The sequence below is a fragment of the Hyperolius riggenbachi genome, chromosome 5 (assembly GCF_040937935.1).
Source record: "Hyperolius riggenbachi isolate aHypRig1 chromosome 5, aHypRig1.pri, whole genome shotgun sequence".
Lineage (NCBI taxonomy): Eukaryota > Metazoa > Chordata > Amphibia > Anura > Hyperoliidae > Hyperolius > Hyperolius riggenbachi.
The window spans coordinates 379,900,525-380,188,882 of record NC_090650.1 but is presented as its reverse complement, the minus strand read 5'-3'; the positions used below and the strand labels follow the sequence as shown (position 1 = coordinate 380,188,882).

At 43.8% G+C, this 288,358-nt stretch overlaps 1 long non-coding RNA gene across 3 annotated transcripts; it reads left to right on the top strand.

Moving 5' to 3' along the window:
• The first annotated feature begins 79,235 nt into the window (after positions 1 to 79,235).
• LOC137517826 (uncharacterized) lies at positions 79,236 to 218,172 on the top strand. 3 transcript variants are annotated; one of them, XR_011020681.1, is made up of 7 exons: positions 79,236 to 79,360; positions 84,103 to 84,159; positions 136,980 to 137,118; positions 138,176 to 138,286; positions 144,130 to 144,268; positions 154,353 to 154,473; positions 218,106 to 218,172. It is a non-coding gene; the product is annotated as an uncharacterized lncRNA (long non-coding RNA). The 3 variants fall into 3 exon arrangements; XR_011020680.1 differs by lacking the exon at positions 136,980 to 137,118 and adding an exon at positions 107,990 to 108,518; XR_011020682.1 differs by lacking the exon at positions 136,980 to 137,118.
• Positions 218,173 to 288,358: the final 70,186 nt, after the last annotated feature.

Below are 288,358 nucleotides of genomic sequence, written 5' to 3'. Positions count from 1 at the left end.
TGCATAAGCTGAAAAACATTCTTGACTGCAATAAACTCCCACGAGAATATCACTCACCAGTGGTGTACTGCAAAGAACCATTTATGCTTTCAGAGATTAAGTACCCTCCCGCTGTCTCCAGTTACCACGATAGCCATCCACTAACAGCCCTTCCACCAGGAGCCCGATAGATACCTTTTCCCATCTGCTATCAACTACCTTATTACGGGAGCACAGAAGACTCTCACACAACCCTTATTACAGGGGCTGCACATATTGGTACATGCAAATCAAGTATTGCCCGGAAACAGCACCCAGATACAGAATCTTGGGGATATGCCGGTAGCAAGCTTCGACAGGATTGCTCTAACAGTCCAGGTACAACCAATATGAAGAAAGAGGAGGCACACCACTACATGTTACAGACTCACAGGTCCTTCATCAGGTTCTGCACCTGATGAAGGACCTGTGGGTCCGTAACATGTAGTGTCTGTTCTGCAATACAAGCAACTTTTTGCAGCCACATTGGCTGCACGTATTGCCGGTAGCCTGCCAGCGATTCCAATTCACGCCCCCCTCATTCAAAAAACATAATACCTCACATAGGGGTTGATTCATTGAGCTTAATGACAGCAGCGAGTGGTAATAATTCGCAGTGCGTGCTATGCAGTCAAAGTGTGCGCTGCTAAATTACGCTCAGCTCAGATAGTTTAAAGTGAACCTCCAGACTGAAAATCGACTCAGCAGCACTGAAAAGGCCTGGTGTTTCTTTAACAGTTTCACAGCAGCAGAACTTTGTTTCTCTTACACAAGCCTCATTTTTAGCTGCACAGAAGAAAACTGCCAGGGCAGTTTTCCCCTTATGCTGTGCAAAGCATGATGGGATTTCTGATGTTGTTGTTCTCGTTCTGCTGTTTTGGTGCAATTTTTTTTTCTTACATTGTAAATTTGACATTTGAAGCCTAGTGTGTGCAGCTGGGAGGGGTGATCAGGACACAGGACAGTTGGAACTGTGTCTCATGCTCCCTGTCACCTCCTTTCAACCAAAAAGATGGCTGCCCCCATGACAAAGATGGCAGCCCCCATGAATCACAAACATTTGCTTGTTCTTTTAAAACAGGGTGGGTAAAAGATTATATTACCTATCTATTCTAATTAACATAACTAATGTAACTTAATAACAGTATGTTTGTTTAGGCTGAAGTTCCCCTTTAACGAGCGATTCATTAAACTTAACAAGCCCTCCACTGAACCCGCCCGGAGCCCGGCTGGTTCAGTACCTTCAAAGAGTAGTATTCCTGCACTCTGATTGGCCGAGTAGGCTGCCTGTCACTTGAAATGACTGTTTATTGAATTAATTCAAAACTGTTTAAAACATGTAACTGTTAACAGCGCTCAAAGCTTAGCCTCCCCTGTTCGCTGCTTCGGATCGATGCTCTGGTGTCCGCCTCTGCTAGGTTTCTCCTGGCTCCTTATTCCACACTGCTGCCACTTAGCCCCACCTACTTCTGTACGAAGCCCCACCCTACGTGCTTCTTATTTCAGTACTTGTTCAAATTTTACCTCTTTAGAAAATATGATGACAGAACAAATGTCATACTTAGTGTTCTACTCCTGTCTTCGACTGTGCACATGGTCTCTTGCATGCTGCTGTCCATGGTCTTACATCCATTGTTGTGCCTTTTTTTATTTACACATGTACGGTAGCTGGTGTATGCTTATGCCCATGCACAGCATGGGAAATTGCTTCCGAAGACAGGCACATCCTTATTGCATCTATAAGTGAGTATCTAACTTTTCTAGAGTGGCATTTCTATTGCTTGAACTATTTTTGTTTTTATTGGTCACATCCTAGTTTACTTGTTCTGTGTACAGCAATAGAAAAACTGAGATCAGACTTACCTTGAAGCTGCCTCAGTACCTGGAAACTGCTCATCCAGAGTGTGATTTGGTTTAGCATGTTTTCTGTTTGCTGAGAGGTATTTTTAGGCATTGTAGCCCTTGCTGGGAATTCCTGAGAATTCTGTTTGCTTGTTAAAAATAGGGAATTATGTGGACATGATTGGATGTTTGACATGAACAGTTTCATTTCATCTCTTTTCACTGCACATCTAAATGCACTATACCACTGACTTACAGTGCTAGATATATTTTGTGCTTGAAATTCATTCAGTAGACTCGCTCATTATTATTCATATTTATTTATTTGTTGCATTTATAAAGCGCCAACATATCACGTAGCGCTGGATATTAGTTTAGGTTACAGACAATATTTAGGCGTGACATACAGCAATAGGACAATACAGGAATACATGCACATCAGATCACGCAGCACAGTATGAGTACAGGAAATGCTTAGTCAGTCACTGGATGGGAGCAGGGAGATTAGGCAAGTTGCGTTCACTCAAGAGTTCACTCAGATTGATAGGATGGGTGTACAGTAATGGAGGTGTATGACCAGGTAGAAGACATAAGGAGGAGACCCTGCCTGAATACTTACAATCTAGAGGGAGAGGTAGGAACACAAAAGGTAGGTGACCAGAGTTTAGCTGCAGGATTAGAGCACCAGTGAGGGGGAGTAGGCCAGAGTGAAAATGTGAGTTTTGAGGGCCTTCCTGAAGCTGTTGAAAGAGGGGGAAACCCTAATGGGGGGGTAGAGTGTTTAATAGTGTTGCAGCAGCTCTTGAGAAGTCCTGGAGGTGTGCATGGGATTGGATGATTCGGGGGGCAGTCAGGGAAAGTTCGTTGGAGGAGTGGGGTGAGCGGCTAGGTGTGTACTTCCGAGTAAGACCGGTGATGTAGGTTGGGCAGAGAGATTTGTAGGCCAGATACAGTATCTTGAATGATTCTGGACTGGATAGGAAGCCAGTGGAGGGATTCACAGTGGGGAGCCACCATGGTGGAGTGACAGGAGGAGTGGATAATTCTGGCTGCCACATTCATGACTGGAGAGGGGCAATTCGGGTCATAGGTAGACCAGATAGAAGGGCGTTGCAGTAGTCAAGGCGAGAAATTATGAGGGCATGGATAAGGAGTTTGGTGGTGACAGAGGTCAGGAAAGGGAAGATCTTGCAGATGTTACGGAGCTTGAAGTTGCAGGTCTTTGTGAGGTTTTGGATGTGGGGCATGAAGGAGAGTGCGGAGTCCAGGGTGACACCCAGACAGCGGACTTGAGAGGAAGAGCGAATGGCAGCGTGGTTAACAGTGACATTCACATCTCATTAATGAATTCATGAGTCCTCACAGTTTGAGATCTATAAAATGTGAATGTGGAAGTACTTGTACATAGAAAAAAAGTGCAATACTATGTCTTATCAGATGGTGAGTCCTTGAATAGAGATGGCCCGAATGGCTCGCCGGAGAACTTGTTTGCGCAAACTTAGCTGGTTTGAGTTCGCGGTGGACCGCGAACACTCAGGGAGTTCGACCTGCCCTCTATACTACATAATTGAGCTAAATTTTGACACATGGCAGCCAATCCGGCTGCACTCCCTCCTGGAGCCCCCCCCCCTCCCCACTTATAAAACGCAGCAGCATCGGCCATGTTCTCACTCTGTGTGCTGCTGTATTAGTGAGAAAAGGGAGAGACATTGGAGAGATAGGGAAAGCGATAGTTAGGAGGTCTGTTAGCTTGCTCTTAGATGATATTTGATGATGAAAAGCACCCCAAAACAGCTCTTTTGAGAGCTAATGTATTTCTGATGTCTTTTTTTTGTGTGACTGACACTGCATATACAGCCCTATCTGTTGCAGTTGGCCCTTGCTAATCGCTGTACTGTTCCAGGCCCAACACATTCAGTGCATACCTTTCACTGCCTCTATGTGACTGCACTTTGTATTATACAATACCACCACCAGTCAGTTTATACCTTTTCCCTGCACCTGTGTGACTACACAATTGTATTATAGCAGCAGTCAATGCATACCTTTTTCCTGCACCTGTGTAACTCAGTAACTGCACATTGTATTATACCACCAGCAGTAAGGTCAAAAAAGTGTTCAGTACCTCACCTTTATCAAAATGAATGAGGCATGGATTCTGGAGGGCTACTGCCCGCCCGAAGACTAAGTCAGTCCCCACACACGGCATCTCCGCCTGCACGCCAATTAACTGCCTGCCCCAAGACTAAGTCAGTCCTCACACAGCATCTCTGCCTGCAGGCTGCTTGACTGCCTTCTCCGCCATCGCAAACAGGGTCCTGAATTTTTATGGCCGCTACCAAACTTAATAATAATTTTTCTGGTGCATGTACATGCCTAATTTTTCTGGCTGCACTGCGGCTGCAACAACAAAACAAATGGCATGTACATTTGTCAATTCCCCTTTCTGATTGTTACCTTGCCGCGGTGAAGGGGTTTGCGTATCACAATGAAGCAATGACCTATATGAGTGTGCTGGGGGGGGGGGCACACCCAAGATAATAAGGTCGTTGCTTCATTGTGGACAGACCAAATTCGATCAGGTGGACAGTCACTGTTGTTCTGTCAGTGAGCTACCTCAGCCCGACGACCATATGGGCTTGAAAACTGCCATCGCCTGCACTCTCGCCATGGTGCGCACCAGTCCAGGACGGCCATCACTACACAAACAGCTGTTTGTGGTGCATTACACAGTGAGTTTGATCTGTCAGTGTGAAGCAGTACACTACTTACACTAACTGCTGATCCATGTATACACATGCACGGGGCTTGATTCACAAAAGAGTGCTAACTGTTAGCACGGCCGTTTTCGCACGAATTTTCGCATTGCGCGCAATCGCGAATTTTCGCGTGAAACGATAATGTTTTCGCGTGCAAACGCGAATTTTCCCGCAAAATCGATATCGTTTTCGCACAAAAATGTACAATCGCGCACACTGCGAAAATTCGCGCGAAAACGGCCGTGCTAACAGTTAGCACTCTTTTAAAGTGTCATATCTTTAGTGTTGTCCCATCAAAAAATATAACAAAATATTTTTAAAAAATGTGAGAGGTGTGCTCACTATTATGAGATACTGTATGTGGACAAGAAAAAGTAGGGAAACATGTTATGACAATGTTTAGCTCATCATGAATCACTAATACAGACCACCGTACGCTATTGAAACAAATATGCACTATTTACTATTGAAAGCTTATGTGGCCTGGGGGTAGATAAGAAAATAAGTAACATACATGCTAGAAAGTCCAAGCATTACGAGAGTCTATAATCCAATAAAGTACATATTTAACATAAGGTCAAAAGCCAGGGCAAGCAATTATAGCTGACACAATGTAGATACTCTGAACAGTGCTGCTGGTGGCACCTTTGCTGGTACTTGCTGCCAACACAAAAGTATTTATTTACGTATAGAGAATGACTTCAATGCAGTGTAAGTACACAAGGTCAAAGCCAAGTGGAAAGCATTGTCGCCGAGACAAATTGCTGCAAGACCGTAGTAGAAGAAAGGTCAGTTTAAAAGAAAAAAAAAAACACTTTTGTTAAAGAAAAAAATCAATAAAACACATAGCATTGATACAAAAGCCTTTTTTTTAAAACCACTTTTAATTATAACGTTAATAATAATCTGTTACCGTTAGGTACAGATGTACAACACCAGCTAACAGGTAATATAACCCAGTCAAACAGGAGGTGACTGAAAAATACCTTCTAGATTCCATTGACATCCGAGGTGAAATATTAAATCTAGTTTTACTTACCTGGGAGACAGAGGCGAGTTCCATCCTGAAACTGCTTAATCTCTCAGCGGTTTTTGATACAGTTCATCATGAGATCTTGCTTAACAGGCTGCAAGAGTACTGTGGCATTGATGGTTTAGTCCTCCAATGGTTCTTTTCCTTGCTGGCCGGCAGAACAAAAAGGGTAGTCTTGGGGCCGTTCTAGTTCAACCCACCCTGTACCACTAAAATATGGTGTGCCCCTGGGCTCAATACTACCCCATTTGTTGATTACCATATACATGCTGCCACTTTGGAAAATCATCCAAAAACACGGTCTGACATACTACTGCTACACCCAGCTATGTATGACATTCAAACCCGACATGACAGACCCCATTCCAAAAATTAACACATGCTTAGTTAAGCTTCAGAGGTGCCAAGCTCCGTTTGGACCCCGTGCTGTTGTTTGCTCCGGTTATTTATTGCCTGATGAAACGCGTTGCAACCTGTACTAGGAGTATGTGATTAAATTATTTTTGACCATAATTGACAGCACCATTGTCTGTTGTGTTGGGATGTACTGGTCCACCACCGCTTCCCGAAATTTTTAAACATTTTAGTGTATTTTATCCTACTGGCGCCTCTGTACCATTCTACTCTTAGTTAAGCTTCAGGAGTGGATGAATGAAAACTGTCTTAAAGTAAATGCTGACAAAACTTAGAGTTCTTGTCATCAGAGGCCAGTGCCTAACAGCAAAACAGCTCCTGACACAGTTAACACCACTGAGGGTAGGGAACTCAGACCTTACTAAGGCCAACACTGTGCGCAGCTTGAGTTTACTGATTGATGGGGAATTAAACTTCAGGAATCAAATCTCAGCTGTGGTGAAACATTCCTTCTTTCATCTAAGGAATATTGCAAGGATTAAACACCTCATTCCTTCAGAGGATCTTCCAGTTCCAACCCTAGTTTACCACATCACGGCTGGACTATTGCAATGCCCTCTATGCAGGCCTTTCAACTAAAGACCCACACCGCCTGCAGCTAGTACAGAATACTGTTGCAAAACTGTTAATAAGCCAACCCCGCCATTGCCACGTAACACCAAACCTTTGCTCACTACACTGGCTACCCATAAAATGGAGAATCCTTTTCAAAATTGCAATGCTAGCATTCAAATCCCTACACGACCCTGGCCCTGGATACTGAAGGATTTGCTACAGCTGCGTCACACCTCACTCACCCTCAGTGGAAAAAGGATCCAATAACTTTACCACCCCCAGAGTTCAACTAAAAACCTTTGGAGCCAGAGCTTTCTGTCATGCTGCCCCCACCCTGTGGAATGCCTTGCCAAACTTAAGATAGCTCCAACCCCGTACACATTTAAATCAACTGAAAAGCCACCTGTTTAGTCTGGCAGTTATGATCCCATAACTTTTCCCCCTGTACACATCACTATGCACTGATCTGAGACAAGCTTATGCGCTTTGGGTCCTACAGGAGAAAAGCACTTTACAAATGTTTTATTGTTGTTGTATGTACAAGAACCTGCAGCACACCGTAGGTAGATAAAATCCAGATTACTTTACTGGCACATCCAAAAAGATGGATACAGCAGCTGCCGTGTGTCAGACACGTGGGCCCATATGCAATTAACTTTTTCTCCTGAGTTTTCTGCTAAGAGATAATTTTGAATCTCCTATTTGGAATAACTTTTTAGTACTCTGCAATTAAAAAAGTACCAAAACTATGTGAAAACGTACTATCAAAACAATTTTAAGTATTTACTTGCTTGCTGGTGATCTAAAAGGCATTTTATAAATGAGTTAGAAAATATCACCTAGGAGAAAACTCAGGAGAAAAAGTGAATTGCATATGGGCCGTGGTCTTTAGTCATAGCCCATATGATTAAAGACCACGGCCCAAATGCAATTCATTTTTTCACCTGAGTTATCTCCTAAGAGATAATTTTCATCTTCTCTGTAAACTAAATTTTCAGCATTTTATATTGAAAAAGTACCCAAAAGTTGGTGAAAAAGTACTATCAAATTTATTTTGAGTATTTTCTAGCTTGCTGGTGACTTAGAAGGCATTTTATGGCAAGTTGTAAAAATATCACCAAGGAGAAAAAGTGAATTGCATAAGGCCCCAAGTGTCTGAAACGCATCAGCTGCTGTGTCTGTATCCCCGATATTACTGTAAAAGCCATCACAATGCCCACATATATCCACCTCCACAGTGGAAGGGACTTGGACTTCCCAGTTGCCAGGGATTATTGTTGATTTCTCCATTCCTCTGTACACCACTGCAGCACATTAGGAATTATTTATAAACTGAGTATCTAATTGTAAAAAGAGGAGAAAATCTGTTACCCTCTTAATATATCTTGTAGCATGATTTGTTTTTGATTCATGATGACTTGAGTGAGTTCAGCTTTAAGGAACAACTTTGCAATAAACAAGAAAAACAGAGGAGCAAAACTACAGTCAGTAAGTTCTGAGCTGAATGCCAGACTTGCTGTTCTAATTAGCCCTCATTACTACATGTTCTTCCCTCCGCAGGCGTACTTGTGCAGCACGTTGTGTAAGGCCTCGATATCACCTCTTGCAGCACATTTGGTGCCTCTAAAAGAGTGACTTAATTACAGTTCCTGGCACACAGACAGGTGTTTACCAGGTGTTTGTGTGCCTGAGCTGTTTTCCTTGACTTCTGGGTTATCGTTTTATACAGAACTCTGTTATTATATTATTCCCGATCATTCAAGCACTGAGCACCTGGAACACCTGAGATGTCAACTTACAGCTTATGGAAAATTATCCCTTTGAAGGTGGCCAAGCTGCGAACAATATGGCTAAATATAGTTCATTCTAATTTTATACTGACCAGCATTTTTGACTCTATGTGGAGCTGATACTTTCTACTAAGTTCAGGAATTTGCTCTTTGGCATGTACAAACTCCAACAACTTGCTGTATCAAATCAAATCAAATCTAGCTTTATTTGCATGACCAAAATTCATACAGGCATTGCCAAAGCTGGGGAGAATAGGGGACATAGAACAGGGTGGGGTAGGGGTACCGTGGGTTAGCAGCTCATGGACATTTTTAGGTTTATAGTTTATAGTGTATCTATAATTATAATTTATAAGCCGTCCACTGTATACCTGTGTGTCCTTCCACCGTGCACACACCCGCAGCTGCCTCACCCGGCTCTGATTGCCTGCAATGCTGTGTGCACACGCCCCCTGTTGCCCCGGCTCTGATTGGCTGCAGTGCTGTGTCATCTGTGCGCACACGCCCCCTGCTGCCCCACCAGGCTCTGATTGGCTTCAGTGTTGTGTTCATCTACCTGTACATACCCTCCTATCCCACCCATCCTAGGGACTAAACGTTAATCTGCCAAGCTTTTGTATTGCCCTCTGATGTATTTATACATATTAATAAGGTCACCTCTCGGTCGCCTTTTTTCCAAGCTAAATAAGCCCAGTTTGTCCAACATTTCTTGGTATGTAAGATCTTCCATCCCTCTGATTAATTTAGTTGCCCGTCTTTGTACCCATTCTAGAAGGTCAATGTCCTTTCTATAGTGTGGTGCCCAAAACTGTGTTGCATACTCCAGGTGTGACCTCTCAAGTGTTTGCCTTATTAGGCAACACCCGGCTCTGATTGGCTGCTGGGCATCACAAGTAGCTTGTGATGCTTATTACGCAGCATCCCCCCTCCAAGTAGTGAATGATTGACCCTCCCATTCTCCCTCCCCTTCCCACAAATAGTCCCACCTCCTTCCTTAGGCAGCAATCTGCAATACTCGTTCAAAATAGTCATTGACTCCACATCAGGCAGCACCCCCTCCAAATAAAGAGTCATTCTTGTAGAGCACATAGAAATTTCCCCACATGGGGACTGCAGTTAGTAACACCCCCTTTAATTATGCAGCATCACCTCAGCACCCCCTCCAGATTGTAAGTGACCCCCATTAGCTGGACAAACATTTCCTTACCTGTCCAGGCCAAGGTGGACTGATCCATCGCTCCACTGCAATTTCTCTGATGCCGAGCTTCAACCACGGCTGCCAGGGCTGAAGATTAACTGGCGGTTTATGCAGCCGCATTGTATATCAATGTGCGGTTGCATTACGTGATGGCAAAGCACAAAGGATAGGGATGGAGGCTGAGGCACCCCTGAGAGGCGCTAGAGACGCATCAGGGCGCCACGGCACCCAGTTTGAGAACACCTGTCCTAGAAGATAATTTTTCAGCTTTAATTTAAATTAACTTTTCAGCACTTTGCAAGGGAAAAAGTACCAAAAAGTCGGTGAAAAGGCACTGTAAAGAATATTTTGAGTATTTTTTTGCTTGCTTGTGGTGTAAACGTATTTTATTTACAGGTTGTAATCATATCACCTAGGAGGAAACGCAGGAGAAAAAGTTAATTGTATATGGCAAATGAGAAAATACTCAAAATATTTTTTATAGTATTTTTTTCGCCTACTTTTTGGTATTTTTTCGTTTACAGTGTTGAAAAATTATTTTAAACAGAAGTTGAAAAATTATCTCTTAAGAAGAAATTCAGGGAAAAAAATGATTTGCATATGGGCCATAGTGATTTATATTATATGCTTTTCTACACGAATGGGGCATTCCGTTTCTCTCGTTGCTATGCTGTTTGCTATGAGACTACAAGTCAGTATTCCTGATACTTTTTACACCTATCACAGCTTACGTTTAACTAATCGCATACCCATATCATGTTCTTGTCACTACTTTTCATGTTTCTGTAGATGCTGAGCCCTGTATGTGCCAAACCCAATTCCAAGCATGATACTGTCATTCTTGGCAAAATAAATGATTCTGATTCTGATAAGGCTGCTTTTCTAAGCACCCTCCATACAATACGATGGCATCGAGTATGGGGATGGTGGGTGGTCCAAGATAAGCATGTAAATCACTTAATAACGGTTTGAGATCAATTAACTCAATTCTTTCAGTATGCAAAATAGTCTTTTAATTATTACAGAGAACAAATTTAGCAGAAGTAATCATACATAATTTCTGAAACACACCCTGGCAAGGCTTCAAACAATATATTACTGCCAAATTGTATTTCTAATGACTAGATTGAACCTAAATAGAATATTTTATTGTGCCAATAATGTATTCACTAATTCAGTTTTTATTTCCCATCTAAGAAACAATTAGCTATTTACAGTTTTCTGTAACAATATAATAAGACAACAGCCAAACATAGCAGTGTCATCACACCATTTGTCCCTGAGCTCTGTCACATGAATATGCTTGCCAATAATAACATCTGGATTCATTTATTTTCAGTGTGGGAGTATTATAGCACTCCTATTAGGACATACCATGGAAGGTGTTCTGTACCAGCTTCCCAGTCAGCAATGTGTGCCTGTGATGGGGTGCAATTGACTGCCTTGTAGTCTGATGCACATGGTAATTGTAGGTTTATCTGAGGTACTGTAGCATATGACAAGTTTGCTAGTTCTTTTTATATACTTCTTCCCCTGCATAAGGTCAATAAAGCATTCTTGAGTGAACAGAAAAACATTTTTGTTGCTTTAAACCAATTTGGTTTGATGTCTGTAAAATTCAGCTAAACCGGGTCTGATTCAAACTGGGAGTGTTTTGAGCACTCTCCTAACTTGAAGTGTCACACAAGGCAAGGTGGAACTAGGAGGATCTAAATCAGCACTTCCATCAAGTGTTGTCCAAAAGTCTTCATCAAGAACCTCTTCACCATAATCACACTTAAATGATCTATATCTTGTTTTTTTTTCCACAAAGTAGGCTTTTTGGGGGGTGATATTTGTTTAAGTAATTCCTTTATTTAATATGCATTTTAAAGGAAAAAATAATATGCAAGGGGGGAAAATACACCATTTCTCCAATTCCATCCCCTATAGTTTTAAAATAAACAACTATTTACTGTAGCTAAAACCCACACATTTTATCTGCCTATTTGTACTGGCTATCACAACATTTACATTATATCCCTAGTACAATGTATGATGACAATATTTTATTTGTAAATAAAGGTGTATTTTATTATGTTGTGTTTTTGGTTTTCTCATTGTACTCTATCAATGATTACAAGCCTTTATTGCAAATACTGTAACTGTAGAATAACCTCATGGCATACGTATTTAAAAAGTTGAGTCCCTAAGGTAACAATTTATGTATTCTAATTTCAGTTCTGTCACTTTTGATGGTTTTTTTTTTTTGATACAGAGTATAGGAAAATAATTGTATTGCTTTTGATCCAGTTTGTCACTACACATTATTAACATGACATAGAACTCAGCACTAAAACACCCCAAATTCTTTTCTCTCACTTGTCACAATTAAAATGATACACCGTATACATAATCAGATAGCTTCTTGGGCAGCAGACTGTTAACTGTGAGTAGCATCGATGGGTTTCTTAACTACTCTACGACCGCTCCACGCCGATGGGTATGGCCGCGGTGGCAGCCCCAGGACCGCCTAACGCCAATTGGCATCAGGTCCTGGAGCCGGCTACTGAAGGAGATCGCACGCAGGTTCAGTTGAGGTGCTAAATCCGTTGCTGCTGAAATTCTGTTGTCCCCATTTTTTGCCTGATGAAGCGGGCTTGACCTGCGAAACCCATTGCACTCTTGGGGTACCATATAATAAATGTGCTTGTTGATTATGAGACAGTATTTCATGTCTGCTTTGTGGAAGTAAGCCCACCACTTACTCCAAGCAATTTTTAAACCTTTTATCCAATTTTATCCTGCTGGAGCCTCTGCTTCTACATAATTGTTGAATCCACTTCTGGTGGAGGGGAGTGTTACCCCCTATTTTTCCTATCTACAGAGAGCGACTTCTTAACTCTGAGTGAGGACAGGTCTAATCTCCTCACCTGCCTACACAGTGGTTGCCTGATTGGTAACCCATGTTTGTGAGTATAATTTATCTCACCTATCACTTTCCATTCATTTTCAACATACTCCACCATATTGGGCTCTCGGTTTTCCCTATTTCAGGTTTGCGGCTTGAGCCATTAACAGTGCAAGAATGTCAGTAATTTTAATATTCACCTTAAAAATCAACAGGTGAATTTTGATTGGCTGTTGTAGGCTCCACCCATTTTCCTTATTAATCCCTTTCACCCAGTAATAAACTATGCAAAGTTTGAGAACCAAGGCTGTCATTAACAGTGAAGAAGTGCTGCAGTTTACATTTTCCCAGTGAAATGTGTATTTGACTCCATCCACTTTTTGTAACCTGACACACAGTCACTCAATGACCAAGTTTGTGAGCTTTTGGGTTCCTAGCATCAAAATTGTATGAATATAAGCAGTTTATCCAGCAAGAAAACTGATTGGCTGTTTGTGGCTCCACCTCCTTTACTGAGTTTGAACCCCAGTCACATAATGACCGGCTGTAGAAAGTTTGAGGCCTCTGCCATTAACAGTGTAAGAATGGCAGCAATGGAAATATTCCCCTTGAAAATCAATAGGTGAATTTTGATTGACTGTTGTAGGCTTCACCCACTTTCCGGAATATTAATCCCAGTCATCCAGTAATCAACTGTGTCAAGTTTGAGAACCCTGCCAATAGCAGAATGGCTGAAATCAATCTATCAAATCTGATCGGCTGTTTGTGGCTCCACCCCCTTTAATGAATTTGGACCCCAGTCACCCAATGACTGACTGTATCAGGTTTGAGGCCTCTGCCATTAAGAGTGTAAGAATGGTAGCAATTTTAATATTCACCTTGAAAATCAATAGGTGAATTTTAATTGGCTTTTTAGGCTCCATCCACTTTTCTGAATATGAATCCCAGTACCCAGTAACCAACTGTGCAAAGTTTGAGAACCCTGCCATTAACAGTGAAGAAGGGCTTCAGTTTACATTTTCCCAGTGAAATTTCTATTTGACTCCACCCACTTTTTGTAACCTTGACACACAGTCAATCAATGACCAAGTTCATGAGCTTTCGGGTTCCTGGCATCAAAATTGTGTGAATGGAAGCAGTTTATCCAGCAAAGAAATCTGATTAGCTGTTTGTGGCTCCACCCTCTTTAGTAAATTTGGACCCCAGTCACCCAGTGACTAACTGTACCAGGTTTGAGGCATCTGCTATTAACAGTGTAAGAATGGCAGCAATTTAAATATTCCCCTTGAAAATCAACAGGTGAATTTTGATTGGCTATTGTGGGCTCCTACCATTTTCCTCATTATTTATCCCAGTCACCCAGTGACCAACTATGCAACGTTTGAGAACCCTGTCAATAACATAAATGTTGAAATCAATCTAACAAATCTAATTGGCTGTTTGTGGTTCCACCCCCTTTATTGAATTTGGACCCCAGTCACCCAATGAATGACTGTATCAGGTTTGAAGCCTTTGCCATTAACAGTGTAAGAATGGTAGTAATGTAAATATTCCCCTTGACAATCAATAGGTGAATTTTGATTAGCTGTTGTAGGCTCCACCCACATTTCTGAATATTAATACCAGTCACCCAGTGGCCAACTGTGTCAAGTTTGGGAACTCTGCCATTAACAGTGTAAGAATGGTTGAAGTTTATATTTTCCCATGTGAAAAATGTGGTTGTTGACACCGCCCACTTTTTCTAGCCTTGACATACAGTCACTCAATTACCAAGTTTATGAGCTTTGGGGTCCTTGGTATCAATAATTTGTATATTCCCATTTAAATTAAATAACTCTGATTGGCTGTTTGTGGCTCTGCCCCTTTCTTAAAATAAACCACAGTCACCCAGTGACCAAATGTACCAGGCTTGAGGCTTGTGTCATTAACAGTGCAAGAATGGCAGCAATTTTAATATTACCCTTGAAAATCAACAGGTGAATTTTGATTGTCTTTTTTAGGCTCCACCAACTTTTCTGAATATTAATCAGGGCTGTGGAGTCGGTACAAAAATCCTCCAATTCCGACTCCTCAGTTTACCACCGACTCCAACTCCGACTCCGGGTAAACAAAATGGCTCCGACTCCTACTCCCCGACTCTGACTCCTTAGTCTAATACTTACCAGGGCTTTGGATTTTGTACACATATCATCCGACTCCCGACTCCGACTCCTCAGTTTATGAAATCACTGACTCCAACTCCGGGTACCCAAAATTGCTCAGACTCCGACTCCGATTCCACAGCCCTGATATTAATCCCAGTCATCCAATGACCAACTGTGCAAAGTTTGAGAACCCTGCCATTAACAGTGTAAGAATGGCTACAGTTTATATTTTATGCACCGCCCATTTTCCTGGATTTGTAACCTCGATCACCAAATGACCAACTGTGCCAAGTGTGGGGAATCTGGCTTGATTACTGTGAGAACGGCAGCCTTTTCCATTTTTTCCATTGACTTAAATGGGTGAAATCTGATTTGCTGTTTGTAGCTCTGCCCAGGTAAGCAGGGGGGATGCGAGACCCCCAGAACATATCATCCCAGGTAGTAAGGGATCTGTATACCAAGTTTTGTTCAAAACGGTCAAGGCCTTTTTGAGTGATCGCGGCACATACACACATACACATATACATACATACACGCATACATCCGATTTTATATATATATAGATGAGTCCAAGCTTGAAAACATACCAAAATGTATTCTCACATTTGTCCCGGTTAAAACGATAAAACAATGCCAAATGGCTAATTTGAATATAAAACTTCTCTTAACAGTGATGACAAATACATTAAAACTTACCATTCGTGGTCTAGCAGGAAGTGAGGGGTCAGAAGCCAAGGCAAATCCAATGGTCTGAAGATGGGAGAAGGTCTGCAGAGTAATGACTAAGCATGTGGCTAACGCTCTCGTATTACAGCAGGGTCTCAAGTTACATTTTTAAGCTTGTATGTGTTCTTGGGATTCCAAGCATCCAGTTTCCTCCAACACCCCAAAAACATAGTGGTAGGCCCAATGTGAGGGACAGTAAGTGACATGAATATATAGGAAAGAGAAAAAAGCCAGTAAAATATGCCCAGGTTATGAAAACAACAACAAAAAATGAAGTCTAATAATTGGTAAGAGAATGATGTGTCAAAGCACTTGCTAATGCACAGTGCTGGCTTTGAGGTGCATTTTGGGCAAAACTACCTTGAGTTCCTCCTCCTCTTGTGTTTGGCACACACTGTGCATTTTCTCTGGGGTTTTAGTTTTACATTATTTGGGGGATTATGGCAGAAAAATTACCGTACATTCTTTCAGTTCTATCATATTTTACAAATGAATTGGATCTATTTGTTGTTCAGTTAGGGCAGAGTTAAAAATGAGGCACTTGAGGACTTCCTCCTGGAACTTCAAGAAGGTGTTCCATTGGCCTGCTTTTTGTAGATAACAAATGCGTTATGCACTGCCTTTTGGAACATGTAGAATGCTACCTTTTTATACCAGGCCCTCTGCTTTCTCTTCAGCAAATAAGGAGCCAGCATTTCATCTGCTAAGTCAACTGCTTCCATCTCCTTGTTGTAGTCCACTATTGCCTCTGGCTTTACAGTCTGCTCCCATCTTGACGTGACAGTAACTGTGGCCTTGGTGTAGATTGATGTCAAGATTATGACCTCCCTCTTGTCCAGGTATTTGAGTGCAAGGAGCTCGTCACATCAAAGGCTGTATGATTCTTCTATTCTACTTTTTATTCACACCTGTTGTGGGAGGCCTACACGGTTTGCCCTCACCATCCCACAAGCGCCAGTCTGGGCTGAGTGCAGGAGTTTAATTAAAGGTACGCTGGTGTAATAATTGTATATGTACAGGTGGTAGCCTTGGTGGTGTAGTAGGTTTATGAACTCCACAACTATTTTCCCACTGGTGCTAATGCATTGTGGACACCCAGCTCGCTGTAATACATTGTATTTGCCTTGGTAGATTCCTAAGGTACAAAATTATCTCCTAGTAGAGAACTAAGGAGAAAAAGTTAATTGGATCGGGCACAGTATGTCCACAGATAAGTATGTAATTTCTCTGGCTGGCTGTTGACCTCCACCATTTGTATAGTGTCATCTATTGTCTTGTCATCAGTCTGCACTGATATTGACCATCAACTATGGTTCCATCCTTCTCACCTCTGGTCATTTACTCGAGCCCACCTAACATTGCATCTTCATATCAGCTGTGCATAGCTTCATCAGTCATATATCAGCAATCCACAGCAGCCTGAGCATACATGAAAAAAAGGCGCCTGGAAAAAAGGGAACGGTTTTCCGCTAGTAGAATCTCGCAAAAATTAGCACTATTCTACAGGCCCATACACACGTCGGATTTTTGCGAACGATGGGTCGTTTGAACGTCCCGTCGTTCAGTCGTCCGCACGCCAAATCGGGCGTGTGTACAGACTGTCGATCGGGTGATAAGACTGGTCTTGGGCGGATCGCTCAAAACCAGTCTTATTACCTGAACGACAGTCTGTACACACGCCCGATTTGGCGTGCGGACGACTGAACGACGGGACGTTCAAACGACCCATCGTTCGCAAAAATCCGACGTGTGTATGGGCCTTACTACTGAATTTCCATAGTAGAATATCTGTAATATTTAACAGTATTTCACTATGGCTAAACCTAACCCTACTCTCACACAGAACACTCCCTCTACTGATGCCTAACCCTAAGACCCTCTGCTGGTGGTGCCTAACCCTAAGACCCCCGTGGTGGTGCCTGACCCTAAGTGCCTAACCCTTAAACCCCCTAGTGGTGCCTAACCCTAAGACCCCCCCCCCCACCAGTAGTGCTCTAGCCTAAGTTCCCTCTGGTGGTGCCTAACCCTTAAATCCCCTAGTGGTGCCTAACCCTAAGACCACCCCCTGGTAGTGCCTGAGCCTACTTCCCCAGCACCTAACCCTAAATCCCCCTCCTTAAGCTAATCTCCCCCCATTACACAAAGGTCACTCCATGCCTGCTATGCAATGTCACAATGTAGTTATCTGCAAGCCATTTTTTTTTTCTGCAAGCCTGTCCGCAAAAAATGGCCCCTCTTGCTGCTATTCGGGTACCTCCGGGCCTCCAAATTTACCTTCACAGCTGCATATCATGGCTTTGCAGAAGCCGCAATTTGCTGAAAAAAATGTAAAATTGGGCGCCCGCTGCAATGCACCCAAACTTCCTTCTTATGCTGCTAAATGTGGCTTTTATCATAGGCGCCTGCGGAGGCACCATTTTTCTCCGTAAGTGCTCCTGCGCCCTTTTTTCCTACTTTGGCTGCCTGAACACCATCAGATTCTTCCAGAATTGTTCCTGTTTTTATTGATAAATACAAAAATGAAAACAAAAAATACAAAATATATATACATTTACATTTTGAAGGTTTGGTTGCAATTATTTGTATTACCTATATGTTAAAACATCACAATGAGTAGGTGATATCTATCAGGATGGTGATTTCTGAGTGGTTCAGTAAAATAAGTGAATTTATGATCTTTGTGTTTGTCTCTTGTTCATTATCATAGTGCATATCATTCCAGATTACAGCCTGGTCTTACTATGCCAGTGTATTTCACAGCACAGGGCAGCTGCAGACTCTACGCAGATATTTTATTGTGTGTACAAGAGCTTCATTTTAATGAGGAATTTTAGAACCTGAATATAATTATTCAGCTTATGGTCTTCTTCTTCTTTATGGTTATAGAACACACTGTTGTGTAAATACAATCTTTTGTTCTGCGGTCTGGGGATGTATTAGCATATTTTTGCTTTCTGTCCATCTTTCCTGTGAGCTATGCATATGCCAGTTATTAAGTTGATTGAACAAACTACCATTTCTCCTTTTTGTCTGATATGGGAGTTGCATGACACAGGGGGATTCTTCTGGTGGATAATTTCCTTATGTTAGCTGCACCTTGTGGGATTTAGGACCTTTGGACTAGTGAGTAACCTAAGGTAACTTCACGCTTCAATTGTTTGTTCTTCTAGGTATGTGTCCCATTGTGGCTCATTGTCTGTGCTCATTGTCAGTGTAGAATGCATAATTGTCTACCTTTAGCACAGGGTGTCAAACTCAAATACAAAGTGGGCTGAAATTCAATACTGGGACCAAGTTGCATGCCAAGCTCAATGTCTAGTGGCCACATCCCTCCCATATAAAGTTCCCTGGTGTATAATGGCTCCCCATCCCTCCTCTGTACAGTTTCCTGGTGTCTAGTGGCTCTTCTCCCTCCTTATACAGTTCCCTGGTGTCTAATGCCTTCTCCCTCCTCTATACAGTTCTCTGGTTTCTAGTGGCCCTCTCTTCCTCTCCTATACAGTCCCCTGGTAATTAGTGATCCTCTCCCTCCCTTATACAGTCCCCTGGTGTCTGGTGACCCCCTTCCTCCCCTGTACAGTACCCTGGTGTCTAGTGACCCCCCCCCCCCCCCCATCCCTTCTTCATACAGTTCCCTGGTATTTAGTAGTCCTCTCCTTCCCTTATACAGTTTTCTGGTGTCTGGTGGCCCACTTCCTCCCCTGTACTCTTCCCAGGTGTCTTATACACCACCACCAATATAGCTTCCCTTGTGGTCTAGAGTTGGCCAAACATAATGCAAAAAGAGGAAACCAGTTGGGGGCCAAATTTGATGGCTCTGAGGGACAGTTTTGGCTTGTGGGCCAGAGTTTGACATGTATGCATAAACATATGGATCCCAAAATGCAACTGACCTTGATGTTGGCTCTGGGGATTCCACTAACATTTATGGTTATTGATATGTGGAGAAAGCATCTATTTATTGGAGATGTTGGATGTTTCCACTTTGTTTCAAGCTAGGGCATCTTTCAGTTTTGCTGTGCCTTATTATTATTATTATCACCATCCTACACCCCTGCTTGTTATTGATCACAGTTGTTGATCACAATATGACAAGCTTTAGTTAATCAGTTAAAAAAGAGGACAATTTAATACTGCTGCAAGTGGCTTCTTCAGTTCAAGTGCTGTGGGGCCCCTTATTTTTCTCCTAGGAGATAGTTTTTCATCTAGTCTTTAAAATAACTTTTCAGCACCTTGCAATTAAAAAAAGTTCCAAATCTGGAAAAAGAGTCTGCTTGGTATTGGTCTCTCATGCCTAGCTAAAATGGCAACCTCCTTAATACAGGGTGGAGGTTGGTGTAACCCGTATGGTCTGTTCCCTTCCTCTGGTGGTTCTACGGCCAATTATTGATTTTGGGGCAGGCTCCTGGCCAAGCTCGAGTTCTCCCTCTATCTTCTATTTCTATTTTTCCTTTCTCTTCTCTTTCCTTCGATTACTTGCACTGCCTTGTAGTGTAAGGTTACAGTTTTAGTTACCGGTATATTAAGAAGGTTGATAGTGTTAAAATGAACAATTATCCTGTAATGATCTGCTCAGCTGTCTGCACAGACAGACAGCTGTTTGACCATTCCTTAAGTCTGAGGGCTGCAGGTCTCTGGAAAAGAGACCTGTGTTTGCTTTGCAAGTTTCAGACCTGCTCTGCTGCTGAGGAATTTGCATACATTTCTTATGCAAATTGCCTAGCTGCCTCCTTTGAAGGCTGGCAGTATAAATACCATGTTCTCCCAGAATCCTTTGCTGGTCATCCTTCATGGTTTGTTACTGATAAATTCTCCTAGTGTATCAGCCCTGTTTGTTTGTTAAAGTTTTGTTTGTTAAAGTTTATCTGTTTCGCCTGTGTTGTCTCTGCTGCGATTGTCCTGTCACCAGCGGCAGTCGACAGGAAATCGTTTTGTCTGTCTGGGAGTGTAGGCCAGAGCTGCGGTTGCTACTGGCTGCTCCATCTGTCTGGATTGCATTAGCCCTAATGGTAGTGGCAGTGCTTCCTTCTGTGTCTCGATTGCCTTGTCGCCAGCGGCGGTCGACAGGGAATAGTTCTGTCTGTCTGGTCAGTGTAGGCCAGAGCTGCGGTTGCTACTGGCTGCTCCATCTGTCTGGATCACACTTGCCCTAGTGGTAGTGGCAGTGCCTCCTTCTGTATCTCAGCCTTTGGGGTGTTAACCAGAGCAGCGGTTGCTACTTGTAGCCCCTTCTGTTTATCTGTCTGGATCGCACTTGCCCTAGTGGTAGTGGAAGTGCCTCCTTCTGTATCTCTGCCTTAGGGGTGCTAGCCAGAGCAGCGGTTGCTACTGGCAGCCCCACCTGTCTGTCTGTCTTGTCTGATACGAACGCTTGCTGTAGGCTCGGTGAGGTAACCGTTTAGCAAGCGTTCGCGTTCTCTATTCCGTGTTTGTCTGTCATTGGTTAGTTAGGGTGGCACGCTTATCACTGGGCGCCTAACGCGCGGTGATTGTGCAGAAACGTGTTTGCTGTTGCAAAAGAGTGCTGTGTTCGCGTTTAGTTAGCGTTTGTTATTTTCTTTATTTGTTCTGATTCTTGTTTGCTGTGCCTTTGCTACTCTCGTGCTCTGTCCTTCTCAGTCTGGTGTCTGTTGGCAATCGCCATTCTTGAGATTGCATTCGCGCTTTCTTTCCGTTGATGTGTGTTCACCGTTGCTGGGGGGCGACTAGATTGGTGAATACACATTCTGTCTGTCCCTGTGCTATTTCTCTTTGAGGGCTGTTCAGCCCTGCTTGATCCTGCTTGTACAATTCCCATCTGGCATCTGTGGCAGTGCAGAGGCAGGGCTCGTCTGCACTCCACAGCTCCATCTGCCGGTGGGAATTGCCCTCTACTGGTGCATTGCACCCAAGCTGGGTTCTATCTAATTATACGCTTGTGGAGGATTTCCACTGTGTCAGCGCGCATCTTGTGCGCTGACCATGGAAATAGAAACCCGCAATCGTTACATCTCCCCTGATTTTGGTTCTGTGGCACCCACTTCCTACTGTTTTATTAACTGCATGCCCTGATGTATGATGCCAATCAGGCTCAGGGCGTTATTCGTGTTGTTTGGCTTTTCTCCTGGGAATAGGTCCAATGAGTTGAGCATGTCAACCTATACTGGGATGCAATGAAGTCTTAAGTGGCTGGATCAGTCCTCCCTTTTGGTGAACGGGATATCCTTCTAAGAATTGTATTATTTTTTTGGTCTACTAGTTCCCTGATGTGGGCCGCAGTGGTTCGCGGCTCAGATCAGAACTTGCTCAGGCCCACTGACTATATTGCCACTGTCTCTCGCAGATATGTACTGTTTTCCTGTATATCTGTAAATGTCATTTCTTCTTTGTTGTAAATCTCTTTTGAACAATAAAAGAATCTTTATTAAAAAAAAAAAAAGAAAAAGTTTAAAAAAGTAGATGAAAAGGGACAATCAAAATTATTTTGAGGGTTTTCATGCTTGCTGTTGGTTTAAAGGGCATTTTATTGATACGTTTGAAAATACCACTTAGGAGAAAACTCAGGACAAAAAGTAAATTGCACATGGGCTGTGAAGTGGAGGTTCCTAGGAACTTTTATGTACACATAATCCTTTACTTCTGCCAAAGTGGCTTATTTGTACATATAAACATCTGGACATCTTTTCCTCACTTTACTGGAACTCAAGGAAATGCTTGTAAAAGCGATAAAATATCACATCCTCCTGGAGACATGAGGGTGCCCAGTTAAGAATTAACCTGATGTGATAATTAACCTCCTGGGCGATAATCCCGAGCTGAGCTCGGGGTATATCGCGCAGGAGGATTTCTCAGGCCGATTTGCATAATTTTTTTTTGTTACACACAGCTAGCACTTTGCTGGCTGCGTGTAACTTCCGATCGACGCCGCTCGCCGCCGATCCGCCGCTCGCCGCGCAGCCCCCCCGGACCCCCTGCGCAGCCTGGCCAATCAGTGCCAGGCAGCGCTGAGGGGTGGATCAGGACTCCCTCTGACGTCACGACGTCCATGACGTCGGTGACGTCATCCTGCTCCGTCGCCATGGCGACCGGGGAAGCCCAGCAGGAAATCCCGTTCTGAACGGGATTTCCTGCTTACTCTGATTGCCGAAGGCGATCGGAGTGGGTAGGGGGATGCCGCTGTGCAGCGGCTATCATGTAGCGAGCCCAGGGCTCGCTACATGATTTAAAAAAATAAAAAAATTTAAAAAAAGTGCTGCGCCCCCTCCTGGGCGATGTAATTGTATCGCCCAGAGGGTTAATGGAAGAAATAAAAAAAATGCATCTAAAGACAAAAGTCTAAATTGGACTTTCCTGGAATTCTATATACTTATTTTGGTTTTAGAAATTAGAAATTTAGGTTTGAAGTTTTGACTGTCCCAGTTATGCGTCAGCAGTTCTTTTCGGTGTGTATTTATCTCCCATTCAAATATTGACCTATTGAGCCTTTTAACCTTTTATCTGTTCTATGCATTCAGGAATTGTATGACCTCTAATTAGTAAACCCACAAATCCCAATACAAATTTGGGTTCATGAACCTATTTGCCCTGCAGAACTGCCATCTCTGGTACTGTATACATGCATGTCTATCTCATCATGTTACATGTCACCTCAAGTTCACTTGCCAACCCATATAGTGTGCGATATGCAAGAACATAGACTGCACTGTGGCGTCCTCACTATTGTGCTGCGCGGCAGAGTGTTTCAATAACGCACTTCTGCATGCAAATTTGGCAAAGCAGTGCTGACCAATTCACCGCAGTGAATGGGATCAGCAGCACAATGGACAGCAATGCAGATGGTGTGCGATGCCTTCCGAATGCATGGCCATCTGCATTTTATAATGTGATCGAGCCTTAGGTGGAAAGGAAAATAAACCTTACATATTTCAAACTAAATGATTTATACTTACATGAGGCTTCCTCCAGACCCCTGTAGTCTGTGGGCTCCCTTAGTGTCCGCCCAGGCCTATCCATTCTCTTGCTGTCAGCCCCAGTAGTAACTGACTACTGCTCTTTGGTGGCACTCCCGTAGTGCGCTTGCGCAGTTAGTTAAGGCTTGTAACTGCGCAGGTGCAGAAAGCTCCTGGCCACGGGAGCGGGACCAAAGAGGAGTGTGGACAGGGCCGCGCATGTGCACTAGTTCCCAACTGGCTCAGTCAGGGACTTTACCAGGGCTTACTGCGGCGGAACGGATGGGACTGGGTGGGACCGGACAACCACAAGAGAGCTCACAGACTGAAGGGGGCTGGAGGAAGCCTCAGGTGAGTATAAGTCATTTTGTTTGATTTATCTCAGGTTAAGAAAAAACTGTAGTAGTAATATGATTTATTGCACCCAGCCTCCTACAAAAAATAAGATGGGGGACTTAGAGTTCCTCTTAGAGAATCAAGATTAAAGTGGACCTGGACTCTTGCACAGGACAGAAGGAAAACGTAGAGAAATACACCCTGTATGTATTTAGAAAGTTTAGCCTGTCTAATTTTCTCTTATTTGTGTCTAATCACAAGTTGTAATTTGATCCTCTCCTGTGTTACATGACTGCCATGGCAGATAAGCAGATAGTCCCATTTGAAAGTGCAGGCTGTAACCAATATGTCTGTGTCCATGAATCAGGAACTAGAAACTGTGCAGATTTATTTTAGGATTTGTTAATCTGTTAAAGGGGCACTATGGCGAAAAATTGCAAAATGTAAATTATGTGCAAACATATACAAATAAGAAGTACATTTTTTCCCAGAGTAAAATGAGCCATAAATTACTTTTCTCCTATGTTGCTGTCACTTACAGTAGGTAGTAGAAACCTGACAGAAGTGACAGGTTTTGGACAAGTCCATCTCTTCATAGGGGATTCTCAGCACTGCCTTTATTCTTTATAAAGACATTCCCTAAAAAGGATTTAAACAATGATGCTGGCCAGCTTCCCTGCTCGCTACACAGTTTTTTGGCAGTTGGACAGAGCAACTGCTTTTCACTAAGTGCTTTTGAAAATAAATAAATCCCTGAGAATCCCCTATGAAGAGGTGCACTAGTCCAAAACCTGTCTCTTCTTTCAGATTTCTACTACCTAATGTAAGTGATGGCAACATAGGAGAAAAGTAATTTATGGCTCATTTTACTCTAGAAAAAAGCTTACTTCTTATTTGTCTATGTTTGCACATATTTTAAATTTTACAATTTTTCGCCATGGTGCCCCTTTAATAATGTCTGAATAGATTCCCTTTGCAATAGTCTGCATTGTGGGTGCTGGAAGTGGGCCTTGTATGGCGGTAATTCTACTCTTGTCTAGCATGAGAGCTTCTTGTATTTCTCTTCTTAAAGTGACAGAAATTTCCTCTTTTCCTGGGTTGTAATAAGCCAGCACACAGCTGATAACATGCTCTTACCAGATGTGAAATTACACTTGACTTTTCCCATGGCACGTGTGTGAATGAGTCTTCATAAAATGTGCTTGCAGAAAAACAAACTTTTGCTCTCAGGATTCTCTAAAGCTGCATCTCAATGATGCATAATAAAGCAGCGCTGACAAGGTGCGCGTCACGAAAAAAATATGCTGGTTTTCAATTTTATTTTCTTAAATACTGGTATGTTTACAGATTGACCAGTTCCTGTTTTACATAAATTCTATATATATATGCTTTGATGGGGGGAGGGGGTAAAAGGTGCCCAGAGGTGTATATTACTAAGTTAAAAACAACTACAAAAAAAATATAAAATAATACACAATTCCTACACGATAAGAAAAAAAGAGAGGCGTCTTACCTCAATAATGACAATTTCATATAACAATAAAATTTATTAAGCACTAGTAACGCATTTCGTAGGTCTGAGCCCACTTCTTCAGATCAAATGTAGTGCCACAGTGATCTATTCAACTAAGCAATGAGTGCCTCGGTGAATGTTTTTTGGTCTTTCAGGGTTTTGCCACATCTAGTTCCATTGTTGCCCCCTTTGCAGTCTACCCTTGTGAGTATTTTCTTCTTTCCCTACATGTTACTTATGTCTGGTGCCGTATTGCGCTGTTTGGGCCCCCCTTGTCTCTGTGCTTTCTTTTCAATGTGTCAAGTCACCCACTCTTTATTCCTTTGACAAACGCCAGTTTCTGGGCTTTAATGCTCATCTTTTGGCTTTACAGTATATATGTATAGTGTATCACCCACACTGTACAACAACAGACAACACTTTTCTCCCCATAGGACTCAAAGCGCATAAGCATGGTTCAGACCAGTTATTGTTTGAATGGTAAATTGTGGTACAGAGGAAAGATTATACAAGTCTGCAAATGGCAGGCTAAACACGTGGTTTTTCAGTCTGGATTTGAATAGCCCAGGGATGGAGCTGTCTTTACTGGGCGTGGTAGAGAGTTCAATGTAGGGGCAGCGTGAGAGAAAGCTCTGGCTCCAAAGATTTTTTGGAAGTGGCCAAGTTTATAAATCCTGCTCATCTAAGGGTGTGGATGTGGTGCAGTTTCAACAGGTTCTTCATGTATCCAGGAGGACCCACATTGTGTAGGGATTTGAATATCAACAGCACAATCTTGAAGAGTATTCTCCATTTTACAGGTAGCCAGCATAGTAAATGAAGGATTGGTGTAACTTGACAGTGGCAAGGTTGGTTTGTTAGCAATCGGTCAGCAGCATTTTGTACTAATTGCAGGTAGTGCATGTCCTTGTTTGGAAGGCCTGTATAGAGAGCATTGCAGTAGACAGTACAGTCATGATGTGATGAAGGCGTCAACTAGGGTTGGAAGATCCTTTGGGGGAATGTTTAATTTTTGCAATGTTCCTCAGATAAAAGTAGGAATATTTGACAGTTAAAATTTGGTTTCTGAAGTTCAATTCCCCCAACGATAAGCACACCAAGGCTGCGCACAAGGTCAGATGTTTTTTTTGTCTGAATTCCCTATGCTCATTGGTGTTGATTTAGAGTAGAGCTGTTTTGATGCCACACTCTGGCCTTGGACAACAAGGACCTCCATTTTGTCAGCCTTCAATTTCTACAAATTGTCATTGATCAAATCCTGTAGCTCAGCTAAGCAAGAATTTATTTTTGAAGTAGGGTCTGTTCCACCAGGTTTGAAGACAAAGTATAGCTCAGTGTCTTCAGCATAGCAGTGGTACATTAGGCCATGTTGTTGGATAATTGTACAGAGTGGTAACATGTAGATTGCAGATAGCAGCAGAAATAAGATCTGTGTGATATCTGAATAAACATTTTCATTTACGTAAAGCATAGATGCAGTTTTGGCTTGTGCAGTGATGTCATACATCAGCCGCACGATCTGCTATCTCTGGACTTGCTAACAACAACTACAGATGGGAGCTGGGACCAATCCATCCTGACTGGTCCAAGACACTTGCTAGTGCATCAGAGACTTTCCACAGCCAAGCCACCGGCCTGTGCAGGTTGTGGCTAGAGTGGCTCCTGGAAGCATCTACATTAGTGGAGGATTGGCACATTGAGAGAAAGCAATCGAGGCCAGGCTTGCTCATCACAAGCTAATCACGAGTGACCGCGGTGGTTACTCGTGATTCAAATGAGTTGTAATTGGTGCAGGTGTGCCGCTGGATGCGGCGGGGTTAATTACCCAGAATGCCACCGTCCGCCATGCGTTTCAACAAGCTTGCAAGCATCCTACTGGTGATGTTGCAAGCCTCGCTATGGCGCACTTCCTCCTTCAAGCCGGAAGAAGGACGTGCGCCATAGCGAGGCTTGCAACGCGACAAATAGGACGCTTGCAAGCTTGTTGAAACGCAGGGCGGACGGCGGCATTATGGGTAATTAACCCCGCCGCATCCAGCGGCACACCTGCACCAATTACAGCTCATTTGAATCACGAGTAACTTGTGATGAGCAAGCCTGATCCAGGCTCCCGTGCATACACCCTGTGAATACACCTGACCATCACAGGGCTCATTCGACTCTACTTTGTCAACAAGCCCTGCCTAAGTACAACACTTGAATTGAAATTAGATTTATATAGCGCCAACATATTACGCAGCGCTGTTCAATACATAGGATTACAGACAATGATAACAGGGGTGACAATACAGGTAATAGGCAATAGATACAACAATACAGGTAATAAGCAATAAGATACACAACACAGGTAGTTATACAATGCCAGATCAAACTGGAGTGATAGTGCTGCTAATAATACGACTCAGGGGCGTAACAATAAACCCTGCAAGGGATGCAGCTACCGGGGGGCCCAGAAGCCACAAGGGGGCCCCATCCTGAGACAACTTAAGGGCATGGAGAGAAAAAGCTTCTTCTATTCTCTGCACAATTGTTCTAATGACTGCATCTGCTCAGCCATTGATAACAAATCAGACAGTCCTATTCAGTGCGCCCAGCCCCCAACCTCTCTACTCCTCCCCAAGTGCTGTGTACTGTAGTGATGCTGAAGAAGTCTGCAGCACCAGTTCTGCTCCATCAGAGATGGACAGAGTGAGTGTAATAAACTGCGGCTGGAAAATCATAGTCTGTCTGTTTTCTGTATGCGTTTTCTGCACAAAATGTGGGCTAAGGGGCCCCATCAAAAGTTTTGCAGGGGGGCCCGGTGATTGCTAGTTACGCCACTGATACGACTTCACATATTCTGGGTCGGGTGTACAATCAAGTATGATACACAAGGGGAGAGGGCCCTACTAAAGGCTTACAATATAGCCGATTGTGCATATATAGGGCTTGATTCACAAAGCGGTGCAAAGTGTTTGCACGCCTGTGAAAAGCCCTTTATCACGCCTAAACTTAGTTTAGGCGTGATAAGAAGAAACTCGCGCGATCTCCCGCGCGCAAAGTTTTGCGCGCGTAGCGCACCGCGCTGCGCGCGCAGTGTACCGTGCTTCGCGTGCAGCGTCCATTGAGCCCTATGGGACTTTGCGCGCGCAGCGCGGTGCGCTACGCGCGCAAAACTTTGCGCGCAGGAGCTTCGCGCGAAGAGCAGCACAAATCGGTGATAACTCAGCTTTGCACGGCTTATCACTAGTGTTGGGCGAACAGTGTTCGCCACTGTTCGGGTTCTGCAGAACATCACCCTGTTCGGGTGATGTTCGGGTTCGGCCGAACACCTGCTGGTGTTCGGCCAAACTGTTCGGCCATATGGCCGAACTAAGAGCGCATGGCCGAACGTTACCCAAACGTTCGGCTAGCGCTGTGATTGGCCGAACGGGTCACGTGTAGTGTTGGGCGAACATCTAGATGTTCGGGTTCGGGCCGAACATGGCCGAACTCCGAACATAATGGAAGTCAATGGGGACCCGAACTTTCGTGCTTTGTAAAGCCTCCTTACATGCTACATACCCCAAATTTACAGGGTATGTGCACCTTGGGAGTGGGTACAAGAGGAAAAAAAATTTAGCAAAAAGAGCTTATAGTTTTTGAGAAAATCGATTTTAAAGTTTCAAAGGGAAAACTGTCTTTTAAATGCGGGAAATGTCTGTTTTCTTTGCACAGGTAACATGCTTTTTGTCGGCATGCAGTCATAAATGTAATACATATAAGAGGTTCCAGGAAAAGGGACCGGTAACGCTAACCCAGCAGCAGCACACGTGATGGAACAAGAGGAGGGTGGCGCAGGAGGAGAAGGCCACGCTTTGAGACACAACAACCCAGGCCTTGCATGAGGACAAGAAGCGTGCGGATAGCAATTTGCATTTTGTCGCCATGCAGTCATAAATGTAATACAGATGAGAGGTTCAATAAACAGGGACCGGAAACGCTAACCCATCACAGATGTTCATTGTTCATGTTACTTGGTTGGGGTCCGGGAGTGTTGCGTAGTCGTTTCCAATCCAGGATTGATTCATTTTAATTTGAGTCAGACGGTCTGCATTTTCTGTGGAGAGGCGGATACGCCGCCGATCTGTGACGATGCCTCCGGCAGCACTGAAACAGCGTTCCGACATAACGCTGGCTGCCGGGCAAGCCAGCACCTCTATTGCGTACATTGCCAGTTTGTGCCAGGTGTCTAGCTTCGATACCCAATAGTTGAAGGGTGCAGATGGATTGTTCAACACAGCTACGCCATCTGACATGTAGTCCTTGACCATCTTCTCCAGGCGATCGGTGTTGGAGGTGGATCTGCACGCTTGCTGTTCTGTGTGCTGCTGCATGGGTGTCAGAAAATTTTCCCACTCCAAGGACACTGCCGATACCATTCCCTTTTGGGCACTAGGCTGCGGCTTGTGTTGTTTGCTGCCCTCCTGGTCGTCCTGGGTTTTCGGAAGTCAGTCTGTCGGCGTACAACTGGCTAGAGGAGGGGGAGGATGTCAATCTCCTCTCTAAAGTCTCCACAAGGGCCTGCTGGAATTCTTCCATTTTGACCTGTCTGGCTCTTTCTTCAAGCAGTTTTGGAACATTGTGTTTGTACCGTGGATCCAGAAGGGTATAAACCCAGTAATTGGTGTTGTCCAGAATGCGCACAATGCGTGGGTCGCGTTCAATGCAGTCCTAGGCCGAAGAGGTCATAGCCTAGGGTCACAAAACCTGTTTATTGGGCAATTTCAATGGTGGCGAGTCTGACGTACATAAATCGCAGCAATGGCTGTTAGCAACGTCTGAATCTCACGAAATGTCTCATGCAGGTAGAAGACATATTGTTAGACTTGGGCTCCAAAGATGGGTTCCCTACATCTCTGCAAACCAGAGTTACAGGGCTCCAAATTTGGTAAAATCCCCTATAGGCTTTCATTGGGCCTCCTATTTACAGTTCCAAAATCTCACATCTTTTTAAAGGGCAATTACTCAGCAGTGGCAAATTTTCTAGCATTGTAGGGACCCTTAGGGGGAACATGACTGGTGAGTTTCGGGCCCCTAGGCCGAAGAGGTCATAGCCTAGGGTTACAAAAACCTGTTTATTGGGGCTATTTCAATGGTAGTGATGGTGACGTACATAAATCGCAGCAATGGCCGTTAGCAAAGTCTGAATCTCACGAAATGTCTCATGCAGGTAGAAGACATATTGTTAGACTTGGATTCCAAAGATGGGGTCCCTACATCTCTGCAAACCAGAGTTACAGGGGTCCAAAATTGGTAAAATCCCCCATAGGATTTTATTGGCTCCCTATTTCACTTTCCAAAATCTCACATCTTTTCAAAGGGCAATGGCTCAGCAGTACCAAATTTTCTAGCATTGTAGGGACCCTTAGGGGGAACATGACTGGTGAGTTTCGGGCCCCTAGGCCGAAGAGGTCATAGCCTAGGGTCACAAAAACCTGTTTATTGGGGCTATTTCAATGGTAGTGATGGTGACGTACATAAATCGCAGCAATGGCCGTTAGCAAAGTCTGAATCTCACGAAATGTCTCATGCAGGTAGAAGACATATTGTTAGACTTGGATTCCAAACATGGGGTCCCTACATCTCTGCAAACCAGAGTTACAGGGGTCCAAATTTGGTAAAATCCCCCATAGGATTTCATTGGCTCCCTATTTCATTTTCCAAAATCTCACATCTTTTCAAAGGGCAATGGCTCAGCAGTACCAAATTTTCTAGCATTGTAGGGACCCTTAGGGGGAACATGACTGGTGAGTTTCGGGCCCCTAGGCCGAAGAGGTCATAGCCTAGGGTCACAAAAACCTGTTTATTGGGGCTATTTCAATGGTAGTGATGGTGACGTACATAAATCGCAGCAATGGCCGTTAGCAAAGTCTGAATCTCACGAAATGTCTCATGCAGGTAGAAGACATATTGTTAGACTTGGATTCCAAAGATGGGGTCCCTACATCTCTGCAAACCAGAGTTACAGGGGTCCAAAATTGGTAAAATCCCCCATAGGATTTCATTGCCTCCCTATTTCACTTTCCAAAATCTCACATCTTTTCAAAGGGCAATGGCTCAGCAGTACCAAATTTTCTAGCATTGTAGGGACCCTTAGGGGGAACATGACTGGTGAGTTTCGGGCCCCTAGGCCGAAGAGGTCATAGCCTAGGGTCACAAAAACCTGTTTATTTGGGCTATTTCAATGGTAGTGATGGTGGCGTACATAAATCTCAGCCATGGCCGTTAGCAACGTCTGAATCTCACGAAATGTCTCATGCAGGTAGAAGACATATTGTTAGACTTAGATTCCAAAGATGGGGTCCCTACATCTCTGCAAACCAGAGTTACAGGGGTCCAAAATTGGTAAAATCCCCCATAGGCTTTCATTGGGCCTCCTATTTACCGTTCCAAAATCTCACACCATTTCAAAGGGCAATGGCTCAGCAGTGGCAAAACTCACCAGTCATGTTGCCCCTAAGGGTCCCTACAATGCTAGAAAATTTGGTACTGCTGAGCCATTGCCCTTTGAAAAGATGTGAGATTTTGGAAAGTGAAATAGGGAGCCAATGAAATCCTATGGGGGATTTTACCAATTTTGGACCCCTGTAACTCTGGTTTGCAGAGATGTAGGGACCCCATCTTTGGAATCCAAGTCTAACAATATGTCTTCTACCTGCATGAGACATTTCGTGAGATTCAGACTTTGCTAACGGCCATTGCTGCGATTTATGTACGTCACCATCACTACCATTGAAATAGCCCCAATAAACAGGTTTTTGTGACCCTAGGCTATGACCTCTTCGGCCTAGGGGCCCGAAACTCACCAGTCATGTTCCCCCTAAGGGTCCCTACAATGCTAGAAAATTTGGTACTGCTGAGCCATTGCCCTTTGAAAAGATGTGAGATTTTGGAAAGTGAAATAGGGAGCCAATGAAATCCTATGGGGGATTTTACCAATTTTGGACCCCTGTAACTCTGGTTTGCAGAGATGTAGGGACCCCATCTTTGGAATCCAAGTCTAACAATATGTCTTCTACCTGCATGAGACATTTCGTGAGATTCAGACTTTGCTAACGGCCATTGCTGCGATTTATGTACGTCACCATCACTACCATTGAAATAGCCCCAATAAACAGGTTTTTGTGACCCTGGGCTATGACCTCTTCGGCCTAGGGGCCCGAAACTCACCAGTCATGTTCCCCCTAAGGGTCCCTACAATGCTAGAAAATTTGGTACTGCTGAGCCATTGCCCTTTGAAAAGATGTGAGATTTTGGAAAGTGAAATAGGGAGCCAATGAAATCCTATGGGGGATTTTACCAATTTTGGACCCCTGTAACTCTGGTTTGCAGAGATGTAGGGACCCCATCTTTGGAATCCAAGTCTAACAATATGTCTTCTACCTGCATGAGACATTTCGTGAGATTCAGACTTTGCTAACGGCCATTGCTGCGATTTATGTACGTCACCATCACTACCATTGAAATAGCCCCAATAAACAGGTTTTTGTGACCCTAGGCTATGACCTCTTCGGCCTAGGGGCCCGAAACTCACCAGTCATGTTCCCCCTAAGGGTCCCTACAATGCTAGAAAATTTGGTACTGCTGAGCCATTGCCCTTTGAAAAGATGTGAGATTTTGGAAAGTGAAATAGGGAGCCAATGAAATCCTATGGGGGATTTTACCAAATTTGGACCCCTGTAACTCTGGTTTGCAGAGATGTAGGGACCCCATCTTTGGAATCCAAGTCTAACAATATGTCTTCTACCTGCATGAGACATTTCGTGAGATTCAGACTTTGCTAACGGCCATTGCTGCGATTTATGTACGTCACCATCACTACCATTGAAATAGCCCCAATAAACAGGTTTTTGTGACCCTAGGCTATGACCTCTTCGGCCTAGGGGCCCGAAACTCACCAGTCATGTTCCCCCTAAGGGTCCCTACAATGCTAGAAAATTTGGTACTGCTGAGCCATTGCCCTTTGAAAAGATGTGAGATTTTGGAAAGTGAAATAGGGAGCCAATGAAATCCTATGGGGGATTTTACCAATTTTGGACCCCTGTAACTCTGGTTTGCAGAGATGTAGGGACCCCATCTTTGGAATCCAAGTCTAACAATATGTCTTCTACCTGCATGAGACATTTCGTGAGATTCAGACTTTGCTAACGGCCATTGCTGCGATTTATGTACGTCAGACTCTCCACCATTGAAATTGCCCAATAAACAGGTTTTGTGACCCTAGGCTATGACCTCTTCGGCCTAGGACTGCATTGAACGCGACCCACGCATTGTGCGCATTCTGGACAACACCAATTACTGGGTTTATACCCTTCTGGATCCACGGTACAAACACAATGTTCCAAAACTGCTTGAAGAAAGAGCCAGACAGGTCAAAATGGAAGAATACCAGCAGGCCCTTGTGGAGACTTTAGAGAGGAGATTGACATCCTCCCCCTCCTCTAGCCAGTTGTACGCCGACAGACTGACTTCCGCAAACCCAGGACGACCAGGAGGGCAGCAAACAACACAAGCCGCAGCTAGTGCCCAAAAGGGAATGGTATCGGCAGTGTCCTTGGAGTGGGAAAATTTTCTGACACCCATGCAGCAGCACACAGAACAGCAAGCGTGCAGATCCACCTCCAACACCGATCGCCTGGAGAAGATGGTCAAGGACTACATGTCAGATGGCGTAGCTGTGTTGAACAATCCATCTGCACCCTTCAACTATTGGGTATCGAAGCTAGACACCTGGCACAAACTGGCAATGTACGCAATAGAGGTGCTGGCTTGCCCGGCAGCCAGCGTTATGTCGGAACGCTGTTTCAGTGCTGCCGGAGGCATCGTCACAGATCGGCGGCGTATCCGCCTCTCCACAGAAAATGCAGACCGTCTGACTCAAATTAAAATGAATCAATCCTGGATTGGAAACGACTACGCAACACTCCCGGACCCCAACCAAGTAACATGAACAATGAACATCTGTGATGGGTTAGCGTTTCCGGTCCCTGTTTATTGAACCTCTCATCTGTATTACATTTATGACTGCATGGCGACAAAATGCAAATTGCTATCCGCACGCTTCTTGTCCTCATGCAAGGCCTGGGTTGTTGTGTCTCAAAGCGTGGCCTTCTCCTCCTGCGCCATCCTCCTCTTGTTCCATCACGTGTGCTGCTGCTGGGTTAGCGTTACCGGTCCCTTTTCCTGGAACCTCTTATATGTATTACATTTATGACTGCATGCCGACAAAAAGCATGTTACCTGTGCAAAGAAAACAGACATTTCCCGCATTTAAAAGACAGTTTTCCCTTTGAAACTTTAAAATCGATTTTCTCAAAAACTATAAGCTCTTTTTGCTAAATTTTTTTTTCCTCTTGTACCCACTCCCAAGGTGCACATACCCTGTAAATTTGGGGTATGTAGCATGTAAGGAGGCTTTACAAAGCACAAAAGTTCGGGTCCCCATTGACTTCCATTATGTTCGGAGTTCGGGTCGAACACCCGAACATCGCGGCCATGTTCGGCCTGTTCGGCCCGAACCCGAACATCTAGATGTTCGCCCAACACTACTTATCACGCCTAAAGTCTTTTAGACGTGATAACTGAGTTATCACCGCTTTGTGAATCAGGGCCCTTGTGCATATTCATGTGAAACTAATATGTCAAACTAAGTGGTGATATTACATACCCTGCATAGAGGTTGTGAGGACAATGTGGCTAATCTGTGTGGACTTTGTGTTCATCCACTGGTTACATTCTCCCGACTACAGATTATTATTATTGTTGAAGCATTAAGTGTATTACGTTAAAGCGATTGCATTCTACAGTGCTGGAACCATCATAAGGATGCTTTGATAATCATTATACTGTGAAAATGGATCTAAGAAGAACATTGATTTTAATGACTGCTATTTTTTTTATTTGGAACAAAAGACATTTCAATAGTATATTGATGCTTCCACCAATTCTCCTCACCCAAAAAGTTGCAACTTAAGTTGAACCCCCTGCAATGGGGGCTTGATCGGATGTGTGTATGTGTACTAACATTGTGTCATCGATTTAAACTTATTAAAGTGAATTCATGTTTTATGAATGTTTTATCTAGTGCTGTGGAATAAGTTTTTGAGATTTTCTAAAATCAGTTAGGGGTTATTTGTTCATTCTTCTGGCAGCTGCAACACACCCTCTTGGCGCAGTCTGTGGATACAATTAATTGTAAGTCTCTAAATAGTCCAGAGGCTTTATATTCCATCCAGGTGCCCACTACTGCTGTGCAGGATCCAGTACAACACATCCAACAAGAGCTTGTCAGATATTTTCACATGACTGTGCTCTCCTCCATGTACAAGTGAGGCCGTACTGCCCATGTGTGAATTCCTTAGTCTTATTTTGTTAAAATTCCGCATTTAAAGTTTTGAGTGCCTTAACCACTTGAAGACTGCAGTGCTAAACCCCCCTAAAGACCAGGCCATTTTTTACAATTCAGACCACTGCAGTTATAACTGTTTATTGCTCGGTTATACAACTTACCACCCAAACAAATTTTACCTCCTTTTCTTGTCACTAATACAGCTTTCTGTTGGTGCTATTTAATTACTGCTGCGATTTGTACTTTTTATTATATTCATCAAAAAAGACATGAATTTTGTCAAAAAAATGATTTTTTTTAACTTTCTGTGCTGACATTTTTCAAATAAAGTAAAATTTCTGTATACATGCAGCGCGAAAAATGTGGACAAACATGTTTTTGATTAAAAAAAACCCATTCAGCCTATATTGATTGGTTTGGGTAAAAGTTATAGCATTTACAAACTATGGTGCAAAAAGTGAATTTTCCCATTTTCCAGCATCTCTGATTTTTCTGACCACCTGTCATGTTTCATGAGGGGCTAGAATTCCAGGATAGTATAAATACCCCCCAAATGACCCCATTTTGGAAAGAAGACATCCCAAAGTATTCACTGAGAGGCATGGTGAGTTCATAGAAGATTTTATTTTTTGTCACAAGTTAGCGGAAAATGACACTTTGTGACAAAAAAAATAATAATAAAAAGTTTCCATTTCTGCTAACTTGTGACAAAAAAAATGAAATCTGCCACAGACTCACCATGCCCCTCTCTGAATACTTTGGGATGTCTACTTTCCAAAATGGGGTCATTTGTGGGGTGTGTTTACTGTCCTGGCATTTTGGGGGTGCTAAATTGTAAGCACCCCTGTAAAGCCTAAAGGTGCTCATAGGACTTTGGGCCCCTTAGCGCACCTAGGCTGCAAAAAAGTGTCACACATGTGGTATCGCCGTACTCAGGAGAAATAGTATAATGTGTTTTGGGGTGTATTTTTACACATACCCATGCTGGGTGGGAGAAATATCTCTGTAAATGAGATTTTTTAGATTTTTTTTACACACAACTGTCCATTTACAAAGATATTTCTCCCACCCAGCATAGGTATGTGTAAAAATACACCCCAAAACACATTGTACTACTTCTCCCGAGTACAGCGATACCACATGTGTGGCACTTTTTTGCACCCTAACTGCGCTAAGGGGCCCAAAGTCCAATGAGTACCTTTAGGATTTCACAGGTCATTTTGAGGCATTTGGTTTCAAGACTACTCCTCACGGTTTAGGACCCCTAAAATGCCAGGGCAGTATAGGAACACCACAAATGACCCCATTATAGAAAGAAGACACCCCAAGGTATTCCGTTAGGAGTATGGTGAGTTCATAGAAGATTTTACTTTTTGTCACAAGTTAGCGGAAAATGACACTTTGTGAAAAAAACATTAAAAATCAATTCCCGCTAACTTGTGACAAAAAAAATAAAAGCTTCTATGAACTCACCATACTCCTAACGGAATACCTTGGGGTGTCTTCTTTCTACAATGGGGTCATTTGTGGTGTTCCTATACTGCCCTGGCATTTTAGGCGCCCTAAACCGTGAGGAGTAGTCTTGAAACCAAATGTCTCAAAATGACCTGTGAAATCCTAAAGGTACTCATTGGACTTTGGGCCCCTTAGCGCAGTTAGGGTGCAAAAAAGTGCCACACATGTGGTATCGCTGTACTCGGGAGAAGTAGTATAATGTGTTTTGGGGTGTATTTTTACACATACCTATGCTGGGTGGGAGAAATATCTCTGTAAATGACAATATTTTGATTTTTTTTACACACAATTGTCCATTTACAGAGATATTTCTCCCACCCAGCATGGGTATATGTAAAAATACACCGCAAAACACATTATACTACTTCTCCTGAGTATGGCGATACCACATGTGTGGCACTTTTTTGCACCCTAACTGCGCTAAGGGGCCCAAAGTCCAATGAGTACCTTTATGATTTCACAGGTCATTTTGAGAAATCTCGTTTCATGACTACTCCTCACGGTTTAGGGCCCCTAAAATGCCAGGACAGTATAGGAATCCCACAAATGACCACATTTTAGAAAGAAGACACCCCAAGGTATTCAGTTAGGAGTATGGTGAGTTCATAGAAGATTTTATTTTTTGTTACTAGTTAGAGGAAAATGACACTTTGTGAAAAAAAAACAATAAAAATCAATTTCCGCTAACTTGTGACAAAAAAATAAAATCTTCTATGAACTCACCATACTCCTAACTGAATACCTTGGGGTGTCTTCTGCCTAAAATGGGGTAATTTGTGGGGTTCCTATACTGTCCTGACATTTTAGGGGCCCTAAACCGTGAGGAGTAGTCTTGAAACCAAATTTCTCAAAATGACCTGTGAAATCCTAAAGGTACTCATTGGACTTTGGGCCCCTTAGCGCAGTTAGGGTGCAAAAAAGTGCCACACATGTGGTATCCCCATACTCAGGAGAAGTAGTATAATGTGTTTTGCGGTGTATTTTTACACATACCCATGCTGGGTGGGAGAAATATCTCTGTAAATAGACAATTGTGTGTAAAAAAATTGAAAAAGTTGTCATTTACAGAGATATTTCTCCCACCCAGCATGGGTATGTGTGAAAAGACACCCCAAAACACATTATACTACTTCTCCTGAGTACGGGGATACCACATGTGTGACACCTTCTTGCAGCCTAGCTGTGCAAAGGGGCCCACAGACTAATGATCCCATTTTGGAAAGAAGACACCCCAAGGTATTCCATGAGGGGTATGATGAGTTCATAGAATATTTTATTTTTTGACACAAGTTAGTGGAAATGGATTTTTTCGGTTTTTTTCTCACAAAGTGTCATTTTCCACTAACTTGTGACAAAAAATAAAATCTTCTATGAACTCACCATACCCCTCATGGAATAACTTGGGGTGTCTTCTTTCCAAAATGGGGTCACTTGTGGGGTTCCTATACTGCCTTGGCATTTTAGGGGCCCTAAATTGTGAGGAGTAGTCTGGAAACCAAATAATTAAAATTGACTTGTGAAATTCTAAAGGTACTCATTGGACTTTGGGCCCCTTTGCACAGCTAGGCTGCAAAAAAGTGTCACACGTGTGGTATCGCTGTACTCAGGAATAATAGTATAATGTGTTTTGGGGTGTATTTCACACATAACCAATCCTGTGTGTGAGAAATATCTCTGTAAATGACAATTTTTTCCATTTTTTTACACTAAATTGTCATTTACAGAGATATTTCTCCCACCCAGCATGGGTATGTGTGGAAAGACACCCCAAAACACATTATACTACTACTCATGAGAATGGCAATACCACATATGTGACACTTTTTTGCAGGCTAGCTGCGCAAACTTGCCCAAAGTCCAATGAGCACCTTTAGGCTTTACAAGGGTGCTTACAATTTAGGCCCCCACCAAACAATTCCAGGACAGTAAAACACCCCAGAAATGACCCCATTTTGGAAAGAAGAGACCCCAAGGTATTCCACGAGGGGCATACTGAGTTCATATAAAATTTTATTTTTTGTCATAAGTTAGCGGAAAATGACACTTTGAGGGAAAAAAAATAAAAAAATCCATTTCTGCTAACTTATGACAAAAAATAAAATCTTCTATGAACTCACCATGCCCCTCAGCGAATACCTTGGGGTGTCTTCTTTCTAAAATGGGGTCACTTGTGGGGGTCTGTCCTGGCATTTTAGCGTCTCCACAATCATTACATGTATGGCCAGTATTAGGAGTTTCTGCTATACTCCTTATATTGGGCATACGGGTGATGCACTTTTTTCTCCATAAAAGGAAAAATGAACGGCAAAGATTCTAACATTCGCATTGGATGAAAAAATATCTGCCGAAATATGTGAAAAAAGAGGGGGGCATGGCGTTTGCCAGGACATAGGAGCACCGCCCACAAAATTTTCCAAACCCACTTTCATCCTATGCCCTGGCAAACCAGATTAATCCATTCACATCGATCGATGTGGATAAAAAAACCTTTGCCAGTTTTGATACAAAGTGCTTGCCAAAGCATAGGAGCTCCAACACCACCCCTCAGCTCATATGCCTTGACAAACGTATCTTACTGCGGAGGAGAAATCTCGTCCTGCAGCGCTGCATGCACCGACTTGTGTGTAATCTGACAGACGTGCAATGCTTCTGTCAGGATGCACCATCAGTGCTGCAGCTGGTTGGTCGATCAGTCGTTCGCTCGGTCCACCTGGAAGGGTAAAGGATGGAAAAAGAGAGAGAAAAAAACATACAAAAAAAAACCAAGCAAGCAGCAATGCAAGAAATTCATTAACATTAACATTCGTAAACTTTATTAAACCTTTTTAACCAAACAATAACATTTGGAACTTTTGCTTACCTGTTTTTTTTGTTTGTTTGTTTTTAACTTACCTTCCGAGGACAAACTTCTCCTTCCCCATGGGACAGTGTGCAAAGCGCAAATCGCACAGAGATGTAGCGAAGTACACTATGCACTTTGTCCCAAGTGAAAGGAGAGGTTTCTGGCAGCCCTGTGTATTTGGGTCTCTCAAAAGCAGATGTCTGGTTTCACACACAGGAGTCGCCCAGTAGCGTAGGTATGCACTAGCTTTAAGTCAACCACTTCCGGCGTAAGGGGGGACCGCAAAGTGGGACTTTCGCTAGGCAATATGCTGCAACCATCACTCCAATGTATTTCGGTCTCTCAAAAGCAGATGTCTGGTTTCACACACAGGAGCCGCGCAGTAGCGTAGGTATGCACTAGCTTTAAGTCAACCACTTAGTAAGGGGGGACCGCAAAGTGGGACTTTCGCTAGGCAATATGCTGCAACACATCGCTCCAGTGTGAAAGAGCCTTGAGAGACTACTACTGTGTCTCACGTTCCCTACTCCAATAGCGAATGTGTTCGTGGAACTTTTCAAAACACTCCCCTATGCATAGGGCAGGCTGGTCAGGACAGTAGGGACAATAAAAAGTGGTGTCACGCCTCATTCCATCCCTCTTACAGACACGACAATGTTTTCTTGGGGTGCGTTGACCTGGGGTACTCGGAAAGACATAAGCATAGTGTCTTTCATGTAGCCAGCTAACTACATCAGGGGGATTGGCCAAGGCCCCTCCTGGATACAGGAGTTCCGAAATGATCTCTTCCTGAAATTTAAGGAAGGATCCTGTTCTCCCAGCCTTACTGTAGAGAACAAAGCTGTTGTACATTGCCAATTGAATCAAGTAAATAGCCACTTTCTTATACCAGCGGCTGGTCCTTCGGGAAACTAAATAGGGAGCCAACATCTGGTCATTGAAGTCCACCCCTCCCATGTTTAAATTATAGTCGTGGACGGCAAGGGGTTTCTCAACAACCTCAGTTGCTCACTGAATTTGGACTGTCGTGTCTCCGTGAATGGTCGACAGAAGGTAAACGTCCCTCTTGTCCTTCCATTTCACTGCAAGAAGGTCGTCATTACACAAGGCAGCCCTCTCCCCCCGTGCAAGTCGGGTAGCAGTGAGATATTGGGGGAAGCCCCGGCGACTAGGCCGCACGGTGCCACAGCAAGGAATTCCGAGTATCTTCAAATGCTGATAGAGGGCCACACTTGTGTAGTAGTTGTCCACATAGAGATGGTACCCCTTGTGGAATAAGGGTGACACCAAGTCCCACAAAATCTTGCCACTGCACCCCAGGTAGTCAGGGCATCCGACCGGCTCCAATTTTGTGTCTTTGCCCTCATAGACCCTAAAGCAATATGTATAGCCTGTGGCCCTTTCACAGAGCTTATACAGCTTGACCCCATACCGGGCGCGCTTGGTTGGGATGTACTGCTTAATGCCAAGGCGCCCGGTAAAATGTACGAGGGACTCGTCTATACAGATGTTCTGTTCAGGGGTGTAAGCATCTGCAAATTTGGATGACAGGTGGTCTATGAGGGGCCGAAATTTGTGGAGCCGGCCATAGTCAGCGTGGCCTCTTTCATGACAGGTTGTATCATCATTAAAGTGCAGGAAGCGCAGGATGTCCTCAAAACATGACCTGGACATGGCAGCAGAGTACATGGGCATGTGATGTATTGGGTGCGTAGACCAATAGGACCGCAATACATTTTTTTTAGTTAGACCCATGTTAAGGAGAAGGCCCAAAAAGATTTTAAATTCGAAAACTGTGACCTGTTTCCACCGAAAAGGCTGGGCATGGGAGCTGTTCGGAATGGGGGTGATAAATTGTGTGGCCTTACGGTTGGTCTCTGCCACGACTAAGTCGTAGAGATCCTCGGTGAAGATCAGATGAAAAGCGTCTAGGGCCGATCCTAGATGATCTGTCTCCACCTGGACTCCAGACTGGGCGGTGAAAGGGGGCACTACGGGTGCGGCGGAATTAGGGAACTTCCAATGAGGGTTTGCCAGCACCTCTGGGAGCCTAGGGGTACTACGGGCCCGTGTTTCTGGTGGCTGCGACTGGGGTCTTACTGCACGTACCACCGAACCAGTTTCAACTGCCATGCTGGTGCTCGCCACTTCACCAGGGTCTACGGCAGTACTGGTTTCAAGTCCAGGATGTGCTGCGCTGTTGGTGCATGCCTCACCATCAAAATCTGGATCAGCGCTAGCACCACTCTGCTGGCCTTGAGGTTGATCCTGCGCAACCTGTGGTCCACTGACATGGGGTCGGGAACGCCTGGCGCTAGCAGGGACCACAACCTCGTCATCAGAACTATCGGTCAGAGAGTCACTGTCCTCTACAGGTTCATATTCTGAGCCGGATTCATCGGATGAGAAGTCCCAATCACTCTCACCCGACTCGGCCATAATACTGTAGGCCTCTTGCAGGGAATACATCTTTTTTGCCATTTTGGGCTGCAAAATTTAGGGGGTATTCCTCTGAGACCACCCAGGAAAAAATGCACCTGTCTAGCAAATGGGAGTATTTGTTAAGTAAAGAGCTGCGATCGCTCAGTTTTGATTTAAAAAAAAAATCAAAACTGATCTTTATAGCGTAGCAGCTATTGTGTTTTTTTGCAGTGATCAGAAAACAAAAATTTCTTTCACTTGGTGGGGAGGGCTGAACGCAAGTGCGGCAGAACGATCAGGCCTGATCGGGCAAACACTGCGTTTTTAGTGGAGCCTACTCTAAGGTGACCCTAACGTACTTATATAGATCTGACTGTGATCAGTACTGATCACTTACAGATACTATATAGTACCAATGCAGATTAGCGACAGTGATGACGCTAATCAGCGACTTATAGTGATTGCGGTGTAGTGGGCTGGGCGCTAACTACCTAACAAAAGGGGCCTAGCTAACTCACTGGCCAAAAAAACAGTGCACAGGCAATAGATGTCACTCAGACCTCGATCAGAGCTGTGACAGGCGACCAGATATCAATCACAGTGCCGCTGTCAGATTCCAACAAATGTAAACAGCAATTGGAATCACAGGGAAATCACAGATGATCAAAAACCAATCACTAATCAATCAATCAGATGTCAAAAATCAGTACACAGACAATAGATGTCACTCAGATCTCACTCAGACCTCGATCAGAGCTGTGACAGGCGACCAGATATCAATCACAGTGCCACTGTCAGATGCCAACCAATGTAAACGGCAATTGAAATCTCAGGCAATCAGATGATCAAATACCAATCACTAATCAATCAATCAATCGTCAAAAATCAGTGCACAGACAATAGATGTCACTCAGACCTCGATCAGAGCTGTGACAGGCGACCAGATATCAATCACAGCGCCGCTGTCAGATGCCAACCAATGTAAACAACAATTGAAATCTCAGGCAATCACAGATGATCAAATACCAATCACTAATCAATCAATCAATCAGATGTCAAAAATCAGTGCACAGACAATAGATCTCACTCAGACCTCGATCAGAGCCGTGACAGGCGACCAGATATCAATCACAGTGCCGCTGTCAGATGCCAACCAATGTATACAGCAATTGAAAACACAGGGCAATCACAGATGATCAATAATCACAACGCAATCAATCAATCAATCAGAAGTCAAAAAACTGTGCACAGGCAATGATGTCACTCACATGCCACTCACATGTCACACAGACCTCGATCAGAGCTGTGACAGGCGACCAGATGACACTCAGACCTCAGTCAGACGCCTTGGCAGGGCCAGTGAGGGGGGTAGTGGGGGTGATCAGCGGCGATCGGGTGGGGGATCGAGCGGGGAAACGTGTGTGGCTTACTGAGCAGGGCTGCCGTCCTCTCTCCTGGTGGTCCGGGCGCGCTGTGACCAGGAGAGGAGGATGCAGCCAGTATAATACACGTTGTTTACATAACAACGTGTATTATACACTTGGGATAGGCCTATTTGAAAGATCGCAGCCCGCCGGCGCTGCTAATTGGCCGGCGGGCTGATGACACAGGGGGGCCGCAAGTCATGCCGGGCGATGTGCGCGCGCATGCGCGCGCGATCGCCCGCATTTCTGTTTGACAGGACCTTCCGCCAATCGGCGTTAGGCGGTCCTGGGGCTGCCGCCGCGCCCACGCCTGCTCGCGTGACGCGGGCGGCAGCTGGTTAAGTAGTAATGTTTATTCAGCTATATCACTCTTGATAGAACTTGTTATTGGTTTCCTGCATACGCAAGTGGTTTTCTCAGTCACACAGGAGCTTTTTGACCTCTAATTATTTATCAGTAGGAGTTACGCTGTTTCAACTGCAGTCCAAAGAAATTGTCATTTGGAGCACTTCATTTACACTGAGAATTGAAAAAAAAGCAACACAGATTAGTTCTATGTAGGAATAATATTATAAATATATATTTATCTAATCATATAACAGGTCACTTTAAGTGCCTTTTAAGCAAAGCTATTTGTACTTTTTTTCATTGTATTGCTGTGTGCTCCTTGTTTGAGGGTATTGGTTTTTTACCAGGTACATCTGCATTCATGGTTATGGCAAGCAAGGAATTTATGCATTTTATGCATAAAATCAAATGTCTGAATAATTGTTATCCGATTCTGTACAAGATTATCGCCAGCCTCATGCTACAAATGTGATCTACAGAAAAGTTCCCCTGACATGAGTCATGGCTAGACATAGGAATCATCACACATACGTTGTACATTGGACTTGAATAAACCTCTAGTGTTTAAACAAGTGTGAGTTATGCGTTTTATGCTTTAATGGTCTTTTTAAGTTGAAATGAATAAAATTGTTAACATTTTTAACAAGAGTCTGAAACATCAGTTCATGTAAAATAATTTCAAATATCTTGATTCTTTGATAAACACAGGTGCCCCTTTAGAAATGCTTACGTTTTAAATTGTTGATTACAGTTATTTTGGATTTACTTTATGTCTGACACGGCAAGGGAAGACAGAATTGAGTCAGGTCAGGTCTCCTGGGGACATACTGGTTCTGGGTCAGCAATTCTGAAAATATTTTGGGAAATTTGTAATGACTCAAGTGCCATTTTTTTAAAAATGCAGTAGAAATGGCAGCCTCCATACTCACGCTATTACAGGTTTCCTATAAAAACAGAGAGTACCCACATAACTCAGTTTGCAAAGCATGGTCAAGTTTTAAATAAGAAAACTCAATACACATTCATGTGGATCTTGAGTTCTCCTTATTTTATATACATTGAAGGTTTTTTTTTTTTTTTTTTTTTTTAAAGGTAATCTGAAATCCTAGTTTAGATGGACGTTAATCAAGTGCTTAAACAGTCCCAAAAAGGTCAATTTTTGAATCCCCATTAATGGCAAAGGACCAATACACAAAAGACGCTTTAGGTCCAACTAATTGCAGTGTGTTCTGTGTAGGTAGTAGGTTATTTTCCGCTCGGAGCCTCCATCCACAGATAGTGCTGGAACCGGGCTGCTCAGGTCCAAACGGCAAGAAGTGGCAGTGTAGTCTGCATGTTGTCAAGTGGATGTAAAAATGCTTTATTCAATCAGGCATAAAACAGGCATGAGTCCAACACCAACATGCTGACACGTTTCGGACGTTTGTCATCCTTAATCATAGCATGTGATTAAGGATGACAAACGTCCGAAACATGTCAGTATGTTGGTCGTGTTCTGTCTAGGGAACATTTCCATCAAAAATAAACGTTTACAGTGGTGTAACTATAAATCAGGGGCCCCCAAGCAAAACTTTGATGGGGCCTCCCAATGTTTACACCCTTACCCTTTCCAGCCCAATGCTGTAAGGGTCATAAAAGACGTGTAGACATCATAACTGTCACATCCATAAAAGGTGTAGCCACAAAAAAAACACCTGATCTGAAGGATGGACCCCTTTATTGAAGTAGTTGTTGGGGCCACCTTACAGCTCTGGGTCCCACAGGGGCTTCTCTCCTGTAGTTATGCCCCTGATTTTAGAAATGTTCTCCACTTGAGGACCCTGGGCTTAAACCCCCCTAAAGACCAGGCAATTTTTTTACAAAATGGGCCACTGCAGCTTTAAGGCCTTGCTGTAGGCCGTACAACTTAGCACACAAGTGATCCCCCCCCCCCCCCCCCCACACCTTCCTTTTCTCCCCACCAGCCGAGCTCTCTGTTGGTGGGCTCTGATCGCTTCCCCAATGTTTATTTTTTTATACAAATATTTATTTATTTTTTAATAAATTTCCCTGTTTTTTTAATTATCGTTTTATTCCCGCTCCCTCCCTGTCCCCGCCAGCCAATCAGCGTGATCGTCTGTCATAGGCTTCAGCCTATGACAGCCAATCATTCTCATGTCTCCCAGGGGAACAGCCGTGCCACACGGCAGTCCCCAGTACAGCGCTGCCATAGATCGCAGCGCTTTATGGCTATAAAAGACGGCGGTTTCGCCCTCTAACAGTCTCCTAGTGGCGTTCACCGCTGGGTGGCTGATGGCAGAGCGGAGCTTCGTCATTCTTGTGGAGATGCGCGTGCATTGGCGCGCACAATCTCCTTCAAATCCCCGCCCCAGGACTTGACGCCAGTTGGCGTTAGGTGGTCCTGGGGCTGCAGCCTTGATCACGCCCATTGGCGTTAGGCGGTCTTTAGGTAGTAAACTGTAAAAAGTATGAAACTGCAGCCAGTTGCGCACAGATGCATGTATCAGCGTATCAGTATCCAGTTATCTACAATAGGCTTTAAAAATGCATTGATCAATGCTCACAAACACAGCACAGGTTTTTTTTCAAGTGCGTTTTAAACGTTTGCTGTTATATGTGTATGTTGTATATATATATATATATATATATATATATATATAAATATATATATATATATATATATATAAACAACAATACCATTTAATATTTAAATATCATAACATAACATAATATGTACAAGCTATATTCCTATAGTATTGTATAGGTAGCATTGTACAGTACAGTCCTATAGTACAATGTAGTACATTAATACAGCATAATATAATAGGACCCATAAGCCCTGCCAATCATTTTCCCATTCTACCTTTGCCCCCTTTTATGTCTTACAAGTTGGAACTAGATGATGCTTATCAATATCAGATTATGTAAAATCTATTCATAGCCATGGTAATGAATAGAGCGCTATACAGCAGCGCTGACTTACTGCAAGCCGAGGTTCAGGCTTGTCTGCCAGTAATGGATTTTAAATAACAAAGAAGCGAGCCTTGCTGTTGCTACACCTAAGCGTGCAGATGTTTCCAGAACATATATTTCATGTTTTTCTAACGCAGCAGAGGAGGAGAAGGTTATTTGCATTTCTAGTCTACAGCCTTTAACTGAAATGACATATGTGCAATACTTCAGCAGGCAGATGTCAAGACTAAATTATAGCCCAGGATTGCTATCAATTGAGAGCTCTGAAATATCTGTCGTAACTGTTCACCCTGCAATACGCAGACAAGGAGATGTTTTAAATAAAAACATATTGCCAGAGCGCTTCGCGGTTAACTCTTGCGGGGATGCTAGATGAGGAATGAGTAAGCAATAATGTGTAAAAATTATTTATCTGTATGTGAGATAAAGGGAGGGGGATGGTGGGATTTTTTTTCATTCTGTCTTGCCATTGTTTTTTATCCTCCCCCCCCCCCCCACCACCACAGATGGAATTAATGAATGCTAATAAAGTTATACAATCCATTGGAGATGTTTTTGATGTAAATGAAGGGATTGTGCTGTCTGTGATGTGGGCTATGTTATTACAAGGAAGACACCGAACCGGAAAAATATCATGGAGGGGTTTATTATTTTCACAGCAGATAATAGGAAATATAGGACAATATGTGTATAACGAGAGACAGAAAAAGACAAAGACTAGCTAGATAGATAAATAGATAGATAGATAGATAGATAGATAAAGATACATAGATAGACAGATAGATTTTAGATTGTAATCATTACAGAGGCTACATTCTCTCCGTTACTGAGAAAGAGAGAGCGAGATAGGTAGATTGATAGATCGATCGATAGATAGATAAATAGATAGATAGTAGCTAGAGATAAATAAATACGGTAGATAGGTAGATAGTAGCTAGATATAGATAGTTAGATAGATAGATAGATAGATAGATAGATAGTAGCTAGGCTCGAGATAGATAGATAGATAGAGAGAGAGAGATAGATAGATAGATAGATAGATAGATAGATAGATAGATAGATAGTAGCTAGGCTAGAGATAGATAGATAGATAGATAGAGAAATAAATAGAGAAATAGATAGATAGTAGCTACAGAGTGAGTGAGATGGATGGTTGGATGGATGTATAGATAGATAGATAGATTGATAGATAGATATAGCACAAGGGATACATAGATAGACAGATAGATTTTAGATTGTAATCATTACAGAGGCCACATTCCCTCCATTACTGAGAGAGAGAGAGGATAGACAGATAGACAAATAGATAGATAGATAGATAGATAGATAGATAGATAGATAGATAGATGGATGGATCAGAGTCTCGGTTATCCGGCACCGACCGGGATCGGCTGGTGCTGGATAAGTGTGCTGTCTGGTTGCCTGAGACTCAATGTTAAATAAAGGTCTAGCTAATAGAGTACTATTCACCACTCTATATACATACCATGAAATCTGTATTAAATGTTAAAGTACGTACTTTAAAGTATATTAACTTTAGGGAAGCCATGGAACCCGCGTACGTTAAAAAGGGGCGCTGGGAAAAAAGGGCGCGGGGTTTTAAACGATAAGCATGGATAACGTTTAAAAATGTATTGTACTGTATTTCGTTTAAAATTAATGTTTTATAAAGTTATAAATCATTAAATAATGTGCATTAAATCGGCAATTGTAAAAACGTTAATCTTTCGTTTAAATAGTGAAACGTATAATAACGTTTAAAAATTTTTTACTAAGTAACCCTCCCTGTACCTACCCCTAACCCCTAGACCCCCCTGTTGATGCCTAAACCTAAGACCCCCCCTGTTGGTGCCTAAGTAACCCTCCCTGTACCTACCCCTAACCCCTAGACCCCCCTGTTGGTGCCTAAACCTAAGACCCCCCTGTTGGTGCCTAAACCTAAGACCCCCTGTTGGTGCCTAAACCTAAGACCCCCTGTTGGTGCCTAAACCTAAGACCCCCCTGTTGGTGCCTAAACCTAAGACCCCCTGTTGGTGCCTAAACCTAAGACCCCCCTGGTGGTGCCTAAACCTAAGACCCCCCTGTTGGTGCCTAAACCTAAGACCCCCCTGTTGGTGCCTAAACCTAAGACCCCCCTGTGATAAGCATTAATAACGTTTGAAAAACATATTGTGCAATTTTTTCGTTTAAAAATAATGTAAAAAAAAAAAAATTGTACTGTTTTTCGTTTAAAAATAATGTTTGAAAAAAATATTGTACTGTTTTTCGTTTAAAAATAATATTAAAAAATGTATAAATCATTAAATAATGTGTAATCATGAGAAGCAGTAATAAAATATTAAGTCTCCGGGCGCCGCTTTTAAAACGTTATTTTTCTCCGGCGCCCTTTTTTCCTATCGGGCGCCCATTAAACGATATTTATTATGGGAGTAAATGGCGGCGCCCGATTTGTCCACTAGCCTCCTGCGCCCTTTTTTACTGTTTCCATGGAACCCTGTCTTTAAGCACAGCAGAGCCCAGAAACAGCCTAGAAGTTGGCCTCCACCACTGTGAGTACACAGGGAGGAGGAAGTATTGGAGTCACGTGAAGTTCAAAGTGACATCTAGGGCAGTGAACTCCCCCTAACCCTGTCCACTTGTTCAGTGCTGAACTGCGGCGGTCAGGAGTATTTGGGTGTTCAAGTTCACCATACCAAATTCAACATCAACATTAGTATATGAACTCCCAAAAAATGTCCTTTTATATATACAATTTCACTATATGCTAGCTAGTTGCAGAAATAGTGTTACATAAATAACACGAGAAAAAAATAAATTGCCTGCACATTGTTAGATTCTGCTCTCCCTATCTGTGATCAAACTAAAGGTGGCCACGCATAGTACAATTTTTTCTTTTTCTTTTCAATTAAAGAGTTGCAATTAATTTTAGTATTTGATTGTAACATTTGAAAAATCTGACAATTTAATTTTCCCCAATTATGAAAAAAAACTATTTTAAAAAAAATTGCTTGGGTCTGTAAATGAAGAAACTGACAATGGCCTCAATTCACTAAGATCATGCTGGAGATAATAAGGCAAGAGAAAACTTACCTCCACACAGTAAGAGAGTTATTGTCACGGACGATTGCGGGGACGCAGGCGCGTCCTGGAATCGCCCGTGAAGAAAAGAACGATCGCACTCGATTCCTGCGTCGATTGCGCTTCAAATCGGTACAATCTGGATTTATTGTGTAGGAGGTCTGCAGTCCTTTTCTTAGCAAAGAGAGCACCATTCCAAATGCTGGTTGGCCCTTTTGATATGCTAATGAGCCTGGGCCCAGAGAGTCCCTGGCTTCAAGCTGTGCTGATGGCCCATCCATCAGGTATAAGGTGACAAGCAGCTGGCAGGAAGACTGGCCCTGTGACTGCTGATCAAGCCAGAGGTGTAAACTCAGTTGTCTAAGCAGATTTCACATTCAGATGTTAATTGAAGGAGCCAACAGGGCCTTTCATAGCCAAGAAGCAGACACAGCTGGACTCCAGTCAGGCTGACTCCGGCCTTAGCAGGAAGAAATGAATGTACAATATAATCTTTTGCCCATTTACAGAATACAATAAATAGGGTGGTTATGAGAGCGGTATCATTGGATCCGTAGGGTCATGCTGGATCTCTTGATACCAGTCGAGAGGGGCCCGGGGCCCCTACCACCCAGGTATGAATCTACTCAGGACCCTGATCTGATGCACTAGCCATGTCAGGTATCATATTAATCTGTATTTTCCTCCAAGTATGAAGCTGTTACCCCCCTAAATGTAACGTGTATGGTTCAGGAGTTACAGCAATTCATAAGTTTAGCTCTAAAATCTCTCAGAGGGAATGAACTGTCATTTGCTGGTAGCTCAGAGGGGGCTGGCATTGCCACACCCCCAAACCAGCTTCATCAAAAGCACAGAGCCAGCAGGCGGGCTGTGTCCTCCACACTGAACCATCTTGCACTCATCAGATGCCAGCTTGAGGATATGCTGGTATCCACCTGGTCTGAACTCTGGACTTTGAAACCAAGGACTTTATGATTCTTCCCACAATAAGGACATCTTTCCAGGAACTAAGTAATTTTCTCCCTTCTTTTATTTTTCATACTGGCTATTACTGTTTTCATAATTGTTGATTTTCATAATTGTCTGTATATATTAATTATTTATATTGCGTGAATAAACGACTTTCTCCAAGTCATTCACTTTCCGCTACCCTGCTTATCAGCACACACAGAAATGATCCCGGGTCTCTGAAGATACGCTACTGTTTGTTTGTTGTTGGCTAGACAGAATATCGTGTGTTTAACCGTTTTATTCGCAGGATTAGTCAGTCAGTTAGTGGGCCCCACGGTCCCATAGTAACCGCGGTGGTGGCAGTTTACTCTGAACCAGTAGGTGACGTTGTAATCACCCGTGTCTCACAGGCTCCCTTCTGAGTTGTCTGCGGCTAATTCTTAACGGTTCCTGCGCATTGACTGCGACCAGAGTTCGCACGATCTGTGCGCTGGCACCGTTTAGAAGGCTAAGTGCGGTCAGCCACTGAGGGCTCCTGTGACAGTGTTAGGCAGCGGTTGGGACCTGTGTTGTGCTGAAAGTATCTGCGATAGCGCTAGCGCTATCGAGAAACGAACTAATTCGTTGGTGTAGCTGGAAGGCAATATATTTTTTATATATACAGAGAGACTGTGTAGCCAGTACCCCTTCCCCAAAGTTTTATTTTATTTGGCATGGAAATGTCCGGGAACTACCAGAACATGTGCCTAGCAGACCTGGAAAATCTTTGCGAAGAGAGGGGCATTGGCATCCTCCGCAAGACAAAACGGGACCTGATAGCCGACTTGTCCAGATGGGATACCCAGCAACTGCGGGAGCCAGGAGTGTCCGCTGAAGTGGATACCAGCCCATCTGACAATCGAGGGGAACCAGAGACTGAGACTCCTGACCGTACAGAGGTTGTGCATCCTGAGGGCCCTGCATCAACAGTTACGCCGGAGAATGTCAGTGTGGACCCCAATCCCAGAGTTTCTGACAGTACTCGCCCGGAACTGGCCAGTACTGGACTGTCCATGGGTGCTGACCCGGTAATGCAGCAGGCATTACAAAAGCTGATGGAGACTGACCTGGACAAGTACCTGCAGTACATGGCGGAGCAAAAGCGAGAGGCACGAGAGGAGCGGGAGCGCCAATCTGCAGAACGCAAAGCTGCTGCTGCTGCTGCTGAACGCCACGCCGAGAGGGATGCCGCTGAGCGAGAACGGGAGCGCCAACGACAGCATGAGCTAAACATGGCAAAAGTGCAACAGGCCAGCCGGAGTTCACCGCCCAGCCTCCCTGCTGAAGGAGCTGCAGCACCCGTAAGTGCAAAATTTAAATTTGCTAATATTGAAAAAGACACTGACATTGACTTGTTTTTGCGGTCTTTTGAGAAAGCATGCCGTCAGTATCGTCTGTCCCAAGACCAGTGGGCCAGACATCTGACACCGTTGCTGCGCTACAAAGCGCTTGATGCCTTCGCAGAATTGCCTGCGGAGAAGGATAATGATTATGATGCTATAAAAGACGCTATCATTACTAAGTACCAGCTGACGCCAGAAGCCTATCGCAAAAAGTTCAGGGCCTGGCAGAAAAAGTCTTCTGATTCGTACCGAGATGTGGTCAGCAGCTTGCTCACCACACTCCGCCAGTGGACACTAGGTCTCACCAAAGGGTCTTATGGCGTCCTGGAGGACTTGATAGTCCTCGAACAATTTCTGAACATTTGCCCTGCTGATGTACGACAGTTTGTGTTAGAACGCAGGCCGGCTTCAGCCACTGTCGCTGCAGACCTTGCTGAGACTTTTGCAACTACCCGGGTGGCTGATACCCGCAGAACTGTCCCATCCAGCTGGAGAGGAGGTCAGCCCCATACCTCGGCAGACCCTCCTGCCCCTGTGAGCCGTCCGCCACAGAGGCCACCCAGCGCAGCTGCTGCACCCAGGCCTGCAGCGCCTGGAGAGGTCACCTGTCACTACTGCCGCCAGCCCGGACACATGAAATTCGACTGTCCGGAGCGGAGACAGACACCACCAGCACCTGGATCATCTGCATCACCTGCACCTCACCCACAGCAGAGGCAACCCGCCAGCGAACCACAGCCTGGATCATCAGATTTTGTCCTGTTTGCACGCGGACAGGAAATCCGCGACCGAACCGACCAGCAGCAACTTGTTAGAGTGAACGGCAAAGTTGTCACCGGATTTCGAGACACCGGAGCTGACATCACGTTAGTTCACTCACATCTTGTGCCAAAGGAGAGCATCAGCTCCAGCCGATCCCTTGCCCTTACTGGAGTAGAGGGCACCCTTTTCCACATAGCCCACGCAAGAGTGAAGCTGGATTGGGGAGTGGGAGGGGTCCAAGAAAGGGTTGTTGGGGTTATGAAGGATCTCCCAGTCCCTGTGTTGCTAGGGACTGATTTGGGCAAGCTTGTGTCCTACTATGAACCTGCCACGACCGCCTTGTCGCTCACGGAAGGAGACGGACTCTCCACCCACCACCAGGTACTTTATACACTTGGGGGAGCACCAGGGGGAGGTGGGTTGAATGTGCCCAGTTCAAGGGTACCAGGTTCAATAGTGCCTGCTTCAAAGGCACCTGAGTTTGAGGTACAGACTGTCTGTTGTGATGATGCTGTAACTGTACCTGAGTCTCCTGTACAACCTGTCTGTAATGAAAAAATGTCTATACCTGTCAATGTCATTACTGCATGCAATGATGATCTGAGTAATGTCCGTCTGTGCCATTCTGACAGTGTACCTGTGCTAGCAATACCGCGCAGCTGCACTGCTCAGAACCCGAGCTCAGAACAGGTGGAGGGGGTTCCGGCCTCCTCCCCCTCCTCTGACCGCAGGGATGAGACCTTTCAGCCGCTGGCCTCGTGTGACATGAGCCAGTTGGCTGAAACTGACAGCGCCGTATTCTCAGCCGCACTACAAAGTGACCCAAGCCTGGAGGTGCTCAGGCAGCAAGCCGCTGAGCCCCTCGCAGACGGGGCCGCTTTCAAGGTGTACTGGGAAGGTGGGAGACTGTACAGTGAGTCTGTACAGCCCCCTACAGGTAGATCCCACGGGAATACCAAGTGGCTTGTGGTCCCGAGTGCGTTCAGGGGACATGTGCTGAAATCCGCACATGGTAATCCTCTGACAGGGCACTCAGGGGTCCGCAAGACACTCGCCGGTATTCGGAACCAGTTTTATTGGCCCCGGATGAACAGGGATGTAGCAAACTACTGCAGGGCATGTGCCGTCTGTCAGGAGCTGGGCAGGTCCAGGGATTCCCGCGGGGTTCCCTTAGGTCCACAGCCACTCAGCAGGGGAACCCTGCGTGGGCTGGCTGTTGACCTAACCAACCCACTGCCCGTTGTCCGCAGTCCCGGCAGACACCACGTCCGACTGCAGTGGCGCAAACGCCCTGTCCAGAACGGTCCATGTTGGGTCAACCCTGAGGGTAGCAGACCGCGACCGGTCCAGGGGAACCGAGCCACAGGCTCCAATAGGTTTTCCCGCCGTACCGGCAACTCGAGGCCCGTCAGCCAGGTTAGCGGCGCCGCCACACATCTTGCGGATGAGTGGCTAAGCCACGGACAAGGGGGGGGGCTGTCACGGACGATTGCGGGGACGCAGGCGCGTCCTGGAATCGCCCGTGAAGAAAAGAACGATCGCACTCGATTCCTGCGTCGATTGCGCTTCAAATCGGTACAATCTGGATTTATTGTGTAGGAGGTCTGCAGTCCTTTTCTTAGCAAAGAGAGCACCATTCCAAATGCTGGTTGGCCCTTTTGATATGCTAATGAGCCTGGGCCCAGAGAGTCCCTGGCTTCAAGCTGTGCTGATGGCCCATCCATCAGGTATAAGGTGACAAGCAGCTGGCAGGAAGACTGGCCCTGTGACTGCTGATCAAGCCAGAGGTGTAAACTCAGTTGTCTAAGCAGATTTCACATTCAGATGTTAATTGAAGGAGCCAACAGGGCCTTTCATAGCCAAGAAGCAGACACAGCTGGACTCCAGTCAGGCTGACTCCGGCCTTAGCAGGAAGAAATGAATGTACAATATAATCTTTTGCCCATTTACAGAATACAATAAATAGGGTGGTTATGAGAGCGGTATCATTGGATCCGTAGGGTCATGCTGGATCTCTTGATACCAGTCGAGAGGGGCCCGGGGCCCCTACCACCCAGGTATGAATCTACTCAGGACCCTGATCTGATGCACTAGCCATGTCAGGTATCATATTAATCTGTATTTTCCTCCAAGTATGAAGCTGTTACCCCCCTAAATGTAACGTGTATGGTTCAGGAGTTACAGCAATTCATAAGTTTAGCTCTAAAATCTCTCAGAGGGAATGAACTGTCATTTGCTGGTAGCTCAGAGGGGGCTGGCATTGCCACACCCCCAAACCAGCTTCATCAAAAGCACAGAGCCAGCAGGCGGGCTGTGTCCTCCACACTGAACCATCTTGCACTCATCAGATGCCAGCTTGAGGATATGCTGGTATCCACCTGGTCTGAACTCTGGACTTTGAAACCAAGGACTTTATGATTCTTCCCACAATAAGGACATCTTTCCAGGAACTAAGTAATTTTCTCCCTTCTTTTATTTTTCATACTGGCTATTACTGTTTTCATAATTGTTGATTTTCATAATTGTCTGTATATATTAATTATTTATATTGCGTGAATAAACGACTTTCTCCAAGTCATTCACTTTCCGCTACCCTGCTTATCAGCACACACAGAAATGATCCCGGGTCTCTGAAGATACGCTACTGTTTGTTTGTTGTTGGCTAGACAGAATATCGTGTGTTTAACCGTTTTATTCGCAGGATTAGTCAGTCAGTTAGTGGGCCCCACGGTCCCATAGTAACCGCGGTGGTGGCAGTTTACTCTGAACCAGTAGGTGACGTTGTAATCACCCGTGTCTCACAGGCTCCCTTCTGAGTTGTCTGCGGCTAATTCTTAACGGTTCCTGCGCATTGACTGCGACCAGAGTTCGCACGATCTGTGCGCTGGCACCGTTTAGAAGGCTAAGTGCGGTCAGCCACTGAGGGCTCCTGTGACAGTTATCTTATCTCTTCATTCCTTATATTACCTCCTCTGTAGTTAATTTACCTCCTCTGTAGTTAATTTACCTCCTCTGTAGTCATTTTCACACGCAGTTAATAAACAGCCTGTCTTTAACTGTGGAGTTATTTTAAGGATTGAAGAGTTAACTTAAAGACAGAAGAGTTAACTTTAGGTTTCCCTGAGGTAAAATGTTTCCTGAATACAACATGCCTCATCACCATGGTGACCACTCTAGAAACGTTATTAAAGGCAGGAGATAAGCTTAGTGAATTGAGGCTAATATATCCTACACCATTAAGTTTTCATAAAAAAAATTGAAAAATCAGTCCGTCACAATTGACCAACATCAATAAAAATAGGAAATTTGGTCAGATTTCTAACTCAATTTAAAAAAATTCATTGGTCTGTACAACTAATCGATTCCATTGAATTGGGTGCAATGCATTGTACCCTTATTGGTCCTCAGTGCATCCACCGTTGTGCCTTCTGCTGTGCCTGTAAATACAGAGAGTGCATTTCCCTTACAGGAAATTACATCCACCTACTATAATGACAGTTTCAAGTGCCCCTCTATGTCACCATTTACAGTACCTGACAAAATTGAGTACACATGTTACATTTTTTGTAAATATTTCATTAAATCTTTTCATGGTACAACACTGAGGATATGACACTTTGATGCAATGTACGGTAGTCACTAGTCAGACAATTTTGTCATTCTTCTCTTAGGGGTGTGGTCATTTTTTTGCCAGTGCTTTTAGACTTTAAAGAGGATCTGTCAGCCATACTATCTCAAAAAAAAAAACAACAACAACACATATATGAGTAGATAAATACTTGCTCTACTTACATAACATATGTATTGCACTGTCCACAGTTTTGATTTTAGTGATTTTTTTTCTACAGTAAAAAAAGAGAAAATCCTTCTTAGCATTTCCCATTTTAAGTGTGACTATTTTGAAGCCAATTCTGATGCCATTTCCTCCCATAGTTTGCTCTGATTTGCCTGCCTTCACTATAGAAAGTGCATTGTCTCAGCATAAGAAATATGGGCTACTCAGAGAGGAACAGAGATGTGGGAGGGGAATCAGGAGGGAAAGAGGCTTCAGCCAATCAGGCTGCATTAGTTAAGTCTGCCAAAGTGTACCAAATTTTGTGTGTACCAAATAAGAGTCAGGTAAACTGGGGAATGATCATTTGTCAACAAGAAAAGTAATAGTGATTTTAACTTTTGGATTGCCTGGTTAGCATCCTTATTACTTGTTTACCAGGTAAAAATAAAGAATATATTTTTTATTTTATGCCCCACAGTTACACTTTAATGGCTGTGTGTTGAGTTATGTTGATGGCACACCACATTTGCACTGTTATACAAGCTGTACACTGCCTACTTTACATTGTATCAAAGTGTCATATGTTCAACGTTGTCCTGTGAAAAGATATAGTAAAATATTTATAAACATGTGAGAGGTGTACTCACTGTAGTGAGATACTGCATATACAGGTATCTAAACAGAATATATTTATATTTAACACTGAGTTTAGTCTCATATTAATTACCTCGTGATATCAGCTTTACATAGTCATATTCCATTGAGTATAGCATTTTGGACAATTTTATAAACAGAATAATGTGTAACCACTGCATGTTAGAAGTGTGTGTCAATGTTTTAACAAAATTGCTTGTTTACGTTTACTTATTTATTATGTTTATGCTGTGCTTTCTGTATAGAAATATGCAGTAGAAGTCCTTGACTTCTTATTTCATTGAGATGCTAGTGGTCATTTTCATGTAAAATAGTTTCCACTGAAGTCTTTGTAGAATTGCAAATTAGTATTATAATTATTATTTTTATAATTATTATTTTAAAATTATGATTATTATGATTGATTTATATAGTGCTATCATTTTCAGTGGCACGGACTGATTAGAATACTTGACCAGTTGTTACTGCTCTCCATTGCTAAATACCTGACTTTACATGTTAATGCTGCAGCTCCCTCTTCTGGCCAAATGATGAGCTGCTTCTCTTTTGCAGATTCCCAGAAAGCTTGGTGTCCAAAACACGCCCACCCCCTCTTTAACCAACTCCTGAGTTGTCCCTAATGGAACAAGGATTCCACTAATGGCAACTCAGACACATCCCCTGCTGCATCCTGATTGGGGAGGTTGGCGAGCACTAGTGATGAGACAAAACATTGCATTTGCATAATTTTGCATTGTAATTTGCAAATACAACATAAAATCGCAAATCGTAATATTTGGAAAATTTGTAATTAACCACTTGACCACTAAAGATTGTTTTCCTCTTATGGACCCAAACAATTTTTAACACTTCAGTGCTCCTCACATTAATTCGCCAATAACATTATCACTACTTATCACACCTAAATTATCTACATCTTGTTTTTTTGCTACTAATTAGGCTTTTTGGGGGTGATATTTTTTTTTTTAAATAAGTATTGTATTTTCTATGTATTTTAAATGAAACAAAAAAGGGAAAAATACATTATTTCTCCATTTCCATCCACTATAGTTTCAAACAGTGCTACTGTAGATAAAACCCACACATTTTATTTGCCATTTGTCCTGGTTATCACCAGGTGGAGAAGCCCAAAAATTAATATCTCTCAGAGTATACATTAAAAATCCATAAAGACATGAGGTATCTTACCTCTCCAGATGAACCATTCCATAAAAACAAGGGTATAGATCAGGTAAAGTTTTATTCAAGCAAAATCAAAACACAATTGAAATTGTGTTTCATCTTCATCAAACAGGCTGCTATTGTTCTCAGACAGTGACCATCCCTACTTCTACTATCAACAATTACAAGCCCTTATTTGCAAATATAACAGTAATACACCCTCATGGCATACATATGTAAAAAGCCCTAGTCCCTAAGGTAACAATGTATGTAGTCTCTTTTAAATGCATCACTTCGGCCTCTTGCGACACAGGGCTTCAAAGTAGACATGAGCTAAAGGTGGGTACACACCCTAGATGCTCATTCTATGACTTCTCAGCTGATAACAGAGTTTGTACCTATGTCCCAGGACCTTGTGCAGCAATCTAGCATCGTGAAATGTTATCAGTGAATGAGCAACAAATGAGCTCACTGTGTTTACTAGCTATGACCCTGCCTAGGAGAACTCACTGAAAAGCATGTGATCAGTTTAATCAGCTGCTTTGCTCTTCATGGTCATGCGTTAAACCAGGAAGTCATCACAGCAAATCAAAACCTTATAAATCTCAGCTGATCAAACAAATCACATGCTTCTCCGTGAGTTCTCCTAGGCAGGTCCATCCCTTGTGTTTACCCTTACCCTGCTAGCCAGAAGCTGCTTGTTTGTGTACTCCCCTTTCCTAGGATGACCCAATTCCAAGCTGCGTACATTTTGCAGTAAATTTGCATGTAAGGCAGTATAATTAGCATATTATTGACCATCCCTGTTAGCTGCCATGTTGCCATGTTTATCTTTCTGATCTTATTGCTTCAGCACTGGCTCGGATGTATTTGCAGCAAGTCTACCATCAGTGAAGTCATTGAGGGATCAGAACGTGTGGGAGCCTTGGGTTTGTACACACAGAATACGTTTGCATACATTTCTGAAAATGCATGCTTTTTAACTTAGGGTGCATTCACACTAGGGGCTTGATTCACAAAGTGGTGCTAACTGATAGCACGCATGTGAAAAGCCCCTCTTCACGCTTAAACTGAGTTTAGGCATGTAAAAATGAAACGTGTTGTCTAACGTGCATGAATAACATATCTTTTCCATTACTTATAGTTTGTTCTTCTGGGAAGGTAAGAGGCTCCACTTCTCATCTACATACAGTAACAACCATTAGTCACATATAATTCAGGGTGTCTTCACCAGTGTTTAGTATAGTCCTTACCCTAAGGGGTCCTAGTAACGAAGACCTTGGTATCCTTATCCAGGAGAGCAACCGACCAGCATCTGCACTAACAGACCTGGAACACTGAGCGTGGATTGTTATTTTCCTGCAGGCTCTGACGGTGGTTGCAAGTTATTGTAACCCCCCTTGGGGAGTATGTTACTTACAAACGTGATCTTATTTAGTTCCCTTTGTCTAACAATACTGCCCCATTGGGCTCCTGGTCTTTCTCATCCCAAAGAAACTTGGAAGTTACGGGTACCCATCAAGGATCAACATTTCTCCACTATTTTTAAATCAGTTGCGATGTGCCACGTGGGCATTGCTAATAGATTCAGTGTTGAGAACAATTGTTACCATTCCCACATTGCTGTTATGTGCATTGCATCTCTTTAAACACACTGCTGCATGCATTTTTTTTTGGAAACGTATGCATTTCAACTGTAATAACTGTGTGACCCTGCAACAAGGTATTGCAAATACACAAAAACCGCTTAGAACAAAATGTAAAAAAATCACATGAATTTTCTAACATATTTTTGTGTACAAACCCTTAGGCCTGGGACCCACTGCAAACCGCTATTGCAATCATTAGCAATTTGTGGCAGCGGTTTTCAAGCAATTCTAAGAGCGATTTCCCTGCTTCTATACAATACATTCGAATGGAAACACTCCCAAAATGCTGCATGTCCTGCTATTGCGATTTGCCTAATCGCAATCGCTCTAGTGGAATCTATCCCATCCATTTACATTAGCAGAGCATTTAGGGAAATGATTAAAGGAGATCACTAAACGCTAAAAATTTTGGATTTAGTTCAAGGTAATCTCCCCTTTGCGTTTTGACTCCAGACAATAAAAACTGTATTTGGTGTACACCATCAGTCTTTTATAAGTCAGCCTTAAGCCATTTAGACTTGTGTACCGTTTACAAGAAATTACCATAAAGAGAAAGAGCGTATACACAACATCAAAGCTCGAAGCCGCTCTCACACTCCATCGTTCCAGCCAATTTGAAATTTAGGCTTCACCCAGATTATCCGGCACTAGAGGTTTACTAAACTGTGAAATTTTAATCTGCCGCTGCAGCCATCTCAGTATTTTACCCCAGGAAAGGTCAGGCAAAAAAATGTTCATAGCAAAGCAGTGCTTTAAATAATGTATTCCCTTTAAAATGTTTCTGCCTTCTTTGCAGCTGCTAACCCATAATGCTTTCATTAAATATCACATCTGTGCTGAATTAAAACAGGAGTCTGCTGCAGCAGGGTAAGAGTTGTCAGGTTGATTCCTCTTTTTTTTTTAAAGTTCCTGAAGCTTTTCCAAAACTCGGAGGCACAAGACAGAGTGCAGGCCTTGTCACGAGCTGGTACTGAGGTTTAAGAACATTCCTCGTACCTTATTCACCGTCTGGCTCCATTCTGGAGGTACATCTCCCCAGTGTTCCGTTAAATGCATGTGTATGACTGGCCCCTTTGTTTAGAGAGGGAAGAAAAAAAAAAACAAGAAACTCCACAATATTTTCCCAGACCTATAGATTCAAAGAACGACACTTAAAGCATAACGAAAGTCAAGTAATGAGAACACCCTAGCCTTAATGCAAAGTCTTGAGCCGCTATATTTTGCTAAAATCAGTAAAAGAAACATTAGAGCACAACTGGTGTAAAAATGGGCCCACTGTTCATATCAAGGACTCTGGTTGATGGCTCTGAGCAACTTCTTCTCCTTTGAATCTGCGGCAAATTTTCTTTCCTTTCTTTTCTTTAACCTCCTTGCCGGTTATCCCGAGCTCAGCTCGGGGTAACCTGCGCAGGAGGATATCTCGGGCCCCGCTGGGCCGATTTGCATAATTTTTTTTTCCCTACACGCAGCTAGCACTTTGCTAGCTGCTTGTAGGTCGCGATCGCCGCCGCTCGCCGCCGATTCGCCGCTACCCGCCGCGCCGAGCCGCCCCCCCCGCCCCAGACCCCTGCGCAGCCTGGCCAATCAGTGCCAGGCAGCGCTAAGGGGCGGATCGGAGTTCCCTCTGATGTCACGACGTCTATGACGTCGGTGACGTCATCCCGCCCGGTCGCCATGGCGACCGGGGAAGCCCTGCAGGAAATCCCGTTCTCAACGGGATTCCCTGCATACTCTGATCGCCGAAGGCGATCGGAGTGGGTGGGGGGATGCCGCCGCTTAGCGGCTATCATGTAGCGAGCCCTGGGCTCGCTACATGATTTAAAAAAATAAAAAAAAAGTGCGGCGCTGCCTCCTTGCCGGATTTTTTAGACCGGCAAGGAGGTTAAAGGAAACCCGAGGTGACATGTTACATGATGAGATAGACATGGGTATGTACAGTGCCTAGCACACAAATAGCTATGCTGTGTTCCTTTTTTTCTTACTCTGCCTGAAAGCGTTAAATGTCAGGTATGCAAGTGGCTGACTTAGTCCTGACTCAGACAGGAAGTGACTACAGTGTGATCCTCACTGATAAGAAATTCCAACTATAAAACACTTTCCTAGCAGAAAATGGATTCTAAGAGCAGGAAAGAGATAAAAGGGATTAATAGTTCATAGATTTTAGCTCTAGCATACGTCAATAAATGTGTCATTGAGAAAAAACAATAAAACAGTTAAAACTTAAAAAGTAGATTTAACCATAAAATAAAACTGTGGAATATCCTAAATACATTTTTAGGCGAAGGAAGATGGATACAATTGTTTATTTCATTAGTTTATTTTCGCCTCGGTGTCCTTTAAGCCCACCACCTGGAAAGAATTTGCAGTGTGAACTGTGCGGAGAGAACAATATACTAGCCTTCCTAAACTCCTCGTCCTTCTCTTATTTAAAGGAGTACTATCGATTGAAACGACTTTTTTTTTTAATACTCTATATTAGTGTACACATTACCACTAGTGCTAGGGGCACTTTATTTATTCACCCAGGTCTCTCTCTCACTATCCCTGCTTAAAAATTCATTTCTCACACAGCTCATAGTAGTTTGGGTCACCCTGAGCTGCTTGGTTACTCTGTCACACAGCTCACAAATATATTTCACTGTGTCACTCACAGCATGCAGCAGACATGAGGAGAAATAGGCTGATCTGAGGTGGTAACAGGTAACTAAATGAGCTGGAATATTGCTGGAATATAACTAGCTATACCAGGAGTCTGTGTTTACACTCAGACTGCCTGCCTGCTTGAGGTGATTCACTCCAGGCTGCATCCACTTTACAAGCTGCTGAGAGGGGCAGACCACTGTCTACAATTAGCATTATTAGTATCTTTATCAGTAAAGAGAAGCAAAGATAATAAACACACATTGCTAGAATCTTTAACCCCTTACCACCATATCAACAAGATTCTTTCAGTAAGGTGATAATGAAACTATAAACTGAGGAGTTGATAGCATCTCCCCTTTGCAGAGACATGGTCTAGCCCTCTGGGAGCTCAGTATTAGATACATTTTGTATCCAACATTGACGCCAAAACTGACGGAGGATTTTACAGCTGAGAGGAACAGCTGTGTGAGGAATCAAATTGCTCCTAGTACTTGCCCTAATGTGTGCTACAACATACAGCATTTAAAAATAAATGCATACATCGATAGTATTCCTTTAATTGGGCCCCACTTCTCCATTTGTTCCAGGTGCCATTTTAGAGGTGGCAACCTGAGAATCCCTCAGGAAAATCTTCAACATTAATGTTGACTCTTTACAGATAGGAAGAGGCCGAGCTCTTTTGACTGCTACTTCCCTTTGCTGACCAACCTTTCTCCACCCCTCCATGTACACTTGTGTCTGTCAAGTTCAGTCTGATTCTTTGGGCAGAGAGCGAGTCGGGATGCACTGGAGCAGACAGTATGTTCAGGCAGTGTCCATTAAAGGATTCAAAACTTGAGGGCCAAGAGAATTTTTCCCCTTATTCACCCCGCTGCGGCACAACATCACTACCGTGCCATAACATCAGTCCTTCTGAATCCCACAGCCTAGCGTCGTGTTTGTACTGCTTTGGCCCTGTACTGTTGCCTGAGGGATCAGATCAGGATCCCAGCCGGGCAACATGCCTGGTACATGTGTGCAAAGCTTCAATGTCAACTGAAATTTAAAAACAACCCAGATATTTACCTATTAAGAGGGAAGGCTCTGAGTCCTATAGAGACTTCCTGTTGCTCTCTTGGTCCCCTTGTTCCAGTGCTGTCAACTTGTTTCAATCTGTCGCCACGGGAGGCTTCGGAAATCTTTGGGAGCTTGAGTGCTCCCGAAGATGGGTGGCTCCGTACTGTGCATGTATGAGAGCGTGCTCACTCAGGCACAGTACGGAGCTGCCAGTCTTTAGGAGCACTCGGGCTTCTGAAGACTTCCGAAGCTTCCCGTGTCAGCACAGAGCAGTATTCGACGACAGGTCGAATACTGCTAATGGGGGTGACAGCGCTGGAACAATGGGACCGTGAGAGGAACAGGAAGGCTCTATAGGACCCAGAGCCTTCCCACTCCATAGGCAAGTATCTTTAATTTTAGTTGATATTCACTTATAGCTTGACTGTACAGTGATGTCTTATCTTCTTATGTAGGTACATAGCTCGTTATGCACTCTTAAGAATAACACTGCGGCAAAAGTCCCCAACACAATATCCACATCAAATTTCACCCGCTGCTGGGATCGCTGCAGAATGTCCAATGTTCAGTTTGTTTCAATAGTTACTGCTGCACTCTCCACAATTATCTAAAATTCAAATACAAACTCCACATAGAGTGATAACGTTCAGTATATTGTTCACTCAGAGAAACACCCCAGTGCCCAAGTGACAGATAGTGCCACTCTGCTATATAGGACCACGTCCCCTCTGTCTTATATGCTCACCAGATGCAGACCACCTCAGCTCTTTGGTGGATCTTAAGCATTGACCACAATTTGCTTGCTTGTCTCTGTGCTATCCTGTAATATAAATGATCTCCACATAGTACTGCTATGGCCAGATAACAAGGTAAAACAACCAGTGCCCTCCCTGCTTTGGTGATTTCACTCCATGTTGTCACACTCCCAACACTCCACACTATATGCTCACCAGATATAGCCCACCTCTCTCTGCAGGTGGATTTTACGCTTATGGTGACACCAAAACAGACCCAGCGACGCTGTAAAATTCCTTGACCTCTCTTGAGGCTCGTTTTAATGCAGTAGCAAATTTCAATAAAAGATAAAAATATTGATAGCGTAAAATGTTAAACGCTGCTTCTGTGTGCAATAGACATGCACTTACGCTTCCAGGCAGGTTTAGGCATATCACATAAGACCATCTCCGATGCCCATCTGTTGGGGGGTTCGTGTTTGGGCTGCTGCGGCGTCGCAATCTCTCCCTCTTGTTATTCACTGTAGATATGTTTGTAATTTGCACCATTATTATTGTATCGTATATGCATAATAGCTTATATAAATAAAGGGTAATTATTGTGATAATGATAACAATCTATAGAGCGATATTAACCTCGGAGACATTGCTTACTTCCCTTTTAAAGGCTTTTCCTCTGCCTTCAGCAGCTTTTGAGTCACTGACCCAGAAGAGGCGTGCAGATGACGTGTTGTGACACTGCTAGCTTTCTGCTTGTTGCAAAGTGTAATTCACACTGTGTAGCTGAAGCCAAAATATCGGGAGTAAAAATAGCAGCTGCCATATTCCTCTCAATTAAGCTTTCCTTTAAGGTAAGTTGCATATATTTGAAACAGAAAAATTGCTTTTAAAACATTATTAATTTTTAATGTAGTGTAAAAAGATTCTTCTGCAGTCAAAAGGTACAGTATACGTTTTGTTGACAGGTCAGTTGCCATTTATAGCCTGTATTAGTGCAATATAAATATGGAAATAAATAAAATCCATTAACAGTATGAATCATTTTTTTTCCTAAACCCCCAGTGGTTTCACATCTCCGAACGTCGCAAGTTTATTGCCTTTACACTTTGCACAGGCTTGCAAAACCACGGTCATGTCATTTCAGTGTGCTCTTAAAGGAACCAGGGGGTGAAAATAAACAGATGAGATAAACAATTGGATATATCCTCCTTCTCCTAAAAATTACTTTTTTATATATCCCACAGTTTTATTTTATTTTTAAATCTACTTTTTAAGTTTTTACTGTTTCATTGACTCTGCTCAATGGCACCTTCATTGAAGTATGCCAGAGCTAATATCTATGACCTATTGACCCTTTTTATTTATTCCCTGCTCTCAGAAGACATTATCAGCCAGTAGAGTACTTTATGGCTGTAATTCCTTATCAGTGAGGGTTACGCTATAGTCTGACCCAGTCCCGACCCGGACAGAAACGGTCACTTGCATACCTGATTTTAAACTCTTTCAGGCAGAGAAAGAAAAAACGGAACACAGCCTAGTTATTTATGTGCTTGGCACACAAGATAATGATAAGGTAGGCATGAGGCAAGGTAAGCATGATAAGATAGACACATAAGTCTATCTTATCATGTCACATGTCACCTCGGGTGTCCTTCAAGCCTGGTACTTGCTTTAAAGTATTATTGGCCAATCACTGACCAATGTTTCCACCTCTGCTCATAGTATTCAATATCTCTTGACCCTCATACTACATGGAGGTGAAAAAATGGTCAGTGATTGTACAGTTGAAATTGAAGGTGTTTACCAGTCTTTATTTTAAAACCTGTAACTTCAATTTTGATTGGCCAATGATTGGCTTATTCTACCACCTCCATGTACATAGTATGAACTATGAGTAGATTGTGTAGGTTAACCCTCATGCTACATGGAGGTGTTAAAATTGGTCAGTAAATAAGCAATCAAAATTGGATGTGTGTAGTACCCCACCCCCACCACCACACCTAACTGGCAATGAGGTGTTGTGCTTTGGTTAATGATATAGCTTCACTAAAGCCTGATACAGACATCTGATCTTGATTGGCCAACTTTACCACTATCCCCCAGAGTATATTCAGGTTTTGTATACTTTGAAAATATAGTGTAGGTAAGCTTCGATACTCCATGGAAGTGGTAAAATTAGCCACTCAAGATTGGACGTGTGTGTGTAGGCACCTTTAATCTCAGCACCTTGACATCCCTCGCAGTAATCCCGGGTGTAGCTCGCCACCGGGAGCTCAAGGCAGAGTATAGTGTGCAGCGGGAGCTTTTACTCACCCCCAGGGGATCCAGACATCGGTAGCCATTCTCCTTCCTGTCCTCCGAGGCTGTGAATCACTCTGGTGAGATCTCTGTCATCGATCTCACCACAGAGTTACAGCACCACCTCTGGAGGACGGAGGTAAAATTGCAGCACTGAAGCTGATTTTCCTGATTTTTAGGGACTGAAACCTTTTAAAAAGACCCTAAAATCCGGAAATCATACCGCCAGAGAGGTTAAAGAGACACTGAAGCGAAAAAAATGATGATATTATGATTTGTATGTGTAGCACAGCTAAGAAATAAAACATTAAGATCAGATACATCAGTGTAATTGTTTCCAGTACAGGAAGAGTTGAGAAACTCCAGTTGTTATCTCTATGCAAACAAGCCATTAAGCTCTCCGACTAAGTTAGTCGTGGAGAGGGCTGTTATCTGACTTTTACTATCTTAACTGTTCCTGGACTATTTACTTTTCCTCTGCTAGAGGAGAGGTCATTACTTCACAGACTGCTCTGAAAGACTCATTTTGAATGCTGAGTGTTGTGTAATGTGCACATATTATAGAATAATGCAATTTTGAGAAAAAACACTATATACCTGAAAATAAAAGTATGAGAATATTTTCTTTGCTGCTAATCTTCTAGTAATTATTCATAGTACACAACCAATTCACTATATCATATTTTTTTTTCGCTTCAGTGTCTCTTTAAAGTGGTTATACAGTATTTGTGTTAGGAAGAGGTGCATTTAGCTTAGAGATTTGATTAGCTGGCACCAACCCGAGGAAGTAGTGGTATGCCAAAGAATGCATTGTCACTTACTTTATTCCAAAGAATGCATTGTCACTTACTTTTAATCCAAAGAATGCATTGTCATTTACTTTTAATCCAAAGAATGCATTGTCATTTACTTTTAATCTTACTTTTAATGACAGTTTGTGGCTTAACAGCTTTTGACTTGCTTGCGGGTATAGTTAGTTTTTTTTTTACATTTTTATAGCATTTTGAGTTTGTTTATTTTGACTGCCTCCAGTTAGATTCTAATAGTCCACCGCACAGAGGTCTAGCATATATCTCTATGGCCCATGGTAGAAAATCTTCATTTTTGGAGGGTAGCCAATAGCCATCCATCTATCCTAGGTGGTGTAGGGCCTATTTCCCCAAATGGCCATACAGTGGCTGTGCTTGTGGTAACTCCCCCTCCATCCACCGTTTGCAACTTGCGTATGTCTAGTTTTATTTATATAATCTACTATATTGGCTCTTGGGTTTTTGTTCCTTTTTTCCAGGAGGTTTCCCCAACCAGTAATTTATGTGTTTTATTTACTTACTACTTGTTGGTTCACAGTAAGGGATCTCACACAGGTTTACATTACAATATCTATGCTTATCTGGCTCAATTAGTTTGTCTTCTGGACTTTGCCTCTATGTCCTTGTTGCTGCAGACTACCAGGTCCTTCACCTCAGCTCTGTCCTTCATCTCATTAAGAGCACCTGGCCTGCTCCTTTCACACCATGTGTTCATTTCTTTAACCCCTCATTTATGCAAAGTGCAGAGCAGAAGTCCTAGAACAGTCTGGTGCCCCAGCTATTTCTCATTGTTATGCACACAATTACTTTTTGGATTGGGGGCTCAGAAGCGAGGAGCTGTAACCATCCCTAAAAAGCCTCAGCTGGAATCAGTCCAGGGCCACACAGGAACTTCAGAATTAGAATCAGATTTATTTGCCAACAGTGGCGGCTCCAGGAATTTTTTTTTGGGGGGGGGGGGGGGGGGGGTGCTATGCAGGTGCTGGATAATTTTTGAGTATGGTCGGATTAGATTGTGAGCTCTTCCGAGAACCTGACTATGTACTCTGTAAAGTACTTGACACGATGTTACTGCTATATAAATATAGTATGGACATTACACTGACAGGATTAGAGTGTGAGCCAGCCTAGCCAGGCCCAGTGGGCCTGGCTGGCCCCGGCCCAGGTAGCGCCTGCAGGCAATGATGATGCAGCAAAAGGAGCCCCAAACCACCACCCCCCCCCCCCCGATGCCCACACTGAACTGGGCCTCCCTCACTCACACAATGGGACTGGCTCTCCTTTCTCCGACTCCAGACCTCCCCACTCTCTGTCTCCAGTCCAGGCTCTGTGATCCAAGGAAAGCAAGTGTGGCACTCCTGACAATTCAGGAAAGTTCAGTGGGTAGAATGGCACTGGGCCAAAAACTTCTCGCACAGTGAATCACTTGCACTATACAAATTCAGCCACTGACGTGTGCCCCGTAAACATGGTAGGAAGGAAGTATTGCATGAATTCACTGTAAACAAGAAGCAGATTCGGGCACCATCCGTCATTCAGCTCATTTATTAAAACAACTTGTGCAATATGAGATGTCAAATGGATATCACCTGATTCTCATGACGATACTGTGCAGGATGGGGTGGAGGTGGGTGCTCAGGGTTGCAGAAGGGTCGGCGACGGCCGTTTCGCGTCCACCAGGACGCTTGGTCACGCTGCGTTCCACGTGACCAAGCGTCCTGGTGGACGCGAAACGGCCGTCGCCGACCCTTCTGCAACCCTGAGCACCCACCTCCACCCCATCCTGCACAGTATCGTTATGAGAATCAGGTGATATCCATTTGACATCTCATATTGCACAAGTAGTTTCAATAAATGAGCTGAATGACGGATGGTGCCCGAATCTGCTACTTGTTTACAGTGAATCCAGTCCAGGCTCTGACTGACGGTCTCTTTCTCGCTGCTCGGCTCTCGTCTCCGCGCTCCGGGCTCCCTCTCTCCTGACGCCCACGGCTCCGCCCTCACCACGCTAATAGAGTACTTGGAGGATTTTAGGGGGTGCTTCAGCACACAAAGCACCCACCTGGCACCGTCCCTGTTTGCCAAGTACGACAATTGTCATACCTGGAATTGTTTGTGGTTCACATGGCGGAGGCAGAAGTACATACAACAGACGTCGCATTGACAAACATGGGACGTATTTATATTGAGACAAATATTGGAGGCAGACATTTAAAGCACTAAATGATTGTCTAAGAGACTGGATAGGGTGGCTAGCAAATTTTGCTAAGAGGCTAGCATACTTCAGGTGGGCAGACCAGGCAGGAGGGACTAGAGTATAGCATCGAGGACTACTTGGAGGAAGAGAATGCTCCTACATCTGGTGGTGGTTGTGTCTGGTGGGAATGGTTCTGTACTGCCCGGGTTGGAGGAGTCGTGCAAAATCCTAAATGCCCTCGTCTTCATTCTAGAAGCGTGGAGGACTCAGGTCTAGCGGTGGAAGGGACAGTCCAATCTTTTCTGCCGTGCTAATTACTCTTTGGAGTTTGTGCTAGGATTGTTCCTCGAATCTGCAGTAAAACTCGTTGAGCTCCTCAGCCAGTTGGGTGCTAGGGGCCACAGGCTGAGGGGGGGGGGGGGGGTTAAGTTTGTGACAACCCTAAGGCCTTTCCATACCTTCCATGAGTTGTTGGACTGGAGGCTGAGACCCAATTTGTTGGAGTAGGCCCTCTTTGCGGCTCTCGGTTCTCAGTTCTAGGAGTTTCTGGCTTCCCTGAACTCTTCTGGGGTAGCAGACTTGTGGGCTTCCTCCTTGAGTTTTCAGAGCCGTCACAGCTTGCTATTTAACTAGGGCTTGTTGTTAGGGAATACTTGCCTGCCAGTTTTGTCTGAAAAGGATTGGTAGTTGCATTCACATGACTTTGATTTTGGAAACCTAAACAAGATATTTACAAGGAACATTTTTAACACCTGTTGATAAGGACGAGTGCCATTTGCTGCTTTCCTAGTCCATTTCCAGCCACCTCTTTAATGTGCAGCAGCTCCCCTTTTAAGTGTTATGCTGCCCCGCTATGCATCATCTCCCTAGCCTGTGGCCTATGAGGTCTTTTCAGAAATCTAGGGGCTGTTTGTGTGCGTAGGTTTATACTGGGCTTTGGTGATGCTTCAGATCAGGGGAATAGCAATCCACCAACACTGAGCTCTTCAGACTATTGTATCTCCCCACAAAGCCCCTTGAACCCCTTGGAAACCACCACAAAGCTCCTCAAACCTCTCATTACTATCCAGTGTCTGTACTATATATTTTTATTCTATGCTCATCATTTTCCCTTTTACAGGTCTGACTTGGTGTTAATTTTCCCCCCTCTCCAGCCCCCTTCACAACCTCAAAGAGAACCCGAGGTGGGTTTGATAAATATTATCAGGACACAGAGGCACTTTCTGCATACAATCACCAGCCTCTGTATCCTTTTATTCTGCCTCCAGCCGCCCCCCCGTGCTCTGCTGTCCCCCATTATAAAAAAACCGCCAGGCTAGCGGCACACAGATTGTCGGTAGTAGTCGGCTGTTCACCTTCAGGCTGCCACTCACTGCCGCTCCTCCAGTATAACGCGGCTCCCCGCCTAGGTCCCTTTCCTCCCCGCCTCTGTAAGCTTCCTCCAATTGGGGAGCCGTGCTATAGAGGAGGCGGGGAGCGGCGGTGAGTGGCAGCCTGAAGGTAAACCGCAGACTAGCGACAATCTGCAAGTCACTAGCCTGGCAGTTTTTATAATGGGGACAGCAGAGCACGGGGGTGGCTGGAGGCAGGATAAAAGGACACAGAGGATGGTGATTGTATGAAGAATGTACCTCTGTGTCCTTATATTGATTTCACAAACCCACCTTGGGTTCTCTTTAAGGCTGGGCAGCACAGTGGCGTAGTGGTTAGCATGCTTGTCTTGCAGCGCTGGGTCCCCAGTTCAAATCGCAGCCAGGGCACTATCTGCACGGAGTTTCTATGTTCTCCTCGTGTCTGCGTGGTTTTTCTCTGGGTACTCCGGTTTCCTCCCACATCCCCAAAAACATACAGATACGTTAATTGGCTTCCCCCTAAAATTGGCCCTAGACTACGATACATGCACTACACGATGCATACATAGACATATGACTAAAGTAGGGATTAGATTGTGAGCTCCTCTGAGGGACAGTTAGTGACAAGACTATATACTATTTACAACGCTGCGGAAGATGTTGGCGCTATATAAATACTAAATAATAATAGTAAAAGGCTGTGGCCAAGAATGACTGTGGTTATTGTTGGACGGTCTAGTGAAACACTGCTGTAATCCACCTTTTTGTTATTTGCTGTTCTTCTTGTGTTTTTGCTCTATTTTTTATTTTATTTAATTCTAATTCATCTTTTACTCTACTCTGATCAGAGCCACACATGTGCTAAAACCAATTCCGGCATGACCCAGTCGTTTTTGGCCAATAAAAATTATTCGGATACTGATTTCCCCTTTAAAACCAGCTACACCTATTTTCAGATGAACATAACTGTAAAATTTCCAGGGTTGTAAAAATATCTACATGCATCTGTTTGTGTGCAAGCAGCCAATTAAAAAAAGAGAAAGCAAATGCGCATATGGAATTATCAATGTATGTGTTAATGAGCGTGTTCACTAGGAGGCTATAACAGAAAGGTAATATAATTATTCATGTTTGTCACATACGGCTCCAGTGAGTGAAGTCACCAGTGATGTGTACTGCTCACTGTTAGGAGACGTGATATTATTTACAGCCTTCGTATATCTGTTTTGCATGATGACATTTAAAAAAACAAACAGCCAATTATGCCAATAAATAGATAAATAAGTAAAAGAGGAAGCACAGTAAAGTTTGTCATTACGACCTGAGAACAAAGGATACAAATATCATAAAAATATGCTAAAAGGACTGGAGAGAGCATGTAGTAGATATATTTTTCTTGGCTGTCAGTTGCCGTGCATAAAGTTACAATGTTAGTAAGAGATTAAGAGATTAAAGGACAACTGAAGTGAGAGGGATATGGAGGCTGACATATTTACCTCCTTTTAAGCAAAACGAGTTGCCTGGCTATCCTGCTGATCCTCTGACTCTAATACTTTTTAGCCATAGACCCTGAACAAGCATATGCAGATCAGATGTTTCTGGCATTATTGTCAGATATGACAAGATTAGCTGCATGCTTGTTTCTAGTGTGATTCAGACACTACTGCAGCCAAAGAGACCAGCAGGGCTGCCAGGCAACTGGTATTGATTAAAAGGAAATAAATATGGTGGCATCCTTATACCTACTACAGTTGTCCTTTAATATACCTTCTGAGGTAGCTTCTTCGATTCCTTAATGTTTGGCCATTAGGTGGCAGTATTCTTTCTGGTTTCAATGTAAGAGGGGTCAAAAGAGAAACAGATACCAACTTAGAAGACATTTATGGTACATTATCCTTTCTGAACCATTGAACCATAGCTCTGTACTTTGCATTGACAATAACTTAAAGTCCATTTCCCCAATTATGCTTTCCCCTCATTTCCGCACCCATTATCTAAGAAATGAATAGTGGGCTTCTAGCCTCTAAAAACCTCCCTTCACATCTACTAAATCACTGCAAAGTGGCTGAGATTATGTCACCTGGGGAATCACGTCAGGGTGTCAAATAGTTTGTAGCTGTACTTTGTACAGTGGGTTGCCCCAGCTCTTGCTATTTTTCAGGCATCTCCAGTGTCCAATTTACCTGCAATGGGAACTAATTGGAGCTATTAACATAGACGCCTATGTCGGTGCCCATATTACACGGGTCAGCAGATAGGGTTACGCATTGGCGGGGGAAATTTAGGGTTAGGATTTGGGGGAGCGCCCATATTACCTGGCAGATAGGGTTAGGCATTGGAGGGGGGGGGGGGGTTTAGGGTTAGGCATCGGTGGGAGGTCCTTAGGAGCAGTCAGAGGTGTGTGTGTGTGTGTGTGGGGGGGAGGTTGCTCAGGGTTAGACAACGTTAAGATGACAGATATTTCGATATCAGATTTATTCACTGATACAGTGGCTTGCAAAAGTATTCGGCCTCCTTGAAGTTTTCCACATTTTGTCACATTACTGCCACAAACAGGGATCAATTTTATTGGAATTCCACGTGAAAGACCAATACAAAGTGGTGTACACGTGAGAAGTGGATCGAAAATCATACATGATTCCAAACATTTTTTACAAATCAATAACTGCAAAGTGGGGTGTGCGTAATTATTCAGACCCCTTTTGTCTGAGTGTAGTCAGTTGCCCATAGACATTGCCTGATGAGTGCTAATGACTAAATAGAGTGCACCTGTGTGTAATCTAATGTCAGTACAAATACAGCTGCTCTGTGACGGCCTCGAAGGTTGTCTAAGAGAATCTTGGGAGCAACAACACCATGAAGTCCAAAGAACACACCAGACGGGTCAGGGATAAAGTTATTGAGAAATTTAAAGCAGGCTTAGGCTACAAAAATATTTCCAAAGCCTTGAACGTGGGATACGGAGCACTGTTCAAGCGATCATTCAGAAATGAAAGGAGTATGGCACAACTGTAAACCTACCAAGACAAGGCCATCCATCTAAACTCACAGGCCGAACAAGGAGAGTGCTGATCAGAAATACAGTCAAGAGGCCCATGATGACGCTGGACGAGCTGCAGAGATCTACAGCTCAGGTGGGAGACTCTGTCCATAGGACAACTATTAGTCGTGCACTGCACAAAGTTGGCCTTTATGGAAGAGTGGCAAGAGAAAGCCATTGTTAACAGAAAAGCATAAGAAGTCCCGTTTACAGTTTGCCACAAGCCATGTGGGGGACACAGCAAACATGTGGAAGAAGTTGCTCTGGTCAGATGAGACCAAAATGGAACTTTTTGGCCAAAATGCAAAACGTGTGTGGCGGTAAACGAACACTGCACATCACTCTGAACACACTATCCCCACTGTCAAATATGGTGGTGGCAGCATCATGCTCTGGGGGTGCTTCTCTTCAGCAGGGACAGGGAAGCTGGTCAGAGTTGATGGGAAGATGTATGGAGCTAAATACAGGGCAATCTTGGAAGAAAACCTCTTGGAGTCTGCAAAAGACTTGAGACTGGGGTGGAGGTTCACCTTCCAGGAGGACAACAACCCTAAACATAAAGCCAGGGCAAAAATGGAATAGTTTAAAACAAAATATATCCATGTGTTAGAATGGCTCAGTCAAAGTCCAGATCTAAATCCAATCGAGAATCTGTGGCAAGATCTGAAAACTGCTGTTCACAAACGCTGTCCAGCTAATCTGACTGAGCTGGAGCTGTTTTGAAGAGAAGAATGGGCAAGGATTTCAGTCTCTAGATGTGAAAAGCTGGTAGAGACATACCCTAAAAGACTGGCAGCTGTAATTGCAGCAAACAGTGGTTCTACAAAGTATTGACTCAGGGGTCCGAATAATTACGCACACCCCACCTTGCAGTTATTGATTTGTAAAAAAATGTTTGGAATCATGTATGATTTTCGATCCACTTCTCACGTGTACACCACTTTGTATTGGTCTTTCACGTGGAATGCCAATAAAATTGATTCATGTTTGTGGCAGTAATGTGACAAAATGTGGAAAACTTCAAGGGGGCCGAATACTTTTGCAAGCCACTGTACATAGTAGAATATAAGTAATTTGTATCTACAGCGCCCAAATTCCCATGGCTCTCATTTTAAATGTACGCGCATGACCATCCTGCAATTTAACTTCCTTCTTATTGTTTACTATGGGAAGGTTACATAGCCAAGGGGCAGTATCGGGTCAAGGTATGCCAAAGCTGGCATAGGAACACTCTGGTCCAGTCAGAGGAGGTAGGTTTCATACATGGGGAGGTATTGGTGACTGTGGCTCCATGGCCCAGGTGTCTCTGTGTGTATTTACTTGTGACCGGTGCTGGAAAATCAGATGGGGCATTCTTTACTTATACGGTCGTGATGGGACCGGAACAGGTGTACGCATTTAAACATTAAGGTTATTGTATTTGCATTTAGGGGCTTATATATGAATATGCTAGAAGCTATACACACACCTCTGAAGAAATAGTCACTGTACAAAAGATAACCGTGCTAAAAATCAATATATACTTACGTCTAGAAGGGTATCCACTCCTGAATTGCGCTGGCAGACTGACACAGGTTTTTCTCAAAAATATCCCTGTATTTACCAACACCCATCTTTCCATTGACTGAAAAACATCCCCATAGCATGATGCTCCCACCACCATGTTTTACAGTAGCGATCGTGTTCTTGGGGTAATGGGATGCTTTGGGTTTGTGACAGACATAGCATTTTCTTTAGTGGCCAAAAAGTTAGTCTCATCTGACCAGAGCATATGCCTTCAAACATTAGGGGAGTTGCCCACATTCCTTGTGGCTATACTCGTGCTCCCTTTCCCATGCTAATGCAGAGTGGCACAGGGAGTGCTTGATATTTACCTGATCCAGACGCAGGATCGGCTCTCCTCTTCCACCACGGCGCTGTATTGCTCACATCATCCTCCAGGTCTCGTTTGCATGGCTGGGGGAGGCACACTTTTTTAAAGGGGTTTTACATATTTATTTGGGGCATTAACTAGTTTTAGGCAATTTTTTATTTTTGAATGTTACAATCCCATTTAAAAGGTTAACTGCTAAGGGGCGAGTCCCGATCTCTGTGGGTGACAGTAATTGTGTGTGTGTGTCCACCTGATGTCAGAATGCTGATGACGGGTAAAGTCAGCAAAGTTTTGCTGCCAATAAAAAAATTTCTATGTATAAACTTCATATTACATTTTTACTTATTTGCCAATTTTAAAGTGAACCTCCGGACTAAAAATCTACTCAGCAGAACTGATAAGGCTTAGTTTTTCTTTAACAGTTTCACAGCATCAGAACTTTGTTTTTCTTACCAAAGAATAAGGGCCCATTTCCACTATCGTGAATTTGCATGCATTTTTCGCATGCAAATTCGCATAGCAGTACAAGTGAATGGGACTGTTTCCACTTGTCAGGATTCCTTTGCGTTTTTTCTGTGCAGAAAAAATTCGCATGGCAGAGCCATCAGAATTCACATACCGCTATGCGGTAAATTCGTATGCGGTTTGGATATGCGAATTTTCATGCGAATTCGCATAGAAACAATGGAAAATCACATCAGCACTGCCATGGTTAAATTCGCATACATCGTCATCCATGTGAATTCGTATGCGAATTCGCATTAAAATTCGCATAGACCCGCATGCGAAATTCGCATCCGCATGCGAATTTTTCCCACGATGATTCACACCGCACAAGTGGAAATGCAGCCTCATTTTTAGCTGCACTTTTAACTAAGCTCCACCCATCAAAGAAAAAAAGCCCGGGCTTTTTTCCCTGATGCTATGCAAAGCATGATGGGATTTCCTATATTGTTATTCACGTTGCCTAGCAACTGGGAGAGGTGCTCAGGACACAGGACAGTTGGAACTGTGTCTCATGCTCCCTATCACCTCCTTTCAACCAAAAAGATGGCTGCCATCATGAAATCAAACATTTGCCTGTTCTTTTAAAATAGTGTGGGTTTTATATTATATTATATCAGAGATTATATTACCTATCTATTTTAATTAACATAACTAATGTAACTTAATGACAGTGTGTTTGTTTAGGCTGGAGTTCTTCTTTAATGACAATTCATGGAATTCTCCATTCATCTGATAAATTATGTTATTTTTAACCTGAACTTTCTCCCAAGCACTGTTTTTATTTGATGTATGCTAATGTCCTGAAATAAGCGGTATATTCTGTAACAGGATCCCGGGGAGGGCTGGTCACAGCATTCAGTGACAATTTATCTCATTCTGTAGAAGCGAGATGTAGCTCAATTTGGGCAAGACTTTCCTTTGCAGACAGAGGGCTGGGAAGAATGTGCAGCACTGGGGAGCATTGGTTCCACCTCTTCAGGGGGAATTTTCCATATGCATTCAGTGCTGATAAAGAACATCCGCATGCCACATACAGAATATATGAATCCATTGCAATATTAAATTAGGAAACAGAGCTTTAGATTTATCTCCCTGAAGTCTTCAATAAAAATTCACACGGAAAGCTCTAACAGGTCTGGAATCTGATTTCTATTCAAATAGAAGCCATTTTGTCTGGAAGTAGGGATGGATAAAGCCATAGGATGAAATTGCGCGTTATTAAATTTTTTATGGGGTAATAGATATAGCGGTGTAGAGAAGCTGAAGTCAGAACCATTTTTTACTAACTGACTGTAGGAACAAAATAAACAATCTGGGGATTCTATCTGGTACTCGCTGCATTGAAATAAGTAGCTTCCTATAGTTCTCGGCACAAACATTAGCATACATTTTTTTTTACCAACTGTTCATGCTTAAAGAGGAACTGTAACCAATGATTGAACTTCATCCCAAACAGTAGCTGATACCCCCTTTCCCATGAGAAATCTTTACCTTTACTCAAACGGATCATCATGGGGATCTGTATGGCTGATATTGTGGTGAAACCCCTCCCACAGTGTGATGTCAGGACCATGGTCCTGACAGTTTGGTGTCTGTGAACCTTGTTGCATTGTGGGAAATAACAGCTTTTTCCAACTGCCTAGCAATCAGTATCTCCTTCTATGCATATATACAGTATATCTATTTAAAAAAAAAAAAAACTTTTACCCTATTTAGGGGATGTGATTATAGATAATGGCAGTTGGTGCTGTCTGTTTTTTTTTATGTCTGCCAGTAGTAAAGATGATGACATGCAGACTGATTGTGGATCAAACAACATGAACAAATTACATGGCGAATATCAATAATTTCTTGTTTGCAATTCTATTTTTTAACTTCTCACTTTGTAGTGTATTAGTTTACTTTTTGCAATGTATTGATTTATTCAATCTTGATCAGTAAAGAATGATTAAAGCGTATTTGTCAAAGAAGTCTCTATACAGTTCATATTGTACAGCGCCACAGAATATGGTCACGCTTTATAAATAAATAATAATAATAAATAATAGTAACCTCACAATATGACTGGACTGTGCTTAGTCCTGAACCAGAAGTACAGAAGTACATGAGCTATAAATTACTTTTCTCCTATGTTGCTGTCACTTTCAGTAAGTAGTAGAAATCTGCCATTACCGACAGATTTTGGACTAGCCCATCTTCTCATCGGGGGTTCTCAGGGTTTTCTTTATTTTTAAAAGCAGTTAGTGAATGGCAGTTGCTTCGTCCAACTGCCAAAAAAGTGTGCAGCGAGCAGGGAGGCTGGCCAGCTTCTCTGTATAAACCTTTTTCAGGCAATGTCTTTATAAAGAATAAAGGCCATGTTGAGAATCCCCCATGAAGAGATTAATTAAACCCAAAATCTGTGAGTAATGTCAGATTTCTACTACCTACTTTAAGTGACAGCAACATAGGAGAAAAGTAATGTATGGCTCATTTTACTCTGGAAGAAATGCACTTCTTATTTGTATGTGTTTTAAATTTTAAGATTTTTGTGACAGTTATTTTTTTTTTATTATTATTTCGTATTTATATAGTTCCGACATATTACGCAGCACTGTACAGTGTATATATATATATCTTGTCACTAACTGTCCCTCAAAGGAGCTCACAATCTAATCCCTACCATTGCCATATGTCTATATTATGTAGTGTAAGTACTGTAGTCTAGGGCCAATTTTTTTTTTTTTTAAGGGGAGCCAATTAACTTATCTGTATGTTTTTGGAATGTGGGCGGAAACCGGAGTGCCCGGAGGAAACCCACGCAGACACGGAGAGAACATACAAACTCTTTGCAGATAGTGCCCTGGCTGGGATTCGAACCAGGGACCCAGCGCTGCAAGGCGAGAGAGCTAACGACTACGCCACCGTGCTGCCACAGTTCCTCTTTAATGAGAAAGCTTACATTTTACCAACATTATTAAACAGGCTCAGTTAATCTTTTAAATCCCCCTCTGTATCCAAACTGACGTAGTTTTGCTAAAATACGTCATATCATCTTGTAATAAAAATTGGTTTTCTATTCAGTGTATACAGTACATTATGGCACAAGCTTGAATCATTCAGGTAGGAAGCAAGGAATAAAATAAAGACCTGCACAAAGATTGGCAATACAATTTAAGATCATCTCTATGGTAATTTCTACAAAAAGTTAAATGTGGAATCGAGGTTGCATGTCAAGGTCTTAGAGCAGGCTGGTATGAAGGACATGGCCTCCCCTTGCTAAAGTAAAAAGAGTCAATGGCATAAAGAAAAGTGAATCTCTCTATGAATAGGTAATACCATGGCCAAACACTGATAACAGAATAGAGTAGGAATAATGATTGACATGGAATTCAGGAAGGGAGGATGGTGGTGGCTGTTACTTGTTTAGAATTATAAATTGTTTGCTTGGAATACTGTTTGCATATATTGTAGTTAAAGGGGCACTACAGCGAAAAACTGTAACATGTAAAATATGTGCAAACATATACAAATAAGAAGTAAATTTTTTCCAGAGTAAAATGAGCCATAAATTACTTTTCTCCTATAATGCTGTCACTTCCAGTAGGCAGTAGAAATCTGACTGAAGTGACAGGTTTTGGACTAGTCCATCTCTTCATAGGGTATTCTCAGCAAAGCTTTTATTCTTTATAAAGATATTCCCTAAAAAGGATTTAAACAATGATGCTGGCCAGCTTCCCTGCTCCCTACACAGTTTTATAGCAGTTGGACATTCACTAAGTGCTTTTGAAAATAAATATATCCCTGATAATCCCCTATAAATGGACTAGTCCAAAACCTGTCACTTCTGTCAGATTTCTACTACCTACTGTAAGTGACAGCAACACAGGAGAAAAGTAATGTATGGCTCATTTTACTCTGGAAAAATGTACTTTTTATTTGTATATGTTTGCACATATTTTAAATTTTACAGTTTTTCGCTGTAGTGCCCCTTTAAAGGATGTACTGTATTCTAAAAAATGCTAATATTTTGGTTTCAGTGCAAATCAAAAGCAGTTGTGATCAAATATGTTTGTTTGGAAAACACAGACTGAATAAGAGTCCTGGATAGAAAAGTATCCTACAACAAAGCTTTAGATTGTAAGCTTTCAAGCGTTACATATTTAAAGAGGAACTGTAACCAAAGATTGAACTTCATCCCAATCAGTAGCTGATACCCCCTTTCTCACAAGAGATCTTTACCTTTTCTCAAGTAGATCATCAAGGTAGTCTGTATGGCTGATATTATGGTGAAACCCCTCCCACAGTGTGATGTCAGGACCTAGGTCCTGACAGTTTCCTGTCTGTGAACCTTGTTGCATTGTGGGAAATAACAGCTGTTTTCAACTGCCAAACAACCAGTATCTTCCTCTATGCCTATGCATATCTATAAAAATGTTTTAGCCTATCACAGTGTTAGTGGGTGTGTTTATAAATAATGGCAGTTGGTGCTGCTGTCTAGTTTTTATTTTTCATGTCTGCCAGTAGTAAAGATAATGGAAGCTCATTGTGGATCAAACAATCTGAACAAATTACATGGCAAATGTCAATCATTTCTTGCTCTCTCTCCTATTTTTTAACTTCTCACTTTGCAATGTATTGATTTCTTTTGTTCCCCTTTTCGCTAAAGTTCCCCTTTAATGAATGTTACTTTTGTCACTGTAATTAGGCTTGCTCTTTCGAGTAGAGTAGCTATATACTCGTAGCTGCTTGAAATCGAAGTGTTCATTACAGCAGCTGTGACCACAGGAGAGTGAGGGTTAACTTACCCATGTGGCCGTCTGATCTGATTCGCTCCAATCGCGCCCCATGTCGTGTTCCAAGCCACGTTCCGCGTCACTACCACACTTTTTTTTAAGTTCTAAAAGATAAATAAATCAATCATTATTAATATATTTCTTTGATCTTGTGGGGTATTTTTATAATAATTTCCCATGTCATTTTTGTAAGAGAAAACACAAAATGTGCTTGCATGTTTAAACACTTTGTTTGAAGAGGCATAGCTGGTAATCATTGCGGTCATTGCAGGAGAATAGTGGTGGTCGGTAGGAATAAGCAAAAATGCTCTCGCCAAAAGCATGAATGTTCTGCAGTGCACTGGTCTCTATGGTACGTTCCATTGGCTTTGGCTTACAATTTCCGCATTCAGAGGCGGAATTCAGGTAGTGGCCTGGGGAGGTAGCCCCCTCATATCTCGTTTTTGCTTTTAGCGAGAATGTTCTCGATCATCCCTATGGAAGCTATACCTAGAATTTATGATGTGTGTTTAAGTGTCAACCAAGCACCTGCATGGACTGTTCTACTTTAAGGAAAAACCGTAACCAAGAATTGAACTCCATCCCAATGAGTAGCTGATACTCCCTTTCCCATAAGAAATCTTTTCCTTGTCTCAAATGGATCATCAGGAGGCTCTGTATGGCTGATATTGTGGTGAGACCCCTCCCACAGTGTGATGTCAGCGTCTCACAGCACTGAGGTACTGTGATGTACACTGTGGGAGCCTTGTTGCATTGTGGGAAATAACAGCTGTTTCCAACTGCCAAAAAGCAAGCAGCATCTCCTTCCAGTGACATCACCTGCCAACAGTAAAAATGTCACCATGTGATAAATGTCAGAATGTACATCTGGGAGAGGAATAATTTTACAATGGGCAAACACTGACTAAATCATTTATACATAATTTTTGTAAAAATTAAGCACTTTTTTTTTATTACATTATTTTCACTGGAGTTCCTCTTTAAAGAGAACCTGAACTAAGTAAAATTATTTAAAATAAGCACATGATGTACCTGCAAATGAATATTACATTATTACCTCACCATCAGTTCCTATCAGAAGTGAACCATTATCTTCCAACAACAATTCCTTACAGTTCTGACGAGATTTTGTCTGACTTTTGATTGACACTTTTGACTTTGATCAGTTGTTGGCGGTTATATATCAGTGGCTAACCCTTTTTATCTATTGTGCAGCGCTGCATAATATGTTGGCGCTTTATAAATACAATAAATAATAATAATAGTGGCTGTAAGTTATAACTGAAAGGACAACTGATGTGCAAGGTATGTAATGTCCATGTTTCCCTTAGGGCCTGTTTTCACTGCACGCAGATTAGATGCAGAATGGATGCAGAAAAACTGACTCCTATGAATGCCTATGGGAAAATCTGCATCAGAAAAATGTTTCCCTTAGGGCCTGTTTCCACTGCACGCAGATTAGATGCAGAATGGACGCAGACAAACTGACTCCTATGAATGCCTATGGGAAAATCTGCATCAGAAAAATTGCGTTTAGTGGAAACAGGCCCATAGGCATTCATTGGAGTCAGTTTTTCTGCATCCATTCTGCATCCAATCGGCATGTAGTGGAAACAGGCCCTAAGGCTCGATATTACAGTTTAACAGTGTGCTCACCCCAAATCTGTTACGGGTTCATTGCCGTTTTAAAATGGAGGATGGAGAATTCCCTTGATCACAGTGGAAAATTACATACTTACCTCGCCGTCTGTTCCTCTCAGAAACTCGCCATTTTCTTCCAACAACAATTCCTTCCAGTTCTGACAAGATTTTGACAGAACTGAAATATATCAGTGGCTGTCAATTATAGTTTAAAAGACATCTGATGTGCAAGGTAATGCCCATGCTTTCCTATGGCTCAAATGGGTGATATTACAGTTTAACAGTGTGCTGACCAGGAAGCTGTTACGGCGTCATTGCCCTTTTTAAAATGGAGGATGGAGAATTCCATTGATCACAGTGGACAAACAGGATGCAGAAGAGGAGAAAGAGATTGATGAGTAGACTACAAGGGAGGTAAGTATGACGTGTGTATGTTTATTTTGACTTTTAATTTTCAGTTCAGGTTTGCTCTAAATTCCCTTCATTGGGGTTTTCTCCAAATTAGGAATTTCTGCAATGTTAGTACATCAGGCCAGCTAGCTAACAACTTCTGTTTGCTTAATGGCTTGAAGCTCTTTGCAGTGTGAGATTTGCTAGGTAGAAATGCTAAGGAGGATTTTGCATCTTTGATAAAGAGCTAATTAAGATATGTAAATATTAACTCACAAATAATGCATAGGAAAACATAGGTTTCATGCATATTAAATCTTATAATTTTTTCCAACAGATTTTTGTAATGATAAGCCCGGCATACTCCAAATACACGGGCTGCCGTGATACAAAGGTAATATCCAGTATACTCCAACCTTTATTTATAAGTCATGGATGCCCTTTTTGAGCATTCAGAATTTAGACTGTGCTGCTGGTAATGAACCTCTAATGAATGTCACATATTACATTAATGAACCTTGTTAGGAAGTGTTGTCAATGTTAAATAAAGTCCATTTGTCTCACTGAAAATGTTTTTAATATGTTTAATAGAAGGTGTTCCCATAGCAACTCACTGGGAGAGTTCTAAATTCTAATGACAAAATTACCTTGCTAACATAATGTAGAAGATCCCCTACAAAATATTGTACAGTAAAGATGTGAATATGACCAGATACAGGATATATTGTCATATTTAAAGAGAATCTGTACTGTAAAATTCTTACAATAAAAAGCATACCATTCTATTCATTATGTTCTCCTGAGCCCCTCTGTGCTGTTTCTGCCACTCTCTGCTGCAATCCTGGCTTGTAATTGCCAGTTTTATGCAGTGTTTACAAACAAAAGACATAGCAAGTGATAGGCTGAGAATAGCTCAGTGTGTGAGTCATACAGAGTGTGCAGGGGGCCTGGAGAGAGTGTGTATAGCTTCTATCCAATCACAAGCAGCACAGCACATTCCAGCCTGACTGCCTGAGCCCGACAGAGGAGAGAAGATTAGATCATATAACACAGCCACTGTGCAACTAGGAAAGGCTGCAGTAAGCCAGAGCACATTAGAACAGCTATAGGAACTTATAGGATAGAAGAAATAAGGCTCAAAATGTTGTTACAGAGTATCTTTAACATAAACAAAATATTATTCCAATTGCATATTTTCCAGCTATGGTTTAGCTTTGCTTTTAGTGCATTCCATAGGTAAAGAATTCTTTAAAAATGTCCTTTTACATTTTACTTGCGAAAACATTTACATGTTTACAAAAAAAATAAATACAAATATTGAACCTTGTGTAGAGGATCGCAGGCCTTCTCTTCTCACTGAGCTTTCAACCATTGGTAAGGTGTGGCTGATATTGCAGTGTGACCTCACTCCCCCCAAAACATGTCCATTGTCGCTGTGGTTACAAGTGATGAGCAGAACATTTGCATAATCGTTTTTTTGCATTGTAATTTGCAGTCACGATACAAATATTGTAATGCAAATTTTGGGGAAAAATCGTAATTAATTTCGCAAGTAAACAGAAATCAGACTTTTGCAATTTCGTAGAATTTTCGTGTAATTTTGTGCCGACTTTAGCAGTTATATAGCAAAGCCTCCATACGTGATACTGTCACCACAATTGCTAGGTATGTTAAGGGAAATAGTGGGAACTAGTCAAAAAGTTTTTTTTTTAAAAAGACCTTGTCGTTTTTGAGAAATTTGATTTTACATATGCAAGGAAAAATTTTATAAAATATTTTTCCTTTGCATTTGTAAAAATTCTATTTTCTCAAAAACGACAAGGTATTTTTGTAATTTTGATATACCTACAATTTTTAGTGATGGTAACATGTAGGGGGGTTTTGCTATTAAAAAGACTCTGTAACAAAATTTTCAGCCTTAGTTCTTCTATCCTATAATTTCCTTTGCCTGTTCTAATGTGCTCTGGCTTACTGCAGCCTTTCCTAATTGCACAGTGGCTGTGTTATCTCTGTTATATGATCTAATCTGTTTTCTTCTGTTGGCACAGCCGGGCTAAGGCTGGAATGTGTGGAATGTGCAGGGCTGCTTGTGATTGGATAGAAGCGATACACACCCTCTGCAGGCACCCTGCAGGCTCTGTATGACTCACACACTCTGCTTATGTGAGCCTTTCACAAGCTGGTTAGTTTGTTTGTAAACACTGCCTAAGAATGGCAATTACACGCCAGGATTGCAGCAGGGAGTGGCAGAAACAGCACAGAGGGGCCCAGGAGAACATAATGAATAGAATGGTATGCTTTTTGCTGTAAAAATTTTAGAGTAAAAGATTCTCTTTAACAGCTAAATTCGGCACATATGAATATTGTATATTGTAAACAATAAGCAAGTGTATTCATTATGTTATTTTCACTAAAGTTCCTCTTTAAATACCATTATTTGCATTCAGTTTGAGGTTATTTGTACACTTTCTAAAATTATTTTTAGGTTTACTGTGAATAATATTAGTTATCTGAGACTTTTGTACTGATTTTACTCACTGATGTCCATTTTTAAAATAGTTACTTAAGATGATGCTTTACTCTGTATACAGAGATGACAATATGAAAAGATTACCCTTCAGTATGAGCCCTTATAATGGTGTTAAAATGAAACAGAGAGTTTGATTCCAGCAATAACATTCCAGCTATGGTATTATTACTTCTTGCCAGTAGAATGTTGCAAGGAAATCTGCTTTGTGTTTTGCTGGATAAAAAGCAGCCGGACCATAAAGTCCATGATCACAAACATCTGGAAGAATGTGAAGTGCATGGATTGCCACAAGGCAGGATCACTTGCCTTGACTGACAGGTGCCCTTCCAGGGCCATTATCTCAGTATTTCCCAATTGGTCAGAGAGGAAACCTTGTGTTGTAAGGTTCAGAGGTGTTTTCTCACACTGGGTCAGAATACGCCCATGGCAATGACAAAATGTACAGTTATTTCAAGGATGTGTGTGCTTACGGTATGTGCTTTTACTAGATCCTTATCATTATGAATTCCTTTAGCATTTTACAGTTCAAGCTAATCACAAAGGTGTAATGCAAATACGTAAACAGATATCAATGTTTAAAGTGGATGGGCTGGGATTTCTATTTCTCTCTGAATCCCCTTTCCTCTTAAACAAAACCTGCCAAACTCCGTGATTGTCACTAAAATGCTGGTTACCATTAAAGAGCAACCCAAGGTGAACCTCGGGTCAAAAATCTAATACTTACCTAAGAAAATGAAGCCTCTGGATCCTCCACAGGCTTCCTACGCTGTCCTCTTGACCTCTACCACTGCCCTGGACCCTCCTGCACCTCGGGACCATGCTCCTCTTTATGCAAGAGCGTGGCCATGCTCATACTTAGAGAGGAGCACAATCATGAGCTTGGAATCCAACAAGAGCTGTTGTGAGAGTTGTGGGAAAACCACCCACAACCACTCCAGATAAAAGCTAACACACGGAATAGTAACTTCTGGAAATGGTACCTGGCAGAGAAAGCCTGTTAGGCAAATTTACATGCACAGTAAGTGCAAATGCACCTACAGTAAGAGATGTAGCAGGGCCACATGCAGTCTGTCTCATACATGATTAGCTACCTTAGCTTTAGAGTATTCTGTGCTTCCAAATGGGGGTTAACAATACAGGCGCGGTCCCGCCTGGGAAAACCACCTGCAAACTACTCAAAAGGTACAGTTTATTGCTCAGCACCAAAGTGGAGTTTATGAATACTGCTGTCATGGTTACAAACAAAAGTGCCATTTGGGTTTACCACAAGCTTGGGCAATCCTTACTTGGCTGTAAATTGAAATGGAAAGATCCTTTTAGGTTGGAGACATACCACAGCACACTTTTCGGATTGTTTGTGCAATTTTCTTTTAAATCGCAATCACTGTGATTTTACCACAATTTTAATGCACGTCAATAGGAGCGTTTTTCTAAAAACAAAAATGATCCGAATGTGCTCTGCAGTGTGCCAGGGCCCTCCATAGCATTAAATTGCTTAAAATCCCACCATAAATAAAAATCTGTTTATGAAAATTTTACAATGAAAGTGTAAAATCCCTTAAAGGTACCCAAAGACACACAGGAGCTCTCATTCCTTTCCTTATACTGGTAACATTGGAGACAACAGATAATTTAACATCAATAATCTATGGGGAGCTGTCCTGTCTTGTATCCAGTCTAGGATCCAGTCTCTGAACTCTGACGTGCGTAGAACAGTGTATACCGTTGCGAAGTTACCAAGAACTCCCTAAATAAATCACCACTATCTTATGATGATGTATTTATTTTAATGAAGCCCAATTTATTCGTCTTCATTTGGAAAGACATTCATCTCTTAGCCTTTCACAAATGCCCGGCTTCCATGCATTTTTTTTTATATTTTTTATCTGACTTAGCATTCTCTGCCAGATCTTGTCAAAGACACTTTCAAGCAACACTTCTATATAGAATTGAAAGACACGTGGGAGCATTCCAGAGGGTTCGGAGTTATCAATTCACTTTGATGGAATGCCAAGCTCCATTCACACAGGCAGATTCTTGACTTAAAGAACATTCTTTTTATGGGAATCTGTTAACCTTTTGCTGATGGAAACCTCTGTACCCGAGACATCCTTGCACATTGCTGAGTTTCCATGAAGGCGGCTGTGCATATAATGTTGTAGATTTCAAATAATTGTTATATAATTTAGAAGTTTGCATTAGGCTACCAGTGATGATCATAATCAGCTAATTACGATTACGCAAAATTTTGCATACATTTTCGCTTTTACGCTTAGACGTAATTACGTTTTGTAAAGTCTATTGATTTCGTATAGCAATTTGTAATTTTGCCTAAAATTTTGTGTAATTTTTACGTAATTTCGTGCCAACTTTGGAAGTGAATAGCAAAGCTCCCATACAAGGTAGTGACAACACAATTGCTACATACAGTGGTTTGCAAAAGTATTCGGCCCCCTTGAAGTTTTCCACATTTTGTCACATTACTGCCACAAACATGAATCAATTGTATAGGAATCCCACATGAAAGACCAATAAAAAGTGGTGTACACGTGAGAAGTGGAATGAAAATCATACATGATTCCAAACATTTTTTTACAAATAAATAACTGCAAAGTGAGGTGTGCGTAATTATTCAGCCCCCTGAGTCAATACTTTGTAGAACCACATTTTGCTGCAATTACAGCTGCCAGTCTTTTAGGGTATGTCTCTACCAGCTTTGCGCATCTATAGACTGAAATCCTTGCCCATTCTTCTTTGCAAAACAGCTCCAGCTCAGTCAGATTAGATGGACAGCGATTGTGAACAGCAGTTTTCATATCTTGCCACAGATTTTCGATTGGATTTAGATCTGGACTTTGACTGGGCTATTCTAACATATGGATATGTTTTGTTTTAAACCATTCCATTGTTGCCCTGGCTTTATGTTTAGGGTCGTTGTCCTGCTGGACGGTGAACCTCCGCCCCAGTCTCAAGTCTTTTTCAGACTCCAAGATGTTTTCTTCCAAGTTTGCCCTGTGTTTGGCTCCATCCATCTTCCCATCAATTCTGACCAGCTTCCCTGTCCCTGCTGAAGAGAAGCACCACCAGAGCATGATGCTGCCACCACCATATTTGACAGTGGGCTGGGTGTGTTCAGAGTGATGTGCAGTGTTAGTTTTCCGCCACACATAGCGTTTTGCATTTTAGCCAAAAAGTTCCATTTTGGTCTCATCTGACCAGAGCACCTTCTTCCACATGTTTGCTGTGTCCCCCACATGGCTTGTGGCAAACTGCAAACTTATGCTTTTCTGTTAACAATGGCTTTCTTCTTGCCACTCTTCCATAAAGACCAACTATGTGCAGTGCACGACTAATAGTTGTCCTATGGACAGATTCCCCCACCTGAGCTGTAGATCCCTGCAGTTCGTCGAGAGTCACCATGGGCCTCTTGACTGCATTTTTGATCAGCGCTCTCCTTGTTCGGCCTGTGAGTTTAGGTGGACGGCCTTGTCTTGGTAGGTTTACAGTTGTGCCATACTCCTTCCATTTCTGAATGATCGCTTGAACAGTGCTCCGTGGGATTTTCAAGGCTTTGGAAATCTTTTTGTAGCCTAAGCCTGCTTTACATTTCTCAATAACTTTATCTCTGACCTGTCTGGTGTGTTCTTTGGACTTCATGGTGTTGTTGCTCCCAATATTCTCTTAAACAACCTCTGAGGCCATCACAGAGCAGCTGTATTTGTACTGACATTAGATTACACACAGGTGCACTCTATTTAGTCATTAGCACTCATCAGGCAATGTCTATGGGCAACTGACTGCACTCAGACCAAAGAGGCTGAATAATTACACACACCCCACTTTGCAGTTTTTTTTTTTTTTTTTTGTACAAATGTTTGGAATCATGTATGATTTTCGTTCCACTTCTCAACTGTACACCACTTTGTATTGGTCTTTCATGTGGAATTCCAATAAAATTGATTCATGTTTGTGGCAGTAATTTGACAAAATGTGGAAAACTACAAGGGGCCCGAATACTTTTGCAAACCACTGTATGTGAAGAAGAATAGTGGGTACATGTCAAAAATTTTTTCCAAAAAGACCTTGTAGTTTTTGAGAAAATCTATTTTAACAATGCAAAGAAAAAATGTTTTTTAAACAAAAAAAATGACAAATTTAAGAACCTATTTTTCTGTCCATATTTAAAATCGATTTTCTTAAAAACTACAAGGTCTTTTTGAAAAATTCCTCTTTTTGACTTGTACCCAACATATGTTGCAATTTTGGTAGCAATAGCATGTATGGGGGGCTTTGCTATTAACCGTTAAAGTCGACACAAAATTTCACAAAATTGAGCAAAAATTATATGAAATTATGAAATATTACTATTACATATGAAAAAAATTACTATTCTCTCTGAAATTTCGCATTACGATTACGATGCGTAAATGTGAATTTCTATGCAAAATTTCGGCCCACCACTGTAGGCTACATTTGCAGTGGGGTGTTGCATTGCACAGAGTGACTGGGAACGACGGTGCCAGTAGAGCCTGGCATGCTACGGCCGATGTTGGGTGAGTTGAGAGCAGTGGGGACCTTCAATCAAGATTTAAAGTAGAGAAAATAAGAAAGAAAGAAAAATAAAGACGAAAGACTTGAGAGAGGGCTGAAGGTTAAAGGGAAGGGACCATGACCATTTTAATTTTTTCAACTGAATGTATCCCATTTACAGCTTTAATTATCCCCTTGTTACCCATTCAGACCTGCGTGGGGCTCTGCTATACTAGCCATACTAGCTATACCAACCCACATTGTACATGATATTGGGGCTCTGTAAGAGAAGCACAACAAAGCCTCTCCCTCTAATACAGGGTCCTTGTCCATATCATGGACAAGGGGCTCTTCCCCACCTCCGATGACCAGGAGGACATGGGGGTGCATATGTTTTAGCTGTCATCGAGAAGAGAAAGGAGAAAACACTGAGCACCTTCCGTCCTTGTGCTTTATTGCAGTAAATTCACGACAGGTAACTTGTTGCCAATAATGCTTCCATCTATTGGTCCGTGCGGTGGTGGTGTGATGGAGGTGGGGGGTTCCGGGCACCAGTGGGGCTTGCAACGGCCGTTTTGCATCTCACCAGATGCTTGGTCACGCTGCGCTGACTGGAGCGCAGCATGACCAAGCGTCTGGTGAGACACAAAACGGCCGTCGCAAGCCCCACTGGTGCAACAGCAGGTACAACAGCAGGTGCATATGTTTTAGCCACCACACGCCACTCCTTCTTGAGTGTTAACCAAATGAGAATCCTTGATGAGGAGGATTTTCATTGGTCACTATAGAGGACCAATTAAAATCATCCTAGGAGACTCTCATTTGATAAAATTCAGGACCAATGGGGAGCTAGCTGGAGAGCCAGCAAACGAAGAAGCAGCGCATGTCCCAGTGGGACACAGACGAGCAACAGGTGGTCACCAGAGTGGCAGCCAGCAGCCCAGTGATCTACTTGCAGGCCATCAGGATGGTGCAGAGTTGTATCTGGTTGGAACAAATGCTTTATATTTTTTGAAAGCTATATTTTGGCTCCCTTTTTTGGCTATTTTGGAGATTCTCTTTGTTTTGTAAAGGCCTGTTGAAGGGTTGAAGCTGACCCGAAACGGGCTAGTGTTGTTGCTTGAAAATTAAGCAAAGTGTCCATTATTCCTTAACAAAAATTGTCAAATCGCATGGTCTTCTGTAATTGATTGACTTTTTGTCTCTGGAGATTCATTTTGTGAAAAAGAGAAAGTTTTTAACTTAAAATGTTGTAATTTTGATATAATAAAGTTGGATACTAAGTTTTGGAGTAGTCAATGGTATTGCTGTAGTTTCTCAAGATTTTTTTTATCCTCCTAACTTCATACATGAAATGATTTGAGAGCAGTGGACTACTCGTATGAGGATATGTTTTACTAATAAGTGATTGAAGATTCCCTCCCAATGAATACACATATCATTTTTTATTAGCCATAAATACATAACTAGATTAAATTATGTTTTTATTTCAAATAAAAACATATTTTGCCTCCTTACAACAGAAAGTATTTATGATAATGCAACTTTAAGTGAACAATTTTGGTTACCCATGTTGCATCACTCCCAAATATGCAAATCCTCTCTTTCTGCCCCAGGAAGCAAGTGTGGCTCTGTAAAAGTCATTAGCTACAGGATCACTATATTCTGGGGCAGAAAGACATGATTTGCATATTTGGAAATTTGCATCTTGGGTAACAAAAGTTGCTCACTTAAAACGGAATTATCACAAATACCTTCTGTTCTAAGAAGGAAAAAATACATTTGGCTTTGTTTTTAAATAGATGACTTTTTGGTCTCTTTAAGTGGGTATGTGTCACTATGAGCTGCCTGGGTATTCTCTTGCAGTAATAAAGAGTTTAGGAAAAGATGATTTAAGACTTCTTGCTGCCTTGACGTTAGCTTTACAAATGCCCAATATGCCAGCACACACACGTATGCATGCATGCGTGTGCTGGGGAGGGCAGGAGTAGCTTTACATGTTATCAGTGTTACAGATTTCCAAGAAAGGTCATGGTGATCCAGAACTCCTAGGAGTGTGTAAGGGGCTGAAAGAGATCAAAAAGCCTTACTAAAATACTATGTAAAACAGAAGTTTACATTCTTAAAGTAGAAGGAATTTGTGATTATTCAGGTTGGAGAAAGCTTTGAGGTGTCCCACAATGCATCACTGCTGAACATGCAAATTATCTCTTCGTTGTCCCTGACAGCTAAACACACCTCCAGAGCAGTTCTGGCAGTGTGTTTAGCTATCAGGGACTTCAAAGAGATGATTTGCTTATTCAGCAGTGATGCATTGTGGGATGCCTCAAAACTCCCTCCAACCTGAATAATCGCAAATACCTTCTGTTTAAGAAGGCAAACTTCTGTTTTCCATGTTATTAACAGTAACTGTATTAACCAAAGCTAACAAAAATGATCTTGTTATCTATTTACTATTTTGTTATCTATTTAATGGAAGGCCAATAAGATGGATGAAAATAATTCCAACTCCCATGCAAATTGTATGCAGCCTGGAATTGGGCCAATCAAAATCGACTGGAAATACAATTGATTGTCTCAACTACAAGCTACATACAATTTGTTTTAAAGGAACACTATCAATTAACATATTTTTTTTTCAATTGAGATAGGAAATGTTTGGGAAGTGCTGTTAAGTACTGGTGTTATATATTTGAACCCTTGTCTCTCTGTTTACTGTTATCTAAGGAAGTGGCGAAAATCTCAGAATTCAAAAGATAAACACACCCTTGTCTCTCACCTGGAAAGCTACCAAAATACGATCACCAAGAAAAAATCCTCCTACCTATCACAGGAGATCGCAAAGGCCACCAACAGGCCAGCCCAACTATTTTGCACAGTTGATAGACTATGTAATCCATCCTGTCTAAAACCTACTATAACTCCCTCAAAAGAACTATGTGAGAAACTTGCTTGCTACTTTGCTGACAAAGTATCCTCTATTCGGTCTCTCATTCAGTCCACAGCACCCAAGACTCATGCAACTCCTGGAAATAGCTGCAAAAACAACCTAACACCCTGGACTGACTTCAAAAGTATTAGTGAGGAAGAGATCTCAGACATCCTCCACCACCTCCGCCAGACAACCTGCGACCTGGACCCTGGACCAACTAAACATGTGCTGAAATGCCCTGACCTGCTTGGTCCAGCATTTCACAAAATAGTAAATTGCTCTCTGCAAGCAGGGAGGTTTCCTACCTCTTTAAAAAGAAGGAATCATCAAGCCTCTTCTTAAAAAAACCTTCCATGGATCCAGATGCAATGAGCAGCTACAGACCTGTCTCCAACCTCCCCTTCTTAGGTAAAGTTATTGAAAAGGCTGTCTATCTGCTACTTGAAACCAGGCTGTCAGTAAATAACATCCTGGACCCTCTACAATCTGGCTTTAAGAAGCAACACAGCTGTGAAACAGCCCTCATGCAAGTCTGCAACGATCTGCTCATGGCAAGGGACAGAGGGGAATGTTCCATCCTAATCCTGTTGGATCTCTCAGCGGCTTTTGATACAGTTGACCATGAAATCCTGCTTAACAGACTGCAGGAGTACTATGGCATCAGTGGATCAGTCCTCCAGCGGTTCAGATCATTCCTGACTGACAGAACACAGAGAGTATTCCTAGGACCTATAATGCCCAAACCTGCACCTCTACAATTCAGAGTGCCACAAGGATCAATCCTATCCCCTCTGCTGTTTGCAATCTACATGTTGCCACTCGGTACACTTATCCAACGACATGGCCTGACGTACCACTGCTACGCCGATGACACACAGCTATACCTGTCCTTCAAACCTGGTGGAACAGACCCTACTCCAAAAATAAACTCTTGCTTAGCTGAGCTACAGGCATGGATGAATGATAACTGGTTGAAACTGAATGCTGACAAAACTAAGGTCTTCTTTGTCCAAAGCCAGTGCTCGCCATCAAAACAGCTCTATCCTAAAGCAAGCAACACCAATCAGGATTGGGAATTCAGACATAAACAGCTCCAACCTTGTGCGCAGCCTCGATGGGGGTTTGAGTTTCAGAAACCAAATTTCATCTGTAGTTAAATCTTCCTACTTTCATCTGAAGAACATTGCAAAGATTAAACATCTGATTCCCCCAAAGGATCTTCCAACCCTAGTTCATGCCTTCATCACATCATGGCTGGATTACTGCAATGCCCTTTATGCTGGCCTCCCCAAAAAGGACCTGGGTCACCTGCAATTAGTGCAGAATGCTGCTGCCACATTGCTAAAAAACCCTCCTCGGCACTGTTACATTACACCGCTCCTTCGCTCACTGCACTGGCTACCAGTAGAATGGAGAATACTCTTCAAGATTGGAGTGCTGACATTCAAATCCCTGCACAATCTGGGCCCTGGATACATGAAGGACTTGCTGAAGCTGCACCACACCTCTCACAACCTCAGATCAGCAAGTTCTATAAACTTGGTCACTCCCAGAGTGCACCTCAAAAAATCTGGAGATAGAGCCTTCTGTCATGCTGCCCCTACTCTTTGGAACTCCCTGCCACACCCAGTAAAGACAGCACCATCCCTGGAGCTATTCCAATCCAGACTGAAAAGCCACCTGTTTAGCCTGGCATTTCCGGACTTATAAAATTCTTCCTCTGTACCACGATGGTCTGAGCCATGCTTATGCGCTTTGAGTCCTATGGGAGAAAAGCGCTCTACAAATGTTATTTGTTGTTGTTGTTGTTGTTATCTAATTCCTTTCATATTTTTCTGACAGCAGTCTGCTGTAATTCTGCGGCAGAGTGAGCCATGAGGGGAGGGAGGAATTCCCTTACAATGTATCTGTTAACTCTGTGTGTGCAGAGAGCTCAGTCAGAGACAGGCCGAGCTTTCTCTCACAGAGAGCAGAGAAAATGTATCTTATGTGCAACATAAGCAATTGTAGTTGTGTGTGTGAAACCTGATAGGCGTTTGTTTTCATATAACTCTGCTTCAACATTACACTGTTCTTAACATGTCAGACTGCAGAGATTCACTTATGCAAATGAGACATTACAAACGTAGCTGAAATCTACATATAATGAATTATAGTTTTTGCCACTGATATTTAACATGAAAAGTAGGAACATGTTTACACATCTACTTAGACATAATTTGTATATTGTCATTTTAGAACACCTGGGCATTGATAGTGTTCCTTTAAATTTGCTGACAACGTGTTTGCTATTATGGTTTGCTGATAGTGTCTCTTCTTGCAGATCTTACAGTTCAGGAGGTTAGTTCAGCACCTGGACACACACTCTGAACATTTCTCTCTGGTCTGCTGTGTATTGATTGGTTCAGGGAATCAAGTGGACTCCCCTGTCATGTCATTGGTTACTCTACATCATGTGATACAGAGATCCAGGAGGTGTCAAGTGACTGAGCAATAAATAACTCTTTGTCTATATTTGGCAGGGCAATCTTCAATCATTATCAAATGGAAGATTGCTGCTAAGTGTAATTTAGAAGAAGTTAAAATATATTTACACACCTGAACATAAATGTAACTTCAGCTTGCTTTACATAAAGACAAGTATGCAACAAATGTTTCCCTAGCTGTTTCATTAAACCAGTACATGTATGAAAAAAGTTAATCTGCTCATTGTTGTCAGTGTATAGATAAATCAGGCAGTGTTTATTAATCTGTGCATTGTAAGGAGGAAGAAAGTAACATTTGTGTGATTGTGCAAACTCTGTTAAGCCCATGGAGGATAATAATAGTATTGATTGTGTGCTGTAACATTTTATCTGGAATACATGCAATCACATAACACTGTTTTTCTTCATAAAGGAACAGCTGGTATTATAATAATTTGTAGTCTGGGGGAAACCATCTGTAGAGGTATTACATAACCAGGCAAGGAGAGATAAATGTTATTGCAATACAAAGATTTATAGTGCAGCAGGAAATGAACATAGGGGATATTCTCACCTAAGAATAAATATACTTTCTGTTGTGCTTGTTTAGTGTTTCCTCCCATCAAGAAAATACAACAACAATACTACTATTACTACTACTACTACTAATAATAATAATAATAATAGCAGCAAGCATAATAAAAACAGTAATAATAAAATAAGCAAATTGATAAGCAAATAAAAAAATAATAATAATTCTACCAGCAGCAATACAGGTAATCCCCGACTTACGAACGCCCGACTTACGAACAGCATGGATACTGTGTTTCCATGGGAACAAGTCAAACAATTTTTTTTCAAATTGGACTTGAAGTTTTTGAGAAAATCGATTTTAAAAAATTCAAAGAAAATATGGCTTTTAAACTTGTATAAGCAGGTACAGAGGGCAGAGGTGACACAGAGGGGGACACTGGAGGCACAGAGGAGGTGCAGGGGACAGAGATGGCACAATGTTCCGACTTAAGAACAGATTCAGGTTAAGAATGAACCTACAGTCCCTATTTGGTTCGTTAACCGGGGACTACCTGTAATGTGTATATTGATAACCAAACATAGTGAAGAAACAAACCCTTAAGGACTGAGGTCTTACATGGGAGTTATAAGCAGAGGACGTCAGCATCTTCCTCCCCAAAAAAGTATAAAATACTAACATTTCAATAACTTTTTTAAAGAGCATTAAAAAGGCAGTAGACTGAGTTCTCCTCCACATAAAAAAAGTAGCTGAGCCATAGTCATCAGTACATCAGGTAGTTTTAGATCCTTCCAAAAGACTTCCTTTTCCAGACTAAGCTCTCTGTTCAGCTTATGTTTTTGAGAATTCCAGAGATACACACCAACATCAGCCGCTATTCTAAGCAATGCAGCTTGAAAGCTTTCCTTTCCTGAAATGGCCTGTAAAGTGTTTTGAAATTGCGCTGAGCTGCAATGCTGGCCACAATGTGTTAACCTCCTTGCCGATTATCCCGAGCTCAGCTCGGGGTAACCTGCGCAGGAGGATTTCTCTGGCCCCATTGGGCCAATTTGCATAATCTTTTTTTGTTACACGCAGCTAGCACTTTGCTAGCTGCTTGTAACATTCGATCGCCGCCGCTCGTCGCCGATCCGCCGCTACCCGCCACGCCGAGCCGCCCCCCCGCCCCAGACCCCTGCACAGCCTGGCCAATCAGTGCCAGACAGCGCTGAGGGGTGGATCGGGATTCCCTGTGACGTCCTGACGTCCATGATGTCGGTGACGTCATCCTGCCCTGCAGGAAATCCCGTTCTCAACGGGATTTCCTGCATACTCTGATCGCCGAAGGCGATCGGAGTGGGTGGGGGGATGCCGCCGCTCAGCGGCTATCATGTAGCGAGCCCCTTTTAAAAAAGTCCTGCGCTGCCTCCTTGCCGGCGAGAATTAGACCGGCAAGGAGGTTAAGCTCTGTTAGCAAAGGGTGGAGGCAAGCAGTATCAAATGATCTTCTCTGTGCAGGGGAAGAAACATCCACCTTCTGGCAGCAAGGAGCCTTAGGATGCAAACAACCAGGTTCTTTCATCATCTGTATTGAAAAATTATACAAAATGATTTGCATAAAAATAGGAGGCAGATCTAGAACATTAAGCTAAACCCCTTTCAATGCCTTCCAACCTCACCCTCATCCTCCCACACACACATACAACAACCACACAGATGAAGCACACATGCACGGAGCAGCTAGTAGACAAAGACAGCAATGTTACTGCACATACACTACATGCAACATATTACATATCTGTAATGAATACCTGGGATGCCACTGCGTGGGCAAGCGGCAGAGCGGCTATCTCCGCGTTCCAGCTGGCGGCCTCTGCCGCACGGCTACACATGCTGCTGGTTCGCCTGGTCCTTCTAGTGCACACAGGTGGAGAGCTACGCGCGTGCGGGCCAGGCAACAGGACCATTATGTCAGTAGAAGGGGAGTCAGCTGATCAGGCCGGTCAGCTGATTCCGGATGTGTTCCGGATTGGCTGAGTGGCTGGGGCGGGGCTGGTGAGAGCTCTGGGTACTTATAGGACTTGCTTGTCAGTTGCAGGTTGTCTGCCGTTGTGAATACTAACGTGTGAGCACTCAGACCTCAGTCAGATCCTACAGTGTGTTAGAACCAGTTGGAACTGGGAATTCACACTTAGCCAGATTCCGCTCTTGAAATTTACTGTGTCATTACTGTGTTATACTTTAGACCATTTCCGGGGTGTTGAGACCAAGGACCTCACACCCAAGTATAGGATTACTGTGTCATTATTGTGTTATACTTTAGATCAGTTCCGGGGTGTTGAGACCAAGGACCTCACACCCAAGTATAGGATTACTGTGTCATTGCTGTGTTATACTTTAGACTAGTCCCTGGGTGTCGAGACCAAGGACCTCACACCTCAGACTAGGATTGTGCTTATTGATATTTGTTATGACCTCTGGCTCTGTTGACCTCTCTCTTGCTTTCTGATTCGGTACCTCCGCCCATCTTTCTACCAGTTGCCAACCTTGCCTGTACCCGGTTACCGAATCAGCCTTCTGTCTCTGTACCTTATCTGCTCGTGTGTTGCCAACCTGGCCTATCTGACCCTTCTGGCTGTCACTCATCCCCCTAGTGATCAGTCTTACTGTACTACTCGTGACACTAACACTCCAGGTGTCAATTAGCTGCAAGGGCTAACTGCTTCTTGCAGTTCAGTCAGGGGGCTCTACCCCATAGGAGTCCACTGGCCGCAGTACAGTCTGATTCCCAATCCATCAGGGAATCTTTGGCTGCAGTACAGTCTGATTCCCAATCCATCAAGGAATTCTTGGCTGCAGTACAGTCTGTCTCTCCTCTGCTTCAGGAGGTCAGCTTGAGTACAGCCAGTGGCCACCTGAACCTCAGGGGTCCACTGGCTGCAGTAGAGTCTGTATCTCCCGCTCCTCGGGAGATAGCCTTTCTAAGGCCCTGTTCACACTTGCGTTTCTCTGACCTGACCGGATCCGGATCGGATCCGGATCGGAATCGTGCGGATCTGATCTGGATCCGGTCAGGTTGCATCAGGTGTACATCAGGCTTGCCGTTTGGCAAAAGAGAGTACAAATAAATAAAAATTTGGGGGTCTGGGAGGTCAGCAGAAGGTGCACCTGTGGAATCAGGTCCTCCGCTGTTTAGGCCTCACCTCCACCTCCGACATACTGCCAAACAGCTCCAGCACGTTAAAGTCACTGATGCTCCACTCCAAAATGCTTCCCATGTGTCCCCATCCAAAATCGCCGCTAGAATACGCATAGGAAGTGGGGTTGAACGTCAGGTGTTTGTAGCCAGTGTGTTCTGTGCTTCCGTTTCCCATTGCTTTCTATTTCCGGATGGTGCAGTCAGGCTCCGGTCCGGGTGCGTGGGCCGGATGATCTGGACCGAAAAATAGCGCATGTTGGAAAAGTGTCCGGAGTCCGGATCCGGTCCGGCTCCGTACTGTACGGAACGGGCGCGTGTGAACGTCCGTATAGCCTTTGCATTGCTATGCGGAACGTACGTTCCGTTTGTACAGTATACGGTCTGGATCCGGCCCAGCGAATCCGGACAGGGAACGCTAATGTGAACCGGGCCTTACTGTTGCACCAAACACTTTACCACATTAGGTGTCCTGTGTGAAGCTATAATGGTATTATTGGTGATTCTGCAAATCACACATAATTGGGTATAGCGTCTGTATTATTGGTGATACTGCAGATCACCAATAATCAGAAATCCTCTGTGTGCTGACACCAATCGCTACAATATCAGCACCTGGGACGGTTTTAGACTTTTTTGCTGCCTGAGGCAAACTTGTGAGTACGCGCCCCCCCCCCCCCCAGGATTGGACACGATATAGCTGCAGTGAGCCCTCCAAAAAGCACTCTCAGTATAGGTATGTAGCCAGGTATAGGTGCCCCCAGTGTTGGTAGCTAGGTGGTACAGTTGCCCACAGTATAGGTTAACTATCCTGTTTCTGCCTGGTGCTGCCCCCAGACTTCTGCTGCCTGAAGAAGTCGCCTCACTTGGCATCATGGGTGGACTGGGCCTGATCTGCCCACATCTGCACACACATTGGGCATTTAACAATAATATTAGGTGCATTGCGATATATAACAAATAACAAGGGGAACGCAGAATGTGTTTTTTGAGAAGGTCACCTATTTACAGTTCTTTTCATTGATAGTCGCCATTTTTCAAAAATCCACTAATTAAAATCCAGAAGTATTTGTTATTTATTAACTCACCACAGACTCATTTTTTTTACTTAGTGGCAGTGCTAAATATTAGGCTGTATTTAGCAGTTAGTACTAGTAATAGCAGTTTCTCCGTATTTTATTGCAATACCTTTATGAAATATAATTGCACCACTGCCATGGGGCTTACCAAATCTATAAAGCTATCATTTAATTCTACGAGTCCTCTAAATTAAAAATACATGAAATGAAGGATGTTTATAACTTAAAGTCTACAATATTGGTTTCATCCAAAAATGCAAGTAATGCTGTGGTAGTTAAAAGGGGAAAATACATTTGTGTTTAAATCTGCTGGCAGGGTAAATTCCTATGTATAAACACACAACAAACTAAACAACAACAGCAACAAAAGATAGGCCTATAAGCCTGTAAAACATTCCACACAGATGGGATGGTATTACCGTAAGTGCATAATTAGTTTATTTCAGAAATGAAAAATGAAGGACCTATTTATAATGCCGTGGACTACCCCAACTTAACATGTACCCTACACAACTACACACGTACAACATAAATTCCAACCCATTTATAAAAAGACGAAGTTTATTTAAGCTAAAGGATACTGTTGCGTTGGGTAGGAATTTCACTTTATTTCTGCTGGTCCCTGTCTGATTGGCTGTGTGTTTGAGTCACATGACCTCATTGACCAGAAAAATGCCATGGGCTACCTGAGCATTGTTTCATGGTGGCATTTAAACGATGCCCAGTTGGCACTAAGGGGCCTAAAGTGTGCCAAGAAAACATCCCCCACACCATTACACTACCACCACCAGCCTGCACAGTGGTAACAAGGCATGATGGATCCATGTTCTCATTCTGTTTATGCGAAATTCTGACTCTATCGAGACTCATCAGACCAGGCAACATTTTTCCAATCTTCAAATGTCTGATTTTGGTGAGCTCGTGCAAATTGTAGCCTCTTCTTCCTATTTGTAGTGGAGATGAGTGGTACCCGGTGGGGTCTTCTGCTGTTTTAGCCCATCCGCCTCAAGGTTGTGCATCTTGTAGCTTCACAAATGCTTTACTGCATACCTCAGTTGTATGAGTGGTTATTTCAGTCAACGTTGCTCTTCTATCAGGTTGAATCAGTCGGCCCATTCTCCTCTGACCTCTAGCATCAACAAGGCATTTTCGCCCACAGGACTGCCACATACTGGATGTTTTTCCCTTTTCACACCATTTTTTGTAAACCCTAGAAATGGTTGTGCGTGAAAATCCCAATAACTGAGCAGATTGTGAAATACTCAGACCGGCCCATCTGGCACCAACAACCATGCCACGCTCAAAATTGCTTAAATCACCTTTCTCTCCCATTCTGACATTCAGTTTGAAGTTCAGGAGATTGTCTTGGCCAGGAACACACCCCTAAATGCATTGAAGCAACTGCCATGTGATTGGTTGATTAGATAATTGCATTCATGAGAAATTGAACCGGTGTTCCTAATAATCCTTTAGGTGAGTGTATGTGGTGCAGCTTTTTTTCTGCAGAGAAAACTTTTTGTGTTTCCATCTGAGAGGAGAATATAACTTAGGGTATCTGCATATGGCCATGAGAAGACAAATTGGATTCTGAGTTTTTCCCTAGAGATTGGACCTGATGATGCACTGTAGCAAAGTTAAAGAGAAACTCCGACCAAGAATTGAACTTTATCCCAATCAGCAGCTGATACCCACTTTTACATGAAAAATATAATGATTTTCACAAACAGACCATCAGGGGGCGCTGTATGACTGATTTTGTGCTGAAACCCCTCCCACAAGAGGCTCTGGTACCGTACGGTACTCTGGGCAAACTGCCACAATGTAACAATGACACACACAGGAAATGGCTGTTTATAGCTGTCTGTTAAAGCCAGAACAGCTACATAATCTGCCCACAGTAACAATGTCACCATGTAATACATGTCAGAATGTGAATCTGGGAGAGGAAAGATTTTACAATGAGCAAACTCTGACTAAATCATGTATACATAATTATTGTAAAAATTAAGCACCTTTTTATATTAAATTATTTTCACTGGAGTTCCTCTTTAAAGTTGCCATGCAGAGGGAGCACAATTTTACCATTACTAACACCAAGGGAGCACCGCCTATAACCAATTAGCATCACGCGTTACCATAGCATCGTGCGCAATAACCTGGCCATAAGTACCCTCAGTATAAGTATTAGTAGCTAGTGGTGCCCGCGACTGAAGGGAGATCTCCTCTTTGGAATGCCAGGAGCTTGGGGAGTAACCTCTCATTTAAACTCTCATTAGGACTCTGCATAGGGAAGGAGGGAGGGAGGCACTGCGGGAGGGGAGTGAGCCGCCCTCAACTTCATCAGACGCCAGTAGGCTCATGCCTACAGTGCCTTATGGTAAATCTGGCCCTGTACTTACGTAATATACCGTTTACCAAATTGGGCCCTTGTTTAAAACTTCTTTACTCCCCTTTGAAAATCATATCACTGGAACGTCGAGAGTCTTGGCTTTCATTTTGCACTATGCCCCGTATCGATGTCATGCATCCTGAGTTAGGGAATGTTGAATGAGGGGTGTCTACTTCTTTTAAAGCGATATTCTCTACTTTTCTGAAATCATTGTCCCCTTGCCCACTCTCTGGGCTGTGGGCTTGGTCCTCGCTTCCCTCAGAGATCTTTTTATTCTAACTCTATGTTCACTTCAATAGAGGACACTGCACACTGGGATCCTCACCCACCCACTTCGCTTGCTGGGCTTCGGGCTGTAAACTTGGGTATTCAAGTTAGTGCTGCTGGCAGACAGTGCTGGTTTTAGACTTTTTTTCTGCCTGAGGATTACTTGTGAGGATGCTTCCCCCAATTTGGAATGATCGCACAGTACACTGGTTGGCTGTGAGTCTGTGAAAACAAACTGCTCACCCTCAGCCACTCCATTCCTCCTCAGTCAGAACAGCAATGCCACCTCCTCCCTTCTGGTGTGCAAGTCAAATGAAACACTGCTGCTCTGATGCCTCCCCACTCCTCACTCACTGTCAGACTTCTCACACAGCACAACAAGCTGCTTTTCTCCAATGATGACCTCTTCACCTCGCTCTTCTCACGTCTCCTCCTAAACTGACTGCATGCTGTTAGTGTAAACACAGTACAAACATGCTGCCCATGTAATCTCTGCACCTGATGCTAATTTTTCACCTTGCTTCATGAGAGAACCGGCCCTGCTGGCAGCCAGGCACAGTGAACACCTCTCGTTCAACACCCCCTAACTCGAGAATAGTGCTTCGCATTGACGCGGAGCATAGTGCAAATGAAAGCCACGATTCTCGGCTTTCCAACAATTTGTAGACTTTTAATGAGTTAAAATCTTCTAAACAGAGAGAAGTAGTATTTGGTAGACAGTATCATACGTAAATACCTTTAAAGGGAAGGTTCAGGGTGGCTCTTAAAAAAATAAAAATGCCCATCCACTTACCTGGGGCTTCCTCCAGCCGTGGGCAGCCAGGACGTGCCCTCGGCGCCCGGTCCCCTCCGGTGGCCGACCCGACCTGGCCAGGCCGCCTGCCAGGTCGGGCTCTTCTGCGTTTCAAAATGCGCCTCACGGGGGCGCGCTGACGTCATCGGACGTCCTCCGGGCTGTACTGCGCAGGCGTCCTGGCTGCCCACGGCTGGAGGAAGCCCCAGGTAAGTGGATGGGCATTTTTATTTTTTTAAGAGCCACCCTGAACCTTCCCTTTAAAGGATACCACAACTGACATGTGACATGATGAGATAGACATGGGCATGTACAGTGCCTAGCACACAAATAACTATGCTGTGTTCCTTTTTTTCTTTCTCTGCCTGAAAGAGGTAAATATCAGGTATGTAAGTGGCTGACTCAGTCCTAACTCAGACAGGAAGTGACTACAGTGTGACCTTCACTGATAAGAAATTCCAACTATAAAACACTTTCCTAGAAGAAAATGGCTTCTGAAAGCAAGAAAGAGATAAAAAAGGGGGAAATTCTTATCAGTGAGGGTCACACTGTAGTCACTTCCTGTCTGAGTCAGGACTGAGTCAGCCACTTACATACCTGATATTTACCTCTTTCAGGCAGAGAAAGAAAAAAAGGAACACAACCTAGTTATTTGTGTGCTAGGCACTGTACATACCCATGTCTATCTCATCATGTCACATGTCAGTTGTGGTATCCTTTAAAGGACAACTGTAATGAGAGGGCTATGGAGCCTGCTGTATGTATTACCTTTTAAACAATACCAGTTGCCTGGCAATGCTGCTGATTCCCTGTCTCTAATACTTTTATCCATAGACCCTGAACAAGCATATGCAGATCATGTGTTTCTGATATTATTGTCAGATCTGACAAGATTAGCTGCATGCTTGTTTCTGGTGTGTTATTCTGACACTTCTGCAGCCACATAGATCAGCAGGGCTGCCAGGCAAATAGTATCGTTTATAAGGAAGTACACATGGCAGCCTTCAGATTCTTCTTACTTTAGTTGTCCTTTAAATCTTTTGGAATATCTTTAAAAATGTAGAAAGGCAGCAGACTAAAATGGAAATGTAATTTTTTGAAATAAAACACTTAATTACAAAATAGCTCACCTATGAATGATAGGTTAGACTATTTGTTTTCTTAAAACATTTAAGCTGATCATATTCAAATTCACATCTAAAAATGCATAAATATATAAACCTCCAAACATCTTTAGTTGACCCAAAATAACTAGATCATGTCTGTAGTTGTTCTTCCTCTTTTTTTTTTGTACAAAACAGCTCCTCCCGTGACACTCTTTGTGTACTGGAAATAGCATATTTGTCACAATTAAACCTATAAGGAAGAGAAAATATTTTTCATGCTAAGCAGCCTAAATTAGAACCTCACAGTTGTCCTTCCATTCTTAAAACGCGCAGGGTTGTGGTTGTGTTGCTGACAGTGTGGATTTGCAGATGCCACCATATGCGTCTCGGAAATCTAGATACACTGATGGTTTCTACGCACATGTAGGAGACAGTCTGTGTTGTTGGCATCTTCCCTGAACAGAAACAAGCACAGCTTAGCGGAGAGGAGCAGATGGCACTAGATCTGGTGCCAGAGGAGCAGTGAATTAAAGGTTATACCCATCAGGTTTGATGCGGTGCCAGTTTGAATTGGTACAGAAGTTTCAGCCCACCTGCTTACTGGCCTTGTGACATCTGCCTGTTTTTTTTGTGTTACTTTTCTTTTTTATTTAACTCATTTACGTTCAGCGAACAAAATACTCTTTACATAAGCACGAGGCTAATGAACTGGATTAAAATGATAAAGTGCAGCATACAGAAAAGTGGCAAATATCTTATCTTTGACTTTTTAAGTGTGCTTTCTCTTTATATTGGAATGTTTAAAGGTGCATACACACCTTTTGACTTATGTCACCTGTCAGGGATCGGGACCTTGGCCTTGGATGACATTGTTGGGCCAGCCAGTACAGATGGGTATCAGCTGTGTAGGTAGCTGACAATGCATTCTGTTGCTATGCTGGGAGGGGGGACGAGGGGGTGGCACGTGCATAACATCATTCGGATGGTGGGGGAGTGGGGGTATCAAAGGCATCTGTCATTGTTGGGTAGGTTGATCTGTCGGGATGATCGCTCGTGGGTCAGGGTTTGCCATACACATGCTTGATTATTGACTGAGGCAGTCGTTATCACGTGTGTATGAGCTTTAACAAAGAACCAATATCTCTCCAAAATGGAGCAAATAATTCTAACTAGATTACATCTTTAAGAACCAAACATAGCTGGTCCTCGGGTCCAAATATTATATTACATCTCAAATATGGAGAAAAGAAGAGAATTGAATAGGTGTTTCACATTGCTAGAGACTTGGCTGAGTGCGGGACAGTTACTTATTTCAGTTCAGGAAGCTACAAGTTTCTGCTAGTGGGACAAAGTAATTATAAGTTATTATTAGTAGCAATGATGTAGCAACAAGGATCATGCAGGTTGAAGGCACAAGTGGAACCCTGCTACAGAGGGCCCTCCTGGAACCCCTTTTTTAAATGCGAATAGGAATTTTCAGTGGGATTTTGATAATTTCTACCTCTTTATATACATTTCATAGATATATTTATTAAATATATAATAATAAAAAAAATCTTACATTGCCTTGTACAGACCTCTCTGGGGTACGCGTCGCCTCATGTAGGCTCAGGACCAGTGCTCTGCCTCACATGATAATTTATATGAAGATTTTTTTTGTTGTACATGTAGAATGGAAAGAGCTCTTTTTCAACCACAGTGGGACATGGAAACTTTATTGGGGTGGTTTTGACCGCTCTGCCATGTCCCCTTCCAATGTCGAAAGCCATTCAGGTTGGTACTGGTTAGGAGGCAGAACCTCATACTCATGGTTCTTCCTTCATGGTTCCAATCTGTATGGTTGAGGAAAATGCTAAAAAGGCATGGGGGAGGGGGGGGAGGGGGGGTTGGCAATTTTTGAAAGTCCCACTTTTTGTAAGCTCCACTTTCGGAATGGTAAAGAATCCATGGAAACACAAAGTTACAACGAGACAGAGATAACAACGTTCACAAGGTCAGCATAGTGATATAGTTGACAGTTCTCTTGACTGGAAACAATAGGGTCCCCAGTTTAAGTGGAGGCCAAGCCATTATCTTTGTGGAGTTGAGTGTTTTTCCTGGGTTTGCCTGGGTTTCCTCTGTGTATTCTGGGTTCCTCTCACATCCCAAAACATTCAGATAGGTTAATTGGTCAACCAGACAAAATGGCCTTAGGGTTACACTAAGAACATATGACAATGGCTATAGTAGGTATTAGATGATAAGACAGTTAGTGACATGCCTACTTATACTATGTAAAAGTGCTGTGGAAGATGTCAGTGCTATATAAACACACAATGATAATAATGCAAGGGCATTTATCAGTCTATAGATGTGTGTTTGGATTGCTTTCTGTGTGTCCTCTTTGATGGATTACAGTTCTCCTTTATTATTTCTGTAAACTACAGGAATCTCAGAACACCGGGGAGGAAGAAGTTGGACAGCCCTATTATATACAACAATGAAAAGAAATGCTCTCCTCAACTTGTGTGCACATTCGAAAGGCAGCCCCGGTAGTACTGAATAATATTGCATATATCAGAGCTGCCTCCTTGCAGTTGATGAAGTTTGTGCGCACCAGGGCAGCAGGAACATCAGATAGCGGGGGTCTGTAAGAGTTCACAGCTGCATGACTCACTATGAAAGTGTGGTTGTCATGTGGAACCAATTAGATGTAGCTCAATGAGGAACCATACAGCCCATGAAGAATTTATTAGGTACAAACTTTGTTGAGCATGGACCGGGTTGCAGAGGAAGTCACCGAGTCATAACAGCCATACGTTAACTCCGTTAAATTGGCAAACAACTGAGCCTGAGTCATACTACACTTCCTTCTTCATTAGTTTTATGGAAAACATAAGCAAAGCCACAAAAGTCGATGGGATGACAATAGCGTTTTACAAAACGTGACATAAAAGATGGAAGAGCGAGTTAAGGGTACGTTTCAGCCAGACATGAATATTTTACATGTAATCTGCTTAGAGGACACAGCTGAATGACTGCCGCTGAAAGGCTGTAATTTTAGCATTTATTTTGTGCAGCTGACTTCCATGTTATTTAAAGAATAGCTCTATCTATCTATCTATCTATCTATCTATCTATCTATCTATCTATCTATCTATCTACAGTGCAAACAGTTCTTTATTTTAGCAAATCAAAAGTGAAATGACAGTTCTTCATCCTTTGTCAAGACATTAACTGACAAAGTACAGTTTATATATATATGTAAAAAACAGGAAATTACATCACAGTTTCCATGTCAACCAAATAACAGGGAGGGCGTAGTCAGTCTCATAATCATTATCACACAGAGAGGGAAAGGTTAGAATTTATAGTGTTGGGAGGCTAGTGTTAATTTAACAATCAAAAGCAACAACAGTAGCGGCATGCAAATTTTCTTAGAATATCATTAATGACCAAAATAATGGCAAACACCAGCACCAAAATTAACTTGCACCTCTTTTACATGGATGCTACTTGAGTACTTCAAATCAAATTAATAATTTTAAAGGTTCCTGGTCACAAGTCTGAACAGTAGTGATGAGCTAATATGACCATTTTTTTGCCATAATTTTCACAAAAATGTCATATTTTCGAGATGAGAATATTTGCAAAAAAAAAAATTGTCCATAAGAAAACACAGTTTTTACAGATGCAAATACATTAACAAATGATGCCAATGAAGATAAGAAAAGTAATTTTCACACAAATGAGAAAATATGGGTATGTGAAAATACATTTTCCTTTAATGTACTGAAGTCAATGGACATGAAAAAAAAAAACACCTTTCTAAGAAAGTTCTCATTTTTGTAAAAATGTGTATCTTGAGAAGACCCATAGTTTTGCAAACATTTTCATCAGGTGAAAATGTGTGAAGAAACGCGGAAAAACCGCCGCATGGATGCAGGATGAGGCGGCTGTTTCCGCGGCTGGCATAGCGGAACGCGGAAAAACCGCTGCGTCTGACGCGGCGGTTTGCGCGCACAGGCCTGCTACTGACAGTCTGACCAGGGGCGGGGAGGCCACCGCATGTGCAGATAGCGGTGCGCCTCACCCCGCGTGCAGGCCAGCAGAGACATTGCAAAACATGACTGGTGTGGCTGGGACTGATAGTCCACACAGATTCAGAATGACGCGCGCGCGCGCTGAGAGGCTGAGTTTATATGACAGCCAGAAGAAGGTCAGCTGACCAAGCTGGTCAGCTGATATCTCCACCACTTTTCATTGGTCCAGCACTTTAGGGTGGCGCTGGAGAGCACTTTAGTATATATACTGGGTGCTGGTCATTCTTTGGTTGTCTGTCGTTGCGATCACTACGTGGTAGCACTCAGGCCTTGTCTGTTTCTGTGTTCTAGCATAGTTTCCAAAGGTGTTGACATCAAGGAGTTCACACCTTAGCATTAGGAATATTGAATTGTATTATTTGTTATGACCTTCTGCTTGCCTGACTATTCCTCTTAACTCTGATCCTGTACCTTGCTATTTCTGACATCCTGTTGCCAATCTCTGCTCGTTCCTGGACTCTGTATCTGCCTCCTGATTCTGTACCTTGTTATTCTGATTCTCCGTTGCCTGACCCTGCCTGTTATTGGATTCCGTATCTGCCTTCTGATTCTGTACTTTATCTGTCTGTGTGTTGACGACCTGGCTTGGCCGACCTCGAGAACTAGCCTAACTGTTAGAGGCAGTTCCCAGATCTGTTAGTGACACCCGCTCATTGGTGTCACTCACGCTCTGTCCTTCCCACATCCTGCTTAGCTCCTCCCCCGGGAGAGTCTAGGCTTACGGAAGGAGCATACTTCTGTGCAGTATTCCTTACTGCCTCTGTACCTACTCCTTAGGTACAGTCTACTGTGTTACTGTTACAATCACTCACTTCTCTCTCAGGTGTCCAGAGGTTAGTAGATATATCTGATTATCGGTGATACTGCAGATCATCAATAATTGGGTATATTCTGCATTCTCGGTGATACTGCAGATCACCGGTAATCAGACCCTCTCTGTGTTACACCGATCGTTACAGAACGACAGACCACAATGCAAATGGACGCACACACTGACCGTCTGGGCGCACTTGCCACTTCGGTGGAAAACATCAACCAAGTGCTGGGTAGCCACAAGACTATGATTGAAGCCTTGTCTGGTTCTTTACAAACCCTCCAGACAGCAGTGGATGAGGTGCGATCCCCTCCTAGCTCTGACATACATTTGCCTGTACCTGAGAAATTTTCTGGTCACAGATCTTACTTCCGAAATTTTAGAAGTAGAGTGTTATCTTATTTTGAGTTGATACCCCGATCTTCTGGAACTATGGCCCAAAGGGTCACATTTATTAAGACTTTGTTATCGGGCGATTCTCAGACGTGGGCGTACAGTTTGCCCACCGGAGACTTAGCCCTCACTTCAATGGATGAATTTTTTAAGGCTATGGCGGTAATTTACGACGACCCAGACCTTGCTGCGACTTCTGAGCGGAAGCTCAAGCTTTTGCTTCAAGGCAAGGGTCCGGTCGAGGATTACGCAGCGGAATTTAGGAGGTGGTCAGTTTCAGCCAGGTGGGACACTTATGCCCTCTTAGATTGTTTCTTATCAGGACTGTCAGATGAGGTCTCAAATCTTATGTTGAGTCTGCCTGAACCTAAAACAGTCGATGAGGCCATTTCATCGGCTATTCGAGTCGACCGCAGGCTACGTTATCAGAAACAGACCCGGGGTAGTAGTCATGTAAAGATGGTGTCCTACGCTGTGCCCCCAGTAACTCCACCTCCTCCCGTCTCGCCTCCACCCGAACCTGATTGGTCGGTCACAACTATCTCAAGTGGAGCGAAGACGTAGGATGTCTGAGCAGCTGTGTCTTTACTGTGCAGTATTACTGTGCAGTATTCCTTACTGCCTCTGTACCTACTCCTTAGGTACAGTCTACTGTGTTACTGTTACACCCAATCACTCACTTCTCTCTCAGGTGTCCAGAGGTTAGTAGATATATCTGATTATCGGTGATACTGCAGATCATCAATAATTGGGTATATTCTGCATTCTCGGTGATACTGCAGATCACCGGTAATCAGACCCTCTCTGTTTTACACTGATCGTTACAAAATGTAAATTGTAATGTGAAAATGACTTTGAAGAAAAATCAAGTTGATCTGCACCACAGACATGTCATAGGCTACAATTTTCTCAGTGAGTCTGTGGCCCGTATTCAGTTCACGTTTTCTCCTGCTTTTTCTCCTAAGTGATATTTTCTCACCAGTATACTATTTCCCCATCTGTCCCACCACCAGTGTCACACTTGTCGGCGGTATGACCCCGTTACAAAGCCGCTGTCTTTATAACTACAAAGAGTGAAGCAGAACAATCCTCCTAGGTCACTCCCTCCTAGTATTCAGGCATAGAGTGCCTTCCTCCATGCAGCATTAGATAATCCATGGATTCCCCCTATGAGGTTCTCAATATTGTGATGGTATTCTCTGTATTGCAGACAAATTGGAAAGGTCCACACACTCACTTTGATTTGAACATTCTGTCGTATATTTTGACTAAGGGGACCCACCCGGTGGTCCCGAAACGGTCATTGGTGATGGAATGAACATCTGGTTCATGTTGTGAAAAATAAACATAACAATTTCTTATAAGTGAGTGTAAGGACATTTTAGATTTGACTGTGGCTTATATTTCGGTCCAGCACCTCGGAGGTTCACATGGTGTACAACTTCACTTTGGTACCTCCTTATTGCAGAGTCTCTATTTTCTGCATTCCAAGTTGCTCTCATCTTCTGCCACCGCGTCTCCAGCCCCTATCTGGACTAACAATGAAGACTAGGACCAAAATAAGGTTGGACACAGTGGCTACAAACATAGTGGGGCACCGTGACTGTAGACAAAGTGGGAGAGAGATGGAGAAAGAAGCATCAGCTGAAGAGAAGAGCCCAGTAACTTGGAATGCAGGACACCTAGCCATCCACTAGCTCTCCAGCACACTACAATGCCAATAGACTGCAGTAAGGAGAAAAACAAGAACACCATATGGGTAGTCCTTACGAGGGTGTGAGCAGAAGATGCACCACTATGCTCTACATGTCTGAATATAAGGGAGGGGACAACTGAGGGATTGCTGTGCCCGCTGCAGTGACCTAAAAAATCTATGATTTTAAATAGGCGGTAATTTTTCGGCACACAAAACTCAGTTTATATTTGAGTACAATTAGTAATTTTTTTTATCTCAAGCATATTGGCAGTGATTCTTGCACCGTGTTATCAGCTCTCAATCTTTACTCGATTGAATCTGCTCTTTAATAGCGGTTGATATGGAAAGGTGAATGTTAACAGGAGCCTTAATAAAGGCTTTAGTTTCATTTGGAATGTTGCAGCCACTCCTGATGGTAAAGCACTAAAAGATGATATGCAATATAGGGATTGCCTTAGCATATCACAGTACAACATTTGTCACTAATGGGGAACAATGTTGCAGGCAGCATCTTGATGTGCCATGTGGTATGGCATCTGTTCTCAGAGCTGATATTCACAGATCAATTAAGATAGTGCGCTATGAAATCAAGACCAAGTTGAAAGGAAAACGTACAGTAGGCTTAAAATCTGTCCGAGGTTGCTAATTACTGTTACCAGGACACTGTTTGTACAATGCACCAATCATAAATATTATTTCCCCACCCTGCTAATTCCCATGAGATCTGTAAGCAATCTTTTTTTTTTTTAAATGTTAATTAAATTAGTACTATACGTACAGTGATGAATGTAAGTACCGGTACATGGCACACTATTTTTTTTATTATGTGGGCATATATATTTATTATTCAGTATATAAAGATAATGTACAAAAAGGAAAACATATTCCTTAAAGGACACCCCAGGCGAAAATAAACTAATGAAATAAACAATTGTATCTATCTTCCTTCTCCTAAAAATTACTTTTTAAGATATTCCACTGTTTTATTTTATGTTTAAATCTCCTTTTTAAGTTTGAACTGTTTTATTGTTTTTGCTCAATGACACATTCATTGAAGTATACCAGAGCTAAAATCTATGAATTATTGACCCTTTTTATCTCTTTCCTGCTCTCAGAAGCCATTTTCTGCTAGGAAAGTGTTTTATAGTTGGAATTTTTTATCAATGATGGTCACACTGTAGTCACTTCCTGTCTGACTCAGTCCTGTCTGAGTCAGGACTGAGTCAGCCACTAACATACCTGATATTTAACTCTTTCAGGCAGAGAAATTAAAAAAAAAGAAGAACACAGCATAGTTATTTGTGTGCTAGGCACTGTACATACCCATGTTTATCTCATCATGTCACATGTCACCTCGGGTATCCTTTAAACAGCACCACTGCAATATTCAGGGAATACCTGAGAACAATCAAGCATTCACTCATATAAGGTATCAAAATACATATACACTCACCTAAAGGATTATTAGGAACACCATACTAATTGACCCCCTTTCGCCTTCAAAACTGCCTTAATTCTACATGGCATTTATTTAGAAATGTTGGCCCATTTTGATAGGATAGCATCTTGCAATTGATGGAGATTTGTGGGATGCATATCCGTTCCATCACATCCCAAAGATGCTCTATTGGGTTGAGATCTGGTGACTGCGGGGGCCATTTGAGTACAGTGAACTCATTGTCATGTTCAAGAAACCAATTTGAAATGATTTGAGCCTTGTGACATGGTGCATTATCCTGCTGGAAGTAGCCATCAGAGGATAGGTACATGGTAGTCATGAAGGGATGGACATGGTCAGAAACAATGCTCAGGTAGCCCGTGGAATTTAAACGATGCCCAATTGGCACTAAGGGGCCTAAAGTGTGCCAAGAAAATATCCCCCACACCATTATACCACCAGCCTGCACAGTGGTAACAAGGCATGATGGATCCATGTTCTCATTCTGTTTACGCCTCTGACTCTGTTGAGATTCATCAGACCAGGCAACATCTTTCCAGTCTTCAACTGTCCAATTTTGGTGAGCTTGTGCAAATTGTAGCCTATTTTTCTTATTTGTGGTGGATATGAGTGGTACCCGGTGGGGTCTTCTGCTGTTGTAGCCCATCCGCCTCAAGGTTGTGCGTGTTGTGGCTTCACAAATGCTTTGCTGCATACCTCGGTTGTTATTTCAGTCAACGTTGCTCTTCTATCAGCTTGAATCCGTCGGCCCATTCTCCTCTGACCTCTAGCATCAACATGGCATTTTCGCCCACAGGACTGCCGCATACTGGATGTTTTTCCCTTTTCACACCATTCTATGTAAACCCAAGAAATGGTTGTGCGTGAAAATCCCAGTAACTGAGCAGATTGTTAAATACTCAGACTGGCCCCTCTGGCACCAACAACCATGCCACGCTCAAAATTGCTTAATTCACCTTTCTTTCCCATTCTGACATTCAGTTTGGAGTTCAGGCATTTGTCTTGACCAGGACCACACCCCTAAATGCATTGAAGCAACTGCCATATGATTGTTTGATTAGATAATTGCATTAATGAGAAATTGAACAGGTGTTCCTAATAATCCTTTAGGTGAGTGTACCTTTATTTATAATCAGCCAAAAAGAGACAAACAACCTTAAAAACAATTAAAAATAAAGGGACCAGAAGGTTCACATCACAGATATAGCAGGTTTAAACATATATGTATAGGCAGAGCTAATGTTCCCCAATAAGGGCTAACAAAAGCCCTCAATGGGGTATGACCCGGGTCATGGATAATTAAATTATAGTACAATGATATAAGGTGACAAAGCAGTAAGAAATGTAATTAATAAAAACACAAACGATGATTCCATAAGGTGCTAGTGCTAATGCATAGTACAATGTAATGAGTGGGCATTTATACACTTGTGAATCTTCCTAAGAGCAATCAATTACAATGGCAAAGCAAAAAGTGGAGGGGTGGTGTTACCTGTGGTTACCCGTACAAACCAATAGTCAGTCTGGTGGGGGAGAGCTCCGCCATTCAATAGAGCGTCCTTGATGCTTAGCGTAGTCAAATGACCGCTTCCTCAGAAGGACCAACTGTCTGTGGTGTGGAAGATTTCCCACATACTTAATTTATAGGCCCCTCAAAGAGCAGCACACCCACTAATTATAATGCATCTGTAGTGCAGTCCAATCAGGTAGTGGCTAGTGCATAGATGCTGAAAAGCACCTGCTGTATCATTCCCAGTGAAGCTAGTAAAGATATCACTGTGTGTGGGGGAAGTCCACCGTTTCCAGTGTGGTTCTAATACAACCAGCTGGATTAGCAGAACAGTGGCTCCTGTGGCCGGAGGCTGCAAGTGTCTCTACACTTGCTATTCACATATTTACAGGTTATCCGATGCGTGGTCAACCCCGCCAACGATAATAGGGGGTGGAGGAAGGGTTGGAAAGAAAAAACACTGCTAGCAGTGCGGGTGACCAGAAGATGTCATGTTAGGATAGATCTCCAAGGTTAAGCATCTAGGGCAGTGTTCCCCAACCCTGTCCTCAAGGACCACCAACAGTGCATGTTTTTAAAAATCCACAGAGGTAGCTAATCAGGTTTGCTGCAACACTAATTACCCCACCTGTGATTGTGTGTGGTTTCCTGTAAAACATGTACTGTTGGTGGGCCTTGAGGACAGCGTTGGTGAACTCTGATCTACGGCACAGAAGGCCAGTAGGAAACACCGTATGCAAGAACTATGAAGTTTATGTCCCAATATGCATACATAAGCACAAGGGGGGGGGGGGGGGGCAATGGTTCAGTAGGAAGGCAGGAGCACATATATATATGTAGTAAAACAAACACAAAAGCAACAAAAACTACCAAAGTGTATTTTGCAGTTATTTTAGCAAAAATAAATAAATAAAAATATTGATATTTCATTCCCTCAGTGGAACAAGTAAGTACACACTTGCACATCAAAGAAAGAAAAACAAAAGAAAAAAAAGAATAAAGAAAAAGACTGGCACTGCGGTCATGAGACAAAAACGGAGGGGTTTCCTGGTACAGAGGGGACAGGGTATCAGCCTTCCGTGTGCTCAGGATGCTGAAAGGGTCATCCAACATATATACACTGAAAGATAAACCATCCGGCACTACGTTTTATAGGTCCATTGATACGTCATTTATTGCTTCATTATTTCAAGCCATGCATAAATCCATGATTAGTACTTCATGCTGCAAACAAATAATTCATACCCTGTCCAATAGCTGCTGTTGGGCAATGTGGAAGCAGCGGTCCGCCTGACGACCGTTTCGCTCGAAAACGAGCTTCTTCCGAGGCTCCGTGCGCACGGAGCCTCGGAAGAAACTTGTTTTCTAGCGAAACGCATGCTTGGCTTGAAATAATGAAGCAATATATGACGTATCAATGGACCTATAAAACGTAGTGCCGAATGGTTTATCTTTCAGTGTAAGTACACACTTGGCTTAAATAGTCATCTACTAATCCCTTAAATTGACTAAATTTGCGTGATGTTTGAGGAATTTCTTCCATACACAGTGGGGTAGTCGATGAAATGCAAATAATTCTGAGTTAATGCAGAATTTATGAATTTTTTCATGCAAATGTATGCAGCTTGAAAATGGACCAATTGAATGGATCCAAGGAGAGATTCCATTAGTTTGTCAGGATCTTAGAATAGGAAGTAAGTATAAATTTTGCCTTGACAATACCAGAACCCATTATTTATTTATTTTGATTTCAGAAACCCTTCTTGGGTTTACTGGAATGAATCATTTTCAATTAGTCAGTTTCATGTAGTCAGCTCCATTTTTAGCCGAGCTTAAATTTTCAGACAGTTGGCCCTTATTCAAGTCACTTTTTCTCCTAGGTTTAGGTACTTTGTACCTAAACCAAAGGAAAGAAAAAGAGTTTCACTTACGTGGGGCTTCTACCAGCCCCCCTGCAGCCATCCAGTGCCTGTGTCGGTCCTCAACGATCCTCCGCTCCCCCGCCACGGCTTAGTTTAGTTTCTGCCGACTGATCAGTATGAGGTTTTATCTTACTGTGCATGCGCCGATGGGAGTGCAAACGAGGTTGCGTACGGCCAGGGTCGCGCAGGCGCAGTGGCCCACCGACTGATCAGTCAGTAGAAATGAAATGAAGCCATGGCAGAGGACCGGAGGATCGTTGAAGACCGGCGCAGGCACTGGACGGCTGCAGGGGGCTGGTAGAAGCCCCGGGTAAGTGAAACTCTTTTTCTTTCCACCGATTTAGGTTCACTTTAAAGAGAAACTCCAAACAAGAATTTAACTTTATCCCAATCAGTAGCTGATACCCCCTTTTACATGAGAAATCTATTGCTTTTCACAAGCAGACCATCAGGGGGCGCTGTATGACTGATATTGTGGTGAAACCCCCTCCCACAAGAAGCTCTAAGGACCACTGTACTTTTGACAGTTTGCCACAATGTAACAAGGTTCACAGACAGGAAATAGCTGTTTACAGCTGTCTCCAACGGCCAAAACAGCTAGCAGCAGCTACATAACCTACCCACAGTAAAAATGTCACCATGTAATAAATGTCAGAATGTAAATCGGGGAGAGGAAAGATTTTACAATGAGAAAACACTGACTAAATCATTTATACATAATTATTGTAAAAATGAAGCACTTTTTTATTACACTATTTTCACTGGAGTTCCTCTTTAAGGTCACATGATGAAACATTAAAATTCCTAGGGACTATTTTTAGCATCTTGTGTTCTGTTGAATCTTCTGAACCAGCCTAGTCCCGTGGCTCGTTAGCATCTGCTGGAAATCATAGACTTCAATGGGCAGGTGAATTTTAAAACCTACAAAGACTGTTTCTGGCCACAAAAGTGATGGCAAAGTTGTTTCAAGGGGTCTAACACCTGGAGTGTGGGATGTCGGAGGGGTATCCATGCCTAAAATCGCACTAAAAATTAAGGAGTTGACGCAAAGTCAGGTTTTAATCACTAAAGGGCAGAAATCACATTACATTCCTACAAATAATGCACTGGAGTGGTACTGTGCTTGCAAATTAATGTAGCAACAATAGCAGTAGTGCACACAGCTCTGGGTGTCAGTGGGCTGTGGAGTGTCACACACAGAGAAATGCAATAATAACATCAGAATACAGTGAAATAATAATGCACTGGAGTGGTTCTGTGCCTGTAACTTAATGAGGCAACAGCAGTAGTGTGCACACAGCTCTGGGAGTCAGTGGGCTGTGGAGCGTCACACACAAAAAAAAAAAAAACACAGGAAAACGATGTTCTAGCCCTCAAAAGGGCTGGTTGGGGTGCTTTCACAGCAAATGAGGAACAAGAACACAGGCCTAGCTAATGCTTTCCCTACCTATCTGCAGCATGTCTGACTCTGCTCTCACTAGCAGTCAGCAGCCAGCAGAGAATGAATCCAATATGGCCACTGCAGCAGCTTTTTAATAGGGGGATGGGGGTCCAGGTGAGGGTGCTAGGTGATTAGCTGTCATGTGTCTGCTGACTGTGAGGTAGGGAGTGAAAGTGTGGCTCCATGACGATGTATAGGGGGCGGGTCGAACACGCCAAACGAGAATGCGAATAGTGGAGATTCGCCGGGAACTGTGTCACCCTGTATGTACATTCAAAAAGTTTAGCCTGCCTAATTCCCCCTCATCTGTGACTAATCACAACTGTAATTTGATCTCTCTGCTGTCAGCTGGCTGCCTCAGCAGAGCTGCTAATTTGTAAACACACAGTGTTAGACCTATGTTTGCTTCCATAAAACAGGAAGTAGACACACTGCTGATTTATTTCAGGATTTGTATCATCTTTAACAAAGAAATGTTTTTCTTTAAAGGAGTACTGTAGGGGGTCGGGGAAAAAGAGTTGAACTTACCGGGGCTTCTAATGGTCCCCCACAGCTGTCTTGTGCCCGACTCATAGGCATATATAGCCTTTTACTGGAGACCTCACAAAGCTCAAGTAATGCTACACATTGTTATATGGTTATTTTGGTTTAAAAAAAAACAACACTTCATCAAGTTTAACCAGGTAAAAAAAAAATTGGTACAAACTGAGGAACGGTGTCAAAAGTTCAAGCAAACTGCATCTATTGCTGAAGAACAAAGAGTAAAAGAAGAAACTTAATGAGGAATAAACCCTTTGGCTATCATTCATAAAGCATTTCCGCATGCGGAAATGCTTAATACCGGTGACTTTACCGAACACTCAGCATAATCCCCATTCATAAAGGCTCTTTCCGCATGAAAAGCTGACAGAGCGATACATTTCCGCCTTGTGCGGAGTTTTTCTAGATTTATCTAGAAAAAGTTACAAACACGTCCATTCATAAAGATTAGAGCAAGCGGTATGCAGAAGGAAAATACCGCTTGCTCGACAGTAGCGATAGGCGGGCGGATTACATGTAAATGAATGGGACGGACCTCCCAAGCAGCATCAGACAGAGGAGCGCACGGAGGGAATCGGGCAGCTTTTATGTTTCCGCATGTCTTCTGCCACGCTACCGCCAGCTTCCTCCAGAAAACCTCCGCACTTGTATCGCAACAGGCAACTTCTTTATGAATGACCACCCACAAGTCTTAATTACCGGTTGCGGAGAAGAACGGTGTTTTCCCGCACTACCGACTGGTCCTTTATGAATTATAGCCTTTGTGTTGCAGTTGAAATCTATGCCCGGATCGTGGCTGTGCGGCTCTGACAGGACTTAGGTTTTACTCTTGCAGCAGCACACTCCCATCAATCCCGCCGTTTACATCACTCTGGGGCTGCTGTGTCCCGCTCACTCAGCTGTCAAGGTGACAGCTGAGCTAAGTGTGCACATCAGGAGCTGATTTCATTGGCCCCTGACCCTGTGATCACTGTGAGCCAACCACAGTGATCACAGCTCAATTTCAGCAAAAATTCTGTCTGTAAATTGAGTGTACAAAAATAAATTGCCTATTTTCTTACCTTGTGACTTCTTTCAGCCCCCTGAAATCCTCCTGCTCCCTCTCACTGTGATTCAGCACTCAGCTGTTCCTACGATGTCCCCTCTGTACTCTGGCCGTCTCACAAATTGCCCGTCCCCTGTGTGCGTACTCTATTGCACTCCCGCAGCTAGGATCAGTAGATCCAACAATGCAATTGTTGCTTACTTTGCAAGCGTAGAGCACTCCTGGCCACGGGAGTGTGTTGGAGAAGGCTCACATCCCAGGGCCGTGCATTTAGCATTGTAGCGGGACACCAGAGAAATGGCGGAGTGTGGGATAAAGGCGAGGTACTTCAGGGGACTGGAAGAAGCCTCACGTAAGTAAATAGGCATTATTTTTCAATGTAGGTTCCCTTTAAGGGGGTAAAGCCATGTGGTCAGGAAGAGGTTAACAGCCTTTTCCAAGAGTCTCTCTAATAATGGTACAACTGAATTATAGCCTAAAGAGGTACACCAGTGAAAATAATGTAATAAGAAAGTGCTTTATTTTTATAATAATTATGTATAAATGATTTAGTCAGTGTTTGCCCATTGTAAAATATTTTCTCTCCCTGATTTACATTCTGACATTTATCACATGGTGACATTTTTACTGCTGGCAGTTGATGTCAGTGGAAGGAGAAGCTGCTTGGTTTTTGGTAGTTGGAAACAGCTGTAAACAGCTATTTCCCACAATGCAATGAGGTTCACAGACAGGAAATTGTTAGGACCATGGTCCTGACATTACACTGTGGGAGGCGTTACACCACAATATCAGCCATACAGAGCCCCCTGATGATCAGTTTGAGAAAAGGAAAAGATTTCTCATGGGAAAGGGGGTATCAGCTACTGATTGGGATGAAGTTCAATTCTTGGTTACGGTTTCTTTTCAAGTTGTTTGAGGCAGCAGTAAATGTAGCAGTATGCTTATGTTTTTTTCCCATAAAAAAGGTTTCAATAAATGTTTATCTGATAACACAGTAAACTAAACCATATAAGTGGTGCATTATATATTTTTTGTTATATTGTCTTTATCCATTAATATTATTGAAATGAGGATTCAATATTTGTATATTGAAATATGTTGAAAAACGGAAAAAAAAATAAGCATTTTTTCACATAACTATAGATATTGTACCTGAAGCAGGTCATTTCGGTGCTCGGCGCTTAGCAATTTTTGTAGGCCAATGGCGTTAGCCAGCACTATCCCCCAACTGAGTATCCAAGACAGGAGCCCCGAAGAAGAACCCTGAGGGTTTCTCCAGTAGAGCCGGGACACGGTCCTCCAGCACCCAAGGCTGAGACACCAAAGTGCGCCCCCCCATCCCTCCCACCCCAGCCGTCACACACTGATTGCTATTAGAAAAGAGGCGCCCCAGGGCCCCCAACACCTTAATCTCTAGTTATCTGGCTTGCAGTCACTGCCATGTATCCCCTTTTTTTATGTCTCTCTGCTTAAAACACAATAGTGGAATAATAGCTGAGTGAGTTGTGCGCCCCTCCTACACTCCGCCCTGAGGCTGGAGCCTCTCTCGCCTCTGCCTCGGCCTGGCTCTGTTCTCCAGTGACCTTCTGTGCTCTGGTTATGCCACATGGTGTGTTAATTGCCTTTAGCTTATCCACTCTGTATCTTTGGAAATAGATATAGAAATGTGACAACTATGCCATATAGCACCAAGAACAGCTATTGACAGAAATGTAAAATAATGTGCCTGAATTTAAAAAAAAAGGAAAGAGATCAAATAAAAGCTACAAGCTGAAGTGACTATGATTTCAGAATAAGTGCCTATGATTAATAAAATGGTCTTTACAATAATAGACTTCAGTAAAGCTAGCCTGTTCTTGCACCTGCCATATATGTGCAGCAAGGTAAGTAATAATTACAATCAGTAAGCCTTCGTCCTTAGACATGCAGCAATTGTAGGAGGAAGAAAAGAAAGATCGGTAAATCATAAAACTGAATACAAGACAAGGATTATAACATACTTGTCATGAACCTTAACCTTATCAAGCCTGCACCGAATAGAGGAATAGAGGCCACGTCAGTTACCACTTTGGTATGAATTATAATATTCTTTATTTTTATAGTACTTTTTTGATGGCTGGAATGTGTTGTTTTGGAAATGCAGATGTTCTGAAGCAAAAAACAGCTCATTGGTTGTCCTGCTTCGCAGCAACTCTAGGGGGGGGGGGGGGGGGGGGGGGGGAGGGGGGGGAGGAAACTCAATTAGAATGCATGAAAACTCACCCATGGCCGCCACACATGCACGCACACGCCGGGCGCTCACAGGCCCGCCCCCCTTTGGGACCCGTCGTCCTCCGCCGCCCTTCATTCCCCCCAGCTCTCTTGAGTGTCTCTGTATCCGTTCCTGCACATGCGCAGTGCAAAAAAGCACTGACACAGGGACAAAACAGGACGCAGAGACACAGGGAAACTATATATAGAGATGGCATTCTATTGAAACCAGACTCTATTGCACCCTGTTTTCCAATGCAGTGTTTTCAAAATAAACTCTATTTTTGTAGGTGGAAGAGACCCAAAAAATCTTGCCACACCATTTTTTTACAGACAGAAGGCGGAGTCATAACATGCTCAATGTCTTCCCAAATTACACAGTTATGTAAAATACCTTCACATAACAGAATTATTCAGCACGTCTCCCACAATTATACAGTATAGAATGCTGTTTCCCCCCCCCCCCCCCCCCCGAAAAAATTAATTAGTCAGCTTGCAGAACAGATCTACAAGTCACATATTTATGCAGCATATAAGCTTCAGATAACCCTGTTATGTAAAATGTCCCCCAAATGGCACAATTATGCAGCATGCCCCTATATCACAGTTATGTGTACAGTGGGACCTTGGTTCCTGGGCATATTACATGCTTGTAATCCAAAATATTTAAGTCTTAAATGAAACCTGAAGTGAGAAGAATTGGAGGCTGCCATAATTATTTCCTTTTATACAATAACAGTTGCCTGGCAGCCCTGCTGATCTATTCAACTGCAGTTGTGTCTGAATAACACCAGAAACAAGCATGCAGCTAACCTTGTCAGGTCTGACAATAGGATGAATCTTGTGGATCAACCCATGTATTGCAAATAAATAGATATTTATTTGCAATACAAATGAAAGAGTGCATTGACAATTAAAGAGTGGTTTATTTTTTTCAATGCTGTTTTATAGGCAGATTTAAATGTTAACCCACGATGGAACTTCATCTCAGTTATTTTCAACTGCCAGGCATGCAGTATCTCCCTCTGTGCATATATATATATATATATATATATATATATATATATATATATATACTGTATATTCAGGCGTATAAGACTACTTTTTAATCCTTGAAAATCTTCTGAAAGTCAGTGGTCGTCTTGTATGCCAGGTGTCATTGATGCCGGGTGACACGCCCTATCCTGTTACCGACTCTCAGATCTCGCTGCTGAGGACTGTAGTGAAGCGGCGCAGGCGCACATGTGCGAGATCTGAGAGGCAGAGAAGGAGGTAAATAGGATACAAGGGTGGGCCAGAAGGGTGAAAGAGGCGTGTTTTATGGGCAGAGCGCGATCTATTCTTCCATACTGCTCTGATAAACAGGGAGACAGGGAGAGCTGACCAATCCACTTAGGGAGAGCTGACCAATCCACTTAGGGAGAGGGAGAGTTGACCAATCCAACCAGTCAATCTCCTATATACTGTTATATACTAGGTACCACATACAGTACAGCACCAGTATCTGTTCATACATAGCCCCAGTATATGATTGTTTGTTCACTTTTATATGGTGTATGTTGGAAGAGGGGTAGTTTTATATGTCGAGTATATCCCAAACTCTATATTTTAACTGGAAAAGTTGGGGGGTCGTCTTATACGCTGGAATATACGGTATATATATATATATATATATATACTGTGTACATATATCCTTCTAGCCTATCACATAGCTAGTGGATGTGTTTATAGATAAAACCAGCAGGTGCTGTGTCTGTTTTTTTCCATGTCTGCCAATGATAAAGATGATGACCTGCAGAGTAGCGGTGGATCAAACATGTTGAATTCATAACATGGCTAATAGCAATCATTTCTTGATCTATATTCTATTGTTTAATTTCTCACTTTGCAATGTATTGATTTATTTTTTTCCCCCTCTCCTACTATTTTTCGGTAAAGTTTCTCTTTAAAGGGAACCTAAACTGAGAGGGATATGGATGTTTCCTTTTAAACAATACCAGTTGCCTGGCAGTCCTGCAGATCTCTTTGGCTGCAGTAGTGGCTGAATCACAGACCTGAAACAAGCATGCAGCTAATCCAGTCTGACTTCAGTCAGAGCACCGGATCTGCATGCTTGTTGAGAGGCTGTGGCTAAAAGTGTGAGAGACACAAGATCAGCAGGAGAGTCAGGCAACTGGTATTATTGTAAAAGGAAGAATCCATATCCTTCTCAGTTTAGGTTCCCTTTAAAGTGTACCTGAACTCTTGCACAGGACAGAAGGAAAACATAACAGAAATGCATCCTGTGTGTATTTTAGCCTGTGTAATTCCCCCTCATTTGTGTCTAATCACTAGTTGTAATTTGATCTCCCCCCAGTGTCACATGACTGCCATGGCAGATAAGCAGATAAGCCCAATTGAAAGTGCAGGCTGTAAACAAGATGTCTGCTTCCATGAATCAGGAAGTAGAAGCTGTGCAGATGTATTGTAGGATTTGTGTCAGCTCTAACAAAGACATGTTTTTTGTTTACAGGTTATTTTGCAGTTGTGTATTTTTTAGAGCAGAGAGGAGTTCTGAGTTCAGGTCCACTTTAAAGAGAACTCGAGGCGGGGTTCTTCCATCGCAATCCATATACAGAGGCTGGGTCTGCCTATAGAGCCCAGCCTCTGTTGCTAGTTAGTTTCCTTCAAAGCCCCCCCTGCGCGCTGTCAGACCCCATAAAACACAGCCAACACGCAGTGTGTCGCAGCCGGCTGTGTTTATCTCACTAATGCCAGTCTTGCTGCTCCCCCGCCTCCTGAATCGCTCCGGTCCCCGCCCACGTCCCTTCCCTCGCCGCTGATTGGAGGGAAGGGACGCGGGCGGGGACCGGAGCGATTCAGCAGGCGGGGGAGCAGCCGCAACTGACAGTATTGAGGTAAACACAGCCGCATGGCGCGGCTGTGTTTTATGGGGTCTGACAGCGCGCGGGAGGGGGGGGGGGCTTTGAAGGGAACTAACTAGCAACAGAGGCTGGGCTCTATAAACAGACCCAGCCTCTGTATATGGATTGCGATGGAAGAACCCCACCTAGGGTTCTCTTTAAGTCCCCTTTAAAAGAGGAAGCAATTTTCCTCTGCAACTTTTAAGGACATGCTTTCTGCCTCCCAGACCTTAAATCAGGCGGATGGCTGTGACTTCATGCCAGTCGGCTTTGTTTTCCCTTCCTACACTTCGTAACATTAAATATTACCAATTGGTTATTAAGACTTTCTATTGCGGCAACTTAGAAATAATTTGGATATCAGTTTTTGCTTACTGTTGTGCTTTGGTTCCTTTCGCCACTGCAGCATGTATGAATATCAGGTAATGGGTACCATTAGTTTTTGTAGCAGCGCTGTGTCCTGGGGTGGCGGTGACAGCACAAATGTATGCATGAAAACAGGCGTGATGAAAAGCAGCGCTGTTTATAATTTTAGCCCAGCTGCTGTATTGATGGATACAATCTCCAGCACATGCTCCAGGTGCTTTCTAATGCCTGGCTCCCCGCGGAAACCTTTATTTGTACATCTTAAACCACTTATTGGATTTGAACAGGATTTTTCAGCCTGAGTGCAAGAATAGCGCTCACTGTGTAATGGCCTCACGTGTGTTCTGTGCACTGGACAAACGCATCACTACAATCAATAGGTCCTAAAATAGTACACGTGTAACAATATACCAGCTACATGTGTGTACAAATATGCCCTGTCAAGTGTCTGCTTAAAACTTGCTATAAGTTTCCTTAACCATTTACCGCCATCCTAACGTATTAAAACGTCATGCTTACCGCTATTAACAGCAACATGACGTTTTAATACGTCGCGCATTCCCGCCGCTGCTACCGCCGTGTGTCCACCGCTACCGCCGCCATTACCGTCGGGATCCCGTGCTGGGCGATTGGGGAAGAGGACTGAACAGTCCTCTACCCAATCGCAGTGCCTGGAGTGAATGGACGTGACCGCGAACAGCGGCTACGTCCATTCACATAAACAGGAAATGTAACAGTTTAATAAAGTGTGTAAAAAAAAAAAAAAAAAAAAAAGTGAACACGTCCTATGAGTGTTCACCAGCGCCATCTTGTGGCCAAAAAGTATATTACACTTACAAAATACATACATTTTCAAGTATATACACATCATTAATAAAATTACACTTCCAACCCTCCCCCCCAAAAAAAACACTTGTAAAAAAAAAATCAGCTTAAAAAAAAAAAAAAAATAGTTGCCTTAGGGACTCAGCTTTTTTTATTCTATATTTTATGGGGGAAAATTAATTTTAATTTATTACATAGGGGCTTGTAATTATGGCCAGAACAAACAGAAAAATAACCACTTATATTTCAAAATAATATACTGTCGCCATACATTGTGGTAGGGACATAATCTAAACGGTTTAATTATCGGGACCACTGGGCAAATACAACGTGTTTGTTTTATCCACAGGAGAATGTTTAATTTTAAAACTATAAAGGCTGAACACTGAGAAATAATGATTTTTTTTCTTTTTTTTTCTGTTTTTCTCATTAAAATGCATTTAGAATAAAAAAATTCTTAGCAAAATGTACTATCCACAGAAAGCCTAATTGGTGGCGAAAAAAACGAGGTATAGATCATTTTCTTGTGATAAGTAGTAATAAAGTTATTAGGGAATAAAAGGGAGGAGCGCTGACAACTGAAAATTGCTCTGGTCCGTTAGGATAAAAACCCTTGGGGGTGAACTGGTTAAAGGGGTTCTGTTTACCTTTTGAACAACAAAAACTGCCACTTACCTGGGGCTTCTATCGGCCCCCTGCAGCCGGAATGTCCCGCGCTGTCCTCTTCCGATGCGCCGTTCCCTGCCGCCGGTACCGGTGTAATTATTCGTCTAACTAGACGAATAGAAGTGCGGCTGCGCGGCCGTGGCCGCAAGCGTGCTAGCTCCCGCGGGCGCCAGCGGGAGCTTACTGCGCAGGCGCAGTACAGAAAAACTTCATACTGTGCCTGCGCGCGGAAGGGAGCATGCGCCACCACGGCCGCGCAGCCGCACTTTTATTCGTCTACTTAGACGAATAATTACACCAGTGCCAGCGGCGGGGAATGGCACATCGGAAAAGGACGGCGCGGGACATTCCGGCTGCAGGGGGCCAATAGAAGCCCCAGGTAAGTGGCAGTTTTTGTTTTTAAAAAGGTGAACAGAACCCCTTTAAAGGAAACACGAGGTGAAAATAAACTTATGATATCATAAATTGTATGTGTAGTACGCATAAGAAATAGAACATTAGTAGCAAAGAAAAGCGTTTCATATTGTTTCCAGTACAGGAAGAGTTAAGAAAACTCAGTTGTTATCTATGCAAAAGAGTTTCTCTGAGCTCTCCGACATAACTTAAGTCGGAGACAGTTCTGTTTTCTGAGGCACTTATACATCAAAGAAACAGTGAAAAACAGCTTCAGATAAGGTTTTACTGCAGGGGAGTTCAAAGGGTCATTAGCTCTGCTGTGTTTCAAAGTTTAAAATACAGAATGTGATTTGTAATTGCAAATATGACAGAATGATGCAATGTTATAAAAAAAAAGCTATATATCTGAAAATAGAAATATGAGACTCTTTTCTTTGCTACTAATGTTATATTAATTATCCATACAACACATACATTTCATTATATCATAAGGTTTTTTTTTGCCTCAACGTCACGTTAAAGGAAACACAAGGTCAAAATAAACTGATGAGATAAACAATTGTATCTATCCTCCTTCTCCAAAAAATGACCTTTTTTTAAAATATCCTATTGTTTATTTTATATTTAAATCTACATTTTAAGTTTTTACTGTTTCATTGTCTCTACACAATGACACATTCTTTGATGTATGCCAGAGCTAAAATCTATGAAAATATTGGCCCTTTTTTTATCTTTTTCCTGCTCTCAGAAGCCATTTTTTTGTCTGGGAAGTGTTTCATGGCTGTAATTGCTTATCAGTGAGGGTTAAGCCTTTTTTACACTTAATCAGTTGCTTTCAGTTTTAGCTGAAAGAAAAATAATTTTCAAAGTAATGTCCACATTTTTCTATGACACAGTTCACACTATAAAGTACGCGTTTTAACTGAAATCTTTTTTACAATGTACTTCTTTGGAAAAACCGCGTCCCAATTAGAGTTGGGCCGAACGGTTCGCCGGCGAACCTGGTTCGCGCGAACCTAGGTGGTTCGCGTGCGGGTACCGCACGCGAACTTTATTGCGGAAAAGTTCGCCCCATTGCGGTTCGCCCCATAATGCACTGAGGGTCAACTTTGACCCTCTACATCACAGTCAGCAGGCCCAGTGTAGCCAATTAGGCTACACTAGCCCCTGGAGCCCCACCCCCCCTTATATAGGCAGGCAGCGGCGGCCGTGGCCACTCGTGTGCCTGCATTAGTTAGAGTAGGGCGAGCTACTGCAGTCTCTCATAGGGAAAGATTAGTTAGCCTTAGCTTGTCCCTGGCTGCATACCTGTTCATTGATCCTGCCACTGCATACCTGTTCATTGATCCTGCCACTGCATACCTGTTCATTGATCCTGCCACTGCATACCTGTTCAGTGATCCTGCCACTGCATACCTGTTCATTGATCCTGCCACTGCATACCTGTTCATTGATCCTGCCACTGCATACCTGTTCATTGATCCTGCCACTGCATACCTGTTCATTGATCCTGCCACTGCATACCTGTTCATTGATCCTGCCACTGCATACCTGTTCATTGATCCTGCCACTGCATACCTGTTCAGTGATCCTGCCACTGCATACCTGTTCATTGATCCTGCCACTGCATACCTGTTCATTGATCCTGCCACTGCATACCTGTTCATTGATCCTGCCACTGCATACCTGTTCAGTGATCCTGCCACTGCATACCTGTTCATTGATCCTGCCACTGCATACCTGTTCATTGATCCTGCCACTGCATACCTGTTCATTGATCCTGCCACTGCATACCTGTTCATTGATCCTGCCACTGCATACCTGTTCAGTGATCCTGCCACTGCATACCTGTTCATTGATCCTGCCACTGCATACCTGTTCTGTGAACCCACCACTGCATACCTGTTCTGTTCAGTGGACCCGCCACTGTATACCTGTTTAGTGAACCCGCCACTGCATACCTGTTCTGTTCAGTGGACCCGCCACTGTATACCTGTTCAGTGGACCCGCCACTGCATACCTGTTCTGTTCAGTGAACCCGCCACTGCATACCTGTTCTGTTCAGTGGACCCGCCACTGTATACCTGTTTAGTGAACCCGCCACTGCATACCTGTTCTGTTCAGTGGACCCGCCACTGTATACCTGTTCAGTGGACCCGCCACTGCATACCTGTTCTGTTCAGTGAACCCGCCACTGCATACCTGTTCTGTTCAGTGGAGTTTGGTGTGTCAGTGTGAAGCAGTACCTTAATTACACTCCCTGATTGATGTATACACATGCAAGATGTTTTAAAGCACTTTAGGCCTGTCATTTAGCATTCAATGTGATTTCTGCCCTTAAAACGCTGCTTTGCGTCAAATCCAGATTTTTCCCGGTGACTTTTGGCGTGTATCCCACTCCGCCATGCCCCCCTCCAGGTGTTAGACCCCTTGAAACATCTTTTCCATCACTTTTGTGGCCAGCATAATTTTTTTTTTTTTCAAAGTTCGCATCCCCATTGAAGTCTATTGCGGTTCGCGAACTTTAACGCGAACCGAACCTTCCGCGAAAGTTCGCGAACCCGGTTCGCGAACCTAAAATCGGAGGTTCGGCCCAACTCTAGTCCCAATGTGTACTAACACATACCAACGCAATAAGTGTAAAAGGAACCATACTCTATAGTCCGATCCAGACAGAAACTGTCAGTTGCATACCAGATGTTTAACTTTTTCAGGCAGAAAAAGAATAAAAGCAACACAGCATAGTTATTTGTGTGCTTGTGTACACATGTCTATCTCATCATGTTACCTCATGTATATTTTAAGGTCCATACCCACAGCAAGATTTCGTCTGTCATTTTGATAGGTGATTGATTATTCTGCGTGACATCTCATAACCATCCTTAAACGAAAATTCTTTAAAGAGAATCTGTACTGTCCGATTTGTACAATAAAAAAACCTGGCCGCCACACACACACACACACACACACACACACACACGCGCGCGCGCGCGCGCGCGCGCGCGCGCGCACACACACACACACACACACACACACACACACACACACACACACACACACACACACACACACACACACACACACACACACTTGTATGTGTGTATGTGTTTGTGTGTGTGTGTGTGTGTGTTAGTGTGTGTGTGTATATGTATATAATGTTACAGTATACTACAAGTTTTTATTACATAGTGAATTATCTGCAATCCAGTCTGGGATTCTCACAGTTTTTCAGCATGTGACAGGCAGCTCCTTCCCCCTCAGCTTGAGTATTAAACAAAGCACACAGTGCCTGCAGGGGGCGTGCATAACTTGTACCAGACGCAGCCCATTCCTTCTTGGGTCCACAAAGCTTGACAAAGAAAAGAAGTTTAGATATCGTACAGAGACAGTGCAAATCGAAAAGGCTGCAGTAATCCCGACCACATTAGAACAGGTATAGGAACTTATGGGATAGAAGAAATAAGGCTGAAAATTTTGTTACAGAGTCTCTTTAAATGAAGCTCATTAGCTTTGAATGTTCGTCATGACAGATCACATTGGAAACGATTGTTTAAATGAAACAATGTTTTTTCGTTTAAAAATCATGTAGTGTCATATTGTTTGCATCACGCCACTTCTGATGTTGATAGAAAGTGGAAGGATGGTTCATCGGCAGAGTTCCACGATCTCTTTCTGTGGATACTCAGCTTTAGTCACAGATATCATGTTCAGCCATGGATGGTACAAGGTCCTCTAACATCCGAGGCACAGATGCGTCATGTAAAATGTCAGCGCTTGACAGAGCTGTATCTACAGGGGTGGAATGTGCCATGAGGGCATCATACTGGAAGCGCTGCTCCATAGCAACCTTGGCATTTTTCATATAGATTCTACTGTTCATAAGGGGTATTCTGCTGCCTGGTTACATTATTTGGGGGGACAAGCTGCCTAATTTTTATTTGGGTAAATGTACAAGCTGACCTATTGCCATATTTTATTCTTACAGGACATGTTTCATTTCAACTTTAATACAACCCCTGGGTCAATTTCAGTGTTAGCCATAGACACAGTTTTCCCTAGATACGCATTTGGTGCTTGATGTAAAATGCTGCACTTGCAAATAATCGGTTACAATGAGCCCCACTGCTGGCAAAAAAGGTCGGCAACACACGAGCAGATCAGGTACAGAGAGAGAGAGAGAGAGACTGATTCGGTAACCGGGTACAGGCAGGGTCTGGCAACAGGTAGGCAGATATGCAGAGGTACCGAATCAGAGAGCAAGAGAAAGGTCGACAGAGCAAATGGTCATAACATATAAGTATAACAAAGTCCTAGACTAGGGTGTGAGTTCCTTGGTCTCGACACCCAGGAACTAGTCTAGAGTATAACACAGCAATGACACAGTATCCCTAAGCTTGGGTGTGAGGTCCTTGGTCACAACACCCTGGAACTGGTCTAAATGATAACACAGCAATGACACAGTATCCCTAAGTTTGGGTGTGAGGTCCGTGGTCACAACACCCTGGAACTGGTCTAAAGTATAACACATCAAATGACACAGTATCCCTAAGCTTGGGTGTGAGGTCCGTGGTCACAACACCCTGGAACTGGTCTAAATGATAACACAGCAATGACACAGTATCCCTAAGCTTGGGTGTGAGGTCCGTGGTCACAACACCCTGGGACTGGTCTAAAGTATAACACATCAAATGACACAGTATCCCTAAGCTTGGGTGTGAGGTCCGTGGTCACAACACCCTGGAACTGGTCTAACATATAACACAAACGTAATCTGGCTAAGTGTGAATTCCCAGGTCCTCCTGGTTCTAACACACTGTGAGATCTGACTGGTCTGAGTGCTCACACGTTAGTATTCGCAACGGCAGACAACCAGCAACTGACAGGCAATAAGTATATATAGTGCAGCGCTCCTCAGCGCCGCCCAGTCCCACTCAGCCAATCACCCACTGCGCTGGGATCAGCTGATCGTCCTGATCAGCTGATCCCTCTCCTATTGGCATAAAGGACCTGCCTCCTAGCGTACGCGCGTAGCTCTCCATCTGTGTGCACTACTAGGCTCAGACAAACCAGACGCATGCTGCTGTGCGGAAACCGCCGGTCTGAACGCGGAGACAGCCGCCCCACTGTCAGGCTGTGCGGCGGTGTCTCCACAATCCATTACATCCTCATTTGCAGATATTATTTATCTGACCTAAAGAAGCAGGCTTGCCCTGTGAAACGTGTTGGCCTTTGTGTCAAATACAAACATTGATTGAAATGAAAAGCTTGTTTCCTGTTATAAACTGTATGTCCTGCATGTTTCTATTGGATAAGAGATGATGTTCAGGGGAGGAGCAGGCAGTAGGCAATCCGTTTTTGCCTCTGTTTTGCGTGCAAACGTTCTTTGCGTAGAGGAAGATCCGTTCTTGTGAAAAACCTGCAAATCCGGACTGTCCGTTCATTTTTTCAAAACGGATCCCACGGATCCATTTTTTAAAGTGTGTGAAGACGGACACTATTTTAAACATTGGTATCAGTGGCTCTGGTTTTGATCCGTGCCAAAAAGTGGAGCCACGGATACGTTTTTTAAACAAGTGTGAACTGACCCTAAGTATAAGGAGACTTTTACGCTTATTGCGGTCCCTTGTGGTGTGCTGGAAGTGTCCGTTCTGACGCAAGGGCAACAGCTTGTTACTGCAAGCACCGCCATTACTACACAGTGCTTGGGGTAATGGTAGTTTATGGGCGACACACGTAGTGTAAATTTTGGGATCACAGTGCAGTGTGCATGCATGGACCGACGGGAATCCCAGGAAATCCCAGTGACATTCTTCCTGCCCAGCAGGAAGTAGGTCACTGAACAGGGGGCGGTTCTATGCATATGGCGGGGCAGGAAGAACATCACTGAGTAAGGGGGTGGAGCTATGGATATGACCCTGTCAGCGCACTCTGCTTCAGCGTCATATGTTTGTCATTTTTTGCGTTGCGGTAGCATGCGACAGGGGTAACACATCCCCACCACAACACAAAAAATAGATGGAAAACCGGCCTGAAAGTATAAGTTTTCTATGATACCTTTATAAAGCTGCAAGACATATTTGGGCTCCCAATAAATCCTCTCATTCACATAAACTGGTATCTATTACAGGAATGAGCGCCTGAGATCATGTTGCTGTTTCAGAAGAGGTGGCGGTTTTGATTTTTGTCACTGTCAGTCAGGTCAAGAATCGCATTAGATCAGGTCAGGAATTCACACGGTGTAAGTAGAGGAATTTCATCAGCTTAGCAGGCCAACATACTGTATTAGCTATTTACCGTTCCCGAGCCATTACACCGGCTCTTTATGTGAAAAAGGTAAAAATGTGAGATGTGGATACAGTTCTATGGTTGAAATCCAGATAATGCACCATTCTCACAGCTGAATCTTACGTGATATTTCTGCGGTCACACAATAACAGCGGGAATAATCACATTTCCAAAGAGTTTATGCATGGATCTGAAAAGTAATGAAACTCAGAGGGAAATCTGGAACGCCTGTTGAGGTAGCTGCTTGTCACAATCGACAAATACATTTGTGTTACTTCAAGTACACCTAGAGAAGTAAAACTTAGCATATAAGGGAAAAATATATGATCAGAGGCTACACATAGTGAGAAAAATATTTTTAAAGAGGACCATTAACTAGAATTGAACTTTATTCCAAACAGTAGCTGATACCCCTTCTCCATGAGAAATATTTACCTTTTCTCGACTAGTTCATCAGGGTATGGCTGATATTGAGGTGAAACCCCTCCCACAGTGTGATGTCACGACAAAGGCACTGTGGACACCTTGTTGCATTGTGGGAAATAACATGTCTCCAACTGCCAAGCAACCAGTATCTAGAGTTGAGCTGAAATTTTTGTAATTTCGCATTACTATAATTACGCATGCGAAATTTGCGATTACGATGCGAAATTAGCGTAGCGAAATTGCCATTAAAATCGTAATTGAAAATACCGTAAGCGTAATTTTCAACGCGAAATTTCGCGTTTCGTTCATGCCGTAATTTCGCATTAAACGCTACCGTAATTTCGCGTTAAACGGTAACGCTCCGTATAATATAAAAAAGCCGCCGACTTTAAGGGTTAATAGCAAAGCCCCCTTAAATGCTAAGAGCCTCAAATTTGTAGAATATATTAAGGAGATCAGGAGGAATAAGAGGAAAAAATTTTTTTTCAAAAAGACATTATAGTTTTTGAGAAAATCGATGTTAAAGTTTCAAAGTAAAAATGTATACATTTAAAAACCCGCCGACTTTAACGGTTAATAGCAAAGCCTGCTTAAAGTGTAGGAACACCAAATTCCTAGGGTATATTAAGGGGATCAGTGGGAATAAGAGGAAAATTTTTTTTTCAAAAAGACCTTATAGTTTTTGAGAAAATCGATTTTTAAGTTTCAAGGGCAAAAATGTCTTTTAAATGCGGAAAATGTCAGTTTTTTTTGCACAGGTAACAATAGTGTATTATTTTCATAGATTCCCCCAAGTGGGAAGAGTTTTACTTACTTCGTTCTGAGTGTGGGAAATATAAAAAAAAAACGACGTGGGGTCTCCCCTCCCAGACCTCTTTAACCCCTTGTCCCCCATGCAGGCTGGGATAGCCAGAATGCGGAGCACCGGCCGCGTGGGGCTCCGCACCCTGACTATACCAGCCCGCATGGTCCATGGATTGGGGGGTCTCGGAAGGGGAGGGGAAGCCAAGCTTTCCCCTCCCCCTCCGAGCCCTTGTCCAATCCAAGGACAAGGGGCTCTTCTCCACCTCCGATGGGCGGTGGAGGTGGAGGCCGCGATTTCCTGGGTGGGGGGTTCATGGTGGAATCTGGGAGTCCCCTTTAAAAAGGGGTCCCCCAGATGCCCACCCCCCCTCCCAGGAGAAATGAGTATAGAGGTACTTGTACCCCTTACCCATTTCCTTTAAGAGTTAAAAGTAAATAAACACACAAACACATAGAAAAAGTATTTTAATTGAACAAAAAACATAACCACGAAAAAAGTCCTTTAATATTCTTAATTAACCATTAATACTTACCTGTCCCTTTAAATAAATGATCCCACGCAATATCCTCGGAAATGTTCTATCAGTTACAATGTAACAAAGTTATTACAATGTAACAACTTTGTTACATTGTAACTACGCCGCACCCGACGTCACTCGCCGCTCACCCGCCGCATACACTGGTCCAAAGTACCTTCAAACAGAATCCAGACTCTCATTGGAGGCTACAGGAAGTGCTTAGAGGCTGTAATTTCTGCAAAAGGAGGCTCTACTAAATATGTATTTCATTTCTTTTTCCTAATTTTGCTTAAACAATTATTGCACACTTTCTTTAAATCCAATAAACTTAATTTCACTTCTCCAATATCACTGTGTGTGTCTCCTATATGATATATTTACCTGATATTTTTTTATCGTAACAACCAACGATTTATACAGGAAAATCATGAAAATGGACAAGGTTGACCAAACTTTCGCATCCCACTGTAATAGAATGCAGTAAATACTGCAATTTAGGACACCCATTTTTGTAACATTTCCCTTGGTTTTAGTATCAGAAATACTTCCTATACTGTATCTACAGTATTCATTGCTGTTAATTGAACGCGGCCCTGCCCTCCCATTGATGTTCAGCCTAGGCTGATTAGCTATGCAGAATTGTCTCCCCCCAGTGCATTCTGGGAGACCAGGTATATTTTGTTCTGGCTTTGGAATTCTTGGTATCCAAACATTTTGCAGTGATCACCTGACAGGCTAAAGATACCACCACCTGTGATACATTTCAGAATGTAAATCTGTATGACAAAAGAGTTTGCAATGGGCAGACACTAAACAATTTATAAATGAATATTGTAAGAAGAAAAAAAAAAAAAAAAAGCAATTGTATTCTTTCTGTTATTTTCACTACAGTTCCTAGTTAAAAGGAGTCTGAAGCGATATTTAACAAAAATAGTTCCTAGTTCCCGTATCCATGGGTCAAAGACTGCTCTCTTCCGCTTTGGGTGGACTTCAGAAGTCAGGTAGCACTGGGGCTCACGAAGATGGGCCGCTCCATACTGCACATGCGTAAGTACCCTCTCTCGTCTGTCCACAGTACAGAGCACTCCGGCTCCCGAAAGACTTCCAAAATCTTCTGTGGTGGGAGATTTGAATGGAGGAGCCTGCAGGGGAACGAGCAACTGAGGAGAGGAACGGAAAGGCTCTTTAGGAACCATATTGTTCCCTCTCCTTAGGTGGGTGAGTATCTGTTTTTTTTTTTTTTTTTTTAAACATCACTTCAGATTCACTTTTAAAGTGAACCTTAAGTCGTAAAAAAAAAGAGTTTTACTCACCTGGGGCTTCCCTCAGCCCCCTGCAGCTGATCGGTGCCCTCGACATGTCTCTCTAATCCTCCCGTCTCCGCCGGCGACCACTTCCGGTTTCGCCGTCAGGACCCGACAGGCATGGGAATGCGAGTGATTCTTCACGTTCCCAGCCACAATATCACCCCCTATGCTGCTATTGCGGCCTCCTGGCAGCATAGGGGGCGATATTGTGGCTGGGAACGTGAAGAATCACTCGCTTTAATTCATTGGGCTTGATTCACAAAATGGCATGGCTTTTTGCGCGTTTTAGCATGTTTTCGCGTGAAAAAACAGGTTTTGCATGAAAACGGTTATCGCACCCAAAAATTTGCGGTCGCAAATTTTTCGTGCGTTAACGCTTGCACGATAGTGCGAATTTATCACGCAAATGCGATCGCTGACGCGAGAAATTGTTTTTAAAAAAGCACTTTTTACAGCATGATAACAGTTAGGACCATTTTGTTAATCAAGCCCATTGTGTGTAGATTTCGGAATGTTTAATTTGCAAAGGTGAATCTGTTTCAATATTACACTGTTTTTTGCTTCTCCGACTGCAGAGTTACAGTAAACGAAAAGCCTCTGGTGTCAGGTTTCACTCACAATTACAAATGTTTATGTTGCACATAAGATACATTTCCTCTGCTCTCTACAGCGAGCTCATTCAGAGACAGGCAGTTGCCAGTGAGAGCTTTTCACACACAGGGTTAACAGTTGAAGTGTGAGGGATTCCCCCTCCTCTCATGGTTCACTGATCCGTCAGATTTGGCCAGACTTGCCCTCAGTGAAGTGTGAAAGGACTTTGATAACAGTAACCACACAGATAAGCATTGGAATGTATACACCCATGCTTAGCAGCACTTCCCAAACAATTCCTATCTCAATTGAAAAAAACATGTTAATCGATAGTGTTTAAGCTTCATAACCCTCATTTTAATTCTGACTTCAGCTTTATCAGACACTGGGCCTCCTTTATTAACGATCTTCTGAGCTAGAAAACACTGGAGAACATCAGTGCTCCAGCATACCTCACCTGAAGAGGTCATCTTACCAGACCACAGCAAGTATTAATATACAACTAGTCAAATAGGAATCACAGGCATGTGTAGGCAACTATAGCAAGAGCCTGCAAGGAATCCAGGACATCCAGGATCAGTTAATATCACAGCAAGAGGTCTTAAAACTGAAATGTTTTGTAATATCAGGACAGGAAATATTTTAGTGGGGTTTCTCATTTCCTGTGGCTTTAGATGACATGCTGATCATGTTCAGTTACTACGTTCTGTGGCTGGAATTACTAGAATTGTTCTTGGTCATTCTTTCTCATTTGATCTTAAATATCCACTTTTCTAACAGGGATTTGGCAGATTTATTAAGAAAATTTACAGTAGCCAGACAAGATAAAGTAGGGAAGGATTAGAGGGTTGATTCACTGAAGAGATTTCCACTCAATTCCTATTTCCAGCAACATAGATCCAAACTGACCTTTATATTAGAATATGTAGGGAGTTGTGTGTGTATGTACATATATATTTATATACCGGTATATACAGTATGTGTGTGTGTTTATTTACCTCTTTGGTTTTGTTTTTTCTAAATTGCTAAAGTAAAGAGTAATGAAACTAAAGATGGCCACTAACAATACAATTTGGCAAACTTTCATTTACGAATGATTCTTCGTATGAACGATTTCAAAAGATCATTTGTGACCACTAATGGACAAAAATCTCCTAACCAATCCGATCACATTGATGAGATTGATTTGAAATTCAGATCATTTTCATTAATCTGATCAGATTGGTTAGGAGATTTTTTTCCATTAGATGTCACAAATTATTATTTCCAGTCATTCTTACGAAGAATAGTTCATAAACGATCATCCATCAAATTGTCTCTTCAGTGGCCACCTTAAAGACGTAATGAGAAATCTGTTGTCTGCCCATACACTGGTGATGGATTCCCAATGAAATCTATCCGGCATCAGACTTGCAACAGCGGCTTTGCCATCTGCCCAGCTGCCCCCCAAGTATAAAATGTCTCCCCCCATGCCCTGCTATGAAATTTCCCACCTGTCCCACTGGTCTCCTGGCATCCCCTCGCTGTCAGTAGAAGTCGCTCCTGCGCGAATACAGAGTCGCAGCCGGGGTTCTTTCACATACGACTGTCGTCGCGATATTTAATGCCATAAGCACCACACACCCAGTCGAGCACTTTTGATGGAAATTTCCCAGCATGTCTAAATGATGCATTTGACCGATTTCGGCATATTATTGATAGAACCATTAATTGGAGGGACATGTTGCGGCACCGATTTTCATCCTATTCAAAAAATCGATTTAATCGGATGATCGTTCAAGCTGCAAAATCACTAGATGTATGGCCACCTATAGGCTTCCTATGTTAAGTTAACTCACTTTTAAGAACTGTACAAATTCAGCTCTTGTGTGAAGGTAATAACGTGTTGGGACATTTTGCTTCACTTTTCTTACAATGCAAATTCAAGCTGGCTTTAGATATTCCTCGAAGATTACCGTTTATCGGAATCCCAGACTTCCCCTCTACTTTTGAAAATAAATCTGCAATTTCTTGGTGGCAATCCAACGCCAGGACCAATAAAATAAATTATAGTTATCCAACAAATGTATTTCCTTTAGCTTACGGAGCTTTACGGGAAGCATTCCGTCAGAGTATTCATTCGGATAGCACCAGATCAGACGTTTTATGGCATCTCCTGGATGGAGAGGAGTGAAAAGAATTCATTTCCTTTCGCTCATCTTTTTGTGTAAATGACTCAAATTTAGTTTCAAATCCTTTTTTTTGCAGTTATAAAAATGGTTGTATAACATTGAGCCTCTTAGTTCCTGCTACTGGAGACTGAATGCAGTGACTGCACTTTATTAACCGGTTAAGGACGATGCTACGCCCTGTTTTGATGCTGATGTGGCTGCCAGGGTATAGATTTCAGCTCACTGATACCACGACTTTTCGCCGCTCAGCGCTCCCGCCGATCTCGCCGCTGTCTCCCCGCCGGAGCTCACTCGTCCTGCTGTCCCTATAACAACAGAGCCCTGTGAGCCGGTCAGGAGCTGATTTCACTTACAAAGGAACTTCAGCCTAAACAAACATACTGTCTTTAAGTTACATTAGTTATGTTAATTAAAATAGATAGGTAATATAATCTCTTACCCAACCTGTTTCAAAAGAACAGGAAAATTTTTGATTTCATGAGGGCAGCCATCTTTTTGGTTGAAAGGAGGTGACAGGGAGCATGAGACACAGTTCCTACTGTCCTGTGTCCTGATCACCCCTCCCAGTTGCTAGGCAACGAGAACAGAAACATAGGAAATCCCATCATGTTTTGCAGAGCATCAGAAGAAAAATGCTAGGGCAGTTTTCTTTGATGGGGCGGAGCTTAGCTTCAATGCAGCTAAAAATGAGGCTTAAGGAAGAACTCCAGTGAGGATAATGTAATAAAAAAGTGCTTAATTTTTTACAATAATTATGTATAAAGGATTTAGTCAGTATTTGCCCATTGTAAAATCTTATAAATCCCTAATTTACATTGGGACATTTATCACATGGTGACATTTTTACTGCTGGCGGGTGATGTAGCTGCTGCTTGCTGTTTTGGCAGTTGGAAGCAGCTGTAAACAGCTATTTCCCACAATGCAACAAGGTTCACAGAAAGGAAACTGCCAGGAGCACCATGGTCCTCAGAGTTACTTGTGGCAGGGGTTTGACCACAATTTCAGCCATACAGAGCCCCCTACTGATCCGTTTGTGAAAAGGAATAGATTTTGCATGTAAAAGGGGGTATCAGCTACTGATTGGGATAAAGTTCAATTCTTGGTCGGAGTTTCTCTTTAAGTAAGAAAAACAAAGCTCTGATACTGGGAAACTGTTAAAGAAACACCAAGCCTTTTCAGTGTTGCTGAGTAGATTTTTAGTCTGGAGGTTCACTTTAAATGGTTAAGAAGCACTGCACAAAATCATTTGTCTAAGCTACAACATATGCCCAACTCTAACCTTCACTGTGGAGGTACCAACCTCTATCCTTTACCCCTCTTATGTCTAAAGCTGAATACTCACCTAGCGACACAGGAAGATGGAGCACAGTGACGTCCCCTGATGATGAGCACTCCCCAATCCATCTCCCGGATGGCATGTACCCGCGATGTCATGTGACGGCACACAACGGGCATCAGCTAGAGTTCAAATGATCACGGCACTTTGTGTTGGAGTCGTCGGGGATCTTAAAGATCTGATTTGTCGTGACGGTTCTTTTTGTGGCTCATCGCAAAGCATTGTTCCCCTAATCGTGCACTCATACCCACCTTGTGAGATCACAGGAAATGATCGCTCGTCAAAAAAAGAAAAAAATCACGAGGTGAATAGAAACCTTAAAGTGAACCTCCGGACTAAAAATCTACTCTGCAGAACTAAAAAGGCTTGGTGTTTCTTTAACAGTTTCACAGCATCAGAACTTTGTTTTTCTTACCAAAGCATCATTTTTAGCTGCATCTTTAACTTAGCTCCACCTATCAAAGAAAAATAGCCTGGGCTTTTTTCCCCTGATGCTGTGCAGAGCATGATGGAATTTCCTATGTTGTTATTCACGTTACCTAGAAACTGGGAGAGGTGTTCAGGACACAGGGCAGTTGGAACTGTGTCTCATGCTCCCTGTCACCTCCTTTCAACCAAAAAGATGGATGCCATCATGAAATCAAACATTTGCCTGTTCTTTTAAAACAGAGTGGGTAAGAGATTATATTACCTATCTATTTTAATTAACAAAACTAATGTAACTTAATGACAGTATGTTTGTTTAGGCTGGAGTTCCTCTTTAACCTTTGAACTCTCCCTAATGTGAACTGTCACTAACCTCACTTTATCACTCTATTCTAACCTTACCTTTATTATGCTAGAATTAAATTGGAATTACACTCAAATTACATTTTTGCTCTAATGCATTGAACACAGTAAATAAATGAATATAAAACACAAGAAGACTTCTCTGATGTTTTTGAATGCATATTCACACCTCACTGATGCTAACTGCTATCATTGCTGGCTGCAGAACAATTTATCAGACTGACTCTCAATTAAGTTATTAGTGAGCAAATACAGGAAAAAATGATCTGCTTATCTTATCCCCTCCAGTACATTGTAAAGCAGACCGATGGTTTTAGTTGTTCATTTTTTGCTGTGTTTAATCTTTGGACCATAGATGATATTTCAGTATAATACCACTTTTTACCAAATTTTAACAAGTTTATGTGCATCCAAGTTTGTGCATCCAAATAAAATGGCCCCTAAATTATTACTACAGTCGCTTTTTGTGGCCAGGTTAAAGTAAAACTTTTCCCAGTATGGAGAATTCCATTGAAGAACAAAAATATCTGAGATTTACTTTGTAAAATACAGCAGGATTTCCTTTAATGCCCTGGGCCTTTGCAGTGGGCCAGTCAGTTGCTGGGGATGATCAGACCCTTATTCATTTAACTTTTCTTCTTAGATTTTTTTCCCTGAAGGGAATTTCTTATCTCCTCTACAAAATAATTTGTCAGTACAGAAAAAGTACAAAAATGTAGGTAAAAAGAGTAATATCCAACATTTGATTATTTTCTTCCTTGCTGGGGTTGTTAAAGAGACTCTGTAACAATGTTTTCATCCTTATTTCTTCTATCCTATAAGTTCCTATACCTGTTCTAATGTGGTCTGTGTTACTGCAGACTTTTCTAGTTGCACAGTGGCTGTGTTATCTCTGTTATATGATCTAATCTTCTCTCTTCTGTCGGCTCTGTCGACTGAGACTGCTTGTCATTGGCAGAAGCTATACACACCCTCTCCAAGCTTTGTATGAGTCAGAGACTGAGCTACTCTCAAGCCTATCACACTCTAGTTAGAAGCCATGTCTTTTGTTTGTAAACACTGCCAAAAAATGGCAATTACAAGCCAGGATTTCAGCAGGGAGTGGCAGAAACAGTGCAGATGGGCCCAGGAGAACATAATAAATAGAATGGAATGCTTTTTATTGTAAGAATTTTAGAGTACAGATTCTCTTTAAAGGTATTTTATTGAGATGGTGTGAAAAAATCTCTTGGAAGAAAACTCAGAAGAAAAGTTCATGGAATATGGGTCATGGGATTCTGTATGGGGAGAAACAGGGACTTGTGTTTTTTTTATATTTTATTAAGTGTATCACATTAATGGTTTGAGCACCAAGAGGAATCTTCCCCCTGAGAGTATAGCCGGACCACTGGGCTGAAAAGAGTATTCAGGCCAGTACTGATCTGAGCTATCTGACTCTCTCTTGCCTCTTTCTGTTGTTTTATCCACCTACCTTTTGAACACATGGTGCCATATGCAATTCACTTTTTCACCTGACTTTTCTCCCAGGAGATAATTTTTCATCTCTGATTTAAAATAACTTTTCAGCACTTTTCAACTAAAAAAGTACTAAAAAGTTGGTGAAATAGTACTATTAAAATTATTTTGAGTATTTTCTTGCTTTCTGGTGGCTTGAAATGCAATTTATTGACAAGTTTAAAAATATCACCTAGGAGAAAAATCATGTGAAAAAGTGAATTGCATATGGCCCATGGGCCCATATGCAAGTAACTTTTTCTCCTGAGTTTTCTCCTAGGAGAACATTTTTCATCTTGTGTTTAAAATAATTTTTTTAGCACTCTGCAATTGAAAAAGTACCAAAAATAGGTGAAAAATTACTACTAAAACTATTTTGAGTATTATCTGGCTTGCTGGCCGTTTGTATTTACAAGTTGTGAAAATATCACCTAGGAGAAAAAGTTAATTACATATGGGCCATGAAGTCTAAGCAAAGTAAACAACATCTTCTTCTACTTCCTTCTGACTTGAAATTGTAATGTCTTTAATTTGTAGGTATACAGAAAACCAAATACTAAGCGGAAACAAATGGCATCATCTGATTCAGTAGAGAGAAACCAAAGGTTTAATGAAGTAAACCAACAGAGTAGATTGTTGCAAATTAAATCAAGATTTGGATATGACCTGACTGAAGGTAAATGACTATGTCACTAAGTGGAACCAGAAAAAATAACAGATCGGGGAAATTGAGTCCGCTGGGTACCACTGACTCTGACTATTGCTGTAACAGTGTAAAGAATTAATAGAGTGTTTTTGTCTCACCAGCATTTTATGTCTCATTGCGATTGGGGCTGTTTCAAAACCCAACTTGCTAAGTGAATGTAAGTTTAGAAGTTCATGCTAACCTAAGCCAAACTTTCTTTTTACTGTGACATCCTGACTTTTAATGCCAACACACTTTCATTTCACAACAGTTTTTACAGTTGACTCACCTTGCCATGCTTGAGGCATTACATCTGAAGATGGTGAAGTACAGTTTAAAGAAAAATGCTTGTAGTCTCAATGCCAGTAGTGGCGGCATAGCTAATAAGCTGTAAGCCCCAGTGTGAGTTTTTAATTAAGCCCCCCCCCCTTAAAGTATTTCATACATAACAATAGATCAGCAGCACTAAAACCTTCAGCAGGTTATTTCGGTGCGCGCTCTTCCTCACGCTGAGTCTGTCCTGGGCGCGTTATGTACAACCTGGAGGGGGGGGTTGTAGTAATTAACCTCCTTGCCGGTCTAAAAAATCCGGCAAGGAGGCAGCGCCGCACTTTTTTTTTTTTTTTTTTTTTTTTAAATCATGTAGCGAGCCCAAGGCTCGCTACATGATAGCCGCTGAGCGGCGGCCTCACCCCACCCACTCCGATCGCCTTCGGCGATCAGAGTATGCAGGAAATCCCGTTGGGAACGGGATTTCCTGCAGGGCTTCCCTGGTCGCCATGGCGACGGGGCGGGATGACATCACCGACGTCATGGACGTCACAGGGAATCCCGATCCGCCCCTCAGCGCTGCCTGGCACTGATTGGCCAGGCTGCGCAGGGGTCTGGGGCGGGGGGGGGGGGGGGCGGCTCGGCGCGGCGGGTAGCGGCGAATCGGCGGCGATCGCGTACTACACGCAGCTAGCAAAGTGCTAGCTGCGTGTAGGAAGAAAAAAATTATGCAAATCGGCCCAGCGGGGCCTGAGAAATCCTCCTGCGCAGGTTACCCAGAGCTGAGCTCGGGATAACCGGCAAGGAGGTTAACGCCACCAGGAATTTGTGCGGTAACAGGGTGAATTATCATTCGCCTCTGTTGCCATAATGAAGGGCAGTGAAACCCCATGTACACTTAAAAAGAAACCATAACCAAGTATTGAATTTCATCCCAATCAGTAGCTGATGCCCCCTTTCCCATGAGAAATCTATTCCTTTTCTCAAACGGATCATCAAGGGGGTCTGTATGGCTAATATTGTGGTGAAACCCCTTCCACAGTGTGATGTCAGGACAGTTTCCTGTCTGTGAAACTCATTCCATTGAGGGAAATAGCTGTTTACAGCTGTTTCCAACTGCCAAAAAAGCAAGCAGCATCTCCTTCCACTGACATCACCTGCCAGCAGTAAAAATGTCACCATGTGATAAATGTCAGAATGAAAATCAGGGAGAGGAGAGATTTTACAGCAGGCAAACACTGACTAAATCATTTATACATAATTATTGTAAAAATGAAGCACTTTTTTATTACATTATTTTCATTGGAGTTCCTCTTTAAAACCTGCCGAGGACAGCTGCAGCGTCAGACGGGTGAGTGGGTTTTCTGGGTTTAGGAAAGTCAAAGAAGGCTATGAGTGTGGGGTGGGGATACCTTTAGGGTCCCAGAGTCTGAAGGGTGTTTTCTGGTGCATCTGATCTACCCCCCATTCATCACATTGCAGAGAGATCTTTATTAGAAACAATGGAGAACCCGATCTCTACTTCAAAAACCTGATTACAGGCCTAGGCCATACAAATACAATCAACAGATTAATCTCAGTGCTATGTCATGCTCACTTCAGGGGGATTTTTAATTTGTTAAAGCTATTTTGAAATTATCCTATCTGAATAGAACTAAGAGTGTGTACACACATCTAACTTTGAGTGGCCAATGATTGGCCAGTTTTACTACTGCCATGTAGTCTAATGCTGGGAATACACCATACATTTTTCTGTTAGATTTTCTGTTAGATTTACCTGCCAGATAGATAATTTCCAACATGTTGGAAATTATCTATCTAACCAGCTATCTGCCTAGCAATTAGGCATTGTTCTACTCAGCAGGAGATAACCAGAAGACAATGCACCAGAGATAATGACCAGTCTCTACAAAAAATAATCTAATTACAGTAAATCTAGCAGAAAAATCTAACAGAAAAATCTAACAGAAAATTGTATGGTGTATTCCCAGCATAAGAGTTTACCTACACAAACTGTCCATAGTATTCAAAATCTGTTAGCCCTCATACTACATGAAGGCAGTAAAATTGACATTAGCCTATCAAAATAAGACGTGCGTTTCCACCCTAAGGCCTGGTACACTCTTTTAATTATGATTGGCCAATCACCGACCAATTTTACCAGATCCATGTAGTATAAGGGTCAACAGATGTTGAGTACAATGAGCATATTGTTAAGGTAAACCTTCATACTTCATGGAGGTGGTAGAATTGGTCAGTGATTGGCCAGTCATAAGTAAAAGTGAGTACTTAGCTTAGAGTGTGGCTACATCCATTTGTTTTGCACCGCCCTTGATAAATATGCCCCTTTATCTGTAGTTCAGTGCCACATATCTATGCAGAGAATTTTAGGCTCATACACATGTCCAACATAATGCACAACCAAACGCTCAATGTGACCATCCACACACCAATTTGTTTACACGACAAGCACATGCACACACAACAACCAACTCACTTAAACACTATGCGTGCAAGCTACATGACAAACTGCACAACATGTCCACAGTCAAAAACAACAAAGCTGATCAAAACCCTTGTACACACGGGGCCAACCTGAGTGATAGTTGGGCAGGTTAATCCACCGGATGGATCTTGCAAACAACCTGTTATCAGTTGGTTGTCTTGTTGTTTTCCCTGCTGAACACACGCCCAACTATCTTCCAACAGACCAAGTTTAGAAGATAGTTGGGCAGATTGTTTGGACATGTGTACGAGCTTTAACAGTTTAGACTTTAAGTTCACTCTAAGCAAATAATTATGACATCACTGGAACCAATGAAACGGCTTGTCACTTAAAGATGGAAATCTGTAATCTGATTGGTTCCTGAGCGCAATAGTTCCAAGTTTTCTTCTGCACTTGCATTTATGAAAGAGCCTCATTGTTTTTAACGTCAGTTTTGCCGTAATATGATTGAAATCCGAGTCCTTTTCTTTTTCCTCACATTAATAATCGGTAGGTGATAAAGTTAATGTTGGTCATGGTCTCTGACACAGCATTTAATAAAATTGGTGCTTGGACAGACTTAATTTAATGAAGGCTGATGGTATTTGCTCAATCCTTTTTGGTTCTATATTAAAGTGACAGCTTAATTGGCAGTTGTGACCTGGAGCTAATTAACTCTAATAGGGAAATCAAGAATTTTTTAGCCTCCTACAGTCAAGAGAAATCAGAGAGGTAATTCTTATTAGCAAATTATTATAGCAACATAGTTCAAGGACTTACAACAACTAAAGTATATTTCAATTACAGGGCTTCATCCAGAGACTAGAAGCTAATATTTTAAATCTAGACATTTTCAAATGAAATGAGCATGTTTGAAGCACAATGAAACCTTTTCTGAATATCAAAAAGGAAACATTGAAGGTAAAGGCAGTGGGATAAGTCACTGCCTTTTTAAAAAAAATGTAAAGTGAACCTGTAACATACCTGTACAATGGAAACTGATTATATTATTAGAAATGCATTTTACTATCAGTGAAACCTAACTTATTCCAGTCTTCTTCTACTGCTTGGTGCAGAGTTAATGAAAGTCCAGCAACCTTTTTTGGTTACGTGCTAAAGTTCTGGCTCCTCCCCAATCTTCTGCTGTTTTTTAGGGCTTCTTGCACATTATCCATCGTACTCTAGGCTTCCCTCTAGGTCTAAATTCACTATTCCTTACATCAAACAAACACATTCTAGGGATATCTCTTTCTTTAATTCTCACCAACTGCTCAAAATGCCTGAGCTATGCCTGCTCTATTTCTTCTCCCTTTTTATTATTATGATTTAGATAGTGCTGATGCTGACATCTTCTGCAGCACTGTACAGAGTATATAGTCTTGTCACTAACTGTCCTTCAGAGGACACATTTAATCCCTACCATAGTCACATGTCCATTTTAGTCAAGAGCCAATTTAGGGGGAAGCCAATTAACTTATCTGAATGTTTTTGGGATGTGGTAGGAAACTGGAGTGCCCAGAGGATACCCACGCAGACACAGGGAGAACATACAGTGCAAACTCCTTGTGGATGTTGCCCTGGCTCAAATTTGAAATGGGGACATATCGCTGCAAGGCAAGAGTGCTATACACTAAACCACCGTGCTGCCCATCCCTTCCCTGACCAACTCCTGCCTGACTACTCCCGTCTGACATTTTTATGTTTTATTTATGCCAACTAGAGCGCCAGTTACCCCTAACCCTCTCGCCATAGAAATTAGAGTACCTGTAAAAAGATGAGAAGACGAAAAAGGTAGAAAAAGTAAAACAGAGTAAATCGTTCATTCAGCTAACATGGTGAGGTAGTAAACCACTGACACAGAGATACACACTCAGAAGCTACAGAGATGGGGTTGCCCCCCAATTTTCATGTCCCATACAGAGACCACAGCCTATGCCCAGAAAATAAAGATTCACAAAGTCAGAATGTCATAACCCACTTGTAAGAGTCAGTGGGGTTGATTCATAAAGCTTTTCTGTTGAATTATCTTACCCTACTTAGTAACTCACAATTTATCACTCCTTAAAGTGGTTTAAAACTCAGCCTTTCCCTATTGCTGTAAAAGATTATTTATAGCATAAATTCTGCTACCGCAGAACAGTACTTATAGCAGAACACAGCTCTTTGTTCTTCAGTGGAAAGTTCTTTGCTTCAGTGGGCAGTTTCTGGTTGCATACGAAGAGGTGCTATCATTATCTATAGTTTACATTCCTTTGTCAGATACATTTAGTAAACATTAAAACTGACCTGTACTGAGCTAAGAAGCAGAAAGAGCTGAGAAGTGGTCACTAGATAGATTTTAATATATAAATACAGTAGCTATGCAATAAAATGCAATGGCAGCTTTCAGAGCAGATAAACTGTACTTTGGGAATTTGTAATTTGTAGACAGACAATGGCTATCATTCATAAAGCATTCCCGCATGTGGTAATGCTGAAAACAGCTGACTTTACTGAGCACTTAGCAAAATGTTAATTCATAAAAGCTGTTACCGCATGAAAAGCTCAAATTACCGAGCAGTGCAGGAAATTACCACCTTGTGCGGTGATTATCTCAACACATGTCACTGAGGCCTGGTGCACACCAGAGGAGTTTTTGTGGGCGTTTTGAGTTTTTGAAACCTCCTGCTAATGTTATCCTATGTGTCTATGCACACTGGAGCGATGAGGTTTTGTAAAAAAAACCCCATAGCATTACATTGGGAAGAGCTTTTGAAACCTTTAGCGCTTGGGGCGCTTTTCTGGTGTGTCTCAGCCCTGAATGTCAATTCATAAAGGTTAGAGCAGGCGGTATTGAGACAGAGAGTACCGCTCCCTTGGAAGAGGCATGCGGATAACAGCTAAGTTAATGGAGACAGATCTCCCAGGCACCAGCAGTGAAAGAAGAACAAAAAAAGGCTTTCCAGAATACCCCAGGCTGTGTTTTTTAACCTCTTGGGTACCTGTTTTCATATGTTTTTTTACATCAGAAAGCCTGCATGTGTAACATTTCTTGAAGTTCTTCTAAGCTGTGGCAATTAAATAAATTGTTTAAAAAGACTAAAGGTGGCCACACACGATACAATAAAATGATCCGATTTTACAGTAATTCGATAAAAACGATCGTATGTAGCAAAAAAAATCGAAAGCTTTTTTTTTCATTCGACTGAAAAATCCGATCGGATTTCCCGTTTTCTTCGATTTTAATCGATCCGGACTGCCAGATATTTTTCTTCAATCTTTCTAAAGATTGTATGGTGTGTGTTAGATTGTCAATTTATTAATATACACACCCTAGCAATTTTCTCTGAGTTTCCAATCATTTTTATCATAATTGGGGACACAATATAACATAGGTGTGTGGTACATTGGTCATATTTTTGAAATGTTACAATCAGTCAGAAAAATTGATTGCAATTCTTAAATTGAACAGATATTTAAAAAATTGTATGGTGTGTGGCCACCATCATAGACAAATTTAGCGCAGATTCAGGGCAAGGAAGGCAGTTTTTTTTTTTTAAATGCACATCTAAAGGGAAGCTGGGGCTGCCTCTTTTATTGTAACACTGTCTCTGGAGGAGAAAATGTATCTTCTTATGTTACCGCCAGGGTAGAGCCAGCCTTAGTTCAGGAAAATACCGAACTTCTATCGCAACTGTAAACATTTTTATGAATTAGCACACAGAAGTCTAAAATACAGTGGTAATGCGGTATTTTCCCACCCGGATTGTTTTACTGTACACACTTTTAGGAATGTTAGCCAATATTACAAACACATTTTTATTGAATGTTATTTCAGAGTTTTATCCCATTTAACTCATAATTTATCTCTCTATAGCTGACTTAACTCATGGTTTATCTCTCTTTATTTGACTTAACTCATGATTTATCTCTCTCCTTATCTGTTTATCTCATGCATTAGCTCTCCTTACAGTTAATCTGAAAAATAAGTAAGCTTTGTGAATGAATCAAATTAACCCCATTATCCTTAAATTCAATTCACAATATCTATGTAATGCTATATTTCTCAATCAGATCACATCTACTAGCTGACTAATTGTTTTTGAGTCAGGCACCTGCAATAGGAAGCAGCCAGTGGAGTCAGATCAGAGTCACAGCATCTGATCTGCATGCTCATTCTGCGCATGCAACTTAAAATATTAGAGGCAGAACATCAGCAGAGGCCAGGCGAGTGGCATTGTTTATTAGAGAAGGAAGATGGAAACCTCCGTATATATCTCACTTCAGTCTAATTTTAACACAACCAGGGCCACACAACCCACTTCTTAAATTGTACCTGAGATCAAAGATTATGCTGTATTTATACTTACCTCCTGCTCCATGCAGTCCGTGGAGACCCTTGCCGTCCTCCTTGGCCCCTCCATTCTGCCGCTATCTGGCCTGGTAATTCAGCCAGTCATGGTCAGTCGTTGCTCTTCAGCACATGTGTGGCTAGGCTGAGTGCGCCCCCCCAGATAACTGCCAAACGTAGGAGTCGAGGAGAATGGCGAGGAACTCCATGGACCTCACGGGGCAGAAGGAAGCCCCAGGTAAGTATAAATACAGCATAATCATTTATCTCAGGTCACCTTTAAGAATCACCTATCTTCCTCTCCATCCTAACTTTTCAAAACTGTGTAGACACTTCCATCATCTTCATCCTTTTTTTTATCTCCGTTATCAATTGTATCCTATGTTCTGTTCCTCCACCTCTAAGATGTAGTACAAGCTTGCATAACATATTTGCACTAACAATAATGCTGTAATAATAATAAAGATAATGTATTTTGCGTGTGTGATTACCCCTTGTGCTGTGTGTAACACTTCACCACTGATTAAATAGGTGGCTAGCCACTCTTCTTTTTAATTTAATAGTTTTAGGGGGGGTAGAAATACAGTTTGTATAATTTCGGCACAAGAATATTTATCTCCTATCCAATTAAAGGTCAGATTCATTATGAAATGTCTTTTAGCGTTAAACAGGAACATGCATTGTCCATGTTTACCATACCAGCACGCGCGCAGCTGTTTCCCGTCTGTTGAACATGTGTGGTCTTTTCACACAACTTTACATTTCCGCTGAAAAATACAAAGTTTTTTGCAGGAGAACCGGCGCAGGGTTTGCAGGTGACATTACCTTCCACTGTACAATATGGAAGGCTCAAAGACTCCAAACATCCCTGACTATAATTATAAATAAGTTTATTTACAACACCCACCAGCTATTGTAAATATCTCCGGTAAAGCGCCCATCTGTGTGGGGTTGAAATACAGTGAAACAGCTGTGCAGATATTTCCACACAAATCAAGATAATTCTGTTTGCTGGAGAGTTAAAGATTCATGGGGGAACAACACCTTTCATGGAATGCAATGAAGAAGGAACTGAAAAACAGATTTGCTGTGTGCAAAGTGTCTGTAATTAAAAACAAGAACATTTTAATTTGTACGTGAAATTTTTTAAAACCATATTTAAAGGACTGTAAGCTGAAAAAAAAATTAGTTTAACTTACCTGGGGCTTCTACCGGCTCCTAGCAGACATTCTGTGCCCGTCCCGAGACAAAACGATCCTGCGAGTCCCGGTGCAGCTCCCTTTGGTTTTTGCAACTTTAGTGTCGTAAGCAACTGTGCCTGCGAGGCCCTGGCCATGCGCATCCTTGTTCATTGTTGCTGGGAGCTTCCTGCGCAGTACGCTCCCAGCGATGTCAGCAGGAGTGAGGATGCGCGAGGCAAGGACCACGCAGGTGCAGTGTCAGTGCTGTCCCAGTGCGGGAACAGGACATCTGCGGGGGGCCGGTAGAAGCCCCAGGTAAGTTTTTTTTTTAGCTTACAGTAGTCCTTTAAATCTGAACTTGCCTATGTGCCTAACTTGCCTATATTTCAAGTGTACTTGAGCCGAAGCTCGGGTACAAAATGAGATACTTACCTAAAAGGGCGGGAAGCCTTAGGATCCTGTTGATGCTTCCCTTAGTGCTCTGATGTCCCCCTCGCTGAACAAGGCATTGTCATGCCAATCATATCAGGGCCGTGCACGTCCTCTTCCATCAGCGCGGCCAAGCCCGCACATGCCCAGTAAGCAACTGCACATGCAAGGTCGTTCTGGTGAAAGGTGTGGAGTGCTGCTCCAATGTGGAGTGAGGTCGCACTGAGTAACGGGGGACACCAGAGCATGGAGGGAAGCCTCAATAGCATTCTGAGGCTTCTCTCTTTACGTAAATATCTCTTTTTGAACTTTTTTTTGCTCGTGTTCCCTTTGAAGGGAGCCTAAACCAAAGTGATAAAAAAAAAGTTTCACTTACCTTGAGATTCTACCAGGCAGCCCCCTGCAGCCATCCTGTGCTTGCGCCATCCTGGATCAATGCTCCAGTCCCCTGCCGCGGCTAAGTTTCATTTTTGGCGACTGGCTTGTCACCGAGCCACTGTGCCCGCACACAGCCTTTATCTCGCTCATGCCGCCGTTGCCATCCTGCACATGTGCAGGAAAAGAAATCTCGTACTGCACATGCACAGGGGGGCAAAGTGAGTCAGAGTGAGGATGCGTGCATGGCCAGTACCATGCAGGCGCATTGGCTTGCCAGTCGTAGTGGGAGACCGGAGCATCATTCCAGGACGGAGCTGGCACAGGGAGGCTGCAGGGGGCTGGTAGAAGCCCCAGGTAAGTGAAACTCTTTTTTGTCACTTTCGTTTAGGTTCCCTTTAAAGGCTTCAGGTGTAGTCCATCCACTACAGAATATCAAGTTGTTAATGGAAAGGGTCATTGTCTTCCCAACAGTTCCAAGTGAGGGCTGGTAGAGTGACATCACCACACTCTGCCTAAAGGATCAAGGAAATTATTATGCACACATACTAGCAAGGCTTTACTTTGCTGACTTACCTTTTAGTATGCAGCATGCACCTTCTTGAGCAGTGTTGAAATTACCCCAGAACTGTGTCCTGAAGTCTGCGTCAGTCTCCCAACAATAACACATCGTTTTCATTTCTCAAGGTACTGCCCTCACTGCCTCATGTCAGTTTGTCATTAGGGATGGTCAATGAGATGCAAATTAGCAGGATTATGCAAATTTTGTATGCATATCTATGTTACTTGAAAATTAACCAATCAAATGAAGCCAAGGTGTTTTTGCCAGGGATTGATAAAGCTTTTGAAATTGTTGTACCCATTTCCACACTTGTGCCTGTCCATAACTTCATCCCTGAGATCTTTTGACAGTGACGTGCGCTTATATTTTATAATTTGCTTGGAAACAGGAATACCAGTGTGTGTGTGTGCTAAGGTAATGAAAGTGATCACATCTCATCACAGGTGGAATCTTGCCATACCACTACGACCTATTATGAGACTCGCTGGAGTTCAAAAAATAGCAGGCGAATGAAGAAGACATGGAGAAGTCATGTGCAGTATGTCCAGGCTGACCCCAGCTCAGGTGACATGCTCTTCCATAGCCTCTGCTACATGTACTCCGCAAAGGGATGTGTGGAGGGCAGATGGCTACTAGACATCAGAGAATGCTGTATGTGTGAGTGTGTGTGTGTGTGTGTGTGTGTGTGGGGGGGGGGCACTACACATCAGGGAGGGAACACTGTACAGGAGAGGGAGGAGGGAACACTAGACATGAGGGGACACTGCTGTATGGGAGAAGAGGGGACCACTAGACACTAGGTATGATATATGAAGGGGGGAGGGGGACCATTGGATACCAAATACAGGGAGTGCAGAAATATTAGGCAAGTATTTTTGAGGAATAATTTTATTATTGAACAACAACCATGTTCTCAATGAACCCAAAAAACTCATTTATATCAAAGCTGAATATTTTTGAAAGTAGTTTTTAGTTTGTTTTTAGTTTTAGCTATTTTAGGGGGATATCTGTGTGTGCAGGTGACTATTACTGTGCATAATTATTAGGCAACTTAACAAAAAACAAATATATACCCATTTCAATTATTTATTTTTACCAGTGAAACCAATATAACATCTCAACATTCACAAATACTGTATACATTTCTGACATTCAAAAACAAAACAAAAACAAATCAGTGACCAATATAGCCACCTTTCTTTGCAAGGACACTCAAAAGCCTGCCATCCATAGATTCTGTCAGTGTTTTGATCTGTTTATCATCAACATTGCGTGCAGCAGCAACCACAGCCTCCCAGACACTGTTCAGAGAGGTGTACTGTTTTCCCTCCTTGTAAATCTCACATTTTATGATGGACCACAGGTTCTCAATGGGGTTCAGATCTGGTGAACAAGGAGGCCATGTCATTAGTTTTTCTTCTTTTATACCCTTTCTTGCCAGCCACGCTGTGGAGTACTTGGACGCGTGTGATGGAGCATTGTCCTGCATGAAAATCATGTTTATCTTGAAGGATGCAGACTTCTTCCTGTACCACTGCTTGAAGAAGGTGTCTTCCAGAAACTGGCAGTAGGATTGGGAGTTGAGCTTGACTCCATCCTCAACCCGAAAAGGCCCCACAAACTCATCTTTGATGATACCAGCCCAAACCAGTACTCCACCTTGCTGGCGTCTGAGTCGGACTGGAGCTCTCTGCCCTTTACTAATCCAGTCATGGGCCCATCCATCTGGCCCATCAAGACTCACTCTCATTTCATCAGTCCATAAAACCTTAGAAAAATCAGTCTTGAGATATTTCTTGGCCCAGTCTTGACGTTTCAGCTTGTGTGTCTTGTTCAGTGGTGGTCGTCTTTCAGCCTTTCTTACCTTGGCCATGTCTCTGAGTATTGCACACCTTGTGCTTTTGGGCACTCCAGTGATGTTGCAGCTCTGAAATATGGCCAAACTGGTGGCAAGTGGCATCTTGGCAGCTGCACGCTTGACTTTTCTCAGTTCATGTGCAGTTATTTTGCGCCTTGGTTTTTCCACACGCTTCTTGCGACCCTGTTGACTATTTTGAATGAAACGCTTGATTGTTCAATGATCACGCTTCAGAAGCTTTGTAATTTTCAGAGTGCTGCATCCCTCTGCAAGATATCTCACTATTTTTGACTTTTCTGAGCCTGTCAAGTCCTTCTTTTGACCCATTTTGCCAAAGGAAAGTAAGTTGCCTAATAATTATGCACACCTGATATAGGGTGTTGATGTCATTAGACCACACCCCTTCTCATTACAGAGATGCACATCACCTAATATGCTTAATTGGTAGTAGGCTTTCGAGCCTATACAGCTTGGAGTAAGACAACATGCATAAAGAGGATGATGTGGTCAAAATACTAATTTGCCTAATAATTCTGCACTCCCTGTAAGTTAGTTGGGGGAGGGAGGAGAGACCACTGGACACCAGGTACATGATATGGAAGAGGGAGGGGGGACCACTAGACACCGGGTAATGCTGTATGGGGGAGAGTGAGGGGGTCACTAGACACCAGGGAATGCTTTATGGTGGAGCTAAGGGGGAAATAGACCATTGGGGTTGTTAAGAGTAGCAGGCTAGGTTTCTACTGGAGTCAAACTATTTTTCTGGTGCCCAGAAGAAGAATGCCGATTGGTATCCCTGGTAAATGTAATCCTACCTTGGCCCATTTGTCTGCAGTGCATTTTTGGGACTTTCAGCTGGATAGCATACTGGTTAATGGAGTCCTTCAAATGGTGTATATGAGGGTATGTGATATGAAAAATAGAGGAAGTACCCCTTGAAACGTTGCATTTACATTATGATATTGCATTTTCTTCCCTGCAAATGTGCAAATTTCATGTCTGTGGCCAATGCATTCTAAGCATAGGTGTAGCATTAGTGGGTGCAGCCTCTTCCCCTGCAGGAGGGCCCACAGAGAGGGGTCCCACCTTCTTACACTACATTCCCTTAATATAGGTGGCCCCATTCCAGCCTATGTATTGTTGTTGCTACCTTTGTTATATGTCTAGGGTGTCATGGCGGCTGCACCATGGGCTCTGACCAAGGGGGTCACCAAGGTGTACCTATGAATCTGCCGCCAGGAGATTTGAGTGCAGGATAAAGCCGAAAATGGCTTACTCTGCTCCTGCACAAGTCCCAGCGGCGTTCATTACTGTTCCCCCTCCAGGTCAACGTGGATAGTACTAGGGAATGATGTAATTTGGATATCACTGGTGGACAAATTACAGTGTTTTAAAAGTAACTTAAGCTCTGTCTTCTGACAGTGCCGAAGTTACTCACTGTATGCCGCTATAGCTGTAATTCCTATTATGGCCTATGGTGGCCTGCTCTGTTTTAACAGTGCTCGTCACCAAAGGGATAGAGGGTGTTAACGTAGCAGGGAGGGGACATAAAAGTTTTGCTAGGGACCCTATGATTTGTAGCTATGCTACTGCTTCCAATGGTCTTGCTCGTTTGACATCTGCCTGTTTTATTTATATACTACATTTTCATTGCCTTTAAAAATGTTTTCCATGTGAAATGTGCCAGGTCTGCCAAGAACAAATGCAGGTGTTGTTAGAGGTTATATTTATATTTATCCACTTAATAACCTATTTCACTGTCACCGGTCCCTCACTCTTATCAAGATTCGAATAGTGCCAGTCATTCATGCTCCGTTTGCTGCTATCCCTACACATTTCTGGAAGATTAATTGACAAATTGGCAAAGTGTTCCACATGAATTCTTCCCTAACAATGGAGCCCCATCTTCAAATAATAGTGTGCTTCTGGATCCAGGTTCCCCGGAAAGGCACTTCATTTATGTATTGCAGCTGTGTAAATCACTTCAATTGAAAAATGCATTCTCTTTGGATGACTAGTCCTGAATTAAAAGCTGTTAAACAAAAATAAAGCAACAAGAGTCCTGCTAACCTAATATTTCCTCTTTCTCTCGGTCCCCATGGGTTAGAAGGGAGGTGATATTGCTCCCGTCTGCATATGATAACCTATCTTTGGTTGAGCCTTGCTCCTGCATTATTATCTCCTTGCTGCAGATTGCTATTGTCAACTGAAGACAGGGCACATTTAATTGTGTGCCGGATAAAATGGTTTTTTTTATCTGTGTTGAACATGCCTGAGCACCTCGGCGAGGGCAGGAATTCTCTGTGAAAGCACAATCCTTCCAAAGGAAATAATTATGAAAAGGAAAAAAGGAGACAGAGAGGAAATACAGTTATGTGTGCAAGTGTTATTGCCTGCCTCTGATACATAACTTAACAAAGTTGGAAAGTAGGCTTAAGTTGAATGGTAATTTTCTTCAGCCTGAATGAGTGGGGGAGATGGAAGGCTGTGTGTCCTGGTTACATGTAAATACTTATTAAAGGGGTTCTGTGGAGGGGTTTAAAAAGACAAAATACAACACTTACCTGGGGCTTCTATCGGCCCCCTGCAGCTGTCGTGTCCCGCACCGTCCTTCTCCGATCCTCCGCTCCCCGCAGCTGGTCCCGCTCCCGCGCGCATCATCGGGAGCTTACTGCGCATGTGCATTACAAGAAAACTTCATACTGCGACTGCACAGTAAGCTACCGATGACCCGCGTGGGAGCAAGCTCTATTCTTCTATTTAGACGAATATTAGACTGGGACCGGCGGCAGGGAACCGAGGATCGTATGAGGACGGCGCGGGATATTATAGCTGCAGGAGGCCAATAGAAGCCCCAGGTAAGTGTTGGATTTTAACTTTTGATTCCCTCCACAGAACCCTTTAAAGCGGACCCAAACCAAACATTTTTTTTAATTCAAAATATTTCGTTGCACCACTCTGACACATACAAAGATAAATAAACACTCCTTCAAGCCTATGAGCATTTCAGTGCATGCTTTTCACCATTCTCTTTTCATAACTAGTGTTATACAGGTGGCAGCCATTAGCAATTCCTCCTTTGCCAGACACCATCTACTCCACCAGTCTGCCGGATTCTGTCCCGGCAATATAAAAGGAAGGGAGGGGTTTCTCCAATAAATGTAAACTATTTTACATTTGTCATCATGCAGCTGAAAAAAGGCTGCTATTTATTATTATAATTTAGAAAATAGATTGTATTTCTGAAATCTTGTATTTTTAATTTGGGTCCACTTTAAGTAAAATGAGCATTGATTTCTGGGTAAATGTTATTTTTCCATGGTGGTCTGGTTAGTGGCTACTGCTTTCAGGACATTGTCAAGACAATTATTAGAAATACTCTTATAGTGGGATATCAACCTGTATATCAATAGAGTCTCACCTAATTATTATAACTTACAAAAATAGAATGTATAGGGAGCCTCTTAACATGGTAAAAATACACATTTATTAATTATTGCACATACTGATATTGCACACACATAAAAAATCCCTGTAACCCTCCCATTAAAAACAACCAGGCTGTGTACATATGGAGCTAAGCCCTGAACTAAAGGAGTGCACTCCTAATGTCTTTAACAGTAGCTGTAATCTTCAGGGCCCCCTTGGTAACGTATTTGAGCTCAGTACAATGCACAGTGATAGCGTGATACAGCTTCCAAGTAGCATGCAAGCTGATACAGCACTCCAGCAACAGGCAGCAGCGTTAAGCAAGCGGATTGTATGCCTCAGCAGCGTTTAGTAAGCGAATAGTGTGCCTCAGAATCACCTCTTTTGAAATGCATGGTTATGTCCGCATTAAGCATACCCGTCCATACAAGGTAACCATCCGGCATACGCCAGAACTCACGCGTCCATGTGGTGTGGCGATGGGTTGGTGGGGCGGGGTACTGTCGGTGCTGTCAGGCTAACAACCGAGTTCCCAACCTGCCCTATGCAGAAACACTTTCGTGTGCACGGAGGCACCGCTGTGCGGTTCTTGCTCGGTCGGGGAGCGGGTGAAAGCAGGCAATGGAGGCAAGTGGAGGCAGCTAGCACGTGACTTCAGCCCACGTGACGCGTTTCACCCGTATCCGGGTTTCCTCAGACGTGACGTCACAGACCCTCCTTCTCCTTTTATATGCATGGATTGAAGGTCTATGAGCGTTGCTGGGTAATATTAAAAACAGGCAGGCTTTTTCAGAGTATACATACACCCTCCAGTGGTGAGTTAGAGAAACACTTTTAAGTTCATATCACTGTTAAGGCCTTTTGGTTGCATGGCATTGCACTTATATATCCAGTAGGATTCCTTTTTTAGAAGTTCCTGATCATAGTCCCCTCTCTGTGGGCTTATATTCAGTTTATAGATTCCCATGACTTTCAAGTGACTTGGGTCAGAGTTATGCTCCTTTTGGAAATGCATTGCTACTGGGCTTTTCAATTTTTTTGAATTTAAGGGAGAACTATACCGACAGAAACGGGGGGTTACTATGGGTGCGGCCTGCTCCCCGGCTTACGCCTGCCTCCACCTAGGTTACTGGGAGGAGACAGCTGTGAGACATATGGTTGAATTTCGGAAGCACGTTGCATTATGGCTTAGATATGTGGATGACATACTGGTCTTATGGCGGGGCACCGAGTCTGAACTACATTGCTTTGTAAATGAGTTAAATAAGAATAATAGCAATATATTTTTAACATTTTCCTATGACACAAATGAGATCTCCTTTCTGGACCTAAAGATTTACAAAGATGGCAATTAATTAGGTACAAAAACTTATCGCAAGGAAACAGCTGGAAATACTCTGCTTGCAGCCACGAGCTTTCATCTACCCTCCCAAAAATGGGCAGTTCCCACATGTCAGTTTATGCGGTGTCGCAGAAACTGCACAAAACAAGTAGACTTCGAAATTGAAGCCAATGATTTGAGGGCTAGATTGAGGGCTCGAGGCTACCCTGAAAAGAAAATTGAAGAGGCCTATGAAAAAGCATCTTTAAAGAATAGAAGTGACCTTCTAGAGGTTAATTATAATCGTACCAATAAGGAAAAAGGGTGCTATCCCTCCGGCTGTACACGCATGGTTACTACTTATGGTTCACATTATCATGAAGTAAGAAAAATTCTGGATAGGCACTGGCATTTGCTATGTAGGGATCCACTCTTAAAAGATATAGTGGGAGACTACCCACATATGGCGGCAAAACGCTGCAGAAATCTAAACAATATTTTGGTGACAAGTGATTTTGGTTATAAATGCAAAAACAGGGGAAAAAGAAAATGGAAAAATGGAATGAATAGATGTGGTAATTGTGATATTTGCCCATATGTATTGAAAAGTGATGTATTTCATAATCAGGATAAAACGGAAAAATTTACAGTGAATGATTATATATCTTGTTCAACTGAAAGGGTTATTTATCAACTGCAATGTAGCTGCAATAAAATTTATATTGGCAAGACTCACAGGGTACTAAGAAAAAGGATTCAGGAGCATGTTAACAATATCTATATATATAAAATCGGATGTATGTATGTATGTGTGTGTGTATGTGTGTGTGTATGTGTGTGTGTATGTGCCGCGATCACGCGAAAACGGCTTGACCGATTTGAACGAAACTTGGTACACAGATCCCTTACTACCTGGGATGATATGTTCTGGGGGTCTCGCGGCCCCCCTGCCCACCTGGGCGGAGCTACAAACAGCAAATCAGATTCCACCCATTCAAGTCAATGGAAAAAATGTAAAAGGCTGCCATTCTCACAGTAATCAAGCCAGAGTCCCCACACATGGCACAGTTGGTCACTTGGTGACCGAGGTTACAAATCCAGGAAAAGTGGGTGGATCATAAAACAGCCAATCAAATTTCAGCCGTTCTTTTTAAATGGGAAAATGTAAACTGCAGCCATTCTTAGACTGTTAATCACAGAGTTCTCAAACTTGCCACACTTGGTCACTGGGTAAATGCGATTAAGATTCAAGAAAATGGGTGGAGCCTACAACAGCCAATCAAAATTCACCTATTGATTTTCAAGGGGAATATTTAAACTGCTGCTATTCTTACACTTTTAATTGCAGAGGCTTCAAACTTGCTACAGCCGGTCATTGGGTGACTGGGGTCCAAATTCACTAGAGGGGCGGGGCCACATACAGCCAATCAGATTTCCTTGGTGGATAAACTGCTTCCATTCACACATTTTTGATGCCAGGAACCTGACAGCTCACAAACTTGGCCATTGAGTGACTGTGTGTTGAGGTTACAAAAAGTGGGCAGAGCCAAAACAACTTTTACTGGGAAAATATAAACTGCAGCCATTCTTACACCGTTAATGGCAGGGTTCTCAAACTTTGCACAGTTGGTCATTGGGTGACAGATTAAGATTTTGGAAGGTGGGTGGAGCCTACAACAGCCAATAAAAATTCCCCATTTGATTTTCAAAGGGAATATTTCATCTGCTACCATTCTCTTATACTGGTAAAAGCAGATGCCTCAAACCTGGTACAGTTGGTCACTGGGTGACTGGGGCCCAAATTCAGGAAGGGGGCAGAGCCACAAACAGCCAGATTTGTTTATTTTTCAATGGGAATATACAAAGTATTGATACCAAGGAACCCAAAGCTGATAAACTTGATAATTGAGTGACTGTATGTCAAGGTTAGAAAAAGTGGGCAGTGCCAACAACTTTTTTACATTGCACGGTTCTCATACTTTACACAATTGGCCACTGGGTGACTGGGATGAACATTCAGAAATGTGGGTGGAGCCTACAACAGCCAATCAAAATATACCTATTGATTTTCAAGGGGAATATTCACATTGCTACCATTCTTACACTGTTAGTGGCAGAGGCCTCAAACCTGATACAGTCAGTCATTGGGTGACTGGGGTCCAAATGCACTAAAGGGGTGGAGCCACAAACAGCCAATCAGATTTGTTAGATTGATTTCAGCCATTCTGTTATTGGCAGGGTTCTCAAACGTGACACAGTTGGCCACTGGGTGGCTGGGACTAATGTTCAGAAAAGTGGGTGGAGCCTACAGCAGCCAATCAAAATTCACCTTTTGCTTTTCAAGGGGAATATTTACATTGCTGCCATTCATACACTCTTAATAGCAGAGGCCTAACATTTGCTACAGTCAGTCACTGGGAGACTGGGATTTAAATTCTGAAGGGAGCGGGCCAAAAACAGCCAATCAGATTTGTTTAATTTTAAAGGTAAAATGCAACTTATTGATGCCAAAGACCCCAAAGCTCATAAACTTGGTCATTAAGTGACTGTATGTCAAGATTAGAAATAGTGGGCGGAGCCAAAACCAACTAACTTTTTACATGGGGAAATGTAAACTGCAGCTTTTCTTACACTGTTAATGGCCGGGTCCTCAAACTTCACACAGTTGGTCACTGGGTGACTAGGATTAATATTCGGAAAAGTAGGTGGAGCCTACAAGAGCCAATCAAAATTCACCTATTGATTTTCAAGGGGAATATTGAAACTGCAGCCATTCTCACACTGTTAATAGCAGAGGCCTCAAACCTGCTACAGTCGGTTGTTAAGTGTTTGGGGTTCAAATTCAGTAAAGGGGCGGAGCCAAAAAGAACCAGATTTCTTTGCTGGATAAACTGCTTCCATTAGCACAATTTTGATGCCAGGAACCCAAAAGCTCACAAACTTGGTCATTGAGTAGTGACTGTGTCAAGGTTATAAAAAGTGGGTGGAGTTAAAAACAGATTTTTCTGGGAAATTGTAAACTGCAGCCCTTCTTCACTGTTAATGGCAGGGTTCTCAAACTTAGCATAGCTGGTTACTGGGTGACTGGGATTAATATTCAGAAAAGTGGGTGGAGCCTAAAAATGCCAATCAAAAATCACATGTCACTTTTCAAGGAGAATATTAAAATTGCTGCAATTCTTGCACTGTTAATGGCACAAGCCTAAAACCTGGTACAGTTGGTCATTGGGTCACTGAGGTTCAAATTCAGAAAAGGGACAGAGCCACAAACAGTGAATCAGATTTGTTTCATTTCATGGGAAAGTACAAATTATCGATGCCAAGGACCCCAAAGCTCACAAAATTGGTCATTGAGTGACTGTGTGTCTAGGTTACAAATAGTGGGCGGAACCAAAACCAAATTTCACTGGGAAAATATAAACTGCAGCCATTCTTACACTGTTAATGGCAGGGTTCTCAAACTTTGCCCAGATGGTCACTGGGTGACTGAGATTAATATTCAGGGAAGTGGGTGGAGCCTATAATAGCCAATCAAAATTCACCCGTTGATTTTCAAGTGGAATATTTAAATTGCTGCCATTTTTACACTGTTAATAGCAGATGCCTCAAACCTGCTACAGTTGGTCATTGGGTGACTGGGGTTTGAATGCTGGAGAGGGGCGGAGCCACAAACAGCCTATCTGATTTGTTTCATTTCTATGGGAATATGCAAATTATTGATGACAAGGACCCCAAAGCTCACAAACTTGGTCATTGAGTGTTTGTGCGTTAGGGTTAGAAAGTGGCCGGAGCCAACACCAGTCAAATACATTCCCGGGCAACGCCGGATCATCAGTGGGTGGAGACAAATACACATTTCACTGGGAAAATGTAAACTGCAGCCATTCTTACACTGTTAATGCCAGGGTTTTTAAACTTTGCACAGTTGGTTACTGGGATTAATATTCAGAAAAGTGGGTGGAGCCTACAAAAGTGAATCAAACTTCATCTGTTGCTTTTCAAGGGGAATATTTATTTGCTACCATTCTTGAACTGTTAATGGCACAGGCCTCAAACCTGGTACAGTTGGTTATTGTGTGACTGGGGTTCAAATTCAGAAAAGGGGTGGAGCCACACACAGCCAATCAGATTTGTTTCATTTCAAAGCAGATCATTGATACCAAAGACCGCAAAGCTCACAAACTTGGTCAGTGAGTAATTATGTGTTAGGGTTAGAAAAAGTAGGCGGAGCCAACACCAGCCAAATACATACCGGGCAACGCCGGGCAATCAGCTAGTCTTGAATAAAGAAGAGAAAAGCCCAGTAGCAATGCATTTCCAAAAGGAGCATAACTCTGACCCAAGTCACTTGAAAGTCATGGGAATCTATAAACTGAATATAAGCCCACGGAGAGGGGACTATGATCAGGAACTTCTGAAAAAGGAATCCTACTGGATATATAAGTGCAATGCCATGCAACCAAAAGGCCTTAACAGTGATATGAACTTAAAAGTGTTTCTCTAACTCACCACTGGAGGGTCTATGTATACTCTGAAAAATCCTGCCTGTTTTTAATATTACCCAGCAACGCTCATAGACCTTCAATCCATGCATATAAAAGGAGAAGGAGGGTCTGTGACGTCACGTCTGAGGAAACCCGGATACGGGTGAAACGCGTCACGTGGGCTGAAGTCACGTGCTAGCTGCCTCCACTTGCCTCCATTGCCTGCTTTCACCCGCTCCCCGACCGAGCAAGAACCGCACAGCGGTGCCTCCGTGCACACGAAAGTGTTTCTGCATAGGGCAGGTTGGGAACTCGGTTGTTAGCCTGACAGCACCGACAGTACCCCGCCCCACCAACCCATCGCCACACCACATGGACGCGTGAGTTCTGGCGTATGCCGGATGGTTACCTTGTATGGACGGGTATGCTTAATGCGGACATAACCATGCATTTCAAAAGAGGTGATTCTGAGGCACACTATTCGCTTACTAAACGCTGCTGAGGCATACAATCCGCTTGCTTAACGCTGCTGCCTGCTGCTGGAGTGCTGTATCAGCTTGCATGCTACTTGGAAGCTGTATCACGCTATCACTGTGCATTGTACTGAGCTCAAATACGTTACCAAGGGGGCCCTGAAGATTACAGCTACTGTTAAAGACATTAGGAGTGCACTCCTTTAGTTCAGGGCTTAGCTCCATATGTACACAGCCTGGTTGTTTTTAATGGGAGGGTTACAGGGATTTTTTCTGTGTGTGCAATATCAGTATGTGCAATAATTAATAAATGTGTATTTTTACCATGTTAAGAGGCTCCCTATACATCCTATTTTTGTAAGACAATTATTAGGCCACAACAACTACCCCCTGAGCCCTCTAGCGAAATCATAATGGATTCAATGATCATAGTGAAGAATTGCACCAGTATTTTTGTAGTAGGCCAAACTTTCTCAGCTGCTGTAGGTGGTACATCCTCTTATGTACCACCTTCTTGCTGATGACAGTATTGTTATCCCATTTTAAGTTGTTGGAGATAATGGACCCAAGAAATTTGAATGACTGCACTGGGGTCACTGTGGATCCATTCATGATTAGGGAGAGGTACTGGATGGGGGATGTCTATTATCATCTCCCTGGTCTTAAGAGCCTTTTGTTCCAAATTGTTGGTGCTGCATGAGGAGGAAAGCTGTTCCCTTAGATGCCTGTATGCAGACTCATCACCATTAGGGAATGGCGGAAATGTCAATTTCCGATTCTGCAGAAATTCTGATTTCTGCCAATGCCGATTACCAATTTCACGGATTTCCGATTGGTTTCCGATTTCCGAGTAGTTTTTTTTGGGTCATTTTTTTGCATTCTCTGATTGGCCAAATACTTCCGAGTTGACTCTGCGTTCTCTGATTGGTCCAATGTTTCCGAGTTCTGTGATTGGGTGAAAATTACTGAGTTGTGTGAATGCAGTATTTCTACAGAAATCCGATTTCCGAGTTCGGATTTCCGATTTCCGAGTAGTGTTTCTTTGCCATTTTTTGCATTCTCTGATTGGCCAAATACTTCTGAGTTGTTTCTACATTCTTCGATTGGTCCATTGATTTCTAGTTCTGTAATTGGGCTAAAATAACTAAATTGCAGTAATGCAGTATTTTTGCAGAAATCTGATTTCCGAGTTCCGCTCGGGAAATTAGGATTTCCGATCGTAAATTCGGAAATTTCCATTCCGCAAAATCTGAATGAGCATCTCTAATCACCATTTTGTATGAGACCAACTTCTGTTGTGCCATCTGAAAACTTCAGAACATTTACAGATGGATCTGTGGAGATGCATTCATCTGTGTACATTTGCAGCGCACCCATAGGTGCAGCTGTGTTATGGTGGCCACTAATTATCCAATCTTTTTCATCCAATCTTACCAAATCTATGTAGTATAAGGGTAAATTAAGTGAATATACTGAATGGATACTTCAGGCAGTTACCTTATATTACATAGAAATGGTAAGATTGGATGAAAAAGATTGGATCATTAGTGGCCACCTTTACTAGGTCTCCAGATCCAATAACATTGCTTAGCATCATACTGCTGGTTTATGTGTATCACTGGAGGTTGTGGGTGTCACCAGAGTTGGATAAGAGCAGGATCCATCAACACACACCATACAATCTTGGTTGTTCAATCTTACCACTTTCATGTAGTATAAGAGCTTATCCAATCAATTATTCAAAGTATTTTCAATCTGTTGGCCCTTATACTACATAGATTTGGTAAATCTGTACAACCAAGAAGATTGTATGGTGTGTGTTAAGCTTAATAAAGATAAAATTAACAATTTATCTTCTAGCAATATGTTCTAACAGATAGGCCAAAGCATATGAACTCAGTTATGGCAATAATGGAATACCAACAGTTGCTTGCAAACTCTTTAGAATGTAAGCTCGCAAGGGCAGGGCTCTCTCCTCCTTTTGTGTCTTGAAAATTATTATACATTTTATTTATCATGTTACCTTTATCACTGTCATTACCAATTCTGTATTTTGTATTCTGTATTTTGCATCATTTTTGTATTTTGTCACTAATTATGTATCTTGTATATTGATTTACACCATTGTCTGTATTATTAGTATCCCTTGTTCATTTCTTACTTTGTACAGCGCCATGGAATATGTTGGTGCTTTATAAATGAACAATAATAATAATAATAAATAAAAATAAAAGAATGCAACAGAGAATGACACCTCCAAAGCCTCTGGGAAGTGTTTGGCCCAAAGAAGCCCCAGAAAATGCAGATGTCAAATCCCCAAATCACAGTAGATTATTAAGTGCACTTTAAGTTACACATGTATAAACAGTCTGCTATAATCAAACTCAAATGAACATTTAGTGGATCCGAGATGAAAAACTAACTATAACAAGTAACTTGTCTATATATGTTATCTAAAGTTTAGATAGTTTACACAGAAAATCTAGCTGCATACAGCTTTAACAGTTTATGATTATGTATTCCTGTGAAACAATGAGAGCAGCCATGTTCTGTTTGTCACATCACACACAGGCAAGCTGATAGCATCTCCAGCCCTCAGCCTGTGAAAACTTAACTCCCCCCCCCCTCTGCCTCTGATATCTCTGGCTAGTAACCTCCTCCTCCTCCTCCTCCTGCCCAGACTGAGCTTCCATAAGCCCTTGCTACATGAGTCTGAAAGTGGCACTGAAGAAGCTGTGGGCGAGGCTTGTTTATTTTATAGGGAATTACAGTATTAAAACAAAACAAACAAAAAAAAGTATTTGGCTTGAGGAATGCCCTATAAACTATATGAAAGGAACACAATTATGCAATGAGTAAAAGTTTATCTCGGATCCACTTTAAGCTAATTTCCCTTAAAGGGACACTGAAGCAAAAAAAAAAAATTATGATATTATGATTTGTATGTGTAGTACAGCTAAGAAATAAAACATTAAGATCAGATACATCAGTCTAATTGTTTCCAGTACAGGAAGAGTTAAGAAACTCCAGTTGTTATCTCTATGCAAAAAAGCCATTAAGCTCTACGACTGTCAAGACTTTCAAAGTCCTGGAGAGGGCTGTCTTCTGACTTTTATTATCTCAACTGTTAGTGAACAAATTTCTTTTTCTCTGCCAGAGGAGAGGTCATTAGTTCACAGACTGCTCTGAAAGAATCATTTAGAATGCTGAGTGTTGTGTAATCTGCACATATTATAGAATGATGCAATGTTAGAAAAACACTATATACCTGAAAATAAAAATATAAGAATATTTTCTTTGCTGCTAATCTTCTAGTAATTATTCATAGTACACAACCAATTCATTATATCATTTTTTTTTCACTTCAGTGTCTCTTTAAAGGATACCGCAGTCGAAAAAAAAGTTTGCAGCAGTGTGTGTGGGGTTAAAATTACATACCGTTATCCAGTCCTGCCCCCTCCGTCTGCCGCCGTTAGTCTCCTATAATTCCCGGTGCCCAGCGACTTGATTGACCCCCCACCCGGACATACTGCGCCCTGTGCACGCAGTATATCCTCCCCTCTTCACTTCTGACCGGCGCATGATGATCGGCTCAGAAGCACGTTCATTCTTCTGCCTCCCCTGCGCTGTGTGTGCGCTCCATTACACTTAGCGTCACATGATTAGCATGTGACGCTAAGTGTAATGGAGCGCACACGCAGCGCAGGGGAGGCAGAGGAATGAACGTGCTTCTGAGCCGATCATCATGCGCCGGTCAGAAGTGAAGAGGGGAGGACATACTGCGTGCACAGGGCGCAGTATGTCCGGGTGGGGGGTCAATCAAGTCGCTGGGCACCGGGAATTATAGGAGACTAACGGCGGCAGACGGAGGGGGCAGGACTGGATAACGGTATGTAATTTTAACCCCACACACACTGCTGCAAACTTTTTTTTCGACTGTGGTATCCTTTAACATTGGCAAATCTTAATCTAAGCAGTAGCCCGGCAGTTGGAGTTCATTTATAAAACAGTATTTTAATCCACAAGGAGCTTCACTAAGGAGAGCAGCAGCAGAAAATGACACAAGGTGGATTATTAGATATATATATGAATGATCCCCTTCAGATAGCCCTAGACACCCCAGAGCAGATTGTTAGGCCAAAGTAGTCCTAGTCCTAACTATAACTGTGTTGCATAAGACCCTGGGAGGCCTGACCATGTGAAAGTCACAATCCAACAGGAATCACTCACTTAAAGGAATACTATCGATGTATGCATTTATTTTTAAATGCTGTATGTTGTAGCACACATTAGGGCAAGTACTAGGAGCAATTTGATTCCTCACACAGCTGTTCCTCTCAGCTGTAAAATCCTCTGTCAGTTTTGGCGTCAGTGTTGGATACAAAATGTATCTAATACTGACTGCTCCCAGAGGGCTAGACCATGTCTGCACAGGGGAGTTGCTATCAACTCCTCAGTTTATAGTTTAATTATCACCTTGCTGAAAGAATCTTGTTGATATGGTGGTAAGGGGTTAAAGATTCTAGCAATGTGTGTTAATTATCTTTGCTTCTCTTGACTGATAAAGATACTAATAATGCTAATTGTAAACAGTGATCTGCCCCTCTCAGCAGCTTGTAAAGTGGATGCAGCCTGGAGTGTATCACCTCAAGCAGACAGCCAGGCAACCAGTCTGAGTGTAAACACAGACTAGTGTTATAGCTAGTTATATTCCAGCAATATTACAGCTCATTTAGTTACCTGTTACCACCTCAGATCAGCCTATTTCTCCTCATATCTGCTGCATGCTGTGAGTGACACAGTGAAATATATTTGTGAGCTGTGTGACAGAGTAACCAAGCAGCTCAGGGTGACCCAAACTACTATGAGCTGTGTGAGAAATGAATTTTTAAGCAGGGATAGTGAGAGAGAGACCTGGGTGAATAAATAAAGTGCCCCTAGCACTAGTGGTAATGTGTACACTAATATAGAGTATTAAAAAAAAGTCGTTTCAATCGATAGTACTCCTTTAAAGCTGTGTCTGTGACTCTGCAGGGATGCAATGCTGGCAGATGATAAGACATACCAATAACCCGCATTCACTATCAGTTGATTACAGTAGTAATGAAACAGGTTGCTTACAGTTCCTTCAGGTGAGGCAGGAAGAAACAGTCACATGTATAGTGGCCTGTAAACACTCCTGTTCAGCTAAGATGCAGTCACATGTCACTGGAGATAGAGATTTCATCTCACAGACAGTTCAGCTCTGTGTGTGGAAAACTCCTCTTCAAAAAGTATGCACTGTGGATAAAGGATTTCACCTCACAGACAGCACAGCTCTTCAGACCTCCATCAGGCTTTTTCCTTACTATCTCCAGACAGTTCTCCTCTGCTCTCAGCTTACTCAACCCAGTTTCTAGCAAATTCTCTGTTCTCTGAGCTAAGACTTTCTCTCATTGTATACAAAATCTCCACAGTATAAAAGCTGCTTTCCTATTGGTGGGAGGCATTCTCCACCTGGATGTAGGAGGAAAAACTGCAAACAGCAAACTATTTAGCAATTAGCGGTTTCAGAGCTGATTTCACAAAACCACAAATCCAGCAATATGATTACACAGAGAATATTGTACAGGTACTGAATATCCATGTTGGCAGGGTGGCTAAACATTGAATAAAGCAGTAGGGAAAGCACACATCTTTATTACATGGAGCGTTGCGGTGATGGAGGGGACCAACACTTTAATCAGAAGAGCTGATGCTATTTGGACCATGTCCCACAGTGAATTCAAAAGGGTTAATCTGCATAATATCATCCTTGAGGCTGCTTACACACAGGGACGTTACAGGCGCACGTTAGTAACGCTCCCCCAACGCACAGCAATGTAACACAAGTGGGCTGTTCACACAGCCCACGTTGCGTTACATGTAACGCTGCACGTTGTCGGGAAAGTGCAGCATGCTACGGCGTTAGAGCGGCAATAGCCGCGTTAGACTGTTTGCACATGCTCAGTGGGGGGCGGAGAGGAGGCGGGGAGAGCCAGCTACAGTAGCCGCGCACATGGCTACTTAATATTCACTGCACTGGCGGCCGCTGATTGGCCGGCGGGACCACGTGATGCGGAGTGTCTCGCTCCGCATCACGTGGTCCCGCCGGCCAATCAGTGCCACTCTGGGAGACCTTATTCGGATAGAGCCGCCTAACGCGGCTCACTCTACCGCCCTTTCTTGCAGCACCATACGTTGTGTTAGGTGCACGTTATGCGACCTTAACGTGGCACCTAACGCAACGTCTTGGTGTGCAAGTAGCCTTAGATTGTAAGCTCACAAGGGCAGAGCTCTCTCACCCTTTTGTGTCTTGGAATTTTTTTTACATTTTATTCTTCATGTTACTTTTGTCACTGTAATTACAAATTCTGTATTTTGTATTGATTCTGTATTTTGCTACCAATTTTTTATTTTGGCGTATACCATTTAGATTGTAAGCTCGCAAGGGCAGGGCTCTCACCCTTTTGTGTCATGGAATGTTATTCATTTAATTGCTTGCACTCTGTTAGACATTTATACATTTTGGTCATGTTAAATTTGCAATTGTAATCAGCAGAGCTGTATTTTGTATCAGTGTTCATATTTGATGTATATCATTGTCTGTATCATTATGTATCCCTTGTTTGTTTTCTTACATTGTACAGCGCCACGGAATATGTTGGCGCTTTATAAATAAATAATAATAATAATAATTGTCTGTATTATTGTGTTTGTTTCTTACTTTGTACAGTGCCATGGAATATGTTGGCACTATAAATCAATACTAATAATAATATAAACTAATAATTTTAACTTTACCTTAATATAATATCCTACGTAGTTATCATTATGAAAGTATTTGCAGTAGATGTATTTCAATAATATTTGTTTTCCACAAGCATTGATGAAATTACTGAATCCTCAAGTTTCCCAGGTTATTGTTTAACTGGCTAAGGGCTGGTTCACACGGACGTCTGCCACTCAAACGCTGCATTCAAACGCTGGTTTAAATGCTAGCTTTTGAAGGCTTTTGGGAAGCTTTCAAGACCAGCGGTTAGGGTCCCTACACTGGTTTGCTGGTGTTCAATATCTCTGAAAGCAACATGTTGCTTTTGAGACACGACGCGATGCCGGGATCTACCGCCAGGCTTTCAAGAAAGCCTGCAAAAGCCAGTTCTGAATGCCCTTATTCACTTGAACGGGACAGCACTCGATCTCATAAAAGGTTGCAGCCAAAACGTCACGTTAAACGCCGGCAAACCGTCCGTCTGAACCAGCCTTTACTCACCTGTACCTGTACAGAAAGAGAGATAACACACCAACGTGACTTACCATTTCATATCTATTAAATGGATTTTCTGTGCAGGTTTACGGCATTATTTGTGCCATGGTTTATTCTAGTTCTACAGCTCCTTTGTACACGTCTTCATCTATACTTCCATAATGGAAACATTTTGGTCTGATATATGTTGCCGGATAGGCTAATATTTTAAGAAGAAAAAAACACGTTCTGGCAGACTGTTTGTCTCCACTGAAATGATTAATACTTATTTCTACACATAAATGATCTCAGAGTGAGCGGAAAATGGTATAGCGGTTGTTTTAGAGTAGGATGCATAAGACCAGGGACTGTATTTATGAGAAAACCAGTTTGCCGTCATAAATATTGTGTCTTACAAAGGGAGGAATAAAATATGCAGTTGCAGCACTAATATTATGTTGCCACTGGTTCTCTAATGGTGGAAGTACAGGAATTTGCGCTGTAGCCTCTGCCGCTAGACCGGCTCTGCGGAAAGGCCAAATTAACCTGGGAATAAATATACTGGTAGCATATCAAAACCTGAGTGCTTTCTGTTTTGTTTGGTGAATTATGGACATCTGACGCCGGTACAGAAACTAAAGTGTACAATAGCATTAATACTTAATACAGATATTAGATATTCACTGTATGACTCTATTACCTGTGGCTAGATCATGTGAATTCTGTGTTTGTGCAGACATAGCTTATTCCGGATAGCTGACTTTTATCACATATTGGCTGTTTTTGGAAGATTACTATTGTAGTCCTTCACACTGAGGGCCGTATCCACTAAGCGATTTTTAACACAATTTTTCTGACAACTGTTGATGTTTTGAGCGGAGAGCAATTGTCTCTGCAATCTTGCAACGTGAGTACAGGTGCACAATCACATGAACAGCATTTGGCGACGTACGATGATAACGACTGTCAGGACAGATCTGATCTTTAAGATCCCAGATGACTCCCGTGCAAAGTACCTTGATCATTTGACCTCTCATTTGCGCCCATCATGTGCTATTGCGTGTTCCCACCAGTGGCAGGATGGATCTAGGAACCCTGATACATTGTTATGTGGGTATGTAGCTTGAGAGATGTCCAGTTCCTCTCCCCTTTCTCCTCTTTCCCTGGCCTCACTGTTGAGGTGCAGCAGAGAGGCATGTAACAATAACAATAACAATAATATTTATATAGCGCTTTTCTCCCTGGGGACTCAAAGCGCTGTGACCCTGCATTATGCAGTCTCAAAGGCTAGGGAAAAGAGGTGAGTTTTTAGCCTTTTTTTAAAGCTGTTCAGAGAAGGAGCCTCTCGTACTGATTGTGGAAGTGAGTTCCATAGAGTAGGGGCTGCATAGGAAAAGGCCCGAGCACCAAATGTTAAGTGTATCCTGGGAATAACCAGCTTCATCTTGTTGGCAGAGCGGAGGGTGCGTGGAGGGGCATAAAGTTCCAATAGATCCGCTATGTATTTGGGTCCCATGTGGTGTAGAGCCTTGAATGTCAGCAGGCAGATCTTAAAATTGATTCTCCATTTTACTGGCAACCAGTGAAGAGTTTGCAGTACTGGGGTGATGTGTGAGCTGCGGGGGGCATTGGCTAGGAGTCTGGCTGCAGCATTCTGTACTAGCTGTAAGGGGCGCAGAACCTTATCTGTAGATCCGATTAACAGGGCGTTGCAGTAGTCTAGGCGGGAGGATACAAATGCGTGAACCAGGGCAGGTAGGTCTTCAGCTGGGATAAGGTGTTTTATTTTCGCTATATTTCTTAGATGGAAGAAGGAAGACTTGACGACAGCTGATACCTGCTGTCTGAGTTTTAGATTTCCATCCAGGATCACCCCAAGGTTTCGCACAGAGTCTTTATACTGTACAGTATCTCCCCCAATTGCTAGTTTGAGGTGGTGAGCGTTTTGAACCTTATCCATCATGTGTGGACCACCTACCACCAACACCTCTGTTTTGTCAGAGTTCAGCCTCAGCCAGCTGGTGTTCATCCAATTTTGTAAATCCACTAGACACGCATTTATGGATGCTGATGGGTCTTGGGTGCCAGGCTTGAAGGACAGATACAGTTGTGTGTCATCTGCATAACAATGGTATCCTAAACCATAGTTCTGGATTTGTTTGCCCAGTGGGAGCATGTAGACTGCAAAGAGTAATGGTGATAGTACAAAACCCTGTGGAACTCCATAGGCAAGTGGCACTGGATTAGAGTAGTGTGTGCCCAGACATACTTGCTGTGTCCTGCCAGAGAGGAAGGTCTGAAACCAGCTAAGAACAGTACCCCTTAGGCCACAGTAATTCTTCAGTCGCTGGATTAGTATTTCATGGTCCACAGTATCAAATGCTGCTGACAAGTCAAGAAGAATCAGAATTGAGCAATCACCCTTGTCCCTTGCAGTAAGTAGATCATTCATTACTCGGACTAATGCTGTTTCAGTGCTGTGCCTTTTCCTGAATCCTGACTGAAAAGTATCAAAGATGTTGTTATCTGTAAGCCTGGCTTCTAGCTGGTTGGCGACTGCTTTCTCGATAACTTTTGATAGGAATGGTAAGTTCGCCACAGGTCTGTAGTTGGTTACAGAATCAGGATCTAGTGATGGTTTCTTCAGGAGGGGTTTTATGATTGCTTTCTTTAGTTCTTCTGGGAAAAGTCCACTTTGCAAGGAGCACTGAGTGATTTTGTGAAGTGCTGGCCTGAACAGCGCTGGGCACTGCATTAAGGATCCAGTTGGGCCAGGATCCAGGTCGCAGGTAGTGGGGCGGAGACTTTGAATGAGAATTCCAAAATCTTCTACACTCAGAGTGTCAAAGACTTGCCATGGTGGTACGGTAGTAGGCATATGCAACGTCCAGTGGTCAATTGATGTTGTTGGTGTAATGCTGGCACGGATGGTAGACACCTTGTTTGTGAAGAAGGCAGAGAATTCTTCACACCTTTCCCTGGAGTATGTAGACTAATAGTGCTGGGGATTGCTGGAGGGAAGGGGGGGGGGGGGTGCACCTACAGTGGGATGCGAAAGTTTGGGCAACCTTACTATTAGTCATGATTTTTCTGTATAAATCGGTAGTTACAAAAAAAATGTCAGTTAAATATATCATATAGGAGACACATACAGTGATATATTAGAAGTGAAATGAAGTTTATTAGATTTACAGAAAGTGCGCAATAATTGTTTAAATAAAATTAAGCAGGTGCATACATTTGGGCACTGTTTTATTGATTCCAAAACCTTTAGAACTAATTATTGGAACTCAAATTGGCTTGGTAAGCTGAGTGACCCCTGACCTACATACACAGGTTAATCCAATTATGAGAAAGAGTATTTAAGGGGGTCAGTTGTAAGTTTCCCTCCTTTTTTAATTTTCTCTGAAGAGTAGCAACATGCTAGTCTCAAAACAACTCTCAAATGACCTGAAGACAAAGATTGTTCACCATTATGGTTTAGAGGAAGGATACAGAAAGCTGTCTCAGAGATTTCAGCTGTCTGTTTCCACAGTTAGGAACTAGAGATGGCTCGAACGGTTTGCCGCTAGGCTCTTGTAGGCTTTTTAGCTTGCTCCTTGCTGATTTTTATTGCTAAAAAAGTACCCCTCAGCAGCTCTTTTTTTTTTGTGGCCCACTTGCATTATATACAGCCCTGTCAGTCAGTCGTAGCTGGCCTTTGGCTTCTTGGTGGTAATTTCTACTGTGCCACTGCCAGGCCTAGCACATTCAGTGACTACCTGTGTGTGTGACAGGCAGCTGCACATTTGTAATCCCAATTACTGCACCTGTTCACTGCTCAGTGCACCTACCTACCTACCTACGTGAGTACACGCATTGTTAATACCACCAGTCATTGCACCTGTTCACGGTACCTGTGTGTGACAGCTGCACATTTGTAATACCAATCCCTGCATACCTGTTCACTGCACCTATGTGACCGCACGCTATTTAGTATACCAGTCCGTGCATACCTGTTAACTGCACCTGTGTGACAGCTGCACATTGTATTGTAATACCAGTCACTGCTACCTTTCACTGCACCTGTGTGACTGCACATTGTATTAGTCAAGTCAGTGCATACCTTTCACTTCATCCCCCCAATATGGACAAAACAACAGGCAGAGGCAGAGGCAGACCCAAAGGCAGGCTACCCGGCAGATCTGTTCGAGGTCGTGCTGATGTGATTTCGTGCGGCCTTAGACCAAAGTACAGTACTCAGAAAAAGGCACATCCCATCAACTCCCAAGATTGTCAGGATGTGGTTAACTATTTAACACAGAACACCTCAACTTCCGCAGCCACCAGCGCTACTCCAAGTAACACATCCACTACATTTGACACTTCACAGGAGTTATTTGGTGGGGAAATTACTGATTCACAGCCAATATTGTTACAACAAGATGAAGGCGCTGAGCAAGTTACACCACCTCAAATGTCTGAGTTAGGTGACACTATGGACGCAAGGTGTGAGGAGGAGGATGATGAAGTATCTGCAGTTTTGGAGGTGTTTGATACAAGCAAAGCTGGGGAGGATGATTATGATCATTATGATGATACGGATGCCACGTGGGTTCCCAATAGAGGAGATGAACAGGGGGACAGTTCAGAGGGGGAGTCAGAGAGGAGTAGGAGGAGACGACTTGCTGAAAGAATCAGGGGGAGCTCGTCATCAGAAACAGCTGGTGGCAGTGTCCGGCGCCATGTATCACCACCTATGGACAGCCAGCCAACATGCCCTTCAACGTCAGCTGCTGACGCCACCATAGTGCCCACACCCCAGGGTGGCTCAGCGGTGTGGACATTTTTTAGTGTGTATGCCAAAGATCAGAGCAATGACATCTGTACTCTCTGCTACCAAAAATTGAGCCGTGGAAAGGCTATCACCCACGTAGGGACAACTGCCTTACAAAGGTACATGCAGAAAAGGCACAAACTGCAATGGGAAGACCACCTGAGCAAAAGCAGCACACAAAAGCAAAGCCACCCTCCTTCTCCTCTTCCTCCTGCAGGTGCATCATCTTCAGCCGCTTTCTCCCTTGCACCTTCACAATCACAGCCAACTTCCTCCACTCCACCTCTCACCTTGAGCGGCTCCTGCTCCTCTGCCCACAGCAGCACCCAGGTGTCCATGAGGGAAATCTTTGAGTGGAAGAAGCCAATGTCTGCCAGTCACCCCCTTGCCTGGAGTCTGACAGCTGGCTTGGCGAACTGTTAGCTCGCCAGCTGTTACCATACCAGCGGGTGGACTCTGAGGTCTTCCAAAAATTTGTGGCCATTGGGACACCGCAGTGGAAGATACCAGGCCGCAATTGTTTCTAAAAAAAAGGCGATAACCAAACTGTACCGTGAAGTAGAAAGGCAAGTGGTGTAATCTCTGGCACACAGCATTCAGTCAAGGGTCCATCTGACCACGGATGCCTGGTCTGCCAAGCACGGACACGGCAGGTATATTACTTACACAGCCCATTGGGTCAACCTGGTGACCGATGGCAAGCAGGGAGTACATGTCTATGCAGCGGACCTAGTTGTGACACCTCCACGGCTTGCAGGCAGGCCTGCTGCCACCACCTCTCCTTCTCCTCCTACTCCTCCTGCTACATCCTCTTCGCTGTCGTCCTCCTCCTTGGCTGAGTGGCAGAGCAACTCTACTGGTGCTGCGATCTCCTCTCCAGGTAAACAGCCCCAGCTTCCCAGGGCCTATGCTGCATGCCAGGTATGACGGTGTCACACCATCTTAAACCTGTCTTGCGTCAAAGTGGAGAGTCACACTGAAGCAGCTCTCCTGGCTGCTCTGAACAAACAGGTGGATCAGTGGGCAACTGGAGATTGGCAACGTGGTGTGTGACAACGGCAGCAATCTCATTTCGGCTTTCAATTTGGGAAAGTTGACACATGTTCCCTACATGGCACATGTGCTCAATCTCGTAATCCAGAGATTTGTGTGTAAGTACCCAGGCTTACAGGACTTCCTGAAGCAGGCCAGGAAGTTGTGTGGGCATTTCAGATGGTCTTACACGGCCATGGCACGCTTGGCCGATATTCAGCGGAGAAACAACTTGCCGGTGAGGTGCTTGATTTGCAATAGCCCGACTCGCTGGAATTCGACCCTCCTGATGTTCGACCGCCTGCTACAACAGGAGAAAGCCGTCACCCAGTATCTCTACAACTACAGTAGAAGGACATGCTCTGGGGAGATGGGGATGTTCTGGCCGAAGAACTGGACACTCATGCGATATGCCTGCAGGCTCATGCGGCCGTTTGAGGAGGTGACAAACATGGTGAGTCGCAGTGAAGGCGCCATCAGAGACTTGATCCCGTATGCCTTCTTCCTGGAGCGTGCCGTGTGTAGAGTGGTGGATCAAGCTGTGGAGGAGCGTTAACAGGAACAGTTACAGGAGGAAGAGTTGTGGGATCAATTCTCATCAGAACCAGATGTTTCCTCAACACCTGCGGCAGCACAGAGGGGGGAGGAGGAGGAGAAAGAGTCGTATGGGGAAGAGGAGTCAGATGATGAGGAAGGTGTTTTTTTTTTGAGGAGCAGGCAGCAGAAGAACAACCACAGCAGGCGTCGCAGGGGGCTTGTGCTGCTCAACGCTCCCGTGGTATTATTCGTGGCTGGGGGGAGGAGGAGGACTTACCTGACCTCACTGAGGTAGAGCAAGAGGCGTTGGATAGTACGTCTGGATCCAACGTTGTGCAGATGGCGTCTTTCATGCTGTCCAGCCTGTTGAGGGACCCCCGTATGAAAAAACTCAAGGGGGAATGACAAGTACTGGGTGGCCACGCTACTAGACCCTCGGTGTAGGCACAAAGTGGCGGATATGTTACCAACTCACCTGAAGGCAGAAAGGATGCTGCACATGCAGAACAAGCTGGCAACTATGCTTTACGGGTGATGTCACAGCACAACGGAATAAAGGTACCACTGCCAGTAAACCTTCTCCCATGTCCACGCAGACAAGGACAGGACGCTTTAGCGATCTCATAGTGATGTCGGACATGTGGACATTCTTTAGTCCAACGCCTCACCTTAGCACTTCCGGATCCACCCTCCACCAACGTCTCGGCCGGCAGGTAGCCGACTACCTGGCCTTAAGTGTGGATGTAGACACTGTGAGCAGCAATGAACCCCTGGACTACTGGGTGCGCAGGCTTGACCTGTGGCCAGAGTTGTCACAATTTGCCATCCAACTTCTGTCTTTCCCTGCCTCAAGCGTCCTGTCAGAAAGGACCTTCAGCGCAGCTGGAGGCATTGTCACTGAGAAGAGAAGTCGCCTAGGTTACAAAAGTGTTCAGTACCTCACCTTTATCAAAATGAATGAGGCATGGATCCTGGAGAGTTACTGCCCGCCCGAAGACTAAGTCAGTTCCCACACACAGCATCTCTGCCTACACGCCATGTGACTGGCTGCCTGCCCCAAGACTAAGTCGGTCCCCACACAGCATCTCTGCCTGCAGGCCGCTTGACTGCCACCACCAACAGGGTCCACCAGGACTCAAGGCGGATTCCTGAATTTTTAAGGCCGCTGCTAGCAGTGTCCGCTATAATAATTTTTATGGTGCGTGTACATGCCTGCCTAATTTTTCTGGCTGCACTGCAGCAACAAAACAAAAAGCATGTACATATGTCAATTCCCCTTCGTGATCATTACCGTGCCACGGTGAAGGGGCTTGCGTATCGCAATGAAGCAATGACCGCTGGCTATATGAGTGTGTTGGGCACACCTGACCCAAGAAGATAGACAATAAGGTCATTGCTTCATTGTGAACAGACCAAATGCGATCAGCTGGACACTCAGTCACTGTTGTTCTGTCATTCAGCTACCTCAGCCCGACCATATGGGCTTGAAAACCGCCATCGCCTGCACTCTGGCCATGGTGCGCACCAGTCCAGCATGGCCGTCACTACACAAACAGCTGTTTGTGGTGCATTACACAGTGAGTTTGGTCTGTCAGTGTGAAGCAGTACACTAATTACACTCCCTGATTGATGTATACACATGCAAGTTGTTTTAAAGCACTTTAGGCCTCCAATTTAGCAATAAAATGTGATTTCTGCCCTTAAAACGCTGCTGTGCGTCAATTCCTGATTTTTCCTGGGGAGTTTTGCTGTGTATCCCACTCCGCCATTCCCCCTTCAGATGTTAGACCCCTTGAAACATCTCTTCCATCACTTTTGTGGTCAGCATAAAGGTTTCTAGTTTTCAAAGTTCCCCTCCCCATTGAAGTCTATTGCGGTTCGCGGAAGTTCGCATGTTCGCAAACTTTTGCGGAAGTTCGTGAACTGAAAATCGGAGGTTCGAGCCATCTCTATTAGGAACACATTGAGGAAATGGAAGATCACAGGCTCAGTTCAAGGTAAGGCTGAAAGTGGTAGACCAAGAAAAATCTCGGATAGACAGAAGCGACAAATGGTGAGAACAGTCAGACTCAACCCACAGACCAGCACCAAAGACCTACAACATCATCTTGCTGCAGATGGAGTCACTTTGCATGGTTTAAGCATTCGGCGCACTTTACACAAGGAGATGCTGTATGCTTACACAAGGAGATTCTTCGCTCACAGCCCAAACAGAGCCGCTTGAGGTATGCTAAAGCATATTTGGACAAGCCTGCTTCATTTTGGAATAAGGTGCTGTGGACAGATGAAACTAAAATTGAGTTATTTGGGCATAACAAGGGGCATTATGCATGGAGAAAAAAGAACACAGCATTCCAAGAAAAACACCTGCTATCTACAGTAAAATATGGTAGTGATTCCATCATGCTGTGGGGCTTTGTGGCCAGCGCAGATACTGTGAATCTTGTCAAAGTTGAGGGATGTATGGATTCCACTCAGTATCAGCAGATTCTGGAGACCAATGTCCAGGAATCAGTGACAAAGCTGAAGCTGCACTAGGGCTGGATAAACAAGACAACAACCCTAAACACTGCTCAAAATCCACTACGGCATTCATGCAGAGGAACAAGTACAATGTTCTGGAATGGCCATCTCAGTCCCCAGACCTGAATATAATTGAAAATGTGTGGTGTGAGTTAAAGAGAGCTGCTTATGCTTGGAAGCCATCAAACCTTAAAGGGAACCTTAACTGAACGGGGGGGGGGGGGGGGGGGGGAGGGGGGGTAAAGAGTTTCACTTACCTGGGGCTATTGCCAGCCCCTTGCAGCAGTCCTGTGCCCTCGGAGCCACTCTGGAATCCTCCGGTTCCCCGCTGTCACTTAGTTTCGTTTTTGACGACTCACCAGTCGGCCGGCCGCCATGCGTATTATTGGACGCATGCCCTACTGCAATTAGCGCTGTTGCGAACAGCAATGCGTACACAAATACGAGTTCCCGCATTCCACACGCATAGATATGCAGCAACGCGTATTTTTGTACACGTTGTGGTCCGCAACAGCGCTGATTGCAGTAGGGAATGCGTCCAATAAGACGCAAAACGAAACTAAGTGACAGCGGGGAACCGGAGGATTCCAGAGTGGCTCCGAGGGCACAGGACTGCTGCAGGGGGCTGGTAATAGCCCCAGGTAAGTGAAACTCTTTACCCCCCGTTCAGTTAAGGTTCCCTTTAATGAACTAGAGTAGTTTTGTAAAGAGGAATGTTCAAAATACCTTCAACCAGAATCCAGACTCTCATTGGAACCTACAGGAAGTGTTAGGAGGCTGTAATTTCTGCAAAAGGAGGATCTACTAAACATTGATTTCATTTCTTTTTTGTGGTTCCCAAATTTATGCATGTCTAATTTTGTTTAATCAATTATTGCACACTCTCTGTAAATCCAATAAACGTCATTTAACTTCTCAGATATCACTGTGTGTGTCTCCTATATGATATATTTAACTGACATTTTTTATCATAACAACCAACGATTTATACAGGAAAATCATGATGATTAACAAGGTTGCCCAAACTTTCGCATCCCACTGTAAACTAGGGCAACTATAGCTGTCTAACTTATACTGGGGCTTCTCTAACTAGCTTTTTTCTAACATTAGAAAACATCCTGGGCCGCATGCCCAACACTGTATTTTATTGCGGTAATCGGAATACCACAGAAATTTTAGACCAATCACAAGACTTGGGAATACTATTCGAGCCTTATGATTGGTCTAAAATTGCCGTGGTAATCCAATTAAAAAATTCTTCATTCTCTGCAAATTGGCCCAATGCTTCCGAGTTCTGGGATTGGGCTAAAATTACTGAGCTGTGGTAGTACTTTTTTTTGCGAATGTAATAAACAGTGGTTTTCTCTGTTTGTTTAAGCAGATTATTCTACCGAAAAAGTTTCAGTAATGAGCTCTCTCAGTGATTACAGGGAAAATAAAAATGCTAATTATTTCCTGACCTGCACTGATTATTAGAAGCGAAACATTTCCTACCAAAGATCTTTTCTGACTTTAGCGGAGAAATCGGTCCATTCCCCAGCAAGGAGCTGACAATTATCTGAAAGGTTAAACAGAAGCAGCATCTCTGTAATAAGCCGCAGTGATCACATCACAGTTAATATTTTATGACCGCAGAAGTGGAAATGGAGATGGAAAAATGTCAGACTGGGATAAAAGATTTGAAGGGACTGGAAATGACTCTGAAGCCAATGAAGAAATCAGTTAATTACTTTCTTCTTGAGCCGTATTTCATCTCGGAGCATCCAGTCTTCAATGTTTGTAAATGGACTTTGCTGCTTAAAGGAACCAGGGCCTATATGCAATTAACTTTTTTCCTGTGTTATCGCCTAGGAGATAATTGTCACAGGGGCATAACTAGAAATCACTGGGCCCCCCTGCAAAACTTTGGATGGGGCCCCCTCCCCCCTCGCTTTCTGCACAGGTAAACTGAGAACAAATGTTATTCAATTGGCTAGTGCACACTTGAATGTGTTTTCCCCAAACAGATAAAAACAGACAGCAGTGAAGCGAAGCACTGCATGCATTTTCTGTATCAATTACATCAACTTCTATGATAAAATCGCAGTAATTAATCCAGTGGCATAGCTAAGGAGTTGTGGGCCCCGATGCAAGTTTTACAATGGGGCCCCCAAGCACTTCATACATAGCAATTGATACGGTGCACCAAAACCTGCCAATGACAACTACAGTCTCAGAGGAGCAAGAAGGGGATGGGGAACAGTTTGTTAATGATTACCACTATTCAAAGTATCTATAGAAGTGATTATTATGAGCACAGGACCAATACAGAGCTAATACTGTAGTTGAGGAAGGGCCCTTCGGGGCCCCTCTGGCCCATAAAATAAGCTAAAAACTTAAAAATTGCTGAGGAGGCAGCGGTGGACTTACCTCCTCAAAGCAGATATAAAACTGGCGCTGCGGTCTTTACAGAGGTGCTAGGCTGAGACATAGACATTTGTTGCTGTATGCTCCATCCCCTGTTGCCTGATGAAGCGGGGCCACACCTGCGAAACATGTTGCAACTGTTTTTTGGAGTATATTAATAAATCTAACCTTTGAAAATTGACAGTTTCATGTCTGCTTTGAGGAGGTAAGCCCACCACTGCCTCCTCAGCAATTTTAAAGTTTTTAGCATATTTTATCCTGTTGGCGCCTCTGTTCAATTCCTGCAATACCTGTGTCCACCCCTGGTGGAGGGGTGATATACCCCCTTCTTTCCGATCTATGGAGAGTGACTTCTTAATCCTAAGTGGAGACAGGTCTTAATCTCCCCACCTGCATTTACACTGGTTGCCTATCGGGTAACCCTGGTTTGTAAGTATCAATTTACTTACTTACACTATCCATCAAATCCAATACATACTACACTATATTGGGCTCTCAGTGTTTCTCTTATTGTGTTCTGTGATGAAATTTGCAGGCTTTCACACATACAGACTCACATGGTATACAGAACACTCACTCTGTCCACCTCTAATGCAGCACAACTGGCTCTGCAGACTCCTCCAGCATCACTACAGTACACAGCACTTGGGGAGGGGTTGGAGAGGCTGGGCACTGTGCACAAGACCCTGCTGCACACTGGATAGAGGCTGTCTACAATCTTTGTCTGCAATACTTTGTATGATTCCTTATCAGTGGCTGAGCAGACGCAGTCATTAGAATAATTGTTCAGAGAGCAGAAAGCTTTTTCTCTACACACCCTTAGTTGTTAGTTGTCAGTGTCACGGGACTGGGAAAAGAAGCTCAACCCCCCACAGGGCACCCTGCGGTTTCTTCCCCTCCTGCAGCTGCATCCCTTGCAGGGTCTATTGTTATGCCCCTGAATTGTCATCTTCACTTTAAAATGACTGTTCTTTCTTGCCGGTGGTTTAAAAAGCATTTTGTGACAAGAGGCCATATACAATTAACTTTTTTCACACCTTGTCATAAAATGCCTTTGAAACCACCAGCAAGCAGCACAATATTCAAAATGAATTTGACAGTACTTTTTAGCTGACTTTTGGGTACTTTTTAAATTGTAAAATCCTGAAAAGTTATTTTAAAGAGAAGATACAAATTATCTTCTCCTAGGAGATAACGCAGGAGAAAAAAAGTTTATTGCATATGGGCCCCGGTATCAAAGTTGATGCAGTGCCCATTAACGATACAATTTTTCTGAACAATTATTTATTTTCATCAGATCAATTTGCTTGACCAAAGGAATTGTTTATAAAAAGAGCCAGCAGTTGCTGAAGATACGTGAACAACAATCATGCCCCGCAAATTTAAATGACCTTATTTAATCTTAGCTAAACTAGAACTGTACCATTGATGAATAATTTTGATCCTTTTCTTTCTGGTCAATTGTTTAATTTCACTAAATTGAAAAAAAAAAATAGTTTCCTAGGAGATAACCACTTACCTACCACAGGTTATTTCCCCTTAAAAACCAGAGCAATTTTTAAATTTCACACTCCTCCCATTCATTCTCTAATAACGTAATTGTTACTTATCCCACCTAAATGATCTATGTATTGTGTTTGCAGGACACAGGCTTTCTTTGGGTGTATTTTTTTATTTAGTAATTATTTTATTGCCTGTGCATTTTACAGTGAATAGGAAAATAAATTGAAAAAAAATCATTCGTTCGCAGTTTTCAGCCATTATGGTTTGAATAAAACTCACAATTTTATTTGCTCATTTGTCCTGGTTTTACAACATGTATCATCTCAAAACGTTGGAAAATATGTGTCTGTACAGTGATTGAACCTCAAACAATCACAAAGTATGTTTTCTGGCAACATGCATCTTTTTTGTAGAAGGTTTGAATCAGATAAAGAAAAATTGTAGATTAAAAACAAAGAAATAAATTTAGACAGGAAATAATATTTAGAGGTGACTCTAAATCCAGGTGATGCTTCTTCAGCTTTCTACCTAGTAAAACTGCACTGCTGAGACAACAGAACTTGGAAGTGGAACTACACAATGCAGCCCACCAGGAAACTTTAAGTGAGAAGGATATGGTGGCTGCCATATTTATTTTCTTTTAAACAATGCATATTGTCTGGCTGTCCTGCTGATCCTGGGAACAAGCATGCAGATCTCTGTGCTCTGACGGAAGTCTGACAAGATTAGCTACATGCTTGTTTCAGGTGTGTGATCCAGACTCTACTTCAACCTCCTTCCTCCAGGCACCTTCCGTCTTCAATTTTATTGCAAAGTGATCTCATCAATTCGGGTTACATACCACTGGAGCACAGCGTGATCAAGCGTCTAGCAAGATGCGAAACGGCTGTCGCAAGCCCCAACTGATGCCCGGCACCCCCACCTCCAACTCACCACCACCAAACTGACCACCAGTTGTATGCACCAGTGGTATGTAACCCGAATTGATGAGATCACTTTGCAATAAAATTGAAGACGGAAGGTGCCCGGATGTTCTTTTCTCTTTTTTCTTCCTGGTCACATTAGCAGTTTTTTCTTCATGTTGGTGATCCGATGTGCACACGTCTAAGCATACTACATCAAGGGATATCGGAAGAAGGGTGAGAGAAATATTTATTTGCCTGTCAATTCTCAAAGATCATCAGGACATGTACCTTTAACCACTGCAGGACCACAGGCTTTACATCCCCAAAGACCAGGCCATTTTTTGTAAAATAGGCCACAGCAGCTTTAAGGCCAAGCTGCAGGGCTGCACAACACAGCACACAAGTGATTCCCCCTTTTCTCCCCACCAACAGAGCTCTTTGTTGGTGGGGGCTGATTGCTCCCCCAATGTTTGTTTGTTTGTTTTTTACAAATATTTATTTCTTTATTTTTGTAATAAAATGTGCTATTTTTTAAATTATTTTCCCTTCTTCCTTCCCTCCCCTGCCAGCCAATCACTGTGATCGGCTGTCATAAGCTTCAGCTGCTGAGACTCTGGAGGGGACAGCCGTGTGACACGACTGTCCCCAGTACAGCGCTGCTGTAGATCGCAATGCTGTACACAGTAATTAGACGGCGGTTTCGTCATCTAACAGTCTCTGAGCGGCGATCGCCGCTGGGAGACTGAAGGCTCCGCCTACCAAGCAGGAGATGCGTGCGCAGTGTGCGTACGATCTCCTGCAAAACGAAGCCCCAGGACTTTACGCCGATCGGTGTTAGGCGGTCCTGGGGCCGGACGCGGTGTGACGCGGTTGGCAAGCAGTTAAAAAGGCTGTGGCTAAATTTGGGTGCAGGGTAAAGCCAAAAGACAGCTCATCCTGCTGTAGGCAAACTCTTGGGTGTTGCAACTAGGGGTAAATACACTAAAATTATTCACTGAACACTGCATAATTCTTACAGCCTATGACGACGCCCAAATAAACGGCACAGTGCTGCATGGAAATTAGCTGATTCGAGCAGGACTGCCAGGCAACTGACATTGTTTAACCTCCCTGGCGGTCTATTAAAACCACCAGGGGACAGCGCAGCACTTTAATTTTTTTTTTTTAAATCATGTAGCTAGCCTAGCGCTAGATACATGATAGCCGCTGTGCAGTGGCATCCCCCCACCCCCTCCGATCGCCTCTGACGATCAGAGCAAACAGGAAATCCCGTTCAGAACGGCATTTCCTGTTTGGCTTCCCCGTCACCATGGCGACGATCGTCATGGACGTCGTGACGTCATCCGGAGTCCCGATCCACCCCTCAGCGCTGCCTGGCGCTGATAGGTCAGGCTGCGCAAGGGGTCTGGGGGGGGGGGCGGCACGGCGGGTAGCGACAAATTGGCGCGGAGCGGCGGCGATCGGTTTGTACACGCAGCTAGCAAAGTGCTAGCTGACCAAAAAAAATTGTGCAAATCGGCCCAGCAGGGCCTGAGAAATCCTCCTGCGCGGCATAGCCTGACAGCCCGACCTGAGGTCGGGCTTACCGCCAGGGAGGTTAAAAGGAAGTAAATATGGCAGCCTCCATATCCCTCTTGCTTCAAGCTCCATTTAATAAGTTTATTGTAACTGGCTTAGACACACAATGGGCAAAATATTGTGCATTTCTCATTGATGCAAACTGAGTATCGTATGCGTTAAAAGGGGAGGCTGAACTAAGGCTTTAAATGGGCATGAAAAGGGTTAATTCATGATCTAAGAAGCATGACATAGTTACACATGGCACAAGTCTCTGTAGAGCTCTAATGGGACGCTGCATTTGCAAATATGAATTATTGTGCTGCACAAGACTATTACATAAATGTGTTATCAACACCAGACTCAGCCAAGGAGCACAAATCACATCAGAGCAGATTACGTAACTAGCATGTGTTCAAATGTTTCCCAGTTCCAGCTTCACCCTGAATAGCTCAGAAGTGCATTACAAGCAGGGACCAAACAAGTGATTTTTTTTCTTGGTCTTGAATTCTGCACTGATCCCAGTATACATGTGCAGATGTGAAGCGTACATAAGCTGTCGTCTGTAAGCTGACGGCTCACCCAAGTCATCGTCAGAGATGTAGCGAACACAGAATTTTCCATTCGCAAATGGCGAATGCGAACTTCCACAAATGTTCGTGAATATGCGAACCCGGCAAACCACCATAGACTTCAATGGGAAGGCAAATTTTAAACCTACAAAGACTGTTTCTGGCCACAAAAGTGATGGAAAAAGTTATTTCAAGGGTCTAACACCTGGACTGTGGAATGCCAGAGGAGGATCCATGCCAAAATTCTCACCAAAAATTATGGAGTTGATGCAAAGTCGGGTTTAAATGCAATAGTACTATCAGAATACAATGAAATAATAATACACTGGAGTGGTTCTGTGCCTGCAACTTAATGAGGCAACAAAAATTGCAGTAATGTGCTCACAGTTCTTGGTGTGGGCTGTGAAGTGTCACACACAAAAAATAAAAAACGCACACAAGAGACTCATTTGCTAGCCCTCTAAAGGGCTGTTTGGAGTGCTTTCACAGCAAGTGAGGAACAAGAACACAGGCCTAGCTAATGCTTTCCCTACCTATCTGCAGCAAGTCTGACCCTGCTCTCACTAACAGTCAGCCAGCAGAGAATGAATCCAATATGGCCACCGCAACTGCTTTTTGATAGGGGGTGGGGGTTCCCGGAGGGGGTGTTAACTGATTGGCTGCCATGTATCTGCTGACTGTGAAGTAAGGGGTCAAAGTTTGGCTCCATGATGATGTTGAGGGGGCGGGTCGCCCACGCCATATGTTATAAGTTCGCGGAGAATGCGCATTCCCCGGACACTGTCCGCCTGCAAACTGTTTGGGCCATCTCTAGTTGTTGCAACACGGAGGGAGATGTAATTCCAGAACCCCAAATTACCCTTACGCGCACCGTATAACATTACTGCTACGGCGCCGCCTAGTTTCAGCACTTGGCACTGAGCCCCATGTGCCAAAAGCACATGCTTCAGATGTGAGGCCCCCGACTAAAGGTACATAAACCTATTAGTAAAAGTAGTCCATACCGGCTGATAACAACCACTTCAGACGATTATTGTTAGCCTTTCTAATGAGTGTACAACGTACAACCGACCTCGCTCAAGGATCCAAAATGCTGGATACCTAATACCAGATTATGCTTCATTGCAATGTTATTATTGTTCCCCCTGCCTCCTCTGTTGTGTAACAATCATCGTCCTTTCGCCACTCTCCACAGCTATAGAAAACATCTCTAGCCTGAAGGCTAGCAATGCATCTCTACAGCATTAGTCTCTGATTTGTCACCCAGCAATATGATGTGACAATGACAATATGACAGCAATATGGCAATTACCATATATTTTCACATATAAGGCGACCCACGGTACCAACTTTTCCATCATAAACCAGGAAAAAGGGATTGACCTATGTATAAGCCCCCCTTTCCAGTATAGTCCCCTCCACAGTAGCCAGATGTGCCCCCAGTACTAATCATCCCCTCTCCACAATGCCAGATGTGCCCCAAGTATGATACAGCTGTGTCTAAAGACACCACTAGATTGTGCCATAAATATGAAACACAGCAATTTCCACACAGGAAGAATCCCCAATCACTGCACTGCTGACACATTGCTTGCACACTCCGTTCAACAAGGTAGAGGACAGAGGTAGTCTTGAGCAGCGCACTCTGCACACCATGTTACAGGGGATTGGATGGTGCGGGCTCAGCAGGGAGCCAGCTGGCAAGAGCAGGATCACTAATGCAAGATCCTTACGTTCCTCTGCTAGTAACAAAACCTGTTCCACCATCCATTCTGCTCAACTGACTCGCTTATAAGCCAGGGGGGTAACTTGTCAGCCCATTTTTTTGTGCTGAAAAATTAGGCTGAGTATATAAGGTAAGTTGGTTGATGGTCAAAACTGGTTATCATGTCTATGAGAACTCAGGGATTGTGATGGTCAGATTTATGAAGCAAGGAATTGGTCCCAAATCTACAGAAAGTGCATGTTGCTGGCTCACGTCTAAGCTGTATGAAATTTGTATGCACGTTAGAATGGTTTGTATTTTATTGAACAGATCTACTTTAGCACAGGTATGTCAGCTTGATCAGGTGTTTTGGTTTAATACTTGTTCTAGCCTAGGCTAAACATGCTTTAAAAAGGAGCAATGATTGCACGAATCCAAATCTAGTCCATATGAACTGAATGCAGCCGTCCTCCTCCTCATTCCCAAATCTTCCATGGTGCTGCACAATAGACAAAACTGTTCTGTGTTGTGCAGCTTTTACATTCAGGGCACCCTCTGTGTTGTGATTTACTTGGCGATAAAACCCATGCTTTGGCTTGCTCTATCAGTGACGGAGGGCTGGGATACAGACTGCACTGGGTTTCATCAGCACACAGTCAGATAAACGAATGTGTTGGATTTACATATCCTACATATGTTGGCAGACTGTATCTGGATATTGTTTGGCTTGCTTGATTAAATGCAGATTCCTTGCGCATTCTGCAACACACAACCACACTTCCCGTAACACACTGCCCTGCATTCTGCTATTTATAAACTCTATTAGCTGCTCAGTATTTATTCCATTGTATCATTCTCTCTCTCTCTCTCTCTCTCTCTCTCTCTCTCTTCTCTCCTCTCTCTCTCTCTCTCTCTCTCTTCTCTCCTCTCTCTCTCCTCTCTCTCTTCTCTCCTCTCTTTCTCTTCTCTCCTCTCTCTCTCTCTTCTCTCTTTCTCTCTTCTCTCTCATCTCTCTCTTCACTCCTCTCTCTCTCTTCTCTCCTCTCTCTGTCTCTTCTCTCCTCTCTCTCTCTCTCTCTCTCTCTCTCTCTCTCTCTCTCTCTCTCTCTCTCTCTTCTCTCCTCTCTCTCTCTCTCTCTCTCTCTCTCTTCTCTCCTCTCTCTCTCTTCTCCCCTCTCTCTCTCATTTGATTGATTTAGTAATCTTTGTGGGCTATAGACATTGTCCTCAATTCACTAAGATCATGCTGGAGATAATAAGGCAAGAGAAAAACTTACCTCTACGCAGTTAGAGAGTTACCGTATATACTGGAGTATAAGCTGAGTTTTTGAGGCCAAAAAAGTGGCCCAAATGTGGGGGTCTCGGCTTATACTCGGGTGCCCCCCTCCCCTGTGTGCACCCTTCACCGCAATGTGTAAAAAAAAGAAAAAGCAGAGGAGCGTTAAAGATCTCGTGCATTCTTTCACACCGCTTGTCGCTATGTGTAATGTGATCCACGTCCCCCCCCCCCCCCTCCTGATTGCCGTATGCATAATGTAATCCATGTGCTTCCCCCTCTCCGCTTGCCGCTATGTGTAAAGTACAGTAATCCGCAGGATATTCCCTCTCCTCCAGACTGTCCAACCTTTGAATTGTTCTCCGTGTCCCCCGGGTGTCAGGATATGCAGCCGCGGCGTGAGTGATTATTTCCGATCCATGCTGTGTTGGGAAGCCTCTTCCTGTCCGTCGCAGGTTAATAAGAGTCGCCCCTAGAGGGCGTCATAACAACGAGCCTGCGACGGACAGGAAGGGGCATACCAACACAGCGCAGAGCGGTAAGAATATACCGCGGCTGCATATCCTGACACCCGGGGGACACGGAGGACACTTCAAAGGGTGGCCATACACTCCAGTCTGGTGGAGAAGGTATATCCTGCGGATTACTGTATTTTACACATAGCAGCAAGTGCAGGAGGGGGAGTATATGGATTACTTTATGCATACCGGCAATCGGGGGGAGGGAGACGCGGATTATGTTACACATAGAGGGGGAGGAAGGGCACTCAGTGCAATGTGTAACAAAAAAGATAATCTGCACTGATGATTGAGGGTGCACTCGAGGGAGGGGGGGGGGGCACTCTGTCATTAAGGAAAGAAAACCATCCCTGGAGATTACAATAAGAGGTTAATGCTTTTCTGGGTTTTTATGGACTGTGTCACTTTGGGTTCAAAGTTCCCTCTTATCCTGCCCCTTGGGCATTCAAGTACCTATGGTTATTATTGTTGTAGTATATAATAATCATTATGGTTCTTACATTAAGATATACTGTAGATTAAAGGTACAATGTGGTCTGTTGGGACTTTTTATGGCAGGTTCACACTGATCCCAATTGCAATCGCCTACCAAAGGTGACATCACTGCAGCACTTTGCACATGCCTGGTGGCATGTGATAACAGCTATTTTATTGTACAAAATATGCATAGAAGTGAGTGTGAGTGAAGTCCTCACTGGGTCTACATGTTTCTTTACAATGTTTCTCTCCATATATACTGACCTAAAGGTGTTGCATTGCCTACCCTCGGCTTATATTCGGGTCAATCATTTTCCCAAGATTTTTAGGTAAAAGTTGGGGGGTCGGCTTATACTCGAGTCAGCTTATACTCGAGTATATACGGTATCTTATCTCTTCATTCCTTAAGTTATCTCCTCTGTAGTTAAGTTACCTCCTGTAACATCTGTAGGAATGGCGGCTGGGGACACGCAGGGTGTACCCGCAGCCGCCTTTGCTTCCTCTTCTCAGACCTCATTCGTTCCGTCGGCGTCTAGCACGCCGGAAACGGTATTGTCATCTGCTCATAGGGTCGCTGTCTTGCGCGGGCGCGCGTGGAGACAGGACCTTTATGCTGGGAGAAGGCACGTCAGCTGACCTGCCGGTGACTCTCGCCGCTCGGATTGGCTGTTCCGAGATGGGCGCGGCTGAGAGTCTTCCTCTGCTTCATAAAGCCTTTGTTCACCATTCGCAAACTGTCTGCTGTCGTGAATACTTTGTGTTAGCGCTCAGACCTTAGACTAGTTCTTAGGTGTTGAAACCAAGGACTTCACACCAGACTAGGAATTGTGATATGTTATTGATTACTTGTGTATGATTCTGGCTATACTCTGACCTTGCATTTGCTTACTGATTCTGTACTTCCGCCCATATCTGATCCTTGTTGCTGAACTTCTGCCTGATTACCTACTATTCTCTTGCCTATCGCTCTGTACTGATATTACCTCTCTGTTGCCGAACCTTGCCTGTCTGACCACTCCTCTCACCAGTGGGCCCTTGCCACTGGTGAGGTGTTTATATATGCCCACCAGCTCCTCTGGTGAGGTGACACTGTTTCTGATAGTCCCTTGCCAGCTCCTCTGGTAAGGTTTTGTTAAACTATACAGTTACCGTGTCTGATAGTACTTTACCAGCTCCTCTGGTAAAGTCTTGTTAATTAATACTATCTTACCACTGATAGTACCTTGCCAGCTCCACTGGTAAGGTGTTGCCAAACTATCTTGTTCTGTTGTAGCTAGGGCCCACCAGATCCTCTGGTGAGGACTAGCGTTGATTCCAGTTAGTACCCACCAGTTACTCTGGTGAGGTTCAGAGTTAGTATATACCTCCAGTGACTGATAGTACCTTGCCAGCTCCTCTGGTAAGGGCTAGGTAAACTATTCAGTCACTTGTGCTGTTAGTACCTTACCAGCTCCTCTGGTAAGGTTTAGCCAAGCTGCGTTGATGCTCTCTTTTGCTTATACTTTACCAGCTCCTTTGGTAAAGGTCTATTGTTTATATTTGTGTTGTTAGACTCCCTAGCTCCACTGGAGAAGTCTATACTGTTGCACCAAACACCACACCTTACTCTCTGCTAGCTATACTTGTATTATTGGTGATACTGCAGATCACCACATAATCAGGTATAGCATCTGTATTATTTGTGGTTCTGCAGAGCACAAATAATCAGACGTCTGAGTTGCAGCACCCAATCGTTGCACCTCATCTATAGTTATTTTCACATGCAGTTAATTAACAGCCTGTCTTTAACTTTGGCCAATGGCCTCAATTCTGGTAGCCGTGTGAGGTAAATATTTTTTTGTAGGTAAAGTACCTCATATGGTATTTTACTCTTTTATTAACAAATCTGAAATATTTTCTGCATTTCCGAACATACGGTAAAACGTGTGGTAAAACGTGTGGTATTTCAGCGGTAAGTATACAGTAAATAAACAATAGTAGTCTTTAATTGTCTTCCATAAGTTAGGATAGTCTTTGGAATATGGTTGGTTTTTTGAGGTAGGAAGGTGTATTTGATTATGTAGCAACCTATGAAAAGTATAGGCATCCCCTATAAAAAAAAATCCAGTAAATATTTGGAGTTTTGTTTATTTCTACTATTCTTTTCTATTACATAGCTGGAATTGGAACTCCACTAAAACAGCAATAGGAACTAAAAACTGCAAAACGCATACAAACTGACTTTACCTCCAGGTACAGGCAGGTCTAAAGGTGGCCACACACGATGCAATGAAAGTTCACGGCAATTCGATAAATATGATCGGATCTCCACCAAAAAAATCGAAAGCTTTTTGTTAGTTCGACTGAGAAATCCGATCGGATTGAAAACCCTACCAGAATTGAGGACAATGAGTATTCCAGTATTGTGATATATTCTATATATTAACTTATTTATAAGTCAACACAAACCTGTCATTTCCATTTTGGGTGACTACTGGTAACTGACAGTTGCTAGTAACAAGTGTTTAGTACTCTCGATTTGCAGCGCTAAGCTTCCAGGTTCCAGTCTCAGCCATTGTTATTTCATTGTTTGTTTGGGTTTCCTCCGGCCACTCTGGCTACAAAAAAAAATAAAGTGTAGCCTCTCTATACCCTCATACAGCATAAAATATGCACAAAGCAACAAAGATGTTTTTGTTTTTACCAAAGCTAGGAATAAAAGTTAGGTATTTAGCCTGGTAGAGGGAAGCCTCTGGAATGGATAGTCCTGATGCTTCCCCCATGGTTCTCGGCTTCACCCATCCAGCGACAGGACCCTCTAAGCAAATCAGGCATTATTATTATTATTATTATTATTATTATTATTGATCTATAAAACTCCAACATATTCCATGGCACTGTACACAGCAAGAAATAAACATGGGGTACAAAATAATACAGACAATGCACCAATATACAAATACATAGAAATATACAAAATAGTCTACAATCTAAAGGCATTTACAATCTATGTTACAATCTAAAGGCATTTACTTTTTCTTCTCTGCAATAGTGGCTCAGTGCTACTGCACAGGTGCTGCCTGGACTTGTGGGGGCGCACTGCAACCATGCTCATTCACAGAGGGAAAAGCGGCCGTTAAAAAGAGGAGGGTCCCAGCGAGCAGCGGAGGTGTCGAGGAGGACAAGGGAAGCCTTTGGATCATCCAGATGAAGTAGGCGTGGGCTGAGTTGGGTGCCACTATAGCAGCAATGCTATACTCCGTGGCACGGGTAATTTGGAATTCTGATGGTTGCCGGATCCCCAAATACTTCTCCCTCTCAAAAGCTATGACTCAGACGGGGAGTAGTATTTAATGCCGCCGGGAATTTGAGTGGCAGCAAGGTGGGCCGTTAATCGGCTTGCCCTGCGCCCAATTCACCAGCGGTGTTGCAATACGTACATCATCCAGTGGCTTCCCTCTACTATGGTAAGTATATGTCTTTTAGGTTGATTCACTAAAAGTAATGCGCCCGTCAACGCGAGTTATTTTGAATGAGCGCAAGTTCATTTTAACAAGCGCATGCTTAGTGCAGTCCTGGCAGCGTCAAATGCGCTCTTCAGTTATAGGCGATCCTTCTAAATGCCGCATGATAGTGATGTAGTGGGACTGTGCATAGCGTGTGCTCGTTTCAAATTAAAGGGGCAATATCGCGAAAAATTTTAAAATGTAAAATATGTGCAAACATAAACAAATAAGAAGTACGTTTTTTTCCAGAGTAAAATGAGTCATACATTACTTACTGACAAAAGCAACAGGTTTTGGACTAGTCCATCTCTTCATAGGGGATTCTCAGCAAGGCTTTTATTCTTCATAAATTGTAACGATTGTGTAATTATTTCCGTGGTCAGCGCACAGGATGCGCGCGGACACTGCGGAAATCCTCCACAAGTGTATAATTGGAGAGAACCCAGCAATGGTGCTATGCACCTGTAGAGGGGAATTCCTGCCGGCAGATGGAGCTGTGGAGTGCAGAGGAACAGATCCTCTGCACAGCCACAGATGCCAGATAAGGATTGTACGTAATGGGGCAATACAGAGCAGGATAGTTTCTCTCGAGGGAGAGAGCACAGAGACAGAATGTATGTATGTCCACCAATCTAGTCGCCGCCCGGCGACGGTCGACACATAACAGCGAAGACCAAAGAGTGTCATAAAGTAAGAAGCAAAAGCAATCCTGCACAAACTGCTGCACCACCAATTATAAGTAAAACAAAGCTTTATTGAACATTCTGTATAAACATCATAAAAACATTTAAAACGATTGCTATAAACAGCAAATCACCACAATACAGTATTATGTGGGAACAACATCACAAATGCCTCACCTCCTAAATCACAAATAAACCCTAATGGCTGCCAAAAATGATACTCAACGTGGGTTCATGAGATTGAACCCACCATTAGGTATATGAGACCCGGGTCTGAACTGATTACTAAAAAGTGAAGAGGGTTAAAGTGAAAACCACCAATGAGAGATCTCCTATAATCAGACGTGAAAAAAGGATCTGAAAAAGTGCTAGAGTATAACAATATGCTCATGAGCCATGAGAGATAGTAAATATAAGCATGTATAGACAGTGCATATAGGGATCATAGATACCTGTGTGTTAGGGAGTATACATACATAGCCCGGGATGGTAGATGGAGGCAGCCATGAAGTAAGGGTGGAGGGAGGCACACAAGACGCTCAAAGAGTGTGGCACACAAGACCAAAGAGTGAACGCAATCGCAAGAGTGGCGATTGCCAACAGTGACACAAGACAGAGTAAAGGTTAAACACAGGAGCAGAGAGAAAGGCACAGCATATCGTACAATGAGAATGTCCACAAAAATAACAAACGCACTACCTAAACGCAGTCGCCGCGCGTTAGGCGCAACAGCGGCAAGCGCGTCTATGGCGCGGTCTCCGCACGATAAGCGCAACAGAGGCAAGCACGCCACCCTCACTAACGAATGAACATAAATGAACAAATAACAGGAACGTTTGCTAAATGGCTGCCTTACCTCAGGCAACCGCAAGCGTTAGCTCCAGACAGACAGACGAACGGAAAACAAGAATAGGTCAGATAAGATCCACCGCTCTGTGCGATCCGGGTTCAGGGACAGGACAGGAAGGATCCACTGCTCTTCCGCCAGAGCGAGTGTGAACCAAGTACAGAAACAGAGCTAGCAGGATCCACTGGTCTTTTCCACCAGAGCAAGTGTGAACCAAGTAGAGAAACAGAGCTAGCAGGATCCACTGCTCTTTTCCACCAGAGCAAGTGTGATCCAAGTACAGAAACAGAGCTAGCAGGATCCACTGTTTTTTTCCACCAGAGCAAGTGGGATCCAAGTACAGAAACAGAGCTAGCAGGATCCACTGCTCTTTTCCACCAAAGCAAGTGTGATCCAAGTGCAGAAACAGAGCTAGCAGGATCCACTGCACTTTTCCACCAGAGCAAGTGTGATCCAAGTACAGGAATAGGCCTAGCAGGATCCACTGCTCTTTCCGCCAGAGCGAGTGCGATCCACATGGCAAGACAGACAGAAGGAGTAACCAGTAGCAACAGCCGCTACGGTAAAACTCCAAGACATAGACTAGAGAGATCCACTAACGCTAGGGCCAGTGCGATCCAGGTTCTGGACCAAACGATTCACCATCGCCAACCGCTGGCGACAGTGCAATCGCAAAGACAAGACAGAACAGGCAATACAGATAATACAACCTGACTGCACTAATGGGAATGCCTAGTGCAGTCCCAAGGAATACTCTAAGATAATGTTTAGCAAACGATAGCAAAGGCTGACACTCCAGGTGTTAGCAGGAACAAACCATCATGACCAGCAAAGGATCCTGGGAGAACATGGTATTTATACTGCAAGCCTTCAAAGGAGGCGGCTAGGCAATTTGCATGACAAGTGTATGCAAATTCCTCAGTGACAGAGCAAGTCTAAAACCTGCAAAGTAAAGACAGGTCTCTTTTCCAGAGACCTGCAGCCCTCAGACTTAAGGAATGGTCAAACAAATGTCTGCCTGTGCAGACAGCTGAGCGGATCATTACATAAATATATTCTTGAAAAAGGATTTAAACAATGATGCTGGCCAGATTCTCTGCTCCCTACACAGTTTTTGGGCAGTTGCACAGAGATACTGCCATTCACTAAGTGCTTTTTAAAATAAATAAATCCCTGAGAATCCCCTATGAAGAGATGAACTAGTCCAAAACCTGTTTCTTCTGTCAGATTTCTACTGCCTACTGTAAGTGACAGCAACAGAGGAGAAAAGTAATTTATGGCTTATCTTACTCTGGAAAAAATGTTTGTATATGTTTGCACATATTTTAAATTTTACAATTTTTCGCCACAGTGCCCCTTTAACTTGTGATGACCAGCGCATCACTTTTAGCGAATCAACCTATTTTTTTGTTATTTGCCCACATGTTTGCTTTACGGCTGCTCTGTGTCTTTTTATTATAGAAAAGCACGTAATAAAGAATGTGAGAATGGAGCAGCTATGCACCACAGCCCAGCAGTTGTGGAAATGTACCACTGATATATGTCTAGTCAGTATTGAAGTGACAGCTAGGCCACACTGCTGGCTCTCATAGTGAAGCATTACTCTAACAAGAACAAGGCCCTGTTTTTTTTTACATTGTTAGCAGAAGGACCACTTGTACACACTGACCCATCTTGATTTAAGTTACGAAAATAAGAGCGATGCGATTCGTACAATCCATTTATTACGCAAGTCAGAAAAATGCTTAGTGTCTGCGCCGTTCATCCCCCATCTGGTTTTATTTTAATTTTATTCCCAGCCACATATGAAATGTTACTTGGCTGTTTTCATTCTCACAGTCGATCTTGATTAATGGCTTTGAAAGTAAAAATAATTGGCCTGCTTCGGATTTCTTTTATAACTTGTTCACCAAGAATGTGAGCTTGGAAAGTGATCCTAAACAGAAGGAATGCATTACACTGGCTCTGAGAAAAAGCAGCCCACCCCTTCTCCCGATGTGTATTTTTCTAACAGGCGCCTCCTTGACTGTCATTAGATGGTCGATATGACAAGCCAAGAAACCTTATGAATACTCCATAAAAGTGACCAGTTAACGGGAGGGGAGACTTACATGCCACACATATGCTCAACTAATAAAACTAGGCCTGAGCAGCGCAGCCTGCAAGCCTTGTGAGGTAAAATTATCGTGGAAACAGTGAGCAAGGCTAACAGAAGTGGAGATTAGGAAGGCCTAATTGTCTCTGGATTTCACATTAGTGGCCTTTAAAGATACCCTTGAGATATTTTGTTATGAATTTGTAATATTTTAGCTGTATCCAATTTCAGAGGTGGCAGTAGGCGGTTTGGAAAATAGCTCTGGAACGTGATAAGGCGGCGATGAGGAGCTTTAGAGGGCGCAATGAGACTCTGACATCTTAAAATATCGCCCCGGGCAGTAAGGAACCATGGCGGTGTTTTCTTTACAGGAGTATGTAGGTCTTGCAAAGCTTTTGGAAATTAGAATAGGAATTTTGGGGCAGGAAAAAAACAATATATACATAGCTGAGAACTGTCATTGATTTACAGGGATGGTGTCTGGTTTTGATAAATTTGTCCCTGGAAAGTTTTCTCAATTTTTTTTGTTCCTTATTTTCAGTAGAAATGCCCCTTTCTGCTTGTTGCATGCCGTGATTTTTTTTTTTTTATTGTATGTTTATAGAACAACCAAGTAAAGGTAATCTGTAGCTTTTTACACATGTATGATGCTACTTATTTCTGACTAATCCCAAAGGTCATTTAATAATGGGTACTAGGGAACGCTGTGCCGTATGCTCATTGTCGCGGATCCACGTGCACGCTCCTGACCCCCACTGCGTGCGCACAGACGCGATTCCCCCCCCCCCTCATGTGGGCATGGCTGCGAACCATACGAGCAAGGCATGGCCATGACCTGTACACGGCATCCATCACAGCCGCTGCTCGAACCCCACCCATGCCCAGATGCCACACACAGGGTCTATGACTAAAAGTTTTAGAGGCAGACAATCATCAACAGGACAGCTAGGGAATGTGCACTTTTTAAAAGGGAATAAATATGTCAGCCTCTATATTTCTCTCACTTAAATTGTGCTTTAACAGAGCAATTAGACACAAAGCCCTGTCAGAAACACATACATAATAAAAGGACGCTTGGAAATTTGGGGGCCTGAGAAAGCCGATTTACAGCCGGTAAATTTACAGATATTCTACTATTAAAGTGTAAAGAAAGACTGTAAAATATTGGTATTAACCACCCTGGCGTTCTATTAAGATCGCCAGGGCGGCTGCGGGAGGGTTTTTTTTAAATAAAAAAAAAAGTATTTCATGCAGCCAACTGAAAGTTGGCTGCATGAAAGCCCACTAGATGGCGCTCCGGAGGCGTTCTTCTGATCGCCTCCGGCGGCCAAATGTAACACGGAAGGCCGCAATGAGCAGCCTTCCGTGTTTGGCTTCTCCTGTCGCCATGGCGACGAGCGGAGTGACGCCATGGACGTCAGCCGACGTCCTGATGTCAGCCGCCTCCGATCCAGCCCTTAGCGCTGGCCGGAACTATTTGTTCCGGCTGCGCAGGGCTCAGGCGGCTGGGGGGACCCTCTTTCGCCGCTGCTCGCGGCGGATCGCCGCAGAGCGGCGGCGATCGGGCAGCACACGCGGCTGGCAAAGTGCCGGCTGCATGTGCTGCTTTTTATTTGAACAAAATCGGCCCAGCAGGGCCTGAGCGGCAGCCATCGGCGGTAATGGACGAGCTGAGCTCGCCCATACCGCTAAGATGGTTAAATACCGATATCTTACTATAGCTAAACCTAACCCTACTAGTCTCACACAGAACCCTTCCCCTAACCCTAACTATCTCCCAGCACAAACACCCTTCCTGATGCCTAACCCTAACCACCCACCCTGCACAAACACCCTTCCTGACGCCTAACCCTAACCGCCCACCCTACTCAAACACCCTTCATGACACCTGACCCTAACTCCCCCCATGCAGACATGCTTCCGGATGCCTAAACCTAACTATCCCCCCCGCACAAACACCCTCCCTGATGCCTAACTCTAACCGCCCACCCTACACAAACACCCTTCCTGATGCCTAACCCTAACTCTCCCCGTGCAGACACTCTTCCCAACACCTTAACCTAACTATCCCCCCCACACAAACAGCCTTTTTGATGCCTAAACTTAACCCCCATGCCTTACTTTAACTGCTCGCCTCCCCACACTAATTGCCACAAAAAAAATAATAATTAAAAAACATAATTTTGTAGGGTGCAGCCGTAGGCATTCATTAAAATAGTGGCATTGAGTGCCCAAATTTCCCCTTAATACCACTATTTCCATGGGCGCTTAAGGCAGAACCAAAACTTACAGCAATAGTACCACTGCCTTGTGCATCAACTCCAAGGAGAGAAACAGACTGCTGATGTGGAACCTGTTTTGCCACTAGAAATAAAGAAAAAAAACAAAACAGATATATATATATATATATATATATATATATATATATATATATATATATATATATATATGTACTCCCCGACTTACAAATGCCCTACTTACGAATGACCCGCCGATACGGACTGTATGGGTTCAGTGTTGCCATGGGAACAAGCCATAAACATTTTTTTCAAATTGGACTTGTATTTTTAGAGAAAATGGATCTTAAAAAATTCAAAGAAAGAATGTTTTTTAAACTTGTATAAGCAGGTACCGATGGCAGAGGTGACACAGAGGGGGACACTGGAGGCACGGGGGTCACATAGGAGGTACAGGGGACAGACATAGCACATTGTTCAGACTTAAGAACAGATTCAGGTTAAGAACAAACCCACAGTCCCTATCTCGTTCGTTAACTGGGGACTACCTGTATATATTTACTGTATATATAGAAAAAGAGAGAGCGAGAGAGAGAACTAAACACATCACACAAACACGAAAATAACAGGCTATTATATAATGTATTTCTGAGATGAGATAATGGGCACAATGGCATGGCACTGGGACCAGCACAGACTGGCCTTCATCACACATTTCAAATGAAAAAGGCATTTTCTACTTAAGATTTCCTATTCTCTGCTAGCAAGGTAGCGTTGTTATTCAATATTTGAATTTATATTGCTTCGGCCTTCTCCAGATTTCCCTTTCTAAATCAAGTATTATTCTTATTTAAAGCAGCTATCATTTTCGCATCCTGGGAACAAAAGTACATCTTGCATGTGCAATTGCATTGAGCGACATGTCGTGCTCGAGAAGCCTTGTTGATTCAATAAGGACTTGCTCTGGCACCTGAATGAAAGTCTTAAGTGTGTGTTTTGTGGGTTTTACAGTCAGGTCATCAAAAATATAACACTCTTTATACTGTAATATTGGTTAAATCTATACAGAATATTTATTTGAATATCTTCTCCCCACCTTCCTGTAAAGGGTGATGGGGGTCTGGAGTACCTGTCGTTCTTTCAGGGGGATAAAAAACAAACAGGAGAGAACCCTGTCCCCTTTATGGTGTAGTATTATTATTATTGATTTATAAAGAACAAACATATTCCGTGGGGCTGTACAAAGTAAGAAATAAACATGGGGCACAAAATAATACAGACAATGATCTACAATAATATAGGAAATATGGAGTTGGTAGAAAATACAGAATCGGTGCAGAATGCAGAATTGGTAATTACAGTGACAAAATTAATATAAAAATAAAGACACAAAAGGGTGAAAGAGCCCTGCCCTTATGAGCTTACAGTCTAAAGAAATAGGGGGGAACAAGAGGGGGGTAGTATACAGTATTCATACCTAAAAGCAGTGTGTTTTAGGTTATCTAGTAGGAGTACAACTTGCCAAGAGGTCAAAAGGTGGGATGTAATATACGAGGCAGCTGCGGCGAACAGCACTGCCACCACAGCTGCCTCCATGCGGCCATCCGTTCCTCCAGCGTCCAGGACGCCGAGGACGGAGCCGTCTTACTTGCCGGGGGTTGCCTTAGCGCGCAGGCGCGCGCACAGATGGGACCTTTATGCGGGGAGGAAGCCCATCAGCTGACTTGCTGGTCAGCTGACGTGAGAGGAGACCCACGGCGCCCAGGATTGGCTGATGAGAGGGGGGGCGTGCCAGTGAGGTCTCCTCTGCTTCATAAGCCTCCGGGCTTCATTGTTACATTGTCTGTTGTCGTGAATACTTGCGTGTTAGCGCTCAGACCTTAGGCTAGTTCCCTGGTGTTGATGCTAAGGATTTCACACCTAGACTAGGAGATTGCTATCTTGTTATTGTTATATGTTTAGACTAGTTCCCGGGTGTTGATGCGAAGGATTTAACACCCAGACTAGGTTATTGCTTACTGTATTGATTTCCTGTGTATGACTCTTAGCTATTACCTCTGACCCTGATCCTGCCTTCTGATCCTGTACTTTCGCCTATCTGCCTACCTGTTGCTGAACCTCTGCATGATTACCGTTTACTCTCTTGTCTCACGATTCTGTACCGATACGTACCTTCCTGTTGCTGAACCTCTGCCTGATTACCGTTTACTCTTTTGTCTCACGATTCTGTACCTGTACGTACCTCTCTGTTGCCGAACCTTGCCTGCCTGACCATTCTACTCACCAGTGGGCCCTCGCCACTGGTGAGGTGTTACTACGCCAGCTCCGCTGGTGAAAGCAGTTCTGCTAGGCTATAGTTCAGCCTTAATTACCTGCTCGTTAGGTATCTGTTATTTTAGTATTACTGTATCTCTTAGGCTGCTGTATAGTTTGACTCACCCGCCCCTCGGGTGTTCATTTGCCTGCAGTATATTCTGAATCACCCGCTCCTCAGGAGATTCAGCCTCTTCAGTATTGTTTCTCCAGCTTGCTGGAGCTTGTACGCTAGTGCACGCTTTGTGTACTGAGAGTACCTCACCAGTCCCTCTGGTGAGGTTTCTTCAAACTATTAAAGTTAAGGTTGAAAGCAAACACTTACACTTTATTAGGTGTCCAGAGGTTAGCCATACTTGTATTATTGGTGATTCTGCCGATCACTAATAATCAGGTATACATGTGTATTGTTGGTGATACTGCAGATCATCAATAATCAGATACTCTCTGTGTGCTGACACCTACCGTTACAGGGGAATAGCCTAAGGTAGAGGGTATGCTTGTTGGAAAAAGTGAGGGCATGTTTAAAGATATCAAAGGTTGTAGAGTGATGGATGTGATGTCGTGGCAGGGGATTACAGTGTAGGGGTGAAGGACGTGTGGAATCTTGCATATGTAGTATGTAAAGTAACGTAGAAAGGAAAGAAAACAAATAGGAAACTCACAAAACTGATTTCAGAGCGGCAACCACAGATTAACGCTTGAAAGTGGTGTCCACCACCATAAGAGGGTTGACTTGCTTCATTTGGTTAGGTAGCATTCCAAAAAAGGGATAGTAGATAGGAAAAAAAACGAATAATTGCTCAAATTAAAAGTCAACCCATAGGGGTTCGGAGGCGTAACAATGGGAGGGAGGCACTGCGCCTAGCCCATTCATTCTTACCTTGAGACACTATTTTATTGACCTGAGGAAGCAAGTGGATGCCTACAAAACGTGTTGTCCAGTGTCCCTGTAAAGGGTGATTGGTCCATATTTGCCAAAATTAATACTCTGGGTAACAAATAAAAATGTCTGGGAGAAAACTGTGTACTGTACAATAAACTTCTCCCTTTGTTATATAAAACAACATGCAATTACAAAACAGGCAACTTTCATTGACTGGCATTGAATCAAAGATGTGACTAAAGGGGGTGCAACCTCTGCAGCTACTGTTTCTCTATACTTTCCCAAGGAGCTATTTATTTTTTGACCCTTCACCCTGAAGTCAGATGGGAAAGGACGGCCAATCAGATGTGATCACCTCCCAGGCCACTCACCACCCTATAAAAGGCATGATCCCGGTGGCCATTTTACACTCTGCTTTAGTCAGTGTAGGGAGAGGTATGATGCTTCAGATTGAGGGCATATATGTAATTAAGTTGCAAGGAAATTTGGGCTCAGGACATCTTGAAGAAGGCCAGGAAAGTCACTGCCCATTTCCAAAGATCGTACACGGCCATGGCTCACCTCACTGACATCCAGTGGCAATACAGCATGCCTGTGAGATGCTTAATTTGTGGCACTCCCACCAGATGGAATTTGATGTTGCTTATGTTGGATTAGTAGTTCAGTGAATGAGTTTCTCTGTGCACTTGCTACTAGGGCAGTCAGTTTTTTTCTGGAGTGTGCCGTGCAACGTGTCATTGACCAGGCTGTGGATGAGTGGGAGCATGAAGAGGAGGAACAATTCCCGCTGTCACAAATTGGAGAGGGGGCTATGTCATCATCAGCTCTACCTGAAAGGGAGGAGTCTAAAGAGAAGTCAGAGGAGGAGGATGGTGGCTGTGGTGAGGAAGAGCAAGAGGAGCGGGCTTGCCTGGGGCCTCTTCACCTTTGGCCCCTGGTCTTGTCCATGGCTGGAGGGAACAAACCATGGTGGTGATGTTGCCCTGGTTGAGAAAAAGGAACTGGTGCCCTCTGGCTCAAACCTCATTGCAGTGTGGCAGTTCATGCTGAAGTGTCTGAGGAAGGACCCCCATACGAAAACAATGAAAGACATGGAATTTGGTTAGACCCTCAGTATGAACAGAAAATGGTGAAGATGCTATCATTATTACAGAGGGTGGCCAAAATGAAGCACTTCAATACTAAGCTGAGACAAATGCTGCATTCTGCTTTTAAGGGTGGCAGAAGAGGAAATTGCTGCTGATGGTGATGTGCCAATTACAGTATGTCTGATATGAGGTCCTTCCTCTATCCAATGTATCAACACGTTGCTTCTGGATTCACCCTCAAGGACCCTCAAGGTACCTGACTACCTTGGGTTAAAGATCACTGTGGACACTCTGGACATCTGTATATGCAGGCTTGGCCTGTGGCAACAACTGTCATGCCCGCCCTGGCCAAAGGAACAGCTGTCCTGCACCACCAACACTACCACCGAGTATGTCGTTTTGAAAATTATGATTGGAAATTATTATTATTATTAACCTGGTGCATGCCAGTTCTTTCCGGTCTCTCATACAGAGGCTGAAAGTAAAACATTTTTTTCGGCAGGTAATTGCTTCAATTTTTCTGGCCTTTCTCTCCTACAGAGGCAGAAATAACAATATTTAGTCGGCAGGTAACTCCCCAATTTTTCAGGCCTCACAAAATACTGTGGCTGCAATTTAAAATGATTAGGTGGGTAAGGAAGGATGGTGAAGTTAACAAGGTAGATTCTTTGTTAAAGGGCCAGGGATCCCAGAGGATTCAAAAACTGCATATTACAACAAGATCTAACTGGCAATATCTGCTCCAAGGTGACGGAGCCCCCAGATATTGCGAGCCGAACTCAAGTGTACACAGCTCTAATGCCTAGGAACAATTTGTACTGTGAGCTCATCAGTTTGCATACATTTATTCTGCTCTCTCTCGTAACAGCTGAGTGACAGAGACTAATGGGTGGTCAATAACTGTGCTCCGCTAACAAGCAAATATTTGTGTGCAGTATAGCTGGATCTTCTAGAGCAGAGATCATTTATTTTCATTGGAAATATCGCCAAGTAGCCTGTGTACAAAAGCAACAGAGCAATTACCAGCATTCAGAAATTGACGGGTCGGATTGCAGAAGAACTCTAGACCAGCTATGAAAATCTGTCAAAATAAATTCATGTAAAGCTTACCCTAGATACTAGATAACAGCAGCCAGTTTTTTAGATGAGCATGCTATGAGTTATGATGACATGTATGTGAGTGGCTGTAGAGCTATAACTATCGAATATACCAGAAAACTATGCCTGACTTGTCTATAGTTTTGTCCAAAATAAATTGGTGGCTGAGATCCAAGTTTGAGCTCCACATGCACACATAATAAACAACAATAACAATTACATTTCTGTAGCGCTTTTCTCCCATAGGACTCAAAGCGCTTAGGCTCTCTCAGTTTCAGTAATTGATCGTAGGATGAAGTATTAACTGAAGTATTAACTGAAGTATTAATTGCAAATGCCTGACTAAACAAGTGGGTTTTCAGTTTGGATTTAAACATGACCAGAGATGGAGCTGTCCTGATCTGCTGAGGTAATGAGTTCCATAAAGTAGAAGCGGCATGACAGAAGGCTCTGGGACCAAAACCTTTTTCAGGTGGACTCTGGGTATGTGAAAAGATTATTAGAACCTGTGTATCTGAGATTGCAGGGATTGCTACGCAGCTGTAACATTTCTTTCATGTTTACAGGGAGCAGATTATGTTGTGAAAGCATACGTATATGAATATAAATCAGGCTTAAATATGCCCTGGCGTTAAGTTCTCTTTCCCAAACATTTTTATCCCCCTGTGCTTTATGTGGTTTGCTACTCCCGAAGGAATTCAGAAACTGCAAACATAAGACTCCACCCCCTGAACGATACCAGAGCCCATATGGACTCTAAGATTGGAGGACTCTATGCATAAAGGAGCAGCAAATCCCTCCCATCCTTGCAGTGAACTCATGCATAACATTAAGGATAAGTAACTCATCCTCGTCCTGGGTCGGAGAGGTAAGGCAGTAAGTCAAGGCTAGGACACTTATGGTGGACTCTAGAATCACCATTTAATAACAATGTGCTCTTAAGTAGCTGGAGATTCACTTAATCTAGGATCCTAGACGTGGGACATGGGATAATATTGGGAGTACATGATCGGAAAGAGCCCAGGCATATCACTGGGTAAGTAGCAAGGGAAACCATTAGCGCAGTTTGTGGGGGTTAATCTCGATTTTTCAGAGTGTAGGTTCAAATGACTTATTTGAACATATACTCATTTGAACATATATTTTACATGTTATTATGGTTGTTTGAAATAATAAAAACAACCCTAATACCCAGAGCAATACCTGAGATGGTTTACAATCTACATTTATTCACAAGCAACTCTCAGGTGTTTACCCTTTTGGGTGGCAAAAGACTATCTGTGTAGATCCAGCCCTTGAGAAAGGCGTGTTTATGTTTAAATCTTTTCTTGGAGCTTCCATTTCCTAAATGGGCTGCCTATCCCGGCTCTATGGAAATGGTGAGTAGGTCACTTTCCTGCCAATCAAAGATGGCCCTCTTGCCTTCCAGTAATGCTGATTACTGGAAGAGGTGGGGTGATGTGTGCTCTTGTGAAATTATGACAATGGCCTCAATTCACTAAGATCCTGCTGGAGATAATAAGGCAAGAAAAAACTTACCTCCACACAGTGAGAGAGTTATCTTATCTCTTCATTCCTTAGGTTACCTCTTCTGTAGTTAATTTGCCTCCTCTGTAGTTATTTTCACATGCAGTTAATTAACAGCCTGTCTTTAACTCTGGAGTTATTTTAAGGATTGGAGAGTTAACTTAAAGACAGAAGAGTTAACTTTAGGTTTGCCTGAGGTAAAATGTTTCCTGAATACCACATGCCTTATCACCATGGTAACAACTCTACCTGTAGAAACGTTATTAAAGACAGGATATAAGCTTAGTGAATTGAGGTCATTGTCTGCTAGGTTTTAAAACATTGCAGCTGTCATCTAAATCATGTTTAAATATATCAGGGGTTGTTAAAATGTTAGTAACAATAGTAACTGTATAAACTTTTTTTTGCTTTTTTAAAAACTCAGATTGTCCTGGAGTTGTTAAAAGAATTTCTGACATTTGGTACTGTACAGATATTTCCTGAGATTTGGTATTTCACGGAGCTTTGGTGAGATTTGGTGCTCTACAGAACGGCTTCCCAACCCTGTCCTTAAATACCACCAACAGTGCATGTTTTGCTGAAATCCTCAGAGTTAGTTAATAAGACACCAACACCTGTGAATGTTTGTGGTTTCCTGAAAAATAGCACTGTTGGAGGAGGTACTTTAGGACAGGTTTGGGATGCGCTGATCTATGAAGCTTTGCTGAGATTTGTTGCTCTACAGAGATTTCCTGAGATTTGACACTCAACAGAGATTTGGTGAGAATCGGTACTCTACAGAGCTTCACTGAGATTTGGTGCTCTACAGAGATTTTTTGAGATTTGGTACTCTACAGAACTTTGCTGATTTTTTTGGTGCTCTACAGAGCTTTGCTGAGATGTAGTGCTTTACAGGGATTTTATGAAATGTGGTACTCCACAGTGATTTGACAATCTCATTGTTGAAAGCATCAGCAGCATATGCATATAGAACACAGCTAGAGCAATGACCATAAAATAAACCATTGCTTAATTTATGTAAAGATTTGACTGACACAAGCCTCACTTGGAACACAAACTAGTATGTTGCTGTTTGAATCAGGGTTTTTCTACTTTGGAAACCCAGATTACGCCATGCCACACACTTCATAAGCTCTGGTAGTGGAGAGGGGCGGGGGAGGTCACTGAAGAGCTGTCCATGCCACCACGGTACACAAGACTCTGTTGATTCCTCCTCCCGGCTTGAAAGGAGGAAGCATGTCATGTGAAGCGTGGCGTGGACTACAACCACATGACATCCCCGTCCTTCTCCACTACTTGAGGTTCTGAATTGTGTTGGGCGGCGAAATCGTACAGCAACACTCAGAGCAGGATTATCCACCAGGAAACCTAGGCTTGGGGCCTAGTGTGTGTCAAAGGTCCCACCTGTCACCTTCTTTGATCTCTCTCCACTTCAGCTTACCAAAAGGACTACAAGAGGAACCCACATCTACTTCCTTCCCTAGGGCCCCATTACATCTTAATCCATCTCTGGCAACTCTACAAATTGGCATAAATTGGGGACCTCCTGTACAAATGACATCCACATTTCAAATTATTGTTTTTCTTGTAATTTTATGTTCATTATGTTTTTTAAATGTAGTTTACATGTATAATGCTGCACACATTACTGTTACAGCATGCTCTTTAGCCTTTCCATCTTATATGCATTACTCCCCTTGAAAACCATAAAATGGCTTGGTAGATGTGGTTTGAAAATTGAGTTTGCAACATACAATCTGTGCGTTGTGCCCTGTGAATAAATTAGCTGCCATTAAACTTTAATTTCATTACAGGCAGAACTCTGTTAATGTTACGGTTACCAAACCGCACCAGTTCCCAGCATCCTCCCTGGCTCTGAAGCGTATAGACGTGCCGATGCTGTGCACAGTTAGCCATGCACATTTCTTAAAACAGATGATAACATATTATTATTACTTCCATCACCATTAAAGAAAAGGTTTATTGTCTATGGATTGATCATTTCTTTATACACAGAGAAAAAACTACAGCAATGCCTTCTAAAAACTCCCACATGTCCAAAAAGCAAGATCATATTTGCATAATCACTTCAGCATAATACAGGATCATGCAAATCTCTAAGCCAAGTGTGCATCTAAAACTACTGATTTACAGCACTTCTATAGTTTTTTGGCATTTCCGATCGGAACTTGGAAATTGAAATTCCGCGGAAGTATCACATCACCCAGGCCTGGATTTACATCAAGGGAGCCTATAGGCACAGATGTCCTGGCACCCTAGACTTCACCCTCCATGGACCTACAAACCCTTGCCGAATTGCACCGAAAGTGTGCCGGCTGGCCCCACAGTCACCTCTCTCCTACTTCTCCTGCCCTGTGTAGGTAGCTAGAGGTGACCCTTAGTATAACTAAAGGTACCTTCAGTATTAAGTAGCTGGAGCTGCACCCTGACTGAAGGGAGATGTGGTCAGTGAAATGTCGAGACCCGGGTGAGCAACCTCTCATTTACACTCCGTTTATGACTCTGCACAGGTAAGGTGGGAGGGAGGGGAGTGAGCCGCCTTTCCTTCCTCAGGTGCCTGTAGGCACACGCCTACAGTGCCTTATGGTAATTACCGCAACTCATTAATTTTAGCCCAATCGCTGAACTCTGAAGTATTGGAATCGTGGTTGGGGTGTCTTGGCACCCTATGGGAAAAAAAAGGGATACGGGAGACAAAAAAGGGAGCCCGATAGTGCAGTATGTCAATAGTAGGTGTGTGGAGAAATCAATTGATTGAAAGGGCTACTCACAAAGGAGGTTTGCAAGGGGCAACCGACCACAGGAAGCAGGTGGAGACCATAAACCCGACTCCACTCGGGGTGGTCCTGGACGGACCTGGTTGCGGTCGCTCTCTTAGATGAAAAAGGATGCACAAAACATTAACCGTGGTAAAACAACGGGTGTTCTGTCACCACCCCTCGGACAAACATGTACGGGGGTATAACTATGCACAATAAGGGAAAGAGGCTCCCTATGCTACATGATTTCTGTCATTTGGCACTGTATTGGCCTGAGGAAGCGGGCTCAGACCCGCGAAACGCGTTGCCTGTGCTCAAATAAAAATCTTTTGTAAGTTTACAGAGATTTCGTCATTGAGGTAAGATACCTCATTTTTCTTTTTCGTTTTTAAACTGGTTTTAAAAGCTTTTATTCAAATCAGAGCGCCTCTTTACCTTATTGTGTCTGAAGTATTGGACCAATCAGAGAATGCAGAGTCAACTCAGAAGTATTTAGCTAATCAGAGGATGCAAAAAAAGGCCCCAAAAAATCCTCAGAATTGGAAAACGGAAATAGTATTTCCGCGGAAATATTGCATTACCGCAAATTGGTAATTTGAGCCCGATCACAGAACTCGGAAACATTAGACTAATCAGAGAATGCAGAGTCAACTTAGAAGTATTTGGCCAATCAGGAAATGCAAATGCAGATAATGACCAAAAACATGATTCCTCGGAAATTGGAAATCTGCAGTGATTGGCATTGGCAGAAATTGGAATTTCTGCGTAATTGGAAAACGGCATTTTCAACCATCCCTAGCATTTATTTGACTGAGCCCTTTAACCCAGTACTTACATACAGCTTTATCTTAACCTATTTTGGTTCCTGGACGTAGAAACTACATCCAGGAAACATGCGCGCTACTGCGCGCTCCCGCGGCCGATCGCGCGAGTGCACGCGCGCTCTCGGCCTGCGGTTTGTTAGCCAGGCAATCAGTGAATCGGGCTATGGTGCCCGATCACTGATTCCTCTCCCCCGCTGAAAAAGCGACAGCTTCTCTCGGAAGCTTCGCCTTTTCTGGCTGTTACCTCCCCCATGCGTCGCTCTAAGCGTGTGTTATGAATAGAGGGACGTCATGTAAACAAACTCACTCAAAAAGTAATACTACAACCAAAAGTTAAAAAAAATTAAAATCAACACACATTTACATTTTAAACCTATTGTTTACATCCCACCCTCCCAAAACTACCCAAATAAAATGTTTAACCACTTCACCACTGAGGGGTTTTACCCCCTGAGCACCAGAGCAATTTTCACCTTTCAGCGCTCCTTCCATTCATTCGTCTATAACTTTATCATTACTTATCGCAATGAAATGAACTATATCTTGTTTTTTCCGCCACCAATTAGGCTTTCTTTAGGTGGGACATTATGCCAAGAATTATTTTATTCTAAATGTGTTTTAATGGGAAAATAGGAAAAATGTGGGAAAAAAAAATAATTATTTTTCAGTTTTCTGCCATTATAGTTTTTAAATAATGCATGCTACTGTAATTAAAACCCATGAAATTTATTTGCCCTTTTGTCCCGGTTATAAAACCGTTTAAATTATGTCCATATCACAATGTTTGGCGCCAATATTTTATTTGGAAAAAAAGGTGCATTTTTTTCAGTTTTGCATCCATCCCTAATTACAAGCCCATAGTTTATAAAGTAACAGTGTTGTACCCTCTTGCCATAAATATTTAAAAAGTTCAGTCCCTAAGGTAACTATTTATGTATTTTTTTTAATTGTAAATTTTAAAAAAAAATTAATTACAAAAAAAAAAATGGGGAGTGTGGGAGGTAATGAGTTAATTTTTTTTGTAACACTAACTTATTTCTATGTAAAAAATGCTTAGGGTGTAGTTTTACTATTTGGCCACAAGATGGCACCAGTAACTTTTTGTTTATTGCGGCCTGCGAGCGTCCTTCCGGACGCTCGCAGGAAGTACTAGGAGGCTGCGAGTGTTTTTTTTTTTTTCACAATGATCGCGCTGCCCATCGGAGAGCAGCGGATCATTGCGGGGCTTAGATCAACGAACGGGAATGGATTTTCCCGTTCATTGATCTCCGGGCGAGCGGGCAGCGGCGTGTTTACTAGCGGCGGGCGGCGTGTTTACGAGCGGGAGCGCGGGTAGCGGCGAGAGCGCGGAAAGTACGGATTTCTCCGTCCCTGGGGGTTAAAGGATGGAAAAAGGGACGGAGAAATTCGTACGGGCGGGGGTAAAGTGGTTAATATAAAAAAAAAAAAAATTACAATAAAAAAAAAACAACAACATGTAAATATTTACCTAAGGGTCTAAACTTTTTAAATATCAATGTAAAGATGATATATTTCTATTTTTTTTTATTTTAAACTTGTAAATAGTGATAGATGCAAAACGGAAAAATTGCACCTTTATTTCCGAATAAAATATTGTTGCCATACATTGTGATAGGGACATAATTTTAACGGTGTAATAACCGGGACATATGGGCAAATACAATAAGTGACTTTTAATTATGGAGGCATGTATTATTTTAAAACTATAATGGCTGAAAACTGAGAAATAATGATTTTTTCGTTTTTTTTCTTATTCTTCCTGTTAAAATGCATTTACAGTAAAGTGGCTCTTAGCAAAATGCACCCCCCAAAGAAAGCCTAATTGGTGGTGGAAAAAACAAGATATAGATCAGTTCATTATGATAAGTAGTGATAAAGTTATAGGCTAATGAATGGGAGGTGAACATTTCTCAAGTGAAAACGACGGAACGCGAATGGGTTAAAGAGACTCTGAAGTCTTATAAAATTCAGGTTTTTATTTAATAAAATCTCTTTGTCATCATAGCCCTAACTAAAACGCTGCATCCCCGTGGCTAAACACTAACCAAATCCCCCCAAACTCCCCGGGGCACATTGCAGGGAGCACTTCCGTGAAGAGGCAGAGCTTTCGGCTGCAGCTCTGCCTCTACACGCATCCGTCAGCACGGATCGCCGCCTGTGCCCGCCCATCTCATTCTTCTTTCACTGAGAGGGGCGGGGGAGAGGCGAAGATACGTGCGGATTGACGTGCATGGAGGCAGAGCTGCAGCTGAAAGCTCTGCCTCCTCCAGCAGCAAAATCCATGACCAAGAAAGTTGTGGATTTTTGCTGGGGAGTTTGGGGTGATTTAGTTAGTGTTCAGCCGTGAGGATGCAGCATTTTAGTTAGGGCAATGATGATAAAGAGATTTTTTTAATAAAAACCTGAATTTTATGAGACTTCAGAGTCTCTTTAAATCCATTAGAAGCCAGCTCTGGCTATAAATGCATGTATATTCTGAACTTGGTGGTGCAGGGCCACTATCCTTTCAAAACATTTCTGTGCACTAAAGGCAAGCAAACTTGAAATGGAGATGAACAATTGTATCAATGGTCCTAGCCCAAAATCAGAAAAATACTATAGTCTTTATTTGTATGTATCTAAAAGTTAAAAATGCAAGTTTAAAGTTTTTACTGTCTCCGATGAATAGGTTTAGTTTTTTTTAGCCTATTGTAGTACCCACTTATACAAATCTAGAACTTTTGTCTCTGTTCCAAGCATTCAGTATCAGCTCTAATTAGTTAAAAGTGAGAGTTAAATGTCACTTCAGGTACTCTTTAACTCCTTCCAATGACCCTCCCCCATGACTTTTGTAGATGAGTGGTTACGTGTGTTCCCGGGTCTCCTCTGAGCTCTTTGATTTATTTCCACTTGTCAAAAATGTACAGTTAAGCTCCAATATTCGGGTATCCGAACTACCCAGATAATCCAAACTTTTTCCACTATCCAAACGAGATAAACAGAGGAACACCAAGAGCCCCAATAGTGTAGTATGTATTGACAAAGAGGGTAATGACAAAGAGTAATAGTTGTTATACTCACAAACATGGGTCACTAATAGGCAACCACTGTAAAGGCAGGTGGGGAGATTATCCCGACCCCACTCAGGAATAAGAAGTCGCTCTCTGTAGATAGTAGAAAGGGTCGCAACCCTCCACCAAGGGTGGATACAATATTATATAAGAGAGAACAGAGGCGCCAAAAGGATAAAAGGGGTTTTAAAGGAGCTTAAAAGCCAAAACTTGGTAATTAGAGGAGGCAGTGGTGGACTTACCCCCTCCAAGCAGACACAACACGACTGTACATTCAGTCTATTTATTAACGAACTCCAGATAAAACAAAGCAACGCGTTTCACGGGTCAGCGCCCGCTTCCTCAGGCAATAGAAAAAGGAGTTACAGCTGCAAATGACAGAGATCAGAGGGTATATTGTTTCTGCTATAATACATCCTACATTTAAAACTTCAATCATTGAGTGACAAACATGTGCAAAATAATATAGTACATTGACAGTAAAGGTACAGTATTTTGTATTATAGAATTGTTATGCTGGTGGGCTGTGTTGGTGGGAGGGGGGGGGGGGGGGGTTAAAGAATTTGGTAGAGATAGAGAGAGAGGAAGGGGAGGGGGGGGGACCACACAGGGGAGGGGGTTGGGAGAAACCTAGGGGGGGGGAGACCAAGGGAAGGGTGTGTGTCAGGAGGAGGGAGTAGGGGGGGGAGAGGGGGGGGAAAGAAAAGGAAGGGGTTTATCTATTGTGGCCATGGGACGTGCAAGTTACAGAGCAAGTAGCATCAGAGGTGACTGTAGGTCAAAGATAGTAAAAAGAGTGTGAATAGCAGCAAAACAAGCAAAACAGTGGCAGCAAAACCGACATACCCCAGTATGGGGTTAGAAGATATGGATGGCAGCAGTAAATACAAGATGTAAGTGGATAAACTCACCAAACCCACCAAACTCCTTTTTCTATTGCCTGAGGAAGCGGGCGCTGACCCGTGAAACGCGTTGCTTTGTTTTATCTGGAGTTCGTTAATAAATAGACTGAATGTACAGTCGTGTTGTGTCTGCTTGGAGGGGGTAAGTCCACCACTGCCTCCTCTAATTACCAAGTTTTGGCTTTTAAGCTCCTTTAAAACCCCTTTTATCCTTTTGGCGCCTCTGTTCTCTCTTATATAATTTTTCCACTATCCGAACTTTGAATAGCAATTCGGATATTTTTTAAAATCCGAATAGCACTATCCAACAAACTCTGATTCCCCATCTGAAATCCGAAATCTGGGCGGATAGTTAGTTCAGATATCCGAGAGGGAGAGAGAGAGAGAGAGAGAGAGAGAGAGAGAGAGAGAGAGAGAGAGAGAGAGAGAGAGAGAGGGGGAGAGACTTTTGGAAGCATTTTAAGCCATTTTCGGGTCATTTCCGGTTTTCTATCCGGATATCCGAATCCGGGCGGATATCCAGGATATTGGGTTTGGATATCTGAGTTTACTTGGACACCAAAAAGTTCGGATTCGGATATTTGATTCGGATCCGAATATCTGGGTATCCGGATCCGGATCAGTTCGGATTTTGAAAAGGGGTATCCGAGCACCCCTCCATCCCAGAGCCAGCATTAGAGCCATAGAGGCAAAGGGAGCAAGTGCCCCAGGGCTTCCAGGTCTCCCCCCCAACTTGTGCTCCCCAGGGCCACTGCAGTGTTTTTGCAGCATAGCAACCCACCTGTCCCAGCACACCGCTTTGTTCCTGCTTTCCATCCTCATTCCCGCTGGCTGCTTCTTCTCCATGACCCGTTCACTTTTCATTACGTAATAACTTGCGCCAGTGATGAAAAAGAGGCGTCCCTATGAGGATGAAAACGAGAGCACACAACTAATGGAGCAGCAAGAATGAACAGGTGAGTTGCTATACTGCTAAAAATAGGTTCAGGGAAGCCCCCAAGGTAACTGTTACCCAGAGGCCCTGAGAGGGTAACATTTTACCACATGATAAGTAGAGCAGAATGCAGTACATTGCATGCAATGCTCTAATCATGCATAAGATTTAAAGAGGAACTCCAGCCTAAACAAACATACTGTCTTTAAGTTACATTAGTTATGTTAATTAAAATAGATAGGTAATATAATCTCTTACCTACACTGTTTTAAAAGAACAGGCAAATGTTTGATTTCATGATGGCAGCCATCTTTTTGTTTAAAAGGAGGTGACAGGGAGCATGAGACACAGTTCCAACTGTCCTGTGTCCTGACTGAGCACCTCTCCCAGTTGCTAGGCAACGTGAATAACAACATAGGAAATCCCATCATGCTCTGCGCAGCATCAGGGGAAAAAAGCCCGGGCTTTTTTTCTTTGATGGGTGGAGCTTAGCTAAACATGCAGCTAAAAATGATGCTTTGGTAAGAAAAACAAAGTTCTGATGCTGTGAAACTGTTAAAGAAACACCAAGCCTTTTCAGTTCTGCTGAGTAGATTTTTAGTCCGGAGGTTCACTTTAAGGCACGTAATTCTGCTTACCGCAGTTTATTGTATACACCCCTATGAACTCTGTAAAGCGGTGTTGAATATGTCAGCGCTGTACACAATTATAATAACGAAGCTATTGTTTTAGATGGGTCACAACATTACACTTTTTTCTGCCCCGCTCAGTTTGGAATATCCTTGGAGTGAAGCAAGAAGCAGCACTTATTAAGGAGCAATCCAAGAGACAGATGGATAGAAGATGGATAATTGTACCTATGTGCGTAATAAAGTTACATGTAGCTGAACCCTAAATACCTTGTTGTTCTTTGTGTATGATTAAACAGATGAATACTTTTTAAGGGGGTACTGTTGTGCACTGTTAAGGAGGTAATGCTGAACGTCACACTATAACTTCCTAGCTCACATTGGCTCATATTGCATATACCTCTGTAGCTACTCCATATCTCTGCCTAACTCGAAGACTGCTGAAAGAGCTGAAGCACATCATCCTGGCTCCTGTCCCACTTGATTTATCCCTCATTCTTCTCACCGGTTAGTAGCAGCATGTTTCACAGAGAGTCATTATCTTGTGTCTTTCCAGATCCCATTCATGTTATTTATTGGACTTGTCCACTTATCCATCTCATGCATCTCCGAAGAGAGGAGAGTTCTGCTCTTGAGAGACTCAGCATGCTCTACGTTTCGTTTGAAAGTATACGAAAAAAGAAAAACAGGTTGAAGACATCCATGAGTTTTTTTCTTTTATGGCAAATCATAAAATTACAGATACAGTAGTGAGATTAAGAAGTAATATATAGAGCACTTCTCACAGCTGAGGAGAACACAATCCAGAACTACGGAGATAAGAGAACAGAAGACACGGTTGTCATATTGTTATCGCCAAAACAATTAAGAGCTTATGCAGATGTAGGGTAAGAGCTGTCCCTTATATTGGCTCCTGCATCTCATCAACCCTGGCTGGATGCCGTTCTCGCCAGAAATAACACATGCTGTTGGAAGTTCAATGACTTACAGTCAAGATGGCTTCTACCTGGCACTGATCGTGTTATTATCTAGTAAAGTAATAAAAATGTCACTGGTGGAAACAAAAATAGCCTAACACACAAAACCAGGGCTGGTTAGAGGTAAGCTTTGTAATTATATGTGGATGGATTCCCACAAAGAACACATGGTGGTGCCCTCTGGTGGATAAGTGGCTGGACCACCAAAAGGTCACCACATTGGCACCACATACCTACATTTGTGTATTTGTAGCCTCAAAATATTGGTGTTCTTTGTACTGAAAGTGAACTCCCACCTGTCTTACACACAACCCTAGGGCCCAGGCCGCTATATTACTAATGATATAACGCCAGCATCTTCTGTGGTGCTGTACAACAGAGTACAAGGTATAACAGGACGGGCGTACGCTGGCATGCACACACATGGGTCACGTCAGTGCATGCATTGCGGGGGGGTTGTGGCCATGGCCTAGCACCCATTTTTTTAATGGGCGGGCCTTTTTACTAGTACAATATAAATGAAACTGCAGTTAACAATACAAGACAATGGTGAATTACAGCTTATGCAGTGAACACATCAACTACAGATTTTTACATACACGTCGTAGATATTTACACAGATTACACATTATTGAGAGACAAAAAGGGAAAGAGAGCTCTGGCTAATTGGCTTTATAGACTAAAGGGTTAAAGCCTTGTACAGTTAAGTTGGCTGAGGCAGTCGTTATCGGCAATCAGGCGTGTGTACAGTCGTACAACTGCAAGTGATCCACCGGGCGGATCTACTCACCCCAGTGATGCTGATCCCCCGTGATCCCCTTGTTTGTGACGCTCCCCCCACCTGCTGCGTAATGTCACGCATACACTGCTGGGATACCTGGACCCTGATGCACGGAGGAGTCTAGGGATAAATTGCACTATAACCCATCTTGCAGGGGTTACACCATATTTGGTGAGTTTGTTCCCCGACTTGTGTTCTGGTGCTGTGTGAATATTCCAGAAGTGACATTGATTTGCCTTACTGGAAGACAACACCTCATTGTTTTACTGTGGTTTTATGTATTATTGATGTGCGCTTATCCAACTGCATAAGATTAATTTTTACGGACTGCCAAACTGAGTATGAAGCGCACTCACCTCAATATTTTGCCTTATATAGCACTGATCTTTTGTTTACGGAACCATGGCAGCGCTTTCATATTGTGTATAGTAATTTATGAGGTGTTGGTTTTAGATTGTAAGATTCTATATACACGGGTTTTTGCTCTTCATGCCTATGAATGCCTATGAATGTTTAGCAAATCTTAGTATGTATATTTCACCTCACTGTTATTTAATGTGCACAGGAAGGCTAGTAAAGGATAAAAAGTAAAATAAAGAAGATAATTGTGATAATAATATATTACTCATCGCTGGACAATAAATATATACAATAATACAGGGATGACAGACATAACAAAGTTATACAACACAGAACAAAGTTATACAAAGCAAACTGTACAAGGTACATGATCATGTGATTATGGAGTGGCTAGGTAAGCCCAGTAATACAAGTGCAAGCTGTCATAGGAAAGGAACACACGATCATGTAGACTACACTAGGGGAGGAATGACCCTGTCAGAGGCTTATAATCTAAGGTGGCCCCACTTTTTATGAGTGATAATAGTGATGGCCATACCGCCAGTGGCGTAGCTAAGAAGCTGTAAGCCCCAGTGCAAGATTTGCATCGCCCCCCCCTAAGCATGCTATACAAAATAATTGATACGGAGCCCCAAAACCAATCAAGGGCAACCACAGTGTCAGAGGTGCAAGCAGGGGATGGGGACCAGTGTGTTAATGATCGCTACTATTCAAAGCATCTATAGAAGTAATTATTACAAGCATAGGACCAATAAAGAGCTAATACTGTGGATGAGAGTGGGTCCCATGGTGCCCCTCTAGCGCAAGGGCCCCGATGCAGTTGCTACCTCTGCACCCCCTATTACTACACCACTGCGTACCACTCCTGGATGCAGGGGCTTGATGGTGGCTGCACTTGGTAGGGGGTGGAAGTAGAGGGTTTATCAGCCAAACCTCCTGGGGAGGGTGAAATATTTGTTGTGGGGAAGCTATACGGGGGCACTTGTTGCAGGGAGGGGGAGAGGACCTTGACAGTCACCATGCATGGGGAAGGGGGGGTCAGTAGCATAGATAGTAGGCACCATTATCGTTTTTTGATGGGGTGCCCCATCATTTGTGGTTATGCCCCTGCTGAGGTTCCATTTGGCCTTTTACTGTTTGCTTGAGCTTTTATGTAAATAAACCATCAGTGATAACACAGGAGGAAGCCTTAACTGATTCCAATCCTCGTATCATAGGTTATTGAATTTGATTCAGATTCTGACCATATTGTTGTTTTTTTCCAGAGATCACAATAAAAACATTTCTATAAGTGAAATTACAGACCCATAAATGATGCTGCTGTTGCCATGGCCACCTCACCTCACACCCTTTTTTTAATGACCAGAACCGGCTGTTAACGATTGCTTTAGCCAAAATAACACAACTGCCTCTTCGTTTTATTCATCCCCCCCATATTTTGTTGATTATTGTCCTTTAGGCGGTCTCTGTTATTATCTCTCTTGTTTAATCCAAATTTAATATAGCATAAAGCGATGGCTTATTCTTTTGCCCAAATGAGTGCCTTGTAAACCAGCAAATGTCTCTTCTTTCATCAAGGTACATCTCCATCCACGGGATCCGCTTCACGCACGCAGCATACGGAAGATTTGGCGCAGCGATGCACGTACTAAGTGTGTTACTTACTGGTTATTGCAGTGGTCATACTGTGTCCCGTATGGCACTGTATTAACGAATGGCATGCAAGCACCTTCTGTTTAAACATCTGCGACGGGGAAATTTTAGGCAGTTTTCCAAATAGTTTTAGTGCTTTGGACCAAATTTTCATTAGTACTATAAAAACTGGCAAGCGGCATTGTTGTATATGATTTTTTAATAAACTGGGATAGGCTTTTGTTAGAGAAGAGTGTTGAAGAAAGCCCTCTTGGGAGCACTTTCTATTAAAAAGGTATAAAGAGCATATGATAGTTCATGCAACAGCATTGCCGAGCTTTGTATCGTGTTGTTCGCTTTGCCTTTCCGCTGCTTTCACGCGGCTCTTTTCCTTTGCATTGCCGGGGAAACCTCTGTAGACAGACAGGGAACAGGAACGCTCATAACGAGTGCAGTAAGCCAGGACAACCAAGCAACCAATCAAGTTTTAGCTTATGGAACACTGCTGATGAAATACAACATTTAAATGGTAATAACTACTGCAATTCAAACATTAGTCTTTGCTTTAGTAATTCAGGCTTTAAATCACAATACGCTGGATTAGGGAATGATATTTTAAAGAGAAGCTGTATTGAAACTTACTATTATTATTATTATTTAGCATTTATATAGCGCTGACGTCTACTGCAGTGCTGTACACAATATATTGTCTTGTTACTTAAAGGACAACTGAAGTAAGAAGAATATGGAGGCTGCCATATTTATTTCCTTTTAAACAAAACCGGTTGCCTGACAGCCCTGCTGATCTATTTGGCTGCAGTAGTGTCTGAGTAACACCAGAAACAAGCATGCAGCTAATCTTGTCAGATCTGCCAGTGATGTCAGAAACACCTGATCTGCTGCATGCTTGTTCAGGGTCTATGGGCTAAAAGTATTAGAGGCAGAGGATCAGCAGGACAGCCAGGCAACTGGTATTGCTTGAAAGGAAATACACCAGCTTCCTACATTTCAATCAATATACGTCAATATTATTGGGCGTGAGTCAAAAAGTGACTAGTAGATATAAAGGGAGATCCTCACTTAAGCAAGCCACCACGCTCAAAATGACAACAGGTTTGTGTATGAGAGGATTAGTTCAGATAATGAAACCACATGATATATATTTGAATCCAAGGTTCAATATCAGACTTTATTATATCAAAAATGGCAAAAATAGTAAAAACTTTTTTGTTTTGTCAGCAAAGACTCTTCAGAGCACAAATACAAGAGATCACTCTGTTTTGACGGACGATTATAGTAAACATGTTATGCTTTGCTGGATTAAGAAATGTACCATATTTCAGGCAACAACACTAGTCCGTTTCGGGTTGATAACCCTTCATCAGGCCTTTACAAAGCATGATTATATCTCCACTATAGAAATTACATAATATAGTAGAAAATGTATAGGGGCATCTGCCCCGACAAGATACAGGCCGGCACAGTGGCATAGCTTAGGAGCTAGAGGCCCCGATGCAAGTTTTACATTGGGGGGGGGGGGGGGGGGGCCCTCCAAAGCACTCTATACATAACAATTGATACGGTGCACCAAAACCTGCCAACGGCAACTACAGTGTCAGAGGTGCAAGAAGGCAATGGGGAGCAGCTTGTTAATGATTATTATCATTCAAAGCATCTATAGAAGTGATTATTATAAGCACAGCCCCAATTAAGAGCTAATACTGCAGTTGAGGGAGGGCCCTACGGGGCTCCTCTGGCCCAAGGGCCCCGATGCGGTTTAAATCTCTGCAACCCCTATTGCTACGCCACAGGGCCGGAACCTTACTGATGGCTGGCAAGTAGAAACTCAGCTGATTCCCTAAAGCGTGCTGTAAACGCATGGGAGGCTGGCACTTCCAAACGTAAAAAAAGCTCTTTTATTGAAACATTAAAAAGTGGTAATACAGCGACAGCCTGCTGTTTCAGGTATCAGCCTTTCTTCAAGCTGGTTGAAACAGCTTGAAGAAAGGCTGATACCTGAAACAGCGGGCTGTCGCTGTATTACCACTTTTTAATGTTTCAATAAAAGAGCTTTTTTCACGTTTGGAAGTGCCAGCCTCCCATGCGTTTACTACATTGATTGGATCCAGAGGTGCGAGGATCTTTTGAGGCTTGGGCACCCACATCCCTGCTTTGGTTGAGTGCTACTCTTTTTACCAGTGACTTCACTAAAGCGTGCTAACATGGTTAGCACGCCTAAAAGCTTTGCACGTGCAAACTAGGGTGCTAAGTAGTTTGCACTGCAAAGCTGTTACTGTTCGCATGCTATTTTAGCTCATGTAAAAGTTTGCGCGTGTAAAGTTTTGCGCGCACTGTGTGCAAAATCAGCCACTTAGCGTGCAAAGTATGCTTATCATGCTGCTTAGCATGCGAAGCAGCTGATTTTGCACGCAAAGCGTTGCGCGCAAAACCTTGTGAAACTTTGCACGCGCAAACTTATGCACGCATATTAGCACGTGCAGAGCCACTTTGCACGTGCTAAGTGGCTTTTCATAGGCGTGTTAACACTTAGCACGCTTTAGTGAAACAAGGGCTATGTGATCGTGTGATCTTGTGCACAACAGTGTGATCTTTGTGTCTTATTCTAGCATCTGCTTTTCTTGGTGTCTCTGTTTATCTCTCTCATAAAGTAAATCTGCAGCGGTGAAATGATAAACTATTACTCGCTATATGAACAAGTGTTAAGTGTATTTGTTCCACACAAGGTTCATGGTAGTGTGGCACTCATGCTTATGGAGGTGTCGCAGTAAACATGACTTGCGGTGCACTGATATCCTGCCCACTGTGCCAGCAGGGCGCGCTGTGCATGACTCTTCAATGTGCTTTATCTCCTAATAGCTGGGATTCACACTATGCCGAGTGTGTTAAGCAGTCTCCTTAGTGACAGGCCATGAAAAGGATGACACCTCACTTTGTCTCAACTAAGTTATAATTAATCTGCCATGTTGAGCACTCTTACTATTAATTCAGCTGAATGGATGTGACAGAATGACTAATAAAAAAGAAGAAAAAATGGTTCAGTAAAATATTTGAAGCTGTTTAGAGAGATAATTAAAGCTTTTATGCCATATTTTTACATCACTTTTAATGCAGGAGAAAAACACATTGGTATATTTTATATTAATGTATTTACTTTGAGCGCGCGGTCGTGAAAATGAACTGCTTTCATCACCACTTAGACGAGAATGGCTTATAACAGAGAATGTAGAACTATTCCCATAAGTTACTATCATCAAAGCTCAATTTCAGTCAGAAGTACAGATTCTCTACATCTTTGTTTTTTTAGATCTATCTATCTATCTATCTATCTATCTATCTATCTATCTATCTATCTATCTATCTATCTATCTATCTATCTATCTACAGTGGTGTGAAAAGCTATTTGCCCCCTTCCTGATTTCTTATTCTTTTGCATGTTTGTGACACTTAAATGTTTCTGCTCGTCAAAAACCGTTAACTATTAGTCAAAGATAACATAATTGAACACAAAATGCAGTTTTAAATGATGGTTTTTATTATTTAGTGAGAAAAAAACCTCAAAACCTACATGGCCCTGTGTGAAAAAGAAATTGCCCCCTGAACCTAATAACTGGTTGGGCCACCCTTAGCAGCAATAACTGCGATCAAGCGTTTGCAATAACTTGCAACGAGTCTTTTACAGCCCTCTGGAGGAATTTTGGCCCACTCATCTTTGCAGAATTGTTGTAATTCAGCTTTATTTGAGGGTTTTCTAGCATGAACCACCTTTCTAAGGTAATGCCACAACATCTCAATAGGATTCCGGTCAGGACTTTGACTAGGCCACTCCAAAGTCTTCATTTTGTTTTTCTTCAGCCATTCAGAGGTGGATTTACTGGTGTGTTTTGGGTCATTGTCCTGCTGCAGCACTCAAGATCGCTTCAGCTTGAGTTGACGAACAGATGGAAGGACATTCTCTTTCAAGATTTTTTGGTAGACAGTAGAATTCATGGTTCCATCTATCACAGCAAGCCTTCCAGGTCCTGAAGCAGCAAAACAACCCCAGACCATCACACTACCACCACCATATTTTACTGTTGGTATGATGTTCTTTTGCTGAAATGCTGTGTTACTTCTACGCCAGATGTAACGGGACACGCACCTTCCAAAAAGTTCCACTTTTGTCTCGTCGGTCCACAAGGTATTTTCCAAAGGCCTTGGCAATCATTGAGATGTTTTTTTTTAGCAAAGTTGAGACGAGCCTTGATGTTCTTTTTGCTTAAAAGTGGTTTGCGCCTTGGATATCTGCCATGCAGGGCGTTTTTGCCCAGTCTCTATCTTATGGTGGAGTCGTGGACACTGACCTTAATTGAGGCAAGTGAGGCCTGCAGTTCTTTAGATGTTGTCCTGGGGTCTTTTGTGGCCTCTCGGATGAGTTTTCTCTGCGCTCTTGGGGTAATTTTGGTCGGCCGGACACTCCTGGGAATGTTCATCACTGTTCCATGTTTTTGCCATTTGTGGATAATGGCTCTCACTGTGGTTCGCTGGAGTCCCAAAGCTTTAGAAATGGCTTTATAACCTTTACCAGACTGATAGATCTCAATTACAGTACTTTTGTTCTCATTTGTTCCTGAATTTCTTTGGATCTTGGCATGATGTCTAGCTTTTGAGGTGCTTTTGGTCTATTTCTCTGTCTCAGATAGCTCCTATTTAAGTGATTTCTTGATTGAAACAGGTGTGGCAGTAATCAGGCCTGGGGGTGACTACAGAAATTGAACTCAGGTGTGATAAACCACAGTTAAGTTATTTTTTAACAAGGGGGGCAATCACTTTTTCACACAGGGCCATGTAGATTTGGAGTTTTTTTTCTCACTAAATAATACAAAACCATCATTTAAAACTGCATTTTGTGTTCAATTATGTTATCTTTGACTAATAGTTAACGATGTTTGATGAGCAGAAACATTTAAGTGTGACAAACATGCAAAAGAATAAGAAATCAGGAAGGGGGCAAATAGTTTTTCACACCACTGTATCTATCTATCTATCTATCTATCTATCTATCTATCTATCTATCTATCTATCTATCTATCTATCTATCTATCTACCTACCTACCTACCTACCTACCTATCTATCTATCTATCTATCTATCTACCTATCTATCTACAATGCTCGGATTTGGGCCTTACATAAAGAACAGGAATGAAATAGCAAAACATTTTTATCAGAATAGCAATTTTTACCTTAAAGTGACACTGAAGCAAAAAACAAAACAAAAAAACAACGTATGATATAATGAATTCTATGGGCTTGATTCACAAAAGAGTGGTAACTGTTAGCACGGCCGTTTTCGCGCAAATTTTTGCATTGCGCGCGCTTGCGAATTTTCGCGCTAAGCGATAACGTCTTCGCGCGCAAACGCAAATTTTCGCGCGAAAACGATATTGATTTCGCTGGAAAATTCGCGATCGCGCGCATTGCGAAAATTCACGCGAAAACGGCCTTGCTAACAGTTAGCACTCTTTTGTGAATCAAGCCCTATGTGTAGTACGGATAAATAATAGAACATTAATTGCAAAGAAAATAGTCTCATATTTTTTATTCTTAGTTATATAGCTTTTTTTTTTTTTTTTTTTATGACATTGCATTATTCTCTAATATTTGCAGTTTACACACTACACTCAGCATTTTAAATGATTTCACAGAGCAGAGCTAATGAACTTTTTAACTTTCCTCTGCAGTAAAACCTTAAAACAAACAAGAAACAGTGAGAGACAGTTGAGATAAAAGCAGAGGAGTAGCTACAGGTGGGCAGGGGGGGGGGGGGGACACATGTCCCCGGGCGGAGCTCTGTGAGGGCGCTCAGCACGGCCGCTGTACCTCCACATGCATAAGAGGCAGCTCGCTGGCTGACGAAGTGCCCCTGCTTCTCTCCCTTCCTCTGTTACAAGAAGTAGAAAAAGCGGGGCATGTCTGACTATCTAAAGGGGGGCACATCTGGCTATCTATAGGGGGCACATTTTGCTATCTATAGGGGGGCACAACTGGCTATCTAAAGAGGGGCACATTTGGCTATTTGAAGGGTGGCACATATGGCCATCTGAATGGGGAAGGGGGCACATTTGTCTAAAAAGCATTTGTACATTTGACTTCACCCATGACCACGTCCACGTTCTGACATGTGGCCATGCACATTTTGTTCAGGTGTGGGCGCAAAAACTGTCTTTGTCCCCGGGCGCTGAAAACCCTAGCTACGCCTCTGGATAAAAGCTTCAGAAGACAGAGCTCTCTGTGACCAAGCTTGGTGGCAGAGCTCACAGAAGCCCTTTTGCATAGATAACTGAAGTTTCTTAACTCTTCCTATGCTGGAAACAATATGAGACTCATATCTGCTCCTAATGTTTTATTTCTTCGCTGTACTACACAAACAAATCATTATCTCATAAGTTTATTTTCACTTCAGATTCCCTTTAAAGTGTGATGAGTCTCAGCATTTCCTCTTTGTTATAACATAATATTGTGTGTTACATGAAGTTTTCCTTTATTTGTCTTGAATTTCAACACTAATAATGGGGTTTGGTATTGGTATTGTATGTCTCAGGCATCCAGAAACTACATTTATCTGACATCCCCGAAGGTACCAGATAACTGAACTTCTACTGTGTTTCCTTTTATTCAGAACAACTGGTGCTAAGAGCAATAACTGGAACCGGAGAGGACCAAACTGAACTGCTGATCAAAAGTCATAAAACATATTTCTGGGTAAACGTACACAGTGTTCTGTCTACTAAATCCATTGGTGGTTTAACTTCCACTCCATTCACAGAGGATATTGGGTGAAATTGAAACATTCTTCATGTAAGATACACATTTCCCTATGAAATCTTTGCTAAACTGAGCAGTAAGTTGTATCCTATAGAGATGGAAAGGCGAAAGGCGGAGGGGGGGGGGGGGTTGGAGGGGGGCTAGAAGGAGTTGCCTTGCTGACTGTCACTGCCAGAAACTTAAAGAGGAACTATAGTGAAAATAACATAATAAATAAAATTGCTTATTGTATAGAATATTAATTAAAAGATTAGTTAGTCAGTGTTTTGCCCATTGTAAAATCTTTCCTCTCTCTAATTTACATTCTGAAATGTATCACCGGTGGTGACATCTGTAGTTTTGCCAGCTGATCTATACTAAAAGTTCATTACTGAGAGTTCTATGCACAGATGTAGATATTGCTTGCTTGCCTGTTGGAAAAAGCCATTATTTCCCACAATGCAACAAGGCTCACAGACGGTAAACTGTCAGGACCTTGGTCATGGCATCACACTGTAGAAGGGATTTCATCACAATGGCCTCAATTCACTAAACTTCTCTCCAGTCTTTAATAACGTTTCTGAGCTGTTTCTAGTGTTATCACCATGGTGATAAGGCATGTAGTATTCACTAAACAATTTACCTCAGGCAAACCTAAAGTTAGTTAAAGTGGACCCAAATTAAAAATACTAGATTTCAGAAATAAAATCTGTTTTCTAAATTATAATAATAAATAGCAGCCTTTTTTCAGCTGCATGATGCCAAATATAAAATATTTTACATTAATTGGAGGAACCTCTACCCTTCCTTTCATATTGCCGGGACAGAATCCGGCAAACTGGTGGAGTGGGTGGTGTCCAGCAAAGGAGGAATTGCTAATGGCTGCCACCTGTATAACCCTAGTTATGAAAAGAGAAGGGTGAAAAGCATGCACTGAAATGCTCATAGGCTTGAAGGAGTGTTTATTTATCTTTGTATGTGTCAGAGTGGTGCAACTAAATAAGACTCTGACCAGTACTGCAAAGTACTTAAAGAAAACCTAAACACAAGTCATACTTACCTTCCATGTAGTCTACTCCTCAATCTCTTTCTCCTCTCCCGCGTCCTGTTTGTCCACTGTGATCAATGGAATTCTTCGTCCTCCATTTTGAAAATGGCCGTTACCCCATAACAGCTTCCTGGGCAGCACACTGTTAAACTGTAACATCACCCACTTGAGCCATAGCGAAACATGGACATTACCTGGTACATCAGTTCTCCTCTCAGCTATAACTGACAGCAACTGATATATAACTGACAGCAACTGATATATTTCAGTTCTGGCAAAATCCTGTCAGAACTGGAAGTGATCATTGTCAGAAGAAAATGGTGAGCTTCTGAGAGGAACTGGTGGCGAGGTAACTATGTAATGTTCATTTGAAGTTACCCCGTGTGTTTATTTTAAATAATTTTACTCAGTACAAGTTCGCTTTAAAGATGCATACATTTCTGTAGCTTGAGCTCTCCTCTTTCATTTGGTGCCTGAATCGCCATTCTACACCAAATAATTTTCGTTCAATTTAAAAATTGCGGCTGCCATCTTGGATATGTTATAACTTCCGGGTCACCCCTGTCTTCTCTGTTAGAGAAGTACATCACTGAATGAAGCACGAAGAGGAAGTGGCACGCATGGTCATTGCAGAAGGCTCCTCCAGAGGGGTCATAGCACGACTTTGTTGGAAGTCGTCTGGCTTAAAGGCATACCCATGAGAGGTGCTCGGAGTCCCTTTAATTCCCTAAAGAAGAGTTAACTTTAGGTTTGCCTGAGGTAAATTGTTTTGTGAATCCTACATGCCTCATCACCATGGTGATAACACTAGAAACAGCTCAGAAACATTATTAACTACCTAAAGGCCGCGTCACACCAATGGGCGTGACCGTGTCGGCAGCCCCAGGACCAATTGGCGTCATGTCCTGGAGCCGGCTACTGCAGGAGATTGCGCGTGTGGATGCGCGTGCATCTCCGCATGAATGACGGAGCTCCGCCTCCAGTCTCCCGCTAGGAAACTGTTAGACGGCGAAACCGCCGTCTGGGTACAGCGCTGTGATCTAAGGCAGTGCTGTACAGGGAACAGCCATGTCACTCGGCTGTCCCCTCCAGAGTCTCAGTGTGCTGTGTGCTGTGTTGTGCGGCCCTGCAACGAGGCCAATTTAGTAAAAATTGGCCTAGTCTTTAGGGGGGGTTTAACACTGCGGTCCTCAAGTGGTTAAAGACAGTTGATAAGCTTAGTGAATTAAGGCCATTATCAGCCACACAGAGCCCCTGGATGATCTATTCAAGAAAAGATTTCTCATAGAAAAAAGAAGTATCAGCTACTGATTGGAATGAAGTTCAATCCTTGGTTAACCACTCTGCGACTGCCCTATGCCGATCAGCGGCCGCAGAGTGGCTTCCCCAGGACCGCCTAATGCCGAAAGGAGTCAAGTCCTGGGGGAGGAGTTTAGCAGGGATCACGCGCGCCGATGTGCACGCATCCTTGCTTGAGTGACAGAGCTCCACTACATCAACAGTCTGCCAGTGGCATTGTTGCTGGTAGACTAAAAAAAAAAAAAGAAACCAACGTTTATTTATATTGCACAGCACTGCGATCTACCGCAGTGCAGTACTGAGGACAGCCCTGTCACTTGGCTGTCCGCTAGAATGCCTCACTACGCGATCCCCTCTCATAGACCAATGCCTATGAGAGAGGATCGCCTGATTGGACCTCAGGGGGAGGGAGGGGATAGGGGGAAAAAATAGTAACATTTATTTAAAATAAAAGCACAAATAAATTAATAAAAAAAAACAAAGCCTGCAGCAGCGATCAGATGCCACCACCAACAGATAGTTCTGTTAGTGACAACAAAAGGCGGAAACATTAATTTGTGTGCTAAGTTGTATGGCTCTGCAGTGAGCTGTACAAAGCTGCAGTGCGCTTAATTGTAAAAAATAGCCTGGTCACTACGGGGGTGTAAGCCTGTGGTCCTTAATTGGTAAAAGTTCCTCTTTATGCTAGGTACACACAATGAGATTTTCTGGCAGATTTACTTTCAGATCAATTATTTCCCACCTGTCCGATCTGATTTCCGATTGTTTTCCGATCGAGTTTCCATGGGGATGCACTGAAAATCGATCAGAAAACAGTCAGAGATCAGAAATCAGATCGGACATATTAGAAATAATTGATCTGACAGTAAATCTGCCAGAAAATGCCATGGAGTGTACCTTGCATGAAATACCAACTGGTCAAACAAGATCTAACTCAGCAAATTGCTGGAGTGTCAAACAATAGAGGACGGCTGCACAGACAGTAAATTGCCCATCAAACAATCATTTCAGGCGCCTTAGCTGACCGTCTGTGCATAGCTAAAACTTCAGGAATATATATCTTTTGTATAGTTTGCATGCCGTTTCTCTTCTTTTGATTTATTGAAGGTTCCTTATGTTGACCTTTCTACAAATTATTTGACATGGTAACGGGGCAGACTTGTAGCACAACACAAATTCTTCCCTACAGACTTCACTTTGCCCTTGGCTCCAGCGCCACAATGCATGGTGTTATCTGTATTTACTGCTCTCCCCAATCGTGTCTGAAGTCCAACGGTTTAAAGGGATCAGGAATGTCCTGGATCAGCTCAAACCTCACACCCAGGCCCTGTGAACAAGAGGAGGGCTGCATTCCCAGTGGCAGCTTTTTATTCCCATTGATAAGCGTGTCTGGCAGCCATAGGTAAACTGTCAGGCTCCTATCTGTGTGTGTATATGTGCACTAGGCAGGGTGGTCATGTGAATTTACTTGGATCCTTGTATCATATGTTTTTCCTCAACGTTGCTGTTGAAAGTGACATTGAAGCTAAGCAGGTAGTGAAGTGGAGGGTGCTCTGGAATATGTCTTGCTGGTTTCTGATAGCAGGCTCTGTGTCTGCACAGCCAGCCCTCTCTACAGACGCCTGTTGTTATTTTACCAGTTCCTTCCTTATTACTACAGTTCGCTAACCTCACCAAGTCTCTTTTCCTCTCTCTTTTGTCCAAGAAAACATTGTCCACATTCTTCATCCTTTGATGAAGGAGAAGAATATCTGTGTACAGCAATGATGACTAGTTCAAGTAGTTGTAAAGTAAGGAAACTTGATTCCTAACTAGAGTTCAACACTTGATTCTGTTTGATAGGTAACATGTAACTAATGGAAAAACAAATAAGTAATAAATGGCAGAAATTAATGGTTCTGGCATGGCATCTTATTCCTTGGGCCTTGATATTTATATAGTCACTGAATGTTTTAAACCTCTTATATCTTTAAAGAAAACCTGAACTGAAAATTAAAAGTCAAAATAAACATACACAAGTCATACTTACCTTCCATGTAGTCTACTCCTCAATCTCTTTCTCCTCTCCTGCCACCTGTTTGTCCACTGTGATTGATGGAATTCTCTGTCCTCCATTTTGAAAATGGCTGGTACCCCATAACAGCTTTCTGGTCAGCACACTGTTAAACTGTAACATTGCCCATAGTTACATAGTTATTTTGGTTGAAAAAAGACATACGTCCATCGACGTCCATCGAAAACATGGACAATACCTGGCACATCAGTTATCCTCTCAGAAATAACTGACAGCAACTGATATATAACTGACAGCAACTGATATATTTCAGTTCTGACAAAATGTTGTCAGAACTGGAAGGGATCATTGTCAGAAGAAAATGGTGAGCTTCTGAGAGGAACTGATGGCAAGGTAACTATGTAATGTTCATTTGAAGTTACCTCATGTGTTTATTTGAAATAATTTTATTCAGTTCAGATTCAGGAAATTTAATCCAGGATTGAACTGCATTCCAATCAGTAGCTGATATCTCCTTTCCCACGAGAAATGTTTACCTTTTCTCAAAAAGATCATGGGGGGCGACGTCTATGTAGCTGATATTGTGGTGAAACCCCTCCCACTGTGTGATGTCATGACCATGGCCATGACATTTTCCTGCCTGTGAACCTCATTGCATTGTAGGAAATAATGGCTGTTTCCAACTGCCAGGCAAGCACTATCTCCCTCTGTGCATAGTACTATCAGTAAAGAAACATTCCACATAGATCACCTGGCAGATGTGGCCACCTGTGATCAATTTCAGAATGTAAATGGGGACGAGGAAAGATTTTACAATGGGTAAACATTGAGTAAATAATAAGTAAATATTGTAAAATATAAGCAGTTTTATCATGCTCCCTCCTTGTAGTTGATCCTAGGATGAGTTGCAGGGCAATCTGTCAATCAACCTTGCACCTTGTTTGGTCTTTGGAGGTAGTTTGGCTCAGTGATGTGCGCTGCATTGGGAAGTCAAGTTTTAGGGGACAACCTGTTCATCCGATACTTAGATGGGAAGTCATACTTCGAAGTAAGGGGAATTTACTACTCGATCACTTCACAAAACTTATCCAAAACTAAGAGGAAGAGGTGAAAGCTTTTTTTGTTGAATTATATCACTTTACTTATTAACTCACATTTTATCTTTCCATAAATGCTTTAACTCATGGTTTATCTCTCTTTATTTGACTTAACTTGTGATGTATCTTTCCTTGGGCCACATGCAATTCAATTTTTCTCCTAGGCAGGGCTGGTTCAAGTAACAATTGGGCCCTAGGGCAAGATTAGCCTGGGGACCCCCCAGCAGACACCACCCCAACCAAAAAGCGTCATTAGAGGCCCTTTGTTGCAGCCAAATTTCCCTCCTGGGCCCCTGAGCTGGCTGCTGACCCTCCCCCAATCACCTCCCAACTTAACAGACTCTGCAAAGTCCCTGGGGAGCAACAGTTAAGATGGGGGAGGGACAACTTGGGGGCCCCTACAAGCTCTGGGGCCCTGGGGCAATTACCCATTTTTTCCTATGGCAGCTCCGGCCCTGCTCCTAGGTGATATTTCGACACCTTATCAATAAAATGCTTTTTAAACTAAAAGCAAGTAAAAAAAAAAAGAATGATTTTTACAGTACCTTTTCACCTACTTTTTAGTACTTTTTCAAGTCGCAGCTCTCCTGCACTTTGTGCCGTTACACTCACTGTTACACACACTGATGTTGGGAACCATCAGCGGGGAGTGAAGGGGGCGTTCCTAGGGATGGGCTAGAGGAGGAGAACACTCTCTTCCTCCCAGGGCCGGATTTACCATAAGGCACTGTAGGCACTTGCCTACAGGCGCCTGATGATGAAAAGACGGCTCACTCCCTTCCCTGAGCGCCTCCCTCCCTCCTTCCCTATGTAGACTCCTGAAGAGAGTATAAATGAGAGGTAACTCACCTTGCTCTCTGCACTCCACTGAAGAGATCCCTCCTTGGGTCAGGGGCACCTTTAGCTACTTAAACAGAATCTGTATTGTTAAAATCATACAAAAGTAAACATACCAGTGCGTTAGGGGACATCTCCTATTACCCTCTGTCACAATTGCGCCGCTCCCCGCCGCATTAAAAGTGGTTAAAAACAGTTTTAAAAAGTTTGTTTATAAACAAACAAAATGGCCACCAAAACAGGAAGTAGGTTGATGTACAGTATGTCCACACATAGAAAATACATCCATACACAAGCAGGCTGTATACAGCCTTCCTTTTGAATCTCAAGAGATCATTTGTGTGTTTCTTTCCCCCTGCATCTCTCATGCACTGAAGTTTCAGGCTGCTCTTTTCTTCCTGCAAACAGCTTTGCCCTTGTCTGTAATTCCTCACTATGTGAAAGCCCAGCCAGCTCAGAGGACGATTTATCTAGCTTGTAAAAGATAAGAGAGAAGAGAGAAGCTGCTCTAATCTAAATAACACACAGGCAGTGTGCATAGAGGGGCTTGGAAGGGGGAGTTCATAGCAGAACCACAACACTGAAGAACTTGGCAGCCTTCCAGACACAGGCCTGACAAGTCTGACAAGAGAGAGATAAGTTGATTTATTACAGAGATGGTGATAGTACAAAGTGCTGCAGTAAGCCAGAACACATTAGAATAGCTTTTGGAACTTGTAGGATGATAAAAAACAGGATGCAATTTTTGTTACGGAGTCTCTTTAATACTGAGGTTCCTCTAGCTACCTAATACTTGGGGGCACCTCTAGCTACCTAATACTTGGGGGCACCTCTAGCTACATAATATTACTTCTGGCTACCTACTACTTGGGGAACCTATAGTTACCTATGATGGGCAAGGGAAATGAGGGAGAAGTGACAGCTGGGCCAGTCAGCACACTTGTGGTGCGGTTCGGTGGGGGTTTGTAGATTTGTGGAGGGCGAGGTCTAGGGTGCCAGGACATCTGTGCCTATAGGCTTCTGTGAGATAAATCCGGGCCTGCTTTCTCCCCTTCCATATTCAACGTTCTGCTCAGTTAGAGATTACGGCTGAGCAGAGCAGGGGCCACAGGGGGCGCTGGAAGGTGCAGATGGTGCTGTGACATATGTAGAAACTGCACATAAATCAGAATTAAAAGTAGGTTCACAATTTTCTGGTTCAGGGGTTCTTTAACCACTTGAGGACCCCCCCTTTACCCCCCCTTAAGGACCAGCGCTGTTTTAGCTGATCTGTGCTGGGTGGGCTCTGCAGCCCCCAGCACAGATCAGGGTGCAGGCAGAGCGACCAGATCGCCCCCCTTTTTTCCCCACTAGGGGGATGATGTGCTGGGGGGGTCTGATCGCTCCTGCCTGCCGGGTGTTGCGGGGGGGCACCTCAAAGCCCCCCTCCGCGGCGAAATCCTCCCCCTCCCTCTCCTACCTGGCCCCCCCTGATGACCGGGCTGCACAGGACGCTATCCGTCCTGTGCAGCCAGTGACAGGCTGTCCCCTGTCACATGGCGGCGATCCCCGGCCGCTGATTGGCCGGGGATCGCCGATCTGCCTTACGGCGCTGCTGCGCAGCAGCGCCGTACAATGTAAACAAAGCGGATTATTTCCGCTTGTGTTTACATTTAGCCTGCGAGCCGCCATCGGCGGCCCGCAGGCTATTCACGGAGCCCCCCGCCGTGAATTGACAGGAAGCAGCCGCTTGCGCGAGCGGCTGCTTCCTGATTAATCAGCCTGCAGCTGGCGATGCAATACTGCGTCGCTGGTCCTGCAGCTGCCACTTTGCCGACGCACAGTATAAGCGTGCGGTCGGCAAGTGGTTAAGGTGAAAAATAAGTAAGCTTTGGGAATCAACGCCATTGTCACTACAAGTGATACCTGCTCCATCAAAGCAAGGTGAACAATGTGACAGAAAAACAGACATTGCTGTGGTACTAAAGCCGATTTCAGATAGCAGTACTAAGGGGGAGCGGATAAAAATGGCGCAAGACTAGCACCTATAAAAATGGCACCACCATAGGTGGCAATAGTACAAGCTGCAAATAGCAGCAAGGATATTAAATTATGGCACCTGATAAATAGCAGCAGGATAGTTTAACCTTCTTTACGCTAATAGCCGCTTGTACTATTGTCACCTATGGCTGCAGAGAGTAGGTACAGGTAGGGGGTTTAGTGTTAGGCAGTGGGGGTGGAGTAATCCAGAGTTAGGCAGCAGGGGGGGGGAGTAGTAGTCCGTGGCTAGGCAGGTAAGTAGCGGTATAGGCATACATGACCTTCTCCCAGGAGATTGCATCTTCTCCACTTCTTTCCTTGTTGTTACTTTGCAGCTGTCCTGCAGACAGCCAATCACCATGTGGCTTCAGTCCCCACATGGTGATTGGCTGGCTGCAGAACTGTTGCAAACTAAACAGGAAGTGGAGGAGACGCAATTACCGGGACCAGGTAATGTATAAGAGATGCCGGTAATGACATCTTGTTACCGAGGTTATTTAATGTTTTAGGACATTTCTGAAATGTTAAATCACCTTAGTAACAAGATGTCATTATCTGCATCACCTTGAGCCATTTTTTTTGCAGTGTTTTTTTTAAATGTACCTAAACTAAGGTACCTTTCAACACCAGACTGCTGACTACATTTATTATACTGTACCTGCATTATAATTTTCCATATATATTAAAATATATTAGCATCCAACGGTTACCCTTCTCTCCAAGCCAAGAAATATTTCATCCGCAACATGTTTGTAACAACACAAAATCTCTATTATTTTCCTTTACCTTCTACCCAAAGCCTACGAAACCGCAAACGCAAGGCAAAACTCATTTAACTTCAGCTGGCTTTCTGTTATGAAAATTCAGGTAATGTATTCCTGCTCCTAAATTGTATTTGAGGAAGTGTTATTAATTTCATATATCAAGTTGGTAGTGGCCATCTGTTCCCTCCACACTGCTTCGTCTGCCTCCATCTGCCCTGTTTTTCTTCTGCTAATCGGGTGGCAAGGGCTCAGATGATCAGGAAGTTTCTCTCTGACTTTTGATTTGTCACTCATCATGGAGCCAGCTGTGAGGTTTTAGCAGCCTCGTATGGCAGTCGGAACTGAGTATACAAAAAAAGAATCTAAAAAAAATCTTGCTGTCTGATACGGTTTAATTTATTTATTTATTTATTTATGTGGCTTTCTTTCTAATTTAAGAAAAGAAAAAAAAAAGTAAATTAAAAAAAAAGCACAAGCAGATTTCCGTAAGGCTCCAATGCGCCAACGAGAAATCCAGTTCCCTAACCTAAATTCGGTGGCTGGAATATAAATGAATCCGTAAAGTCCTCTAGCCTTGCGGAATACAGACAGCAGGGATGCGTTTCAAGTGTGCAGGGAAGCAGAGGTTTTACATTACAAAGAACATTGGAATAAATAGGTGTGATATTTCAAGCTTCACAAATCTACACCAAAAAGGACCTCTGCAAGGAGCATGGCCCTGTCTGTTCAGGTGAAATAATTAACCCCTTTGTGGTTAAGGTGTCTTTTCTGCTATATCCAGAGCACTTCATAATGGAATTTTACTAGAACGTTAAAAAGCTTTGGGGGTCAGTTTAGATATTGACATTAAAGTGGTCTGAAACTCAGCATTTTTTCATTTGTAGCAGAACAGCATTTAAACAGTTAAACACAACACTTTGTTCTGCAGTGGAAACTGGAAAGCCCCTTCAGCTTATGATTTGCACTGGAAGAGGAGATAACATTATCTTTAGTTTACATTCCTCTGTTTGTTGCATTCCTAGCTGAGCTGAAAATGAGCTCTCTCTGCTCCAAGCATGCACACAGTTCAGACAAGCTCACTAGAAGATTTTAATACATAATTACAGCAACTATGAGTAAATGTAATGGCAGCTTTAAGAGCAGATACACTGTGCTTTGGGAACCCTGTCATTTACAGACAATATTACTTGTGCACAAAAACAAATATGATACCTTTATGGGTAATAAAAAGTAGGAGAACATATTTTTTTGGAATGTTATGTCAGAGTTTTATTCCACTTTAAATAAATCCACCAAACTTCCCAAACCCAGCCAAATTAGCACAGATAAAGAACATTTGGGAAAAAATAATTTGGCCTCATTTTTGGGTGTCACTACATAAATTGAATCCACCCCCCACCCCCAGAAAAACGTATGAGCCCCTCATCATTTGCATCTATTTCCAGCTTGTCAATCTGCTGTATGGTCTTGGGCACTGTGGTGCAGCTCAGTTTTAGGGTGTTGGCAATCTTCGTATAGCCTAGACCAGGCATGGGCAAACTCAGCCCTGAGGCTGTTACGGAACTACAAGTCCCACAATGCATTTGGCTTTATGAGTCATGACTGTGGCTGTCAGACTCCTGCAATGCATTGTGGGACTTGTAGTTCCTTAACAGCTGGAGGGCCAAGTTTGCCCATGCCTGGCCTAGACCATATTTATGTGGAGCAACAATCTTTTTTTAAGCTCTTCCGAGAGTTCTCTGCCATGAGGTGCCATGTTAAACTTCCAATGACCAGTATCAGAGAGTGTGAGAGTGATAACAACAAATTCAACACCCCCGCTCCTTATTCTTATCTGTTACAGTAAGATCCCCAGTATCTGGCACAGGTGGGGATTGTTTGAATACGGATATGTGTGTGTGCTTGCCCAATGCTTGAGAAATCAAGCAACTGGCCTGGAAATAACACTAACCTCCCCCTTTGTACAGCAGAAATGATTTACTGAACGTCCCGGCGCCATCTTTTACACTTCCTGCAGCTCTCAATGACTTTCCTGCATCCTCTGTCTATGACTCCTGCAGCATGCACGTGACCCAATGCAGGTGTAGGTGACACACCGGGACCCATACATTGGGTGTCAATATAATACATTCGCAAAAATGTTCTTGTTGCAAGTGCCTGCAGCACACTAGCCCCGTATCACTCATGGAAGTAGAGCAAACTTCAATAACAGACATTTCTAATGATATTGAGGAGCACTTATATTTTCAGTTTAACTACAACTCTGGATACCCTAAGGATAACCTTAGAAAATCAAAACTCATGTAGCATATGCATTACTGAATGTTATTATTGTATGTATGATTTCCTTCAAAAGTGTAAGACCATCTGTCTATCAGTTATCCATTTTTTCACTCTCTGGTAGATACACATATGCTTTTTACCTAAAAAAAAAAAATCACTGGGGACCTATCTTCCTTTTTATCTTTATTTTTTTAACCTCCTTAGCGGGGTAAGCCGCCGGAGGGTGCCGCTCAGGCCCTGCTGGGCCGATTTACATAATTTTTTTTTTGCTGGACGCAGCTAGCACTTTGCTAGCTGTGCCAGCACACAGATCGCCGCCCCGCGCCCGATCACCGCTATCCATTGCGGCGCGCGCCCCCCCCCCCAGACCCCATGCGCTGCCTGGCCAATCAGTGCCAGGCAGCGCCGAGAGGTGGATCGAGACTCCCAATGACGTCCCAACGTTGCTGACGTCATTGACGTCATACCGCCCCGTCGCCATGGCGACGGGGGAAGCCCTCCAGAAAATCCCGTTCTTTGAACGGGATTTCCTGATCGGAGATCGACGAAGGCCCTGGGCTCGCTACATGATTTAAAAAAAAAACAAAAAAAAACTGCTGTGCTGCCCCCTGGCGGAATTTTTCATACCACCAGGGGGGTTAATACACCATATAGACCAGTGTTTCTCATCATTATTAGAGCAGGCAACCCTTATGAAAGATAATGTTTTCTTAATATCCCCTATTATGTTTGACCTAATCTTGTACATAATCTTTAAACATGTATTTGACGGAAGCACTAAATAATTGTGTACAAATGCTTTTCACACAAGTTCTTAAATGGGTTTAAATAAATTAAATACTTATTCAGACTTTTTTTTAATAGATGATTTATCCTTTTTCAAAATCCCAAAACACACTGTAATAGACAGACTATGATAAATTAAATTACCCTCTGAACCAACCCAAGTACCCCCAGGGGTACGCATACTATTTGTTGAGAACCTACAATATAGACAACACAGACTGGATAACTATGTGAAAAGGTTAGACAATAATTGTGCGTGGACACAATTTAGTTTTATTTAGAAAATGTGGAGGTGTGTAGGAGATCTTGAGGGAAATGCTAAAAAAGGGGTTTGTTTGAAGGTGCTCATAGCTTTACTCACTACAGAATAAGGCACTTGTTATTAGAGGTGTACCGAACGGTTCGCCGGCGAACGGTTCCAGGCGAACATTGGGGGTTCGCGTTCGCCTGCGCCAGGCGAACTTTTCCGGAAGTTCGATTCGCCCCATAATGCACTATGAGGGTCAACTTTGACCCTCTGCATCACAGTCAGCAGGCACATTGTAGCCATTCAGGCTACAGTAAGCCCTGGAGCCCCACCCCCCTTATATAAGGCAGCCTCCGGCGGTCATTACAGTCACTCGTGTGCCTGCTAGAGAGAGGAAAGGGACAGCTGCTGCAGACTTTTTCTCTTAGGGACAGATTAGTTAGGTTCTAGGCTGCTTTGCTTGTTCCTGACTGATTAATATTGCTTTTAAAGCACCCAGCAACAGCTCTTTTCAGAGCTCAACCTGTACATTTTTTTTTTCTGACACTTTTGTTGCATGCACAGCCTTGCTAATTGATAGTGTGTGTGCCACTGCCAGCAGCCCAGCACATTCAGTGACTGACTGCCTGTGTGTGTGACAGGGAGCTGCACATTGTACTACCCAGTACTGCATATACCCCAGTACCTGTTGTGTTTACTTAACCCACCTCATCACTGCATATACCTAGCTTTGTGTTGAGTGAACCCAGCTCACTGCATCTAACTACCCAGTACCTGTTGTGTTTACTTAACCCACCTCATCACTGCATATACCTAGCGTTGTGTTGAGTGAACCCAGCTCACTGCATCTAAGTCTAACTACCTGTTGTGTTGAGTGAGAACCCACCTCACTGCATCTTAAGTACCTTTACTGTATACTGTTCAGTGAACCCAGCTCACTGCATCTAACTACCCAGTACCTGTTGTGTTTACTTAACCCACATCATCACTGCATATACCTAGCGTGGTGTTGAGTGAACCCAGCTCACTGCATCTAACTACCTGTTGTGTTGAGTGTGAACCCACCTGGCCACCTCACTGCATCTAACTACCTGTTGTGTTGAGTGAGAACCCACCTCACTGCATCTTAAGTACCTTTACTGTTGAGTGAACCCAGCTCACTGCATCTAACTACCTGTTGTGTTGAGTGTGAACCCACCTGGCCACCTCACTGCATCTAACTACCTGTTGTGTTGAGTGAGAACCCACCTCACTGCATCTTAAGTACCTTTACTGTTGAGTGAACCCAGCTCACTGCATCTAACTACCCAGTACCTGTTGTGTTTACTTAACCCACCTCATCACTGCATATACCTAGCCTTGTGTTGAGTGAACCCACCTCACTGCATCTTAAGTACCTTTACTGTTGAGTGAACCCAGCTCACTGCATCTAACTACCCAGTACCTGTTGTGTTTACTTAACCCACCTCATCACTGCATATACCTAGCGTTGTGTTGAGTGAACCCAGCTCACTGCATCTAAGTCTAACTACCTGTTGTGTTGAGTGAGAACCCACCTCACTGCATCTTAAGTACCTTTACTGTATACTGTTCAGTGAACCCAGCTCACTGCATCTAACTACCCAGTACCTGTTGTGTTTACTTAACCCACATCATCACTGCATATACCTAGCGTGGTGTTGAGTGAACCCAGCTCACTGCATCTAACTACCTGTTGTGTTGAGTGTGAACCCACCTGGCCACCTCACTGCATCTAACTACCTGTTGTGTTGAGTGAGAACCCACCTCACTGCATCTTAAGTACCTTTACTGTTGAGTGAACCCAGCTCACTGCATCTAACTACCTGTTGTGTTGAGTGTGAACCCACCTGGCCACCTCACTGCATCTAACTACCTGTTATGTTGAGTGAGAACCCACCTCACTGCATCTTAAGTACCTTTACTGTTGAGTGAACCCAGCTCACTGCATCTAACTACCTGTTGTGTTGAGTGTGAACCCACCTGGCCACCTCACTGCATCTAACTACCTGTTGTGTTGAGTGAGAACCCACCTCACTGCATCTTAAGTACCTTTACTGTTGAGTGAACCCAGCTCACTGCATCTAACTACCCAGTACCTGTTGTGTTTACTTAACCCACCTCATCACTGCATATACCTAGCCTTGTGTTGAGTGAACCCAGCTCACTGCATCTAATTACCTGTTGTGTTGAGTGTGAACCCACCTGGCCACCTCACTGCATCTAACTACCTGTTGTGTTGAGTGAGAACCCACCTCACTGCATCTTAAGTACCTTTACTGTTGAGTGAACCCAGCTCACTGCATCTAACTACCTGTTGTGTTGAGTGTGAACCCACCTGGCCACCTCACTGCATCTAACTACCTGTTGTGTTGAGTGAGAACCCACCTCACTGCATCTTAAGTACCTTTACTGTTGAGTGAACCCAGCTCACTGCATCTAACTACCCAGTACCTGTTGTGTTTACTTAACCCACCTCATCACTGCATATACCTAGCCTTGTGTTGAGTGAACCCAGCTCACTGCATCTAATTACCTGTTGTGTTGAGTGTGAACCCACCTGGCCACCTCACTGCATCTAACTACCTGTTGTGTTGAGTGAGAACCCACCTCACTGCATCTTAAGTACCTTTACTGTTGAGTGAACCCAGCTCACTGCATCTAACTACCTGTTGTGTTGAGTGAGAACCCACCTGGCCACCTCACTGCATCTAACTACCTGTTGTGTTGAGCGAGAACCCACCTCACTGCATCTTAAGTACCTTTACTGTTGAGTGAACCCAGCTCACTGCATCTAACTACCCAGTACCTGTTGTGTTTACTTAACCCACCTCATCACTGCATATACCTAGCCTTGTGTTGAGTGAACCCAGCTCACTGCATCTAATTACCTGTTGTGTTGAGTGTGAACCCACCTGGCCACCTCACTGCATCTAACTACCTGTTGTGTTGAGTGAGAACCCACCTCACTGCATCTTAAGTACCTTTACTGTTGAGTGAACCCAGCTCACTGCATCTAACTACCTGTTGTGTTGAGTGTGAACCCACCTGGCCACCTCACTGCATCTAACTACCTGTTGTGTTGAGTGAGAACCCACCTCACTGCATCTTAAGTACCTTTACTGTTGAGTGAACCCAGCTCACTGCATCTAACTACCCAGTACCTGTTGTGTTTACTTAACCCACCTCATCACTGCATATACCTAGCCTTGTGTTGAGTGAACCCAGCTCACTGCATCTAATTACCTGTTGTGTTGAGTGTGAACCCACCTGGCCACCTCACTGCATCTAACTACCTGTTGTGTTGAGTGAGAACCCACCTCACTGCATCTTAAGTACCTTTACTGTTGAGTGAACCCAGCTCACTGCATCTAACTACCTGTTGTGTTGAGTGAGAACCCACCTGGCCACCTCACTGCATCTAACTACCTGTTGTGTTGAGTGAGAACCCACCTCACTGCATCTTAAGTACCTTTACTGTTGAGTGAACCCAGCTCACTGCATCTAACTACCTGTTGTGTTGAGTGTGAACCCACCTGGCCACCTCACTGCATCTAACTACCTGTTGTGTTGAGTGAGAACCCACCTCACTGCATCTTAAGTACCTTTACTGTTGAGTGAACCCAGCTCACTGCATCTAACTACCTGTTGTGTTGAGTGAGAACCCACCTCACTGCATATAGCTAGCATACCCCCGAGATGGACAAAATGGACAAACCAGGTAGAGGAAGAGGTAGAGGCAGACCCAGAGGAAGGCCACCAGGCACCGGCAGGTCTGTGGCTGTGCGAGGTGGTGTTGCTGTGATTTCATGCGGACCTGCCCCAAAATACAGTGCTCAGAAGAAGGCACGTGCCATCACTTCCCAAAATCGTGAGGAGGTGATTGAGTATTTAACACAGAACACCTCATCTCCCGCAGCCACCAGCGCTACAACAAGCACCACATCCGCTGCATTTGACACTTCGCAGGAGTTATTTGGTGGTGGTGGTGAAATCACTGATTCCCAGCCACTACTGCAACAACAACAAGAAGGCGCAGGTACACCACCTCATACGTCTGAGTTAGGTGGCGATAGTATGGACGTAACGTGTGTGGATGGGGATGATGGTGGACCACCTGAAGTTGGTGCACTTGAGGAGGTGTCTGAGGAAAGCGCAGCTGGCCAGGGGGATTATGATGACGATTATACGGATACCACATATGTTCCCGGTAGAGGAGATGACCAGGGGGACAGTTCAGAGGAGGAGTCAGAGAGGAGTAGGAGGAGACGACTCCATGATAGAAGCAGAGGGAGCTCGTCCTCAGAAACAGCTGGGGGCAGTGTCCGGTGCCATGTATCGCCAGCTATGGCCAGGGAGCACACATGCCCTTCAACGTCAGCTGCTGCTGATGCCACCGTAGCGCCATCACCCCAGGGGGCCTCAGCGGTTTGGAAATTTTTTCACGTGTGTGTCTCAGATCGGAGCAAAGCCATCTGTTGTCTCTGCCAGCAAAAATTGAGCCGTGGAAAGGCCAACTCTCACGTAGGGACAAGTGCCTTACGAAGGCACCTGGAGAGAAGGCACAAACAGCTATGGCAAGAACACCTGAGTAAAAGCAGCACTCCTCAAAAGACAAGCCAAACTCCTTCTCCTCTTCCTCCTTCAGGTGCATCGTCTTCATCCACTTTCTCCCTTGCACCTTCACAGCCACCCTCCTCCACACCGCCTCTTCCCTTGAGCGGTTCCTTCTCCTCTGCCCACAGCAGTACCCAGCTGTCCGTGAAGGAAGTATTTGAGCGGAAGAAGCAAATGTCTGCCAGTCACCCTCTTGCCCGGCGTCTGACAGCTGGCGTGGCGGAACTATTAGCTCGCCAGCTATTACCATACAAGCTGGTGGAGTCGGAGGCTTTCCGTAAGTTTGTGGCCATTGGTACACCGCAGTGGAAGATACCAGGCCGCAATTATTTTTCTCAAAAGGCCATACCCAAACTGTACCGTGCAGTTGAGAGGCAAGTGGTGTCATCTCTGGCACACAGCGTTGGGTCAAGGGTCCACCTGACCACGGATGCCTGGTCTGCCAAGCACGGGCAGGGCCACTACATTACATACACAGCCCATTGGGTCAACCTGGTGACCGATGGCAGCAAGCAGGGAGTACGTGGCTGCGCAGAGGACCGACTTGTCACACCTCCACGGCTTGCAGGCAGGCCTCCAGCCACCTCCTCTCTACCTGCTATCACCGCTTCGCTGTCGTCATCCTCCTCCTCCTTGGCTGGTGCCGCCATCTCCTCCCCAGCTACACAGCCCCAGCACCCCAGGGCCTATGCTGCATGCCAGGTGCGACGGTGTCATGCAGTGTTAGACATGTCTTGCCTGAAAGCGGAGAGTCACACTGGAGCAGCTCTCCTGGCTGCTCTTAACAAACAGGTGGAGCAATGGCTGACCCCGCACAAGCTTGAGATCGGCAACGTGGTGTGTGACAACGGCAGCAATCTCATTGCTGCGTTGAATTTGGGAAAGCTGACACACATACCCTGCATGGCACATGTGCTTAATCTGGTCGTGCAAAGATTTGTGTCCAAGTACCCAGGCTTAGAGGACGTCCTGAAGCAGGCCAGGAAGTTGTGTGGGCATTTCAGGCGCTCTTACAAGGCCATGGCACGCTTTGCAGAGATTCAGCGTAGAAACAACTTGCCGGTGAGACGCCTGATTTGCGATAGCCCGACTCGCTGGAATTCCACCCTGCTGATGTTCTCTCGCCTGCTAGACCAGGAGAAAGCCGTCACCCACTACCTGTATCATTACAGTACAAGGACACAATCTGGGAGGATGGGGATGTTGTGGCCCAACAACTGGACACTGATGCGAAATGCATGCAGGGTCATGGAGCCCTTTGAGGAGGTGACCAAACTGGTGAGTCGCGATGAGGGCACCATCAGCGACTTGATCCCCTACGCCTACTTCCTGGAGCGTGCCGTGCGTAGAGTGGTGGATACAGCTGTGGAGGAGCGTGAACAAGAAGAGTTAGGGCAGCAGGATTCATTGGAGCCATTTACACACGAACCCGATGTTTCCACAACACCGGCGGCAGCACAGAGGGGGGAGGAGGAGGAAGAAGAGGAGTCGTGTGGGGAAGGAGAGGAGTCAGACACTAATGATGGTGATGATGAGGAAGGTGTTTCTGTGGAGGAGGAAGAGGCGGCGGAAGGAGAACAACCGCGGCAGCCATCACAGGGGGCTTCTGCTGCTCCACGTTCCCGTGGTATTGTTCGTGGCTGGGGGGAGGAAGAGGAGTTGCGTCCCGTCACTGAGGAAGAGCATGAGGAGATGGAGAGTACCTCTGCATCCAGCTTTGTGCAGATGTCCTCTTTCATGTTGTCCAGCCTGTTGAGGGACCCCCGTATCAAAAAACTCAAGACGAATGACCTGTACTGGGTGGCCACGCTACTAGACCCTCGGTACAGGCACAAAGTGGCGGACCTCTTACCAACTCAACAAAAGGCGGAAAGGATGCAGCACTTGCAGAACAAGCTGTCGATGATGCTTTACAATGCGTTTAAGGGTGATGTGGCTGCACAACGCAATCAAGGTACCACTGGCAGTAACCCTCCTCCTCCCAAGTCCACGCAGGCAAGAACAGGACGCTCCAGCGATCTCAGGGTGATGTCGGACATGCGGACGTTCTTTAGTCCAACTCCTCGCCATAGTCCTTCCGGATCCACCCTCCACCAACGCCTGGACCGGCAGGTAGCCGACTACCTGGCCTTGAGTGTGGATGTAGACTCTGCGAAAAGCGACGATGAACCCTTGGACTACTGGTTGCGCAGGCTTGACCTGTGGCCAGAGCTGTCCCAATTTGCCATACAACTCCTCTCTTGCCCTGCCGCAAGCGTCCTGTCAGAAAGGACCTTCAGTGCAGCTGGAGGCATAGTTACTGAGAAGAGAAGTCGCCTAAGTCACGACAGTGTTCAGTACCTGACCTTTATCAAAATGAATGAGGAATGGATCACGGAGGGCTACTGCACGACTGAAGACTAAGTCAGTCCACTCCCCACACACAGCATCTCTGCCTGCAGGCCGCTTGACTGCCTTCTCCGCCACTACCAACAGGGTCCAGGACTCTAGGCGGATTCCTGAATTTTTAAGGCCGCTGCTAGCTACACTAATTTTTCTGGTGCGTGTACATGTGCCCATCCCCCTTCGTGATCATTACCTTGCCGCGGTGAAGGGGCTTGCGCATCACAATGAAGCAATGACCGCGGGCTATTTGAGTGTCTCGGGTGGGGGTGGCACACAAAAGATATTAAGGTCGTTGCTTCATTGTGGTCAGACCAAATTTGATCAGCTGGAAAGTCACTGTTCTGTCATTCAGCTACATCAGCCGGGCAAGCATATGGGCTGAAAAGCCACCATCACCTGCACTCTCGTCACGGTGCGCACCAGTCCAGCACGGCCGTCACTACACAAACGGCTGTTTGCAGTCACTGCATACCTTTCACTGCATCTGTGACTGCACATTATACCTGGCAGTCAGTGCATAACTTGCACTTGAATGGATACACTTTCAAACAATTTAAAAATACAACCATCTAAACTTTCAAACAATTTAAAAATACAACCATCTATCATTTTCAAAAAATTTAAAAAAAAGGGCAAAAAAACTTGCCCTCCGTAAAACATTCCTGGCAAATGCTTTCGACTTGGTTTGTCTTCCGCTGGCTCAAGGGTCCATCTGACCACAGATGGCTGGTGGGCAGCTACAGCATGGGTCTCAGCAGGCTCCCACTTCTGGCCGGAATCCAACCTTCATTCCCCGCAGTGACAATGGCAGACTTGCCCTCCATAACGGATTCCCGTTAAAGGATTTAAAGTTAGTTCATTTCAATTAGGGCCGCAAAAGGTCCTCCTGAGTCCTGTATTGTTATTTTTGGTCACTACCTCGGGGCGGGCGTGCATGCCTGCCTGCTTCCCTCCTTGCCTGGATGTGTGGTGGTAGACGTTGATCAGGCTCCAATTCCGGAACGCAATACAAGAGGGAGCTCGTCCTCAGAATCAGCTGGGGGCAGTGTCCGGCGCCATGTATCGCCAGCTATGGCCAGACAGCCAACATGCCCTTCAACGTCAGCTGCTGATGCCACCGTAGCGCCATCAGCCCAGGGGGGCTCAGCGGTTTGGAAATTTTTTCACGTGTGTGTCTCAGATCGGAGCAAAGCCATCTGTTGTCTCTGCCAGCAAAAATTGAGCCGTGGAAAGGCCAACTGTCACGTAGGGACAAGTGCTTTACGAAGGCACCTGGAGAGAAGGCACAAACAGCTATGGCAAGAACACCTGAGGAAAAGAAGCACCCCTCAAAAGACAAGCAGCGGAGAACAACCGTGGCAGCCGTCACAGGGGGCTTCTGCTGCTCCACGTTCCCATGGTATTGTTCGTGGCTGGGGGGGAGGAAGAATGGATACACTTTTAAACAATTTAAAAATACAACCATCTAAACTTTCAAACAATTTAAAAATACAACCATCTAAACTTTCAAACAATTTAAAAATACAACCATCTATCATTTTCAAAAAATTTAAAAAAAGGGCAAAAAAACTTGCCCTCCGTAAAACATTCTTGGCAAATGCTTTCGACTTGGTTTGTCTTCCGCTGGCTCAAGGGTCCATCTGACCACAGATGCCTGGTCTGCAAAGCACGGTCAGGGCAGCTACAGCATGGGTCTCAGCAGGCTCCCACTTCGGGCCGCAATCCAACCTTCATTCCCCGCGGTGACAATGGCAGACTTGCCCTCCATAACGGATTCCCGTTAAAGGATTTAAAGTTAATTCATTTAAAATACACAGCAGGGCCTCGAAAGTCCGCCTCCTGTATTGTTATTTTTGATCACTACCTCGGGGCGGGCGTGCATGCCTACCTGCTGCCCTCCTTGGATGTGTAGTGGTAGCCGTTTCTCAGGCTCCACACCGGATTCCATCTCTCATTTCCCGGCCATTACCCGGGGTCACAAATGACAGACTTGCCCGCCTCCATATGATTCTCGTGAAAGGAATGTGGTGTCATCTTTGCCCGCCATAACTGGTTCTCGTTAAAGGATTTAAAGTACATTCATTTCAAATACACAGCAGGGCCTCGAAAGTCCGCCTCCTGTATTGTTATTTTTGGTCACTACCTCGGGGCGGGCGTGCATGCCTACCTGCTGCCCTCCTTGGATGTGTGGTGGTAGCCGTTTCTCAGGCTCCACACCGGATTCCATCCCTCATTCCCCGGCCATTACCCGGGGTCACAAATGACAGACTTGCCCGCCTCCATATGATTCTCGTGAAAGGAATGTGGTGTCATCTTTGCCCGCCATAACTGGTTCTCGTTAAAGGATTTAAAGTACATTCATTTCAAATTACACAGCAGGGCCTCGAAAGTCCTCCTCCTGTATTGTTATTTTTGGTCACTACCTCGGGGCGGGCGGGCGTGCATGCCTGCCCGCTGCCCTCCTTGGATGTGTAGTGGTAGCCGTTGCTCAGGCTCCACACCGGATTCAAACCTCTCATTCCCCGGCCATTACCCGGGGTCACAATGGCAGACTTGCCCGCCTCCACAGGATTCTCATTGTAGCGGTACTGAACAAGTACACAGCAAGTAGAAAATGTAAATTAAAAACAAAACGTAAGCTTTTTAACAATGCCATGGAAAGTTGAGAAGGAAGTCACACATTACCTGACATCACTGAGTGAGGAAGAGCAATCACGCCATGTTGCGCAGTAGTCCAGCATGGCCGTCACTACACAAACAGCTGTTTGCGGTGCGTTACACAGTGAGTTTGGTGTGTCAGTGTGAAGCAGTACTCTAATTACACTCCCTGTTTGATGTATACACATGCAAGATGTTGTAAAGCACTTTATGCCTCCAATTTAGCATTCAATGTGATTTCTGCCCTTAAAACGCTGCTTTGCGTCACATCCAGATTTTTCACCGGGACTTTTGTCATGTATCCCACTCCGCCATGCCCCCCTCCAGGTGTTAGACCCCTTGAAACATCTTTTCCATCACTTTTGTGGCCAGCATAATTTTTTCTATTTTTCAAAGTTCGCCTCCCAATTGAAGTCTATTGCGGTTCGCGAATTTTTCCGCGAACCGAACCTTCTGCGGAAGTTCGCGAACCCGGTTCGCGAACCGAAAATCGGAGGTTCGCGACATCTCTACTTGTTATTCCCCCGAGGAAGTGGTATATATACTGCGAAACGTGCTGTCTTACTGGGTTACAATTGTACAATAAAATTGTGAATCTCTGGACCGTAGTCTGCATGAAGGTAAGCCAGCACTTACCTTCCTTTTAAACAGATTTTAATTATTTTAAATTTTTGGGTGTCTATACTCGCATATAGGCCGAATTTTTGAGCACAAAAAATGTGCTCAAAAGTCCCCCTTTCGGCCTATATGCGAGTCACCAACTTTGTATGACCGTTTTCGTGTTGGACAGGAGCTCCTACACTTGTATATGCAGGCTGCGCGGTTAGGAGAGGATGCCGGTGCCCGCAGGATCGAATGTTTTGCAACGCGGGACAAGAGCTCCTCCACTTGCAGCGGTGATGCTGTATGCAGGCTGCGCGGTCAGGAGAGGATGCAGGTGCCCGCAGGATCGGATGTTTTGCAAAGCGGGACAAGAGCTCATCCACTTTCAGCTACTTGTGTGTCCTGCTTTACCTGCACGGAAGTGGCCACAATGTCTTATGGATCGGGGCATCTGGTTCTGGCAGTGACGTGTGACAGAGTCTGCACAATCACCAGTGTAATGATCGGGGATTCCCTTCTTCCCTCCTGTACTTGCTGTGCCTCATACAGATGATGCTATCTAGTTGCGTCTTTAGACACGAGTACAGGAGGGAAGATGCCCCGATCCATAAGACATTGTGGCCACTTCCGTGCAGGGAAAGCAGAACACACAAGTAGCTGAAAGTGGATGAGCTCTTGTCCCGCTTTGCAAAACATCCGATCGTGCGGGCACCAGCATCCTCTCCTGACCGCACAGCCTGCATACAGCATCACCGCTGCAAGTGGAGGAGCTCTTGTCCCGCGTTGCAAAACATCCGATACTGCAGGCACCGGCATCCTCTCCTGACCGCGCAGCCTGTATACAGAATCACCGCTGGTTCCTGACACGTCACTGCCAGCACTGTACACCCCGCTCTCCATCATCCAGTATGTCAGATTTCTTCAAACAATACAGACTCCATGTACAGCATGTCTTATCCGCACTCCCACTGCACAGCTCACTCCTCCTTCACTCCACAGCTGATAAACTCTCCCTGGCAGCCGCATTCCAGGTACTAAGATCTAAATGTTGCTATATGTGACATGAGGGGGGAGCAGGAGGTATCCTATTGGGTGCACATTTGGCTATGGGGAGGGGGGGCTGCCTAACACCTGAGTGCACATCTGGCTATGGGGAGTGGGGCTGCCTAATACTTGAGTGCACGTCTGGCTATGGGGAGGGGGGCTGCTTAACATCTGAGTGTACATTTGGCTATGGGGAGGGGACTGCCTCATACTGGGGGCACATCTGGCTATTTCTATTTGGGGGGAGGCTTATATGCGAGTCAAATGATTTTTCCTGGTTTCTGAGGTAAAAGTGGGTACCTCGGCTTATATGCGAGTATATACGGTGAGTTGTTTTACAATCTGGAATGTCTTACCTGCCATTGAGAGTTTTAATTTTGTCCATTAAGCAGTGTGATTCAGATATGTTTCTTAACATTAATACGGCATGCACCCCTTTAAAAAAAGATGGTGTTTTTTAAGTACCGCCTTTTGTGAATCATTATCGCCTTAAGCACCTCTTGACACCCATATTATATTCAATGTATATATAGTAGGTATATAAAGCAGTTAATATTTATGTACAAATGATTTATATATGCTTTTAGTTAACTAAAACATACTCATTCAGACTTATTTACATATGATTTATAATTTTTTAAAGCCAAAACTTTAACAGATTGACTTTGACAACAGGTTTAAGTACCCCCTGAACCCACCTCAATTAACTCCAGAAATATGAATACCATGGCCCTTATTCAAATCATTTTTTTCTGCAAAATTTTCTCCTAGGTGATATTTTCACATATTATCACTAAAATGCATTTTTAGCCACCAGCAAGCAGGTAAATACTCAGAATAATTTTAACAGTACTTTTACACCTACTTTTGATACTTTTTCAGATGCAGAGCACTGAAAAGTTATTTTAACCACTTAAGTACCAGTGGACTCTGCCCTCTTAAAGGAATCATCAGGCTGCAACGGCTTCCCCCGATCTACTTACCATTGGGTTCCTCCAGCTCCTGCTCGGCAACATGTCCCATGACGCAGCTCCGCTTGCAGCCCGCGGCCCAGTATCCCCACCGGTACTTAGGCCCGCCTCCGGGTCAGGCCCCGCACTGCGCCTGGGCGAGTGGTGCTGTCAATCATGGCCACGTTGTTCACGCTGTACTGCGCAGGCACATAACTACTGCGCCTGCGCAGTACAGCGCGAACAACATGGCCGTGATTGTACGGGCCCGGAGATCGGCCTCAGTACAGCCGCGGACTGCCAGCGGAGCTGCATCGTGGGTCATGTTGCCGGACAGAAGCTGGAGGAAGCCAATGGTAAGTAGATTGGGGGGAAGCTGTTGAAGCCTGATGATTCCTTTAAGGACCAGAGACCGCTGGTACCAGAAACGGTGGAACTCAGACGAATGCCGCCAAATTGCCACACATACCCACAGCAACCGCCGTAAACTTCACATGCCGGGAACCTCAGTCATGCACTCTGCTGTCTCTATGATGACAGAGTTCCTGTGAACCTGTCAAGAGCTGCTTTCATTGGCTCCTGACCCTGTATATGAATGTAAGCCAATGGAAGTTGCTTATGTTAGTAGACAGGGCCCGGAGCCAATGAAAATGGCTTCTGACCCACTCACAGGTCTCTGCTGTTATAGAGATGGCAGAGCAAGTGAGTTGGGGTGGGGAGACAGCGGTGAGCGAGAAGAATGCACGGGCCTGCATCAGTGAATTGAAATCTATGCCCTGGCAGCCAGATCAGCATCAAAACAAGGCGTAGATTTCAATTAGCATCGTCCTTAAGTGGTTAAACAGAATATGGAAAATTATCTCCAAGGAAAAAACTTAGGAGAAAGTCAATTGAATAAGGGCCCAGGGCCCCTATTCAATTAACAATTTCTCTAGGTATTATTTTAACCACTTGCCGACCGCACACTCATAACGCTCGTCGGCAAAGTGGCAGCTGCAGGACCAGCAACGCATATCTGCGTCGCTGGCTGCAGGCTAATTAATCAGGAAGCAGCCGCTCGCGCGAGCGGCTGCTTCCTGTCAATTCACGGTGGGGGGCTCCGTGAAATTTATATATAGGCAAGAAGTTTTAAATCAGGATGATACCATTTATTGGCTAACTAAAAATGAATAAAAATAAGCAAGCTTTCGGCCTTGCAGCCTTCGTCGAGCTTACATCCTGTTAGCCCGACGAAGGCTGCAAGGCCGAAAGCTTGCTTATTTGTATTCATTTTTAGTTAGCCAATAAATGGTATCATCCTGATTTAAAACTTCTTGTTTTTTCTGATGGCTAACACGGTACAATACCTTACTGCTACTAATATATAGGCGTAATTGCGGAAATTCAAGTGAAATTTTGCGAAATCGTAATTAGCCGATTACGTTCATCACTGATCAGTATATCTGATGGCTTATAGAACTATCATCTCCATTGTGGAGTTGTGCCATATACAGTAATTCACCATTGACATTGACTCAGCCTGATGCAAACTAACAATCATAGAGACAAACTGGCCAGCCGTGTGGTTATTTGATGCATGTATGTGTGATGGGATGGCCATCTCATGCTGCTTTTAGTTTAGTCTAGTTTTATGATGTTATCTAATCAATAAAGTAATTTTGATACTTTTGAATAGGCTTTCTCTTTTGCAATTATTGGAATCACCCGTAGTTGGATTGCCTCTCCTAAGCTGTGTTGAAGCACACAAGATAGTTGGTAGCATTGTATGGCTTTGTTTAATTAATATATGTCAATATAAACTAAAGTATTCCTAAATGTATTAATTTATATGTGTGGAGTTTAAAAGAAACATATTTATGCTCTATAGTTTTTAGCATAATATATTCTCCGGTTCCCCAAGTGTTAATTTTCATTGGACTCAGAGAAGTCAAAATGCTAATTTATTCTGATCTGATCACAAATTACCATTGTTTACTGCTGTGTGTACATGGGTGATTACTTTAAATCAAAATGCGAGAGTGAGATATGAAAACCCTTTGATCACCTGCTGAGTAGTTTTGTCTTTGATTTTCTGGACCATGAAGTATGAGTCTTGGTTGGTAGGCTCATGCTAATGACAGGCAATAGCAGCACAAAGGAGCACTGCAAGCGTTCCGAGCTAACTGTCGCTGAGATTGTACAATGCGGGGTATTTCAGGGAGGACACAGTGCCTGCAGATGGTACACTCAATATTTGGGCATCAATCTGTTCCTGAGAGATGCTACTAAGTAGAGATGATAAAAAACACTGTTGTGGAGGTGTTCAATGTATATAAAACTCTTTTTCAAAAACAGCTTAAAAAGGAGAGGCAGTATCTTACCTCTTCAGTATTACTGGAAAAGGGTTTTTAGACATGCACTCAAAGTGAGGTGCTTATGCTAGCAAGCCAGACTGTGAAGGCACGGTGGTTACATTGAGCTGAAGAAGAGGGCAAGTTCCTGCAAAATGCATTGTCCTTTTTAGTGCTTAACCACCTTTTTTTCAGTAGAGGTAAGACCAACTCTGCCTCTCCTTTTAAAGAGAATCTGTACTGTGAAAATCTTAAATAAATAATCCCCGCTGCTTTCTTGGTGATAAAATCACTGTTTTATTCATTCTAAACAGGAAATATATAATCAGAGCAGGTGCCCTGATGCCCTGCACTCACAGCTTTTCACAAGGTCACAGCTTTGTGAGCCTTGCAAACAGGCTGGCTGTGAGCAGAGACCTTGCCTGTGACTCATACACACAGCACACAGGAGAGCATAGGGGGTGTGGAGGGGGCGTGTATAACTTCTCCCTATCACAGCAGAGGCAGTGCAGTCCTCTCTGGGTCAACAAAGCTTGACAAAGAAAAGCAGATTAGATATATTACATTATATTACATTACAGTGTAACTAAAAAAGGTTGGAAACTAATTACTATCAGTAAGTTTTATAGAACATTTTATCTAGAGTCAATCAAAATAGTTGAATCACCTTTTAAGGGAACCTGAACTGAGTAAAATTATTTAAAATAAACACATGATGTACCTGCAAATGAATATTACACACTTACCTCGCTGTCAGTTCCTCTCAGAAGCTCACCATTTTCTTCTTACAATGATCCCTTTCAGTTCTGAAAATATTTTGTCAGAAATTATTTATATCAGTTGCTGTCAGATATAGCTAAAAGGACAACTGGTGTGCAAGGTAATGTCCATGTTTCCCTATGGCTCAAGTGGGCGATATATCAGTTTAACAGTGTGTTGACCAAGAAGCTATTACGGGGTCATTGCCATTTTTAAAATGGAGGATGAATAATTCCATTGATCACAGTGGACAAGCAGGAGACAGGAGAGAAGAAAGGGATTGATGAGTAGATTACACGGTAGGCAATTATGACCTGTGTATGGTTATTTCGATTTTTCAGGTCAGGTTTGCTTTAACTAATGGGCATCTTCTCACAGTTACGCAGTAATATCCGATATTTCTCCATCTAAGAAAAGGTTAAAAAAAAATTCTCAAACTTGATGCCATTTGCGGATTAATTCTGTCTCCAGAAATTGGCAGCATTTCAACGCTTTTCATGTCTATGGCAGGTCCCGCTCACTCATCTCCATTTATGATACCGTATAGAGCGTGTAAAATATTTATTTTCCAACGGTTCGCTATAAAATGCTATGTCATAGAAATACAACACATGGATAGTGTGAGGACCAGGAAGAAGATGTCATTTCTATTACCCAGCTGTGTAGGTAAAGCCAAAGCTGATTACAGCATGAAAATTGAGCTGCCTTTCAGCGAGTCTACAGCTGTTACAACACCTGCAGATAGTAGAAGCCACTGCCAGAAAAGTCATCAAGCCGAGGTTAGGACTGTCACAAATACCCAGCGCAGACAGACAACAAAATTTGATGTAAGCACACAGTGAAACAAATAAAGACATTAGATTTCAGCTGTGGCGCACCCGTAATTTTAACTTTGTGCTCATTTGCTGGATGCGAGGCGTAATCTGCCTTTTACGGCCCAACTGGATGGGCACAGTTGATCTATAATTCTTCTTGCATGTATAGTAATGGGTTCTTCTGCTCTCCTTGGTCCAGCACAGCGTGTTCAAGGCAGCTCCTCTAAATGCAGCTATGACTACAAATCAAGGGCCCTCTCAACATAGGAACACTTGGGAAACTGTATCCAACTCCTTAGATATGACTGTAAATGGAAACTTACTGACACTCATAACATGCAGTACAGAGAGTCTATGGTAAAAAATTAAAGTTGCTCTTCCATAGATGCAGAGCTTGCAGGAAACCTGTGCTGGGCATGGAGAGCAGGTCTCTAAAATATGTCATTATAAAACTCCTGCAGCACCATGTGACCAGAAACATCACTTCCTGCAGCATGTACGGCCATATTGTAGAGTCTTCGGATGAGATTCTGTAAAACTCAGCACAGCTACCTTGCTGGTAGAGATGGGCCGAACCTCCGATTTTAGGTTCGCGAACCGGGTTTGCGAACTTTCGCGTAACGTTCGGTTCGCGTTAAAGTTCGCGAACCGCAATAGACTTCAATGGGGATGCGAACTTTGAAAAAAAAAAATAATTATGCTGGCCACAAAACTGATGGAAAAGATGTTTCAAGGGGTCTAACACCTGGAGGGGGGCATGGCGGAGTGGGATACATGCCAAAAGTCCCGGGGAAAAATCTGGATTTGACGCAAAGCAGCGTTTTAAGGGCAGAAATCACATTGAATGCTAAATGACAGGCCCAAAGTGCTTTAAAACATAAACATCTTGCATGTGTATACATCAATCAGGTAGTGTAATTAAGGTACTGCTTCACACTGACACACCAAACTCACCGTGTAACGCACCGCAAACAGCTGTTTGTGTAGTGATGGCCGTGCTGGACTGGTGCGCACCATGGCGAGAGTGCAGGTTTTGGTGGCTTTACAGCCCATATGGTCGCCTGGCTGATGTAGCTGAATGACAGAACAGTGACTGTCCAGCTGATCAAATTTGGTCTGACCACAACGAAGCAACGACCTTATTATCTTTTGTGTGCCCCCCGAGACACTCATCTAGGCGCCGGTCATTGCTTCATTGTGATACGCAAGCCCCTTTGTCAGGAACCGGCCCGCGGCACGCCTGCGTATACGGTTCCCGACTGCGGGTTTGACCAGATTGAGAGGGGAAGCAGCCTTAGTCAAGCTAAAACAAGGCTGGGACCCCTCAGAACACCTCTCACTGCCACCACTAGCGGTTCGCTAGACACTTCCACTCTGCTGTCGAGTCCTCAGCGCGCACTCCGCGTTTTCGTATTTGGGTCAGCTTTGCGCTTAGGCCAAATACGGGAACGCCACGCACCCACACACACACACAGTTGCAATCTTACACTGTCGTGAAGCAAAGACCCACTAACAGTCATTCCGAACGATACTGTTAGCCACTCTGCTGTCGCTACTCGCACTGGCGTTGTTCGTACGTTGGGTCAGCTGCGCGCTTAGGCCAACGTATGACAAACGCCCCCACACACAATGCAATTACAATTTCATACGGTAGTGTTGCTCAAGCGTACAATTAGGCATGAACTTATACACGGTTACACTTCAGTCTCTTCTAGGCTATGAGTGTTAGTTTAGTACGGCAGAAGTCAAACTTATTAAATAATAATTTAATATTCTAGAAAAACATAGAACAATGCAGAACTTAATATATACAAAAAGATTACAAAAAACAAAGTAAAAATAGTTACAAGATAAAAGTTACAAAGATAACAGGTTACAAAGATACAACACCAAGCAATTTGCTTACCAAAAATACAGGAATCCAGATAGAAGAACTTTGGTGGACGGACACAATTCTGGTTAGACCAGGAGTTCACTAGCTTGGGCCAGGAGACCGGCTGCCACTACCGTCAGAAGAGAACTGATTTGAGGTAGATGTCCCCTGGTTTTTATAATGAAATATTCGCCTCGAGGCTGTAAGCCTGTGTGGACGGGGGGAAGCTAGATTTAATTACATCCTCCGTCATAATTGGATCTCCAGAGATCTAACATCCACCTGCGAAAAATGTACAATAGCCCACATACATGAAAAGATTTCCCTAGTCCAAGTTACAGGTGGCAACCCCATTGTTGACAGTACTTCCTAGCTGATCAAAGATAAGGAGGTTGCACCTCCACCAATAATTCAATTTCCACAGGTAGAAATAGTGTTTAACACACATGCCAACTTTTGGTGCAGCTACTCTTCCTGACTTAGCCTACAGTTCTTCACTTCCTCAACAGAAGTGTAAATGTTTCAAGTGTCAAGGACTTCAACACACTTTACTTCTGCCATTGTCTTATTACCCAAGCATTATTCACTGAAGTCCTCTTTAGATGCAAATGTAGGTCTTTGAAGTTCCCTGACTATGTCCTGATTGGTATAATGGGACAATAGGGCTTCTAATTAGCTCCCTGCTCTCAGAGGAACTGAGTGTAATTGTATTCCACACTGTCACACAGACAAGTACAGCTTCCCCCAAAGCCAGATGATGACCCATACCTACGCATCTGAAGTACACAGCAGTCAGACAGGCAAATGAAAATATTATCCTTACATCATAAGCACCCCAGTATATTCCTGACACGCCCCCTCTTCCAAATGGCGCCGGCAGATGATTCTAACGAAACGTCCTGCCAAAGCCGACACTGACGGCCGGGCCTGGGGGGGAAATTCCTTAGCTCCAAGCTACAGGACTGAAAGGCTAGGTCATGTTGCTGCAATGTGTCATTGCCCCTGACAACCTGACGTAGCCAACCAGGGGAATGAGGGTCAGTGACAACCGTGAATTCGCGACCACAGAGACAGTGCTGCAGCTGGGGGAGGGTTCCAACCGTCGCTACACGCACTTTCTCTATAGTGGCAGGAGCTATCTCTCGGTCCCTTTGGGGAACGATTCTCTGCCGGGCTGCCTCCTCCACTTCGGACAGCTCCGAGGGAATAACTTCCCAGAACCCTCTCAGCCCGCCCCTCCCAGCTGGTGACCTGCTGACTAGCCCCCTGAGCTCTTCCAGGCTGCTGTCAAATCGAACAGCCCCAGAGAGCTCAGGGCTGCCTGTCACACATTCCAGGAAGGCTGCAGACGGAGAGGCTCCTGGGCCCTCCAGGCCAGGTTCCGGATTGGATGTGGCTGACCCAGCAACATTTGCCACTTCAGTGGACAGTCCCTCTGCTGTAGACTCGCTAGCGCTGCGGGTTACCACTGCAGCGGAGGGAGCGTCCACATTACACGTATCATAAACCCCATCACCTTTGGTCTGGAAACCATCTGAAGGGGAAGGATCTGGCCTAGTGCCATCTGCCCCTTCAGTGGACAGTCCACCTGCTGCAGCCCAGCGAGCGCCGCTGGTTACTCCTGCAGCTGACGGAGTGTCCACATGACACACAGCATTATGTAGTACAACACATATGACATCAGCATTATCAGCCCTACATATATTGTCATTTGGGACCTCACATAAAACATCCACATTATCGGTATCATTACACACATTGCTACTCAGCACTTCACAAGTAGCATCAACAGTTCTTGCCTCGATCGCCTCGATAGTCCGTGCGTCATAAATGACCTCATCAGTTTCTGCATTCTTGGTATCAACAGGTTCCATTCCAGGCCTAGGCACTGGAGACTCACTAGGGCTGGCTCCTAGCACACAGTCCATAGCCCCTGGGGCCTCGCCAGCATTCCCCACTTGCACAGCATTATCCAACAGTGCCTTGCAAGAGTCCTGAACTTCTGCTGGGGATGCAGGCCCCACAGGGTTTGGGGTAGGCTCATACCGGGCCACTAACCGTCCCAGGTCAGTACCCAGCAAAACGTTGGTGGGGATTTTGTCAGTTACCCCAACTTCTTTCAGTCCGCTGCCGGCCCCCCAATCCAGGTGGACCAAGGCGGTGGGTATTGCTGGGGTGACACCCCCAATTCCTCTGACAGCAATCATTTTCCCAGGTAGGTACTGCTCTGGGTTCACAAGCTGGGGATGTATGAGAGTCACTTCTGCTCCAGTGTCTCTCAGCCCAGTGGCAACTGTACCCCCAACCGTGACAAGCTGCAGATTCTCTGCATAGCCAGTGGCATTCCTGGTAGCACACAAAGCCGTTGGGACTTCACTGGGGTTTGAGGCCTCACTGGATTTTGGGGCTTCCCTCTTCCTCTCTGGGCAAGTCGTGCTGATATGACCCACCCTGTCACATACAAAGCATTTCCGAGTGTCAGGTTGCTTGAATCCAGGAGACAGCGGTGCTTGCCTCCTCTGGGTGCTGGGTGAAACAGGTTTAGCCATCTGTTCTCCTCTCCAACTGGGCGTAGTAGTCCTCCGGGACTCAGGTGCTCTATGGGCGGTGTAGGCATCGGCCATTTCCGCAGCCTCATCCACTGTCTTTGGTTCTCGATCCAGCACAAACAGCCGGACCTTAACAGGACAGGTGTGTAGGAACTGGTCTTTTATCATCAGCTCCTGCAGGGCATCCAAGGTTTTAACTGACAGTCCTTTTAGCCACTGCTGGAAGGCAGTGCGCAGGTTGCAAGCATGATCCAGGTAGCTGTCATTAGGACCTCGCTGCACTGTCCTGAAACGTTTTCGATACACCTCTGGCGTGAGGTGGTATCGTGCAATGATGGCTTTCTTAATTGCCTCAAAGTCTGTTTCTTCCTCCTGGGGGAGACTCACAAACGCCTCCAGGGCCTTGCCTCTCAGCCCTGGTGTGAGGTATCTTGCCCACTGCTCACGGGGCACCCCATACTGCCGACAAGTCCTTTCAAACCCCTGTAGGAAAGTGTCTATGTCAGAGTCCTTGTCCATAGCGGGGAACTTATCCAGGGGGATTCTGTGGACTCGCTCACCTTCGCGTTCTGCGGGTCCAGCAGACCGGTTCTGCTGCTGAAGTTTAGCCAGCTCCAGCTGGTGTTGCCGTTCAGCACTTTCCCTCTCGGCCTGGTGTCGCTGTGCAGCTTGTTCCCTCTCGGCCTGGAGTCTGTCCCTCTCGGCCTGGCGTCTTTCACTTTCGGCCTGGCGTCGCCGTTCAGATCTTCCCTCCTCTGCCTGTCGGTGCAGTAGGATCAGCTTTAGGCGCAGTTCAGGATCAGCCGAGTTCAGTAGCTGAAGATCAGCTTCCAGAGATGGCATCTCCCTGCTTGGTGGATCGTCCAGGACATCGTCTCCACTCGCATTCTGTGGCGGGAGCGATTCCTCCTCTGGCGTGTCGTGAGCTGCATCCGCTGACGTTGAAGCACGGGCTCGCTCTGCCTCATCATACTCCTCGAGCGCACGAACTAACTGCTCCTTAGTCTGGCCGCTCACCGTCTCGATGCCTTTGTGCTCACACAGGTTGAGTAGTATCTCTTTGTTTTGCCTTGCATAGCTGGATGCTTTCTGAGCCATCGTGTTGCAAAAAATAAAAAGGGGGGAGGGGAAAGCAAACACCAAGTGTGTATCTTTGAACAAAAAAAAAACAAACGTATATAGATTCTGCACTGAGTAGACTTCTGTAGGCTAGTTGCTTCTAGCAAGCTTCCAGCCTTTAGTACTCAGAATAGCAAGCTAAACTGCGTACTAATGTACTAAACGATCCCACCACTGCCAGCCAATTAAGTCAGGAACCGGCCCGCGGCACGCCTGCGTATACGGTTCCCGACTGCGGGTTTGACCAGATTGAGAGGGGAAGCAGCCTTAGTCAAGCTAAAACAAGGCTGGGACCCCTCAGAACACCTCTCACTGCCACCACTAGCGGTTCGCTAGACACTTCCACTCTGCTGTCGAGTCCTCAGCGCGCACTCCGCGTTTTCGTATTTGGGTCAGCTTTGCGCTTAGGCCAAATACGGGAACGCCACGCACCCACACACACACACAGTTGCAATCTTACACTGTCGTGAAGCAAAGACCCACTAACAGTCGTTCCGAACGATACTGTTAGCCACTCTGCTGTCGCTACTCGCACTGGCGTTGTTCGTACGTTGGGTCAGCTGCGCGCTTAGGCCAACGTATGACAAACGCCCCCACACACAATGCAATTACAATTTCATACGGTAGTGTTGCTCAAGCGTACAATTAGGCATGAACTTATACACGGTTACACTTCAGTCTCTTCTAGGCTATGAGTGTTAGTTTAGTACGGCAGAAGTCAAACTTATTAAATAATAATTTAATATTCTAGAAAAACATAGAACAATGCAGAACTTAATATATACAAAAAGATTACAAAAAACAAAGTAAAAATAGTTACAAGATAAAAGTTACAAAGATAACAGGTTACAAAGATACAACACCAAGCAATTTGCTTACCAAAAATACAGGAATCCAGATAGAAGAACTTTGGTGGACGGACACAATTCTGGTTAGACCAGGAGTTCACTAGCTTGGGCCAGGAGACCGGCTGCCACTACCGTCAGAAGAGAACTGATTTGATGTAGATGTCCCCTGGTTTTTATAATGAAATATTCGCCTCGAGGCTGTAAGCCTGTGTGGACGGGGGGAAGCTAGATTTAATTACATCCTCCGTCATAATTGGATCTCCAGAGATCTAACATCCACCTGCGAAAAATGTACAATAGCCCACATACATGAAAAGATTTCCCTAGTCCAAGTTACAGGTGGCAACCCCATTGTTGACAGTACCTCCTAGCTGTTTAAAGATAAGGAGGTTGCACCTCCACCAATAATTCAATTTCCACAGGTAGAAATAGTGTTTAACACACATGCCAACTTTTGGTGCAGCTACTCTTCCTGACTTAGCCTACAGTTCTTCACTTCCTCAACAGAAGTGTAAATGTTTCAAGTGTCAAGGACTTCAACACACTTTACTTCTGCCATTGTCTTATTACCCAAGCATTATTCACTGAAGTCCTCTTTAGATGCAAATGTAGGTCTTTGAAGTTCCCTGACTATGTCCTGATTGGTATAATGGGACAATAGGGCTTCTAATTAGCTCCCTGCTCTCAGAGGAACTGAGTGTAATTGTATTCCACACTGTCACACAGACAAGTACAGCTTCCCCCAAAGCCAGATGATGACCCATACCTACGCATCTGAAGTACACAGCAGTCAGACAGGCAAATGAAAATATTATCCTTACATCATAAGCACCCCAGTGTATTTCTGACACCCTTCACCACGGCAAGGTAATGATCACGAAGGGGAATGGGCGCATGTACATGCCTTTTCTTTTGTTGTTGCAGCTGCCCGCAGTGCAGCCAGAAAAATTAGGCAGTCATGTACACGCACCAGAAAAATTATTACAGCGGCCGCTGCTAGCAGCGGCCTAAAAAATTCAGCAATCCGCCTGGAGTCCCGGACCCTATTGGTGGTGGCGGAGAAGGTAGTCAAGCGGCCTGCAGGCAGACATGCTGTGTGGAGGGACTGGGAGCGACTTAGTCTTCTTGGGGCAGGCCAGGCAGCCAGTCACACGGCGTGCAGGCAGAGATGCTGTGTGTGCGGGGACTGACTTAGTCTTGGGGCGGGCAGCAGCCCTCCGGGATCCATGCCTCATTCATTTTGATAAAGGTGAGGTACTTAACACTTTTGTGACTTAGGCGACTTCTCTTCTCTGTGACAATGCCTCCAGCTGCGCTGAAGGTCCTTTCTGACAGGACGCTTGCGGCAGGGCAGGAGAGAAGTTGGATGGCAAATTGGGACAGCTCTGGCCACAGGTCAAGCCTGCTCACCCAGTAGTTCAAGGGTTCCTCATCGCTGTTCACAGCAGTGTCTACATCCACACTTAAGGCCAGGTAGTCGGCTACCTGCCGTTCCAGGCGTTGGTGGAGGGTGGATCCGGAAGGGCTACGGCGAGGCGTTGGACTAAAGAACGTCCGCATGTCCGACATCACCATGAGATCGCTGGAGCGTCCTGTCTTTGACTGCGTGGACACGGGAGGAGGATTAGTGGCAGTGGTACCTTGCTGGCGTTGTGCTGTCACATCACCCTTAAAGGCATTGTAAAGCATAGTTGACAGCTGGTTCTGCATGTGCTGCATCCTTTCCACCTTCTGGTGAGTTGGTAACAGGTCCACCACTTTGTGCCTGTACCGAGGGTCTAGTAGTGTGGCCACCCAGTACAGCTCATTCCCCTTGAGGTTTTTTATACGGGGGTCCCTCAACAGGCAGGACAGCATAAAAGACGACATCTGCACAAAGTCGGATCCAGTACCCTCCATCTCCTCTTGCTCTTCCTCAGTGACGTCAGGTAAGTCAACCGTCCTCCCCCCAGCCGCGAACAATACCACGGGAAGGTTGAGCAGCACAAGCCCCTTGCAACGCCTGCTGCGGTTGTTCTCCTGCCGCTGTCCCCTCCTCCTCCTCCTCCTCCCCCAAAGAAACACCTTGCTCATCATCCTCTGAGTCTGACTCGTCTTCTGCACACGACTTCTCTTCTTCCTCCTCCTCCCCCCTCTGTGCTGCCGCAGGTGTTGAGGAAACAGCTGGGTCTGATGAAAATTGGTCCCATGCCTGTTCCTGCCGTAACGGTTCCTGGTCACGCTCATTCACAGCTTCATCCGCCACTCTACGCACAGCACGCTCCAAGAAGTAAGCGTAGGAAATTAAGTCGCTGATGGTGCCCTCACTGCGGCTCACCAGGTTGGTCACCTCCTCAAACGGCCGCATGAGCCTGCATGCATTTTTCATCAGTGTCCAGTTGTCTGGCCAGAACATCCCCATCTTCCCAGACTGTTTCATTCTACTGTAGTTGTAGAGGTAGTGGGTCACGGCTTTCTTCTGTTCTAGCAGGCGGGAGAACATGAGCAGGGTCGAGTTCCAGCGAGTCGGGCTATCGCAAATGAGGCGTCTCACCGGCATGTTGTTTTTGCGCTGAATTTCCGCAAAGCGTGCCATGGCTGTGTAAGACCGCCTCAAATGCCCACAGAACTTCCTGGCCTGCTTCAGGACATTCGCTAAGCCAGGGTACTTTGCCACAAATCTTTGAACCACTAGATTCATGACATGTGCCATGCAGGGTATGTGTGTCAGCTTCCCCATATGCAAAGCGGCAAGCAGATTGCTGCCGTTGTCGCACACCACGGTGGTGCGGGGTCAGCCACTCATCCACCTGTTTCTTAAGAGCAGCCAGGAGAGCTGCTCCAGTGTGACTCTCCGCTTTGAGACAAGACATGTCTAAGATGGCGTGACACCGTCTTACCTGGCATGCAGCATAGGCCCTGCGGAGCTGGGGCTGTGTAGCTGGAGAGGAGAACTGCCACTCAGCCAAGGAGGAGGAGGACAGCGAAGAGCATGTAGCAGGAGGAGAGGAGGTGGCAGGAGGCCTGCCTGCAAGCCGTGGAGGTGTCACAATTTGGTCCGCTGCGCCCTGCTTGCCATCGTTCACCACCAGGTTCACCCAATGGGCTGTGTACGTAATGTAGCGGCCCTGCCCGTGCTTGGCAGACCAGGCATCCGTGGTCAGGTGTACCCTTGACCCAACGCTCTTCGCAAGAGATGACACCACTTGCCTCTCAACTTCACGGTGCAGTTGGGGTATGGCCTTTCTCGAAAAATAAGTGCGGCCTGGCATCTTCCACTGCGGTGTTCCGATGGCCACAAATTTACGGAAGGCCTCAGAGTCCACCAGCTTGTATGGTAACAGCTGCCGAGCTAACAGTTCCGCCACGCCAGCTGTCAGACGCCGGGCAAGGGGGTGACTGGCCGAAATTGGCTTCTTCCGCTCAAACATTTCCTTCACGGACACCTGACTGCTGCTGTGGGCAGAGGAGCAGGAACCGCTCAAGGGCAGAGGCGGAGTGGAGGAGGGTGCCTGTGAAGGTGGAAGGGAGAAAGCGGCAGAAGCAGATAATGCACCTGATGGAGGAGGAAGAGGAGAAGGAGGGTGGCTTTGCTTTTGTGTGCTGCTGCTGCTTTTGCTCAGGTGGCCGACCCATTGCTGTTTGTGCCTTTTCTCCAGGTGCCTTCGTAAGGCACTTGTCCCTACGTGAGTGTTGGCCTTTCCACGGCTCAATTTTTGTTGGCAGAGCGAACAGATGGCTTTGGTCCGATCTGAGGCACACACATTAAAAAATTTCCACACCGCTGAGCCACCCTGGGATGTGGGCACTATGGGGACCTCAGCAGCTGATGCTGAAGGGCAAGTTGGCTGGCTGTACATAGGTGGCGATACATGGTGCCGGACTCTGCCACCAGCTGTTTCTGACGAAGAGCTGCCCCAGCTTCTTTCAGCAACTTCTCTCCTCCTACTACTCTCTGACTCCCCCTCTGAACTGTCCCCCTCTTCATCTCCTCTATTAGGAACATACAGAGGATCCCTATCATCGTCATCATCATAGTCATCCTGCCCAGCTTCGCTTGACTCAGAAAAATCCAAACATGCACCATCAGTAGGTCCTTCATCCTCCTTACACGTTACATCCATAGTGTTGCCGCGTAACGCAGACATATGAGCTGGTGAAAATTCATCTGGCTGTAACAACAATGGCTGTGCATCAGTGATTTCACCACTAAATAATTCTTGCGAAGTGTCAAATGCAGCGGAAGTGGTGCTAGTAGTAGCGCTGGTGGCTGAGCAAGATGAGGTGTTCTGTGTCGCTAAATACTCAACCACGTCCTGACAATCTTGGGACGTGATGGGACGTGCCTTCTTCCGAGCACTGTACTGTGGGCCAGGTCCACACGAAATTACATTTACACGACCTCGCGCAGACCTGCCTTCCTCTGGCTCTGGCACTACCTCTTCCTCTACCTGTTTTGTCCATATCGGGTATGCACGGAGTGGTATATCACACTGCGTGCACTCACGTAGGTAGGTGGGTTCACTTAACTGCACAGGTATGCGCACTGATGCGGTGGGTTCACTGAACAGAACAGGTATACAGTGGCGGGTTCACAGAACAGGTATGCAGTGGCAGGTTCACTGAACACAACAGGTATGCAGTGGCGGGTTCACTAAACAGGTATACAGTGGCGGGTCCACTGAACAGAACAGGTATGCAGTGGCGGGTTCACTGAACACAACAGGTATGCAGTGGCGGGTTCACTAAACAGGTATACAGTGGCGGGTCCACTGAACAGAACAGGTATGCAGTGGCGGGTTCACTGAACACAACAGGTATGCAGTGGCGGGTTCACAGAACAGGTATGCAGTGGTGGGTTCACTGAACACAACAGGTATGCAGTGGCGGGTTCACTAAACAGTACAGGTATACAGTGGCGGGTTCACTGAACACAACAGGTATGCAGTGGCGGGTTCACTGAACAGGTATACAGTGGCGGGTTCACTGAACAGAACAGGTATGCAGTGGTGGGTTCACAGAACAGGTATGCAGTGGTGGGTTCACAGCACAGGTATGCAGTGGTGGGTTCACTAAACAGGTATACAGTGGCGGGTCCACTGAACAGAACAGGTATGCAGTGGCGGGTTCACAGCACAGGTATGCAGTGGTGGGTTCACAGCACAGGTATGCAGTGGTGGGTTCACTGAACACAACAGGTATGCAGTGGCGGGTTCACTAAACAGTACAGGTATACAGTGGCGGGTTCACTGAACACAACAGGTATGCAGTGGCAGGTTCACTAAACAGTACAGGTATACAGTGGCGGGTTAACTGAACACAACAGGTATACAGTGGCGGGTTCACTGAACAGAACAGGTATGCAGTGGTGGGTTCACAGAACAGGTATGCAGTGGTGGGTTCACAGCACAGGTATGCAGTGGTGGGTTCACTAAACAGGTATACAGTGGCGGGTCCACTGAACAGAACAGGTATGCAGTGGCGGGTTCACAGCACAGGTATGCAGTGGTGGGTTCACAGCACAGGTATGCAGTGGTGGGTTCACTGAACACAACAGGTATGCAGTGGCGGGTTCACTAAACAGTACAGGTATACAGTGGCGGGTTCACTGAACACAACAGGGGCTTGATTCACAAAGCGGTGCTAACTGTTAGCACGCCTGTGAAAACCCCCTTAGCACGTCTAAACAAGCTTTTCGCGCATAAAACTTTACGCGCGCAAAACTTTATGCGCGTAAAACTTTACGCGCAGGGCGCACCGCGCAAAGTGCCCTTTAAAGCCTATGGGACTTAGCGCGCGTAAAACTTTGCGCGCGTAAACCTTTGCGCGCGCAAAGTTAGCGCGCGATCTGATTGAGAAATCCGATGCTAACCTACTTAGCACCCTGGTTAGCGCGTCTAAAGACTTTAGACGTGCTAAGTAGGTTAGCACCGCTTTGTGAATCAAGCCCCAGGTATGCAGTGGCGGGTTCACTAAACAGTACAGGTATACAGTGGCGGGTTCACTGAACAGGTATACAGTGGCGGGTTCACTGAACAGAACAGGTATGCAGTGGTGGGTTCACAGAACAGGTATGCAGTGGTGGGTTCACAGCACAGGTATGCAGTGGTGGGTTCACTAAACAGGTATACAGTGGCGGGTTCACTGAACAGAACAGGTATGCAGTGGTGGGTTCACAGAACAGGTATGCAGTGGTGGGTTCACAGCACAGGTATGCAGTGGTGGGTTCACAGCACAGGTATACAGTGGCGGGTCCACTGAACAGAACAGGTATGCAGTGGCGGGTTCACTGAACACAACAGGTATGCAGTGGCGGGTTCACAGAACAGGTATGCAGTGGTGGGTTCACTGAACACAACAGGTATGCAGTGGCGGGTTCACTAAACAGTACAGGTATACAGTGGCGGGTTCACTGAACACAACAGGTATGCAGTGGCGGGTTCACTGAACAGGTATACAGTGGCGGGTTCACTGAACAGAACAGGTATGCAGTGGTGGGTTCACAGAACAGGTATGCAGTGGTGGGTTCACAGCACAGGTATGCAGTGGTGGGTTCACTAAACAGGTATACAGTGGCGGGTCCACTGAACAGAACAGGTATGCAGTGGCGGGTTCACTGAACACAACAGGTATGCAGTGGCGGGTTCACAGAACAGGTATGCAGTGGCAGGTTCACTGAACACAACAGGTATGCAGTGGCGGGGTCACTAAACAGGTATACAGTGGCGGGTCCACTGAACAGAACAGGTATGCAGTTGCGGGTTCACTGAACACAACAGGTATGCAGTGGCGGGTTCACAGAACAGGTATGCAGTGGTGGGTTCACAGAACAGGTATGCAGTGGTGGGTTCACAGCACAGGTATGCAGTGGTGGGTTCACTGAACAGGTATGCAGTGGTGGGTTCACAGCACAGGTATGCAGTGGTGGGTTCACAGCACAGGTATGCAGTGGTGGGTTCACTGAACAGGTATGCAGTGGTGGGTTCACAGAACAGGTATGCAGTGGCAGGTTCACTGAACAGGTATGCAGTGGTGGGTTCACAGAACAGGTATGCAGTGGCAGGTTCACTGAACAGGTATGCAGTGGTGGGTTCACAGCACAGGTATGCAGTGGTGGGTTCACTGAACAGGTATGCAGCGGTGGGTTCACAGCACAGGTATGCAGTGGTGGGTTCACAGAACAGGTATGCAGTGGTGGGTTCACAGCACAGGTATGCAGTGGTGGGTTCACAGCACAGGTATGCAGTGGTGGGTTCACAGCACAGGTATGCAGTGGTGGGTTCACAGAACAGGTATGCAGCCAGACAGTAACAAGTTAAGCCTAACTAATCTTTCCCTGAGAGACAGTCTGCAGCAGCTCGCCCTACTCTCACTAACGCAGGCAGCACACGAGTGACCGTAATGGCCGCCGCTGCCTGCCTTATATAAGGGGGGGGTGGGGCTCCAGGGGCTAGTGTAGCCTAATTGGCTACACTGGGCCTGCTGACTGTGATGTAGAGGGTCAAAGTTGACCCTCCATGTGCATTATGGGGCGAACCGAACTTCCGCAAAGGTTCGCCTGCGGGACGCGAACGCGAACCACTGAAGTTCGCATGGAACCGTTCGCAGGCGAACCGTTCGGCCCAACTCTACTTGCTGGCTGTGCGTTTGTGTGATTTCCCCAATCCCCACACTGCATGCATCCTACACCACTTGCCTGGGTTATTCCACTGGATTTAAGTCCAAGGGAAGAGACTAGTGGTCAGTTGATGAGGGAAACACACAAAGGTTAGCAATAAGCCCCTACTTGTTTCTGTACCTATAGCAACCTTTATGGCATTAATGACCGTTGCTATACACCTAATGTCTCCTGTTACAGTGCCTAGCATTCTTATGTTACCAGAAAACAACTTTGTGCAGCAAAGCAGGACTGTGGTAATAATGGGTGGTTAGTTACTATCACCTTGACTACAATGACTCACATATACTTATCTCTGCTTTTCTCACTCTCATCTTACCCTATCACTACCACATACCCGGTACCATCACAAACCATGTACAGTGCCCCTGGGGAGTACGAGAGGAATTGGCGCAGGAGACTTGGGTGCAGGATACTGCCGGTATATGGCTGATCCTGCTGCTGCACAAGTTCCCGGCTGTGTTAAATACTATTCCCCCTCCAGGCCGCCATGGATGGTGGGGAATGAAATAATTTGGCTTCCAGCAATTACTGGAAGCCAAATTATTGTGTTTTAAAAGTAACTTCAGCTCCGTCTTCTGACGGTGCCGGAGTTACTCCCTGTGTGCTGTTATAGCAGTAATTCCTATTATGGCCTATGGTGGCGCCGGCTGCGCCCAAGTCACCTGCGCTGGATTAGCCGTTGTCGCCCCTGGGTTCCCAAGTCTGGCTCTGTGACAATTTATCTCCCTGCCTTTCAAGGCTGGTTAGTAATCACTTCCTGTGTCACGTCCTGTAATGGTTTGCTTGAGTTTGTAAACTTTGATAGCTACAAGAAAATACATGGTAGCATTCTCATTCCCTATTTCTGCCCCTACTGCACTCTGCAATCCCTGTCATGTGACCATGAACCTGTCTTTCTTAAAGCGGTTTAAAACCCTGACATAATATTCAATAAAACATGTTTTTCTACTTTTTATATGCCATACGGCTATCATATTTGCATTTGTGCATAAGTATTATTATTCATTTAGAAGTTATAGGTTTCCAAAAGTACAGTTTTTTGCTTTGTGAGCTGACTTTGCATTTTTATTAATAACTGGTTTTATTCATTGCTGTTTTGCAGGCAGACATGCTTTCAGTGTCTCTCTGTCTCCAGCAGCTTCTCCGCAGTCAGAGAATGTGTCACATTCCTCACTTGATACATTTAAGTAAACACAAGATAACATTATCTAAAGTTCGGATGCGTCTGCATTTCACTGCACTCAACTTTCAAGCTCTGTGTGTAACTCATCCAATGCTGGTCTAGTAAAAAAAAAAAATATGCTGGTTGCATATATGCTGTAAATAATGTTTTAGATGAAATGCAGGGTTATATTCCACTTTAATCCTAGTCCAATACGGAACCCTTAGGGATAGAACAAGGCAATGAGGCTGTTACAGGGATTTCATTTATAGCAACCTCACTCAACAGTGGCATAGCTGAGGAGCTTGGGGCCCCAGTTGGAATTTTACATAGGACCCCAAGCACTCTATTGATATGAAGCTCCAAAACCTATCCAGGACAGCTGCAGTGTCAGAGTAAGAAAACAGTTAAGGATTACCACTATGCAATGCACATACTGAGGTGCTCATTACCAGCATAGCACCAATTAAAAGCTAATGACATGGATTAAGGAGGGCCTCTCAGCTCCAGGATCCCTGCTGCAATTGCAAACTCTGCATCCCCTATTGGTACCCATCTGTAACTCAAAGAGGAACTCTGTAGAATGTTAAAGCAGGATTGTCACCATAAAAAATCAAATTTCAACAGCAACTGGTCTGAGTGTATTAAGTGATAAAGATGCTAATCCTGCAATCAAAACTTGCAAACCTTTTTCTGCTGTTATGACTTGGAGTTATCACATACCATAGGAGCACTGGCCCTTTAGTAGTCAGTGCCAAACAGTTGAATGCTGGGGGTTCTTGTTATCTATAATATATTCCTCCTCTTCCATTTATTTCCCTGCCTAGCTGCTTATCTGAAACCCAATCCTCTGCTCACTTGTGTGTACAAGCAAGGCTGAGGTGACTCAGTGATTAGAGGTGAAAAGAAAAAAAAGACAGTGCAGTTCCTAGTGGGAGTGTCTGAAGACTCTGGGAGGAGGGAAGCTAATGAATACACAATGAGCAAGAGAAAGGGGGGGGGCAAGAGTCAGGGAGGATATGATGTCAGCATTAGTTTGGCAAGATGGCCACTGCCTAGAATAGGATTTTCTGCTTTTCCTTTATAAAATTCACAGGAATCATAACGTGGATAGCAGAATACATCTGTTCTGTAAGTAGAAGTAGTATTTATCTATTTATATATGTGTTTTTTATTTCTAGGTTAGCATGCGTGTCACTTGTTCTTTAATGTATTAAACACCTAATAACTATAGTCATAATACTCATAATTTATACTCTTTCAGAAATTATTGTGTTCCACACGTTATGATCAGTGGCAGTTTAAATATTTTTTCTAAGCTGATTGTCAACTCACCTATTTGTCTGTTTTTCCTTGTTTCCACATGATGCAATTCACTGTTTTCCTGCAGCATTTTTTCCGTGACAGGAAGATTTGGATGCAAATTCACATTAGCACGGGTGCCGCATCTGTTTTGGAGATGGACATGGCACTCAAATTGCATCATGAAGGAAATGGGAGTGAAAGCCTTGTACACACATAGGAAGTATGTCATCCAGAGGGGAACGGGACCCAATTCTTCAGGCAACATTGCAGGGACGAGACTGTACAGACGTGTTGTGTCGCTACTAGTCTGCAGGCACAGGAATACCTTCTTCTCTCAAGCTGTCCTGCACCTGAACTCTCGCTCTCTCTCATGCAGTGCCCCCTAGCCTCCCGCTCTCCTCATAGCGGATTTTGTCTTTCTTTGTATCTATATATCTGTATGCCAAACAGCCGCTAGCATTGCTGACTTTTTTTTTGTCTTTCTTTGTATCTGTATGCCTAACAGCCCTTGTAAACAGTGGTGCTCAACAAGATTTCGGATATCCGAACTACCCAGATAATCCAAACTTTTTCCACTATCCGAACTTTGAATAGCAATTCGGATATTTTTTAAAATCCGAATAGACTATCCAAGCAAACTCGGATTTCCCATCTGAAATTCGGGCAGATAGTTAGTTCAGATATCCGAGCAGAAGCCAAATTCACCTTCAATGGCAAAAATCCTTTTCGAAGGCATCCAGGCCTAGAGAGAGAGAGAGAGAGAGAGAGAGAGAGAGAGAGAGAGAGAAAGAAAGAGAGAGAGAGACCTCCGAAAGGGTTTTTTGCCATTTTCAAAGCAATTCCGGTTTACTCAGATACCAAAAAGTTTGGATTCGGATATCTGATTCGGATCCGGATATCTGGGTATACGGATCCAAATCAATTCGGATTTTAAAAAGGGGTATCCGATCACTCCTGCTTGTAAACCGTTGTTTTTGCCATGCCGTGTATACCACAAATAATTCCGGGTGCAACACCTGTCACACTCGGTGAATAAAAGAGATTCTGATTCTGATTCTCTGATTCTGAATTCATATCCCTGACTTACTGCAAGAATGAAAAACAAGAACTTTTTTCCAACTAGCAGCCTTTTATTGCCGTAATACATCACATCTGTCCGCTCTGACTCTGTACTAAACAAGCTCACTAATAAACCATGCTCTGTATCTGGTGCTCCTCCCCTTTTCAAATATCCCTTCAGTAGTCCAAATCAGCAATCTGAGAGGCCTTACAGTAGAGATCTGAAAACGAATCACCACGTTTTTGTTCTCTACCTCATGAGCAAGATGTTGTTCCCTGCAGCAATCACCATTACGTATCTACCCCAAAGTAGCGATGAAAAGCTGTAATCACCAGCAGAGCCGGATTAAGGCTAAATGGGGCCCTAAGCAAAGTAACTGATTTGGGCCCCCCATCATGTCGTAATAGAATCAGAAGATGCAGCTGCACAGCAATATGTCGCACACACCGGGCAGCCGAGCTACTGGTTGCTATGGGCAACAGCACGCTTTCCTCTGTGGGTGCACAATGCAGGGAATAGCAGCGGCAAAATGCAGAGTGAGAGATGAATGGCTGGGACATTTGCACTCAGGGGCTGGGGCACCCCTGTGAAGAGGGCGCCAGATATCACAGCAGCAGCACTTTCCCCCTGCATCTCCAGCCTGGCAATAGCAGAAAGCTCTGGACACCGCCAAACCGGAAGCCGTTCCCCAGACAGAATTACATAACCACTCCCACCACCGAACAACCAATTTCCTCCCAAACTAGACAGCCACCATACAGCCTCCATCCCAGTGAATACGATAGTCCAGCAGAGAAGGCAGCCGCAGTGGGGGAGAATGACAGCACCAGATGAATCACATTCACCTATTGCGATCCAAGCAATAGAGGTTCCATCATCCGGAGCCCATCTGTCTCCTCTAGAGTGCTGCCGCTCTGTTAGTACTACTATTACTACTTCCTACTTCATGTCTGATCTGAGAATCAGGAAGTTCAGAGCGAGCGGCTGCACTGTAGAAGAGACAGATGGGTTTCAGATGACGGGATCTCTATTGCTTGGATCATGGATAGGTGAGTGAGTGTTTGCCATCTGCTGCTATCATTCTTGCTGCAGCTGTGGTTCTCTGTGGGAAGGGAGGGTGGAGTGGGCAGCGGCAGAGTGCACAGTAGCAGGAGGGGGACCTAGGAGGAGAGCCTGGCTCTGAAGACAATCAGCAGCGCACGGCATCATTTGACAAGACAAGACAAATAACATTTATATCGCGCTTTTCTCCTGGTGGACTCAAAGCGCCAGAGCTGCAGCCACTAGGACGCGCCCTATAGGCAGTAGCAGTGAGACTTGCCTACGGTCTCCTACTGAATAGGTGCTGGCTTACTGAACAGGCAGAGCTGAGATTCGAACCCTGGTCTCCTGTGTCAGCGGCAGAGCCCTTAAAGGGACTCCAAGCAGTGCCTGTGGATATGCCTTTAAGCATACCCACAATTAATTCATTACATCCTCACACCTACCAGCATGATGTTTGTAATTATATCCCCCTGGGTTCCTTATATTTCATTGCATTGTGCTGAATCGAGCTGCCAACTTTGGAGAAAAGTCGTCCTGTGGCCGCGATTTCGATCGCGAAAATATCGAAAACTAAAAGGCATAGAGCAGCTGTTTATATATCATTGGAAAGAGGAGAAAGAGAGCTTTAAAATGATATGAATCTTTCCATAGTTACTGCACTGCTCAGAGTCCCTTTAACCATTATACCATCCAGCCACCGCTGACTTTGGAGAAAAGTCGTCCTGTGGCCGCGATTTCAATCGCGAAAATATCGAAAACTAAAAGGCATAGAGCAGCTGTTTATATATCATTGGAAAGAGGAGAAAGAGAGCTTTAAAATGATATGCATCTTTCCATAGCTACTGCACTGCTCAGAGTCCCTTTAACCATTATACCATCCAGCCACCGCGGACTTTGGAGAAAAGTCGTCCTGTGTCCGCGATTTCAATCGCGAAAATATCGAAAACTAAAAGGCATAGAGCAGCCGTTTAGATATCATTGGACAGAGGAGAAAGAGAGCTTTAAAATGATATGCATCTTTCCATAGTTACTGCACTGCTCAGAGTCCCTTTAACCATTATACCATCCAACCACCGCTGACAGGATGGTTTATGTGCTAATGGGGCCCCTTTGACTCTGAATGGGGCCCCAAGCGACTGCTTTTGTTGCCTGGTCGGTAATCCGGCCCTGATCACCAGTTGTGACTATTATTCACTTCTCCTCAGAAAAATTAGCAGAATGCACTCCATTGACTATCATTGTGGTCAATGACTATGGGGCCTTTAATAATAATAATAATAATAATATTAATAATAATAATACAAAATCTTTCCTCTGGCAGACAGCCACTATGGCTCGCTCTGTAGGCAGTGATAGTGTTAGGGAGTCTTGCCCAAGAACTCCTTCCTGAACAGGTACTGGCTTACTGAATAGGAAGAGCCAAAATTTGAACCTAGGATCCATATACAATTAACTTTTTCTCCTGAGTTTTCTCCTAGCTGATATTTTCACACCTTGTCAATAAAATGCCCTTTAAACCACCAGGCAAAGTGTTGAAAAGTTATTTTAAAGAGAAGTTGGAAACTATCTCCTAGGAGAAAAGTCAGCAGAAAAAGTGAATTGCATATGGGCCCAGGTCTTGTATGTCAGTGTATTACTGGACTAGACGCAATCTCCTTAGGGAGTTATGCAAATAGCGTAACTGTCCTTTTGCCACAACGTTCCGCCACTATTTTCACAGTAATGCTGGGACATGTAGTCAGGCTTCTATTGCACTTTGGAGGTCACATGGTCACACCTGATTGACCCACCATCCAGTTAAATCTACAGAGGGCAGACAGCTAGCTACAGTGTGGTGGCAAGTGCATTTGACTCATGAAACATGTATTTTAAAAAGGTGCGTGTAAAAATGGGAGTTAAATAATGTTAATAGATTATTGCTAACTAGTGACCTTAGCCCGTTTAAAAACTGGCTAGGTCTGTCACCGGCATCCACCACGCACGCACACATGTGCCTCCGCACGTTCACATGCCCATGCATGCCTGCCGCACGCGTGGACACACCGCCCCTCCTGCCCCCCCGCCGCGTCATTCCCCCAGCTCTTCTTAGTGTCTCTGCGTCCCTCCCTGCACATGCGCACAACAAAAACACACACACACAGGGACACGGGACGCAGAGACATTAGGGTTTATTTTATAGGAATTTACCAATATTATATTACCCGCTTTAGTAGAATATCAGTAAAATTTGTGATATTCTACTAATCACCTTTTATACCCTAACTAGCGGGTGCGGGGTCTGCCAGCTATACAAATTGCTGCTATAGATTAGTAGACTCCACCGCCACCTGCCATCTTTATCCACAGTTTCTATAGTGGGCGGTCCTGGTGCACACTGTTATTATTGGGTTTGGGGCACCCAAATTTACTGCTGTAGCCGCTATAAGCAACATTTTTCATGGGCGCCTATGGCAGTGCCCAAATTTACTCAGTGTCTCCGGAGCCCAAATTTACAAGACCCATTCTGTCTACCGCTTCGCTTCTATACTCTGTATATATTTAATAATCAACCCAGTTTTCTAACATCATTTTGCACATTCAGTTCTGAGTGTATTTGGGTTTTCTGCATCACTTTTGGATTATTCTTTGAAACTCCAGTCTGAAAAAGTCGGCTTTATTCTTCCCGGTGTTTTGTATCCAAGTGAAATGTTTGCCTGGCCTGCTCACATTCCCTCGTGTGCAGCTGCTCCGTCTATGTGACACTGGCTTGAAGTTACCACCAGCTGGTTTGGCGGCCGGCACAGCAGTGTGGAGCACCTGCTACTTTCCACTCCCTACTGGTGTCTGTGTGAATACATATTGGCCCTTTATGTCCTTCTGTGTCTAGGGCTTAAAATAGGGCTGCAGCTATTTTTATATGCTTCTGGTAGGACATGGGATGAGAAAGGAAAGGCCACCTGTATGACCCATGTACCAGCTCTAGCTCTAGATAGCACCTGTAGTAGTACAGTAATACATTTTACCAGGTTATCTTTCAATACAGCTCTATTGTGTGGCAGCTAACCTGGTGGTGATGACACATAGTACATAGTTAAAGTGTTAATGTAGTGCTCAGTATGATTAAAACATACTTTTATTGTTTATATAACTTCTTTTTAAATATAGGTCTGAATCAGATAAATTGAGAGCAGGAAAAAAGGGAGCCGGCTGAGGGTGGACAAAAAGGGCGTTGCCATAGACTTTAATGCAATTATCGTTAACACGGCAAAAAAAGCATGAAAAAAGGGTGCCAAGAAAAATTTTGTTAATAAGATTATAACATTTTAGTTTTTGAGGTAGTTAAAGTTTTAGAAGTTTATAACGGTATAGTTTTTGTCATATTATTTTGTTAATAAGTACAGATTTTACGTTTTCCAAGGTATTATCATTAATATATATAAAAGGGTAAGTCTGCAGAGGGAGTGGTTAGTGTTAGGCAACACCAAGGGGAGTGGTTAGGGTTAGGCACCACCTAGGCGGCGGTTAGTTTTAGGCAACACCGGGGGGGGGGGGGGGAGGAGGGTGGTTAGGGTTAGGCACCACCAGGGGGGTGGTTAGGGTAAGGCACCACCAGGGGTGGTGGTTAGTGTTAGGCGCCACTAGGGGAGTGGTTAGTTTTAGGCACCACAAGGGGGAGGGTTCTGGGTGAGGGTAGGGTTGGGTTAAGCAGTATTGACGAAAAACGTTACGACATTTAACTTTAATATTTATTTGTTATAATTTCTCTTTTATTTTTGCAACAGTAATTATCGTTAATAAAGCTTGACAACAATGATTCTCCTTAGCAAATTTCGTTAATACCTGGTGTCAAATACGTTAATAACCCGGGCCCTTTTTCACGGCGCCCTTTTTTCATGCACGCAGTAAATTATATAAAGCTGGCCATACGCTATTCAGTATGTCTTATTTTCTATGAACGTTCGATCCACATAAAGATCAGTCAAATAGCATTGAGACCCCTTGCACACTTGCTCGATACGCTGCGTCGCTCCGTGTTATGCTTCCCTGCTGCATGCCCGCCACAAGGGCCATGCAAGTCTATGGAGACCTGCACAGTTTGCTCAATGTGATTTGGTGCACCAGAAGTATAACAATTGCAGCAATCAAGACACGAAGTCTGCAGCACGTTACCGCATGATCCGTGTCTACCGCAAAAGTCAATGTGCGACACAGTAAGTGTGCATGTTGAAGACAAACAATAGAGCAACAAATAAACAAAAGAGTCCATTGCCATGGACGTAGTCACTGTACCACCCCAAACAAAAGACATCCATGGAAAATCAAAATAGAAGAGATATCACACCATAAAGTATAAGAAAATATCTTTATTAAAGTGGATCCGAGATGAAAAACTAACTATAACAAGTAACTTGTCTACCGTATATACTCGCATACAAGCCGAATTTTTGACCCCCAAAAAGGGGGTCAAAAGTTGGGGGGTCGGCTTGTATGCGAGTCTTCCCTGGTGGTCTAGTGGTGGGTGGTCGGGTGGTCCGCGCCCCGCTCCCCCCCCTCCCCGCTCCCCCCGCGGCCGCTGCTGCTATTACCTTGTTAGACAGCGGCCGCTTCCTAATCCGCGTTCCTCTTCTTCCTCAGAGTGCATCACAGCAGCGCGCCCGGCGCTGCTGCTGTGACGATGCAGGGGGCAGGAAAGAGCGGTTCCCTTGGTAACGGCGATACAGATCGCCGCTATAGGGAGCCGCGCTCTTTCCTGCCCCCTGCATCGTCACAGCAGCAGCGCCGGGCGCGCTGCTGTGATGCACTCTGAGGAAGAAGAGGAACGCGGATTAGGAAGCGGCCGCTGTCTAACAAGGTAATAGTAGCAGCGGCGGCCGCGGGGGGAGCGGGGGGGAGCACTACCCACCTATGCTGGGCACTATACTGGCTAAACTGGGCACTATACTGGCTAAACTGGGCACTTTACTAGCCATACTTGGGTACTATACTAGCTAAACTGGGCACTATACTGGCTAAACTGGGCACTATACTGGCTAAACTGGGCACTATACTGGCTAAACTGGGCACTATACTAGCCATACTTGGGTACTATACTGGCTAAACTGGGCACTATACTGGCTAAACTGGGCACTATACTGGCTAAACTGGGCACTATACTGGCTAAACTGGGCACTATACTAGCCATACTTGGGTACTATACTAGCTAAACTGGGCACTATACTGGCTAAACTGGGCACTATACTGGCTAAACTGGGCACTTTACTAGCCATACTGGGGCACTATACTAGCTAAACTGGGCACTATACTAGCTAAACTGGGCACTATACTGGCTAAACTGGGCACTATACTGGCTAAACTGGGCACTATACTGGCTAAACTGGGCACTATACTGGCTAAACTGAGGCAATACCTACCCATACTGGGCACTATACTGGCTATACTGGGCACTTTACTAGCTATACTGGGCACTATACTAGCTATACTGGACACTACCTACCTATACTGGGCACTATACTAGCTATATTGGGACACACTGGGGGGCTGCACCAATCCAGCATTTCCTACCCCCGGCTTATATGGGGGTCAATCATTTTTCCCTGTTTTTTCAGGGAAAAGTTGGGGGGTCGGCTTATATGCGGGTCGGCTTATATGCGAGTATATACGGTATATATCTTAGCTAAAGTTTAGATAGGTTACACAGCAAATCTAGCTGCAAACAGCTTTAATAGAATAAGAATATTTCTTCCTGTGATACAATGACAGCAGCCATGTTCTTTGTAAACATTACACAGAGGCAGGCTTATCGGCATCTTGAGCAAATAAAACGAATCCCCCCTCCTCCTCCCTCCTCCCCTCTGCCTCTGAAATCTCTGGCTAGTAATACCTCCCTCTTCTCCTGCCCAGACTGAGCTCCCATGAGCCCTTGCTACTGTCTGAAAGTGCCTTGGCTCTCTGAAAACCTGTGGGAGTGGTTTATTTAGTTTAGTGGGTGCAACAATATAAGGGGATTCTGTTGGTGGCCCCTTCTGACTTTAGCTACAGCCCATGAGACTTGCTCTCACATTTATTTATTTATTGCTTGTCTTGCTGTAAATCCAGTTTTGTGAAAATTCATTGCTTGTTTTACACTAGTTTAAACATTTTTTTTTAAAATTTCATATGGCAAGACCCTATTTATTAGCAATAGCTACTTGTTACCTGCTCAGTTACATGACCAGATGGTCACCAAACAGTTTATTTTTTATTGAGCTGCAGAATGTATGATCCACTTTTACTGGATAGAAATGCCTAGTGTTAGCACATTGTAGCTTAAGCAGTAGCTTTGTAGTATAAAATTAATAATCATAGGACACACACACTTCACACCTTTGATCATGTACCGCATAAAAATGTATGTAATGGGGCCCCAGACAAGGTAGTAGATCTGGGGCCCCCTTGTTGCCATTTTGGTAAGATGAAGTAAATAGAGGTCAAAGAAGGTGGCAGGTGGACCCCTTGACACCCACTAGGCCCAAGCACCTGCCAAGGTTGCCTGGTGGATGACACTGCTCTGCTCGGCACAGTTACTTAACCTCCATAGCGTTCTGATTACGCGTGGCGCACGGCTGAGGGAGGGTTTTTTTTAACCTAATTTTTTTTTCATGTAGCTAGCCTAGCGCTAGCTACATGCTTCCCCCCCTCCCTGTGGCATCCCCCTACCTCTTCCGATCGCCGTTGGCGATCATACCCGTCAGGAAATCGCGTTCTGAACGGGATTTCCTGCAGGGCTCCCCCCATCGCCATGGCGACGAACGGAATGACGTCATCGACGTCATCGACGTGGTGATGTCACAGGGAGTCCCAATCCACCCCATAGCGCAGCCTGGCGGTGATTGGCCGGGCTGCGCAAGGGGTCTGCGGGGGGGCCCTCTTTCGCGGCGGGTAGCGGCGGATCGGCGGTGAGCGGAAAAACACGCAGCTAGCAAAGTGCTAGCTGCGTGTTTAAACAAAAAATATTCAAATCGGCCCACCGGGGCCCGAGCAATCCGCCGCAGCGTTACTGGACGAGCTGAGCTTGTCCGTAACTCCGAGGTGGTTAATGGATAGCGTTCTACCATTGCCGAGTTTGAATGTTGGAGAGGACACTACCTATATGGATTTCCTCCAGGTACTTTAATCCTGCCCCATGTCTCAAAAATTTGCTAGTGAGGTAGTTGTTTTCCCCCCAAAACAAATTGTATTAAGGTGTTCACTCCACATGCTATTTGGTTTGTGGTAGATCAGGTAAACAAACAATTCTTCAAAATTTTCATCATGTCCCTGTTCTTCCGCTTTGCACTTTTTAAATATTAGCAGCAGGAATCTTGTCTAATAACGAAAATCGCCTTAGCAGCCTCTAACTGTGTACTGCCCAATGCAGGGAGAAGTTATGGCAAAGTTTGATCACTTGCTACTGCTGGCCAATTCCCCCTACAAACACTCACTCTAGGCACTCACTCTGACAAAGATCCGACATTTTTTTTATCTATATATGATTGATATGGCCATAGTTTCAACAGAATCTCATAAGATTCAGTGCATATTTTAGTTGTAGACAAGACAAATAATAAGGACTCCTTACTGAATAGGTGCTGGCTTCAGGGCAGTTTTAGGCTAAATTGCACCCAGGTCGAGGGTGTAAAAATGTTGCCCCCTTTCCCCCCACCCCTGGGGACCAGGGACCAGGAAAACACACAGGCGAATAGAGCACAGAAGCCGACTCCTCCATGGGCGCCATACACTGACAGCCTGCAGTACCGCTACAGGACGTCAGGTGTCATCACGCGGTGGTGATGTGATGATGACTTGGCGTCGGACGCAGGCAGCCCAGAAGGAGTCAAGGAAGGTGATTGCACTGGTAATCTTTTTTCTTCATCCATTTGGCTGCACCCCGCATGACCAGCTCCCTAGCAGTTATATCCTTCTGCCTGCGCCCCCCTTCTTCTACTTGCTGGTCTGCGCCCAGGGTGGTTGCCCTGCTCGCATGGCCCAAGAAACGACCATGGCTAGCTTACTAAACAGGGAGATTCGAACTCTGGTCTCCTGAGTTATAGCATAGGCAGATCTCTAAACCATTACACTATCCAGCCACATTCTGAGCTAATGTCTAAAAAACTGATACACTCACATGACGTACTAAATGGTTTAAAGAGGCGCCCTGGTGGTATATAAAAGCGTTTAAAAGCAGTTTAAAGCCGAGAAAGGTTTGAGGTTGCTTACCTCAAGGACGACAAATCTTTGTAGGGACAAAAGATTTTATTGGTAGCACAGGCAACGCGTTTCACGGGTCTGAGCCCGCTTCCTCAGGCCAATAGCAGTGCCAGGCCAATTGAAATAGCAAACTAAGGGAGCCTCTCTAAAATCTTTTGTCCCTACAAAGATTTGTTGTCCTTGAGGTAAGCAACCTCAAACCTTTCTCGGCTTTAAACTGCTTTTAAACGCTTTTATATACCACCAGGGCGCCTCTTTAAACCATTTAGTGCATCCCTAACCCCCATACGATACCCGTGTGAGGGGTGGAGGCAGAACATATGTGGTTTACACCACGGTGGACATCTGCCTCCCTTCTTTTTTCCAAGGAGAGCGACCGCATCCAGGTCCTTAGTGACCTCCCCGAGTGGAGTCGGGTTAATTGTCTCCACCTGCTTCCTGTGGTCGGTTGCCCCCTTGCAACCCACTCTTGTGAGTAGATTCTTATCTTCTACATTGCCAATTTTGACTAAACATATTACACTATTGGGCTCCCGTGTTTTTTTGTTTCCTGTGCCTTTTTCCCAGAAGGTGTCCTGACACCAATCATCCACTACTCACATGACGTATGTTTTTTTGTCAGAGGTGTAAATACACCCCTCTGGGCCCCCAGTAAACATCTATCATGGGCCCCCCTCCCTCTCTGACATTTTCTTTGTAATGTTCTTCATTAAGCACACTGAAAAATTCCTGGTCTGCATTGGGTTTTTAAAACCCATTTCCTACAATAGTCTAAACACACCAGGGGCCATATGCTTTTAACTTTTTTTTCCTGAGTTTTCTCCTTGGAGATATTTTTCATCTTCATATGAAAATAGCTTTTGAGCATTTTGCAATTCAAAAAGTACCAAAACGTTAGTGAAAACAACATCAACATTAGTTTGAGTACTTTCTTGCTTGCTGGTGGTTTAAAGGCCGTTTTATTGAAAAACTGTGAAAATATAATCGAGAAGAAAATTCAGGAGAAAAAGTGAATGCCCAGATGTGTAACAAAGACTCCAATGACCCCCTAACTGTGGGGAAGCCCAGGAGCTACGGTGGCCCACTGCTCCTCCCTTTCCCCTTGCAAAGCACAGTGGAGCTGTGTAAGTATACTTACCTGCTCTGACTGTGTCCAGTCTCCTCTCCCTCCTGGCAGCCACTGCATGCCCGGCTCCATGCTACATATCATGTGATCAGAGGCAGCATAGAGCGAGAGGCTCCTGGGAGGAAGAGGAGTACGGACACAATGAGAGCAGGTAAATATATTTACCTAAAGAGGAGGAGTGGGCCCCACTAGCCCCAGGCTCCCCCGCAGTCACAGGGGTTTTAAGGGACTTTGCTACATGCCTAGGAAATAGATTGCAACCCCCACTGAGAGCCATGCATTTTTAAGTGTGCTCTGTGAAAGGCCTGAAGAAAATGTCAGAGCTATATACAGTAAATACATAAAGAAATTTCAAGTATACAAAAGTCCAATTTTCATGCACAAAGAAATACTTACACGGGCCACGGCTGATCATCAGCCCATAAACAATGTCAGCATAAACAGACTGCAGGTTAAAATATACAGTTCAAAACAAGGAAAGTTTAGCTTAAATCGTTTTTTGTTTTGTTTTTGTTTGTATTTACACAATAAAATAGGCACTGTCCCTTGAAAGGAATGACAATCATGACCTGTACTGTCCCGTTTACGCAAAATTTCCACTTTCCCTTCTGATTTTACTCTTCTATAAGCTGACACTTAAAACCCATCTCACTCAAACTTTTTTTTTCTTTTTCTGAGGCTAATTGTGGCTACTTTATTAGCTTCTATATCAGCTAATAGTTATCTGCACGTATTTAATGGACTCATTTAAAAAAAAAAAAAAAACACAACGTGGAATGCAAAGAGATTAACACCCCCCTTGGGCCTGGTTTGATTTTCTATGCTGCTCTTTCCATTTTAGTAAAATGTGATCAGTAGCCTTTGTTGTGACGCCTGCAGGGAACGGATTAATTTCTCTTCAGCTGGTTGTCCAAGGGTGTGGCATTTAGAAAAAAAAAAACATTTTGGAGAGCAGATGGTGGCAGACCAACAGGTGCATTGGGATGTGTGGACCAGGCTTTATCCTTCACACATATAGTACACCAAGCAGCAGCTGGGGCCTCCACATCATCTGACTATGAAAGAGGACAAGGTGCCGAAGGATAAGAGCCTCACTGACCTTCAACTAGTAACTGTCTTGTGGTCTATTCAAACAGGATGCATGGCATGAGCAAAATGCTTTGATCCTGAGTCTGTAAACTAGAAACTGAAAGCCCCGTAAGGTCATGGGCTTCACTAGGAAGTGTGCTCTTGTCATAAAATATATTGATGCCAGAATGACAGCTTCGGTCATCAGCTAAAAAGTCGGAAAGTCTTAACTCGTCTCTGCTTTACTCCCTGCATTTCTCATTTACACTGACAGATGAAATGTGGTTCTCTTGGGTTTTCCCATGGTTATAAATTAAGCTGTCTTAAAAGAATGTGATAAAATTGTAAACATTGAGGATTAGTATACGCCATAACTCCCAGGCCACTCGATTTACGGAATAACTTCTTTAGGCATGGAAAGCCGTGAGTTTCTGCGAGCTGTCTCTTTTATGTGAATTTCAACTGTGTTTTCAGGTACTTTGGGGAAAAATCCGTTATTATTGGTTGTAAAAGAGCTGAATTCCAGCATAAAGGCAATTTTGCAGTAAAAGCGGGATTCTCGATGTAATATCTTCTGCAAAAAATTGCATTTTCGTATGAGTAGCTAAGTACAAAGTTGGAATCCGATTCTGTTTGGCCTGGTAAGTTTATACTTCTTTGGCTTTGAAGTTGCTTAAAGGGAAGGTCCAAGCAAAAAAAAAAAATGAGTTTCACTTACCTGGGGCTTCTACCAGCTCCATGTAGCCATCCTGTGCCCTCGTAGTCACTCACTGCTGCTCCAGTCCCCCGCTGGCAGCTTTCTGACCTCGGAGGTCAGGGCCACATTGCACACATTTTTACGCATTCCAGCTAGTGCAGGAACAAAAATGTACGCGTTGCACCACTAACGCGTAAAAATGTATGTGTTAATGTTCCTGCACTAGCGGGAATGTGTAAAAATGTACGCAATTCGGCCCTGACCTCAGAGGTCAGAAAGCTGCCAGCAGGGGACTGGAGCAGCAATGAGTGACTACGAGGGCACAGGATGGCTGTATGGGGCTGGTAGAAGCCCCAGGTAAGTGAAACTCATTTTTTTTTTTGCTTGGACCTTCCCTTTAACAGATATAGACAGTATAATGATCAAAACAGACATTAAGGCCTCCTTCACGTTGGGACGTTAAAGTCACACAACGAGCCCCTAACGCAGCGCATGTAGGTTATGAAATTGGACATTATTTTGCACTGCGTTTTGTGTCTCTCTGTGCTCCGTTTTCGTCGCATACTGATGGAACGAAAACAGCGCATGCGTTACATTTTTTAACAAAAAAAAAAAACCTTACTGAGCATGCGCAACACACATAATGCTGCAAATGTATTGCTAAACGCACAGCATGCAGCGCTCTCTAAATATTGCTACACGTTACACACAACGCAAAGTGTGCACTGTGAATGTCGCACATACTTTGTATTGCTGTGCGTTAGTCTGCGTTGTAAAATTTTCTAATGTGCGACTTTGACGTCCCACTGTGAAAGAGGTCTACGGGCTCGTTCACAATAGGGGCATTTTTGACATTTTTTAAGCGCTGGCGATTTCCGAAATCGCCCTGCAAGCGATTGTGCAATGATTCTCTATGAGAGAGTTCACATCTGAGTGGGAAGTGAAAAAACGCAATCGCTCTGCAAAAAACGTCCAACGCACAGAAATAAAATAAAAACACCTAAAAAAACGCCCAACGTGGAAGGCCATGCAAACAGAACGCAATGGGAACAAGGCCTGAAGCAATGCATAAAACCGTGAAAAGCATACATTTTTCAACTGTACAGCTCTGTCCCTGTGGTGTAATGCTTTAATGTTTCAGCAGTTGCAGCATTACTGTTAAGGCCCGTACCCAGTATGCTTTTTTTACGACAATTTATCTGATGACCAGCGTTTTTTTTTGAGCAACGAGCGATCTCGCAATGTGGGTAAAGGCAGGTGGTTACGCAAACAACGTTTGGCTATGCGCGGCGACAACGACCGTCACGGCAGATTAGATCTTTAAGTTCCCAGTGACTCCCAGGCAAAGTACCGTGATCGCTTAAACTCTTGTTTGCACCCGTCATGTGCTGCTGCAGATACTCACTGGCAGGAAGATGGATCTGGGAAGGCTTGTCGCCATGGGCCATCGCTGGGATCCAGCTTCCTGCCTCATGAGGTGAGAATTCAGCTTTAGTGCTGGAGGAATGTGTGTAGTTCACCATTGTGTTGGTGTTCAAATTCAGGATATTGAA